The sequence below is a fragment of the Hyperolius riggenbachi genome, chromosome 4 (genome assembly GCF_040937935.1).
Source record: "Hyperolius riggenbachi isolate aHypRig1 chromosome 4, aHypRig1.pri, whole genome shotgun sequence".
NCBI classification, from domain to species: Eukaryota; Metazoa; Chordata; class Amphibia; order Anura; family Hyperoliidae; genus Hyperolius; species Hyperolius riggenbachi.
In genome coordinates, this window is record NC_090649.1 from 131,502,434 (window position 1) to 131,740,667 (window position 238,234).

The 238,234-nt window shown below is 43.7% G+C and overlaps 3 protein-coding genes across 7 annotated transcripts; 1 reads left to right on the plus strand and 2 right to left on the minus strand.

Annotated features, from left to right (window-relative positions):
- Nucleotides 1-3,486: 3,486 nt before the first annotated feature.
- Nucleotides 3,487-81,861, minus strand: YEATS2 (YEATS domain containing 2). Of its 4 annotated transcripts, none has more exons than XM_068280703.1 (28): nucleotides 81,744-81,861; nucleotides 80,666-80,792; nucleotides 76,968-77,065; nucleotides 73,218-73,310; nucleotides 72,906-73,121; nucleotides 71,285-71,394; nucleotides 68,085-68,246; nucleotides 66,377-66,488; nucleotides 64,037-64,081; nucleotides 61,892-62,033; nucleotides 56,072-56,296; nucleotides 49,641-49,738; nucleotides 45,338-45,445; nucleotides 44,493-44,615; nucleotides 43,091-43,349; nucleotides 41,208-41,369; nucleotides 36,009-36,118; nucleotides 35,219-35,368; nucleotides 33,318-33,491; nucleotides 32,568-32,757; nucleotides 31,056-31,155; nucleotides 27,619-27,692; nucleotides 18,120-18,202; nucleotides 15,625-15,826; nucleotides 13,910-14,133; nucleotides 6,326-6,400; nucleotides 5,134-5,207; nucleotides 3,487-4,637 (listed from the first exon to the last, which is right to left on the minus strand). In XM_068280703.1, exons 2-28 carry the CDS (start codon nucleotides 80,763-80,765, stop codon nucleotides 4,508-4,510), a joined length of 3,639 nt encoding a protein of 1,212 aa, XP_068136804.1. In that variant the 5' UTR covers nucleotides 80,766-80,792; nucleotides 81,744-81,861; the 3' UTR covers nucleotides 3,487-4,507. The 4 variants fall into 4 exon arrangements, with proteins under 4 accessions (XP_068136804.1, XP_068136806.1, XP_068136803.1 ...); XM_068280705.1 differs by having other exon boundaries at nucleotides 41,208-41,333; nucleotides 44,469-44,615; XM_068280702.1 differs by having other exon boundaries at nucleotides 44,469-44,615.
- An 18,042-nt stretch (nucleotides 81,862-99,903) lies between these two features.
- Nucleotides 99,904-196,006, minus strand: KLHL24 (kelch like family member 24). Of its 2 annotated transcripts, XM_068279200.1 has the most exons (8): nucleotides 195,908-196,006; nucleotides 134,893-135,858; nucleotides 122,920-123,104; nucleotides 117,463-117,581; nucleotides 115,901-116,089; nucleotides 113,637-113,825; nucleotides 101,017-101,052; nucleotides 99,904-100,688 (listed from the first exon to the last, which is right to left on the minus strand). In XM_068279200.1, the coding sequence occupies exons 2-8, from the start codon at nucleotides 135,807-135,809 to the stop codon at nucleotides 100,488-100,490; spliced, it is 1,836 nt and encodes a 611-aa protein (XP_068135301.1). In that variant the 5' UTR covers nucleotides 135,810-135,858; nucleotides 195,908-196,006; the 3' UTR covers nucleotides 99,904-100,487. The 2 variants fall into 2 exon arrangements, with proteins under 2 accessions (XP_068135301.1, XP_068135302.1); XM_068279201.1 differs by lacking the exon at nucleotides 101,017-101,052.
- Nucleotides 157,008-219,096, plus strand: LOC137504709 (proteoglycan 4-like). The gene is made up of 3 exons (XM_068233295.1): nucleotides 157,008-157,176; nucleotides 216,620-217,654; nucleotides 218,294-219,096. The coding sequence occupies exons 1-3, from the start codon at nucleotides 157,008-157,010 to the stop codon at nucleotides 219,094-219,096; spliced, it is 2,007 nt and encodes a 668-aa protein (XP_068089396.1).
- The last annotated feature ends 19,138 nt before the right edge of the window (nucleotides 219,097-238,234 follow it).

Below are 238,234 nucleotides of genomic sequence, written 5' to 3' on the forward strand. Positions count from 1 at the left end.
GGGACCCGGTATCGGCGGATCCAGGCAGCGGAGGACGGCGGCGTGAGAGAGATCCGTGCGTATGGGGCTGGAGGAAGCCCCAGGTATGTATACTTGATCCTCTCTGGTTCCCTTTAAGAAAAAAGAAAATAAGGCTGTAGAGAGGTTTTCCAACACTTTTGTAGTTTTCTCCTTTAAAGCAGTAGGATTAGCCATACTATGCCAGGGGAAAAGAAACACACACATTATATATATATATATATATATATATATATATATATATATATATATATATATATTATTATATATATATATTATTATATATATATATATATATATATATATATATATATATATATATATATATATATATATATATATATATATATATATATTTGATCTACTTACATAACGTATTGTACTGTCCATGTTTTGATTTCAGTGAATGTTATATAGTAAATGAAGAGAATTCTGTTCCTGGTGGGAACTATGTATTTTGCCCACATTGCAGGCTAAATCCTGATTAATTTCTGCCCTTTACTTTGATTTCTTTTCTCCTCCAATCGCTGAGTCGCCTTAGCCTTGCTTGTAAACAAAAGTGAGCAGGGGATCGTGTTTCAGATAGGCAACTAGGCAGGGAAATAAATGTAAGAGGAGGGATATATTATAGATAAAAAGAATTCACAGCATGCAACTTTTTGGCACTGTCTACTAAAGGGCCAGTGCTCCTTAAGTATGTGATAACTTCAAATCATAACAGCAGAAAAAGTTTTGAATGCAGGATTAGCAGCATCTTTATCACTTAATACACTCAAGACAAGTTGCTGTTGAAATTTGATTTTTATGGTGACAATCCCGCTTTAATCATACAGTCACACCCCAAACCACCGACACAATCACTCACCAGCTAAGCTGGCCTTTAGTGAGCTGAGTAAGGCCATGACCTTCCACTTGCCCCCCACCTGACATAAAATTAGTCTTTCAGTTTGGTGGGTAGGATGGAGCTTAACAGGGCATTGTCACGTCCCTTTTCAGTGACTAATTATCTATTATTTATGTAGCAATGGCATCTTCTGCAGCGCTACTAACTGTCCCACAGAAGTGCTCACAATCTAATGCCTTCTGTAGTCATATTTCCATCGAATTCTAGTGCCATTAACTTATGCAGGGCTCTCCTGTTTCCTCATGCATCCCAGGTACAGGGAGCAGTGTCGGACACAAACAGTGGACCCCTATGCAAAATACCAGTGGGCCCCTCTCAGGTGGCAAAATGTGGCTGTGGGAATAACATTGCACATATTTACCAAAACAGTCACTGGAAACCTTTCCTGATCCACAAAAATATTGTGCAATGTATGCACGGACCCTCATTAAGTTAATCTTTGATGGAGGAAATTAAAAAAAAAAGTGGGGAAAACACCCCCCACACATTGCCCTACATGAGACAACTGAATTATACAGGTTCATGTATTTCCTATCCCCCATAACCAGGCGATAGAAACCATAGTTACATAGTTATTTGGGTTGAAAAAAAAGACTTACGTCCATCAAGTTCAACCAGAGAACAAGTACAACACCAGCCTGCTCCCTCACATATCCCTGTTGATCCAGAAAAAGGTGAAAAACCCTTACAAGGCATAGTCCAGTTAGCCCCAAAAGGGAAAAAATTCCTTCCTGACTCCAGATGGCAATCAGATAAAATCCCTGGATCAACATCACCGGGCATTCCTAGTAACTGTAAAAACCCAGAGGATAGCGCTCAAAAGCTTTTATATTAAACAAGTCCAATGTCCTGCATAAAACAATCTTATTCCAATGGTGATCAACTTGAGTAGGCGTCAAGCTTCAAACTTCACAGTCATAAGATAGTATAAGCCTCCACCTCACCCTTTGAGAGCGACTCACCAGATTTTAAGACCCTAGACAGGTCTATCTGCGCCTTGGACTGTTACCGGGTCGTCCCCCACCTCTCGATCTGTGTAGGTGGATAGGCCTTTCTCTGAACCAGTCAAGTTCGAAGTCTCCATGTACCTCAATAAAAAACGCCTCACATAACATGAAACCAGCTAGCTTTATTATAAAATAAAATTAAAATACACTCACATGTCCCCTCAATGGGTATATGGCATAGAGTAATTTTGACACGGGCTCTCCCCAGCTATAGCCACCAGGCTTCCTGCAGTCTCTAGGGTAGAGTCTCTGTAGCTTGCCGGGCCCATGCGCCGCATCACCACGCCAAACCTCCAGAGCCTCCAGTCACGCTGTTACAAGCGTACTCTCTTCCGCGTCTAAGCCCCGCCATGGAGGTCCTAGTAATTGTACCTTGTACTTCCTTGAAATAGATTTTATCTTTTTTTGGTGACCCATATGTGCTAAAGCACCAAAACTGCCTGTTCAGAAATCTTCTTTGCAGGAGTGTGTTTTTTTTTTTTTTTTCCCTCCTCACTGTTTTTTCTAGTATCTGTAAACTCAGATGATGTATCACAGGCAACAGCTATGGTTGTGTTTTCCAGCACACTGATATGGGCCATTAGTCTATAGGAGTGCTTAAGCCAAATTTTTAGGGTGCTTGACAACACCCACTTTAATCCTCAAGGCAATAAACACAAAAGCTGGCACTTCACAAACCAACGCGTGTCTTATTGTTGCAGACAAAGCCAATGTTTTGTGACAAAAGTTCCTTCAACAGGGCATATCATCGGTCAATCAATAACACAGAGGACAATGCAGCCGCCGCCATGGAATACACATTGCTTGCTGACGAGTGTTTGAGACTACCTGCCAGGACAATAGTCATCTGTGAAATTGATTGACAAACCTGTTATGCCCTGATGAAGGGACTTGCGCGTCCTAAAACGTTGGCTTTGTGTCTGCAGTGATGAAATACACAATGATTGTGAAGTGCCAGCGTTTGTGTTTATTGACTTTCCACAGGCATATAGGTTAAAAGATACAAGATATGACAGGATTGGTCAAAAGAAAACAAGACAATCGTACATCACGTTATGGATCTGTCAGGGCCCTGTATATCTTGGCATTGGTGGAAAATATGGAACTTATTCAGGGTACGTGGTCTAAGTGACCATTAGTCTTTACCAGAGTGTCCCACAAGGGCTGATGGAGTCCAACAGTTCTCGATCCCCCAGGGTTCCCCCACTAGTTACGGAAGGAACAGGAAGGTAACCCCACAGTGGACAATGGGCAGAATGAGATCTGACTGACTACTGACTGGACAGGCAGAGGCACAGATGATAGACTGCACACTAGAGTGGCAGGGATTAGGATAACTGAATGGATCGGCTATGAAGCAGATGGATGGTGTTCACCCCGTCTAGGACCAGCACAGAAGAGAGACCCCTCAGGGCCCAAGGAGGAATCTCACTCTGGGTGAGTGTAACATGGATTGAAATTCCAGGATAAGCTGAAAAAATTTCTAGTAGCAACAGTAGTCCATTTCATTTCAGCATAGCCACATGGAAATCAATACAGTCCTATTTCTGTGAACGATTGTACAGGAAAGGTTGTTTATTTTCTCTCTCACAAATATTCGTACATAGATACATGGAACTATAGACATTCATTACACATTAGAGACCGTGAACAATAGAAAAGAACACACATCGAAGTATAGACATTTTTTTGTAAGTACCATTATGTAGTAGCGGTCCTTTTCCACTGCAGATCGCAGAATGCAAGGGAGAGATTATCATGTTCAGCAATTGTCTTTTCTTTAGTGTGACTGAAAAGTCTCATTCATTTTAACTGAGTGTGGCAGAAAACCAATTGTACAAAGACAGCCACAGGCACTGCGTTGGTGATTCAGCAAGAATCAGATCTTGTAATAAATCCTCAGCGTTTGGTGTTCAGATGATGCCCGAAGTCACCAAAGTGCTCCACACATATTGGTGACCACCACCATGGCAAATAAGGGAACCAGTAGTCATTTGTATTGCTACCTTAAAAGTAATTTATTTCCAAGGTCAAAACAATATAAACAGTGTACAAGTATTCACATCGAAGTCCCTTATGACAGGGACCCTCAAGATGTATTCAGCATTGTGTATATCCTATACGCTAAATGGATTGTATGATAGTGGTAGACAGATGCCTAATCTCCAGTTCCCGACCGGATTGGGAATCTGTCTACTACTATCATACGATCCTTTAGTGTATAGGATATACGATATGCTAAATACATCTTGTACACCAAGGGCTCAGGATTTCTTACATATATGAGGACAGTGGATGTGGCAGCCTCAGCCGCTGGTTTTTGTTTTGCCTTGCGACTCCCCTTTTGGAAAGCGTTTGTATCACATTTCTGAATCTAGAGTAAGATCTTGTCACTGGAAATGGTGCACCATTATTTCCATTATTGTTGTGGTGGAATTCGCAAAACAAATGCGCCCTGAATATCAGCTGGGAACGTATGCAGTGGAAAAGGGCCCTACAGAAAGTCAGGATTCTGATGGCTCCGATGGAAATATCTGGTCAGACAAGTATCACTCTTCACCTTGCAGCATTAGGGCTGTTATGGTTTCTTCAAGGACAGTTCATTATCAGTGTGCAGAGCACCTAAATGCCTGTTTGTGAGGAAGTCGAATAGAGGAATGTTGCTGATGGCTCGATGAATGTCTGAAATGGTGATTTCTCTTGGTGTGCTGTTCACAGGAGAATATTAACAGGTTAGTCTTTCTCTATAGCAACTGCATTTAAAAACAGAACAATAAAAGAACACAGTATTTTAAAATACCCTTGTCTGAGAACATTACATTTATAAAGGTTATGGTTTCACAAAAAACAGGGAATATAAAAAAAGCATGAGGTAGAGGACTTCTATTACAGTGCTGAGGAACCAGAAGGAATGGAGGACATCATATTGGTACACAATAACTTGGGCATGATCAAGGAATCATAACCGCCATACGTGACCATGGCGGAATTCTGAATTAATGGCTATAGCTGTAAATTAAATAGCAAAGGGAAAATTCCACTACAATATAGCGGAACGTTGTAGATATGACATGAGGAGGGTAGAGATACAAGGCATTGCACTATATCATAAATAAAAGCATAGGGAAAAAAAGTGTGCTTATTTACACTATTGAAAGTTACATTACATCCTCAATGCAATGGAAACAAAATAATGAAATGTACCGTTTTCGAGAGGTCATCTGATAAGCCACAGCTAAAGAGTCTCTTAGCAAATCGCTGACAAACTGCTCAGTAGCCTGCACATAACAAAACATCAAGCAAAAGAATTAAAACCAATGATATGACATGTACTCACAAACAATCATCATCTAAAGCATGAATGCTAAAGATCATCTATCCAGAGTGATAGTGGACATATGTACGCACATTCTGTGTGATATTCTAAAATGCAAGTTTCAATGAAAGATAAACCTGCATTTCTTAAATCATCACCCATGAGCAGAAATATCTTTTTTTCCCCGAGGCCTCTTTCACAGTGCGATGCTAAAGGGACTCCGAGGAGTGCCCAAATTTAAAAGAATACACTTACCTGGGGCTTCTTCCAGCTCAGGGTAGGCGACAAGGTCTCGCTGCGTTCTCCTGGCTCGTCTCCTTCAGCCTCCGCCGCCAACCCCCCGGTTTCAGCGTCACCCGGCTCTTCCTGATTAAAGACGCAATGAGTCATCACACCGGCCATTTCGTGTCATTACGGCGGCCGGCGTGACAGGTCCGCGCATGCGCAGGTTTTTCAGAGCCTTTTCTCTCCCGAGGCAAGCACCCAAAGTACCCAAATTGGGACCTTTTCTTCCTTTCAGGTTTACTTTAAAGGGCACCTGAACCGAGTAAAAGTATTTAAAACAAACACATGATGTATCTGCAAATTAATATTACACCTTGCCGTCAGTTCCTCTCAGAAGCTCACCATTTTCTTCCAACATTGATCCCTTCAGGTTCTGACAAGATTTTGTCAAAACTGAAATATATCAGTTGCATATCAGTTGCTGTCAGTTATAACTGAAAGGACAACTGATGTGCAAGGTAATGTCCATGTTTCCCTATGGCACAAGTGAGCAATATTACAGTTTAGCAGTGTGCTGACCACAAAGCTGTTATGGGGTAATGGCCATTTTTAAAATGGAGGTTGGAGAAATCCATTGATCACAGTGGCCAAACAGGACACAAGAGAGGAGAAAGAGATTGAGGAGTAGACTACACGGGAGAAAAGTATGAAGTGTGTGTGTTTATTTTGACTTAATTTTCGGTTCAGGTTTGCGCCACACCCTCAGAATAGACCTCTAGATCATATACCTGGCACACTTCAGCTAAAAGAAAGCTAATAAGCCTGGTAGCATCAGGAATCTTTCCAGTGTCTTACCTTTAAAAGCATTTCTTCCACTGGAGAAGCATATACGTTTTTATGAACTTCAACCGGTTGCAAGGAAATACTAATCTTTTGAAATACAAAAAGCAAAATAAAGTTGTTAATTAAAAAGAAAAATACTTGTATTTACATTTCTATATAAACGAGTAAACTTGCTAGTTACAGTATTTGTATGGTCATCCACATGCTAAACATGGAGAATAAATAGCTAGACAATGTTAGATTACATGGGGTTAGTTTCTTCTAACAGTTTGACAAAAATGACTGTATTCAGAATTAAAGTCATTTTGAAGTGATACCACCATTAATATAACAATCCTTAGGCTTGGTACACACCATGCAATTTCACACCAGATAAATGGTCAGTTTTTCTGATCAATTTTCTAATCACTTCTATACAAGATCAATCAGAAAAACAGATTGTACCTTGGAAATGATCTACTGGACCATCTATCTGGTGAGAAATTGCATGGTGTGTACCAGGCATTAGTTCTTTGCTTTTGTTTGTATACAGTGGTTTGCAAAAGTATTCGGCCCCCTTGAAGTTTTCCACATTTTGTCACATTACTGCCACAAACATGAATCAATTTTATTGGAATTACACGTGAAAGACCAACACAAAGTAATGTACATGTGAGAAGTGGAATGAAAATCTTACATGATTCCAAACATTTTTTACAAATAAATAACTGCAAAGTGGGGTGTGCGTAATTATTCATCCCCCTTTGGTCTGAGTGCAGTCAGTTGCCCATAGACATTGCCTGATGAGTGCTAAATAGAGTGCACCTGAGTGTAATCTAATGTCAGTACAAATACAGCTGCTCTGTGACAGCCTCAGAGGTAGTCTAAGAGAATATTGGGAGCAACAACACCATGAAGGCTAAAGAACACACCAGACAGATCAGGGATAACGTTATTGAGAAATTTAAAGCAGGCTTAGGCTACAAAAAGATTTCCAAAGCCTTGAACATCCCACGGAGCACTGTTCAAGCGATCATTCAGAAATAGAAGGAGTATGGCACAACTGTAAACCTACCAAGACAAGGCCGTCCACCTAAACTCGCAGGCTGAACAAGGAGAGCTCTGATCAGAAATGCAGTCAAGAGGCCCATGATGATTCTGGACGAGCTGCAGAGATCTACAGCTCAGGTGGGGGAATCTGTCCATAGGACAACTATTAGTCGTGGACTGCACAAAGTTGGCCTTTATGGAAGAGTGGCAAGAAGAAAGCCATTGTTAAAGTGAACCTAAAGGCAACCAAAAAAAATGAGATTAACTCACCTGGGGCTTCCCTCAGCCCCCTGCAGACGATCGGTGCCCTCGCAGCCCCGCTCCGATGACCCAGGACCCGCCGGCGAACACTTCCGGTTTGGCCGTCACCGGCCGACAGGCATGGGAACGCGAGTTATTGTTCGCGTTCCCAGCCTGTATATCGCCCCCTATGCTGCTATTGCGGCCTCCTGGCCGGAAGTGTTCGCCGGCGGGTCCTGGGCCATCGGAGCGGGGCTGCGAGGGCACCGATCGTCTGCAGGGGGCTGAGGGAAGCCCCAGGTGAGTTCATCTCATTTTTTTTGGTTGCCTTTAGGTTCTCTTTAAAGAGGAACTGTTGCGAAAATTGCAGTGAGCAGGGAATGCTGGCCAGCATGTTTGTATTAATCATTTTCTGGGAATTTCTTTATAAAGAATAAAGGCCATGCTGAGAATCCACCATGAAGAGATGGACTAGCCCAAAATCTGTCGGGATTGACAGATTTCTACTGCTTAGTGTAATTGACAGCAACAAAGAAGAAAAGTAATTTATGGCTCCTTTTACTCTGGGAGAAATGTACTTATTTGTATGCGTTTTAAAATTTTAAGATTTTCGCGACAGTTCCTCTTTTAACAGAAAAGCATAAGAAGTCCCATTTGCAGTTTGCCACAAGCCATGTGGTGGACACAGCAAACACGTGGAAGAAGGTGCTCTGGTCAGATGAGACCAAAATGGAACTTTTTGGCCAAAATGCAAAACACTATGTGTGGCGGAAAACTAACACTACACATCACTCTGAACACACCATCCCCACTGTCAAATATGGTGGTGGCAGCATCATGCTCGGGGTGTGCATCTCTTCAGCAGGGACAGGGAAGCTGGTCAGAGTTGATGGGAAGATGGATGGAGCCAAATACAGGGCAAACTTGGAAGAAAACCTCTTGGGAGTCTGCAAAAGACTTGAGAATGGGGCAGAGGTTCACCTTCCAGCAGGACAACAACCCTAAACATAAAGCCAGGGCAACAATGGAATGGTGTAATTCCATGATGGCGTCATCACATCCATGGCGTCATCACGGCGGCCGGCGTGGCAGTACTGCGCATGCACGGTTAAACAAAATATATCCATGTGTTAGAATGGCTCACTCAAAGTCCAGATCTAAATCCAATTGAGAATCTGTGGCAAGATCTGAAAACTGCTGTTCACAAACGCTGTCCATCTAATCTGATTGAGCTGGAGCGGTTTTGCAAAGAAGAATGGGCAAGGATTTCAGTCTCTAGATGGGCAAAGCTGGTAGAGACATACCCTAAAAGACTGGCAGCTGTAATTGCAGCAAAAGGTGGTTCTACAAAGTATTGACTCAGGGGGCTGAATAATTACTCACACCCCACTTTGCAGTTATTTATTTGTAAAAACTGTTTGGAATCATGTATGATTTTCGTTCTCACGTGTACACCACTTTGTATTGGTCTTTCACGTGGAATTCAAAAAAAATTGATTCATGTTTGTGGTAGTAATGTGACAAAATGTGGAAAACTTCAAGGGGGCCGAATACTTTTGCAAACCACTGTATGTCAGGCAAGCCTGTACGGCACTTAAAGGGACTCCGAGCTCAGCCAAAAAATGAAAGTTGTACTCACCTGAGGCTTTCTCCAGCCCAGTGCTGGTCGGGAGGTCCCAGGACGGCGTCCTGGCTCCTCTCCATGTCCCCACTCCGGAATGGCTGACCGGCCGCAGCCCGGGCGACACTCGGCCGAGTGTCGGGCTGCTCCTTCCGCGTATGACGTCACACGCCGGCCGCCTGGCGTCATCACGGCGGCTGGCGTGGCAGTACTGCGCATGCGCGGTTAAAGCGCGCATGCGCCGTACTGCCACGCCGGCCGGCGAGTGACGTCATACGCGGCCGGTCAGCCATTCCGGAGCGGGGACTTGGAGAGGAGCCATGACGCCGTCGTGGGACCTCCCGACCAGCACTGGGCTGGAGAAAGCCCCAGGTGAGTACAACTTTCATTTTTTGGCTGAGTTCGGAGTCCCTTTAAAGAGAGCCCGAGGTGGGCTCAAAAGATAAAAAAAAAAAAAAGTAGGCTACCCAATCTGCGGGGCTAAGCGGATCAGGTAGCTGCAAAAACCACCGCTCCCCGCCCTCATGTGGGCTGCAATGGCACACTTTCACTTGAGTGACCTATAGATCATGTTGCTGCACTGAGAGACTGTGTGTCTCTCATAGCGTGCAGGGAGGCAGGAGAGCGGCAGAGGGCGTGGCCAAGGAGAGAGAGCTGCTTAATGGCCGCTCTGTAAACCCTGTAGGAACACCCCTGGCGGGCGTTTTAAACAGGGAATTGCTTTCCTCAATGTTTACCTCCTAAATAGCGACAAATATTGTTGCAAATCTCGGGAGGCTATAGCGTTCTCTTTAAAGAGAATCTGTACTCGAATATTCTTACACTAAAAAGCATACCATTCTATTCATTATTTTCTCCTGTGCCCCTCTGTGCTGTTTCTGCCACTCTCTGCTGCAATCCTGGCTTGTAATTAACAGTTTTAGGCAATGTTTACAAACAAACTAACCAGCTTCTAATAGGCTCAGCTAAGCATAGTGTGTGAGTCATTCATAGTATGCAGGGGGCCTGCAGAGGGTGTGCATCGCTTCTACCAATCACAAGCAGCCCTGCACATTCCACACAATCAAAGCCTTAGCCCGACAAACAGGACAGAGGAAAGATACATTGATTTATTACAGAGACAGTGTAATTAGGAAGAGCTGCAGTAAGCCCCAGCACATTAGAACAGGCATAGGAACTCATAGGATAGAAGAACTAAGGCTGAAAAAATTGTTACAGAGTCTCTTTAAACAAACCCTCTATCAGCTGAGTTCTAATAGCCTTCTGCCATTTAAGCTGAGCTTGTCTTCAATTTAGTGATGGCCATGTGTAGGAGAACTTATGGAGAAGCATGTGATTTGTTCAAACAGCCAATAGATTTGCAAAGCTCTCATTTGCTGTGATCACATCCTACTTCAACACATGCCACATGACTCTCCATGAGTTCTCCTAGACATGACCATCACTAGTTTCCATACCGCAAAGTCTCTATTTTCACCAAGAGGACCACCATATTGGAATGATGGGAAATGAGAACAGAGCTGAGTTCATGATTATTCCTCTCTCAAATTCTCGAAAATTCCTGCATAATGGAGATCCAAATCATGTAAAGTTCAGGGAAATCCAAGTTTGGCATCAGGGCTATTGCATGCCGAGGCCACATGGAAACACTGCTTGGTCTCTGTCTGCCCCTAAGGCCTTAGCAAGTGGTTCACTTACTCAACGTTGGTGAACCCTCACTTTCCCCTTTAATGCTTCATACTTGTAAAATGTATCCTTGTTATAATTTATACCTAGACTATGAATGTCTCATTATACTACTGTACATATATAATTATACTATTGATTATATACTACTTTATATTTTATAAACTAATAGACATGATACTCAGCGGATCGTTCAGAAACAGCCTTATCAGTCCGCCGACAGCGCGTACACACGCACTACTGCCGACTAAAAGACCGCCCAGTGGGAGGGAATGGTGGACCCGTTGTTGCCGCTGGTAGTGCGTGTGTACGCACCTCAAGAGACCTGGCCAAGTAGCATACTATATCAGAAGTTTACTATAGCAGAATTGGTCATACATTGCATATTTATATAGGTGTGTAGCCAGGACCTGGGGACTGGGTTTATTATAGCCAGAGGTTCACTATATCAGACTTTACTATCGCAAGATTCTATTGTATAAAGTAGGCTGTTCATTTGTTATTGTGTTTTGTTCCTGTGGGGATAATTAGTTGATTGAAAGATGCCCATCTCCTGCATCAAATTTTCCCCACCGCCCATTTTCCGGACAGACATTTATGAATTGGTTGTCCCAACACTTTTCTACCTATTCACAGTGACCATAGTGAACACCTTATATATACAGTCTATGTTCACTAAACAGATGAAACTAGGGTTAGTATAGCATGTAAACAATTCAAGTATCTAATGATCCCCTCCCCCCCAATGTGGGATAAACAACAGACATCACGTTTTACCACCTGTTTCCCGTTTTGTCTGTCATTTATAGCACTGATCACTTTAATCTAGTCTAATATGTGCATGTTTGTGTCTTACTTTCCTTAGAAAGATCACAGCAGCAGGATTCTAACATGTATGCTGTAAGCACATATCATGGGCTCCATTGGTCAAGGGATCTTTTATGTAGGTGCCCATGTACGGGTCTCTCTCGGTTATATGGGATATAGTGTCGTCAGTGACATATTGGTGTTCGAAAACAGACAAAATCAAATCCTGCCAAGATGGAATTTGATTGATTTAGGCTGCTTACACACTAAGACGTTACAGGCGCACGTTAGTGCAGCCTGTAACGCTCCCCAACGCACAGCAATGTAACACAAGTGGGCTGTTCACACAGCCCACGTTGCGTTACATGTAACGCTGCACGTTCTTAAGAAGGTGCAGCATGCTACGGCGTTAGAGCGGCTTAAGCCGCGTTAGACTGTCTGCACATGCGCAGTCATGTTGGGGAGGAGCGGAGAGCGGCCAGGCACATGGCTAATTAATATTCACTGCACGTTGTGACGTGCAGTGTTTACTTCCTGGAGCGGCCGCTCTGTGCGGTGATTGGCCGGCGGGACCACATGATGCCGCATGCGCACAAGAGTACGCATCACGGCATCACGGACGCCAGAGTGAGCTGCACAACGCGGCTCACTCTGACGTCCACAACGAAGAGCACCAGGCGTCGCGTTAGGTGCACGTTATGCGACCTTAACGTGGCACCTAACGCAACGTCTTAGTGTGCAAGTAGCCTTAAAGAGAAACTCCGACCAAAAATTGAACTTTATCCCAATCAGTAGCTGATGCCCCCTTTTACATGAGAAATCTATTCCTTTTCACAAACAGACCATCAGGGGGTGCTGTATGGCTGATATTGTGGTGAAACCCCTCCCACAAGAAACTGAGTACGTACGCAGTTTCCTGTCTGTGAACCTTGCTGCATTGTGGGAAATAGCAGTTTACAGCTATTTCTAACTGCCAAAAAAGCATGTAGCAGCTACATCACCTGCCAACAGTAAAAATGTCATCATGTAATAAATGTCAGAATGTAAATCAGGGATTTAAAAGATTTTACAATGGGCAAACACTGACTAAATCATTTATACATAATATTGTAAAAATGAAGCACTTTTTTTTTATAACATTATATTCACTGGAGTTCCTCTTTAACCACTTAAGCCTAACTGCCCCCCCCCCCCCGTGCGCGCCCCCGCTGCTGGCCGCTAGCCCACCGATCAGTGAAAGGGATTATAAATCCCTTTCGCTGGTCGGACCCCCCCCCCCCCCCCCCGGAGAAAAGCCGACAGCGTCTCTTCAGACGCTGCGGCTTTTCTGAGCTCTGGTCTCCTTTCTTCTGCCTGGGAGCGAGATCGATCGCTCCCAGGACTTTTTGATTGTGGCCATCTTGTGGCCAAATAGCAAATTACACCAAAAACACACAGTATTAAATAAACACATATAAATACATTTAAAAAAAAAAACCCTGTTTACCTCCCACACCAAAAAATACCCACATACAAGTTTAAATTAAAAAAAAATAAAAAATTACAATAATAAAAAAAACAAAAAAACAAATAGTTACCTAAGGGTCTGAACTTTTTAAATATGCATGTCAAAGGAGTATATTAATATGATTTAATAAATTATGGGCTTCTAAATAGTGATGGACGCAAATTGAAAAAATGCACCTTTATTTCCAAATAAAATATTGTCGCCATACATTGTGATAGGGACATAATTTTAACAGTGTAATACACGAGGCATATGGGAAAATACAATATGTGAGTTTTAATTATGGAGGCATGTATTATTTTAAAACTATAATGGCTGAAAACTGAGAAATAATGCATTTTTTCCGTTTTTTTCTTATTCTTCCTGTTAAAATGCATTTACAGTAAAGTGGCTCTTAGCAAAATGTACCACCCACAGAAAGCCTAATTGGTGGCGGAAAAAACAAGATATAGATCAATTCATTGTGATGAGTAGTGATAAAGTTATTGGCAAATGAATGGGAGGTGAAAGTTGCTCAGATGTAAAAAAAATTTCAGCCCTGTGGGCTTAAGTGGTTAGGCTGCACACATTTGCATAGAAATTTTGCATAATCCTGCAGCAACTCGAAATTATTTGCAACTTACTTACTATCCCTAGTTACATCTAGTATTATGTTCCTCTACTATCTATCTATCTATCTATCTATCTAACTATCTATCTGCCATACCTCTTGCGTCGTGTCTCTGATGAACTCGCAAGATAAACCAGGAGTCAAGTAAACTTTAACATCATCTCCATCTTCATTTTCTTGCTTTATACAAGGCTTCTGTTCTTCACCCATACTAATGATATCCACATCCTCATCCACTTCTCTCTCTCTCTTAAGAACCTTTTCTAATTCCACTACTTTTTCAAGCAGAGACTCGGGAGAGGAATAGGATGAAGACAGTGCTAGGAAACAAAGAAACAAAAAGGTTACATTTGATGAAATTAGTACACAAAGCAAAACATAAAGGAAACATTTATCAAAAATGTTGTGATTTGATGTGATTTAAATAAACTCATCTAAGTTTATGGGCAGCTTTGACTTTCCTAAAGTGCCAGATAGTTCACATCTCCTGTCATAGGATCCATGGCAACAGTACTATGCGTGGTGCACAGGATGTTCTGGAATTATTTTTAGCACAACTGGAAAAACAGCATGGATAGAGTTTAGCAGTCCCAACACAGGTTTTTACTTACTAAGTACTTATTATTAACATTTTGCTTTCTAAAATAAATAATTTTCTCTCTTCACTCATTTTTGCAAAGTGCAAAGAAAATGAATTATGTAATAGGCAGACCCTGCCACTTTGACAATTCCTGTGTGAAAATAACTGCAGTGGCTTTTGTCAGTGTATAGACAACAGAAATAGGGAAGGCTCTTCATATCTATCAACAGAAATCTGAAAAAAGCAGTTGTGCATCCCCCTGATCCACTGGTTGGTGCTTGTTTTTCAGGTGTCCACACACACGATACATTTTTTTTCTTTTCTTTTAATTGTACAGTATGTGGCCACTTTTAGGCTGCATTCACACATAAATATGTACAGTTCTGTTAGTTTTGAATCCGTTTTCTATGAATTTTATCTGACAGGAATGAACTGTACACTTTGATTGTGTGAGCCCAGCCACTGAAAACAAAATGGACAGGACTGGATTGGAACAGAACTGTACACCTTTTCTGAATATTACTGTCCATGTGGTTTCCTAGTAATAAATGCGCCCATGTTACTAGGCAACCATGTGTGGCACGTGTATGGATGGGAACGGGAGCCCACAGCGAGCAGCGGCCATGGACAGGCAATGTATAGAGTGCACTGGACATCGGGGGGTACTTTAAACATTAGGGGGGACAACGTTAGTTTTGTCGCTCATTCTGATATCGCTCACTGTTACCACCTAACACCCGATCCAGCAAGTCAGCCCTACATCTTGCAGCATGTCTGACCGATTAATGCGACCAATCTCGCCCCAAAATTGGTCGCATTGTCAATCGGGCATGCACTTGGCAGCACCGATTTTCATCATATTCCGATTATAATAATTGAATTGTATGGTTGATTGTTTGCCAAGTGGCCTGATGTATGATCACCTTAAACCTTTTTAATCCTTGCAGGCACTTTTTTTTGTGTTCAAATTCTGAATTCTTGGCAGAATGTCATCTAGCATGTGTATGGGGTTTTAGGCTACTCTGCTTTTACCTTCCCCAATTTAGCCAACTCACAGAATTTTCTGTGCCCGCATAGGACAGGCAGTTTCTGTAATTATTGCACAAAACCACGGCTTCTAGCAACTTGTGCTACACAGATCAATAATCACAACGAAGATAAAAATCTGTGATCGACACAGTAATATGTGGGTATGATACTCTAAAAGAGAGACTGGTTTCCTAATACTTACAAGCCTCATTGTCTATTCGAGTCAACACATCTTCAATAGATTCCCGATCCTCGTTGGCGTTCTCTGGATCTGGAGGCGTGTAACCGTGGACTCGGCACCAATATACAATTTCCTTTGTTTTTAGCGGAGCGATACCACTAAATTTTGGCTGTTTTTCTATAATTTCCTGGAGCATCTTTTTCATGGCCACAGCTCGCTGCCACTAATATGAAGAAATGCACAAATCAATAAAGCAGATATGAGACACAATGAAAAACATGTTAATTATATGTTGTGTTGGGGTTTTTAGAATCAGTGCACTTGGTGAAGGTTAGTATTAGAATTAGTGGCAATGAGGTTAGTGTAGAATTAGCGGCAGTGAGGTTTAGTGTAGAATTAGCGGCAGTGAGGTTAGTGTAGAATTAGCGGCAGTGAAGTTAGTGTAGAATTAGTGGCAGTGAGGTTAGTGTAGTTGTAGCGATAGTGAGTAGAGGCAGTAGAAGTGTTAGTGTTAAGGTGGCCACACACGTTACAATAAAATGATACAATTTTACGGCAATTCGATAAAAACGATCGGATCTCCCGAAAACATCGAAAGCTTTTTTTTCATTCGACTGAAAAATCCGATTGGATTTCCCGGGTTTTTTTTTTTCGATCTTTATCTATCCGGAATGCCAGATATTTTTCTTCAATTTCTCTAAAGATTGTATGGTGTGTGTTAGATTGTCAATTTATTAATATACACACCCAAGCAATTTTCTCAGAGTTTCCAATCATTTTTATCATAATTGGGGAAAAATTTAACATAGGTGTGTGGTACATTGGTCATATTTTTGAAATGTTACAATCAGTCAGAAAAATGTATTGCAATTCTTAAAGAGGAACTGTAACGACAAAACCTCCCCTGGGGGGTACTCACCTCGGGTGGGGGAAGCCTCAGGATACTAATGAGGCTTCCCACGCCATCCTGCGTCCCTCGGGGGTCTCGCTGTAGCCCTCCGTACAGCGGTGACGCAATATTTACCTTCCTGGCTCCTGCGCAGGCGCTCTGATGGCTGTCGGCGCCGAAGTAGGCGGAAATACCCGATCGCCGTCGGGTCTGCTCTACTGCGCAGGCGCAAGTTTCCGGTGCCTGCGCAGTAGAGCGGACCCGACGGAGATCGGGTATTTCCGTCTATTTCCGTGCCGAAAGTCGCCACAGCGCCCCCGCTGGAGCCAGCAAAGGTAAATATTGAACTGACAGTCGGCACAGTCGCCGGCTGTTCGGAGGGCTGCGGCGAGACCCCCGTGGGACAGAGGACGGCGTGGGAAGCCTCATTAGGATCCCGAGGCTTCCCCCACCCGAGGTGAGTACCCCCCAGGGGATGTTTTTCATGTTACAGAGTCTCTTTAAATTGAACAGATATTTAAAAAATGGTATGGTGTGTGGCCACCTTTAGGAATATTGGTATTTTTATAAAAAGGGATAGAGCTAGGTGTAGCAGGAGGAGGAGTTTTCGTGTAATATTTAGCGGGAGTAGGATGGTAAAAATGGTTATACATCAGGTGACTTGGCAGCCAATCGATCATCCAATTCAATGAATATAATCAAATTGCATGAACATTTATGCCGCCAAGAACATGCCCGATCGATGACCAGTTTCGGGCTGAAATTGGTCACATGTATCGATCCAACATGCAGCAAAATTTGGGGGCAATGTGCTCGATCGGGTGCGCAGCATTAATGGCATAAGGTATCTGGATAAGCAACGAACACGACGGAACCACCGGCGCTGTCCTCCTACTGTAAAATGTTCCCCTCTGGTGCCCCTGTATGAATACTTCACCCGTCTGTGTCTGCCGCGGTCTCTATCCTCTTCATCACACGCGCGCCCCACATGGTTGCCGAGGTAATGTGGACGCGTGTGACATAACAAATGCACCCACATGCAGTTTGCCGGCAACCATGTGGGGTGCGTGTGTGAAGAAGTCGGAGACAGTGGTGGACACCGACAGGCAAAGTATTCATGCACGGGCACAGGGTGGGGCACATTTTACACTTGAGGGGACATCACTGGGGTGGTGAGGTGATGTCATTAGGCTGATTCCCAAAGCATTTTAGGCTGAAATCGATCAGGAATCGGTCTGCAGTTTATGGCGGTCACAGATCTCTCTCCGATCAGTTCCGATCAGAGAGATCTGTGTCGATCAGCCACCAAAATGTAGGGGCACCTTTAGTGCGAGAGAAGGGATTAGGACTAGTTTCTCCTACATCAAAAGGTCTCCAGCCACTCACACAGGGGGTGGACAAACATATAGAAACACCTGACAAAATACTTGACCTGATTTACATTTGCTAGAGTAAAATTTGAAAGTGGTAGCTATATAAGCTAGTTGCTTCAGGCGCTTTTACTACAATGTACAAAGTAGATTTTAATTTTTACTTGTTTTTACTCTGAAGGCTGTTTCTCCATGCTGAAGGACAGCCAAAATACTTGTATGAGTCTTACTACACAAGTTACAGCATCAGAAAGTACCTCAGATGCTCTTCTCTTTCCGATATTCCAGCTATAATACTGCTCCAGTGAACTGGCACAGAAGAGATTACTGCCATCTTCATCTGTAGGAAAGAACAAACTTACTAATCACACATTACACAAAACATACACTTTTTATGTAGAGGTCTTGATGTGATGACAAGCAGGCAAGTTAAAGCAATTACGGTAATTCCACGTGGCTCTGGCTAGTCTTCTACTTCCAGTTTTGTTTTTCTCTATACACAATTATTGTTATTACCATTCTTTTTAAAAGCACAGGCGTATCATACAGTGTTGTACAACATAGCCAAGGCCCTCTCCACTCCAGCAGACATCAGCAGGAAAAGTGAAGTAAAAAATATATTTCTACCGTCCTTTATCTTTAAAGTTGGACAGAGAGGTCTCACCAGATGACCATGAACAGCCAAGCTCCTCCCCTGCACTCTGGGAATCTGTATTAGGGTTCCCTCTGTTAGCTACACATTTCTCCTTGGAGCAGAACGGGAGGCTGGAGGCATAAAGGCACCATCACGCCCCTCTCACTGAGCTTAGTCATGGTTCCCCATCTACTTAGAAGAATGAGAGGGTAACTGATTAATTCAATCCTAAATTATATATTTCTGCTTAGCCTGAAAGGACAATATCGTAGAAATTATTAATACTGTCCAGTCAATTTATGATCTGGGAGTGACCCATCTCCTGCCATATCAGGGCATACACAACACTGCAAGGCTAGCACTTCTGCTCCATTCTTCTATGAATAAGCCCCCTGGAGACTGTAGATGTGCGTTGAATTTGACTTTGGGTGGAGTATCTTTGACTTGGTTACTAGAGAACTGATACTACTGTAATTTATTAAGTTTTAAAGGAAATACAAAGGGAAAAAATATGGACACTGACATGTTCATTTTATTTTTAAGAATGCAAGTTGTCTGGCTGTCCCCCTGAACCTGTGGGGGACATTTATCAAGAGTGTCTGAGAAAAAATATTGGTAGGTTTTAAAAATCCATGCAGAACTGTCTCAGACATCTTAAGAAATAACTAGATAGTGCAGTTTCCTTCTAAAACTTTTGTAAAATAGGAGTTAGGAAGGTCTCTCAGACAGTGGAGTGTGTGAGGGGCATTGCTGTTGCTGAGGTAACCAATACATCTGTTGTTTGCATCAATGCCCAGCACTGGAAGGGTTAAGCACAGAACAGCTTCACAGGACACCTGGTAGCAGGGGGGAGAAGCACTTCACAAATCATGCCTAGCCTGCACTGATGCACTATCTATAGAACTGCTATTAATCAATTCTTAATCTGCAGCAGTTTAGGATTAGGAATGGATTTGCACCTTTCTTAACTGTAGTGCAGTTCTAGAAATCCACACTAAACTTCTTATTACCATGCAGAACAGTTCTCCTGCTGGTTAGGACTGTTTAAAGGGGCACTTAGGTCTGTGGAAAAAAGACCACACTTACCTTCGGTAAGGTCTTTTCCAGTAGTCCAGGGGACAGCACCCCTCCTCTGAGACTTGTCTCCCCTCCCAATTCTGGACAGGAAGCTATTAAACAAATTTGCATAATGGACAGCAGTACATGTATAAATACAAGCCACTTACAATGATCCTCAGTAATAACAAAGATGACCCGGACTCACCATACGATGCTTGCAAAATTTCTTCTTAATAGTTTCCCACATAGGGTGGGAAGTAGGGGTGCTGTCCCCTGGACTACTGGAAAAGACCTTACCGAAGGTAAGTGTGGTCTTTCCCAGAGCGTCCCTGGGACAGCACCCCTCCTCTGAGACGATAAACAAGATTCTCATTAGGGTGGGACTACTGCCTGTAGAACTTTTCTACCAAAGGCTAGATCACCACTTGATAATAAATTTAGTCTGTAATGTTTTACAAATGTGTTCTGGCTGGACCAGGTAGCCGCTCTACAAATCTGCTCGATGGAAGCTCCAGCCCTCTCTGCCCATGAGGTTGCGACACTTCTTGTAGAATGAGCTTTGACAGATGTTGGAAGGACCTTACCCTGTGATTGATATGCCATTAGAATAGCCTGTCTTATCCATCTAGCAATAGTTGGCTTTGATGCACGGAGCCCCCTATTCTTTCCAGCAAACAGGATGAACAAAGCATCTGTCTTACTCCATGATTTAGACCTCTCCAAGTACTGAAGTAGACACCTTCTGACATCCAGACAATGAAGCTGTTTCTCTTTTTCATTAGACTGTCTCTCACAAAATGAAGGAAGAAATATCTCCTGAGTTCTGTGAAAAGTTGAAACTACTTTTGGAAGGAAGGCAATATCTGGCCTCAAAGTAACCTTGTCTTCTGAAATAATACAGTAGGGAGGCTTAATTGACAAAGCCTGTAACTCTCCTACCCTTCTTGCCGAAGTAATCGCAAGAAGAAATGCCATCTTCAAGGATAACAATTTTTCCGAAACTTGGTCAATTGGTTCAAAGGGAGGACCACACATAGCCTGTAAGACTATGTTTAAATCCCAAGACGGGGTTCTCGGAACCAACACTGGACGTAACCTCCTAATTGCCTGAAAAAAACGAAGAATGAACTCCTCCTGGGCTAGTCTTCTTTGTAGGAAAACACTGATTGCCGCTGTCTGAACTTTTAATGTACTAATACTCAGTCCTTTTTCAAACCCTGCCTGCAGGAATTCTAAAACTGATGTCGATGAATGAACATTCATAGATCTCTCCAAACACCAGCTATTATAGACTCGCCAGGCCTTCTGATAAATTACTCTTGTCACTTTCTTTCGACTTTGAATCAAGGTTTCCGAAAGACCATCTGAAAACCCCTTAGACTTCAAAATGTTCCACTCAGGTTCCATGCAGAGAGACGCATCTGCTGAAGATTTGGATGAAAAACTGGCCCCTGCTGCAATAGATCCGGACGTTGAGGTAAAAGCAACGGAGGACTGATCGATAACCTCTGTAATAGACTGAACCACGGTCTTTTCGGCCAAAATGGAACTATCAGAATTAATCGAGCCCTGTCTCGACAAATTTTGCTGAGAACCTTCGGGATCTGGGATAGAGGGGGAAAAGCATACATTAGTCTGATGCTCCAATCTATCGAAAAGGCATCTATCGCCCATGGCCTGTCCTGGGGCCATAGGGAACAAAAGAGTTGACACCTTGCGTTGCTCCTCCTTGCAAATAGATCCACTTCTGGATGTGCCCATGTCATGCAGATCTCCTGGAAAACCTCCGAGTTCAGGGTCCACTCGTCCTGCTTTAGAGCCGATCTGCTTAGGTAATCCGCAAGATAATTGTTTATACCCCTCAGATGCACTGCTCTGATGGATTTTAGATTTTTCTCCGCCCACAATAGGATTTTTGAGGTCTGAGACCATAAAAGATGACTTTTCGTTCCTCCTTGCCTGTTGATGTACGCCACTACACTGGCGTTGTCTGAACGTACTAGAACATGACAGTGGCTGATGTAATTGCAAAAGTGAAGTAGGCCCATCCATACTGCCTGTAACTCTCTGCTGTTTGACGATCTTCCTTTCATCAAAGTGGACCACTGACCCTGTGCTGGTAGTGAGTCTATATGAGCCCCCCATCCCCAGGAGCTGGCGTCTGTTGTCATGATTTTTTCGACTGGAAAAAACCACGGTCGACCTTCGGACAGACGAACTGGATTCTGCCACCAGCTGAGAGCTGCCTTTACTCTGAAAGGAATTAGCAATCTTCTTTCTGAGGACGTCACCTTTCTGTTCCAATTCTTTAGGATCCAATTTTGCAGTATTCTTGAATGGAGTTGTCCCCACTGGACTGCAGGGAAGGAGGAGGTTAGAAGGCCTAGAACCGACATAGCCCTTCTTAGCGTAATGGCACCTGTGGTCTGAAAAGAAAGAACAGTATTAAGAATAGCAGTTATCTTTCTCTGAGGCAAAAACACTTTCTCATCACAAGTAGAAATAACAAAACCTAAATATTCCATAGTCTGTTTAGGTTGAATAGATGATTTAGACCAGTTAATAAGCCATCCTAGAGATTGGAGCAATTCCAGAGCTGAATTAATCTGGATTTTCAAGGAATTTACTGAGTCACCCCAAAACAAAAGATCATCCAGGTAGGCCAAAACATTAATAGATCTTTTCCTCAAAACAGCTAAGACCTCGGACATGACCTTTGTGAACAACCAAGGAGCCGAGGCTAATCCAAAAGGTAAAGCGTTAAACTGGAAGTGCCTTACCTCTTCCTGAATGCTGATGGCAAACCTTAGGAACTGCTGAGACTGTAGCTCTATCGGGATGTGTAGATAGGCGTCCTTGAGATCCAATGATGCCAGGAAGCAATCCTTCTGTAACAGACTTATAACAGAGGTGATATTGTCCATCCTGAATCTTCGATATTTTACGGCCTTGTTCAACCCTTTCAGATTGAGGATGAAGCGGAACTCCCCCTGAGGCTTTTTTTACAAGAAAAACCGGTGAATAATATCCCTGACCCCTCTGGCATGATGGGACCCTCTGATAACTCTTTTTTGTAGTAACATAGTCACTTCGTTTTGTAATGCCATTGTTTGAATCTCTGTCTTTGGCCTTTGATTTACCCAGAACCTTCGAGGGGGGGGGATACTGAAATTCTATGGCATACCCTTCTAACACAATTTTCTGTAACCAGAGATTTTGAGGAAGAAGGAGCCACTGCTCGTAAAAATGGGCCAGTCTTCCCCCCACCGGGATCCTGACGTCATTGTTTATTTTGCTGGGAGGTATGGGCAAAATTTGATTTGGCTTTCTGAGGCCTACTTGGACCCCATCTCTTTCTCGATGAAGTCTTGGGGTCTTGTTCAGGTTTAGAGGGACGAAAGGAGCGTTTGGGTGGAAAGGTCCTCCTTTTAACAGGAAAATTCTTTTTAGCATCAGCAGTTCTTTCCAAAGTCTGCTCTAACTTAGAGCCAAAAAGAAATTCCCCCTCACAAGGTAGACTACATAATTTAGAGCGGGAAGAGTTATCTCCCTGCCACGTCTTTACCCAAATACCACGTCTAGCAGAATTTACTAAAGCAGTGGTCCTGGCTGTCAACTTCACCGTATCATCTGCTGCATCAGTGAGATAATTGGTGGAATTGAATAGTTTTGGAAAGTCCTTTAATATCTCCTCCCTAGGAACACCAGAAGCAATCTTGTCCTGTGTTTCCATCAACCAGTATTTCAGGGACCTACCCACTGCTGTTGAAGCTACTGCAGGTTTAAAAGTTAGTGATGAGGACTCCCATGCTCTTCTGAGGAGATTATCCGCTTTTTTGTCAATTGGATCCTTTAAGTTTCCAAAATTTTCGAACTGCAAATCTGTTTTCTTTGACACCCTGGAAAAAGATGGGTCAAGCTTGGGAGATGTACCCCAGAATTTCTGGTCCTCCGCACAAAACGGGTATCTACGATTTAAAGACCGAGGCCAAAAGGCTCTCTTTTCAGGTTCATCCCACTCCTTCTTAATCATATTTTTTAGAGAAGAATGAACTGGGATAAAACTGGACTGGGGATCTGACAAACCTTCGTACATCTGATCCAAGGGTGTCAAAGTCCTCTGTTCAACTGTAATACCCATAGCCGTATGCATATCAGATAACAGATTCTTCATTAGGTCCGGAGAAAAAGCAAATTTCTGCCCTTTGTCTGGTCTATCAGATGTATCCTCAGCGGAAATCTCTTCAAAGGAAGATATTTCACCCTCCTCCCCAGAATTTTCTGACTCCTCTGAATCCTCTCCCCTCTTTCTCTTAGGAACAGATAGGGAAGGTATAGGGACAGTGACATCAGGAATGGCCGAAGTGCCCTCCATAGGGGAAGTGCCCTCCAAAGGGGGAATGTCTTCCATAGGATCTGCTACAACTGATGAGGATGATGCTATAGCAGAATCCTTAATTTCTTTTATGGCTGAAGACATCTCCGAGCGCATCCATCCCATTAAGTCTTTGAAAACTACTGGGGATTCATCCTTGACAACTTTATCTGTACAATACTGACATAATTTCTTAGATGAAGGAGCAGATGAGGATATGCGATTATTGCAGATAGCACATCGTTTTTCTTTGGAGGATGATGAGTGTTTACTCAGAGTGGACTGAGATGATTTATCCTTTTCCTTATCTTTGTCAGCTTTTGGAAGTTTAGGCTGAAATATATAGATAAGAAAAAAACTATCAGTCCCCTCAGTGTAACTTAAACAGCATATTCCGCAGAAACACAAACAATGTCTCACCAGAGAGGGTTCAGAGCCAGTCCCTGCAGATTGCAGTGAGGAAAGGCCTGCGGCGTCCTCCATGATCCACCAAACAGCATTGAGTCATGGACAAACAACAGATCTTTTTTAAATCTTACCCTCCTCCTCCTTAATTGCCAGCAGCTGCCTCTGTGTCCAGCAGCCAATCGCCGTAATGATCACCGCTGCGGGCCTGCAATCAGGCCTGATCATGTGACCAGTCATGTGGGACGCCTGCACATGACGTCATCGCGCTTCCGCCGGAACTTCCGGTTAGCGCTCTGCCGTCCATAAAACTTCCGCACTCCAAGGAGAAGCCTCCACCACGCTGGGCGCATAGCACACTGAGTCCCCTGCTCAGCCCGTCATTGCCTGCCCCACACGCTGCACCTGCCACCTGACATGGGAGCACAGAGACCCCTCCATCCGCTCCTGTCCGGGACAGGAAAAACAACTGAGGATCATTGTAAGTGGCTTGTATTTATACATGTACTGCTGTCCATTATGCAAATTTGTTTAATAGCTTCCTGTCCAGAATTGGGAGGGGAGACAAGTCTCAGAGGAGGGGTGCTGTCCCAGGGACGCTCTGGGAAAATGAGTTTTACTCACCTGGGGCTTCCAGCAGCCCCCTGCAGCTGTATTGTGCTCGCGCCGACTCAATCAGATGCTCCTGGCCCTGCCGGCAGCCACTTCCAGGTTTCGGCATCAGGAGCAGACAGGCCGGGAACGCGAGTGATTCTTCGCGTTCCCAGCCACAATAGCACCCTCTATGCTGCTATATAACCATGTCAGAAGATCAGTAGGACTGCCAGGCAACTGGAATTGTTTAAATAGAAATAAATATGGCAAACCCCACATCACTCTTAAAGCAGCTTTGAGAGCATCCCAGAACTGCCACCTGCAAATATAGACATAAGTTCTTATAGTTTTTTGAGATGGTTGTATTTAACCAGTTCGTATCCTACCTACAGTATATTCACGTCATTGTAAGTGGCTCTTGAAAGCCACATGACGTGAATATAAGTCAGTTCCCTTTAATGAGCACAGTGCGCGTGCTAGCACGCGTCTGGGCTCATTAACCCCCCTCCCTCTAACTACACTAATTTGGGATGCCCTCCCGGAGGTTCGATCCTCCAACCCGCAGCCCGATCCCTTGTAATTTAGTATTCCCCCCCCCCCTCCTCCTTCCCCCATGCTGCGATCGGGCAGCATGGAGGATTAGCATGTAAACAACATACCTCACCTCGTTCCAGCGCGATCAGCCTCCCCTCCGTGCATCACCGCTGCCTGTGTCATTATGCCGAACGGATCGGGTCCCGGCTTGATGACGTCATCAAGCCGGGACCCGATCCGTTCGGCATAATGACACAGGCAGCGGTGATGCACGGAGGGGAGGCTGATCGCGCTGGAACGAGGTGAGGTATGTTGTTTACATGCTAATCCTCCATGCTGCTTGCCCGATCGCAGCATGGAGGTGAGGGGAGCATAATGGCTATCTGGGGGCTATTTAAGGGGCAGAGGGGGCAGGATAATTGCACACCTGGCCATCTATGGGGAGGGGGGCAAAGGGGCACACACTGATATCTATGGGGGCAAAGGGGCTCACCTGGCTATATATGGGGGGGGCACTGACAAAGGGACACATCTGATTATCGAGGGGGGGGGGAATAAAGCGGCACACCTGGCGATCTATGGGGGGTCAAGGGGGCACATATATCTTTTATACTGGGGAGGGGCTGATAAGGGGCACATCTGGCTATACTGGGGGGATAAAGGGGGACACCTGGCTATCCATGGGGGGGGGGGGGAGGTGGAATAGAGGGTACATCTGAATACCTATTGGAGGGGAAAAACAAAAGGGCAAACCTGACTATCAATGGGGGTAGGGGGACAAAGGGGCGAGTCTGGCTAATAAAGGGTTACATCTGGGATTTTTATGGGGAGGGGCTAATAAGGGGCACATCTGGCTATTTATAATGGGGGGGGGGAAGGTAAAGGGGCACACCTGGCTATCTATGGGGGATGGGGGGAATAAGGGGGCACACCTGGCTATCTATGGGGGGCGGAGGGTAATAAAGGGGCACATCTTGCTAACTACGGGGGTGGGAGCTAATAATTTGACGTAGCAGTTTAGATATGTATGCCGTGAGGGTATATTACGTTTATTTTGGCGAACACGGCTTGTAATTGCTTGTAAAGTACAAAGCAAAAAAATGGGAAAAATACACCTTTATTGACTAATATTATATTGTCGCCATACATTGTACTAGGAAGATAATTTAAATGTTGAAATAAACAGGACATATGGACTAATAAAATATGTGGGCTTGATCTACAGTAATACTTTTTATTTTTAAACGGTAATGCCTGAAAACTGAGAAATAATGACTTTTTAAATTTTTTTCTCCTTATTTCCTTTAAAATACTTTCAAAGTAAAATAATACTTAGCAAAAAGTACCACCCAGAAAAAAGCCTAATTGGTGGCAAAAAAAACAAGGTATAGATCATTTATTTGTGATAAGTACTGCTAAAGTTATTGGCTAATGAATAGGAGACCTGTAAAATGTAGAAAATTGCTTGGGTTTTTTAGGGGGAAAACCCCAGGGTAGGGAACTGGTTAATGTTGATGATCTTTATGAATAAATGTGTACTAGCTCCATGAAGTGTCAGAACCTAAGCCACGGTGCTGCAGCCATCTATGTCCTCAGTGGGCAGAACTCCATTCATTCCCAAAGTGATTTTGAGAGTGAGAAGCCACAATAAAAAAAAACCAAAAAAAAAAAACCCAGAGGTTTTATCACTTCCCTATTCTACACAAAAAGGCAGGGCTTATAGCCTCTGTACTCTTTCTAGACAGGAAGTATGTAAAACTACCCGATGAGGATACAATAAAAGCCAAAGACAACTCTAATATCTTTCAAAAAATAAAGCTTAGCTTGTCTTCTTTAATTTAATATACGGTTTACATTTTCAGGCATCTGGAGTACGGTATCTAAAAACGGTACACAGAGGCACCTCCAAGTACCAATTTTCAGTCATGATCACAGTCTCTAGCAGACGTATTCTTAGTGCTTACTGCAAGTGATATATTGAACTAAATGATGTCAGTCTTGGATGGCCAAGTAAAAAAAAAAAAAAACATGATATAAATGCTAGTTCATAACAAAAAAAACAAAAACAAAAAAAAAAAACCCACACACACCACGAAGAAAGATTAAACTGGGAGGGATAATAGCAGCACATAATAGAAACTATTCCATTTCTTACCTTTTTCTCCTATTAGAGGAACTTTCTTTACAGTTGCTGTAAGTAGCTGCTTAAAGTTCTGCAGATGTTCTGTCCTGCAATTATTTACAAACATGGACTGAGCAATTACATTATCAATACCGTCAATAAAATTCAGTTAAAACAGTCCTTATTTTGCCGACTTTGATGATACACTGTAAACACTCTGCTATAGAAATATGATAACATACACCCGGTTTCATATTATAGCAAACTGGTAACTTCGTTAGATACTCACCCAAGTAGAGGAAACATCTGCATGGTCCTCCTTTACCCCACTGGCCAGGATTAGAGATGGCCCTGTCTAGGAAAACTCAAGGAGAAGCATGTAATCAGTTTGATCAGCTGATAGATTTGTAAGGCTCTGATTTGCTGGTCATGATCATGTGTTAAACCAGGAAGTCATCACAGCAAATCAGAACCTTACAAATCTATCAGCTGACCAAACTGATCACATGCTTCTCCATGAGTTCTCCTAGGCAGGGCCATCCCTAGCCAGGACGCTCTTAATGTTCGCGGCCTGCTCGTTTCCATGTATGCACCAACAGTCAGCTGACAGCAGCTGACTGTTAGCAATGGAAATTGGACTCGGTGTGCAAAAAGGTAGTGCAGGCAGTAGGCTTTTCTCCTGCATACTGAACTATCAAATCTGCTGGGATTCTGAATGCAAGGAAACCTAGGATGGTCCCGGCATGTATTGGTGGGGTACAAGTGGATCAAAGAAGCCTCTGGAATCATCTAGAGCAGTGGTCCTCAAACTAAAGGCTCATACACACATCAGACCATAGTCTTTGGAAAATGAAAGATCACAGACCAATTTTACCCCCTTCCATGTAGTATGAGAGCCATACCTACACAGTCTATTCTATGGAGCTGAACTCCCCATCAGACAGAAATCTTTGCAAGATGCTGCACACAAAGATGCTGTAGACATTCAAAAGATCAGTATCTGCAAAAGATCTGTTCCTGCAAAATGCATTCATAGTCTATGATAACTGCAGATCCTCATACACACCTTGTTTAACAGACATTCATCTGCAGATCAGATCCACCAGGATGGATTTTCAGATCTGCAGAGGATTGTCTGATCTGCAGATGAATGTCAGTTAAACAAGGTGTGTATAATGATCTGCAGATCTCATAGACTATGAATGCAACTTGCAGGAACGGATCTTTTGCAGGAACAGATCTTTTGCAGATACTGATCTTTTGTGTCTGTACAGCATCTTTGTGTGCAGCATCTTGCAAAGATTTTTTTCTAATGGGGAGTTCAGCTCCATAGAAAAGACTGTGAAGGTATGGCTCTCATACTACATGGAAGGGGGTAAAATTGGTCTGTGATCTTTCATTTTCAAAAGACTATGGTCTGATGTGTGTATGTGGCCTAAGGCTCACGGGCCGAATGTGGCCTGAGGCCTTTTTACCAGCCCACACACACAAAATGTATTACTTATAGATGTGGTCAGCTACATCTTTAAATATTGGTTATTTGCATCTAGAATAGCAGTGCTGGCACCACCCATCCACATGGAAGCCAGAAAGCAGTAATTCGCTGGTTTCCAATCAAATTCCACATCAGGTGACACTGCTGTCCACAGCAGGTCGTCTCCTGGGTATGCTTCAATGTATGGGCCGCAAAGACTTATACATCATTTTATGTATACTCCGGCCCCCCAGCAGTCTGAAGTATGTTGACCCGGCCCTCGACCCAAAACATTTGGGGACCCCTGATCTAGAGGCTTTCCTCTACCGAGGGAAGTATCTGATTTTTATTTTTTTTTAAACTAACAGGCTTGCTTTAAATTTGACTTCATTAGTGTAAGGCAATAATTAATATGGCATTTTGATAAGGTTATGGTTGCTACCTGTAATACATGATGACTGTGTCACAAAAGAATCAGTATTTGTTGTGGAGTGTCACAACTTAAGGTGGCTATATGCTGATTGATTTTGGTGTTTGATCGACCAATAGTTTAGATTCTTTTATCCAAATGATTGTAAATTGAATCAACATTTTGCAGGTTCGATCAATATCTTCCTGACAATACAAATACATTTCAGTTATATTTCAATCAATTCAGTGTTTCTGAATATGCGCATCACTGGTTTGGGGGGAAAAGGGTTATTCATTTATCAGATATCAATTCTTTGACAAACCATTTTCTGATCCAATAAAAAAAAAAATATATATTGGAATGTCGATAGAGCATAGTTTGATCAGCATATGGCCACCATTATAGGATGTTAAGAGCCCTTGGCAGGTGATGTCATTGGCTGGTATTCTAGCAATTTTTAGGGTGGAAGGAGACTGATAACAGATATACAGCTGGAAGCAGAAGCAGAATGTGGTGTTCTCCAATTAGCTCCTCTAACTTATCAGTATTAGAAGTGGGGAGACCATGGTAGAAAGGAAAGGGCCCATTCACAATGGGGCGCTTTTCTGCATTTTCCAGATCACCGGAGATTAGGAAAGCAATGTGAACAGTGTATCCCTGTGGGATCATTCACACTGCAGTGCCTGCGATTTCCAGAAATCACAAACCTGCTTCATGTACCATTTTTGGAGCAATCATGATGTAATTCAATGAATGAAAATCTCTATCGCTGTACAAACAAAAGAAAAAATGCCAAATCTGGACTGCAGTCAAGTGTGAACCGGCCCTAAATCTGCAGAATGTCTACAAATATTACTGCTAAGGATTCATCGGTGTGTTTGAAAAAGCAGCCTGCAGCAGCCCGGCGTCTCGTTCAAATGCTCTATGAATTGCGTTTTTTACTTCGGCAGGGGGACATGGAAGCATCGCGGTTGCCAATCCTGGATGCTGCAGGTTGCGCCCAGGAAAAAATTAAATGATTGGAGAAACTGGGTTTGAAACACGGCATTTGCACAAACTACGGTAAGCAACGGTGAACGATGGTACCAAGCACTGTCCATTCATTTGAATAGGCAGCACTTAAAGGACAAGCGAGGTGAGGAAATAAACTATCTTTACTTACCTGGGCTTCTTCCAGCCCCTACACCTCGCATGTGTTCCTCCCCGCAGCTCTTCTACCGTCTCCCGCTGGCAGCCTCTGAAGATCGTTGACCCCACGATGGGACCCTTATCAAGGGTGGCGGTCTTCAGAGGCTGCCAGCGGGAGACGGGATCAGACCAGAGCTGCGGAGAAGAACACGTGAGGTGTAGGGGCTGGAAGAAGCCCAGCTAAGTAAAGATAGTTTATTTTCTCACCTCACTTGTCCTTTAAACAACGAGATTCGCGGGCCCCTGTTTACCGCCCCGCAAAATGTCCGTGTGAACCAGCCCTAACACTCAGTTTTAATTATATGGAGCTACTTAGTGGATTAACACAACACACTGTTGCAAGCATGAGACATGAGGAGGTGGTGTAAAAAAATAATAAAAAAAATGGAATATTACTTCAGAGAGCTGGATTCTTGGTCTAAATGATCTTCCAACTTCACTGGTGTGCTGCTAGTGTGGTAAAGCAATGTATTGCTGTGATCCGGTTCTGCCTTTACTGCAAAACAAACAAAGTTGTGAAGCAATGCTGAAATAAGGAACTTTAGGTAAGAAACATAACAAACACATAAGATATTCTTCAGAACGATCTGCCTATTCAACATTTTAGCATGATTCACTTTATCACACATTGAACAGTATATTATAGAGTATGTCCAGGCTAGCACACACGCAAGCAAAAAAAAACCCAAACAAACATATTTTAAATTCTGAAGAGTTATTTCCACTGTCTCACATGTAGTTTAGGTATGGTCTCGAACATGTATTTTTAATGCAAATTTTATGTGGATTTTGAATGCAAATTTTCGCATCTTATTTTTTTCTATCTCCATAGCAACAGCATCACTGAAGCTACAGAGGAAACAGGAATAACCATGATAGATGGCAAACTTTATAAAACCGCATGCCTTTTTTTCTCATAAAAAAATGCACATGTAAATTGACTTTCATTATACATGAATTACATGTGGAACAATGTGTGGTGGGAAAAACTGCAGCAGGCTGTTCATTTTTTCCCCCTAAATGGATCTGCATGAAAAAAATGGAGTGAGTAAAAACTGTTCTATAGAATTACATTGCATGCATTTCTCTTGCAGATTTCTGCAATGCGAATTTGCATGCAGTGGAAGCGGGTCTTGAGACTTCAGCAATAAAGCAAAGTAAAACGCTAGTGTACTGTGGCATGTTGGTGTCCATTTAAAAAGGAGGTGTCAGGAACCACCATTATTTTGAATATCATTAACGTTATGCCAATAGCTGCTTTGCTGCAGGAATTTTGATGCAGTTATTACCAGCACTATGTAACATTAAAGTAACACTACTGATTTCCCCCCAGCCTAATGCTAGGTATACACTATGAGATTTTCTGTTAGATCGATTATTTCCAACATGTCCGATCTGATTTCTGATCAATTTCCGATCGATTTCCTATTGATGTGAACGGAAAACGGTTGGAAAACTACAGGAAATTAGATCGGACATGTTGGAAATAATCGATTTGACAGAAAATCTCATAGTGTGTACCTATCATAACACTGACTGTCCTATCCATAAGCCTAACACTAACCCTTCAAGCGCCACATCCGCTAGTGCTCCACAGCACCCAACAATGGGTTAATATTGTAAGGCGTTCATAAATCAGGAACTATGTGTACATTCAGATCACTAAGGAAACTATAATATATAGCTGCCAAGACATACAAATAACCACTGTGCTTTCTTTATGAACATTTTACAGTAACCTGGGTCTCCATTTTAAAGACATGAGATTGTAGAGTTTTACTGAAGTGCAGCACTAACTCCTCAGCATCAGCACTGGACCTTCTGCAGCACTGCGATTTTGACATGAGCTTTGGTAGTCTTAGGGCGCACTGACTTGCTTTAGCTTGTGCATGTAGGCTGTGTACATACCTGATAGTGTGGAGCTGTTGGGAGCTGGGCTAAGTGCTGCTCTTGATGAGGATGATAAGCCAGGTACTGAGCCAGATTTGCCACTTGTTATGGATTTTAATTGGCTGGTACTAGCACTGGCTGTGGGTTGCTGTACATGTACTTTACTGGAAGAGGCATGCTGTGTAGATGCACTGGGCCCTTCTGTAGCCTGTGAGGAAGGGAGGAGGGGAAGTAAGAACAACGATCTTCCAGACTTTAAAAAAACAAAAACAAAACTGAGATCTGGCAAAAGAAATTATACATACCTGGGGCTTCCTCCAACCCCCTTCCAGGCTGATCGCTCCCTCATCGGCTTCCCATGCTGCCTGGATCTTCTGCTAGGCAGCCGGGTTATTCCGCTAGTCAAAGCGTACTGCGCATGTGCAGCCTGGCAGGGTTCATCGCACTCCTGTTGCTGGGAGAGTTCTGCACCTGCACAGTAGTACTGTGCAAGCACAGAATGCTCCTGGCCACAAAAGAGCAAGCGACCTGCCTGCGCCGATTGGTGGAATTACCAGGTTGCCTAGTGGAGGATCCAGGTAGTGTGGGAAGACAGCAAGGGACTGATCAGCCTGAAGGGGGCTGGAGGAAGCACCAGGTATGTATAATTTATTTATTTTTCCAGATCTCAGGTACACTTTAACAAATACAAAATGGTAAGCAGTACTCTAATACTAGCTACAATGTAAATTAGATGAAGGTTTACTTATGTTATGGCGATAATTGTACCTGTTGCGATGACCCATTTGCGGACAGGGATGGCAAAGAGGCTCCAGCAGCAGTTATTACTCCACCAGCAACCCTCAGCAGCGTGGTGCCAGGCTTCTGTGTTTGGGATGACACTGGCAATGACTTTAGAACATTTTCTGATATTTTCACTAATCCAGCTGAACCACTGTTTGCCTTCAATGGAAAAAGAATAAGTAAATACAAGATTTATAAGTAAATACAAGACTAGTGCACACTTAATATTCTTACAATAAAGGAATTGGGATACAAGCCCCAAGCCCGACCCCCCCCCCCCCCCCGTTCTGCCCCCCCCCCTTCCCCCGAAAAACAGTTCCATTCTTATCCATACTTGTGTAGTGTAACTGTAAGCGTACTTTTTATCGTCCTCTACAACAGCACAGAGGCCGCCAAGCAATTAAATGATGGAGGGTGTGGTGCCAATCTGACAAAACTCTCTCAGGCATGGGGAACACGTATAAGAATTCCATGCGTTTAAGCTGCATAGTGGAAACCGCATGCAAATTCACATATAATGTTAGGCTCCGGGGCCACATAAAAATTGCATTGCTGTACGATTAGTGCCAAAAAGTAGGTGAAGAGGTATTGTAAGAAAGAATTTGAGTATTTTCTTGCTTGCTGGTGGTTTAAAAGGCATTTTACTGACAAGGTGTGAAAATATCACTTAGGAGAAAACTCAGGAAAAAAGTTACTGTATTTTTCGGACTTTGGGATGCTTCAGACCATAAGACACACCTATGTTTAGATTAGAAGACAAATACCGAGGGGGGAAAAAAAAATACTAACCCTGGTGCATCCATGGTGCAGGGGTGTTTTGACACACCCTCCCCCTCAATTATTATGTCCTCCTTGTGCCTTCCATGTACCTCTCTTGCCCCCCTGTGTCTGCCTCTGTCCCCATGTCCTATGTTCAGGTCCTCCATTTTCCCCATGCCCTCCATCCTCCGGTGTCCTCTTTCCCCCTTCCTCTGTCCTGTGTTCTCTGTCTTCCTGTGTCCTCTGATGTCCGGTCCTCTGTCCCCCTTCCTCTATCCCCCGTGTCCTCTCCAGTGTTTCACATACATTCATGCAGTCAGCCACATAGCTCCAATGAATAGGAAGTAGCCTAAGCCTCCAAATAAAAAAGGAGCAGGGCATGATTGGCGGTCTGGAGCACTGCTCACCACCTGATTGGAACTTAGCTCTCCAAAGCTGTGCAGCTACTTGCTATTCATCGGAGCTGTGCAGCTGGCTGCATGTATGTATTTAGACCACCGGAAGACACAGGGGGATGGGGAACATGGGGAGAGAGGATGAGGGACACTGGGGATTGTGGAAGCGGAACAGAGGACAGGGCGCCGGACACAGTCCAAATACATATTATTTGGACTATAAGACGCACCTACCCCACACACACACACACTTTTGGGAGAGAAAAAGTGCATCTTATAGTCTAAAAGATGCACTAATTGCATACTGGCCACAATGAGAAAGCCGGATTCATTTGAGAAGACCCTGATGCTGGGAAAGATTGAAGGCCAAAGGAGGAGGGGGCAGCAGAGAATGAGATGGCTATATTGTATAATGTAAGCAATGAACAAGAGCTTGGGCAAGGATAGAGAGGCCGTAGAGGATAGAGAGGTAGAGAGGCCAGGGATGTTGTGATGGGGTCGCAAAGAGCCGGACACGACTGAATAGCAACTGAACAATAAGTGTACTCCCTGCCTCAGTATCCCCTGGTTAATTAGGACCTGTTTTTTTTCCCTGGTTCAGGGCCACTTTAGGCACTACGAATGTATGGACACACCATAGTATGTAAGTAAGTCAGGCACTGTTCAGCAGTTGTAGCTTAAAAAAAAAAAAAAAAGTCTTGATTGAAAGTCAAAACAGAAATGATCCAATACCTGAGCAATCAGCGCGCTCTTCTGTCCAGCAGTGATTTTTATTGTTTGCTGACCTTGTGCAGATGCCCCCACACCGCTTTGTACCACAACATTTGAGGCAGGTTGCTTCCCAGATGACTGTGGCGATGGCTGGCCAACCAAAAATGTGCCCTGTAAGATACATACCATCAGAAGCAATCATCTTCAACAGCTAATAAGTAGAGGTTGTTAAAAAGGCACTGTAGTGACATATAGTAGAATGCAGTAAATTATCCCAAACCTACACAAACACCACAATAAGCTGTGCTGCTAATAAATGCTTGATTGCAAAACACTGGAAGGGTCCTTGACTTCCATCCTCTTTGCTCCTTCAAAAAAATTTGGTGGCTATATCACTTGGAGCAAAATACTCGTACTTTGAAATCTACCATGCACATAGTTAAAGTATGATCACCTTAGCTAGCTCGCTTCCCATTAGGCCAGATATCCCCAAGATAACTGAACTTGTACATCTTAAACTCACGACAGTATACAGTTTTGTTGTAGTGTATTTTAAGTTTTGTTACAAAGTCATTTCTATGTGTCATGCCAATATCTTCATTTCTTCACCTGAAAGTACTAAAGAGGCTGCCGCCTGTGCTAAATTTCAGAATGTAAATCAGGGTGAGGAAAGTTCTTACAATGGCCAAAAACGGACTAAATCATTTATAAATGAATAATGAAAAAATAAAAAAATAAGCAATTTGTTTATTTTTTTCCCACTACAGTTCCTCTTGAATACGGAGTGTGAACAGAAATGCAGTATACACACCTGAGGGGTCTGTTTCAGGATATAGGATGTGTAGGTGAGATGTTGAGGTAGCCCTGCAGAAGCTCCTCCTGTGGTAGAGCTGCCACTGCTAGAAGCCCCTGACTGAAGATCTGGAATAGAGACACCTCATTACCTTACAAATCAAAGTCAAAATACAAAAACTAAAGAAGGTGCCCGCTTGTGAAATGCTGTGCAATTTGCACTACTAGCACATGCAACAAATTTGAATTTTATGTGACCAATCAGTAACAGTATAGGAAACTAGATTTTTATTTACACACAAGGGCTGAATAAACTTCAAAATCATTTTCTCTATCAGGAAGAGGAGATGGGAATTCTCTGGTGGTAATTGTAAAAGGCACACATAGACATGTCTGCACCTGCAGTGTAACTCAGCATTCTGTCAAAGAGGAAGTATCTAATTACTGCTGTTCTTAAAGAGGCGCCATAGTGACATGTAGCAGAATGTAATCAGTTATTCAGGACTAGGCGACCTAAAAACGGGCTCTAGGTCTGTCACCGCCGCATGTCAGAACACATGCACCCGCCACCGCACACACATCCCCCGCCTCCTGGTCCCGTCCTCCCCTGCAAGCCGCGCGTCAGTGTCTCTACGTCCCTGCACATGTGCAGAACAAAAGAAAACACACACGGACATGTAACAGAGACACTTAGGCCACATACACACATCAGACCATAGTCTTTTGAAAATGAAAGATCACAGACCAATTTTACCCCCTTCCATGTAGTATATGAGCCATACTCTACACAGTCTTTTCTATGGAGCTGAACTCCCCATCAGAAAAAAATCTTTGCAAGATGCTGAAAACAAGGATGCTGTACAGACACAAAAGATCAGTATCTGCAAAAGATCTGTTCCTGCCAAAGATCAGTTCCTGCAAATTGCATTCATAGTCTATGAGATCTGCAGATCATCATACACACCTTGTTTAACTGACATTCATCTGCAGATCAGACAATCATCTGCAGATCTGAAAATCCATCAGATCTTTTGCAGATACTGATCTTTTGAATGTCCACAGCATCTTTGTGTGCAGCATCTTGCAAAGATTTCTGTCTGATGGGGAGTTCAGCTCCATAGAATAGACTGTGTAGGTATGGCTTGCATACTACATGGAAGGGGGTAAAATTGGTCTGTGATCTTTCATTTTCCAAAGACTATGGTCTGATGTGTGTATGAGCCTTTAGGGTCTGTTTCCACTACACGCAGATTGGATGCAGAAAAACTGACTCCAATGAATGCCTATGGGAAAATCTGCATCAGAAAAAATGCGTTTAGTGGAAACAGGCCCATAGGCTTTCATTGGAGTCAGTTTTTCTGCATCCATTCTGCATCCAATCTGCGTGTAGTGGAAACAGGCCCTTAAGCTACGTACACACATGCGACAACGATCGTTCGTTGTCAACGACGAACAAACTTTTAATTGATGAAAGAACGACCTAAGTAAAGTTAGTTTTAAAGGGAAGGTTCAGGGAGGGTGCCTAAAAAATAAAAATCAATTTCCACTTACCTGGGGCTTCCTCCAGCCCGTGGCAGGCAGGAGGTGCCCTTGCCGCCGCTCCGCAGGCTCCCGGTGGTCTCCGGTGGCCGACCCGACCTGGCCAGGCCGGCTGCCAGGTCGGGCTCTTCTGCGCTCCAAGGCCCGGCACTTCTGCGTCCCACGCCGGCGCACTGACGTCATCGGACGTCCGCCGGGCTGTACTGCGCAGGCGCAGTAGTTCTGCGCCTGCGCAGTACAGCGCGGCGGACGTCCGATGACGTCAGCGCGCCGGCGTGGGACGCAGAAGTGCCGGGCCTTGGAGCGCAGAAGAGCCCGACCTGGCAGCCGGCCTGGCCAGGTCGGCCACCGGAGACCACCGGGAGCCTGCGGAGCGGCGGCGAGGGCACCTCCTGCCTGCCACGGGCTGGAGGAAGCCCCAGGTAAGTGGAAATTGATTTTTATTTTTTAGGCACCCTCCCTGAGCCTTCCCTTTAAAAGGTGTGTAACGATCTGATCGTTAGAAAGAACGTTACATCAAGTAAAAGTAACTATTGCGCCTGCGCATAAAAATGAAAAGTTCCATGGAGAAATAGTGAAATGCGCATGTGAAGCCTAGTACGAACGATCGTTTCCAACGATGTACTACTTTTGCAAACAATCGTCGTTGGGAAAAATCCGCCAAGCTAGATCATTCGTTTTGAACGATCTAGCTCGTCCGTCGTTAGACTTAATAGTCGTTGGCTGCTTTTTTTCAAACGATCGTCGTTTGAAAGGATCGGGGAACGATCGTTTCAAACAACTATAGTCGCATGTGTGTACGCACCTTTAGGCTCCGTTTACACTTAGTACGTTTTTCTTCTTCTCCATAGCAGTGCATTGTGAAAAAGATTTCAGTTAAAATGCGTTAAGTGTGAACGGTCATAGGAAAACATGGGCATTACTTTGAAAATCAGTTGTCCTTTCAGTTATAACTGAGAGCAACTGATTAAGTGTAAACGGGGCCTTAGGTTTTATTAGGTAGGATACCCACTTTGACATTAATTTTCCTGGTTTCAGCATCAGAATCACTTCCTATATCTATAATATGTAGCCCTGCCTTCCCAGTGATGTCACAGCTTAGGCTGTTTAGATATTAAGGATTCTTCTCCTGGAGCACTCTGCGAGATCAGGTATTATTTCTAGTTTAACACACTTGTTAGAAAAGTGAAAAAAAACTTTATCGTAATATAAATGTTTTTTCACTTTTCTAACTACTGTGTCATACTAAATGTTTTGAAAAAGTTTTTGCTGCATCATTAACCACTTAATGGAAAATGGACATTTTAAAAAGTCCTATTTTTGCTCTAATAGTGCAAATAGGACATTTTATAAACGTCCATTTTGCTAAAATGCTTATGCACTCATGTGGACACGTGCCACAGGAGCGCTTGTTCACACAGGCGCGCCCGTTTTTACTAGTCAATGGAGGAGCCGGTAGTAGTTAAGGGTGCACTACAAACAACACAGCCAGCCATTGGAATGGGTTTATTTAAAAGCTGTATTGTTCAGCCGATGGTAAACACTGCTAGTTTCCAAATATCTACTGACATTTTGGGTAGTGTTGCTGTTTGAATCAGAGTTTCCTTATTCGGAATCCCGGATAATGCCGTGCACAGTACTTCAGAAGTATCACTAGAGGAGAAAGTCACAGAGCTGCGTTCCATGTCTCATTTCACATGACTCTGATGCTAGGTAGGAGGAAGTATCGGAGTCACATGACATGCAATGTGGAACGCAGCTCCATGACTCTCTCCACAAGGGATGCTTCTGAAGTACAGTGCACTGCATTATCCAGGTTTTCCTATCAGAAAACCCGAATTTGAACAGTAACACTAATTATTCTACTGGCTTTGAATGCACGGTAAACAAACATTCCGCAGTAGTGTACCTCAGAGCAGTAAAGATGTCAGCACCTGTAATACATTTCAGAATTTAAAGTGGATCCGAGATAAACTTTTACTCATTGCATAATTGTGTTCCTTTCATATAGTTTATAGGACATTCCTCAAGCCAAATACGGTTTTTGTTTTGTTTTAATACTCTAATTCCCTATCAACTAAACAAGCCTCGCCCACAGCTTTTTAAAGTGCCTTGGCACTGTAGCAAGGGCTTATGGGAGCTCAGTCTGGGCAGGAGGAGGTTACTGGGCAGAGATTTCAGAGGCCGAGGGGAGGAGGGAGGAGGAGAGGGGACTGAATTTGCACACAGGCAAGTTGTTAGCATCTCCAGCCCTCAGCCTTTGACAATGTGGCAAACAGAACATGCCTGCTGTCATTGTATCACAGGAATAAATAATCATAAACTGTTGAAGCTGTTTGCAGATAGATTTGCTGTGTAAACTATCTAAACTTTAAATTATATAGACAAGTTACTTGTTATAGTTAATTTTTCATCTCGGATCCGCTTTAAATGAGGATAAGGAATGTGTAAGGTAAGATTTTGCAATCAGCAAACACTGACTAAATTATTTATAAATAAATATTGTAAAAAATAAGCAATTATATTCATTATGTTAATCTTAGTACAGTTCTTCTTTAGGCTTAAAGAATAACTGTAGTGAAAATAACAATGAATAAGATTGCTTTTATAAATTAGTCAGTGTTTGCCCATTGTAAAATCTTTGCTCGTCCTCATTTACATTCTGTAATTTATCACTGGTGGTGACAGCTTTAGTCCTGCCCTGTACCGAATGTTCATCATTGAGAGTTCAATACACATAGTGAGACAATGCTTAATTGGCAGTTGGAAAAAGCTGTTATTTCCCACAATGTAACAAAGTTCCCAGAAAGCAAACTGTCAGGACCTTGGTCATGACATACTGTGGGACGAACACAGTGAATCCAGCGCAGGAGACTTGGGCGCACAGGGAGTAACTTTGGCGCCGCCAGCAATTGCTGGAAGCCAAATTATTTCATTCCCCACCATCCATGGCGGCCTGGAGGGGGAATAGTATTTAACACAGCCGGGACTTGTGCAGCAGCAGGATTCAGCCATATACCAGCTGTATCCTGCACCCAAGTCTCCCGCGCCGATTCTTTACGTCCGTCTATGGGAGGTATTTCACCAGAATATCAGCCATACACACCACCCTGATTATCTATTTGAGAAAAGGTAAGTATTTCTTGTTAGACGAATAATTGGACAGTGACCGGCGGCGGGGGAACAGAGGATTCTTCAGTGACGGCGCGGGACAGGTTATCTGCAGGGGGCAGGTAGAAGCCCCTGGTAAGTGTCAGTTTTTGGTTTTTAAAATAGCCCACAGAACCCCTTTAATGCAAAATTTCACCCCACACCTCTGCCACGCCCTCAACATCTTCTTCATTGGCCACAAGATTTAGATATGCACAATTCACTTCCATTTTCTGTGACAGAACACGCCAAATACAGTGGTTCGATTACAAGTTTACAAAAGTTTGTGTGTATCACTCACAACACAGCATTCCAACGTCTATAGCATATGGGCCAACCATCCTCCCATTACTATTGTGCAGATGCCTGCCATTACTATAATCCATCTGCAATCTGCAGGTTTATTGCTGTGCCCATCCCCATGCTCAGACAAAAATACTGGCATAAGACATGCCCCTTTTGTAATGCTTACATTGAAATTTATGTATAAAAATATCCTGTATGAAAATGGAAATATCCATCCACTTACTTGCAGTATTAGCAGCTCTGAGGATCGCCCCTTGAGGTATAAGCAGCAGTTTTCCTTTCCCAGACGTATTCTTGCTGTTGGTGGTGAGGTACAGTTTGGTGCCCGGAGGTAGGTTTGCCAAGTTACCTATATTTGTTGATGGCAGTTGGAGTGTTGCCATTACTTTAGAAAAGTGAACACAGGTTATAGTTCTTTCAAAATAAAACAGTAAAGTGAGAAGACTTTATAACTAAAGAACCTAAAATCTCATCTAGTTTTTGGTTTCAAAACATTGCCTGCTAAGAGCTTAAAGAGACTAACAAAAACAAAAAGTTCCCCTGGTGGGTACTTACCTCGGGAGGAGGGAAGCCTCAGGATCCCATTGAGGCTTCCCCAATCCCTGTAGCTGCAGGCAATCCAGCTCTGGCTCCCCTGAAGCGCCCCGCAATCCTGGCTCGATATATTTACCTTCCCTAGCTCCAGCAGAGGGCGCTATTGCAGCTCTCAGCACAGAGATAGGCGGAAAAAGCCGATCTCTGTCGAGTCCGCTCTACTACGCAGGCAAATTGCGCCTGCGCAGTACAGTGGACCGACCGCGGAGAGCCGATACTGCACTTGCACTAGAGACGGGAAGGTAAATATTTACATCCCCGCTGTTCAGAGGGGCACAGCGAGACTGCGTGGGACATAGAACGACGGGGGAAGCCTCGATAGGATCCGGAGGCTTACGCCTCCCGAGGTGAATACCCTCAGGGAAAATTTTTTAGTTACAGGTTTTCTTTAACAATTGTTACTCCTGTTCACTGCCTGAAGAAGTGGGTTAACCACCTGCGAAACGTGTCGCATTGCTTTTTGGAGTATTGAATACATTTTGTTTGCCTGAATCAGACAAGTCCACCACTATCTCCCATTTTTAAATAGTTTTCAGTGTATTTTATTCTTCCTGGTGCCTCTGTTTTTGTTCTATTTGCACCACTCTTGGTGGTGGGGAGAGCGACTTCTTAACCCAAGTGCAGTCGGGTCTAATCTCCCCACCTTACTTTACAGTGGTTACCTTAGCGGTAACCCAACTTTGTATCTTTTCACTTCCATCCAGGTCTATCTAGAATAGTTCTAATATACTACACTATTGTGGGCTCTCGATCTCCCCCCCCCCCTTTTTTTAGAAGATTGGTTTAGTTTGTAAATCCCACAGTGTAGAGGCATCTTTAAGCCATGAAGGCAGAGTTTCTACCCCACAGGTCCGTTCTCCAGTAAGGGCTAGTTCACACTAGAGGCAATTGCGATGCGTTTGCCAATCACTGGTAAACACAAAGCGCTAGCGCAGTGTCACCCTATGAGGATGTTCCCTCACCTGTGTTGTGATTTGGTTAAAATCACAAATGTCCTGCATGCAGCTTTTTTTCCCCAGAGAGATTCAGCTTCAAGGAGTGTGCAAGGGATATGCAAAAACAAACATTCCATCTAAATCACAATTGCCAAGCGCTTAGGGATTCGTCTTTGCAGTCTGAACTAAGCCGTAAAGAAAAAAAAAACCGACAACCCACTAAACTGTCTATAAGTAAAACCAATGATCAAGAGGGAAAAAAAGGAAAAAAATGGCAGAATTCGTTTTAGACGATTAGAGATTGAGGAATCTTTCTGTATGCAGATCTGCTGTAAAGCTACGCTATAAATTTCCCCTTACACCTGCTTGTCATTTGTAGAAAGGAAGGAAATTAGTAGGAGACTTTTTGGTTGGATCTTCACTGTAGGTTCCCTGAAATGGTAACAGGTGAATATACCAAAAACCTAAACCATCCACCACTCAACACTGTTACTGTTTTTTTTACACTAGTAATTAAGCTTTCAAGCCAAACAACTTCCATACACATGTGCAGGTTAGCAGAGCATCTCAAACGTACCTGACCCTTGGGATCCAGCTTTAGCGGTCACAGCAGACGTGACTTGTGCTTTTGCCAAGTTCTGTGAGGCCTGAGACAAAACATTGGCACCTCCACTACTAACAACAGCTTTAGCCACGCCTTGGGCAATCATCTGCTTTGCCCCCACTGCTTTAGCCCCTGAGGAGCCAGATTTGGCAACAATTATTTGCCCACCACTTATAGCCACAGATGGTTTAATTGAGGCTTGTACAGCAGATCCCACTGGAATTCCAACAACCTGAAATAGAGAGGAATATTAAATCAACAATGAAAAATGTTTGCTGCTATATGAAGATCTTTTTAAGGAATATGTTAAATCTGGACCTGCTCCTATGGACCTGGAGTTCCTGTGTTCTCTATTTTAGGGGTCTTTCCCACTGGTGCGGTGCGGTGGGTCATTTTACTGCACCTCACCGCTATGCTAATGAAAGGCTATGGGTGCTTTCATACAGCATACGGTGCGGTACGCTGGAAGATGCAGATCTACTGTGAGAGTATACCAACATTACTGTGCAACTTCTGCGATAACCCAGAAGTCATGGATGTCTATGGCAATGCAGGGTTTGCCAACAAGTTAACGTTGCGACGCGCATGCGTATTTTTACAAAATGCTTCTGTGCACTTCCATATCGCAAAGCAGGAAGTGACCACAGGCGAGCGTTACTTTCTGTTTGGATCCCAACTAGAAGATTACCACATACTAACGCGGTAATCTTCGAAGGCCTGCTTTTCGCGGTGCTGCCAATACACAGTTTGAAGCCGGCCTTAGGGCTCATTCACACTTGCAAATCGCAAAACGCTAGCGCTCTTGCGATTTTTGGCGATGCCTGCTTCTATAGCACTAAACGTGATCGCCGGGAAATCGGCTGAAAATGGTGCAGGATACAAATTTGCGTTTGGCGATTTGCGTTAATCGCTGGCGATTAACGCAAATCGTCCAAGTGAGAACGAGCCCATAGGTCATTATTGCACTAGCGCTTTAAAAAACGTTAGCACTTGAGCGTTTTGCCGAAATCGTCGGCAAAACGCTCAGATGTGAACGGGGCCAGTTGCAATGCAGATTAATTCTCTTCTATTTTTTAACTTCTCACTTTGCAATGTATTGATTGATTCCCCCCCCCCCCCCCCCTACTATTATATTTCAGTAAACTTTCTCTTTAAGTAACTTACATTATGCTCTGACCTCTTCTTAGGCTCATCTAGCTTATTAAACGAAAAGCTTTACAAACTAGAAGAAAACCCCTGTCTAGCACTCCAGTATAAGCATGGACTGAGGATGTAAGAATCCCATCTAATAAAATCAATAAACAATTAGTGTCAGAATATCCATGAATCCCACTAATGGCATGAGGATTACCTTAGCACCCTCAGGTGTGCTTACATTCTTTTGGGGCGACACGGCGATCATCTGATTGCCTTTCACAGTCACAATTTGCTGGAGGGAGGTTGAAGCAGTTTCTTGTTGCAGTTGTGAAGTTTCAATTGGCTCCTGCTTTATGATTACCTGAAATAAAATATACATACAAAATATGGTCCAGAAGATCGCATATAATTCAATTGAAAGAGGATTAACCTCCCTAGCAGTAAGGACGAACTTGGCTCGTCCAGCTAAAAGTTGCTGAAAGTGGTATGGATGAGCCAGGCTCGTCCATGCAGCCAGGAGATTTGTAGCTGCTGACACCAGCAGGTGAATGGCGGCATCCCTGATCCCTACCCGCTCCACTGTTCATCCCTCCCTCCTGATCCCCCAGTGTAACATTCTGGATCCCCCCTCCAACGATCACCCCCTCAATTGCCTGCTGTTTCCCTGGCAGTGCTGTGAATAGAGCAGTGCAAGTTTTACTCACCGAGGCTCTTTCCAGCGATGATCGAGTATTCTTCTCTGCGTGCAGCTCTGGGCTACTGTATCCAGTACCAGGGACGCGGTTGAATTAGCTGCTTCACCGGTACTGTATACAGTAGCCCACCAGTCTCTCAGTCTTCACAGAACAGGATATAAATTATCTGTTTGAAAGTATGACCTTTCACTTAAAATTGCAATGTAGGACGAGGTATGGCTCTAGATGCAGTGAGAAGACTAGACTGGTGAGGAAAGAAAAGCCTAGTTGTACTGCTAGTGTGCGCATTTAGGACAATCAAATTATACCAACTATGTCTAGAAGAAGGTTTTCCCCATCAAATATCCAGCAAAAAAAAAAAATCAAAACAGGATTAAAGAAAGTTCACCTTTGTGAAAGCACCAAGCCCTCCAGCCACAGGTTTTGGACTCTGAGATTTTGAATGACTTCCAATAGGACACAGAGGGGGCATTGCAGCAAACAGAGATTCTTCTTGCTGAAAATAAAATAAAATGGGTAACTCTTGCATTCATATAGCACAAAAAATACAGTAACCCGGGTGCAAGAACTGTTGCCAAGAAAATGCTGCTATCGGCAATAGTAATCCATCAGCCTCAAAATAAAATCCACAGGCAGCACCGGTGGTGCTGGGGACAGCACTGTTGTGTTAGAAACAGAAAGTCCTGAAGTGTAATTCTGCAATTTTTTAATACAAAGTCCAAAACAGAAGTGATTTGCTGGCAGGGAAGAAACACCGCTGAACTCTAGGCCAAGATGTGTTGATGGAGTTTTTAATTTGTTGTGCAGTTTGTGTTCATAAGGGGAGGAGCCATATGTCGGGTGCAGTTGTCCTGGATGATAACAGGTAGAATCAGCAGGAACTCACAGAAGCAGAGCATGCAGGGGAACTGTGCAGAGCATCACAGTGTCTCCCGAAGCAGTCTGATTGGATACTATGACGTTTATCTACTACAAGAAGTAAACTCAGAGATCACAAGACCATGTAGCAGAAGTAGTTTCAAATTCGTATTCTCAAATCCTGCTATGCAACTCAGGTTTCCTGCTGACTTGGCATCTGTGGAGAAAGCCAACTACTGTATTTTTCGGGCCATAAGACGCACCTAAGTTTAGAGGACAAATACCAGGGGAAAAATACTAAACCTGGTGCGTCCATATTCCAGGAGCATCTTAGGGAGCTTCTCCCTCCAAACTGTCTATCTAAACTACACTGCCCAGCTATTAAAACTGCTAAAAGTGCAGGGTAAATGCAGAGATAAACAGGCAATAAAAAGTGCATAAAACCATGTCCACCGCTCTAGCATGAAGAGGGGTCTACTGCCTTTACCCTGCACTTTGAGAACTTTAATATTGGCACTTTAAATATACAGTATAATAAAATGTTATGTGCACTAAAGCTGTACTTTAACAACTGTTTGAGCAGACCTCTATACAGCAACACATGGAGGTATTTGCTAGGCTGCTCTGTCTGCTCTAATGCTGTCAGACACTGTGGGAAGAGACACTGTGGGAAGGGACAAGGTTTAGTCTTGCAAATTGTCACAGCAGAACCTGCATTTTACAGGACTAAAAGTAAAACATGTAGGTCTGACCCGTGTATAAGTCATCACTTATGATTTACCAACAAGTCAGACCTAAAATTCTAGACTAAAAGCAAGTCTGAAGAGAATTTTAAAATAAAAAAACAGATACTCACCTAAGAAGAGGGAAGGCTCTGGGTCCTATAGAGCCTTCCTGTTCTCCTGCTGGTCTCCTCGTACCCCTGCAGGCTGCTCCATTCCAATCTCCCGCTGTGGGAGACTGGCAATCTTCGTAAGCACTTGGGCTCCTGAAGACCGGCGGCACCGAAGAGGACCCTTATGCAGCACAAAGTGTCCCATCTTCGGAAGCCAGAGTGCTTCTGAAGACTGCGAAAGTCTCCTCACCCTGGAAGAGAGCAGTTCACGACCAACTGGTTGTGGACTGCTAATGGGGGAGCCAGCAGGGGAATGAGGAGACTGGCAAGAGAACAGGAAGGATCCAGAGCCTTCCCTCTCCTTAGGCGAGTATCTGTTTTTTTTATTTTAAAATTTGCTTCAGACTCCCCTTAAAAGTCGAGGATATATAGATTTTTTTTTTATTGTGGTATGTACTTGTGCAAGTGACATTTTAGCTTTCTCACTGTGTCAGAAGAGTTGCTGCAAGACAGGAATCTACATATTTGTTTTTTTTTTAACAATGTATAGTTTTCATGCTCATAGTCATACAGACTTGAGGGTTTTCTATACAAGGAATACATGGATTTGTCTACATGTTCATATCTATAGTTCCAGATAAAAAAAAATTGTTTCCATGGAAATAAATGTATTGGCATGACAGACTATCACCCAGACTATTGTGTTGCTTTTCACTTCAAAATATTTGCAATTCTTATTTTTAAAAAGTAGGTCAAGTCACCAGAATAGCTAACCAACTTATCCAAGCCTTTAAAAAAAGACATCACTGTGGTCAAGCGGTTAGTGTGTACATATAAAAAGGGTGCTCTGGTAATTTGGTAGCCAGGTAAAGTTGCTAGTAAAATAAACTATACAATTACAGACAGTTCACTACTGGCAGTAGGCAGGGGCCCGCGCGCATGGACACTGGCAGGTGGCGGCGGTGATGGACCTAGCCCGTTTTTAAACGGGCTAAGTTCACTAGTAAATATGAGAAATGTAATTTTAAAGGAAACCTAAAGGGGGGGTGGGGGGGAAGTTTCACTTACTAGAGATGTCGCGAACTTCCGATTTTCGGTTTGCGAACCACCGCGAAAGGTTCGGTTCGCGAAAAAGTTTGTGAACCGCAATAGACTTCAATGGGGAGGCGAACTTTGAAAAATAGAAAAAATTCTAACGCCTAGAAAAATGATAGAAAACATGTTTCAAAGGCTCTAATACCTGGAGGCAGACATGATTGAATGAAATACACATCAAATGTCCCAGGCTAACATCTAGGTTTCACACAGACCCCTATTTTAGGGGACCCTCCTCCCTCCACCCTCCTCCCCTTCTACCTATTCCCTCCTCCCTCCTACCGGAGGGTCTCATCTGCCAGATAATTATATTATTTCAAAAGCCAGTTTACATACCATAGCTGAGAATTGAACCCAGGTCTCCTTGTGTGGTGGGCAAGTACCTTAACCGCTGTACCACAACAGTACTAACTGAAGCTGGCCTAGCATTTACCATTTATGCTCAATCCAAGAGAAAAATTAGACAAGATAGTGTTAGGAAGACTTGCCTAAGGTCTCCTACTGAATAGGTGCTGGCTTACTGAACAGACAGAGACGAGATTCGAACTCTGGTCTCCTGTGTCAGAGGCAGAGCTCTTAACCATTACACCATCCAGCCACTGCTTACAGATATGTAGCCAGGCATGGCCTTGTCTTTTGTGTTCAACAGTTGTCCAAAGAGAACCCCAGATAGCCAGGTAGATTCATCTCTCTCTCTAGTAGGGATGATCACCGCTTTCCGCGGAATTGTATTTCTGAGCATAAATGGTACATGCTAGGCTGGCTTCAGCATGTATGTTGGTGAGAGAGAGAGAGAGAGAGAGAGAGAGAGAGAGAGAGAGAGAGAGAGAGAGAGAGAGAGAGAGAGAGAGAGAGAGAGAGAGAGAGAGAGAGAGAGAGAGAGAGAGAGATGAATGTACCTGGCTATCTGGGGTTCTCTTTGGACAACTGATGAACACAAAAGACAAGGCCATGTCTGGCTACATATCTGTAAGCAGTGGCTGCATGGTGTAATGGTTAAGGGCTCTGACACAGGAGACCAGAGTTCGAATGTCGTCTCTGTCTGTTCAGTAAGCCAGCACCTATTCCGTAGGAGACCTTAGGCAAGTCTTCCTAACGCTGCTATCTGGGTTCAATTCTCAGCTATGGTATGTAAACTGGCTTTTGAAATAATATAATTCTCTGGCAGATGAGACCCTCCTCCCTCCGATAGGAGGGAATAAGTAGAAGGGTAGAGGGAGGAGCCCCTAAGAGCCTAATTAAAATCTCCCTAGCAGAGTGTGTAGCAGCGGTCCCTTAACTAATTAGTATAGGCAGATGAGTGAGTCAAATGGCTCAAGGACCTTGCCTTGTATAAGGGGGGGGGGGGCTCCACCAGTGAGTGCAGTCTGATTGGCAATAATGTGTCTGCTGACTGATGGAGAGGGTCAAAGTTTTGCTCCATAGAGCATTATGGGGCGAATCGAACTTCCGGGAAAGTTCGTGTTTGGTAGGCGAACGCGGACCACCGAAGTTCGCCTGGAACCGTTCGGGACATCTCTATCACTTACCTGGGACTTTTACCAGCCCCCTGCAGCCTACCTGTGGCCTTGCCGGTCCTCAACGAACCTCTGTTCCCCGCCCCCCCCCGCTAGTTTCGTTTTCGCCGACCCTGGCCAGACGTATCCTTCGCGTCCCCCTACTATTGCAGGCTTATAGTCAGACTCCGAGTCGGCGGAAAAATAAACTAGCTGCCGGGGGAACGGAGGATTGTTGAGGACCAACGAGGGCACAGGCCGGCTGCAGGGGGCTGGTAGAATCCCTAGGTAAGTGAAACTTATTTTTTTTTTCCTTCCCTTTAGGTTTTCTTTAAAGGGACTCAGAGCTCACTCTAAGAATTATTAAAAGTATGGTAGAAAGAAATGTGACTGAAATTAATTTTTACCTTTATATTCTGATTCACCAAACTGCTTCCATGCATCTTGGGCAGCGGAGAGCGGGCTCCAGCTTGTGATATGCTGGACTGCTTGCTTGTTGGACTTCCTTCATGCATAAAAAACAGTTTTATATAAAAACAAGAACATTTGATGCACAGCTCTTGATATGTAAAAGCAGATTAGCATGAAAAAAACAAAAAAAACAAAAACACTTTTGTACAATTCTCTTCATTTTCTTTAACAGTTATAGCAGTTTCCTATATGCATACAAAATTCTCAAAAAGTTAGGTTTTTATATTACTCATATCAGTAAACTACACAAAGGCAGATTTATCAAGAATGGTACACAGGAACTTTAATGCCTTTCAGACCGGCAGCAGACGAAGTACGATCATCACCTGTCAGCTGCTCTCCTGCACCGGCCGGGGCTTATTAGCACTCAGTATCTGCGCTAGACAAGCCGGCCCTCCCCATGGAGTCAGATCTGAGTGCGGTTGCAGGCGTGCTTAAACTCGACATGTCACAGTTGTCTACCGCTATGTAACACCACCGAGTGTCAGCACTTGACGTGAGGTGGTACTACTACTGCTGCATATAAATTGCACTGAATTGCAATGGCAGGCGGCAGATGGGACACTGAATTGCCTGGTAAGCACGCAGTTCAGCCTCCCATCTGAAAGAGGCCTTAAAAAGTAAAACTGCTGCCCACAGCACCCAATCAAATTTCAGTTGCTGAATAAAAATTAGCAGTTTTGCTTTAGTTATCTTTGTACCTCTAGTGATAAATCAGCTCAGCTGACTACCTGAACCCTGGGATTTGTCAGCCATACTAGAGATAGAGAAACAGTGCTTTGCAAAAGTATTCAGACACTTTCTGACGTTATCAGTCACCAAGTCTACGGACTTTGCTGTTGTAATGTAAAAAACTTACTGTCATGCCAGATACACATGATACAGGTTCCCAGCAAATTGATGGGTTGAATCGACATTTTCTAACATCGATCTTCAGATCATTACTGCACAAAATCGATCCCGTTATCAATTGGGAGCAGATCAGACATGTCAGAAATTATCAATTTAACCTGTCAATCTGATGGGAAATTGCATCATGTGTACCAGTCTCAACAGAAGGAAGCATACTGTACTACTAACAGAACATTAAACAATACATGTGCAGTTGGAGCACACCCCTAAAAATAAAGGTTTTTTTCAACATGTATTTCAGTGTTAAAATAACCTTTCAATTTATTTATGGTGTGAAGTGTAAAAATAAATAAATAAAAAAAAATGTTCAACTTATCTGGGTCTTCTTGCAGCCTCCTGAAGTCATCCTGTTCCCACTTCGTCCATCCGAGTCCCTCCAGTCAGTAGCAGCGACCCCTACCTCCCATCCCCCCCCCCCTTCCTCGGTGCCAGTCGGCAGCTACTGCACGTGTGGTGCCAAGCCATGCGCACCCTGATCGTGCTCCCGCGTGCGTAATGGGGATTTTCATGTGCATGTGCGCAGTACGCACCCGGCAGTACAGAGAGGAGGTGTTTGGCCGGCCAGCTTTGCCGGGGTCACTGCTTGTAGTCGGAGGGACTCGGAAAGACGGTGTGGGAACAGCATGACTTCAGGGGGCTGCAAGAAGTCCCAAGTAAGTTAAACTCATTTTTTTTTACACTTAAGATTTCCTTTAAATATGTATGCATATAGGATTTTTGTACATTTGGATATGAAACTGTTCAAAGTACTATATTTTGTTATGACTTTAAAAATATGTATGCCTATTAAAATGGTAATAAAAGTAGTAAGATAGGGTTTATAAAAGGTATAAATACTTTTGCAATGAAATTGCATATAGAACAGCAGGAACAGTCTGATAAAGCAGACATATTTAGCCAGGAGAAAGCTGAAAGTAAAGGTATAAGCCATAAATTAGTCACACAATCAAATAATTATCTACAGTGCATCGTATTCACTTACAAAGCTTTTGCAATGATCAACTAGTAGATTAGTGGCAATTTAAAAAAAAAGAGCACTTGGTAAAGAGCAGAGAGCAATGTTTAGAAAGGCTATGGGGCCCACCAAATAGGACCAAAGTTGTTTAGCAGGTGAGGAGCTGGATATTTACGCATGTATAGGAAGCGCATGCACTGCCATCAAACCAGACACACAGGAAGTTTCTGCTGAAAGCATAGAACTATAGTTATAATAACTGCAGGCATACATAAATGCAAACAGCTTTACTTATCAAAAGATTTGGTCACCTTGTCCAGCCAGTCTTCTGATTTACACATCTCTGCGGCAACACCAAGGTTTCCGATTTGCAGCAGACCGTTACTTGCATTTGGTTCACACTGAGGGCCCGTTTCCACTAGCGCGGAAACCGGGTAGAATTCGCAGAGTTTCCCTGCAGGCAAATCACACGGGGAAACTCTGCTATAGGAAGGAATGGCGCCGCCAGCCAAATCGCTTGCACTAGCGATTCACCCAACATTGCCATCCGTTTCCGTCCGGGAGGCAGCGAATTCTGGGAATCGTCTACGTACCCACAGACCAGGAAGTGCCGCTGTGCGTCTCACAGCTGAATGCGGCGGCTAGTGGAAACGTAGCCTGACACGATGCAGTGTGTTGCACCAGACAATATAACCGCATAGCAAACACGATGCAGATATATATTGTAATGGTACAGTCACATCGGTGGAATCTTTTGGCGCGATGCGAGGCATGCTGTGCGTACCAGACAACAGGTGCATTAACAGATGCAGTGAAGCATACCTTTCATAAAACTCTTTGTGTCACTTTAATGGCCCGCATAAAATACAATGCAACTTTTTCCCTCCGTTGTGCTGCAATCCTAGTTTTACTGGCCACACAATGTAACATCTTATCTGAAAATACCTGGGGCCTCATGCAGCCCCCTGGAGCCGTCTAGTGCCCATGATGTCCTCCTGATTCCCTCCGGCCAGCAGCAGCGTCTCCCACATAGCTGGCTGGGCTCTGCAAGTTGGCGCTTCTATGCGTGTGTGGCACCGAGCTGTGCGCACTCTGATAGCGCTCTGCTCATGCGCAGCAGCGATTTACACTTATGCAGGAATGTTCCAGGTTGCAGAAGTACAATGAGAAGGTGCATGGCCAGCCAGCATTGCAGGGATCGCCGTTGCTTTTCGGAGGGACTCGGACCGACGTTGTGGGCACCGGACGACTCCAGGGGGCTGCAAGAAGCCCCTATCATTTTTTTTCCCTTTAAGACAATCTTGAAATATGTATGGAATAATGGTTGATTCATAAAACTTAACTCATAAATTATATTACCTTATTCTGTATAGAAGCTTTTGAGCCCTCCAACAAACAGGCAAACAAACAAAAAATACGGTGGAAAAAGTAATATTGAAGTTTTGTTACTCAGGAACAGATTTTTTTTTTTTGCTTTGCTTGGCTGTTGCTTAAAAATCAGTTTATTGCTCGGATGAGAAATCAAAACAAATGTTAATTCATGACATAGGTTTTGTGAATCAACCCCTCCGTATCTTGAAGTATCAGACATACGGACTGAATTTTCCCACCGTTACTTGTCTCTCATACCTGATTGCTGCAGCTTTCTATCTGTATGGTTAGGGTCACCTTGCTGGTGATGTCAGCACTGTGCACCCAAAGGGAAAATTCATCACATATTTTTACCAATACTAGTTCAGCCTATAATCTGAATCAGTTACCAGTCAGAGAAAAAAAAGTTTTAGATAACTTCCTTATATAAAGGAAATGTCAGCCTGTCCCAGACAAATTAAGTGGAAACAAGAACTGACCATAAATCCAAACTGGCTATTCACATCTGCACAGGACTTTGACCAATATCCATCTAGACGTGTGTGCATTTAATTTGTTAGTTTACTTAGAGACTCTGTAACAAAATTTTGAGCCTTATTTCTTCTATCCTATAAGTTCCTATGCCTGTTCTAATGTGCTCTGGCTTACTGCAGCCTTTCCTAATTGCACAGTGGCTGTATTATCTCTGTTATATGATCTAATCTGTTTTCTTCTGTTGGCACAGTCGGGCTCAGGCAGTCAGGCTGGAATGTGCTGCTTGTGATTGGATAGAATACACACCCTCTCCAGGCCCCCTGCACACTCTGTATGACTCGCACACTGAGCTCCTCTCAGCCGATCAATTGCTATGTCTTTTGTTTGTAAACACTGCATAAAACTGGCAATTTCACGCCAGGATTGCAGCATGGAGTAGCAGAAACAGCACAGAGGGGGCCAGGAGAACATAATGAATAGAATAGTATGCTTTTTATTGTAATTTTAGGGTACAGATTCTCTTTAAAAGGAGTACTTCAAAGCCTAGCGCATTTCCGTTGCCATGTAGCACATCTCTGCACACATCAGCATCTTTACTTATACTTTATTTCTGTGCCGTATGCATGCAGGTGACAAAGTGACAAATCAGAGCTGGAAACGGTTCACCCAATTGTGCTGCAATCCAGCAGAGATGTATCAATCACAAGAATGGCTTCACAAACAGGTCACACATATTATTACAATTATGGACTTAACCATTTACCATTAACCATTTACCTGAAGTTATTCTTTAATCAAGGCATGATATATATGTTTTTTTGTCTTGGGAACATTTGAGTTGTCAATTCTAGCTGATAAGCAGTAAGCGGAAGTGTAAGCAGATCAGAAGGGCTTATACATGTTGACCTATCGCACTTCCTCTGCCAATGACTGAATATTTCTCTGCTATTGTCTGGCACAAGTGTGTCAGCTCTCATGGGCACTTACTGAGTGCTACTTCCAGATCCAAAACGCTTGCAAGTAGCACTCAGCTAAGCATACATGAGTACTGGAAGAAACACAAAAGTTTAAGGGGAGCGGTAAAATCCAAAAATAGCAAAAACAGCCAGTGCCCCAAAAATATATGTACACCCCCCCCCCCCCCCTTATTTATTTTTTTGAAGACCCTATAAGTCCTAATATTTTACTTTTTACCTGGTCTGGTTGCCTTTGCCTAACTGAAGTAACTGTGCAAGTGGGAAGGTTTTTTTCTTTTTTGTTAGCTGCAGTGACAAGCATGCAAATAACAGAAAAGCTTCCCAATTCAGATACGATAAAGAAACTTTGGCTAAAAGGTAACAGAATCTTCAGGCTCATACACACGCTCAACAAAAGTCTTTTAAATGCACGATTATCAAACAGCTTGAAGAAGCCACTTCGACCACTTTTGTCAAGTAAAAGACATGCAAATGACAGTGTGTTATCACTGATAAGAGGCAACTAACAACTGATAAGATGCAGCTCAAGTCATTCCAACAGTTGAAATGGCTTCAGCTGCGTCTTATCAGTCGTTGGTCGCCTCTTATCAGTAACAAAAGCTGTCCAACTTCTTCAAGTTGTTTGATCATCGTGCATTTAAAAGACTTTTGTTGAGCGTGTGTATAGGCGCGTACACGCCTGATTCTTGCCAGTGTGTACAGTCTGTCGGCAGGCTGATAAGGCTGGTTTTGACTGATCCGATCCACCGAGCCTGAGTCTGATTTGCAGGAATCAGGCAGGTGTATGCGCCTTATGAGCCTTACCCTCTCTGAAGAGTTAACACAGTGATGTTAGCCTGTTGTCTAGGTAATGTTTGCTGTGGGATGTACAGTAAGCTGTGGTAATATGGGCAGAAAATTAAAGTGGCACGAAACTCCATATTGACTGAAAAAAAAAAAAATTACCTATCCTTTCGTTTTTAGTGTTCACTGTAAGAATGAGGAGAAATAGGATATGAAAAAAATAAAAATAAATAATATTTCTGCTGTTTTCCGTGCTTACTGTTTCTCTCTGATGCCAAAAGCAGAGGCGTAGCTATGGCTGGGCAAGGGAGAACACATGTCCCTGGGCGCAGCACTGTAAGGGGGCGCAGAGCATGGCCACCGCACCCCCAAGTGAGTGAGAGGCAGCTCACTGGTGGCCAGAAGTGCCCCTGCTTGTCTCCCTCCCTCCCTCTGCAGAGGAGTGCAGAAGTGTTAGCAGCAGAACAAGGGGGGCACATCTAGCTAATTATAGGGGGTTTAATCTGGCTATCTAAACGGGGGAAGGGGGGCACATTGGGCTATCTAAACAGCATTTTTACATTTGGCTCCACTCATCACCACACCCACATTCTGATGTGTGACCATGACTAATTTGTCCAGAGGGGGGGCACAAAAACTGTCTTTGTCCCCGGAAGCTGAAAAGTCTAGCCTATGGCCAAAAGTGTCATCACTGCTGTCATTTTTTTTTTAACCCAGCACAGTGTTAAAAAAATTTATTTTTAGGATTTTAAACTTCTTATTCTTAGATCCCCAAGTAATAAATGTTTACAGTGTTCAGACACATGAAGAGTCAGCGTTACCAGTCTGCAAGTATAAGCCCTTAATATTCCTATACTTTAAGTTGCAACAGACAACATTTGCAAATAAGTCATACCAGACACAATTTTGCAGCTCATTGTGATTGGCTGGAAAGATTTCCCAGGGGATTCAGCCAAACTTGTTGCCTGTCCTTGAGGGACAATCTTGCAGCTGGCTGTGATAGGCTGGAAGGCAGTGCTGCCGTGAGCTCCAATAGTGAACCTCTGAGTCATTTTTGTTGGTGTGCGTTCAAGTGTTGAGGGCTGAGTGTAAAATGTGGGCTCTGAAGTCATGCTAAAACCTTTTTTTAATGACAAAATGTGCACCATTAATAATACAATGCAAAATTCATAGAAAAATAATCAAATGTCAAACTCTAAAACACAAAGATACAGATTTGCCAAAGGAGATGTCTGGCGAAGGGCAGCAATGTGTAGTTGTGTTCACTTCAGATATTCAAGCTATCTGGTTAAAAAAAAAACTTGAAAATTTTCTAGTCAACCACTGCATGATTCAAGACTGGATAATTTTCCTAAAATCTAGAAACCGGCTTGAAATGTCAACCTATTCATGTCACTACTCAGTCCAGCAGTAAACTTGCAGTTCTACTTACTGCAGCTCATGTTAGGGTTTTCTTTTCTATGGGGCAGGTCTTTTGTGCAATGGACTATAGGGATATAATGGGACTTTTAGTTCTATAGGCCAAAGCTTGGCAATGGCCAGGAAAAAAAAAGACAATGGCCAGGAAAAAAAAAGTGTCTGCAAAGCTAAAGTAAAAATAAACTGGTGAAAAGATGGTATCTATAATTCTAATCAGGACCTTCCTGAAATACCATAGTTCTATTTTGATTTTAAAGGTTAAACGTGTAGGTTTAAAGGGGAACTGAAGAGAGGTATATGGAGGCTGCCATGTTTATTTCCTTTTAAGCCCTGCTGGTCTATTTCTCTGCAGTAGTATCTGAATAACATCAGAAACAAGCATGCACCTAGTCTTGTCAGATCTGACTTTAAAGTCTGAAATCCCTGATCTGCTGCATGCTTGTTCAGGGGCTATGGCTAATATTATTAGAGGCAAATGATCAGCAGGGCTGCCAGGCAACTGGTATTGCTTAAAAGGAAATAAACATGGCAGCCTCCATATACCTCTCTCTTCAGTTCCCCTTTAAAGTTTTGGATCAGGAGGGAAAGTGGGAGTCTGCATTTCTGTGGGTCAAGAGGAAAAGATGGGTGGAGATGTTAACTAAATCTGCCATTCTGTGGGTCAAGAGGAAAAAAAATAAACAAATCAAGATCTGAAAGGACAACTGTACTGAGAGATATATTGTGGCTGCCATATTTATTTCCTTTTAAACAATACCAGTTACCTGGCAGCCCTGCTGGTCTATTTGACTGCAGTAGTGTATGAATAACACCAGACACGAGCATGCAGCTAATCTTGTCAGATCTGACAATGTCAGAAACACCTGATCTACTGCAAGCTTGTTCAGGGGCTACGGCTTAAAGTATTAGAGGCAGAGGATCAGCAGGATAGCCAGGCAACTAGTATTGCTTAAAAGGAAGTAAATATGGCAGCCTCCACATACCTCTTATTACAGTTGTCTTTGAAGTTACCAGTGTCAGGAGGGAGAGTAAGGATCTCCAGTTTGATGGGTCAGGAGGAAGAGCCAGGATCTGCAGTTACATGGGCCAGGAGGGAAAGCAGGAATCTGCAGTTTTAGGTGCCTAAATGGGAAAAGCTAAAATCTGCAGTTTCATGGTTCAGGATCTGTAGTTACAAGGGTCAAGAGGAAGAGTCAAAATCCACAGTTTCATGAGCCTAAAGCAGAGAAAACTAGGATCTGTAATTCCACAGGCCAGGAAGGAGAGCAAAAATCTGCAGTTTCATGGGTCAGTAGGGAGAATTAGGCTCTGTAATTTCATGGATAAGGAGGGAGGAGGACAAGGCTCCTCAAAATTCATGGGATAGGATCTGTAATTTCGTGGGTGGAGAGGGAGAGCCAGGATCTGCAATTTCATGGTCCAGGAGGAAAGCTAGGATCCATAATCTAATCTATGGGTCAGGAGGTAAAGTAGTTATGCAGTTCCATAACTTAGGGGGAAGCCATGAGAAAAAATACCAGAATCAGAAGTTCTACAGACCTGGTGAAATATTTGGATTAGCAGATCCATAGGCTGAGCAGAAATCCCTGGATTTTCAGTTTAGGAACAACCTACCACTAAGTAGAGGTATAATCCTCAAGTAACAAAGATGCAAGTGCCACTTTAGTGGTAGAGACTGTTGGCAACAGTTTCCTGAGCACACGAATGCAGTATGGTGGTTACTCTCTCACTCTCTGCCCTCTATGAATGACTAGGAGACCAGAAGCAGTCCACATTATGCCAGCCACACTGCTCAAGGCTGTCACCATAACAAATCACAGTTAAGTACAAAACAAGCAAAAAGGACTCTGCTCTAGGTTAATCAGAGCAGCTGTGCAAAGACGTGGAGTGCTCTTTGATGTATGTATGTATGTATGTATGTATGTAAGTAATAGTACATCGAATACACATTGTACATGTATCCGTAATAACCATAAAGCATATTCAGTTGCCATGGCCACCTGACAAACCATTCTATTTTCATGTGAACATTGCTTTACTTCACTTTACATTTCCTTCAGTAAATCACCTCCCAAAAATGCAACATATTAAAAGATCTTACACTAAGAGAAATATGGAATCTGCAGTTAGTGACCTCCTCTTGAAAATACCAGTTTTCTGGCTGTCAAGCAGCTTCTACAGAAGGGGTCCCCAAGCGGTTTGAGTCAAGGGCCGGCTCAACATACTTCAGACTGCTGGGGGGCCGGAGTATACATAAAATGATGTAGATGTCTTTGCGGGCCAGACAAATAAGCATACCCAGGTGACAACCTGCAGTCCAACTGGACAGCAGTGTCACCCGACGTGGACTTTGATTGAAAACCAGCGAATTACTGTTTTCTGGCTTCCATGTGGATGGGTGATGCCAGCACTGCTATTCTATATGCCAGTGATGGCTAACCTTGGCAATCCAGCTGTGGTGGAACTACCCATGGAAGTCCCATGAGGCATAGCAGTACTCTGAAAGCTCTTAGCATAACTCAGAGAGGCAGAGGCATGCTGGGATTTGTAGTTTTGTCAAAGCTGGAGTGCCAAGGTTAGCCATCACTGCTATATGTGGACCACCAATATTTAAGAATGTAGCTAACCACATCTAGAAGTAATACATTTTGTGTGTGGGGGGCCGGTAAAAAAAAGCCTCAGGGGGCCACATTCGGCCCGCAGGCCTTAGTTTGAGGACCACTGTTCTACAGCTTCAATCATTTCTGAGTTATTGACATTGAACATGAAAACAGCCAACAGGCCAGATTCTGTAAATCCTGGGTCACCAACACAGCCTGTGAACAAGTATTGTTAGAGACATAGGTCAGAAAGTGCAGCCACATATTTCTCGCAGTACAAGTATCTTTTCAAGAATAACTACGTGGTACAGTTCCCTGTGTGCAAAGCTGGGAGGAAAATACAGTTAATTTAAGGATCCACAAATGGGTTAACACACAATTCTCAAAAATACAATGCCAGTGGCCAGTACTAAATTAAAGAGCACCATTAGTAATTTAATAATAAAGAAACAAGCTTACATAGGCATTTGGGAAAAGTGTAAGCAAAGACATGCCCTTGGTACCTTGGTATGTCCATATCTTCGTTATATTATTTCTGGCCATTATCACCTGCGCAGTGCCTGTCCCTCCTTTCTCTCCTAGAGATTTTTGTTATTGTTTATTATTATTTAGGATGTCAGCACAGGTGGAGTTTTTGCTGGTGAATATTTTACTGTTGGGCAGGCACACGGGCCCGTTTTATTGAGTGCTGGATAGATAGCCAATATTTTCTCTCTTTTTCTAGCACTTAGAAAACACACCTAAAAGAAACACTAATGTTTTCTGGCTTTTTGAATTGTGAAAGTTGTTATGTTGTCGAAAGTTAGATACCACAATAGGAGGAAATGTACAAAATTAAAAATTAGTGGTGAAAGAAACGGGTTCTTCAGTGAAGAACTGTTAACAGGGTTAAGTAGCTAAAAGCAGCATGAAATCTACAATATGAAGCTGCAAACACCTGTGGGTTCTGACGCATCTTCGGAGTTCCATATAGCATAATCCTAGACACACCTCCCTGCCCACATCATACATTAACATTATTACCTGAGTATTGATGTATAGACAGAGGCATTGTCATAGGGGGCAAATTTAGTGTCAAACAGTTAAGTCAAGGGACCATCAATTTCAAATGTTTCTAAGGAAAAAACTATGGAGAAGCATGTACTGTATATACTCACATACAAGCCTAATTTTTCAGCACAAAATATGTGCAAAAAAATTAGCCCCTTGGCTTATATGCGAGTCAGTGAAGCAGAACGGATGATGAAGAAGATTTTTATTACTGGAGGAGAAGCATAAGGATCATGCACTAGTGAACCTGCTCTTGCCAGCTGGCTCCCTGCTGTTTTCATGCCCAGATCTCCTGTAAAATGGTGTGCAGAGTGCATTACTCTAGAATACCTGTGTTCCGTGGCTTGCGGAGCAAAGCGTGCAAGCAACGTGTCAGAGGTGCAATGATTGGGGATTCTTTCTGTGTGGCAATCGCTGTGTCTCATATGTATAACGCCATCTAGTGGCATCTTGAGACACAGCTGTATCATCCTTGGGGCACATCTGGCTGTGGGGAGGGGGGCTATACTGAGGAGGGGGTTATGCGTGAGTCAATCACTTTTTCCTGGTTTCTGAGGGAAAAGTGGGTACCTCGGCTTGTACGCGGGCCGGCTTATATAAGAGTATATACGGTAATTGATTGGTAAGCTGGTCATGATCATGTGACCACATAACATTTGCTTCCTGTTTGAGCCTACATATAAGAAGTGACATGCAATTAAGCTTGTGACCAGCCACTTTGTGTTAGACGAATCTGTGATTATTTTGGTCACCGATCTGATGGGGGTCTCTCATCCCCTCCTAACCAATTTTTATTGTATTCCTCCAAACTAGGAGGCCTACAGCTCTTCCTCCTTCCATAGTAAAGTATACACTGCCCAGCAGAGAGCCAAGTGTGCATATACAGGATTCACTGTGCAGACTGGACATCCGATTTTGTTAGCATCTGACTAATGTCTGAAGTCTGCATTCAACTAGTGATTTTTTTAACACATAACAGAAGCTCTTTAAAATTAAATATTTCCATATTAAAGACTTACAGCTCAATTATTGTTTAATAACCTGATGCTCATTCCTGCGGAATTTTAATTTTCCGCATTTCCGATCGTAAATCTGCAATTCTGATCGGAATTTGGAAAACCGATTTACCGTGACTCGGTAATTTTGGCCCAATCACAGAACTCAGAAGCATTGGGCCAATAAGAGAATGCAGAAATTTCTGCAACATTTTAATTTTAGACTAATCACAAGACTGATTTTCCAGGGTTTTCAAAAAAATGTTATTTCATTTTTTGCATTCTCTGATGCAAAAAACTGATTAATGAAACATTACTCGTGAAAAAACAGAAAATCGGAATTCCCGAGGAATAAGAAATGGGAGTTTCCAACCATCGCTAGTCAAATTCCTCCATAGTGGAATATTTGGATGAAGCTTGTGCCTCCTAGTGGGGAAAATACATACTGCAGTGTCCTGTGAAGATATACTGTACTGTAAGCTGCAACAGAAATTACTTATTTGTAAATTCTCCCTAATCTTATAGCTGGTCTATAAAGAAAACACAGCACCGCACTACAAGCATAAACAAAGATTTCTGTCATTTTCTTTCTTTTACAAAATACTGTTCAGGAAGATTCAGGAAACATAATAAACATTGACTTATATTTACCCTTTTCTGTTAATTCCTGGCTTCCTCTGTGTGGAGTCGATGTTTTAACAAGCGATCCTTCAGACAGACTAGACTCATTAGAGGATTGTGAGAACAAATAGTCCTCTCCCAGGGAATGCCTGAGAAGCTCCACTTCCACAACCTGCAGTATACAGGGAACATTTCATTCATTATTCTCACTTACAACGCAATTCCTCTTCTGTTCCAAAAAATTGCCATAAACCTATCAGTGCTGCACAAGCTATTCAATAAGAGTATCACAGTGCACTTCTTTGCTAGCCTGGAATCACACAGTAAAGTATGACAAGAAAAATCACATCTTGCTGCTATTGAATAGCGAGTGAGTCATTTGTAGTCACCCTTATGCTGGCCACTAACTGTCCAATTTCTAGTGAAAAATCGTTAGAGCGATCAGAAATTCTGATTAGATTGGTTGTAAATCTCCATTGGTGGACACAATCGATTATGAACGAGTGAAAAAAATGTCGCCCGAATGAATTTTCGTCGAACGAAAATGTGGATTTTCTTGGTGGTCGTGATAGATAGGAAGCAATGATTGGTTAGTTGATGGTGTAAGTGAACGATTTTCCGTCCGATCAGAATTTCTGATCACTCCAACGATTTTTCGCTAGAAATTGGACTGTTAGTGGCCAGCTTTATTGTTCATTGTTTGGCAACTGGATTAATCCGGTTAGACTACACAAGAGGAGCACCTCAACTGGGGAGAAAAAGGAAGTTGACTCTTACTTACCTCATACTTCTTTTAGCCCCCGTAGTCTTTAAAGCCCTTCAGAGTCCTCCCAGTGCCCTGCTAAAATCTCAGACCCCAATGGATTAGTATTCCGGCGCATGCGCTATCCTACCATGCCCCTCCTCAATCCCGCTCCCATAGCATTCTGTGCAAGCATGGTTACATATCTTTACAAACTGTGCATGTACAAAATGCCCCTGCCTATGGGAACACCATGGAGGAGGCACACAGCTGACAGCCGGGACAGCACAGCATGCAGCCCCATCCAGGCTCTTTGCCGCCGGGTCACTTTGGTGCAGGGTGAATCGAATGATGGCTCACCCTGCTGCCGGTGAAATTCTGGCCTGCATTCATTACAATTCCCCCTCCGAGTTGAAGTAACTTGAAGGGAGAAGTAATTTGGGGTCCGGCAATTGCTGGGTCCCTGAAGTACCCATGAACAGGCCGGGGACTATATTATTAATGCTATAGCCCTGCCACACTCAGGCTCTACACTGCCCGCCTCGTGCTGAGACACCCTGAGTGGAGACAGGCTTGTGCTCTCCAGCTGTTTGTGTGTAGTTACTTTTCAGGTGAACCAGTCTTGAGAGCACCTGCTCCAATACATTTACATTTTTTGACATTGGCCTCAATTCACTAAGATCATGCTGGAGATAATAAGGCAAGAGAAAACTTACCTCCACACAGTAAGAGAGTTATCTTATCTCTTCATTCCTTAAGTTACCTCCTCTGTAGTTATTTTCACACGCAGTTAATAAACAGCCTGTCTAACTCTGGAGTTATTTTAAGGATTGAAGAGTTAACTTAAAGACAGAGGAGTTAACTTTAGGTTTGCCTAGGGTAAAATGTTTCCTGAATACGACATGCCTCATCACCATGGTGATCACTCTAGAAACGTTATTAAAGACAGGAGATGAACTTAGTGAATTGAGGCCATGTGGTTTAATATGGTGCACCAGAAGTGGCTCTCAGCCTTTGTCTTTGAGACTTCTAGTTTTCCATAACTGAGTTAGTTGCATTCAGCTCTTCTGTCAGGGTCAGGCAGGAGTAATAATAAGAGTCACACAGCAAATAGTACATCAAAATGTTATGCTGGGAAAACACTATGACATTTTTTGGGGGGCAGATAGATGGCTCGATAGGTAGGTTCTGACAGGTCCGATCTGATTTTGATCGTTTTTCTGATGGATTTTCTCAAAGAAGTGAATAGAAATCGATTGGAAAAAACGAAAGTAAATCTGCTGAAAAACCTCATGGTGTAATCCCAGCATTAGGTGATAATGGAAACAATTCTAACAATAATAGGCTGTTAGATTTTAACCCGACCACATGAAAAGCTCTGACTTGAGCAGAAAAAAAAAAAAAAAGACATTTGAAGAAATGTAAAATGATACCGTTTCTGCGCCCAGCGTCTGCAGTCCAGTGTAAGTTCTGTCCAGCTACAAAACAACAAACCAAATACATTAGGAACAGTTCACAAAATGTGTACTATATTTGTCTTTCTTCTATACAATGATGTGATAAAGGGGAGTGGCAAATGATTTTTCACACATCTATATAAAAACAGCACAAGGAGGAAATCACCCCTAAAATACTATGCAAACCTGAGGTGGACAAATTAACATGGAGTTCAAGAGCCAGTCTGTAATCTAGGAGCCAGGGGAAATTTGTAAACAAAAAAAACAAACAAAAAAACAAAAAAAACAAAAACAAAAAAACACACCTCTATTGTCAACACAGCCACATCGGCAACATTACTGCATTCTACTATAAGTCACTATAGTGCCCAGAGATGGATGTAATGGGGCCCTAGGCAAGGTAGTAGATTTGAAGCCCTCTTGTGGTCCTTTTGGTAAGGTGGAGAGAGGTCAGAGAAGGTGGTAGGTAGCCCCCCCCCCCGACACCCAATAAGCCCCAAGTACCTGCCTAAGTTGCCGGTGGATGATCCTGCTCTGATAGTGCCTCCTGAAGGAGCCCTGGCTACCTGCTCCTAGAACTTGTCTAGTCCTGTGTGAGCCCATTCCAAACTGATTCCAATAAATTAATTCATGCACCATATATAAATACAAGAGAAAGATGCTGGTCTTTGCTAAAACCCACAATTCATTTGTCACAGTGCTGATTGCGTCTGAAGGCTCTTTCACATTACACAAAGTGTTCCAGAGCGTTACGTTGTACCGCATCTGGGAGTTTTTAATCGTCCAGCGCCTCCGTCTTCCCATCAGTTGTATTAGAACTAGCGTCGCACCGCAACTTCCCAACGCATGCACGAAATCGGGTTTGTGCACGAGTTATGTAATGTAAAAGAGGCCTAATGGCGCATTCATGCATTGGGTTAAAGTGGACCCAAATTAAAAATACAAGATTTCAGAAATAAAATCTATTTTATAAATTATAATAATAAACGGCAGCCTTGTTTCAGCTGCATAATGACAAATATAAAATATTTTACATTAATTGGAGGAACCCCTTCCTTCCTTTCATATTTCCGGGACAGAATCCGGCAGACTGGTGGAGATAAAAAACAAAAACAAAACACAGGCTGCTACTGATGATGTCACAGGGGAGGTGATCTCAGCTTGTGTGAGATTTCACATAGACGACGTCCCTGTGAGGGAGGGTAGCTGATGATAAACACACCCATAATCTAAAACCTCCTACTAAGCTCAGATGTAATGGCTGCCACCTGTATAACCCTAGTTAAGAAAAGACAAGGGTGAAAAGCATGCACTGAAATACTCAAAGGCTTGAAGGAGTGTTTATTTATCTTTGTATGAGTCAGAGTGGTGCAACAAAATATTTTGAATTAAAAAATTTTTTTTGGTTTGGGTCCGTTTTAAAGAGAATCTGTATTGTTAAAATCGCACAAAAGTAACATACCAGTGCGTTAGGGGACATCTCCTACCCTCTGTCACAATTTCGCCGCTCCCCGCCGCATCAAAAGTAGTCAAAAAACGTTTTAAAAAGTTTGTTTATAAACAAACAAAATGGCCACCAAAACAGGAAGTAGGTTGATGTACAGTATGTCCACACATAGAAAATACATCCATACACAAGCAGGCTGTATACAGCCTTCCTTTTGAATCTCAAGAGATCATTTGTGTATTTACCTTCTGTCCCCCTGCAGCTCTCATCCACTAAATACTAGTGACAGGCTGATCGTTTCTTCCTGCAGACAGCTCTGCCCGGTCTGGAATTCCTCAGTATGTGTCAGCCAGCTCCTTTCACAGCCTAACAGAGGAGGACTTTTATCCAGCTCTCTTCTCTCACTGATATCAAAGATGCTGCTGGCTTATGTAAATAACACACACACAGGAGTGTGCATAGAGGGGCCTGGAGAGGGGTATGGATAACAGATCAGCACGGAAGAGTTGGCAGCCTTCCAGACACAGGGTGACAAGTCCGACAGGGGAAAGATACATTGATTTATTACAGAGACGGTGATAGTAGAAAGTGCTGCAGTAAGCCAGAGCACATTAGAATAAGTTTAGGAACTTGTAGGATGGTAGAAAAAAGGATGAAATTTTTGTTACAGAGTCTCTTTAACAAAGAAGTTCAGCCTAAAGCACAAGTCTCCTGAGATCCCAGGTACAGCCACATGCTGCAATGCCCATGGAGCTCAAGCAAGGATCTGTTATATTACAAGCCCTGTAAGCTGATTACTTTTGTGCTCAGCGGGGTCTTTTGTGCTAGAAATATATTTTATTACTAAAATGTATGATCCAAATCTGTACCTTCAGATTGTGTATGATATCTATCCGCTTGTTCTGGCTGTCTTTGAAATGGATTTGGACTCTTACAGGAAATTCACCCCATCCTCTTCTGGTTAAGTGGAAAGGAGGCTCCCTAAAAACAAACAAACCCACTCAGCTAAAAACAGAATATTTAAACAAAAACATACGGAACAAACATTCCAAAATAATGTAAATAGAGCAACCTCAACTAATAATTTTCCTATGTGAAAAATGAACAACTAAACAGCACAGCCAACTCTGACTCACCTTGATTGGTCTAAAGCTGGCAATAAGCTTCCAACTCTTGCTTGCAGATGGTAGGCCAGAGGTCTGCCTACCAGGTGCAAACTAGCCCATATAGATTGCAAAGCAACATTTGCAGAAACTGTGCAGTGCTGAAAACAGGGCCTCCTTGCCCCATGTCAGCTGACCGGCTTCTGCAGAAGGTGTACTGATGTAGTAATGAATGAAATGTATTCATTTGCTGCTGGAGGATGCTGCCATAGAAACAAGCTGCTAACTAAAACAGTGGCAGAAAAAAAAAAAAAAAAAAAAAAAGCATTCAGATATGGAGTTAGTAGAGTTGGCACTGTACAGTCAGCCCTAATGTACACATGGATAAGTGCATTGGTGCTGCAAAGCTCAATGTCAATTTGGCTGACTCTGCTGCAAAAAAGATCTTTTCATTTGCTCATCACTGAAACATTTGTCTTAAATGAAAAAAATCTAAATGTCCAGAATATATATATATATATATTCTGGACATTTAGATTTTTTTCATTTAAGACAAATGTTTCAGTGATGAGCAAATGAAAAGATCTTTTTTTGCAGCAGAGTCAGCCAAATTGACATTGAGCTTTGCAGCACCAATGCACTTATCCATGTGTACATTAGGGCTGACTGTACAGTGCCAACTCTACTAACTCCATATCTGAATGCTGGTATGCAAAAAAACTACTGAGTAATACTATAAAGACGAAGCAGGTACTTATTGTTTGTAAATAATTAGTTTCTAATGAATGCAAGACTAGACTAGACTATTGATTATACTTGCCTATAGTGTACAAAAATGTCTATCATTTTAAAGAGCTATACTTCTTATATTTTCATAAAAGATTCCTTCTCATAAAAGTAGTTGTTGCTGAGAATTTTGCATTTGTTCTTGAGCTTGTTCTCCTAACAAAGGCAAAATTAAAGTGGTCTGAAACTCAACATTTCTTCTTTGCTCTAAAAGTTTTACAGCATAAGATCTACTACCACAAAAAAAAAATGTAGCAGGGCAGAATTCAAACAGTTAAATAGCACTTTGTTCCTTCAGTGGGAAGCTCCTTGCTTCAGTGAGCAGCTTCTGACCGCATCCGAAGATGTGATAACATCTTTTGTTCACCTTTCTTTGTCTGCTACAGTTAGTATACATTCCTAGCTGTGCTGGCAATGAGCTTTCTCTGCTGTAAAAGCAGAAAGAGCTGAGAATTGATCACTAGAATTAATATATAACTACAGCAGCTATGCAAGAAAATGCAATGGCAGCTTTCAGAGCAGATAAACTGTACTTTGGAAACTTGTAATTTGTAGACAGACCCTATTACTTTTGCACAAGAGCAAATATGGTAACTGTATGGATAATGAAAAGCAGGAAAACACTTTTTTTATTGAATATTATGTTAGAGTTTTATCCCACTTTAAGCAGAGTAAAGACTGGACTCACCTGACTTCCACAAGATCATTAGGCTTGTAGCTTGGATGCAAGAAGAACCAAACTTTTTTCACAAAGTGGTGAATGCTTGGTTCCTTTCTAGAGCCCCGCACATAGACCATCCACTTGTGGGTAGACTGATCATTCTCTTCTCGCTTGTCAGGGGGAATGTACCTTAGATCACAAAAGAATTAAAATATTGCCATTTGAAGCACATACAGTATTCACACATTAATTGCTAAATACAATGGCTTTCATTCAGTTTACATGCAAAGATGTGTTTAAACTCTGGGTTTGGATCTGGTAGTCCTGCAAAGCAGCACAATTGATATTTTACACTTTTAACGTAACAAAGAGGGCGTCATCTATTCAGTTATGGACTACATGAAAGACTTGGATCATCCAGGTAATTTAAACCATAAGGGAACCCATAGAATAAAGATGCTAAATAATAATACATCTGTAAACATTCTACTGGTTACTGAAGATATAATGCAATCTCCTGGATGTCTAGTTTCATATTCACCAGCAGAGCTGGTGAGATGCCTGTTGGTCAAACAATTTTGCCATGTCTTTTCAGGCAACCACTGTCCGTTAATAAAAAACAAGTATTTGCGTAGTACAAAAGCATTGTCTGCGTGTGGCAATGATAAAGATCAAATGATATATGAATTAGGCAGTTAATAAGCTTGTCTCTGGCCAGAGATTCATTAAGCTAGTCAAAACTACATTCACCCGCGCATGCACCCAACCCGTCTGTGCCAGCTGTTGCCCAGTACTCTGATGAAACAGTATTAGGGCCAGTGCACACCTAAAAGTGCTAGCGTAATCGCAAACGCTCAGTGGTTTTTGAAGGGGTTTTTCAAGACGATTCTAGGCATGTGCCTAGCAATTCTCTACTCATACCTAGCAATTTTTGGAGCGTTTTGTGTAGCATTTTTTTTGTTATGTACAGTACAGCTGCTACCGTACTGGTTTTGTAACAAACAAAAAAACTTGGAAAATCTCTCTCTGATCTAACGTTTTCAGACATCAGCAGCAATGCTGCAGGACCAGTGTTTGTTTTTCGGGGGAAAAATAAAAATCACAGCGCTCTGGTGTGATCCATCCCATTCAAATATGTTAGCCAATCACTTTTTAAAGCAATAGCATTTTTAAAAGCGCTCAGAAACGCTCTTGGTGTGCACTAGCCCTTACTGGCATATCTCTGATCTGACATGATCTGATCCACAGACAACAGACACGTGCTTCAGTTCACAGAAATGCAAGTGAAGGTGGCCATTCTTAAGTCGACTTGGCTGTTGATTGACCATTCAATTCAACTCGTCATGCCTGATCGGCGATCTGACAACTTTGGTCCAAAATTGGTTCGTATGGAACATATCTCTCTCCAATCAGAGAGAGTACTGTATCTTGGTCAATTGTCCGTCAAAATCAATTGATGAATGGGCACCTTTGCTCCCAGCTAATGTATTGTCACGGACGATTGCGGGGACGCAGGCGCGTCCTGGAACCGCCCGTGAAGAAAAGCGATCGCACTCGATTCTCTGCGTCGATTGCGCTTCAAATCGATAGAATCTGGATTTATTGTGTAGGAGGTCTGCAGTCCCTTCTTAGCAGAGGAATAGCATCACCTTAACTGCAGGATGGCTCTTTTGATATGCTAATGAGCCTGGGCCCAGAGAGTCCCTGGCTTCAAGCTGTGCTGATGGCCCATCCATCAGGTATAAGGTGACAAGCAGCTGGCAGGAAGACTGGCCCTGTGACTGCTGATCAAGCCAGAGGTGTAAACTCAAAGTTGTCTAAGCAGATTTCACATTCAGATGTTAATTGAAGGAGCCAACAGGGCCTTTTCATAGACAAGAAGCAGACACAGCTGGACTCCAGTCAGGCTGACTCCGGCCTTAGCAGGAAGAAATGAATGTACAATATAATCTTTTGCCCATTTACAGAATACAATAAATAGGGTGGTTATGAGAGCGGTATCATTGGATCCGTAGGGTCATGCTGGATCTCTTGATACCAGTCGAGAGGGGCCCGGGGCCCCTACCACCCAGGTATGAATCTACTCAGGACCCTGATCTGATGCACTAGCCATGTCAGGTATCATATTAATCTGTATTTTCCTCCAAGTATGAAGCTGTTACCCCCCTAAATGTAACGTGTATGGTTCAGGAGTTACAGCAATTCATAAGTTTAGCTCTAAAATCTCTCAGAGGGAATGAACTGTCATTTGCTGGTAGCTCAGAGGGGGCTGGCATTGCCACACCCCCAAACCAGCTTCATCAAAAGCACAGAGCCAGCAGGCGGGCTGTGTCCTCCACACTGAAACATCTTGCACTCATCAGATGCCAGCTTGAGGATATGCTGGCATCCACCTGGTCTGAACTCTGAACTCTGGACTTTGAAACCAAGGACTTTATGATTCTTCCCACAATAAGGACATCTTTCCAGGAATTAAGTATTTTTTCTCCCTTCTTTTATTTTTCATACTGGCTATTACTGTTTTCATAATTGTTGATTTTCATAATTGTCTGTATATATTAATTATTTATATTGCGTGAATAAACGACTTTCTCCAAGTCATTCACTTTCCGCTACCCTGCTTATCAGCACACACAGAAATGATCCCGGGTCTCTGAAGATACGCTACTGTTTGTTTGTTGTTGGCTAGACAGAATATCGTGTGTTTAACCGTTTTATTCGCAGGATTAGTCAGTCAGTTAGTGGGCCCCACGGTCCCATAGTAACCGCGGTGGTGGCAGTTTACTCTGAACCAGTAGGTGACGTTGTAATCACCCGTGTCTCACAGGCTCCCTTCTGAGTTGTCTGCGGCTAATTCTTAACGGTTCCTGCGCATTGACTGCGACCAGAGTTCGCACGATCTGTGCGCTGGCACCAATTAGAAGGCTAAGTGCGGTCAGCCACGAGGGCTCTTGTGACATGTATGTATACAGGTTACTAGTTGAAGGTAAAGGCAATGTAAATGCTATGCTAACACTGCCTTATCGGATATCTTCAAGGGAACCAAAAAGGCTGACTTAGCACTATTTATGGCTTAAGTTCACTTATATTGGAGACTAGAAATAACTGGAATCAGTTGATGGCCAGTAAAAAGTTGGCAATACAGATAGAAAGTTTAGAAATATTTGACTGCAGCCGCATCCACATCTTTACAAATAAAAACACTAGTTACTAATCAGTTTACATACTTTGAGACATTTCCAACCACCAGGGTCTTCTTCACAAAGCGTCTGGAAGAGTCTTCAGACCGTGTAATTCCTGATGTTTGGCTGTCTAGGTTTTCAGTCGACACCGAATCCTAAACAGTCAGTTAAAAAGTAAAAACAAAACTTGAAATGCTTCATCAAACACACACAAAAAGCCAATTAATTTTTTTTCCACATCTACTGCAGATTATCTCCTTCACAGCACTTCATTACAGTTTACACAAAATACGAGGAAAAGCCCAACTTGCACCATTGGAGATGAGATATTTTCTTATTCTAAAACGTTCAACTAAAAAAAAAAAAAAAAAAAAAAAAAAAAAAAAAAAAAAATACTAAAGAAAGAAAAAAATGAACATGTACAAAGGAGGAGCAGATATCAGAACAATTCTATACAGTACTGACAATTACAAGCATAGCCGCTTCATAAATAGCATACTATAGCTCTTTTGAATAAAACCTGAAGGTAAAAGTAATATATAGAGACTGCTACAGTAGATTCCAGGTTAGGTTGTTGTTGTATTGTATTGTATGAATGATCTCCCTGTAACACTTTCTGAATTGCAATATATATGCAGGACCGTGTGCTGACAGCAGTGCCACCCTACTGACTGCAGGTTTGCTGCAGAAGGCCGATATAGCAAACTGGCATAATAAATGTGCATTTTAAATGGCGACATAACATTGCTTTAGGCCCTTTCACATTACTTGCATTTCAATGTCCTTTTCCAAATGCAATGTCCCTGCCAGGATAGTGTGAGGCTGGTTTTACACCTGGCCATTGCGTTGCTCCACCCCCATCGTAATGCACAAAATGGGCAGTCATAACTCTGGGGAAGAGTGCGCCAATAGGGCCATATGCATAGCACCCCCTCACACACACACGTGACGTGCTCCCTATTGGACATGAAGAAATATTAGGTACCCGTGGGGAAGGGGGGGGGGGGGGTTGGGCTGCTGGGGTAGGGTTAGGCGCCACCAGGGGCTGCTGGGGAAGGTTAGGCACTAACAACAGAGAGTTCTGTTTCAGAGTAGGGAGAGGTTAAGTCATCATAATATAATAGCTGTAATTTATACAGATATTTTACTAAATGAATGAAGTAGTATCATACAGGTAAATTAACCGATATTTTATCAGTTTTACTGGTCCTTATTTTACTAGACTTAAAGGGAACCTTAACTCTTTAAAAAAAAAAAAACAAAGTGTTTCACTTACCTGGGGCATCTACCATCCCCCTGCAGCCATCCTGTGCCCTCGTAGTCATGGCTCCTCCGGTCCCCCGCTGCCAGCTAGTTCCGTTTTTGCCAAGTCGGAGGGCCGCCACGCGGTACGCATTCCCGCTGGTCCAGGAAGCTATCACTGACATTAACACATACATTTTTACATGTTAACTCTGGCAGATGACCCTTTTTTTTTTTTTTTTTTTTTTTTTTTTTTTAGAGTTAAGGTTCCCTTTAAAAATAGAGGTTACAGTGGGAAACGATAGAGGCGCCCATATTACTAAATTACAAGTTGAATATGGTTTATATCAGGCGCCCTTATTATATACACGCTCTAGGAGTGCTACTTTTCAGTAGAGACTATTCCTATTGTCAGGAAACATACCTTTCCTGGCCGTCCATCTGGAGTTCCTTTGTGTCTGCTTTTATGACTGTCTTTATCCAGCAGCTCACTGTGGGTGCAGACGGAGTCCGTCTCGGAATTATTAGCAGATGGGGTGTCGGATCGGTGGTTGGAGGGAGATGAAGCTCTTGAAGGGGATTCTAGAAACCTCTTGATTGAAGGATGATTGAGAACTGTAGGATCACACGAAGCTGTGCTCTAAACAAATAAGATTTACAAACAGAAAAAAAAATAAATCTTGTAATAACCTTCTACCTATAAAAATAAAATGTAGACAAAAAAAAAAAAAAATACCTCATGGCCTTTGCTGAACCCTGCAGAAGCATAATAGTTGGCCACAATGTAGGCCCGGAGTTTATCCATCATACGCCTAGCTTCATTCAAGCGCTGGTTAAACAAACAAAAAAAACACCCATAAATACTAGGAAAGGTTTGAGCTATAACACCATAGGGCAATGCTTAATGGCGCAAAGAACATCAATGTCTATACCTTCAAGGAAAGACAGCGACAATGTTACAAACTAATACAAAAATAATTCCATCTCATTATCACATGCCAACCACACACATAAACCAATCACATTATATTGATACTGCAGAACCAGTGCTAGTAAGAAGAGTGCAACCGACAAATAATCAGAAAAATTGCACATTCATTGTGAAATTTTTCTGACAATATTAGGTAATTGAACACACATCAATAAATCATCCACTGAAATCTGCTGCTGTGGCTTCCTGGACGCAACCAAAGATGACACTGTCGCAAGGAAAATTATATTAGTGCCCCTTCAAGCAGATCTGAACTCTTGTACAGCATACAATGAAAAGTCTGTATTGCACATAGTTGCTGAAGAAATTCACTGCTCTGTATTTGTTCAGCCAGATCAAAGGGGCTAATTAGTTCTCATACAGCGAGGCTTAACCATTTCAGTACTCCCTGCAAAGTGAAACCACTTTTTTTTTTAGGACTTCCATAAACTGTAATGAAGAAATTGTTTTCCACTAAAGGTTATTAGGCTGTGGTTTATCTTTTAGTGCAGAGAGGAAGTTCTGAGTTTAGTTCCGCTTTACTGGGACAACCTTTTGTTGATACTGCTGAAAATACATACAGTTCTCCCTACCTTGTATATCCTGTACAGGTAACACAGGTGTGGGTTGGCAGCAAGCCAGTGCCTATTCTGCAGTATTATTTTATTTATTAATGTCCTAATATTATGGGGACATTTATAAACACATTTTACAGCAACTGGTTTGCTTTTTTTTTTTTAATCTTTGCACTAACTCATACATGTCAAGCTCGGGCCCGCGGTCCAAAGCTGGCCCTCAGAGCCATTAAAATTTGCCCCCCAAGTTGTTTCCCCTTATTGCATTATATTTGGCCCACTATAGACCACCAGGGAAGCTATATTGGAGGTGAAGGCCTAGATCACCAGGGAAAGCATAGGGGAGGGAGAAACCACTAAACACCAGAGAACTGTATAGGGGAGGGTGGGGACCACTAGACACCAGAGAACTGTATAGGGGAGGGTGGGGACCACTAGACACCAGAGAACTGTATAGGGGAGGGTGGGGACTACTAGACACCAGAGAACTGTATAGGGGAGGGTGGGGACCACTAGACACCAGAGAACTGTATAGGGGAGGGTGGGGACTACTAGACACCAGAGAACTGTATAGGGGAGGGTGGGGACCACTAGACACCAGAGAACTGTATAGGGGAGGGTGGGGACCGCTAGACACCAGAGAACTGTATAGGGGAGGGTGGGGACCACTAGACACCAGAGAACTGTATAGGGGTTGGAGGGGAGCCATTAGACACCAGAGAACTTTATAAGGGAGGAAGGTGGCCAGTAGACATTGAGGTTGGCCTGGGACTTGGTCCCAATGTTCAATTTCAGCCAACTTTGTATTTGAGTTTGACAAATCTGCACTAACTTAACATTAAAATTCTTGCAAACAGACGTAAATACTGGAATTCCAATTTAAACATAAACCTGAATACTATATCCAACTTTTTTTTTATTAACAGTAAAATCATTTCTGCATCTTCTACCCTTCTGTAGCCTAAAAGTACACAGTTTTATTTCCCTCCTGCGAGTTTTGAGGGGGCCCACAATGAATTCCAAACATTCTCAGAATACCTGCCGATGCTGAAATGTGAGGAGGACATATAACGTAAAATACAGCAACAGAACAGTCATTCTAACCATCATACTACTAACATGACTGAACACAAAAATAAAAAGACGTTCCTCCCTGCTCCTCTATGGTTGCTTGAAATAAGAGTAGCCTTAGTAAAAGAAGTGTATGCATAGATATACAATGTTGTAAATATCTTAGGTTCCTGGGAGAAAATGATTGTGAATTTTGCTCTTGGATGAGAAGAAATAACTTGAAGCGACCTCATTTCAAAAAGTCAATACTCTAATTCACAGTTCTTTCAGTAGAGGATTTTTATGGCTATTCAAACTATAAAATGCAGGGGTAGCCATGCGTTAAAGCAACACATGGACATAAGCAACACATGGACATAATTCACGCCACACGCTGACACAAATACAGCAAATACAGAGACGAGGAAAATACATAAAATAAATACAAATGTATACATATTCTAGGGCTTCTTCCAGCCCCATGCGCATGGATCACTCCCACGCCGCCTTCCTCAGTCTTCTCCAGCTACCGGAGCTAGAAAAAGCAGAGGACGGCGGTATGGGAGTGGTCTGCGGGCATGGGGCTGGACGAAGCCCCAGGTATGTATAAAACTTTTTAATTAAGTCTCTGGTACACTTCTTGCTGACTGCTCCACGCCAACTGGCGTGAGCAGTGCAGCAGCCCCAGGACAGCTGGGAATGGGCTTTCTAGGAGAGCACGCGCTTGGAGACTGTTAGACAGCGAAACCGCTGGAAAGCTGTGGAGCACGTCAAAGTACAGATTGCTCCAGGGCACGGTTTCTGAACTCTGTCCTCAAGTAATAATCCCAACATTTGTATAGCGCTTTTCTCCTGTCGGACTCAAAGTGCTAAAGAGCTGTAGGCACTAGGGCGCGCTCAATAGGTCACCCTGCAGTGTTAGGGAATCTTGTCCAATGATTCCTCACTGAATAGGTACTAACTCTAGCCAGGATTCAAACCCTGGTCTCCCATGTCCAAGGAATTCCCCTTAACCAGTACATTATCCAACCAACTAGTACACTACCCAGCCAACAATACATGTTTTGTGGAAATCCAGAGGCAGTAAATGAGCTCTGCTGAAACACTAATTACATCACCTGTGGATGTTTGTGGTGTTCTTTTTTGTTTTTTTAGTGTGCAAAACACACAATGTTGGGAGTAATTGAGGACTGAGTTCAGAAACCCTGCTCTAGGGCAATGGGCAGCAAAGTTCACTTTTATACAGGGTTTGTTTTATTTTTTAACACTGTATTTAAAAGTAATATTTTCTATTTTCATTTCAGTGCCCCTTTAACCTCCCTGGCGTTCCGATTACCGCGGGAGGGTTTTTTTTTTTTACCTAATTTTTTTTGCATGTAGCTAGCCTAGCGCTAGCTACATGATTCCCCCCTCCCACCCTTCCGATCGCCACTGGAGTTCATACCCATCAGGAAATCCTGTTCTGAACAGGATTTCCTGTAGGGCTTCCTCCGTCGCCATGGCGACGATCGGACTGATGTCATTGACGTCAGGGGGAGTCCCGATCCACCCCATAGCGCAGCCTGGCGGTAATTGGCCAGGCTGCGCAAGGGGTCTGTGGGGGGGGGCCCTCTTTCGCGGTGGGTAGCGGCGGATCGACGGCGATTGGGAAAACACGCAGCTAGCAAAGTGCTCGTCCGTAACGCCCAGGTGGTTTTTAAGGGCATAAAGAAGTTCATAGCTCCACCCACTACCTGAAGCGATGGATTAGGGAGTTTTACTTTTCTTTTGGGGTGGGGGGCAGTGACAACTGTTAAATGTAAATATTGTACTTTGCGCTGTACAGAAGACAGATCTCGGTCATTGGTTACATGTGCAGAACAGACTTCACACACCAAACTGTTCCTTTTACCTGGTCTATAACTTCTATCTCATGTTCTTTATTCTTCACTTCAACAGCAAACTGCTCCTTAACAACGGTTTCAATCTTTGAGATGGCAGCATCACGAGCTACAGAGGAGTGAAAAGGAAAAACAAATATTAAGAAATCATTGATGGCTTTCACTAGTACTCAGTGTTGCTGTTTTTATGTTCTATTTAAATCAACAACAAATATACAAAAATGTCCAACTGAATGGCTGAGTTGTGTGGCAGCTCAATGTGTACTGGTGACTGTTAAGCCTGTAGTCATTATTCCATGCAAATAACCCAGCAAGTTCCAATAACCTTTGCCTAATATTTTTTTCCTTTTTTCAGACCAAGACATACCCAAGTAAAGGTGCCCACGTATCAATTTTCCCAGCAGATTTTGGCCTTAAACCAATAGAAAGTATGTATTGAACCAATGGAAGATTTCGGATGGTCCGGGTGGGGTAAGAGTGGCGGTCAATCCAGCAGCCAAAGCAATGAGCGCTGCAGTCCAATCATCTATGTGTAATGCGTAGTAAGAATAGATTCCACTCTGAATCTATTCTGATCAGAGAGGAAAATAGAACCAAAAAAAAAAAACACAAAAAAAAAAAAACACACACATACATACAGACTAGTTCTACTTACATAACAGATGGATTGCACTGTCCACGTTATGATTCCTGTGAATTTTATAAAGGAAAAGCAGAGGATACTATTCTTGACAATTTCCATCTTGGTTACCTGTGAATGAAGCTAATCCTGACATTTCCTCCCTCATTCTTTTTTTCTCCTCTTGCTAATTGCGTATTCGTTACCCACCCCCCTCCCAGACTCTCCAGACGCTCTCACTGAGGTCTATACTAGGAAGTGCACTGTCTTATGTCATTAAAATGAGGGGAAATAAAGGGAAGAGGAGGAATATATTATAGATAAAGACAGTCCCCCAGCATGCAACTGTTTGGCAATGGCAATTAAAGGGCCAGTGCTCCTAAGGTTTGTGATAACTCCAAACCATAACACCAGAAAAGGTTTTGAACTTTTAAAAATGAACCTCCCTTTAAGCTGTGGAGGAAGGGGGCAGCTGTAAATTCACTTACCTACACCAGTCTCCATCTTGCAGGTGTCACAGCTGCTCTTCAAAGTTGCTGTGAGCAAAGTGCGTACCCGATCTCTGGTGTATGCCAGGAGATGTGGTGTTCCTGGCCCGGCTGCATGCCAGGAGATGAGCGTGCCTTACTCATCTCCTGGCATGCATCAGAGACCGGGAACACACTCTGCCCACTGCAACTTTGAAGAGTGGCCGTGACAGCTGCAAGATGGATGCCTTTGTGGAGACGGGGCTATGGAGTAGGTAAGTTAATTTACACGCATGCGGATAGTGGACTAATTGGGCGCCACCATAGCCAATATAAAATAGCGGCCTTTGCGCGCCAGAGCGGAAATTTGGGTGCCCAATATTTTGCGGATGCTGATACAGCGCCCGCTATATATTGGGCACTCAAGTGCTGCTATTTTGTATTGGTGCCTATGGCGGCGCCCATTTAGTCCACTTGCTACATTGCACTTTTCTGCTCTGCTCCCCCGTGCCTCTCTTCCTGTATCGGAGTTCCCCCTCCCCGCAGAGTCTAGTCCCCGCAGCACACCACAGGCAGCCGCCTCCATCCCTCCATCTGTCAGCCTCACTGGTAACTGCTTGCTGAGCACACAGCTCAACTGCCCCTGGAAAAGAGGTCTTATAATAAACCAGTGCTTTTATCTATGCAAATGAGGCAGTTCTTTCCTAAAAAGCACATAAAAGCAAAAACACTGCCATTGCAGTTCACCTTCTCTGACTGCACAGGTAATGCATTGGTTTATTAACACTTGCAATGAAAAGAATAAAAAAAGGAAAGCAGGCCAGTTATAAGTGTACTGGTTAAGGGCTCTGCCTTTGACATGGGAGACCAGGGTTTAAATCCTGGCTAGGGTCAGTACCTATTCAGTAAGAAGTCCTTGGGTAAGACTTCCTAACACTGCAGGGTGGCCCCTTGAGCGCCACCTTTGTGGGTACATCTCTTGAGCGCTTGGAGTCCAACAGGGGAAAAGTGATAGTAGGATTGGTACTATATTGCTCCCATTGATCTCATGTCATTTCAAGTGCACTTTACACAGACTTAGACAAACAGTAAAACTTTGAGATTTTACGCCTGGCCTGTGCGTTTGTGGGGCAATGCCCTGTCCCCATCGCACTGCAATGCACAAAATGCCTAACCTATGACCTCTGGCAGAGTGCACTGACAGGGTCATGCATAGCACCGCCCCCGTCTCACTCAGTGACATACTCCCTGCTGGAGTCACTGGCATTCCCAGGTCTACCCGTTGTATTCTTGCCGTTCTGCACATGCACCACCAACAACGTTTGAAATTCCTACATCACCCATTGACTTAGAGTACGTCCACCGCTCTTGCCTTGCTGTGGAAGTCCGACAGTAACTTGCTGTTGACTTTGCGGTGGCTCGGCGACCGAACACTTCTGGCGCAACACGACGCCGTAAGTGTGCCAAGTCCCATTGCCTTGCGTTACCCTGCGGTAAAAAAAGGGTAACACCTGGCAAATGTAAAAGGGGCATCAATCATGAAGCCATTTGAGGCTTTTGCTGGCTGAAAGGATTATTCATGATAGTATTTGTGACTAGTGATTGTCATGTCTAGGAAGACTCCTGGAGAAATATGTGATTTGTTTGATCAGCTGATGCATTTGCAAAGCTCTGATTTGCTGGGATTACATCCTGCTTTAGCACATGATCATGACTAGCAAATCAGACATATCTATCACCTGACCAAACTGATCACATGCTTTTCCATGAGTTCTAGACAAGACCATCACAATTCGTGACCATGCATGCTGGTTATAGTAACCTGCTCAACGTCCCTATTTATTCTTTAACTGCTGTAAAGCTTCCTGCATATCTAAATATCAATACAGCACCGTGGTCACGTGACACGTGCCAATAATGAATAAGAAGGAAGGCTGGAGCTGGGAATATTATGACTGGAGAGGACAAAGAGGAGGTACAGCTGAAACTCTCTCACCCCTCTAGCCAAGCCAGCACACCCTCCTGAGTCTTCTCTCCCCGAGCATGAAGATGCAAGGGAACTCTGGTTGTGAGAGCCTGATCCAGGCCTTTGTACCACACACTGTTAATGGATGAAAAATACTAACAATTCTGTAAAAAATATATTAACAAGCTGATAAAGCCTTCCTTGATAGGCAGCTGGTATTTGTACAATGACCACATGTAACATAACCGAACTGCCGTTTCTACAGCCCATGCAACAATATGGAAGATTATTTATGTTCCAAAACGCCCAATCTTGAGAGCTGACCATGTACATGCATTGGGCACCAGTAATATATCAACAGGTTCAACCTACAGAGGAACTGACCAGATCTTTTATGCCTGGTACACACCATGCAATTTCCCATTATGTAGACAGGTTAAATCGATTATTTCTGACAGGCTCGATCTGATATCAGAACGTTTTTCTGATCAATTTTGTATAGAAGTGATCGGAAAATCGACCAGAAAGACAATCGGAAATCAAATTGGACCTGTTGTAAATAATAGATTCAACCCATCTATCTGACGGGAAATTGCATGGTGTACCAGGCATTACTAAGGTCATTTATTCTGCTTGAAATTTAAAATCAGTATGTACCTGATGTTTCAATGGCTTTGTGTCTTTTGTTCTGATGAACGATAGATATGTCTTCATAATCTGGATCCTTGTCTTCAAGGGTTCTTTTTGTGCCAGACATTTTGCTTCTATGGAATTTAACTATTAGCTGAAAAGTAAAATAAAAGAATTACATTAACAGCAGAGAAACAAAATTAGTCATCAACTAACCACAACTAGGTTTTAAGCAACTGAAAACGCAATAGGGTTAATAAGGCAGTGCAAAGTACTTGAGACTTGCATGATCGATCATTCACTGTTTTAGTATCTGGATGTTATTGTTAACTAATCATTTTGGTCAAAAATTAAGTGTCAGTATAGGAGTCCTGTAGTATTATTAATGCTGTTAGTGATCAGCCTGGTTCAATTACTAATGAAAGACCTGCACTAATCTACTTTAGGGGACCCAGCAGGAAACCTTTTAGAAAAATTCTGCTAACATGATTGGATGGACAGCACCCTCTGGAACTGCTAGGTTGTGGTAAACTACGCCCACAGTATTCCGCCAATCACAACACTTCATGCAGTAGAGGGTGCTGTGATTGGAAAACTGCTCCCTATGAAGTTTCCTGCTGGGTCCGCTTGTACCACAAAGTAGACTAGTGCTAAAAGACCCCTATTGTCCCTCCTGCGAAGTGCCTGTCGCTCATCATCCTCTCACCACAGAACAGGCAGCTTCCCAGAATGCCCAGTAGCATGCCTGTGCAGTGATCATTCCTAAACTTATTACCTGGGAGAAAAAAAACACAATGATTTTGGGCAACACCTGTGAAATGTCTGCACAGGCACACAAGCTTTACATACAACAACTAGGAGAAGTTCACATTTCAGCAATACTCAGAAAGTATAACCATGCTGTTTGCTGCACTGTTTCTGCAGCTCAGATCACTCTGCACGTTGTAAAGATCTGCCCTAAACTGTAAAATAAGTATAATGCTGGGTACTCTCTAGAGCACTCTGTTTACCGCTAGCAGACAAGCGGTTAATAATAACCAGCAGCACCCTGCTCAAAACAGTCTGCTTGTCCCTCCAAGGGTTAAATCACTGCAGTGTGGCTCACCCGGCATAGGACAGGGATATGGCCCTCGCGTGGGAGATCACGTGATCACAGATCAGCCTGAGGTCTGGCCTCTGCCTCTTTGTGTATATTACACCGCGCAGCCGCTGTGTTCTACGTTCGGCGTGCAGCCTCTACAAGCCAGGATTGCCGAACTCATTGATCCCTGATGGCTCAGGATATATACGTCACTCGTCGTGGGACCTACAAACAGACATTTTGAAACCTGGCAAATAAATCAGGACTAATGTGTATTTGTTTTAATATACACAGTTATGGTCGTGTCACCAGCTATCCTTCGGAGGAGTTCTCAGCTGAGACTCTACAGTAGTTTTATACTCCAACTTTTGAGGGGGGGCATTTTGGGGGGCAACCGATTAACTCAGTTGTATGTTTTTAGGATGTGGAATGAAGGTGAGGAAATTGGAGGACCAGGAAGAAACTCACGCAAACACGGTTGGGGGGCATACAAACTCCATGCAGATTGTGCCCTGGCTTAGATATGAAGCTGGGACCATTCACTCCACTGTGCAGTATTTGAACAAAAGTTGTGAGCTTACAGCTGCCAAGGTGACACATGAAATGCACCAAAGGGCTGCATATAGAGGAGAGGGGCTGAACACGGAAAGGGACAGCACTGGTGTGTGTTTTTGCATGAACCTAAACTGAGAAGGATATGGATTTTTCCTTTTAAAATAATACCAGTTGCCTGACTCTCCTGCTGATCCTGTGTCTCTAATAATTTTAGCCACAGCCCCTCAACGGCCTAGTGCACACCAAAACCGCTAGCAGATCCACAAAACGCTAGCGGTTTTGGGTTCGGATGAGTGAGTTTAGTCCCAGTGCACACCGGGCGGATCTTGATGCGATCCGCCGGGTGTTCACCGGCCGCATCAGCATCCGCGTGGCTAATGTATCTCTATGGGCTGGTGCACACCGGCGGTTTTAAGCAAACCACAAACGTGCAGCAAGAGGCACGTTTGCGGCTTGCTAAAATCCTCAAATCGCCGGTATGCACCAGCCCATAGAGATACATTAGCCATGCGGATTTTCAGGCGGATTCGGCCGGCGGATCCGCGCGGTGTGCACTGGGCCAACAAGCATGCAGATCAGGTGGTCTGACTGAAGTCAGACTGGATTAGCTGCATGCTTGTTTCAGGTGTGTGATTCAGCCACTACTGCAGCAAAGAGATCAACAGGACTGCCAGGCAACTGGTATTGTTTAAAAGGAAACATCCATATCCCTCTCAGTTAAGGTTCCCTTTAAAGGGACTCAGAGCTGTAAAATGACAAAGATTTTATACATACCTCGGGCTTCCTCCAGCCCAATCCGCTCTGATCGCTCCCACACTGCCGTCCTTTTCTGCCTGCAGCTTCGGGAATCGGCTGACGTCAGTCGTGGCCAGCTACGCAGGAGAAGTGCGGCAAGAGAGGTACATAGAGGGCGCACTTCTCTTACGCCAGACTGGCTCCGACTGACGGAAGTGCAGGGACCATGTTCCTGAAGCTGCTTGCAGCGGAGGTCGGCGGCGTGGGAGAGATCAGAGTGGATGGGGCTGGAGAAAGCCCCAGGTATGTATAAAATCTTTGTCATTTTACAGCTCTGGTACACTTTAAAGGATACATCCGGCAATCTAAAAAATAAAAGTTTCACTCACCTGGGGCTTCTTCCATCCCCTAGAGGTCTGTTAGGACTCACGGTGCAGTTCCGCTCTGAGCCAGACCTTTGCCCTCCCCTCCGTAAGATCACAACTCGCGTCTGGATCTGGATCTTCTGCATGGGCGCGCCTCTTGTGATCACACTCCAATCACCGGGAGTGTTCTGCACTTGCGCAGTTCAATTCTCTGAACTGCACAGGACAGAGCACTCCCGGCGATGGGAGCACGGACTAACATCTGGAACACTTTTACAGAGTATTTAGTCTTGTCACTAACTGTTCCTCAGAGGGGCACCCACGCATATACGTATCAACTTCTCTGAACAATTTCTGACCAATTCAATCACTTTGACTGATCTTCCAGACATCTATTGCTCTAAAAATTCACTTTTTGTGCAGCTAATTAATGTAACATGTTGGAAAATCTCTGTATGAGAGAAATTAGGCAGGGGTGATGGGGTGTTCGACAGCATTCCACTGTATTAAGCAGTACAATGTTTGCAGTTCAATTCACGCTTGCCAGATTTCTGCCTAAATCTGTTAAAATTGAGGTTGCTGTATAGGGTAGGAGTTGATCACTGTCAGATTGAATTCCAATCAGAGATCCATTGGTTTGGCATAGCAGGCCATAATCATCTCATGTATAGCTAGCTTTAAGCCTGGTACATACATCCATTTAATCGGCCAATTTTATCACATCTATGTAGTATGAGAGCTTACAGTGGTTTGCAAAAGTATTCGGCCCCCTTGAAGTTTTCCACATTGTGTCACATTACTGCCACAAACATGAATCAATTTTCATTGGAATTCCATGTGAAAGACCAATACAAAATGGTGTACACGTGAGAAGTGGAACAAAAATCATACATAATTCCAAACCTTTTTTACAAATCAATAACTGCAAAGTGGGGTGTGCGTAATTATTCATCCCCCTGAGTCAATACTTTGTAGAATCACCTTTTGCTGCAATTACAGCTGCCAGTCTTTTAGGGTATGTCTCTACCAGCTTTGCACATCTAGAGACTGAAATCCTTGCCCATTCTTCTTTGCAAAACAGATCCAGCTCAGTCAGATTAGATGAACAGTGTTTGTGAACAGCAGTTTTCAGATCTTGCCACAGATTCTCGATTGGATTTAGATCTGGACTTTGACTGGCCATTCTAACACATGGACATGTTTTGTTTTAAAACATTCCATTGTTGCCCCGGCTTTATGTTTAGAGTCATTGTCCTGCTGGAAGTTGAACATCCACCCCAGTCTCAAGTCTTTTGCAGACTCCAAGAGGTTTTCTTCTAAGATTGCCCTGTATTTGGCTCCATCCATCTTTCCATCAACTCTGACCAGCTTCCCTGACCCTGCTGAAGAGAAGCACCCCCAGAGCATGATGCTGCCACTGCCATATTTGACAGTGGGGATGGTGTGTTCAGAGTGATGTGCAGTGTTAGTTTTCCGCCACACATAGCATTTGCATTTTGGCCAAAAAGTTCCATTTTGGTATCATCTGACCAGAGCACCTTCTTCCACATGTTTGCTGTGTCCCCCACATGGCTTGTGGCAAACTGCAAATGGGACTTCGTATGCTTTTCTGTTAACAAGGGCTTTCTTCTTGCCAGTCTTCCATAAAGGCCAACTTTGTGCAGTGCACAACTAATAGTTGTCCTATGGACAGATTCCCCCACCTGAGCTGTAGATCTCTGCAGCTCGTCCAGAGTCACCATGGGCCTCTTCACTGCACTTCTGATCAGCGCTCAGAGCACCTTCTTCCACATGTTTGCTGTGTCCCCCACATGGCTTGTGGCAAACTGCAAATGGGACTTCGTATGCTTTTCTGTTAACAAGGGCTTTCTTCTTGCCAGTCTTCCATAAAGGCCAACTTTGTGCAGTGCACAACTAATAGTTGTCCTATGGACAGATTCCCCCACCTGAGCTGTAGATCTCTGCAGCTCGTCCAGAGTCACCATGGGCCTCTTCACTGCACTTCTGATCAGCGCTCTCCTTGTTCGGCCTGTGAGTTTGTGTGGACGGCCTTGTCTTGGTAGGTTTACAGTTGTGCCATACTCCTTCCATTTCTGAATGATCGCTTGAACAGTGCTCCGTGGGATGTTCAAGGCTTTGGAAATCTTTTTGTAGCCTAAGCCTGCTTTAAATTTCACAATAATTTTATCCCTGACCTCTCTGGTGTGTTCTTTGGACTTCATGGTGTTGCTGCTCCCGTGATTCTCTTAGACAACCTCTTGAGGCCATCGCAGAGCAGCTGTATTTGTACTGACATTAGATTACACACAGGTGCACTCTATTTAGTCATTAGCACCCAACAGGCAATGTCTATGGGCAACTGACTGCACTCAGATCAAAGGGGGCCGAATAATTATGCACATACCACTTTGCAGTTATTTATTTGTAAAAGATGTTTGGAATCATGTATGATTTTCGTTCCACTTCTCACATGTACAGCACTTTGTGTTGGTCTTTCACGTGGAATTCCAACAAAATGGACTCATGTTTGTGGCAGTAATGTGACAAAATGTGGAAAACTTCAAGGGAGCCGAATACTTTTGCAAACCACTGTATCTACACAATCTGTTCATGGTATACAAAATCAGTTGGCCCTCACTACATGGACATGGTAAAATTGCCCAGTCAATGTCCAATCAAAATTGGATGTAAGCATAGTTCCCAACTGTCCCTCTTTCGGTGGGGCAGTCCCTCTTTGGGAACTGAATCCCTCTGCCCCTCTTTCTTCCTTATGTGTCCTTCTTTCAGGACTCATGTACAAATCTGAATTAATATATGTATTTTCCTACTGAAAAATGTGTTTAACTGACTCTAAACTTTATTCCTATTAATTTAGTTGATATATTTCTTATTTTCAAATGTTAAAATGAAGAGAAACTAACAATGATAGAATGGACCAATGTGGCTTATCTTATAGTGTCCCTCTTTCTAACAACAAAAAGTTGGGAGGTATGTGTAAGTACTGGGCTTTAGTGTGTGCAAGCTTCCAGCTTAGCCCAGGGGTGTTGATGCTTAGTGTAGAGTAGCCTTTCTCAAGCTTTTTACCCTGGAGGAACCCTCAAATAATTTTAGAATCTCAGAGATCCCCTTACATAAATGTTATACTTTAATGGGAGAGGGGATTTATTTTGCAGGAGGCATGCTCTTAAATGTGGGTGTGATCTTCGCCCCCATTACGTCTTCCGCCTCTACATAGCTCTCATTTCATGCCCTCCATAATAGTGCTTCCTATTATAGTTATCTACCTTATAGTGCTTCTTATTATAGCTTTCACAATTATAGCCCCACCTAGCGTACTGCGTGAGGGTCAAAGGACGCCCTCACAGATTAATTACAATGCCGCCGCCACCGGAGGAATTACTAGGAACGGAGGGGTACGCAGCCACAAGGGAGGTACGGTAAGAGCCACACCATACACACAGCGTCTAGCCCCTCCCACCCCCGAAAATAAGCCCTAGCACTAATTTTCTCCCCAAAAAGAATATAAGACAGTGTCTTATATTCGGGGAGACGGTATGTACTCTGTTACGAGCTGCAGAAGATGTCAGTGCTATATAAATATATGGCTGCATAGTGTACTGATTAAGGGCACTGCCTTTGACATGGGAGACCAGGGTTCAAATCCTGGCTAGGGTCAGTACCTATTCAGTAAGGAGTTCAAGGCAAAACTCCCTAACACTGCAGGATGGCCGATTGAGCGCATCCAAGTAACTGCAGCTCTTGAGTGCTTTGAGTTTGATAGCAGAAAAGCGCTATACAAATGTTTGCATTATATTATTATTACATAATAATATTATGGTAGGGCATCACACTATGACTATAGTAGGGATTAGAATGTAAGCTTCTCTGAAGAAAGCCCATGGCATGACTGTACTCTGTAAAGTGCTCCAACCCAAGTTACCAAGTTGTGTACCCCTGGTAGTATAGGTGGCCAGAGACGAAGCAGGTTATGTCAGCGCCTGGCGCACATCGCTGGGCGCTGTCATAGCAGCAATGCTATACTGCGTTCCCTGCGTAAGAGTAAATCGGGGATCTTGTGATTGCCAGACCATGAATTACACCTCCCTACGAGTTGTAGCAATAATAGTAGCAAATAGTGTAGAAAGGATGAACACCGCTCACCACCCCACCAGGTTAGCCAGGAGCAGGATCACGGGCAGCCAGGCCCCACAGACACTGCATGAAAAAGGAAACATCCGCTTCACTGGCTTAAAAAGTCTGATCTTTATTAATAAACAAATCAGCTGGACATAGCTACGTCCAGCTGATTTGTTTTCAATAAAGATCAGACTTTTTATGCCAGTGAAGCGGATCTTTCCTTTTTTCTGCAATTATAGTAGCAATTGTAGGGAATAATTTAGTGCCACCAGGTATTGAGCAGCAACGGGATGAGCCGTGATTCGGCTCATCCTGCGCCTAGCTCACCGGCGGCGGAGGTATACGTACACGGCCAGAGATGCTGTATTCTCTGAAGGCCTACTTTATGCGGTGCACCGCCTGTTTGAAGTGTGAAAACGGCCTAAAGGATACATGAGGGTAAAGAAAGGAGTGCAGTTTTACTTACCTGGGAATTCTTCCAGCCCCTAGAAATCTGTGTCCTTCACCACAGTTCTGCTATAATCCAGTCTCCTGCTGTCACCTCGGTAGTGCATGTGCAGAATTGCCGACCTGGAGGGGGCAGCAGAAGACTGGATGACAGCGGAACTGTGGTGAGGGACAACTGAGACTTCTAGTGGTTGGAGGCCCCAGGTAAGTAAAGCTGCAATACTTTCTTTCTCCTCATGCATTCTTTAAGCACAGCAGAGCCCACAAACAGCCTAAGAAGTTGGCCTTCATCACTGTGAGTACTGGTGGTGAATTGTGCTTGTTGGTTGAGGCTGCTGGTTAGTTATAACTGGGACTTTACTGTACATGTATTCTTGGTGAGCACCCCTTCCATTGAGCCTTACCATCTATTGGGGTTTTCATTGTTGCTGGTACTGTGTAGGCACTCAGTGGTAGAGCAAGTGAAGTGAAAAGATGTACATACTAACCTCAGTAATGGGTCCAGAGGCTTCCTGATCCTCGTAGAGGACACAGTTTTAGCGCAGCATACCTCTATACCTATTTGACTCTTCATCTTCTGGGCATGCCCCGTCCATGCACTGGGCATGCATGAGTAATGTCCAGTAGAACGAAATGCTCACACACAGAGGAAAATAATTTCAGAGGTTTCTGACTAAAGTCAAACTTTATCTTGTCAGACTAAAGTTCCAAGCTGCATGCTTGTTTGAGTTGTGTGATCCAGATACTACTGCAACCAGAGAGATCATCAGGATGGCCAGACAACTGATATGGTTTAAAAAGAAATAAATATGGCAGCCTCTATATCTCTCTCAGTTCAGGTGTCCTTTAATTAGTACAGGCTATAATCATCTCTAGGAGTTCAGTCTGTGCCTGCTTCCTTGCAGCCTGAACAGGCAGCAAACGAAGGCTGCTACTAACTTTTTTTTTAACCCAGTTGCTTCAGCAGAATTTTGGCTGCAGAATCCTTGTTACAAACAAAATAGGTAACATCTGAGCACTTTGATTACAGAACAATAAAATAGATCTCTGCCTGTTGATGAGCTTTTTTAAAATAATCTGCCATATTTGATTATAAGTTTTGTTTACTCAGGGACAGAGTGGCCCTTCTTTGGGACCCCTAAGCCTAGCAGGAGAGTTAAGTCCATTCAGCTAAGGATGGCATCTGAAGAGTAAGGATACAGTTAATAGGTTATTAGCTTTTGTACTGCATCAAGTGACACAACGCTAACCAAGTCGGCGGTTTAATAATTTCTGTTGAATTGATTGGTTCAAGCAATCAGTCACTATACACCAGTATATTTACAATGGGGTAAGGATTGACCGCTTGCTTGATTGGCTAGCTTTAGACTGGGGTACAAGCTTTATATCATGAACATCATCATAAACATTTTATCACAAGCCCCTCTGAGGAACAGTAAATGTTCCCATGTATCATTCAGGTGTTTCAATGCACTAGACATTAGATTCTATATATACTGTATTTTGTGGACTATAAGACTCACTCTTTTCCCTTAAAATGGGGAAAAAAGTCACTGCGTCTTATAGTCCAAATACAGGGAGTTCCTGACTTGTGAATGCTGCCAATACAAACCTCCAACCCACAGCTATGTCTGGGTCTCCCTGTACTGTGCCCATGCAGAGGAGGACACAGGGGGACAAACTGAGGATACAGGGGACACAAAGGGGCATAGAGGAGGACAGAGGCGGACACATTGGGGACACAGGGAGACACAAGAGGTACAAAGGGGCATATGGTACAAAGGGGGCATAATCCACAAGATGCCCCTTCATCATGGATGCACCAGGTTTAGTTTATATTTTTCCCCCCTGGTTTTTGTTCTCTAAACCTATGTGGGTCTTATGGTCAGGGGCGTCTTATAGTCCAAAAATATGGTATGTAAAATCTAATGAAAATCTCTAGATACTACAGCATTTTTGCTTGATAGTACAGATTACAAATGCTGGTTCTTTGCCAGATCAAGCATGGTGGATTCCAGGCCAGTAACTGAGATTTATAATAGCTTTTTTCTTACATCAAGCAGTACAAAACTAGCAGCTGCAGAAGTCAGATCTGCTGAAATCTTGTCTAATATGTAATAGTGCAAGATGGTAGAAGGGGTTATCTGAAAGCTATTGATCATTTACCTGCTCTATTACTCACTGAATAGTGTGTGGGTACATTTAGTGACATAAGCGGTTCAGTGTACTCTGTAGAGCACTGTGGAAAGTGTGTCACTGCTTTATATTCAGAAAATATCACAAGAGAAAAGACCATCGGTATTATTGATTTTTCTTTATTTAAATCAAACATAGTTAACAAATAGTAAAAACAGTCACGTTGCATTTGCAGACATACCATACAAACAATTCAAATATACTTAAAGAAAAAGAAAGATGCATGAAGTGAATATACTGTAGTATTTATTAAAAAAAAAAAGACAGCCTCTCTTTACTTGTTTTAACATAAATCCTCACTCACTTTCAATTACAATGTTGTGAAAGGTTCTCAGTTAATACATTATAAATAGGTTTCCATTAGCAGAAGCCGATTGGATGCTTTTACTTATCGTCGTCGTTCTGCTCTACCAAAACTCACTGTGATGCAGGATAACTGACATATGCATAGAGATTATCGCACACAGGGATTTGGACTTGATATCCTAGGTGACAGTTTGGGGGCAATACAGATGTGTCTCAAATCTACAGCTTTGCTACGCATTCTGTTTCTATGGGGGGGGGGGGGGGGGGGGGAATGACGCCACGGCACACAACAGCCGCTGATGAGAAGGGGAACAAAGTGTTGGGCTGAGATGTTCTGGCACACCGAATCTATCAGCAACACATCGCCATGGCCGTACTCATGCTAGATTCTCATCAGAGACAGCCTCTACTGGCCTCTGCTGAGACCACTCTCACATGTATAGCCTTTATGCTATACAATGCATTGCTTACATTTAAAGAGAACCCGAGGTGTGTTTAAATAATGTTATCTGCATACAGAGGCTGGATCTGCCTATACAGCCCAGCCTCTGTTGCTATCCCAAACCCCACTGAGGTCCCCCTGCACTCTGCAATCCCTCATAAATCACAGCCGTGCTCTGAGGCTGTGTTTACATCTGTAGTGTCAGTCCCAGCTGCTCCCCCGCTTCCTGCATAGCTTTGGTCCCTGCCCCCGTCCCTTCCCTCCAATCAGCAGGGAGGGAAGGGATGCAGGCGGGGACTGGAGTTCTGCAGGAGGCGGGGAGAGCAGCAGACTGACACTATAGAGATAAACACAGCCAGCTCTGACAAGCTGCTTGTCAGCAGCGTGGCTGTGATTTATGGAGGGATTGCAGAGTGCAGGGGGACCTTAGGGGGTTTGGGATAGCAACAGAGGCTGGGCTGTATAGGCAGATCCAGCCTCTGTATGCAGATAATATTCTTCAAACCCACCTCGGGTTCTCTTTAAGACAGCATGCATACAAAGTAACCCTTTGCACTCATTCTAGGTATCAGAGATTATTATTTTTATTTGGAGGAAATGCATACAGAGACATGTATGAAGTGTCTGAATATAGATCATTATTGGTTCCGCTCTCATCAACCAATTAGTATTCTTCTTAGATTTTTATAACCAGTTCTCTTTATAAGAAAGAAAGAAGCTGATTGGCTGCCAGAAGGGGTGTGGAAAATGTAAAGACAGACACTTTATACAAGAGGCTAAAGCTGGGCCCAGTGGGGCAATAAACATGTGAAGGCACAATTTGGTTTCCTTAAGGCTGTCTACAGCTGACAACGCCATAAACTTATAGTACGTAGCAGTATCACACCACTACTCTTATCTATCATCACAGATATATATCACATATAAAAAATAGTATGCCAAGAAGATATACAATTTTAAAATAAAAATAAGGCCGTTGTTTACAACCCTGAACCAGTCTATAACCAGCAGTAATCATTATTGTTCAACATCATTTTACAGTAACCTACAATGAATAGTACATCAAAGTGGAAAGTGTTGGCTTTACTCGTAGAGGTAATATATGAAACAACGTTATTATCATGGTTATATTTGATGACACTTTAAAATGTTTATGCACTGTCAGAAAAATCAATTCATAGTCACCAAATAATCAAACACATCCGTATAACTCAAAACAACATCTAGAATTGGCTTGTAAAGCTTTATGCAGATTCTAGTGATTTGCTGGCCAGAGTGATCATGAGCAATCTTTTCGGCTGGCAGCTAGAGACAATTCATGCCTATTCAGCTCAGCTGAGCAGCACATACTGTCCTGAGGAGAGGAGGAGGCCTGTATAGAGGAGGAGGCCCTTGGAGAGGAGGCCTGTGGGGAGGAGGAGACCTGTATAGAGGAGGAGGCCTGTGGGGAGGAGGAGGCCTGTATAGAGGAGGAGTCCTGTATAGAGGAGGAGGCCTGAGGCTCGCATAGAGGAGGAGCCCTGAGCTAAGCTACGGGCAAGGCAACATACATTTCACAAAACCAAATTGCTTGAAGCCCATGTAGAAGGCAGATGTAGAAGATGAACATCAGACTGTTGGTGGAAACTATCATGAATGGTCATGTTGTCCCTCAAAAGTTTTTTTGTATGACTGTGCATAACTTAAGCTAAACACCCATAGCCAGATGGATGGGAATCTCTATGGTGATCTTAATGATTGCTCGTCCAGTCATCCAATGTGACAGTCATTCGATATGAACGATAGCCACTGGTGGTAAAACATAGTTTAATGAATTTTCGTTAAACACTGTTGCCTGACATTGTGAAAACGATCGTTCGCCGCAAAAAAATCATCACAAAAGTTGTGTCATACAGACCTTTAGGGGTTGATTCACTACCGCTAACGCAGCGAAACAGCTGCGATACTTTACTAGCAGCGGCCTCATTAGCGATACGTCACTACAGCATGGCATAAGAAAGCATTGGCTGTTGCTAAGTAACGCATACTACGTTGCCACTTGCGCACGTAGCATACACAGAGGAATCAGTAAGTTGCGCTAATTTATTAGTGCGCGTAATGAGTTTAGTCAAACTTTTTCGCTGCGTTAGCAGTAGTGAATCATCCCCTAGTCTCTTCATGCTTTTTCTCCCATGTAAAGCTGTAAAACCCTGATTTCTCTAGCAGTAACAATATACTGTAGGCTGCCTTCCCTGATTTCATCAAGTTCGCCATTGTTTGCCGCAAACTGTTCCCCTATGAAGAGTTTGTGCCATTACTTCTTCCACTCTTCCCAAAGACTTGTGTGTTTTGATAGCTGATTTGTCAGGAAATTACTGTTTATATGGGGACAAATGGTAAATTTCAACACAATTTTCAAATGTATTTACTTACATAGCTCAATAATTAAGGAGATTAGGCTAGTTATTGCGCAAGAACATTATCCTACTCTCCTCTGCTTGTGTTTTTGTTTATAGCACAACTCCTACAACCCAAGAGGCCAGTTGTAGCGTTAACAGTGCCTGCGCACATATTATTTCCATAGGGAAGAAGCACTTAGAATAAAACTGGTGTTATTCCATATCAACCTCTTGAAATACAATCAGGTAAAATACAATATTTACAATAGGTCCATTTAAAACAAGATGGCTCTTCATAATGTTGGATTTGATTTGGTGAGTAATCCAGTCTCATTCATGTCTACATAAAACTCAGGCAAAGTTGGCCAACAGTGACCTTATTTAAACATGTATTCAGATTAAACAGAATATAGGAATACGGGAAAGATATAGTTGGGTCATAGATAGTAGGTCTGAGCAGGACAGCAATGAGGATCAATATAAAAATGTATAACAAAACCCAAACAAAGCAAAAGCATTTTAAAACATTTACAGTCACTCGCTATTAAATGTATTCACATGTACATAATGAAACTTATTGTTCTATACTCTTAACATAAGCCATCTATCGCAATAAACGTTCTAAATATAGACACACACCAAAATAATGAAAAACAAGTACTGTATCAAACAACAATATCATGTTCACCTAAAGGAGAGCCACTAGAAGAGTATTGTCAACAATATTGCTACTTATGCTGAGAGAACTACGTATTCAAATGTTTCCAAAGCCTGGGTAGAGAGGTTCATTAAAATAGTATGCAAAATGATGTCACAATTACATCACAGGACATCACTTTATTCAAATGAATAGCCTGAGGAAGCCTAAGGTAAGTAAATACTTTCCCCCATCTCAGGTATGCTTTAAGGCACTAACTTTTCATGGGGCAGAAGCAGCATAATAGACATTTAACTGTAAGCACAGGAAACTGATAACTGATATAACTTGAGAGATAAGTCTAATTCCTGCTTTACGGAATTCCTCTGTATATGTTTGAGTAATAAGGGTCATGGAAAGTTGTGCATTCCTACATCTGGAGCATATACTGTATCATTCACGTGTGTTAAAATGTTTCATCCCACAAGAGTCTCTGACAAAGAAAATGAAATACCTGCAAATCTCCAAAAATCTGAAACGACAAACTGCTCGCATTCACTCCAAATATTAAATATACAGGCAATGCAAAACTGACAATCAGTGACAGTCAGACATTGTAAGAGTGCTTAGAACATTTCTTTACAAATATTACAGTCTTTTTTTTTTCACAGGCATAAATAATAAGTATAGGCAAGGGAAAAAGTACTCAAGAGATTTCCTGAGAAAAAAAGGCAGAAATATCCATATTTACATGTATAAAAGGGAATCTACCATGCAGTGTTTGCAGTTCAGTTCACAATGTGTAATTATTGCTTTTGACTTGATATCTGTATTTATTCTTCTGTTTTTGGTAAATACTGATTGTGTCTACTCTGCAGGCATCTCTGCTTAAAGTGATCCTCAAGTGGAAATCAATTGATAAGATAAACAATTGTATCTATCCTCCTACTACTAAAATTACTTTTCTTTTTTTTAGATATCAAAAAAGTAAATGTATGGTTTTGTCTCAGCTCAATGGCACAACCTGTCATATGTCTCAGAAAGCTACAATATATGTACTATTAGCCTTGTTTATCTATCCCTTGCTTTCAGAAGCCATACTGTGCCAGAAATGTGTTTTATGGCTGTAATTCCTTATCATTGAGGGACGCTATGGTCTAACTGGGTTCCGACTGGTTAATTATTATGGTAACTCTTTCAGGAACAGAAGAAAGAAAATGAGCACAGCATACTCAAGCCTATCTCATCATGTCACATGTCACTTAAAGAGAACCAGAGCTAAAGTAAAGAAAAGATTATATACATACCTGGGGCTTCCTCCAGCCCCATATGCGCTGATCGATCCCATGCCGCCATCCACCGCTGCCCGCATCTACGAGAACTGGCTCCCCGCTGTTCCGTCAGTCGGAGCCAGTCTAGCGTAGCAGAAGTGCGCTCTTTGCGTATCTCTGCAGCAGCCGCTGGAGAGATACGTAGAGGGCGCACTTTTCCAGCGTAGCCCGGCTCCGATGACGTCAGTGACGGGAGCCAGTTCTCGTAGATGCGGGCATCGGTGGATGGCGGCGTGGGATTGATCAGCGCGTATGGGGCTGGAGGAAGCCCCAGGTATGTATAGAATCTTTACTTTAGCTCTGGTTCCCTTTAAGGTTCCCTTTAATGACAAGTAGATAAACACACAGTTTATGGAAATGGAAGGTGAAGGGGGAGCCAGGTGTTGCTGATGCAAGGTAATAGTGAGCAGTACAAGTCTTCTTCCCTATAATATTGATGATTCCCTCAGGTGTGGTCTGCTAGCAAGTATCTGCTTGATCCATAAAACAAAACCATCCAGATGATGCAACTATCAATTAATGTATGTAATCAGCTTTAAGCTGACACTGCCAAGGAATGACAATAAGAGATAAGGGATCTGACTCACATCAATGGGCTCAATGCACACCCTCAGCCCAACAAAGCACAGAAGGATGGGTGAAAATCGACTGGGAAACTTGCCAGAATAAGCTGGCAATGTTTTCGATGGTGCCTGCACCCTGTTCTCCTCTTTCCACAGCATGAACATGCAAGCTCAAGTAACCAAGGCACACATAACCCGAATAGGTCCATACCTGCAACTACACACTCACTTGTCCCCTGAAGTCTTATTTCTCTTAAGTGCAAATGGGCATATAGGGCATTTGTAAAGAGACTGAATTAGTAGTGTACTTATACTTAAAGAAAACCTGTACTGAAAAAAAGTTCCCCGGGGGGTACCCACCTCAGTAGGGGGAAGCCTCTGGACTCTATCGAGGCTTCCCCCATCCTCCTGTGTCCCACGATGGTCTTGCTGCAGCCCCCGGAACGCACAGGCGACAATTTGACGCACTGTGCAATATTTACCTTTTATGGCTCCAGCGGGGGCGCTGTTGCGGCTCTTCTGACGGATATAGGCAGAAATAGCCGATCTCCGTCGGGTCCGCTCTACTGCGCAGGTGCAGGAGACTTGCGCCTGTGCAGTAGAGTGGCCCGATGGAGATCGGCTATTTCCGCCTATCTCCGTGGGAAGAGCGGATACTGCGCCTGCGCTGGAGCCAAGAGGTAAATAGTTACATCGCCGTCGCTCCGGGAGGATTTTCGTCGCCACCGCGGGACCGAGGAGGACGGGGGAAGCCTCAATAGGATCCGGAGGCTCCCCCCACCCGAGGTGAGTACCCCCCCCCCCCCCCCCAGGGGAGTTTTTTTCATTACAGATTTTCTTTAAACCCCCAGACAGGTACACATTTTCCTAGATTTGTGTAAAGACTTCCTGCACTATTGACTGTTACTCGAATGGACTGCAGTCTTCCCAGTGACATTCAGTCTGTGTCTTCCCCTTTGGAGTCTGGATAGCAGGATGATGCAATCCATGCAGAAGCTTCACCAAAGAGCCTGACCTCCTCAACCCAGCAGCTTCTAGTCATGTGATCAGATTAACAGCAAAAGCCTTATTCCATGTGAACAAGTAACATTTAAGCAATCTGACTACTAAGTTGATGGACAATAGGCCATGATCATAAATGCGGTATAACTGCATTATTGATTTTATTTACAGTCCTGGCATACCATCCTCAGTATGTACAGTATAAAGTGTTACTCTGTGAACAAGCTGCAGTGTGTGTTGAATCTTGTTTGAAAAATGTGCATCTAAAATGTTTCTGCTTCTTCTGAAGTATTTCAACATCCACTACAAATTGTTCTGCTTCACTTCTTATTATTCTTAACAGAACTTATCGGCACATAAGTAAACACTGAGTATGAGCAAATGGACTGAGGGTGAGAGAACACAGTTTCTTGAGAAGCAAAACTGTAACAAATTTAATTCAAGGAGAGGGCCAGAGCAGAGAGCGTTAAATAACCTGTATTATGGCCTCTTGCCACGGCGCTCCACAATGGACTCCATCCTCCCGACACTTCCTTTTTTACAGTGAAATTTCCGGTTGTGAAGGAGGAAGCAATGGGAGGTGTACATGGCACATGGCGCCCATCATTTTGGCACAGGGTAAGCAAAATGATGGCTTATCCTGCTACCACACCAACTCCAGGCATCGCTAATTACTATTCCCCCTCCAAGTCGTAACAACTTGGATGGAGTAGTAATTCAGGGTCCGGCAATCTCCGAATTAGCTGTGTGCAGGGGGCGGACTATAGCATTACTGCTATAGCTGCGCCAAGCTTCGGCACTGAGCAGCGCATGACAAGCGCTAAAAAGACCTGCCTCGTATCAGGAGTGTGGAGTGCCATAGTAAGAGATGGTTGTAGAGGTAAGTTAACTCTCTCTGCCGCAGCCCTCTACTTGAATGTGAGCCGGAAGGGTTTTGCTGTGCACTTATCCTTATCGCAATTTTGGCATAAAACATCTTAACTCCAAATAAAAAAAATAGGTTGGATAGAAAAATCAAGATAAAAATGTACTGAATAGTTATATACAATTTTTTTTCTGGTAGAATACAATTTCACAATCTATCACACACCATACAATTAGTCTGAATTTTCCAACATGTCCAATCTCACAAAATAGAAAACAAACGGGAAATTCGATCAGATCTCTTGATCGAAAACAAATAAAAGCTTTGGATCTTTCGGGACATACTTATCAAATTGGTGTAAAATTGGATCTTTTAATTCTATGGTGTGTGGCCACCTTACGTGTCCATTCTCACTACATGCACCTGATTCTGCCCATTACATTGTGCAGTGGGAATGGGCCCTAAAATTTAAGTCTTAAACAGGAACTCCAGTGAAAATAATGTAATAAAAAAGTGCTTCATTTGTACAATAATTACAGTGGCTTGCAAAAGTATTCGGCCCCCTTGAAGTTTTCCACATTTTGTCACATTACTGCCACAAACATGAATCAATTTTATTGGAATTCCCCGTGAAAGACCAATACAAAGTGGTGTACACGTGAGAAGTGGAACGAAAATCATACATGATTCCAAACATTTTTTTTACAAATCAATAACTGCAAAGTGGGGTGTATGTAATTATTCAGCCCACTTTGGTCTGAGTGCAGTCAGTTGCCCATAGACATTGCCTGATGAGTGCTAATGACTAAATAGAGTGCACCTGTGTGTAATCTAATGTCAGTACAAATACAGCTGCTCTGTGACGGCCTCAGAGGTTGTCTAAGAGAATATTGGGAGCAACAACACCATGAAGTCCTAAGAATACACCAGACAGGTCAGGGATAAAGTTATTGAGAAATTTAAAGCAGGCTTAGGCTGCAAAAAGATTTCCAAAGCCTTGAACATCCCACGGAACAATGTTCAAGCGATCATGTATAAATGATTTAGTGTTTGCCCATTGTAAAATCTTTCCTCTCCCCGATTTACATTCTTACTTTTATCACATGGTGACATTTTTACTGCTGGCAGGTGATGTCAGTGGAAGCAGCTGCTGCTTGCTTTTTTAGCAGTTGGAAACAGCTGTAAACAGCTATTTCCCACAATGCAACAAGGTTCACAGACACTGCCAGGACCATGGTCCTCACAGTTTCCTGTGGGAGGGATTTCACCACAATATCAGCCATGCAGAGCCCCCTGATGATCCTATTCCTGTGAAAAGGAATAGATTTCTCTTGGGAAAGGGGGTATAAGCTACAGATTGGGATGAAGTTCAATTCTTGGTCAGTGCTTCTGTTTTAGGCTCATCCAAATGCCTGACTAAAGTCGTCTGAGGTGGTCAATAATGACCACCTCAGCTGATAATCAAGCATGTGTATAGGAGCCCACGACCGCCACGCCGCAAGCGATCTGTCTGACGGATCAACTTGGCCAAGCAATGACCAACTCCTTAGTGCATGCCGCTTCCCCGCCTGCCAAGTGACGTCACGTATGCGCCATTCTGTCATCCCTCCCCCCGCATAGCATCAGAACATGTCAGCTACACAGGTGACACATGTCTCAACAGGCTGGCCCGGCAATGTTACCCCTAATAGCCTTTCCTCATTGATTTTCCTTTATGCCATGACAATGCCATACTTGCATTGAAATATAGGCCATGCAACACTACATTTATCCATCAAACTCTAGGCTTGTCTCAGTTGCTGCGTCTATTAGATGCTCAGTCCCTAGAGCTCCTGGAACCCATCTTGGACAGGAGCTTAAAGGAAACATCCGAGGTATACAAAAATTAAAGTTCCACTTACCTGGGGCTTCCTCCAGCCCCTTGCAGCTGTCCTGTGCCCTCGCTGCAGCTCCCGGTCTCCTGCACTGGCAAAGCCGACCTTGCCAGGTCGGGATCCGGGTCGGCCGCTGCTGCGTTCCACGGCGCTGGTCACATGGGCTCGCTGACGTCAAAAGGACGGTTGTTTTGACGTCGTTGAGGCCATGTGACCAGCGCCGTGGAACGCAGCAGCAGCTGACCCGGATCCCGACCTGGCGACGTTGGCTTTGCCAGAGCAGGAGACCGGGAGCCACTGAAGCTGCGGTGAGGGCACAGGACGGCTGCAAGGGGCTGGAGGAAGCCCCAGGTAAGTGGATCTTTATTTTTTCTTTATACCTTGGACCTTTACTTTAAATGAATCAGTGATTTAGTGTGCACCAGTCTATACTGCTGTGTATGACTGTAGTGTTAGAAGCAAATTAAGGTAATAATATATACAAATAAATAGAAAAATGATTGCCACAATACTGGAAGACAAGTGCAGATTGTGTATGCTTTTTTGTGTATATATATATAGTGCCAATATATTTTGCAGTGTTGCCGTACAGTTTTATAAAATCAGTGCGAACCAAGGCAAAATAGCCCGCAAATATCTGCAGGCAAACCAGGTCTTCGGTCAAATTCCTGACCTGCCAAATTTCCAGTCCAAGCCTTGCTGAAACTTACAGTGGCTGCAATATTTATAACCGCAGAACAGAGAAGCTTTGTATAATAAATATAGTCCTGGTCCCTTTTTCTCTGTAAGCTTGGATTGATGGATAGAAATGCAAAGTCACAAGTAGATTCCCTATGTAGGTGATGCACAGAGAGAGCTAGCATTCCTATGATTAAGTCTTGCTCAGTGCAGTTATCTGAGATGCCCCTCACTCCCGCCTTACTCTCTCCAGGAGTTCACATTTTGAAGGCCTTTTCATTGTATCTGTGAATTGTCACACATCCGTGGTAAGACACAGGTCTGGGCATTGCTGCCACTCCAGTAATGATGCTAGTTGCAGGGTCATAGCATAAGACAGTGTCCTTCGCCTCTCCACTCTCCTCTCTTCCACCGAGTATAAAGATTTTTCCATTGCACACGGACATTCCACAATTCTCCTGTAAACATGAAGGTAAGATTCTGGTTATCTGTCTACAAGTAGAGACATACAAAGTTAGCACAGTAGTGATCCACTCTCTATAGTCGTGGTGCAGCACTACTGTGGTGCTCTCTGGTTACTTCACAGGCAACGAAAGAAACCCTGCAGAACCATTTATCCGTAGCAGAAACAAACCCGCTATATTTGTGGTGCTAGTTAAATAGATACGAGGTAGCATTTACCAGTGCAACTATTTTATGTTGTAGACTAGGTACAGTGAGAGATTTAAGTAAGCAGCAGAAGGAAAGTAAAGATAAAATCACTTTACACCACTGGTGAAACCTCACCTTGATTACTGTGTTCAGTTCTGAAGGCCCTACCACCTAAAGGACATGAATAGGTTAGAAAACATTTCAAGGAAGAAGGGCTGCACAATCATAAAAGCAGCACATTGGAAAGATGAATTATAGTGACATCACAACACGCACAATACAAGAAGACATAACAGCACGTAAATACCAAAACTGTTTTTTAAAGTAAAATTGAAGTGAAAAAAGTCAGATGCTTACCTATGGAAGCTCCGATTGAGCCTTCCCTATCCCCTCTTGGCCCCCTTGTTACAGCACTGTCACCCGTTAGAGCTACTTGACCAACTGGTTGAATATCTCCTCCGTGAGCTCTTGGAAGACTTCGGGAGTACTTGTGTCCCCAGCGCTCCCGTAGATACACAACCACCCATTTTTGGGAGCGCTTGGGGACACAAGTACTCCTGATGCCTCAGGAGGACTCTCGGAGGTGGCAAATACAAATGGGGGTGGTGGTGCTGGAACCAGGACACAAAAGGAGGAACGGGAAGGCTCTTTAGAATCCAGAGCCTTCCTTCTCCATAGGTAAGTATCTGACTTTTTTTTATTTCACTACAGATTTGATTTAAAGCTGATCTGAAGTGGTAAAATAGGTGACCATAAGGAGACACAGCTGACCCTGTAAGGTGAAAGCTGTAACAGTAACTGTATTAAAGTCCTGCACATCACTGCTTCAGCTTTGGACGGCCACACCACTTCCAGGGTGTGTAAAGCAAAACCCACCTGTGCAGTATTATGCTCAGCCAATCACTTATTGGCGATCCCTTATTTTACAAAAAACTGACCTTTGACCCTACCAATATATTTTTGCAACAATATGACAACTTATTTAGTCAAGGCCTTAGTGATGGAATTCTAACAAAGGAGGAATATGGATATTTAAAGGTACAAGTCCCAAGGGTTCCTTTCTTTTACCATCTGCCAAAGGTACACAAGAGTGTGGACAACCCCCCGGGCAGACCCATAATATCGGGTATTGAGTCCATCACGAGCTGTTTAACCAATTACACTGATATACCTCCAAAAGTATGTATGCCAACTCCCCTCACATTTGAAGGATACCACCCACACACTGAACATCATTGGACAATTGGATTGGGTCACCGATTCATGTTCTGAAACTCAAGGAAATCAGCTATTACCTAGCAGGAGACCCACTCATGCCCCAGAAGCAGAAGCAATTCATACTGGATGCTATTGAGTTGATTCTGAAGACCAATTACTCCACTTTCCTGGACAATTTTTATCTGCAGTTGCGAGGAACGGCGATAGGGACCATATTTGTGCCATCCTTTGCAAATCTCTACATGGGATGGCTGGAGGACCAACTGATCTGGTCCGAGGCTAACCCATTTTGCACTAATCTCGTCCTTCATCGCCGTTTTATAGATGACATTCTTTGTGTGTGGGAGGACTCAGTTGAAGACCTTACCCAATATCTAAAATACCTTAATTCTAATAACTTTGGTCTGAACTTCACCCTGGAAACTGACCCATACGAAATACATTTTTTGGATTTGGAGATAAAAATTGATCCCAATACAGCCTCAGTAGTGACCACCAATTACTTTAAGCCGACTGACCGTAATGGTTATTTGGACTATCGGAGCGCACACCACAGACTGTGGCTCAAGAACGTCCCTTTAGGACAGTTCAAAAGGATTCGACGTAACTGCACTAGGAATGAAGATTTTGACAGCCAATCTAATTTCCTCAAAATTGGTTTTTGGGAGAAAGATTATCCACCGGGGCTAGTAAACGCCGCATTGAGAGGGCAGCTGCACTCTCGCAACAGGAATGTATTTCTAATAATGGTAATAAAAACTAAATTAACACATCAACCAACAATTAATGAGCATTTGCCCATCATAATTAACTTATCCGGTCAGTCGGCTGAGTGTTGGAGTATTTTTAATAGATTTTGGCCCATCTTGATGAGTGACCCCATTCTGAAACAAACCCTGCCAGAAAAACCCCAAATAATCTTTAGACAGGGTAGAATGATTAGAGGATGCATTGCACCCAATAGATTGAAAACCCAGGGCAACAATATGCCCCTCCTCCGAAAGAATCAAAAAAACGCAAAAAACAATATAAAGGTGGGATGCTACTCCTGTAGATCCCGCTGCTGACTATGTTGTAGTACTATAATGGGGCCCTTACCTTTAGCACTACCTCCTCTCTCGAATACCCAATTAAATCCTTTTGTTACCTGTCAGAGTGCCTGTTATATACCTACTATCCTGCCCCTGCAATCTTGCATATGTAGGCCGGACTTCCCAGAAATTCCAAACAAGATTAAATAAGCACAGGCGTCAAATATTGTCAATGGTGGTTTAAAACATGGTGTGTCAAGTCACTTCCACTATGTCCATAACAGGAACGTTAGTTTGCTTAAGGCAACTGTTATTGAACACATCGAGCATGCAAATAAGCATGAAAGATTCTGTATTTTATGCAGAAGAGAATCTTACTGGATTCTCAAACTGGGGACCTTGGAACCTACTGGTTTGAATAAATGTTTGGAGGGAATGAGTCATTGAATGTAGCAGAATAGTGAAGTATGCAGATGGATAGTTATGCATTTTGCTGAGGATGCACTATCCTTGTTCTAGTTCTAAAAAGATTGTGGGTATGTCCAACATGTATGCACTCACTCGGGGGTCACCTAAGCTGGTGGCAGCGATGTGGTGAGTTTTTTGCGATGTACCGCACCACAACACCGCACCATTCCATCGCACCACTGCCAATAACAGACCCTTTAACGGAGCACGCCTTCCTGTGCCTACTTCCCTTACGCAACGCCCAGGTTCCAGCCGCTACCCACTCCAAGAGGACACAGGGTTACATGGGAGGGCAACAGGAGCTTTATTACGGATAAAGGAGGACACAGGTACAGAGGGGGACACCAGGAGGACACTAAAGGTACAAGGGGGACACAGGGACACACAAGAGATGGATTCAGCAAGGAAAGATGTGGCACAGTGGGGAATTAGACACGGAATTAGTATGTAGCCCTGCCCTCCCAGTTATGTCATTGCCTAGGCAGATTAGATATGCGGAATTCTTCTTTCGGAACACTTGTATACTCAGTGTTCTGGAGTCAGTAAAAATACCTGGTCTCCCAAAATGCTCTATTCTGGGAGATCAGGTATTTTTACTGGCTACAGTACATAATACTGAGTATAAAAATGTTCCGCAGAGCTGCCCTTGACAGGACTAAAGATGTCGCCACCTGTGATACATTTCATGGTTAGGGAAGATCTTACAATAAGCAAACACTGAATAAATCATTTATAAAGTAATATAATAAAAAATAAGCAATTTTAGTCATTGCTATATCTTCAGTACAGTTCCTGTTTCATGCGTTTCCTTGCATCAAGTTCAGCATCAAAAGTTTGGTTAGCAAGTGAATAATTATAGTGCTAAATGGTTTTGTAGAACCAAGTATCACATGCTTACATACCTGGGCCCATATGCAATTCCACTTTACTCCTACATTTTCTCCTAGGCAGCACCTTTCCAGCACTTTTCAACTGAAAAAGTACTAAGAAGTAAGTGCAAAAGTACTATCAAAATTATTTTGAGTATTTTCTTGCTTGTTGGTGGCTTAAAAGGCATTTTATTGACAAATTTAAAAATATCTCCTAGGAGAAAAACTCAGGTTAAAAAATGAATTGCATATGGGCCCTGGTATTCTAATGACATATTTTTCCAACTGGAAACAACCTCCAGTTGTTTTCACTTTTTTTGCCTTGAAAAACACACTGGGCCCTCTTTATGAAATGTATAACTTAAAGCGAAGAGCCTGTTATATAGTCCATAGGCACACTTGCACACCATAGGCAAGGGCAGATGTCACTTTTGGCATCACAGAAAAACAGTAAAGATGGAAACCAGCAAAAATATTCCTTTCTTTTTCCATATCACATTTCCTTAAATCTAACAATGAACACTAAAAACAACAGAATAGGTAAACTAAATAAACAATTTCTTCTTGGATTGTTTATTTTATTTTTTCAGTTAATATGGAGTTCCCACTTTAAACAGCCTTTGACCTGGGTTTAGAAGGATGGCGATGATTCTTATTTTTGCAAAAGTGTTTTTGGAGAGGAGGGGCGAATTCCTTGAAAGAAAACTGAATATGTTGAACGGATGGCTGTGGTGATATAGCAGCCATTTTGTGTAACTTATATCTTGTGGAAGCCATGTTGTGCTGTGTACTATCACATATGTGTATGTCTGTTAGAGACTGCCTGGCTGCTGGCTTTGGAATAATTGTCACCTGGAAATGGTAAATTTGCATCTCTCTGTAAAGGGCTGTGAATCTCATTGGAACAGATCAGCTGTTCAATAGCCCACCAACACCTAGACATTGTGGGAAGTAGGAAATATTTAGCCAAGGAAACGGTTAATTACACAATTACCCAACCATTTGTCAGGAATACTCTGATGTGCTTGAAGGGTGTTTGCATCGCTTTTAAAATCTGTATACACATATACAGCCACCTGTTGTTCCAAATACACAATTAGACTGTCTAAAGTCTAGAGTCTGGGAGGGTTGAAAGCAATACAGGAACCTGTGAAATTTGCATATAACAGCAAGCTGGGATATTACAGAGGTCTTTGCAAACCATGATGTCACCATCTGAGGAAATTAGATTATTTCTGGATCTGAACATTGGATAGCCTCTGGTTATGCATCTTCCTATAAAAAGCCAGCATGGAAGATTCAGAACTTGTACTTCTCAGGAGCTAGCCACAGGCTAGAGGTGCCCTGACTTCTGGTCAGAACTGGGTGCTGCCCGCAAACAACGCTCGGTCCTTACTCTGGTAGACATTCAATTTCTGTTTTGATTCCCGCTTTTATTTTTGCAAACTGTCTTGTTGTGTGCCCAGGGCCGGATTTGTACTTTTTACCGCCCAAGGCCAACTATACCATCTGTATGGTTGTTATCTCTGTGTGCCCCAATGAGAATTCAACTTTCTTTCCATCATTGATGTCACAGACAATAGCTATTTTAGTAATACGTGTATAGATTAGAAGTTATGTTTTGAAATGTTATGTTATGCTTGCCATCTCATTAATGATGGACCCATTGCATCACCATGAGAGTTAGACTGATGTATACCTGCAGGATAGAGCTTACAGGTCTTGCAGGGACGGCACAAGTACAGGACAGAGAGTTTAAAGGTTAAAGCTGTTCTTGTAGATAGGGATGACTGCATAGAACAGCTTTCCTGCCCCTCACTGAGCCGCCCCTAAACTTCTGGTGCCCTAGGCCATGGCCTATGTGGCCTTGCCAGAAATCCGGCCCTGTGTGTGCCTTTGTACTTTTTTACTTTGTTTTTGTACTTATATTTACTTCATTTTTATAAATATCTTTGCCTATACTTCTTTCTGCACCATTCCACGTTTTTGGAATATTAAATCTTTATTTAATAAGCTTCAAAAGGTGTAGTCTTGCACTCCGTCTAAAGTCACGTGTGATATGCCTGGCTAGAGGATTACCACTCCAGATTCGCTTGAAAACACGTAGTCGGCACCATCCATTTATTTAATATGTATTCTGATGTACTAATCAGAGCTTTACAAATCCTAAAGAGACTGCAGTGTAATTGTGTTACAAGTTCAGTGTCTGATTGGATGCTCGGTTTGTACACTGCTACCCTGTGAGATTTCATGTGTGTGTGGCGTTCTCGTACATTGGCCTAAGCGCGCAGCTGACCCCACATACGTAAATGCCAGTCTGAGTGCAGGCTGCTCGAAAGCAGAGTGGGAATTGTCGAAATGTCTAGCAGCTGCTAGTGGTGGCAGAGTGTTGTTGAGTGGTGACAGCCTTGTGTTAGCTTGAATAAGGCTGCTCCCCCCTCTCGATCTGTTCAAACCCCCGCCAGGAACTATCTCTGCAGGCTTGCCGTGGGGCCGGTTCCTGACAATGGCCTTCGTGTGGAACTGCTGCAGCAACATTATATTCTAACCCTCATGCCGCAAGAAGACATGCATTTCGGTAGGGCGTCTCTAGTTTTGAAGGATAAATGCATTAAAGAGTAACTGTCAGGCTGCAGAAGCTAATTTAAACCTCTATTCTCCTGTGTTAAACAGTTTAGAAGGAAGCCATAAAGCAATTAGTGAAGATAAAAATCTCAGTTACCTTTGATGTGTGCTTATCAGAAAGGCTGTTATAGAACCATAAGGACGCAAGCCGCATACTAAACTGCAAAGCATTCTGGGGCCCCCACCTCGGCTGCTAATGAGACGGTACAGGAGCTTCTAATCAGTCTAGTGCGTAGCACTGATAAATATCCGGGCAGAGTACACTGCAGGAGTCAGCTATTGTTCCTAGCCACATGGCTCATTAATATTCACTGCACACTGTGTTGTTCAAGTAGGAGCTTATCTGTGATCAGGAAGCAGGCAGGACATGACAACACATTTGACAGAAAAACATGGAGCCTGCCATGAGCTGTCAGGAGCATCTATCTCTGCATATACTATATACAAATTCTGTGAAATCCAAACGTGGACAGTGAAATGCATATGTAATGTAAGTACAGCCAATCTTTAGCTACTGATATATGTGTTTATTTTCTCTGAGACCTTATACCTAACAGCTCCTCTTTAAAGGACAAGAATGATATTCTGATTTTTCCAGCACTTACAAATATCTGAGTGAGGTAAACCAAACCGACAAGACAACTTCTGCAAATTTTTTATATGTATGGAATACTGCGCATGCCTCTCTACTGATTAGAGCTAGTGGTAAGACTGTTCTACATATTGACTACACATCTAAACACTGATAATGTACAGGAGGCTAGGCAAAATGTCCAAAGTAGGTCAGCACACCATAATAAAGATAATTCAAGGTTTAATCAATCTATCCATCAATCAGACAATTGTTTTGGGGCCATGGCATGTCCCCTTTATCAAAGCACAATGCGACATTACATACATCTGCACAATGCATATACAAGCAATTGTCAGCTTTATGGTGGACAGCTGATGGATTGAATAAACCCCAAACTATCATTATTAGGGTGCAGTGAAGGATTACTTTGAAATGGGGTCCTGTACAGGCTAGCAAATTTGTATGGCTTTTTTCATAAGATAAGCTGGGTGAAAGGGGGGGGGGGGGGGCAGTACAGATCTATGTAAATATACCAATTTAAATGATATAAATAACATTTAGATTATTTTAAAGAAATGTTTTCAGTAGAAAAATACATATATTTCTTATTTTCAAATGTTAATATGAGGGAAAATGAGCCAGGATAGAAAGGACCAGGGTGGTTTGAATTATAAAACATAATATTTTTCCTATGAAATCTTTATGGTATGTGTGGGTAGGGGTGTCGGGAGCGTTATTAGGGGTGTGGCAGGGGTGTGGCCCAAGAGTCCCTCTTTCTTACCTCAAAATGTTGGGAGGTATGTATAGTGTGCCCAAGTAAATTGAAGACGCTCCCAAGTTTGTACTAGGAAAGTGACACACACTTTAAGGGGAATGAAATAAGGGAGGCATGCTACAGGGGAGACATTGGTGAGGGTACTCAAAGCTGGCACATATTATGGTGGGCACTAGAAAGCTATTATAAGTGACACTAGAAACCTGTGGGGGGCACTAGAAAACCATAAAAGTAAAACTTGTACACTGCTAAATTTAAACAATATAAAACACTGATCCACTTAAACCCTTTAAAAAAAGAGAGGACTGTATATTGCAATGGTTTGAAAGGAAGCTGAGCTCTGTTGAAGCCACATCCCCGAGGAAGCAGACATAGGATCCGTGAAACTCATTGGTAAGTGGAATTTCATCATGGGTGGTGTGACGTCAATGCATGGAGTAAGTAGACACACAAAATAGGTGTGTGGGAGAGAGTGTTAAATGTAGGAAGGTGGTGAGGACTGTACTGTAATCCAATATCTCTATTAACTTAAAGAAGCAGAACTGTGATATCTGAAGTGTCCATTGCATGTGCTGTTATTATTAAGCTTCACGATTGTGCCAAAACAACTGCTATAACATACGTAACTTCATATATTATGTCTAAGTGAAATGTATTATTGTGCAATTATCTGTATGTTTAGTTGTCTCTAACCCACAATGTCCTGCTTGAGCGTGTCTGATTTACACCCTATTGTGCTGCTTTAGCATGTGACACCATATTGTTTTCTCAGAAGTGCCTGATTATTTCCAGCACGACATATGATTTCTTATAGTGAGTCCTGCACCGATTGAGAAATCCTTGGCACTACCTTCTGCTTTTGTTTGGTTGTAATATTTTTGTGGATTTGGGGAAAGGGTCACTTTGTTTTATTGAGACATGTATTGCCTTATAAAGTAATTAACAGGAAGATGCCTAGGAGTATGATGTGATGTGTACCCTCTCCTACCATTTTGTTCTTTATTATATATTTATAATTACTTGGAACATGTACCCTCTTTTCTCTATGTGGGTGGGCAATCAACATAAGTTATAAATTAATGGTTTTATTAACTCACTTTTTAGTCTCAAACAGGAGGCCCTACAATGGTGAGAGTAATCTGTGAGGGAAACTAGGAAGCCACACTCGGGGCGGGGGCACTGAAAAGTGGAAGAAATACCCCAAGGAACCTATACAGGTGGGGCTTCCTATGGGAAGTATGGACACACTTGGGGAGGGTTGTTAGTAGAAAACTGTAATACACTTGATGTATTTGACTATGCCAGCTTTGGTCAGAAAGATTTACTGATAATCCACTGCTGACTTCTATTAACCTTTTTTTTAACACTCCTCTTGTCATTAGTTTACTGCTTTAGTGCGTCAAACATGTGCCAGAGAATCTTACATCAGTTAGATCTGCTGAAGTAGTGCCAAAGGCTCTGCTGATGTCAGCATGGTGGATTTTGGTGCCAGACTTTTTCATCAGGAGAGTGCTTCGGGGCCTTTAGGAAATTTGATTTTTGTTGTAGTTTTTTTTTTTCTATAGCTCTAAAGAAGTGGCTGTTACTTGCTTGAGGCAGAGGGTTGGGGGTGGGCGTAGAGGGGGGTTGCTAGCACAAGGAGAGGGAATAGTATTTCATATTGTGGGATATAACTGAATTTTGGAGGGAGGAACAATATGTTACATTGTTGAGTACACATAGGTTATGGAACAGGGAGTAGATGTCAGGCTCAAGGTGGTGGAAATAACTGAATACACACATAGCATCGAGGCTGCTGGAACATCAACTACAGTTTGGTGAAAGTACAGAGATCTACCATCACTACTGATATGTATATGTTCAAAGACACTAAGTAGAGCTGTTAGGGCTGTTTTTTTTCAGTGCTTTGCTGATCACCGGCGATCAGCAAAGCGCTGCTACTAATGTATCCCTATGGATATATTCACATTGGGGCGTTTGCGATTTTGATCAATTTTAATGTCTTTGGGGCGATTGCACTGTGATTCTCATTCTATTGATGGGAATCATAAGCGTAAATCACACTGAAATTGCAAGGTTTTGCCGCCGAATCGCAATCGCCGACCGTCAGGAAGAGGCGTGCAAGCACCCAATGTGAACTGGCCCTTCCATCATTTGAATGCAAATGTGTTACATTAAGGGCACATTCACACTAAAGGTGTTTTTGCCCTTTTTTCAAGCGCAGGCGATTTTAAAAATCGCCCTCAAAATGTAGTGCAATGATTCACTATGAGAGAGTTCACATCTGAGCGGTTTGTTTCAGATCCGCTCAGCAAAGTGGTGCCTGTACCATTTTTTAGACGATTTTAGGCGATTACGCTCACAAAACCACCTTGTGCACGATTGCGTTTGTGTTTTTAAGAATAAATACATTGTATTTATTCCTTTCCGGGTCAAAGAGTTTACTTCCTGACTTGCGTCAGGGAGTGAAAAAAAGCAATCGCTCTGAAAAAGCGCTTATTAAAAGCGCTTTACAAAAACCACGGCGCCCACCCGAGCGCTAAGAAGAGAAAAAAAAAATCGCCCACAAAATCGAAAATCGTTGGCGTCACCGATTTCGATTTTAGATGTGAACGATGCCTTAGAGATACATTTTTGTATAAATTCATGTGAACTGTGAGAATTTTTTAGGCTGCATACATAAATGATATGTGTGGATAAATTTAGATGTTTTATGTAATTATGTTTCCACAGAGGACCAGCACTCCGAGTTAACACACCTTATCATAGATAACACGCCTTATCAAAGTTAACACACCTTATCAGAGTAGCATAGCGCTACGAACCTGCAGGGGCTCAGGGCAGGACGAGTGGAGCTCTCGTCATTGCCAATTAGCAGGAATAAGTTCGTAGCGCTCTCCATGCTACTCTGATAAGGCGTGTTAACTTTGATAAGGCGTGTTATTTCTCATAAGGAGTGTCAACTCGGAAAAGGCATGCTATTTGTCTAAGTGAATCAAGCCCCACGGAGTTTGAATGTTCTTCCCATGTCGGTATGGGTTTCCTCTGGGCATTACGTTTTCTTCTCGCGTCCCAAAAACATACAGATAAGTTAATTGGCTTCCCCTTAAATTGGTCCTAGACTACAATACACATACACAATACATACATAGACATATGACTATGGTAGGGATTTGATTATGAGCCCCTCTGAGGGACAGTAATTGACAAGACAAGATACTCTGTACAGCACAGCGGAAGATGTTGGCGTTCTATAAATACTAAATTATAGTAATTCCTATACTGCCATGTTGCACCTGGCCTACATGAATGACTTATACCAATGCTGATTGATTCGCTTGGGACTTAAGCTGTTTGGTGCTTATGGCTTGTTACTGTCAACTGACTTTCTATTCCTAAATAAATGTGTGCAATTTCAGGCCTATGTTCATTGAAGTGCTGGTCCTTTGTGGTAACATTGCATGTTGCCTATCTGTGGTCTGACAGGCTGACTGTTGCACTCGCTGGTGGCCTTCTGAGTGAGCATCTACGTCCTCAATTTATTTATGCAATTATGTTAATGTAACATTTTTAATTATGTAATGCATTGTAGGTGATTGCTGTATGGTACCTATATATGCAAAACTGAAAACAAATAAGTTATTTTAGAGTTTAAGAATAAAGATTTTTTTCTACTGAATACTGACTGTTAGAGGTGGAGGGGTGGTACTGCTGGCGGCTCTGGAAATCGGAGACCGGCGAAGTCTCCAATCGCCAGAGCCGCCAGCAGCACCAGGGAAGAGCAGAAGAGGATGCCGGAGGACCTCACGGACTAAGAAGGGCTGGAGAAAGCCCCAGATAAGTCCAAATTTCATTTTTTTTCTGCTCAAGGTCACTTTAAAGCACCAGCAAGCAAGAAAATTCTGACAATAATTTTGATAGTATCTTTTCACCAACTTTTTGGTACTTTTTAAATTCTAAAATGCTGAAAAGTTTTTTTTAAAGAGACGATGAAAACTATCCTAGGAGGAGGAAAGTTAATTTCATATACGGTAGGCCCTAGAATGATGATAAAATTCAGCATTTGGAGAGTTATGATTATGATCTGGGTTGTGATGACATCACTGTATTTCAATAAACGTTGTTTGATTTGGTCTTTTTTTGTTTGAAGAAAACCTGTAACAAAAAAAAAAACCTCCCCTGGGGGGGTACTCACCTTAGGTGGAAGAAGCATCCAGATCCTATTGAGGATTCCCCCGTCCTCCCTGGTCCCACGGCGGCGGCGATAAAGCTTCCCGAACAGCGGGGATGTAAATATTTACTTTCCCGGCTCCGGCACAGTTGCAGTATTGGCTTTCCGCTCGGAGATAGGCGGAAATAGCCAATCGCTGTCAGCCCGCTCTACTGCGCAGGCGTAAGTCTTCTGCACAGTAGAGCGGACCCGAAAGAGATCGGCTATTTCCGCCTATCTCCGTGCAGAGAGCCGCAACAGCGCCCCTGCTGGAGCCAGGATAGGTAAATAAATAAGTGCTTATCAACGCTTGTCAGGCTTGTCGAGGGAGGATTGCCGTAGACTTCGGAGGAGCCATCGCTGGATTGCCTGCAGCTACAGGGGAGGGGGAAACCTCATTGGGACCCTGAGGCTTCCCCCTCCCAAGGTTAGTATCCCCCAGGGGAACTTTTTTTTTATTACAGGTTCTCTTTAAGAATAAATGTAGATTGTTGTGCATGAAAAATAAGACCTCCCCGAAAAAAAAGCCCTAACATATCTTTTGGAGCTCAAATTAATATAGGACACTGTCTTATTTTCAGGTAAAAATGTTATTTAACCCACTCAATAAAACATTATACATTTAATATACATCCAATATGGTAAAATATGATGGTAGTAGCTTAATATGGTTTTCCCTTTAAGAAATTTTTTTTTATTTTGTATCTCTCCATACCTCAAAGAACTTTTCCCATTAAACATAAATAAAAGTCAAAAACCACGAACTAGGCGTTCAAGGACACTTTCCAGCCTGAAGTAATTTTCGGTTATAATTAAAAAACGCTTTTATGCTTTGATTGGGTAATGTGCTGAGAACTTGGGCAAGTCAGCTTCAGTAACAGAAGGAGCTATATGCTGCCTGTTTCCTGAGGGTGGAGTACCCTGAGCTGCTCCACACAGGAAGTGCTCCATCAAACCACATTAAATTATAATGAAGATTGATTACCTGTCTGCTGAATGTATTCTGTACATGAATCCAGTAATCCTCCACAGGGTCGTAGCAGTAAATTGCCTTAGTGAGCCCTCCAGCTACATAGATAAGGTTGTTTAAGGACACAGCGGTAATGCACCTCTTCGCTATAGGAATGGATGCTCGGAGCAGCCAGGTATTTGTGTCTGGATCGTAGCACTGCACCTGTGTAACAAAGAACACCATTCATTTGTATCTGCTCCACAGACAGTGCTAAGAGGATGCACTGCTGGTGTAGAAATGGGATCCTGAGTGCTAGATAGTCATCACTAGATACTTGGGATATGGAATTTGCAATTTTAGCTTAAAGGTGGCCACTAACTTTCTACTGTTTATCAAAAAATACTTAAAGCGATCAGATAATTGTAATCGGATTGGCAGAAAATAAACTCTATTGATGTTCCTAATCAACTGCAAACAATTCTTAAAATGATTGTTCAACAGCAATTTTGTCAACTGGAAAAATGTTTTGTATAATCGGTTGTGATGGCTATCAAGTACAGATTGATTCGTTGATAGTGAAATAATTGATGTGCTAAGGTACATACACACATCAGATTTTTGCAAAAGACCCGTCGTTTGGATGTCCAAACGACCGATCGTTTGGACGTCAAATCGGGCGTGTGTACAGTCTGTCGTTTCGCTGATAAGACTGGACTTGAGTGATCCGCTTGGCGGATCGCTCAAGTCCAGTCTTATCAGCTGAATGACAGACTGCACACACGCCCGATTTGACATCCCAAACGACCGGTCGTTCGGACGTCCAAACGACGGGTCGTTTATGAAAATCCAACGTGTGTACGAGCCTTTAAGCTTACTGGATAAACATAGCACAACTAATTATTAACAGTCTGATGCAAAGCTTAAATAAGCCATAAGTGACATTTCCATGACCTATAGCATTGGCTGTAAGGTCAACTATCTACTGTTCACATCATTTGGTCACAGATAAAGATGCTTTTTTCAGATACCGGTATTTGCTAACGTCACCAGTGATGCCCCCAAATATCAATGCTATTTCTCTTTTCCACCTGGTTGAAATCCAGCTAAATTCTAACTGCTGATAGTGACCAACATTTAGCAGATCTTACCAATTGGAAGAGCTTAGTTTTCTAATACTCTACCCCTGCCCCTAACCCCCTCCCAACAATTCAACTTGCAAACTTGCAGAGTGGCTTAATGCTGCATAAACAGCTTTTCTTCAGCATCCACAGTGAAGAAACTCAGCGTTTGGTGGTTCGGAGTCCAGTTCAGGTTATGCATACCAGGTATTGCTTTGCCAGTCTAAAAGGTGTTTTCTATTTCTTATACAGTAGAAGACCAAGCTCTTCCAGCATGTAAGATGGGCTTAATAAAGACAACACCAAACTCTGGAAGCAATTTAGTTTTCAATGAATAGCGTAGCTTTGAAAATAGAGGATGCTATTGGTAGAGAGGAGACAGGTGCTCGGTAGGAAAACTATCTTCTGTATTTAAAGAACCCCTGAACTGAGTATTTATTAACATACTTTTAAATTGGACCTGAACTCTTGCACAGGACAGAAGGAAAACAGAGAAATGCACCCTGTATGTATTTAGAGAGTTAAGCCTGTCTAATTCCCCCTCATCTGTGCACTGTAATTTGATATTTCAGCTGTGTCTGCCATGGTAGAGCAGCTAATTTGTAAACACAGGATGTTAACAATATGTCTTCTTCCATGAAGCTTTATTCCCGGTGTTACTGTACGGCACACACAGTGCAGGAGAGCTGTGAAGTGTGAGCTTGGGGAGAGTGAACTTGGAATGATAGTAGCTGAATTAGTACACTATTATTCCGAGCTGCTCAGTTGAGCAGTGCGGGGACCAAAGGGGGCACTGGAGGGTGTGGATGGTGCTGCGACATACAGTATGTTACAGAACACTCATAAGACAGAATTACCCAACTAGGTGGGAACTAGGGGAGTGAAACTGCCACTTCCTCCTCGTCCGTAATCAACATTCTGCCCAGTTGAGTGTTTTGGTTAAGCATTGCGGGGGCCACAGGGTTCACTGGAGGGTGGAGATGGTGCTGTGACATATGTCACAGCACCACTCATAAGATGGGATTAAAAGTATGTTAATAAATATTCAGTTCAGGGGTACTTTAAACATCACTCAGCAGTGGTGATCTAGATCATGTCTACAAAATGGGTCTGGTTGCTGTCTGTTTGACTACTTTTCCATAGGTGCCTAAATAAACATTAAATGCTGGTATTGGTTACCTTATCTGAGCAGGTGGTGTCATCAGGTCCTCCACCAATCACAAATAGCTTCCCAACACAGCTTGTAACTGCTGGAGAACTCACAGCTTCTTTCAGTGGAGCTACATCTGTCCATCGATTGGAGAATGAGTCATAGCATTCAACACTGCTCAGCCTGTTCTGACCATCATATCCACCAACCACATATACCTAGAACAACATCAAGGGTTTAGGCTTACAACAGTGCTAAAAAGCATTGCTTTTACGCTAGGTATGCAGAGTAACTGTACCATTGCTAAAAAGAATTTCAACTCATATTCACAAATAAAGTTTTTATACAAACAAAGTTGTGTCCATGTGCAAAATATACAGCAATGTTTATTACATATTTCTATTGTCAAATGTTACAATATTGTATAAACTGTTATCAATACTTTAAAACACTTTACAAGCACGTTGAAAACAGCCCAAAAATATAGTTTATACTATATATCCAAATTCAGAGTTGTCCGAAAGTAAATCATTTATCCACATTTCAACATGTTTAATACAGGACTCAACTTACAAGCAAATTCTAGTTACAATCTTCTGTAAAGGAACATGTTTGTAAGTAGGGAACCACCTGTGTTTGCTGTGCTGTATGGAACAAGTATACAACTAGCAATAATAATTTCTACATTTGTATAGCGCTTTTCTCCTGGTGGAGTCAAAGCAATTGCGACGCAGCTACTAGAGCGCACTCAGTAGGCAGTAGCAGTGTTACAAAGTTTCACCTAAAGAACTCTTTACTGAATAGATGCAGCTTACTGAACAGGAAGAGCAGAGATTTGAACCCTTGTCTAAGTGAATCAAGCCCATTCTGTGTAACCTGACATGTTGGTTAGTTTGTATAGAGTGAAATGTCATTTTGACTTCTTAAAACAGAAGGTATTTGCAATAATTTAGCTTTAAGCGAGCAACTTTGGTTTCCCATGATGCACCGCTCCTGAATATGCAAATGATCTCTTTCTGCCCTTGAAAACAAGGCTGCACATCCTTTGTGTAACATGGTCGCTCAGATAATGCAACATGGTTTTGTAGTCAATGGGCCATAACCGTTTTGGTGGCCCAAGGAAAACCTACACAATAGTAGACAGCAACACCATAAAGAGAATTGTAATATTCATAGGTTATCCAAGGAGTTGTTCTACTTTTGATAGCTGGGCATGCATGGCGAGGTACGCTGTTATCAATTGAGCCGCTGATGGCTCGATTGATAATATCCGCCAGGTCGGATGACCTGCCGGATAGATTCCCCGCTTGATCCCCGCCGGCGGACAATAGTGGGGAATCGAGCGGCTGATAAGGAGCGCCGGCGGGGACGAGCGGGAATTGATCTGCGTGGACGAGCGGGACGCGGCGGGAGTCTATCCGGCGGCTAATCGGTCGCAGGATCGACCCGTGTATGCTCAGCATAAGCTAACATAAACAGACACTGAAAGATGTATGCGGACTGTGTGACAAACAATGGCTGAATATGACAGATGCAAGATTTACAGATATTATTTCAGTTACACATTTATTACACGCGCTGTTGCTGATACCTTTCCCAGTAGCACTGCCATTTTGTGGCGCCATCTCCCTTTGTTTAAGGAGGCTACCCGAATCCAAATATTTAACTGAGAATTATAGATCCAGACATCACGACTGTTGATTCTGCCACCTATCAAAGGAAAAACAATACAGTTATTTGTTTTCCCTGTGCAAGCTAGGCTTCCGGTAAGAACTGTAACAAATGCAAACTGCATCTAAATGGACGTTGTAATATAACTGATATAACAATATACAGTGGTGCTTGAAAGTTTGTGAACCCTTTAAAAATGTCCATAGTTTTATAAGAATGAGACCTAAAACGTCATCTGATTTTTAAAAAAAGTCATAAAAGCTGTGCGACACTTGTCAACTTTCTCTCAGCACATGAACACGCACAGAAAAAAATGCCTATTGCTGAAGCGAACACAATGGGCTTGATGTACAAAGCGGTGCTAACCCAGTTAGAGACTTTGGGCCTGATTCACAAAGCGGTGATAACTCAGTTATCACGCCTAAAAGACTTTAGGCATGATAACCTTTGCACCACACTGGTGAAAAGCCAGTTTAGGCGTGATAAGTTTAGGTGTGATAAGTTTAGGTGTGATAAGCTTAGGCATGCTAAGTTTAGATAAGTGTAGATAGCGTGCAAAGTCCCGCACGCAAAGCAGCGCCATTAAACTCTATGCGAAGTGCACCAGACTTTGCTAGCGCAAAACTTTTGATCAGCTGTGCACTGCGGTGCTAATGCAGTTGGTGCTTAAACTTATCATGCCTAAACTTATCACACCTAAACTTATCACACCTAAACTTATCACACCTAAACTTATCATGCCTAAACTGAGTTTAGGCGTGATAAAGGGATTTTCACCAGGGTGCTAACTGTTAGCACCGCTTTGTGAATCAGGCCCTTTAGGCGTGATAACCATTGCACCACGCTGGTGAAAAGCCAGTTTAGGCGTGATAAGTTTAGGTGTGATAAGTTTAGGCATGCTAAGTTTAGATAAGTGTAGATAGCGTGCAAAGTCCCGCACGCAAAGCAGCGCCATTAAACTGTATGCAAAGTGCACCAGACTTTGCTAGCGCAAAACTTTTGATCAGCTGTGCACTGCGGTGATAACGCATTTGGTGCTTAAACTTATCATGCCTAAACTTATCACACCTAAACTGGCTTTTCACCAGAGTGGTGCAATGGTTATCATGCCTAAAGTCTCTAACTGGGTTAGCACCGCTTTGTGAATCGAGCCCATTATGCTTAAACTTATCACACCTAAACTTATCATGCCTAAACTTATCACACCTTAACTTATCACACCTAAACTTATCATGCCTAAACTGAGTTTAGGCGTGATAAAGGGCTTTTCACCAGCGTGCTAACTGTTAGCACCGCTTTGTGAATCAAGCCCAATGATCTTCATCAGTTCTAATGTGAATTTTGTAAACGTCTGTGCGCAGAAATACACGCACGCATGGATCTAGTGGAAATTCACTTTTATTGTATCAGATATGAACTTGAAGCATTTTTCTCACATGCCATCTGATGCTAGAGAGGAATTTTTTCTAAAGCATTTGGCTTTTCCCTAGAGTAATGTGTCCTTGTTACCACAGAGACTGTTGTTCCTCATGTCAAACAAACCGCTCTTGGAAGATTTGAAGAGTTTCGGAAAATGAAAATTCCATTGTTGTGTTAAAGTTTTCTAATCTTCCAAAATCAGTCTAAAGCCGCATCTACACGCGTAGATGCGGCGGCGATGTTCCTTATCAATCGAGCCGCTGATGCGGCTCGATTGATAAGATCCGACAGGACGGATCTCCCCACCGCCGATTCCCTGCTCGCTCCCCACGAGGGGACAATGGCAGGGAATTGAGCGGAAGATAAGCGGCGCCAGCGGGGACGAGCGGGGAATCGAATCCGGAGCACGCGTGGCGAGCAGGGTCGCGGCGGGCACGCGCGGGGACGTGGAAGAGGCGCCTCATCTACACGTGTAGATGAGGCTTAACATCTTCATGATGATGGTAAGTTATCAAGAAGATTATTCCGACTTCTCCAATCTACTGCGGATTGATAACAGGGTCGATTTTGTGAAACAATTATCTGAAAATTGATCCAGTTATCGATCGGGAGCAGTTTGGACATGTACACACGTTGCAACTCCGACTGCTACTATTGAATCAATTACAATGTCCATACCACAGTCTTTGTGGAGTTGTGTTCAGTATTATTATTTACAGTTATATTACTATTTCCATTCTTTTGTGCATTAACTGGCAATGATTTTTAAACTCTTCTAATATAGAAGACTATTTACACTTCATATTTAAGGAACCCTCTCTGATGTACGGATTCGCTGGCGGAAATGCGCCATCTGCGCAGTCATACGAAAATGCGCACAAGATACGAGTTGTAGCGCTCCTTTAAGTTTGTAACTTTGCTTAAAAGAGAAACCATGTTCATTTCAAACCTGTCACTCTGCTCCACAGGGAAAGGTTGTTTATCTATCAGGGGGGCAATAAAGCTCCTCCAAGAAGATTCCCCATTCTAGTTTAAAGATAAGGGGATGCATGAATGAGAAAACCAGACCCGGTCTTAATTTGTTTTGATTTTCAAATTTGCTTGTTTTTAATGTTCAATACTGTAATAAAGCTGTGGCCTTTTAAACTCCAATTGAGTGTCATAGCTTCTTTTACAGTAGATGGTAAGGTCGGCTCAATTGGGCCCTACCCAGGTCAAGTAAGCAAGGCTATAAAAAAGTCAGAGACATTCGACAGGCCTGTACGCTAGAAGCAGTAAGTGACCCTTACTTTACTTTGATATATAATTACAAATGATTCCATAATTCAATGGATATTGCGGAACCGCTGGGGCCCAGTGGTCCACAATTCACAGTACATCATGTGGTAAGCACAGTACACCTTCTCAGACGTTAATCGATCGAATAGCAGCCACACAGCCTGAGATATCGATTTCCTAGACAGAGAAGGTGTCAACCCAAGCGAGTTTGATATTGTTTGGTTCAGAGCATGATGATGGAATGAAAAATGTTGTTTTTTATATCATATGTCAGATATCCATTGAGTTATGACATAATTGGAGAAAATACCCAATCCGGCCCTAAGACAATAGGGGCCGGACTTCAGCCTGAGGACAAATTGCTGAGGGTGGGGAAATCCTCTCCTGTTACTATCCCCACCATCCAGCAGAGAAAGGGTTAAAACTGCTGGACACACCCAGGCTGGGGAGAGAGACCCCAGCCACCCACATACCTTCACGGATTGGCTGTTTTATCCATGGACTTCTATCCACAGAACTTTCTATAATTGGATTTTATGTCTCTTTCGTTTGAACTTATTATCGCAAAGGACACGGTAACTTAACACATTGCTCAGACAATAATTAGTTATTATTTTCATGTTTAATCCTTATTATTTTTATTGTAACGATTTGTTTCAATTGCTATATTTAGTTCTGCATTATTTCTTTAACTAAAGTAATGAAAAGCGTTTGTCAGCTGTTCTGAAAATCTCTGCAAAGTGTTCACGCTTCCTGAGAGAACGTTACCATAACGGTTTTGATTTTAATATTGTTGTTTTGCTATCTCTATAAAGGTTGTGTATTAACCCTTTCTCCTACACGACATAGCATGAGTTAGACTTAGCGTTATCACACGCTTAATTGCGAATTGGTGGCAGCGGCCTGGTCTCTATATGAGATCACAGATTGCATCGATTGTACATACAGTACAATCGAAATTTGACTGTGTGTGGACTCACCAACCAATACAAATCCTTTGCCAGCAGTGCTGACTGCCTTCAGGATTCCCCCAGTGTCTTAGGCTGAATGGTAAACTGCAGCAAAGGGAACAGGAATTGGAGGGTGACTGCACACACCCTACAACAACAAATACCATGCAGCCCTTCATAACTCTTTCTAACATAAAATAATATTCACCTTCTAAGTCTTGGTTATATTTTTCATAATGTAGACACAGGGGCGTATCTGGGCAATATAGCTCTCATGGCAAACACTGAATTTCACCCCACCCCACTAATGCTAATAGGTAGCGAGATATGCCCTCCAGTATTATGTAGCCAGAGGTGCCCCCAATATTAGGACAGAGGTGTCTCTCCATTTTAGCTATCCAGAGGTATCCTCCCCAGTATAAGTTGCCCCCCCTGCAGATAAAGAGAAGTGTCCTCAGTCCCCCCTTAGCTCCGCATAGTATAGGTAGTCCCCTCCTCCATTAGGGAATTGCATTGGTGTCAGTGGGATCTCCATTACTCACAGACCTCAGATCACTGGCAACTGAATGGAGAAGGCAAACAGTATCCGCGCGGCACACTTCACATGTGGGAAGTGACCAATGATGTCACTTCCGCATATGGAGTTCTCCATATCCATGGTCACTATGCGCCCTCTCACTCTTCAGTCACCACTAATTTGGGGTCTGAGTGAGGGGAGGTACGGGGAGCACATATGTCGGTGCAGCATGGGGCAGCCATGGCGCCCATAGCACTGTCGCGCCCATGGCAAGAGCCATTACTGCACCCCTCTAGATACACCACTGTGTAGACAACTATTCTCTCTCCATACCCTACCAATCCCTCATTCATGTCCTAGCAAGTTTCCCAGTGTTAATTACTATTCTCCCCTCCACACCTGAGATTAGGCTGACTACTTTCAAATTTCACTGCCTAATGTATTTTGTGTCCTGGGTGGTTTCTGAGAGGCTGTCTTTAGTCCTCCAAGTAAAATATCCAAAAATGAGTGATCTGGTGCTAAGGTACAACTAATTAATTTACTGGAACTGTGAAACTTGTCATGGTGGCCAGCTAGGTGGTGGTCCCATGTTACTGCAGGGCTATACAGGCTAAACTTGTCAAAATGACAGCTGACCAGCTGACTAGATAGTCAGCAGAAGTACAGTGTGAAAGTTCAAGAGCCAAAGTACCACAGGCAGGTTCAGGACTGGTAGTCACCACAGTGTTGCTGGAAGTAGGTTTAGGAGTGATAAGTTCACAAAAGTGCAAACAAGGTCTTTGGCTAGACAGCAGTATAATGGAACCTCATAAATATCTCATAGGGCTTTTGTTCAGGAAATTGATCAGGTGTTGTGAGCTCTCTTAATTGGGCTGATGCTAATTACTGATGCAGCACAAAGGAAGATCTGGATTCAGCTCCAGTATCAATCTACAGGACATGTGAGGCAAATCTTCAATGTTACACACAGCAGGAACTGCAAAAATACTGCTGAATAAAGGTGATACAGGAGAACAGGCATAAAACATTGCTCGGGGCCAGTACCCATCCTCGGTCAGTGGAACAGGGACCATGGCTTCAGAGGAACATTTAACTGGGACACTTTCAAGGGAACTCTTTGGAATGTACTTACATCATAAGCAAAATACCACTCATAACATGCCAAGAACAACACATTCAAAACCCGAGAAATTAGCTTTAAAGGTTACTTTACCTGACACTAAAATATCATTCCTTAAAGCGCAAACCGCATATTCTGACTTGGTAAACTCCGGTAACTTTGCCAGGGATTTCCATTCACCAGTCACTGGATCATAGCATTCTGTGTAAGGTAAATTAAACCCACCAACGCGTTCACATCCTCCAACTACTACAATGACTTCAGAGTATCCTGTAGACCTGTGAACACCAAGGAAAAAAATACGCTATAGAAACGGTATTGTACTACCAGCACTATATTTATGTATTTTACTTGCAACAATTTCTGTAAGGCTAGGTTCACAGTGGCTATTGTGTTGTGTTCCCTGAAAAAGCAGGACGGCAACGGTTTGGGAAAGTGGTACCGAATGTTATACGTGCATTGTGGTGGATACAGTGAAGCACACAGTAAATAAATAGTATGCTTCACCATCAGCGTTAACTGACAAGTTTTGCGGTACAGCACTGCTGAAATGCGTTACCATGCCGCACTCCATTTTACTACAGCACGCCCGCCACACTGTAAACGTCGCTGTAGGTGGTGCACTGCAGTGTTACAAAGCCGTCCCACCGAGCCACTATGAACGTAGCCACTATCCACAACAGCCATCCTTACCGTGGTCATACACACATTGGCCCATATGCAATTCACTTTTTCACCTGAGTTTTCTCCTAGGTGATATTTTCACAACTTGTAAATAAAATGGATTTTAAATCACCAGCAATCAAGAAACTACTCAAAATAATTTTGATAGTAGTTTTCAACTACTTTTTGGTACTTTTTCAGTTGCAAAACGCTGAAAAGTTAGTTAAAACACAAGATGAGAAATTATCTCCTAGGAGAAAACTTAGGAGAAAAAGTGAATTGCATATGGCCCATTATTCATTTAACAAAGATGATTATACACCTTACACATGTAAACACAGGCCATAGATATAAATTCTATTAAAATTAGTGCATTAACCCACTGGCTGCTACAATGTAACAGTCTTGGTTCACACCGGCTCCTGTGGGGCTTTTGATCTTATCTCATTTGAATGGTATTGTTAATCGACAACTGTAAAAGTTTTCATTCTTGTTTAAAGACTTTAAAAGCATTCAGCAGGGTTTAGTTTGACAGCTTTTTCCCCTGGGCTTCTGTAGGCTTTTGAGAAGGGAGTGGTTTTTGGGAGGAAAGATGCCCGCTCTGTCCTCCTTTGTCCCCCTCTGTCCCTGTGTTCTCCTCTACTCCCCTGTGTTCTCCTCTGTCCCACTGCAGTCCTCCTGTGTTCCCCTGTGATTTCCTCTGCCCCCCCATCCCTCTCTGCCCCTGTGTCCCCCTCTGCCTCCTTGTGGAACGCCTGTGTCCTCTTGCATTCTCCTCTCGCTCCCAGCCATCGGAGCTGCACAGTGTCTCCCAGCGCAGATTCAGCACATTATAAAGACCAACTTGAAATACTTTTCTTCAACTGGTGTAGATGATCTCACTGGTGAGACCATGGCTCCATCATTGGGCCAAACACTGAGTAGCAATGACCTAGCAGGTTACCAAGCGAGGGCAGTGATTCATCCAATGACGGAGCTGTGGTCCCACCCACGAGACCATCGGCATCAGTCACAGGAAAGCATTTCAAATTACCATTCTTCCTCTGAATCTGTGCTGGGGGACACTGCAAAGCTCTGGTGGCTGGGACCAAGAGGAGGATGCAGGAGGACACGGGAATTCACAGGAGGACAGAGGAGGACGCCGGGAAACAGAGGAATCACAGGGGAAAGAGGAGTACACAGGCGGCACAGGAGTAAACTAGAATGCTCTTTGCTCCACCACCTCCTGCAAACCTTTGCTTTGCATGGCCTTTGCTGACTGGCATTCCAAATCAGGAATGTGTCATGGAGTCGTGACATGTTGTGTTTGTGCTCAGACGACAGGATCTACCATGGCGTTTACAAAAAATCTGCTAAAAGCTACAATCGGCTTTTAAAAAATGCTTCCATTCATTTGAATGCAACAGCTGTAGATCCCCTTCAAATGATGCTTTCAACATCTGCAGCAATCGCTGCGTATATAGTCCTTGTTAACCAGCCCTCAGCTATTCAGGCACTTTACTGCCACCTTGGTATATACTATAAATATGTAAGTTCCTTATAAAAAAAATCACACATAACATGATAAGACAAAAAAAACAAAAAAACATTTCTAAAGCGCTTTTCTCTTGTAGGACCTAAAGAAAAATAAGAATGATTATCTATAATGTTCTTAAAGAAGGTACAACATAACAAGATAAGAATTGTTATCTGTAAAATGTTCTTTAAAGAAGGTACAACATAACATGATAAGAAAGATTACCGATATCTAAAAAACATACATGCTCGGCTGAAAGCAAATAATAATGGGAATCTACGTAGCTGAGGAATAACAATTTGTTACTCTTGGCTTTGCATGGTTGGGATCCCCACCAAGCACTATGACCCCACAAGCCTTATTGACCACCTGTTCTCCATGCAGATTGGGACTGAGCATTACTAACCCACATGGCACTTAAAGAGAGTGCTTCATTTTTACAACAATTCTGTATAAATGATTTAGTCAGTGTTTGCCCATTGTAAAATCTTGTAATTCTTGTAAATCCCTGATTTACATTCTGACATTTATTACATGGTGACATTTTTACTGTTGGCAGGTGATGTAGCTGCTGCATGCTTTTTTGGCAGTTGGAAACAGCTGTAAACAGCTATTTCCCACAATGCAGCAAGGTTCACAGACAGGAAACTGCCAGGAGTGTGTACTCAGAGTTTCTTATGGGAGGGGTTTCACCACAATATCAGTCATACAGCACCCCCTGATGGTCTGTTTGTGAAAAGGAATAGATTTCTCATGTAAAAGAGGGTATCAGCTACTGATTGGGATAAAGTTCAATTCTTGGTCGGAGTTTCTCTTTTAACATAGTGAGGTACCATGCAAGAGAGAAGAGAAATGCTCCCACACTCTTGTAATGCATCTTTATCCTCATATTAAGAATAGGCTGTTCCCCACCTCCCATTTATGCACGAATACCAATTTACTGAAAAACTTGTGCATGCCGAGTTTAGATTCACAGCTTGGTGAACTTCAGAAAGGCTGTGAATAGAAAGCTCCATGGAACAGGGAAAGGAAGAAACCCCAAAGACAATGACCAGCAGTCATTTTTTTTTTTAAATTTCAGCCCACTTCAAGGTGCTTTAAGCTACAGTATGTGCAGTAAGTACACAGAGCACAATTTTATTGCCTAACTTAATTATTTATTTTCTTTTCAAGCAACAGTCTAGAGCAGGCATAGGCAAACTTGGCCCTCCAGCTGTTAAGGAATTACAAGTCCCACAATGCATTGCAGGAGTCTGACAGCCACAGTCATGACTCATAAAGGCAAATGCATTGTGGGACTTGTAGTTCCGTAACAGCTGAAGGGCCGAGTTTGCCCATGCCTGGTCTAGAGTCTGTGCAGGTGTCTCCTGATGTCCGACAATGCCTCTTTAAAACTCAGGATCCTTTTCAACCAATTATTTTTGAGGTTCCAGGTAGCAGGTTTCAGTTGGAGACCCCAAACAGAAAGAAAGAGACGGCACCCCACTGGCTGCAATTTCAAATTGCTGTATTCAGGAACAAGACATTACATGTTATGGATAAACTCCTTCATCAGATGTCAAACAGCGATTGAATGCAATTGCACAAATATATACTCTCATCCCAGGTGCTCCACCCGATTAACCCCACCCCTACATCAATTAACCCTAAAAAGTCCACATCCTCCACAGTGATTCAATTTACAAAGTTCATCATAATCTCACGGTCTTATGGCACTCCTGATGTGTGAGCAGTCCGGTTTGAGACCTGGCACCGGCAAATAGTCAGGTTGAGTAGACCTGAACTAGCTGCATCCGTGTCAACCACAAAAAGGACCTTCAGTTGGAGACCTCCTGCCTTCTTTTTCTTCCTCTCTCCAAAGAACAGAAGCTGCGCGGCAGAGAGCTCTACCAGCATGTCTGTACATGGATCCCTAAATATTGGTAGCCACCATGATTATTAAAGCTCATTTTGAGCATATATAACATAGCAGCGTGGTCCACAGTCTGTATACCCAGGCTGGCCACCCAACATACAATGTTGACCAGTTTTACCATCCCTGTGTAGCATCAGGTACTGTCCAAACAACCAGTTCAAAGTACAGTATATAACATGCGACATACGTTTTTAAAAAACAAGGTTGTGCAAGGAAGGATGCATAGCTTATTGCCCATTTTACTATTAGTTATCACTTATGTGTCTTTCTATACCCCAAGGAAAATGGATACTCATGAAAACAGTCAGGTGCATATTTCAGACAGGGTTGACAGCCAGTTCATGTGAAATAGGCCATTAACATCAACCATACAGCATTGGCACCAGGAAGTCACAGCTGAAGTGCATGGCACTGGAGGAAGACATCAAGGGGACTGAAACTGTGTACATACCTGAAAGATCTGTTGCCTGAAATTATCATTAAGGACTGTTCCAGGCAGCAGTTTAGGAAGGAGAGCTGTACAGACATGCAGTTTGGTATCTGGCTGAGGAAAGGTTCAGAACTATGGAGAGGAGAGGTAGGAGGATGTGTGAGCAGACCCTGCTATGGGAAGGTCCTTTGAAGTTCCAGAAAGAACGGAGGAATTGGTTAAAAGCGACCTCTCCCACCAGGACATTGAAGGTGAGTCCAGCAATATCAGGGAACACCAGTACATACTTTAGATTTATTTTCTGTGAACGAAGACCCTGGCTTTTTAACTTAGCTGTAGGGATAACAGTGGTGCCTGGATGAATAAATCCGTGAATGCAATTGTTTGAACATTTGCATGCGAGTGCAAAGGGTTAATAGATTTTTGCTGTTTTCTGGCCACACCCCCTTCAGCACCTCCCTTTCCTTAATAACCTATTTAATGTCCTAACTAGAGGCGATGTGCCTGGATATATGTTTTTTTTGTTTTTTTTTTTACTTTAGATTTAAAGCTGAGACGATCAGGAATGTCTCTGCTGAGGCAGCAGGTAAGTATAGTATCTTCTCTTGGTTTACAGGTTTCTATTTTTGCCTGAAGTTTAACTTATCCATAAAATTGAAATTATGAAGTACAGCGGGCTTCCTTAAAGAGGAACTTTAACCCAGAATTGAGCTTTATCCCAATCAGTAGCTGCTACCCCCTGTCCCAGGAGATCACTTAATGTTTTCTCCAATAGATCATCGGGGGAGGGGGGGCTGAACTTGTGATGAAACCCACAGTGTGATGTCAGGACCATGGTCATGACAGTTTCCTGACTGTGAACCCTGTTGCATTGTGGGAAATAATGACTGTTTCCAACTGCCAAGCAAGCCGTATCTCCCTCTGTGCATATATATGTGTGAAGAAAAAAAAAAACCTTTTATCCTATCGCATGTGTGTCCGTGAATAATGGCACTTGGTGCTGTCTCGTTTTTTTTTTCATGTCTCCCAGTAGTAAAGATGCTGACCTGCAGTGTGTGGATCAAACAACATGATCGAATTACACATCAAATATTAAATCATTTCTTGATCTATCTTCTGTTTTTTAACTTTTTACTTTGCCCTGTATTGATTTATCCAGACAACCCCCGACCCCTATCCCCTCTACTATCTTTAGGTAAAGTTCCTCTGTACTATTTAGGCTCTCAGCCTTCCTGTCCAGTCCCATTGTTAGTGATTCTGTAGGCATTCTAATATGAGCTTGTTTCATGTGGCTTTTCCCTATGCACAGACAGGCTATGATTGGCTACATGCCAGATAACTCGCACAGTATAAAAATGACAATAGGGCAGGGATTCTTTTGGCACTAATACATGTAGGAGTTGATGGATTTATGTTGGTATTTTTAGTGTGGTACTCAAGGCATGCTAATTTTAAACACTGGGGGATTTTGTTCCCAGCCTAAAAAAATAATAAGTGATTTTCTAACATGGAAATCAAAGGGAGATTTCATTTATGCTCAAAATAGTTGTCTGTTTTTCTGCCCGATTACATTAATTTCTGCATTTGATTGCAATGCCAATATGGGCATACAAAGGCTGCTCGACATGTTGAAAGCCTATGTTAGAAAAATGTGAATTTCACAGTACTTGATAGGCACACACTCATTCTGAAAGACATTCTGTACCCTCTTCACATTTCTTCATTTAGCATGTTTGTATAATGTCAAAACTATCTCTTTTATAAAGCACAAATCCTGTTCTTTGCCACAGAGGAGCCCACTAGCCCAAGGTACACTTTGTAATCAAGCCCTAAGCCTCTTCAAACTGGGAGCTATGACCCCCATACAATCTCTCCATTCACTAAGAGCATCTTAATAGCTAATTACAGTGAGCTCATTAAAGGAGTTATCAGGCCAAAAAAAAAATGAGTTTCACTTACCTGGGGCTTCTTCCAGCCCCATGCAGCCATCCTGTGCCCTCATAGTCCCTCACTGCTGCTCTGGTCCCCCGCCGCCAGCTACTTTAGTTTTGGGCCGCATTGCATACATTTTTACGCGTTCCCGCTGGCTTTTTTAAAAAATTTATGTGTTAATGTTCCTGCACCAGGGTAATGCGTAAAAATGTACGCAATGCGGCCCGCCGACCCCGAGGTTGGAAAAAACTAAACTAGCTAACGGAGGGGGACTAGAGCAGCAGTGAGTGACTAAAAGGGCACATGATGGCTGCATGGGGCTGGTAGAAGCCCCAGGTAAATGAAACTCATTTTTTTTTTTTGCCTGATAACTCCTTTAACTATCTGGCATGCTCTGAAGCTCTCCTCTGCTTTGACACAACGTTGCTAGATGACCTCATATCTGAAATCCTATTTACACATTCTATTTTTTTGTTCTTGCCTTTCTGACACAGCTGAGGTCTTCTGTTCACCCAGAACCACCTCCCCCCATTATACTCATGCAGAATGCAGACCCCCAAAGCTCCACAGATGATGTCCTGCTGAAGCTTTGATATGGGTCTACAGGTCTCTGTTGCCTTCCAGGTTTTCGGGCCATATAGATGATGTCACAGCTAGGAAAATGTGTGTGGCACTAGTGCCATTCACCCCTTGGCTTTGCCAGCGACATGATGAGAGGCTTAGCTTCCTCCCTTTTAATCATTTAGTGTGGGCATAGCTTTGCCTTGTTACCTAGTTATAGTTGATTATGGGACCCAGGCAGAGTTGAGTGCAAATAGAGCCAAAGTAACTTTGAGGATTGTAGCTCAGGAGGAAGGACTATTAGGACTTTAAGCCACTAATTATACATTAGAAGCAAATCAAATTGACATGGTTACCAATGCTTTCTTCCCTTTTACAAACATTTTTCTACTAGCATGGCTTCTTTACTGATCCTCTGTCTTTTCATTTACTATATTCTGAATCGCTGACCAAGAACTGCAGTGTTCTCCCCAGGCTCTTTTAATCGGGTGTTCCACCCGGATAATTTTGATGAGCCCCCGGCTGTCATAGGCTTGCCTCCTTATCCTTCTCCTATGTTGCAAGCAGACTTGCACTGGTCCAGCAATCCCCTCGCACCCAACCCGGCTACTTTTTCTAAATTTCTGGGGAGAACACTGAACTAGTATAAACAGATGCATTGTTGTAACTTTAATCTGACTCTTTTAGCTACATATGTGTTGCGCATATTTATGCCACCTCTTGGGAATCGCATCCAAGCACACAGTCTGGTATACCACTGCTATGCTGATGACACCCAGCTATAATTAACATTTAAACCTGCTGTGACCCTACTACAGCCATAAACACTTGCTCAGTCAAGCTACAGAAGTGGATAAATGACACCTGGCTGAAACCTAATGCTGACCAACTGAAGTTCCTGTCATCAAAGGTCAGAATCTTGCAATCCCAATAATCACCAATGAAGGTAAGGAGCACAGATCTAAATAGTTGTCTCTGCTGTTGTGAAATCTTCCCTAAGGAACATTACAAAACCCAAACTTCTCATGCTCCCAGTAGATTTCCAACACCAGTTTAATGCATTATATGAAGGCTGGACTATTGCAAATCCCTCTACACAGGCATTTCAACAAGGAAATGCACCACCTGCAGTTAGTACAGAGCACCAGGATAGCCGGCCTTTGACCGGAGCGGTCGCTCAGGGCGCTGCCTTCCAAGGGGGCGCCTATAGCTGGTTACCTATACTGAGGGCACCTACACCTCATTTCCTATACTGGGGGCACCAACACCTGGCTACCTATACTGGAGGCACCTATGCCTGGCTACCTATGGGGGCGATTGAGAGCTTCAACTGACTTCCTATACTGGGGGCACCAACACCTGGCTACCTATGGGGGCGATCGAGACCTTCAACTGACTTCCTATACTGGGGGCACCTATGCTTGGCAACCTATATTGAGGGCACCTACACGACACCCTGTACTGGGGGCACCTATACCTGGCTACCTACCTATACCGAGTCTGAGGGCGTTTTCTTGGGGGCGGCACACTGCGGCTATAACGCGTGGTGTAAATTGTCGGTGCTGTGCTATCATTCTAAATGGGGGGGGGGGGGCAGCTAACTGTCCCACTGACTGTTTTTATTAATATTCCTGAAAGGTTCTAGCCTTCATTTTAAGTATATTCAGGATAATGCATTATTTCCATCCATTTGTGGTTATTAATAGTATTTTTTCTATTATACATATGTGACGTGTCACGGAGATCTGAGCATTTGGCGGGATGTGTCACAACGTCAAAAAGGTTGGGAACCACTATCCTCAGGGACGGATTTACGATAAGGCACGTGCCTACAGGCGCCTGATGATGGAAAGGCGGCTCACTCCCCTCCCCGAGCGCCTCCCTTTCTCCTTTCCTGTTCAGGGTACAGATGAGAGTGAAAATGAGAGGTTACTCATCCTGCTCTCTGCATTCCACTGATGTCATCTCCCTTCAGTCGGGAGCACCTCTAGCTACCTAATACTTGGGGGTACCTCTAAGTACTTAACACTGAAGACAGCTCTGGCTACCTAATGCTAAGGGGCACCTGTAGCTACCTATGACAGGTAAGTGAGAAGTGTCAGCTGGGACAATTGCGGTAGTGTTCAGCAGGTGTTTGTAGGTTCATGGATGGTGAAGTCTAGGGTGCCAGGACATCTGTGCCTATAGGCTCCTGTGATGTAAATCTCAGAACGGAGCGAAGGGAAATCTTGCGCTTCTGGGCACCGTGGGTGTGCGGGCAAATGGATGAATGATGGTTTCACAAAGAGGGCAGCTCCTTCATGCCCGGCTGGGAGGCATTCTTGGATAAAAACAGAAAAAATGGAAAAGCGGAGGAGCGCTCCATAGTGTAAAACAGATTTATTTAAATTAAAAAGCGCATAAAACAATTGCACTTACTAGAAAGTAGATGCATAAAAGCATATCAATTGAGGGCAAAGCCCTATTCCTGAAACCCTGGGAGGGGGCCGCCTTCTACGTACTCCGTGGCCTGCGGAGATCGTGGTCCAGATGGAAGGGACAGGAAGTGGCTGACCCGGAGGGTTGGAGCGTGGCCAGCACGCTCCAACCCTCCGGGTCAGCCACTTCCTGTCCCTTCCATCTGGACCACGATCTCCGCAGGCCACGGAGTACGTAGAAGGCGGCCCCCTCCCAGGGTTTCAGGAATAGGGCTTTGCCCTCAATTGATATGCTTTTATGCATCTACTTTCTAGTAAGTGCAATTGTTTTATGCGCTTTTTAATTTAAATAAATCTGTTTTACACTATGGAGCGCTCCTCCGCTTTTCCATTTTTTCTGTGATGTAAATCTGCCTGACTGTCCTAGGAGATATCTCAGGAGAAAAGGTGAATTGCATATGGGTCTGCGTGTGTGTGTGCATGCGTGTGTGTGTGCATGCTTGCGAGTGTGAGTGCGTGCGTTTGTGTGCAAGCATGCGCAAAGAGGATGAAGGGGGTCACAAAAATCAGGTTTCGCTCAGGGCGCTATGAAACCTAAGGCCGGCCCTGAGCACCAGCAATTGCCACACAACACTGGTTCTTTTACCACTTAACTGGTCACTTCTAAAATGGAGAAACCTCTTTAAGACTGGCCTACTAACACTAAAATCCACACACAATTTAAACTCTAGTTATCTAAAGATTTGTTGCAGCTGAAACACACCTCTCACAACATCAAATCAACAAGGTATAACAATCTGGTAATCCCTAGATTCCACCTCAAAACCTCTGAAACCAAAGCCTTTTGTCATGGTTCTAGTAACCTATGGAACTCCTAATCTTACCACATTCAATAAGGACAGCTCCACTGCTGGAGTCCAGAATGAAAGACTACCTGTTTACTCTGACACAGACATGAAGCCTTTTCTTCTGTGACACAATCCACCCTAAGGTTTATTATAAGTGAGACATGCTATGTACTTTACATTTTGGGGGGCTTCAATGAAGAAGCTCTGGAGGTAAGGTTACATAACTCTCACTTCCACTTTCACAGTAATGTGAATTTTGCAGCCAGGGCCGGGCCGAGGCATAGGCTGGAGAGGCTCCAGCCTCAGGGCGCAGTGTAGGAGGGGGCGCAGAATTCATTCAGCTGTCATTCCTAATTGTGTTTGAAGCAGAAAGAAATAAGAAAAGGGGATACATGGCAGTGACTGCAAGCCAGATAACTAGATATTAAGGTGTTGGGGAGGTTGTGGGCCCATGGGGGCCTTTTAGTCTAATAGCAATTAGTGTGTGATGGCTGGGGTGGCAGGGATGGAGGGGCGCACTTTGGTGTCTCAGCCTTGGATGCTGGAGGACCTTGTCCCGGCTCTGTTTGCAGCCTTCTCCTCTTAAAGGGACCCAAGCACCTGTATATGACAAGATAAAAAATGAACCTCCCCATAAGGGAGGATTGTAATAGAGCGTGATGAATCCTATAGGGAGGGAGGGATAAAGGAGCAACTCCTCGTAGGTAAGTAATGCTGACCACCCAGCCCATGACACCTTTATAGGGAGGTTAATTTTGTATGTTTTTTTATGTACACATGCTTGGATCCCTTTAAGCCCACACTGCCAGACTGGTTCCTGCATTGTCCAATTGATTGTTACACTGGCCATACGCATAGAGAGTTTAAAGAAATTGAACAGAAGACTGCAGCAATTACATTTGCAGTCGTTGAGTGTGTGGGGAGCCAAATCAGGCTATTTTATAGAAAATAGGAAATTTAATCTAAATATAATTATCAATTTTATACCAAATGTCGCCAAAGCAAGGTCTGTTCAGATTTCCTGTAGGCCCCTCTTACACTTAATCAGTTGGTGTGCGTTAGTGTGCGTTAGTACGCGTTTTTTCCGTAGCAGTGCATTGGGAAGAAGATTTCAGTTAAAACGCGTTAAGTGTGAAAGGTGCCATAGGAAAACATGGGCATTACTTTAAAAATCAGTTTTCTTTCCGTTTTAACTGAGAGCAACTGATTAAGTGTAAAAGGGCCCTAACTTTATATTTATAATACAAGGATTCCCATTCAATATACAGCCCTTGAAAGTGACCTGAGATGAGAGATGTTACAATATCTGATTCTGGTCCATTTGTCTTATTAGTAGTACTGTAGGTGGTGATGATGATGTGTGTTTGCGTGTGTGTGTGGGGAGGGGGTGCTGTCTATCTACTGGGGGGAGCTGACCATCTACTAATTCTTTTTAATTTCATTTACAATGTACATAAAAGCAGCCAGGTTCTCGGAACTATACTGATGGATGCTTTATCACAGGGTTTCTCAAGTCAGTCCTCAATTACCGCCACAGTGCCCGTTTTTGTTTTACAGAAACCCAGAGACATTCACAGATGAGGTAATTAATGTCTCAGCAGAGCTCATTAACTACCTTTGTGGATTTCCACAAAACATGCACTGTTGGGGGTACTTGAGGACTGACTTGGGAAAACCTGCCTTAGCACACTCTACAGCCTTAGAAGCAGATTGTAATAACATTCTCATACTCTAGCTACACATTAAAAATGTAATAAGCCTCAGAACGTCAAAATATTACAAACCTGCGTGGTCTGGTGCGTGGTGACATCATCTCATTTCCAAGTACGTGGTATCTTCTGGCCTCGTGGAGCAATTGATAACACTCTGAAGAGCTTTGAATCAGCTGATCGACCTCTACCGTCTGCACAAAGTAATTAGGATGGAGTAATGGTAGTCTGACATGCGTCAGGAGTTCAGGCAACATAGGCCTTCTGGCATCAACGTGGTGGTACACCCAACGCATTACAGCTTCAAACACCAGTTCTTCTTTGCTTACAACCAAATCATCAGTGCTGATGTAGTCAATGACTTCTGCTTTTCCCAGCTCCAGAAATTCCTCATGTTGGACTACAACTTCAAATGACTGCTGTGCAAATGTTTTACACTTTGTGTAAAGTGTTTTAAGGGAGTGGGTGTCTGCAAAGTGCTGGATTCCAAGGCAGTTGCAAGGGTCAAGCTGCTCTTCCAAAAATTTTGCACATGCGTCACGCAACACACCAATCTGAAACAAACTGGATGTTTCAAAAAGATACTGAACGTTTTCAGTGGTGATTTTTACTTTTCCTGTATAGACATACTGCAAAAAGTAATCCATTGCTTCTGCGAAAATTCCATTGATCTCAACCAACATCTCCCTGCTTTCTCTGTGGTCGTTGCAGAACATAGCCCGGAAATAGCTACTGCAAGCCGACAGGATGGCTCGGTGGCAGGGGAATTCTCTGCCCTCCACACAGATGACAACATCAGTGAACAGACGGTTCTCCCTGAACTCATTGAAGATCTGCAGGATGCTCTCAGAGTGAGAGGAACCAGAATTGAAGTCAAACACTTCATGACCCGTCAACTTTTGGTCCATTTCAAAGATTTTACGCTTGGTTGCGGGAGACTCACGAACTCCACCCTCCTCTCTGTTTAATCGACGTCCCAAAATGAGTACCATTGTTCAGTTGTGTGAGCACACAACAACTCAGAATGACTTAAATCACTTCCTGTAGAATACAAGATCACCAATTAGGGAACAATTTTGCAAGTCAAACAATACAAATAACATTTATTTATTTTTCCATTATATGTTCAAACTGACTAAAATTTACAAGGAATTCACCTGAATTGACTGTCAACAGTCTGTTTATTTGATGCCCAAGATAAATAACTCTTCCTGGTTCATAGTTTATGAACACATCCAGCATGTTCAACTTGCTCTTCACACTATTCTAGATTTTCCCTGCATCTGCAAATGGTGTAGCAACATGCACCCTCCTTATGTAAGCACATCCATCCTCATATCACCTGCCTTGCCCTCCTCCCCTCTGTCAGCCTCCCATGAACTTCTGTCTTTTTTAAAATTAGTTTCTAATCATGCCCAGACCACATTTAAGTCACACTCTCACGTTCTCTTTCTTACTTGCTGCTGATGGTATATTTCCCAACATTGGGCCAGGGCACAAGCCTAGACTAGCTCCCTCCATGCACCAGCCTCACACATCTCACAGTACCTGTCTACCTAAAAACCTTATTTATAACCTAGCTTTTGTCTCTATTCATGCTGCTCCCATAATTAGCACATCACTGAGCACCTGCTCTTTGCACAATAAGCGAACAAATCCATGGCCTCTTTATCTCACAGTTCCTTACCTTACCAGGCCTAACAGAAACATGGTTTTCTTCTACTTAGCACCTTTTAAAGTTCACAACCTTCCTCTTCTCCCCTTTGTACTTCCAAATTGCTATAATCTACCTGCCTCCTGGTCCAGCCACTCTATTTCTGGACTATTCTTGTTGGAACCAGGTAGACCAGCACCCAAATGGGAACAGACGTGTGCTAGAGTGGATAGACCCAGTAGCCCTGAATGGGTCAAGTAAAGTCCAACACGAAAAGTCCACAGCACCACGTCAGTAATATATAGCTCTTTTATTGTTTAAAAAGACAAAGAGATAGCCTTAACAGCGACAGACGCTGTTTCGGACAAGGTCCTTCCTCAAGCTGTATCAGGCTCTCTCTGAAATACAACATAATTGCCACTCTTATATATACAAGTCATCAGTGCACAACGACCAATCAGGACGCAGAGAGGACATGGAGGACCTAATGGGGAACTGCAAGGCAACCTAGAAAGTTACACCCACTATACCACAAGACCAATCACACTCAGTCCTAAGAATTTGAAATAGTTCTTACCTCCTCCCTCTAATTGACAAAGTATGGAGGACCTGATGGGAACTGCAGCTCGTCATGAGGTCACCATGACGTTCCAGGAAGTGTTTTTGGCATGACACACGGGGAGGGAGCTGCATTGGTCTTGTGGTATAGTGGGTGTAACTTTCTAGGTTGCCTTGCAGTTTCCCATCAGTTCCTCCATGTCCTTTCTGCGTCCTGATTGGTCGTTGTGCACTGATGACTTGTATATATAAGAGTGGCAATTATGTTGTATTTCAGAGAGAGCCTGATACAGCTTGAGGAAGGACCTTGTCTGAAACAGCGTCTGTCGCTATTATGGCTATCTCTTTGTCTTTTTAAACAATAAAAGAGCTATATATTACTGACGTGGTGCTGTGGACTTTTCGTGTTGGACTATTCTTGTTGTCTGCTGACATCCCTTTAGTCCCCATTGACACACACAGGACCATATGCAATAACAGTTTTCTCCAAGGTGATATATTCACGCTTTGTCTATAAAATACCTCTTAAACCACCAGCAGGCAAGAAAATACTCAAACAAATTCTGACAGTACGTCTTTCCTACTTTTTGGTACTTTTTAAATTCCAAAGTTCTGCAAAGTTATTGTAAAGAGAAGATGAAAAATGATCTCCTAGGAGAAAGCTCAGGAGAAAAAAAAAGCTAAATTCATATGGGCTACTTATGTCCAAGTTTCTTTCACTCACATAACAGAATAGTCCTTCGCAAGGGGCCCATATCGATGGCCACACCCTTGTCTTGAATTTACAGCTTCCATTCCCTATCTAATTTATTAACTCTTCTTTTTCCCTCTCCAAGTAAAATTTACCCAAATTCATCATCTATTTTGTGTCCCCAAAACCCCTTTGAGAAATCTCTAACACATGATGGAATATCTCCAACCTTGATCTTCAGGCTTCATCAGCCTCCCTGCATCGCTTGCTCACTTTACAATCTTCTTCTGACCATGAGCTAGCAGCTGCATACTGTCATAACGCATTTAATTCTGTATTTGATTTTGCTACTACTTTATTTACAGTCCACCATAACTGGGCCCACCATTATCCCTGGCTCACTGCTCAGTTTAAACTACTGATCCGTCCACAGCTCCTGGGTTACTACGCAGTACTGATGTAAGAAGGTTTTGCATGAGCATTTACAGAATTACAACAGGTTATGCCAAAAGTCAAACAGACCCTTCTAGTGGTCAAACATTAAACATCATACTTTTCCTCCAACATCCCACAATCCTATACAGATTTTAAGCACCTTTAAATTTCTGTTTTTGTCTCCTCCACCTCCTATTTCCTCCATTTTTGCCAGTCTCTTTGTATGCATACAGAAACCCTACACATTAATAACTTAGCAGGAATTGCAGTAGCATGCAGAACCAAATCAAGTACCCAATCAAGACCTCAAATTTATATAGGAACCAGAATACAGTAGGAGCTCTACTGCTGCAAGGGACCCCAATGTATTTGCTCTTGAGTATGTTGATAATTCATGTGCTGAAATCAGTATCACTGCAACAAAACCAAGGCACAGTATTTCTAGGTGGGCCCCCATCTTTTGATGGACCTGAAGAAGAGATTCCACCTTAAAATGCCATGCCTTGGTTTTGTTGCAGAGATACTGATCTTACTATGTGTATGTCACGATTGTGGAACTTTCCCCGTGATCAGCGCACAACGCGTGCGCTGACACGGCGGAGATCCTCCACAAGCGTATAATTTGCAGGAACCCAGCAAAAGGTGCTATGCACCTGTAGAGGGAAATTCCTGTCGGCAGATGGCGCTGGGGAGTGCAGAGGAACCAATCCTCTGTACCTCCACAAGTGCCAGACAGGAATTGTACGAAGCGCAGAACGCAATCGCAAGAGAGGCGATTGCGAATGAGATTGAGCAAAAGGTATAGGTTGTATGTGTGTGCGCCAATCCAGTCGCCACTCCGCGACCGCGCACACACAACAGCAGATACGAAATAGGAACGCGATCGCGAGAGGTGCGATCGCGAGACGTGACACAAGGCAGAACAGAATAGAATACGAGGGTAGCAAAGGCACAGCAAATACAATAAGGAGATACGGAAAATAACAACCGCTAGCTAACCGCGAACACCGCACTCATTCGCAACAGTGCACGCGGCTATGCGCGATCTCCACGTGATAAGCACAATAGAGACAAGCACGCCTAACTAACCATAAACAGACAAACATGAAACAGGGGACGCGAGCGCTTGCTTAACGGTTACCTCACCGAGCCTGTAGCAAGCGCAGCGGACAAGACAGACACACGAAAAACAAGAACTAGGCAGGAAGGATCCACCGCTCTTCCGCCAGAGCAAGTGTGATCCAAGCAGGAACACAGATCAGAAAGATCCACAGCCGCTAGCGGCTAGTGCGATCTCAGCAAGACAGAACGATTCGCTATCAACCACCGTTGGTGACAGCGCAATCGCGACCGACAAGACAGAACAGAAGGATCCCCAGCGCTCGCACAAAGTAGCTAGCGCGATCCCAGGAAACAGAACAGAAGGATCCCCAGCGCTAGCACAAAGTAGCTAGCGCGATCCCAGGAAACAGAACAGAAGAGATAGCTGGCAGCAACCGCTGCACCAGCTATACTCCAAGAACATAGATCAGAACCATTTCCTGTCAACCACCATAGGGACAGGACAATGGCAAACAGGCAAGACAAGACAGAACAGGCAATACAGATAATACAACCTGACTGGGCTAGAAGGGGAGCCTAAAGCAACCCCCAGGAATTAACTATACTAGATAGCAATGGCTGACACTCCAGCAGTGTCCATCAGGAACTGAGCATGGAAGGGAAATGACCAGCCAAGCATTCTGGGAAACATAAAGCTCTTATAGTGCCAGTCATCAAAGAAGGCAGGTAGGGGATTTGCATAACGAATGTATGCAAATTCCCCAGCAAGAGAACAGAACAGAAACTTGCAATGGAAAGACAGGTCTCTGTTCCAGAGACCTGCAGCCCACAGACTAGAGGAATGGACAAACAGCTGTCTGCCTGTGCAGCCAGCTGAGCGGATCATCACAATACCCCCCCTTCTAGGGATGGATTCCAGACATCCCTCAAGACTGGTAACATCACAAAACCCTAACTGAAGACTCATGAAGGTCAGGACAGCCCGACAAGGCCCAATTCCAGAGTCAGTCCATCCGAAACCGACCTCATCAGAAGCAGAAGCCACCGAAACATGCCCATCAGCACTGCAAGTCTCAGCGCAACACCCATCAGGACTGTGGACACCAGAGAAGAAGCCATCGACACCCTCCAGACAATACCCACCACCTTCCAAGGAGCGTCCAAGAATACCAAACCTGCCGCAATACCTGTTCGAAGTGTCCCTTACAACACCAAAGCCATTGCTGATCGCATTCAGGGCACCAAGCAAAACTTTTCCCGGAATCTCCCAGAACGCCTTGAAGCTCCGCAGAGATCCCAAGAAGCCAGAACGCTCACCAGGCTCACATGGAGAACCACCAAGAACCCCTATGGAACCTATGATCATTCCAGACTCAAAATTAGCAGGACACCCATCAAGATCAGGACTTTCAGGGACCACTTCTGGGCATGCAAGCAGGCAGGCTATATCAGAACATGTCTCCACAGAGGAAGCATCTGAGTACGCTGGTAACCGAGGCACACTTGGGCTTTCTGGGTCACAGAGCACATCGGGGTACACTAGTACAGGAGAAACCTCAGGACATGTCGGGGAACTGCCAACCTCAGAGTCCGACACGACAAGACCAAAACCAGTACCGGACAGAGAATCATCATGAGTGGAGGTCACAGGCACTGGTCTTTCAAAAGAAGACTCGGATTCAAATTCAGAATTTTCTGTAACTGTAATATCATCATTGACTACACATGAATGAAGCTCCACAAGAGCTGCAAAAGTAGTCAGCAAGGCAGCAATGCCTATTGAAGTGGGCAACACCTCAGAAGGACCTGGGGGGCAGGAGACATCTCCCACAAGTTCTGCACCCCTTGGGAGGAACTCGGAGACCTTTAGATCATCGAACAAGACCTCAGGAACATCATTTTTCAAGTTGTCTAAGAAGGATTCTGTACTATCCATGTTACAGGGCAAAACTGGAACTTTATTTTGAGAACAGGGCAGATGTCCCAGGGAAGGTTCCACCATAAACTGAGACTGAATTTCATCATCATGAGTGGAACGTACAGGAATATTCACTGGACCACACACTGACTCCCTAACTTTAATCTCACTGCACCCAGAACTCTGCGTAGTAGTCAAACTAGCTTGCAATTCCAAAACTGCAGAAAGACAGGTAAAAATAGCAGCAATACCTAGACGAGCCTCTAGGGGCAGGGCAGGAGATATTGTACAAGGCAATATTGACTCATCCAGAGTACAGGGTGGAGAGTCAAAACTTCCCTCAGAGCAAGAAAGGGACTCACAAATGTCAGTGTGATTGGACATCATATTGTTATTCATGGTACAGGGCAGGTTCAGAGAAAGCGTCTCTGAATAAGGCAAAGAGGGTTCAGCATCAGATTCGCAAAACCGAAGCGCTGTCTCACTCTTAGATTCAGCTAACAATGTCGAATCCGAGGAATCAGAACGCAAAACCTGCGAATCAAAATTCACTTTAGGTTGTGAAACTGACGCTTCTATAGCGCAAACCTCCGCGATCTGCGGAGCAGACTGCAAGGCATCTAGGACCGAAACGCTGGAGCAACTGTCCCCAGGCAACGGGCCCTTACAGGTGTGAACAGGGTGAGACAGAGACTCATCTGCAGAAGAAATAGTGACATCAACAGGACAAGCTTTATTAGGCATATTAATTTTACTTTTGACGCTGCACAGTCGAGAAACTTTCCCCATAGCAGGGTCACAGACGGAAGATCTCAAAGATCTGTTTCTAAATGACAAAGGATCCCACACATCCTTGAGGAAACTCTCATGCCGATCACAATCTGCAGGAACATCCGAGAAACAGGCATCAGATCGCACAGATTCAAACTGCACACTGTCAGGAGCGAATCCTTCAGGATTCGCACAGGAATCAACCACAGCGGCACACTCATTCATTTCAGATTGCACAAAGTCAAGACTCACATGCTTTACCCCAGAAAGGCAGGAACAATCATCCGACAACGATGTCTCTTTATTGGAATCAATTGGTTGGTGTGTGTGCAACTCATCCAAAATCGTTTGCCATACATAGATCACCAGATCCACATCATCCTTGTCACATTCATCAGAATCAATCAGAAGGTACATAGAGTCAAGACAAGCATTCAAGACATCTTCGCTTTTTGCGATGTAAAAATCGCAAAAGGCTTTCCAATCAAAATCGAATTCCTCCAGCAAGGCCCCAACATCCCAGGAAGCAAATGGGGGTTCAAACAGGCCAGTATCCAAATAATCTCCATAGGGGTGGAGTTCAGGAACAAGAACAGATTTTTTAACTGCTTTAATGTAGTGTGCGATCCTACCTATAGCAGGATCCACATAAGCTTTGGATTGGGGCAGAAAACCTGGAAACTGATCAGCAGATGCATTATAAACATCATTATCATACTGCATGGTTTTGCCCATTTCAGACTTGACAGAAATAACCTCTCTATCTGTGGTTGCCATGGGCAACGGATCTTTCCGCTGGGAAGCCTTCCTAGATCTTTTACGTTTAGACTTAGAGGCTTTGGATGGCTGCTTTATGGATGAAAGAGTAGATGGAACAGCTGATTGAGCTGCTGACAACAACTCATTAAGGGGGTATGGTAATTGAGGTAATCTCAGCCAATTGTGAATTAAAAAGGCCAAGAATTCCAGGGGTCTTTGACTCAGGGTGGTATGATCTAACACATCATAACCCCACATTGACATTTCGCCCCCCAACAGAATGTAGACCATTTGGGGGGCCCAGGTAGACACTGGGGTGCATTGGAATTCAGGGTTCGCTAACAGTTTCGTACACTCAGACAAAAAATCGTCTGCTAATTCAGGTTCAAGTTTTTTAAATCTCTTAAAGGTACAAGAGCCATATTCGACAAAATCGTACAAATCGGAAATTCCGTCTACACTGGGGTTTTGGGTTGGGCTGGTCATTCTGTCACGATTGTGGAACTTTCCCCGTGATCAGCGCACAACGCGTGCGCTGACACGGCGGAGATCCTCCACAAGCGTATAATTTGCAGGAACCCAGCAAAAGGTGCTATGCACCTGTAGAGGGAAATTCCTGTCGGCAGATGGCGCTGGGGAGTGCAGAGGAACCAATCCTCTGTACCTCCACAAGTGCCAGACAGGAATTGTACGAAGCGCAGAACGCAATCGCAAGAGAGGCGATTGCGAATGAGATTGAGCAAAAGGTATAGGTTGTATGTGTGTGCGCCAATCCAGTCGCCACTCCGCGACCGCGCACACACAACAGCAGATACGAAATAGGAACGCGATCGCGAGAGGTGCGATCGCGAGACGTGACACAAGGCAGAACAGAATAGAATACGAGGGTAGCAAAGGCACAGCAAATACAATAAGGAGATACGGAAAATAACAACCGCTAGCTAACCGCGAACACCGCACTCATTCGCAACAGTGCACGCGGTTATGCGCGATCTCCACGTGATAAGCACAATAGAGACAAGCACGCCTAACTAACCATAAACAGACAAACATGAAACAGGGGACGCGAGCGCTTGCTTAACGGTTACCTCACCGAGCCTGTAGCAAGCGCAGCGGACAAGACAGACACACGAAAAACAAGAACTAGGCAGGAAGGATCCACCGCTCTTCCGCCAGAGCAAGTGTGATCCAAGCAGGAACACAGATCAGAAAGATCCACAGCCGCTAACGCTAGCGGCTAGTGCGATCTCAGCAAGACAGAACGATTCGCTATCAACCGCCGTTGGTGACAGCGCAATCGCGACCGACAAGACAGAACAGAAGGATCCCCAGCGCTCGCACAAAGTAGCTAGCGCGATCCCAGGAAACAGAACAGAAGGATCCCCAGCGCTAGCACAAAGTAGCTAGCGCGATCCCAGGAAACAGAACAGAAGAGATAGCTGGCAGCAACCGCTGCACCAGCTATACTCCAAGAACATAGATCAGAACCATTTCCTGTCAACCACCATAGGGACAGGACAATGGCAAACAGGCAAGACAAGACAGAACAGGCAATACAGATAATACAACCTGACTGGGCTAGAAGGGGAGCCTAAAGCAACCCCCAGGAATTAACTATACTAGATAGCAATGGCTGACACTCCAGCAGTGTCCATCAGGAACTGAGCATGGAAGGGAAATGACCAGCCAAGCATTCTGGGAAACATAAAGCTCTTATAGTGCCAGTCATCAAAGAAGGCAGGTAGGGGATTTGCATAACGAATGTATGCAAATTCCCCAGCAAGAGAACAGAACAGAAACTTGCAATGGAAAGACAGGTCTCTGTTCCAGAGACCTGCAGCCCACAGACTAGAGGAATGGACAAACAGCTGTCTGCCTGTGCAGCCAGCTGAGCAGATCATCACAGTGTATTATCAAATGCTAATGAGCAAATAAATTGTGATGTTTCCCTTACTGCAGAAAGCTTGCATCTTGTTGTAGAGCCAACAACTTTGTTATCCTTCAAAGACAACCTTAGTAACATTACAAGAATCTTCACCCGGCAGCCTAGTCCTTACATTAAGACCCTAAATCTCCCCTCCACCTTAACTGCCTTCTCTCCATTAAGTAGGCACACCCTCTATTCCCTCATCTCTAAATCATATCCTGTTACCTTCCCACTTTTTTTCTATTCTTTCGCCTCATTTTTCAATTCTACTTTTCCATTACATCTGCACTAATCTCTTTTTTCAACCTATCTTTCTTCACAGGTATTTTGCCATTCCCATTTTAGCAAGCCCTCATAACACCTATACTCAAGAGACCATCTCTGCCATCCCCAATTACCAGTCATCTTCATCCCTTCTCTTTTCCAAACTACTTGAATCACATCTGTACTTAGACTTCATCACTTATTTCCTTTTTGCTCACCTCTAATTTGGCTTCCACTCAAGCATAGCCCTAGCCAAAGTAACCAATTGACAACTACAGTAAATCTAAACCATTCTACTCTGCACTAATTCTTCTCAATCTCTACTCAACTTTCAACACAGTTTACCATCCTCTGCTTCTCCAGTTCTTCTCCTCTCTGGCCATTCAAGGTCTCTTACCTCACCCTAATTTATATTCTCAATGATGCCATCATCTTTTCTGCTGGCAAGGTGAATCACTGTAGGGCACACAACTGAGTGGTTTTCAGCAGGCACGGTGAGTGGGGGGAATAAGGTCAGACGTCACAAAATATTAGGCAAGCTAGTTCTTTAGATAACGTTCGGGGGCTCCCATTCATACTCTAGAATCTCACCTGTACTGGTCTTTATCTTTAGTTTCAGTATGTTAGCTTGAAAGAACAATGCTCTCTCCCCTGGTGTGGTCTTTTTACTGCTGCATACTGTGGGTACATGTTTTCTACCTCTATGTACAATGACCTATTCAGTTGTGTATCAGCTGCATCCCATCATTGTTTTTGTAATTGTATAATGTACAGTATGTATCCTGTATTGTACAGCTCCATGAAAGATTTGACTGCTATATGAATCCAAAATAAATAATAACTTTGTGTCTTAAATGTGTTTCTTTAAATAGCACTGCCTATATCAAAAGCTTTAGCTCATGTTGCAAAGAATACTTAAGATCTTCAAAAAGTTATTTTCTAGCTTTGCTTTGAAACATAACAATCAAGATAAAGAGAAATCAAAGCTTATTAGGGGGCTCCATGTCTGAGGAAGGAAAGAAGAAAGAAAAAGAAACAATGATCCTTACACACAAATATTAAGACAAGATAATACAAGACAGTGCTTGTCATAGAGAAAAATCATCTGAAGGTTGCAGCAAAGTATTTTCTTCTAGCAGTTAAAATTTAAATTACTGCAGACCTGAACCTCCTTTAGACAGAAAGAAAAACTGTTGACTGAACTTCCAGGAAGTGTTACAGATTACCCAGCAAGCTCATGGTAAACCAGAACTCCTAGGAGTGTGTAAGGGGCTGAAAGGGAGCAAAAAAAACCCCTCCTTACTAATATGCTATGCAAAACAGAAGGTATATCTGGAGATGTATTTAGCTATCAGGGACAACAAAGAGATGATTTGCATATTCAGGAGTGATGCACTGTGGGATACCTCACATGCTCACTCCAATCTGAATAATTGCAATACCATCTGCCAGGGCCGGTTCAAGTAATAATTGGGCCCTAGGGCAAAATTAGCCTGGGGGGGCCCCCAACAGACACTCCCCAACCAAAAAGCGTCATTAGAGGCCCTTTGTTGCAGCCAAACTTCCCTCCTGGTCCCAAGAGCTGGCTGCTGACCCTCCCCCAATCACCTCCCATCTTAACAGACTCTGCAGAGTCCCTGGGGAGCAACAGTTAAGATGGGGGAGGGACACCTTGGGGGCCCCTACAGGCTCTGGGGCCCTGGGGCAATTGCCCTTTTTACCTACGGTAGCTCCGGCCCTGCCTTCTGCTTTAGGAAGGCAAACTTCTGTCTTCCGGCTTGAGCAGTGTAACTGCAGACATGCCATCTTTTGAGTTTGGAGTATGAGCACATAATAATAAGAGAGGGAAGATACTAAGATCACTAAAGCCTTCAACTCCCTGGAAGTATGAGGTACCTCCTGGGGCCCACCAAGAAGTTATATTTTCAGCTCTGATCCATAGTTATGTTACTGACTTTAGGTAAGCTTTGAAGTGTCACTTGTACGTTCTTACAAACAATAAAATAAATACAGATTCCCAAAACAAAACACATTTTTTATTTTTTTTTCAAGTAAGCCAGTCTGATTTTTCCCAGATACAGATGCTGACCTGTGTACTGACTGGAATTCATCAGGCTTGTTACTCCGTAAACAAAATTTTCCTCCCTTCACTTATCTAGTCTTATGGGCAAAAACAAATAAGAGAGCAAAACAAGACGACACTACCTATCCAGGCATCGCTAGTGATCCCTATAGGCCATGTAAGTGTTAACTTCATTTGTATATATGAGTGATATTTTCACCATATTCTCAGCCTCTGTTGTCCAGGTTTTTGACTGCTGCACCTATCAAAAGACACCTGTAGGGTTCTTTGAAATTTACCCATTTATAAAACAAATGGAAAAGCATTTGGCAGAAACTATTTTGTAGAAAGAGTCACCTTCTCAATGCATGCATCTATGTCTGATTATCACCTGAAGTCAGAAACATTGAAGAAAGGCCCTTAATTATTGATTATGAGAGATCTCCAGTTTAAAGTGGGCCTGAACTGTTGTACAGGACACAAGTAAACATAGAGAAATTCACCCTGCTTGTGTTTAAAGAGTAACTGTTAGCCCCAAAAATGAAATTTAAATCTCTATTGCAATGTTTTATTTACTTTTAAGGGAGCCAAAAAGGCAATGCAGAAGTTAAAAATCAATCTAATTTTTTTACTATGTAGCCTTTTCCCCAGGACGCAAAGCCGCATAACAGATACTGCTGAGCATGCAGAGCATGCCCATGTCTGCCCGACCCCCCTCTCCCCCCCAGGACCAGGTGCCGATATATTCTCACCCCAAACAGCTGACACGGAGAGTGAGCGGGAGAGGAGTACATCTACACACTTCCAGCGCCGCCACCGCAGAGCAGCCGCCGCCGTGCATCTCTCTCCTGCTCGTGATTCTCTCACATGTGACTCGGCGACGGCTGCTCTGCGGTGGCGGCGCTGAAAGTGTGTAGATGTACTCCGCTCCCGCTCTCTCTCCGTGTCAGCTGTTTGGGGTGAGAATATATCGGCACCTGGTCCTGGGGGGGAGAGGGGGGTCGGGCAGACATGGGCATGCTCTGCATGCTCAGCAGTATCTGTTATGCGGCTTTGCGTCCTGGGGAAAAGGCTACATAGTAAAAAAAATTAGATTGATTTTTAACTTCTGCATTGCCTTTTTGGCTCCCTTAAAAAGTAAATAAAACATTGCAATAGAGATTTAAATTTCATTTTTGGGGCTAACAGTTACTCTTTAAGAAGAGCCTGTCTAATTACCCCTCATCTGCAAGTAATCACGAGTGTAATTTGAGCTCTCAGCGGTGTCAGCTCAGAAATTCGTCAGAATCAACAGACACAGCTAATATGTAAACACAGGAGGTTAACCCTTTCTCTGCTTTCATGAAACCAGGAAGTAGACACACTGCAGATTTATTGCAGGCGTCCTGTAAGCTGTCACAAAGAAATGTTTTTCTTTAAAGGTTATTATGCTGGTGATTATCTTTTAGAGCAGAGAGGAAGTTCTGAGTTCAGGTCTGCTTTATTGAAGCCCGAGTAAAGTATCAATGCCGACATGTTGACCTGGGTTATACTGGACTTTGTGTGTTACTGTTTTTCTTACCAAATATGAACATTCTTTTAAAGAGAATCTGTATTGTTAAAATCGCTCAAAAGTAAACATACCAGTGCGTTAGGGGACATCTCCTATTACCCTCTGTCACAATTTCGCCGCTCCTCGCCGCATTAAAAGTTGTTAAAAACAGTTTTAAAAAGTTTGTTTGTAAACAAACAAAATGGCCACCAAAACAGGAAGTAGGTTGATGTACAGTATGTCCACACATAGAAAATACATCCATACACAACCAGGCTGTATACAGCATTCCTTTTGAATCTCAATAGATCATTTGTGTGTTTCTTTCCCCCATGCACTGAAGTTTCAGGCTGCTCGTTTCTTCCTGCAAACAGCTTTGCCCTTGTTTGTAATTCCTCAGTATGTGAAAGCCCAGCCAGCTCAGAGGACGATTTATCCAGCTGATTAGAGCAGCTTCTCTCTTCTCTCTTATCTAACTAACACACAGGCAGTGTGCAGAGAGGGGCCTGGAAGGGTGAGTTCATAGCAGAACCACAACACTGAAGAACTTGGCAGCCTTCCAGACACAGGCCGACAAGTCTGACAGGGGAAAGATACATTGATTTATTACAGAGACTGTCATAGTAGAAAGTGCTGCAGTAAGCCAGAACACATTAGAATAGCTTTTGGAACTTGTAGGATGATAAAAAACAGGATGCAATTTTTGTTACGGAGTCTCTTTAAAAATATTTTTCTTTCCTTCTGCACTGATTGGTGTGATTTCAACAGGATCGACAGCAGTTTCAGGGGATAAAGATTAGTTACGTCTGACCAGAGTGTTTAGCACTGAGGTTGCTGAGGGATATACCACATCCTTGCCCTCTGAAAACTATTATTACATAAGCTTGACTGAGATCATGTTTGGCACTGGGCCAATGAGTGTCCTCAAGTATAAGGTTTCAGATCATGATAGGACATGAAGGTCATGTGTTTAGCCTGGAGAAGTTAGAGGTGTGTTGTCAGTGCACTTATTGTTGTGAAAGACATTACACCTCCTCAGAAACAACTAACAGCAAAACACAGACCTTCTCGACTCCAGGCCAACACTCCTCACATCTTATACCCGTTACATGTCTATAAAGACTGTTTTGAGGCAGGCATGTTGCAGAATTCAAGAGGATACCTAGGAAATAACATTTATAATCTTTTAATGATAATGTTTTCAGAAATGAATATAACCGGGTCATTCAGTCTTCACAGTTCTCAGAACTAAGCTTTCTAAACAGATCAACACCTATTGATACAGCTGAGTCATCAAGCCAGGATTGTGAAAGCACACAGGTTGTCTGGCTGCAGCAATGTATGCTGTTGAACAGACTCTATAGATTGGGCTTATTGCCTCTCTTAATTTTATACTTAAAGGAACACTGTAGGGGGGTCAGGGGAAAATGAGTTGAAGTTACCCGGGGCTTCTAATGGTCCCCCACAGACATCCTGTGCCCGCACAGCCACTCAGCAATGCTCCGGCCCCGCCTCTGGTTCACTTCTGGAATTTCAGACTTTAAAGTCTGAAAACCACTGCGCCTGCGTTGCCGTGTCCTCACTCCTGCTGATGTCATCAGGAGCGTACTGCGCAGGCCCCATAGGCAAACGCAGGGGGGTATTACAGCTGCCCAGAAACCCCCCTTAGACCAGGGCCGGTGCACTGACTGGGGACAGACACAAGTTGAGACACCAGAATATCACTGCCCCCTTTCTTTCCCTGCTACAGTTAACTTTGGATATAGGAGCAGCATATCTACAGAGCATGGAGCAGCAGCGTGTGTACAGAGCATGGAGCAGCAGCGTGTGTACAGAGCATGGAGCAGCAGCGTGTGTATAGAGCATGGAGCAGCAGTGTGTGTACAGAGCATGGAGCAGCAGCGTGTGTACAGAGCATAGAGCAGCAGCGCGTACAGAGCATGGAGCAGCAGTGTGTGTACAGAGCATGGAGCAGCAGTGTGTGTACAGAGCATGGAGCAGCTCTGGGGAACTTAACAGAGTCAAGTATGAGCACAGCCCTGCTGTGTAAATGCTTCACTTCCCCCTTCATAACCAATGTTGGCTGTCCTCGTTATTTGCATCCAAACTGCTCCTGATCGATCCCTTTGTTGATCGGGAGCAGATTGGTCATTTAGGAAATAATTGTCAGATCCTGCCAGTGGGATGGGAAATTGCATTATGTGTATCCAGTATGATGTCCTACCATATTATCATACTGTATTGTACGTGGCTGAGAGAGACCTTTCATGAATCCCCCCCCCCCCCCCCTTTGAAAATCCTGGGTTTGCCCCTGGGCCCAGTATGGTCTATGCCTGCGCTGTGCGCTCCTGGTGACATCAGGGGAAGCGAGGATACGGCAACGCAGGCGCAGTGGTTTTCAGACTTTAAAGTCTGAAATTCCAGAAGTGAACCGGAGGCGGGGCCGGATCATCGGTGAGTGGCTGCACGGGCACAGGATGCCTGCGGGGGACCATTAGAAGCCCCGGGTAAGTTCAACTCATTTTCCCCCGACCCCCCTACAGTGTCCCTTTAAAGCTGGTTCACATGTGCATCTGTGGGATGGCTGGTGGCAGCTCGTTTAGCTAATGCTTAATGCTTTCCTGCTACTGAACAGAAAAGTGTTCAGCATCGGTTCCCAGTGTTTTGATACCATTTCGTGTTTTGAGCCCTGCGTGGACACGGAACCACAAGAAAGCAGCCGCCGTGGCCGCTACATGTATCATCCAAGAAGAGTTGACGTGATCTACCACAACGCTTACATGAACAACCCGAAAAGCTGTTTTAAAACCACTTCCATTTGTTTGAATGGAAGAGCAGTTGATTCCTTTCAAACAGCGCTTTTGCCGCCCGCCAAAAAAGCAGCGTTTAACACCTGTCTGAACCTGCCCTTCGCCACCACCTGACTGCCTTAAAGGGAACCTTAAGTGGGAGGTATATGGAGGCTGCCATATTTATTTCCTATGAAACAATATCAGTTGCCTGGCCACCCAGTTGGTCTATTTGGCTGCAGTAGTGTCTGAGTAACAACAGAAACAAGCATGTGGCTAATCTTGTCAGATCTGACAATAATGTCAGAAACACCTGATCTACTGTATGTTTGTTCAGGTTCTATGGCTTAAGCTAGGTACACACGTGCCGATGTAACTTATCAATCGAGCCGCTGATGCGGCTCGGTTGATAAGATCCGACAGGTCCGATCTCGCCGCTGTTCGATTCCTTCGCGAGCGGACAATAGCGGGGAATCGAGCGGAAGATAAGCGGCGCGGCGGCGGGGAGGAGCGGGTATAGAATCCGACGCATGCGCAGACGAGCGGGGATGCGGCGGGTACGCACGGGGATGCGGAAGAGGTGATCCGGCGGTTAATCGAGCCGCCGGATCGCTCCGTTTAGATTTGGCTTAAAAGTATTAGAGGCAGAGGATTGGGGGGATAGCCAGGAAACTGGTACTGCTTAAAAGAAAAATAAATAAGGCAGCCCCATATTAATCGCCCTTACTTCAGATGCCCTTCAAGTAATATGAAGAGTCCTCTGCAGCCTGCTTTAGCAACAGATGGGGTGGAGGTTTGAAAAGCAATGCCATTATTCTATGGTTGTTGCCGCAAAAGCACAGATCTCTATTTAACTGTGTCAATTAAAGGATGGGGGGCAAAGGGGTACATTGCTATTGCAAGGGGGCGGGGCTGTAGGTTGCATTGGTATGTGTAAGTAACTGGCAGGTCCCAGATAGGGAATACTATTGACTTTCTACTGCACCATTGGTGGGCCTTGAGGACAGGGTTGGGGAACACTGCTCTAGAAGCATCTCCGATCCTTCTTGAGACTACTGCTGGTCGCTGGGACCCCGAGTGCAGGCATGTACCATGATGCCATCTTGCAGCTGTGCAGTGTGACTGCGCTTGTACACAGACAGCATCAAGACTGCATGAAGGAATTTGACAAGCCATTGTTGAATAAGTTCAGGCGGTCCCAGTCCTGGAACAGAGAGCTCGAGGGGAGGGGCAAAGCCTCCTAATTATCCATAGACTTCCCACTACTGAGGCATCTAACTTTTGTTTTTTCTTTGCCTGAAAATGGACCTGAACTCTTGCACAGGACAGAAGGAAAACATATAAAAATGTATGTATGCACCCTGTATGTATTTAGAGAGTTTATTCCCCCTCATCTGTGACTAAGCACAAGTTGTGATTTGATCTCTCAGCTGTGTCACGACAGAGAGCTAATTGGTAAACACAGGATGTTAACAATATGTCTACTTCCATGAAAGCAGGAAGTAGCCACACTGCAGATTAATTGCAGGATTGGTATCAGCTGTAACAAATACATTTTTTTTTCTGTGAAGGTAATTATGCTGTTGCATATCTTTTAGAGCAGAGAGGAAGTTCAGGTCCGCTTTAAAGTCCCGGGCCCTGTTTTAGTTTTTTCTATTGCGTTTTCTCACAGGAGATGCTTGTATATGCTATCAGACATATTTTCTGTCATCGGCAAGCAAAAATTTACTCAAAACTTTATTTATGTTTGATAATTGATTAGACAAGTTTCTTAAAGGGAATGTCTAGGCTAGATAAAAATAAAAAAAAAGATCTACTTACCCGGGGCTTCCTCCTGGCAGTTGCTTTGTCCCTCACTACAGCTCCGCTCTCAGCTGCTAGCTCCTGGTCCCCGATGGCAGCTGAAGGCGGAGCTGCGGCGAGGGACAGCTGCCAGGGCTGGAGGAAACCCTGGATAAGTAAATCTTTTTTTTAATCTAGCCTGGACATTTCCCTTAAAGGACAACTGAAGTGAGAGGGATATGGAGGCTGCCATATTTATATCCTTTTAAACAATACCAGTTGTCTGACTATCCTGCTGATCCTCTGCCTCTAATACTTTTAGCCATGCAGCTAACAAGCTTGCAGCAGATCAGGTGTTTCTGGCGTTATTGTCAGATCTGCAGCCAAATAGACCAGCAGAGCTGCCAGGCAACTGGTATTGTTTAAGAGAAAATAAATATGGCAGCCACCTTATCCCTCTCACTACAGTTGTCCTTTAAGAAGGAAATGAATATATATTTAACTTTTACCATGCTATGATATTTATTAAAGGAAGAGATCAGAAAAAATACAGTCATTAATGAGTCACATAACAAGACAAAGTATTCAGTTTTTATTATGCTTTCATTTACTGCTCCTAGCCTTAAGTAACCTGAAATGCAGTGCACCTTGCCTCTCCCCAGTTTCCAAATAGCTTTCCCACACACGTATTACCAATGCTCTCTTTACTCGGGGGATATGTCCTGACAGAGCGTGATCGACGTGTACCTTTAGGCTAAGGGCTACACCTCAAAGAATCAGAAAAACAAGATTATATTAAAAATGAGAAAATCAAGATAGCGAGATACATGAAATTTCCCTGAATATTAAGATAATCAGATGTACATTTCCGGTGTCTTATCATTTAACACAGTCATTGGAGTTGGATGAAATTCTAAGTTAAATTTTGTTCTAAACACAAGTAACGAATATGAAAGCGTTGAGGACTGGTACAATGTCATTTAAAGAAGAACTCCAGTGAAAATAATGTAATAAAAAAAGTGCTTCATTTTTACAATAATTGTGTATAAATGATTGAGTCAGTGTTTGCCCATTGTAAAATCTGTAACCAGCCATTTCCCACAATGCAACAAGGTTCACAGACAGGAAACTGCCAGGAGTATCATGGTCCTCAGAGTTTCTTGTTGGAGGGGTTTCACCACAATATCAGCCATACAGAGATCCTGATGAACCATTTGTGAAAAGAAATAGATTTATCGTAAAAGGGGGTATCGGCTACTGATTGGGATGAAGTTCAATTCTTTGTCATGGTTTCTCTTTAAAGGCATAATTACACTTCTCTGAAGCGAATAACATTGCCAGTTTGCCAGTTTCAGGATCAGACTGACTTGTAATTAAATTACTGAGCGACTAAAAGAGAATAAGTACTCTGATCCGAAACCCCCGCACCCCCCACCCAATGAATCAGATATGTTTTTGCATTGTTTACACAGCATAGTGCTACTCAAGTGAGGGCTGGTTCACATTGGGGCAATTTTTCATCGCTTTGCTAATCGCCGGCGATCAGCAAAGCGCTGCTACAATGTATCTCTATGGATACATTCACACTGCAGCGGTTGCGATTTCGATGAATCGAAAACGCGCTGCATGCTGCATTTTGGGGGCGATTGCTCTGTGATTCTCATTCTATTGACGGGGAATCACAAGCACAAATTGCGCTGAATTGTGACATTTTGCCTGCAAATCGCGATCACGGACCTGAATGTGATTGCGGGCAAAGCGCCAAGTGTGAACCGGCCCTCAATCTGTCAGTTCTGGTACAGCAACAGCAATCTTATCAATTAGCATCAAAGTGAAGCAAAAGGTTGAAGATTAACCCTTCCATCAACTTGGAAGCCAGTAATATGTTTTTGTGCCTCCAGGGAGGGAGGACTTCGATGATCGCTGCAGCGCCCATGTAGCAGGTGAGACGCACACTGCTGCTCTGTAAACTCTACAAAGCCAAACAGGGGCTGGGGAGCACAGGACTGGGAGTCCCCAATGACTGCCTGCGTCTGTGAGCACTTTCTTTCACTGCGCAGGTGCAGTTTGAAATTTGTACCTGCGCAGTTCAGAAATTGCTTTGTGCTGCTTGGGACAACTTCCGGGAACAAGGGGAGAAACAAGGGACGGGGAACAGAGGGACCCCGAGGACAGCAAGCAGAGCCAGGACACTCAAAAAGTGGTAATCTAGCCCACGCCCACCCTGAGCTTCATTCAGTATGTTTGCCTTTGGACCATCCAGGGGCTTTCCCTTACTTAAGTAAGTAGCTAACTTTTTTGATGTAACTTTGATAAAGTATTAGTTGTGTATATTTAGGACTACCTAAAGAAAACTAAGCAGCAGAAACTGCCAGCAGGTGGCTCTGTAGTCACCTGGGAGCGCAGTTATGGAATCACTCCTGTGCGCAGGTCCTTTGCATGACCTACTATTTTCATCTCGCACGATAGCTTTTTGAGGCCTGTATTGTTCCACCCATCAGTTTTCTTTACGACACTAGCAACCACAGATATAGAAAAACATCTTTGTTCTGTCAGATCATCTCATAAAACAGCCTTCAGAAACTGCTAAATAGTATTTACAGTCACTGGGGCAGAACAGGTATGTAAGCGAAGTGTAAACAACGGCAGGGAAATAACCTGTTAGCAGCCTCACAGACATCTGGTCTGCTGGAGCAAACAGAGAGGTATAGACTAAAGACTAAAGCTTTATTTAAACCCAGAGTTCAACAATCTCTACAGTCACAAGGTACTATGTGGCTTGAACCTTACTGTGGACATGGGAGTTCACTAAAAAGCTGGATCATGTGTTCAAGAACAAATATAATCCTAACATATACATTTCTGCTAACCCAGAGAGGGGAATTAAATCTGACCATTAAAAGACTGTAGCTCACCCACACTTTCCAGTGCCCATCCATAGTTTCTTTGCCTTCCTCCCTCACATTTTTTCCTAACACTAAGGAGATCCCCACCCCCAATTATACTCACAAAACCAAAGTGCTTGTGATGAGGTTAGTTCCTCCATTCTCCCGCCACCAGCTAGTTTCATTACCGCTGACTTGTAAGTAGTCGGCAACTGCGCCTGTGCGCCCCGGGCTATGCGTATCTTTTTTCGCATTACCATCCACTGCAAGACGGTAACGCAATAAAAAATATGCGCGGTCTGGGGAGCGCAGGCGCAGTTGCCGTCAACTTACAAGTCAGCGGTAATGAAACCTGCTGGCGGCGGGAAAACGGAGGATCATGCAGGACTGGCGCAGGACAGGACGACTGCTGGGGGCTTGGGGAAGCCCCAGGTAAGTGAAACTGTTTGTATTAATCTAATCTAATTCAGTTCCGCTTTAAGAATTCAAATATGTAAATGACAATTTCTCTGCCTATGGACTTGAGAGTTGAGCTGTAGTGTAAAGGTGCCCATGCATCAGGCGATGATGGACAGATTTGATTAAGAGACAAATCTCTCTCTATTCGAATCTGATTAGAGAGACTGGCTGCCCAAACACCGCAGGCCGATTCCCGATCGATTTCATGCTCAAATCAATTAGAAATCAGCCTTGTGACACCGCATCCACCGCCTCGCCGGCCCATGCTGTTCCCCCTAATATTAAATGTGCTCCCACGGTGCACTATACTTTACCTATCTGTGTCCTCCGCTAGCTTCAGGCTCTGTCTATACACACGCCCCACATGGGTGCTGGAGTAACATGGGCGCATGTGTGAGCCTGGAGCCAGCAGCAGACACAGGTAAAGTATAGCGCACTGAGCGGGCAAATTTGACATTAGGGGGGACAGTCCTAATATTGCTCATCATTACCGTCACGCACCTGATCGACCTCGACGGCTCGACATCATGCAGCATGTCCGATCTACATGCTCGGCCCGACATTGTGCCGACATCCTTCTACAAGACAGAAACCGGAACTTGTGCTGATGCGACTATGCATCCAAATCCCACTAGCCGGCATGATGACGAGCAGCATCAAAGACGAAGAAGAGCCAGGCTGGGACCAGGAAGAGCTGGCCCAACACCCGGCCCGGGTGTCGCCGGTAACGGGAGCCGCGGGAGGGATGTGGGCAGGAGCCAGGATGACGCCGGGGGACCTCGCGGCATACGGTGGGCCAGAGGGGGCCCAAGGTAAGTAAAATTTTTGATTTTAGGGGACTGCGCAGAATCCCTTTAATAGAACTACTTTTGCGTTATTTAAAAAAAAAAAGGATTATATTATACTAAAAGACACTGACACTAAAAAATAAGATGAAGAGCTACAAACGGACTAGTTAACCTTGAAGGCTTTTTTACATGTTCTTGATGGCTGGGTTTTACAGCCAGACTGGGCCTCACAGGCATGTTTCTTTGTAGTGGGCACCACTGTAACTGTAACTTCTAAAACTTCCCAGAAAGGTGAACAGGTATAAATTCTTTTAGTTTCTTTAATTTCTGAATACCGTGTAACACGATAGCACTGAGATCGCAGTCATATTAACTGTACATCTTCTACAAGTGACCTCATAATGTTTTTACTCTGTATGAGGTTATAAGAATAACCTGTTCTTCCTTCGAACACAAATATGTTTAGACTGGGATTATCTTTTCAGTGTGAACAGTAAATCAATTGAGACCAAACAAGACAGTCGAGTACTTATAGTTTTATCTCCTTCATGTCCCCATAAATCATCTTTCAAAGCATACAATAGCCTGATGTATTCAGCTTATGTGTATCGATGAATTGTGAATTATTGTAAAGGCTTTTCACTGAAAGAGAATGGCAAACGCAGGCCTAAATGATTTAAAAACAACAACAACACACACACAGTTGATTTCACAGTGTTGATACAGAGAGTTATTTCATAAAAGACCACCATCTTGAAAAATTATAATATTTAAAATAAAAGATATGTATAAAATGTAGATTGGTAAGAGAATAAAAGGTATTATAAATTACTTTTTTCCTATGTCGTCGTCAATTACAGTAGCAGGACTGTGGAGTTGGAAAAAAAAAATCATCCGACTCCTCATTTTATGAAACCACCAATTCCAACTCCAAGTACCCCAAATTGCTTTGACTCCTTGAATCTTGCAAGGCTATGGAATAGGTACAAAAATCATCTGACTACTCAGTTTATGTAACCACCGACTCCGACTCCAGGTACCCAAAAACTGCCCCGACTGTGATTCCACAGCCCTGTACAGTAAGTTACATAAATCTGACAGGTCTCACAGGTTTTCGAGTAGTCCAGTTTGTCACTGGGAATTCTCAAGGTTTTCTTTATTATCAAAAGCACTTACTGAATGGTAGTTGCTCAGTCCAACTGCTAAAATTGTGTGCAAATGAGTAGGGAGGCAGCTGGGATCTTAATATAAATCCTTTCCAAGGAGAACTTTTGCTCAGAAAATACTGAGAATCCCCCTTGAGGAGATGGACTAGTCCAAACCCTGTCAGATCTCTCAGATTTGTACTACCTACTGTAAGGCCTATGACCGACCAGCAGCGCTTTTGTAAGCGCTTGTGATTTGTAAAGCTCTTGCTAATGTAATGCTATGGAAGATTTAAAAAAAAAATCACATCCCTCAAGTGGGATCACATCCATAGCATTACATTAGCAAGAACTTTTCACATCATGAGTGCTTAGAAAAGCGCTGATAGTGAGTTCCAGTCCTTAGTGACAGCAGCAGAGAAGAAAAGTAATTTGTAGGAAACTTTAATCCAGGAGAAATACACCATGTATGTGTGCACATGTATTTTCAAATTTTTTTCCAATAGTGGTCCTTTAACTGAAAACCTCTGTAGAATAATGAAACATTGTGTGATCTTATTAGCAGAGGAAGGTGCATGAGATTCATTGATTTCTGTATTCCACTTAGTTTTTATGATTGGGTATATGCTGTTTATACTTCACAACACATAATGTGAACCTCATGTAGTAAAATAAAACACTAAAATATCTGTTATCCAAAATATATAGATATAATTTTCGCTTTGGTATTTTTCAAGGATTAGCCTAACTGTCCTGTACTATTGCTCCTGGCAGTTCTAGAGCCTTCAAAGTGTATCAGTGCTTACATACTCTTCACAAATTCCTTAACAATATATGAAAGTGCTGTCATAGCTTTGATGATCACATGGTTGTTGTACTTAAACTCAAAGCAAAATCTGAACTGAACTTTTGTCCCCTCAAATTCATGTATGCTTTATTCTTCATTTATAAGTATCATTGTTTAATTCATTAACAGTATAGCTAATCATCCTAGCAAGCTGGCCAGAGCTACAAAACATGTTGTCTCTGTTTTATGGGGGCTGTCATGTTGCTTTTTGCAAAGCTTGAAAATCTATGCCTCCGAGTTCCCTTGAGAGCAGAGTGTTTACACTAGAAAGTAGAGATAGTTAATGAGATGCTAATGATTTTGAATTGATGCGGTCTAGAATTGAATCAAAATCATCATCTACTGCTAGTGATTGGCCCAATTCCAAGCGGCATAAATTAACATAAAATGTACATATATTTTAAGTTATTTGCTTCTCTTTGACCATCTTTGCTAGCTTTGTATTCATTTTCACAGAAAAACTCAATAAATAAATGTTATAGCGCTGGACTCAGAGCTCTTGTTTAAACCACATGTTAACACATTAAAATACTACTGCTACTTCCATTTCAAAAATATCTCCAAATGCATCCCCTCCTTATACAAGAGGCCACTAAAATGCTTGTACATACTCTAGTCATTTCCCGTCTTGACTATCGTAACACCCAACTCTGTGTGGCCTACCAAAAAAACAAAAAGGCACTTTTCCAGTCCCTACTAAACTCTGCTGCTCATTTCATTCACCTCTCCCCCTGCTCCTCTGATACCACTCCTTTCTGCCAATGGAGGATTGGCTGCCATCTATCTGGTCCAAACTCCTATGGATATCATACAACGCTCTACATAAGCTGTCTTTGCCATACATTTCTTCATTATTTTAAAGATACTATCTTTTTACCAGAACCTTTGCTCCTCCCACAGTCCAGCTTAGTCACCTCCTCTCACTGTCACATCCAGGAATTCTCATGAGTGTCATCTCTTCTTTGGAGCTCTGTCTTACAGTCTATCCATCATGCTCCAAGCCTGGAAATCTTCAAATGCACCCTCAAGACATATCTCTTCAAAAGCTTATAATTTGTTATAGCTAGAATTTGAGGCACACTGCTTCATCCGCTAACCCCTTTGTCTCTTTCCCTAGTGTCTCCACCCCACTACCCTCTAGATTATAAGATCGCAATGGCAGGAACCTCCCCCTGTTCAGTTGTTCTTTTATCAAATGAACATGTGCCAGTATTGGTGATGATTTTAAAGCGCGATTTTCACCATAAAAATTAAATTTCAACAGCAACTGGTCTGAGAGTATTAAGTGATAAATATGCTAATCCTGCTTTCAAAACTTTCAATACCGTTTCTGCTGTTATGGTTTGGAGTTATCACATACTTAAGGAGCACTGGCCCTTTAGTAGTCAGTGCCAAACAGTTGCATGCTGGGAGTTCTTTTTATCTATAATATATTCCTCCTCTTCCATTTATTTCCCTGCCTAGCTGCTTATCTGAAACCTGATCCCCTGCTCACTTGTGTTTACAAGCAAGGCTGAGGTGACTCAGCGATTGGAGAAAAGAAAAAAAATAAAGAGCAGAAATGACATCAGGATTTAGCCTAAACTGTGGGCAAAAGACATGGTTCCCACCAGGAACAGAATTCTCTTCATTTACTATATAAAATTCACTGAAATCAAAACGTGGACAGTACAATACATGTGTTATGTAAGTAGATCAAGTATTTATCTACTTATATATGTGTTTTTTCCCTGACATAGTATGGCTAATCCTACTGCTTTAAACTACACATCAATTGTATCTTTTTGAATTTGTGTCATTGGATGTAATGGGTAATAGTGCTATGGAAGATGTTGGGACTATTTAAAGAAATTATAATAATTATCTCCTGAAAAAAGCAAGAGGTATGGGTGAATTTTATTTGTTAGTGGAACACATCAGCAGTTTTTGTTTCCTAAAATGGTCCTAAGTTCAAGAACACTTTTTCCTATTTGAAAAGGCCTAGAGGTAACCAAACATTCATCGTCTTCTGATCAATTAATAGAATAATCAATCAAAAAATATTTGATCAAGAAGAAATCGAACAGCTCCCCACTTACTACTATTATAATGTAGATTTCATCCAAATTTTCAATCGGATATCAAAGCGTTCAGAAAAGATATCATTAGTGCCAGCGCCATAATTGTTTTCTGTATCTATTGTTTCTTTTCTATACCTCCCTTCCTCCATGTTTGATAATATAACAGTACTGCGGAACATGTCATGCCACGGGCTGACAATCAGCTATTCAGGAAGCGGTGCATACCTTTCTCCCATTAATCTAGTGCAGGTTGAATGTTGATGTGCGTGGTCAAAAACAGTAAATCGACCAACAGTCGATCAAAAGCAGCTGAAATGATAGTCGGTTCCTTCGTAATAAACTGGAATTTTTCATCCTGTCCGATCGACAGAATTTCGATCCTCAGACCAATGTCGATCACTTTTTATCAATAAAACAGCCAAAATTGTATTCAATTCACCTGCCATTCAATTTAAGAATTGACTTTAAAGGTCAATTAAACACAAAAATCAATAAGTCATGATTAGCTTTAGAGTGTCCTGCACTGGATGCCTTCATAATCTAAAAGGTGACTTTGCTATTTGAAATACTCCTGAAGTTAAATAATACTGTGTGAGTTATGGCCATGGTGGGCTAGATTATCTGCTGCTGACCTTGTTCCTCCTGCCTGTTGTCTTAGTGGTCCTCCCTTTCACCCTCCTTTTTAGATTTGTCTGGCTCAGGGCCGGGCCGAGGCATAGGCTGGAGAGGCTCCAGCCTCAGGGCGCAGTGTAGGAGGGGGGCGCACAATTCATTCAGCTGTCATTCCTAATTGTGTATGAAGCAGTAAGAAATAAGAAAAGGGGATACATAGCAGTGACTGCAAGCCAGATAACTAGATATTAAGGTGTTGGGGAGGTTGTGGGCCCTGTGGCCCTCTTAGTCTAATAGCAAGCAGTGTGTGACAGCTGGGGTGGCAGGGATGGAGGGGCGCATTTTGGTGTCTCAACCTTGGGTGCTGGAGGACCTTGTCCCTGCTCTGGTCTGGCTCATTAAAATAATCTGAAGGAAGTGCCCATGGCTGCCTACAAGCAATCTGAACTTGGCATGTGCTAGTTTCAAACACCACATTTCTCACTGGGAATGCAGGGTTCAGAGCTTGCACCTGCCCAGCTTAGAATTGCTTGTTCCATTCCGGAAGTCTGTGGGTGGATAAGGTCCTAGAAGTGGGAACAGTATAAACCCCAGACAACGAGCCACAATAGAGTGTAAGAGAAGTATTAGAAGTAAGAGATCCTGAATCTCACTATTTTATATTCTCAGCACACTTTAGGTGTGCTTTAATCCCTTGAAGCATTTGATTCATCCATTGAGCTGCCACTTATCTTGTACTGAGCATTTTCTGCCCTAGATAGATCAATCGTTTCTTTGGCTGGGAGATACTTTGTTCCGGTTATGTCACATAAATAGCTGCCTGACTTTGGAGCAGGATATTACGGATGTTACAGTTTCTGTGTTGGTGTCTACTTGGCATGGCAATTAAACTGTCAGTGCAATCTTTTGTCTGTGCCTGCTCCTTCTTGCCCATCTGCATTACACATTCAAAACCACATAAAAAATATTTTTAGCCACTTAAGTAACAAATTAACTGTCTCACCAGATAACGGAGTACTTAAGAAATTAACTGTTATGGATTAAGATTTAAAGAGAAACAGAGGCCTAAATTTATAAAAAAAACAAAACAAAACAAACAAAAAAAACATACTTACCAAAGGAGAGGGAAGCAAGGAAACCTCTGGATACTAATGAGGCTTCCCTCGCTGTCCTCTGGCCCCCCCATTGCTGCTTTTAGGCCACCCAAGGTGATCGGGACCGCGCTCCTCTTCTAGCACAAGTGTGGCCATGCAGCAGCAGCTCAAGCATGGCGGTGTCTGCGCAGAGTTAATAATGCACAATCGGCTCAGGCTTACTGCATGCTTGTGCATGCGCATTACTGCCATGCTTGTGCTTGAAGAACACAGCCCCAATCAGATTACCTGGAGGGTCCGAGCTCGGCTCTTTTTAGGTAAATGTGTGATTTTGTACCCGAGCTTCGGACTCACAAGTGGAACCATGCTGTGGTATCTTCCCTATCTTCCTCTGAACTTCCAACAGGAACATAAAGATATAAGCCGAGAAGGTCCATCTTGGGAGATCGCAAAAGTGGAGGCCTGTACACACTTTAGATTTCCAATTACAGGAAAATATCAAATTTGTGGCTCAATTACGTGTGCCAGAATTATCATAAACATAAGATAGTGGTCCAATTAATATCATAACATTTTATGAAGAAATGAGATTATAACAATGAAGGCTAAATATGCCTGAGTGTTAACGTTTGTGTAAATCGAGGAAGCAGATAGTTGTCAGTAGAAACTGATGGTACACAGGGCCAGATTTGTACTCGTTACCAGCCAAGACCAGTCACCAGCCTCCCACCTTCAGTATAGGTAGCCAGATGACCCTCTCCCCCTCCAGTATAGGTAGCTAGATGTCGGTTTCCCTCCTTCCCTCCAGTATAGAAAGCAAGATGTCAGGGTCTTTTCCTTTTAGGAAAAGCTAGCTCCAAGGTCTCTTCTCCTCGTTTCAATACAAAGAGTGGTGGCAGCAAAATCACCTTAATTTCCACGGCAAAATAGATAACTTTATTTCACTGATTGTATATACATGTATGGGCACACCAGCCAATCTTAAAGAGAAACTCCAGTGAAAATAGTGTAATAAAAAAAGTGCTTAATTTTTACAATAATGATGTATAAATGATTTAGTCAGTGTTTACTCATTGTAAAATCTTAGCTCTACCTGATTTACCTTCTGCCATTTATGCACATGGTGACATTTTTACTGCTGGCAGGTGATGTCACTGGAAGGAGATGCTGTTTGCCTTTTTGGCATTTGGAAACAGTTATTTCCCACAATGCAACAAGGCTCTCACAATGTGATGTCAGAACCATGGTCCTGACATCACACTGTGGGAGGGGTTTCACCACAATATCAGCCATACAGAGACCCTGATGATCTATTTGAGAAAAGGAATCGATTTCTCATTGGAAAGGGGGTATCAGCTACTGATTGGGATATAGTTCAATTCTTGGGTACGATTTTTACTTTAAATGTTTACCGTGATCACAGCGGATTTGCCTCCAGAAGCCTCTAGTGGATGAGACCTGTATGATCTGTTTGACCGTACCCCCCTCCAGCATAGGTAGCCAGATGACCTTTTCCCCCCATTCCCTTTAGTACAGGTAGCCTGATGACTCCCCTCAGCCTCCAGTACAGGTAGCCAGATGACCCCCGTATTCCCCCTTCCAGTGTAGGTAGCCAGCTCCCCTCTGCACTGCAGCATCCGCCACTCACTCACCTCTACACTCATCTCCAGCGCAGAAGCTTCCTCTTCCCCTCTGTCTCCATCAGCTGCCATTGTGCATCTGTCCATGCACAGTGGTGGTTGATGGAGACAGAGTGTATGCCAGTCTGAACAAAAAATGTATCCTGAGCAGCAACAGCAGTTCCACAAAAACAAACTCAGTTCCTGATGTCTGCTGTTTCTGCTCATGGTTTTCAAACTTCAATACAATTTTTTTTAGCTGGAGATGCATAGTTTTAGGCAAACACAGCTGAGCGCTTTGATTATGGTATTTTAAGATATGGGCCTGCAGATGGGCTTTACACTTTGGTATCTGCAGAATCACACAAAGCTATAGACTGACAAGAGAGAATGCTATGTTGGCAAACAAGTACATTGCGAAAGTTCATGCCCTTTGGAAGCATGCATAATCAGCTGCATTCATTTTAATTTATTAGACAGCAAAAACTACTGGCACAAGATAGTCGTGCTTTTGTTTCCTCCCTCACAACAGCAGTCCACAAAGCAACATTTCTCTTGTATCTGGCTTTATTTTAGCCAGGGAAATTGTTGCAAAAAAATCACTTAATTTACTAACTGTTAGGATGACAAAAAGTTATTTATGACGTAAAGTAAACCTGCAACTTTAAATAATAAAAAAATGACAATACGGTGGCCTAGTGGTAATCACCCTAGCGGCTTTCCTAGCCCGTCTACTGCGCAGGCGCAAATGGCTCGTGCCTGCGCAGGTCAGACATGAGCTGCCTCAGCTATTTCCGCTGGAGCCTTAGCGTTCAGCATCTAGTGTTGATAAGATTTTCGAGAGGAGGGAGGAGCGGTACTTACCTTCTCCCGAGGTAGGGGCCCGTTTTTTCACTTCAAGTACAATTTAACATGACCTAGCGAACATTCACATTTTCTCCTGCATTTTCTCCTAGGTGATATTTTCAAACATTATCATTAATAAAATGCTTTTTAAGCCACCAGCTTGCAAGAAAATATTCAGAATAATGTTGACAGTACTTCCTACTTGTTGATACTTTTTCAATTGCAGAGTGCTGAAAAGTTATTTTAAACAGAAGATGAAACATGATCTCCTAGGAGAAAGCTAATACGAAAAAGTGAATTGAATAAGGGCCAGAGTTTTCAAACGCCGGTACCACCAAGACTGATCATATGACTATTATGGGGATTAGATTGTGAACCCCTCTGAGGGATAGTTAAGTGAGACAAAACTATGTACTCTGTACAGTGCTGCGGAAGATGAAGGCACTAACTAAAAACTAAATAATAATAAGCTTACAAAGCAGGCTGGCTTGTGGTCGGAGAGAACAGATCTAGTTGACCGGCATGCTTTTTATACCATAAAGGAGGAGTTAAAGGAAACCAGAACTGAAAATTAAAAGTCAAAATAAACATATACACGTTCTACTTACCTCCCATGTAGTCTACTCATCAATCTGTCTCTCCTCTCCTGCGTTCTGCTTGTCCACTGTGACCGATGGAATTCTCCAGCCTCCATTTTGAAAATGGCCATTACCCCATAACAGCTTCCTGATCAGCACACTGTCAAACAGTACATATTGCCCACTTGAGCCATAGGGAAACATTGAGATTACCTTGCTCATGAGTTGTCCTTTCGGTTATAACTGGCAGCAACTGATATATAACAAACAGAAACTGATACATTTCAGTTCTGACAAAATCTTGTCAGAAATGGAAGGAATCGTTGTAAGAAGAAAATGGTGAGCTTCTGAGCGGAACTGATTGCGAGGTAAGTATGTCATATTAATTTTCAGGTGCATCATGTGTAATTTTAAATAATTTTACTTGGTTCAAGTTTACTTTAAATATTTGAGACAGTTAGGCATTACCACTTCAGAGTGTTTAGTATTACAATGTATGTATTCATCCAATCAATGGAGTAACCCTTTAAGGAGATTACACTAAGCTTTATTCCTGTAACTGGCACAAGAATCACAAGGATTCAGTGAGAAAGGAGAGTATTTCAGATGCCTAGGCGGCATCATTTATATTTACCCTAGGGATTGGGTTGTTTAACATAGTGTTAGGAGGTGCAAGTCCACTTTAAAGCGTTTCTTTAAAAAGTGGTTTCCACATGTTTATAAAGGATGGGAACCACATTTTAACGGCAACACCCTAAGGCACACCCTCATAACATATATGCTTTACTGAATCCTCAAAAAACTTTCATATACAACATTGCCATGACAGAGTTAACCATGTAAGCATCTGTCATCCTTCAGAGACAAGACTAGTTAACGCTTGGATGGTTGGAGAGATGCGTTGGCACGATAGATGGAAATCTGCAAGTCAGGGCAAATCCCAACACAAATAAAATGCAAGACAGCACATTTTGAAAAGCAAAGTCGGTATTCTACATGTCAAATACCAATGTGCTGTTCTCAGAACACACCAATTACACATAACACAGAAATGGGATACAGGGAAATGGTGTAGACACAACTTACTACAGGATTATGGAAAGAGGATAAAAATAAGGAATTGGCCCTTGTTACCTACCGATTACAAGTCAATTTGACATCATCTTACAAGTGTTCCCACAATGAGTAATGTATATGCGAAAATATCAATACTCAAAGGGAACCTGAAGTGAAAATAAACTCATGAGATAATGAATTGTATGTGTAGTACAGCTAAGAAGCAGAACATTAGTAGCAAAGAAAAAGAGTCTCATATTGTTTTCCAATAAAGGAAGAGTTAGGATACTTCATTTGTTATCTATGTAAAAGAGCTTTTCTGAGCTCTTCGACCCAACTTGGGTCCAAAACAGTCCTGTTTTCTGAAGCACTGAAACAACCAAGAAACAGTGAGAGAAAGCATTAGATAAGGTTTTACTGCAGATAAGTTCAAAGGGTCATTAGCTCTGCACTGTTTTATAGTTTAAAGGAGCTATCAAGGAAAAAAACAACAAATGAGCTTTACTCACCTGGGGCTTTCTACAGCCCCTTGCAGCCGACTGTACCATGCTGTCGTCCTTACTGCGCCTGCGCGAATCACCACTGTCAATCATGGCCATGTGGTCTGTGGTGAACTGCGCAGTTGAGTTTAGCGCTGGAAAAGGGGGCTTTCAATTGTCTTTTTATGTCATTTAACTATTATTTATTAATTTATTTACTTTTTGCCTAGATGGGATGTGACTTTTACAGCCATTCAGTGGCCCTTATGTGACATCTCCTGGTTACTCACTGCATGCTTGTAGCAAAGAAAATAAACCACAAAAGACATATTAGCTGTTATCTTGCTCTTGATTTGCATTGCTATAGAGTGCTATAGAATGCACTTTTTGGCAATGTCCATTTTTGTGTTCAGTGGCAGTATATCTATGCCCTTTGAGACTTCATCTTAGTTCCAGGGGCATAGATATAAGTACTCCACCGCGATCGGCAGGCGATCAAAGTGCCTGTAACTAATGATCACCAGCAGAGCTGGTAGTCATTATGAAAGTGAAAGTAAAAACACATACATAACACCAGATGTCCGCACAATAAATAAATGCCCCCCATCCCCATTACCAAAATAAAACACTTGTTTTAAAAAAAAAAGGTCTCACCTTTTAATATATATATCATGAGGATATATTTCTGTTATTTTTCGAAATAGGGGCTTGTAATTAGTGATACAGTATAAATAGACACAAAAAATACACCTTTATTTCCAAAGATCATTTGGTGTGACAAGTAGCAATAAAGTTATTGGTGAATGAATGGGAGGGCTGAAATGTGAACATTGCTCTGATCCATAAGTGGAAAATAGCCTGTTGTGGTCAAGTGGTAATACCATCCAAATAGCTATACTATAAAGCATAACATGGATCAAAAATACCTATTTAGGCCTCGTTCACATCAGGGCCGTTTCTGTGCGCTTTTTACAGCGCACTGCCCTGTGCGATCAGCAAGGTATTTATTTTCCCATGTAACTAAATGTAGCTGGTTCACATCTATGCGCTGCGCTGAGCAGCGTTACAGAAACGTAGGGTTGCATGCATTTCTGTGCGTTGAGCTGGAAAGCGCACATCAATGCAAGTGAATGGGTGCGCTTTTTTAGCGCATAGAAGCGCATGCGTTTTTTACCCCTAATTGGAGAAAAAAATACATTTACATACAAAAACAAAGTTTTATTGACAACTGCTGCTGGTACAACAAGCAAAACGTGCTTTAAAGAAGCCCAGCGCAACGCACATAAACACGCACTAAAGCGCGCACAAGCGCATGCGTTTTTTACCACGCGCTTTCACACGTTTTTCAGCGCAGCAGATGTGAACGAGGCCTTAACGGCATTGGATAGAAAAAAAAAGTATCACTTTTTGTGTTAAAATTACTTTAGGCAGTCACACTCAGGCTTTGGTTATTCCTCTCAGTGGGTATGAGAGTTCACAGCTGCACCTGCCGGTAAACACTGGCTTAGGACAAACAGACACACATAGTATGACTCTACACAGGCTTTCATAACAAAAACTGCTCAGATGTATGATAATTTAAAGCTTATACATGGAAAGTAAGAAGGAGAGCGAGCAGCAGACATGGCTGATGGCATATGAGGATTGAACAATAGGGACTTGAATAAAGTCTTTCTACCTGTATTTCAAAGATTTTATTAACTGTAAAAATCGTGGAGTGGATGAGCACTCAGTAAAAGGAGAAATTCCTGCGTGTCCAAGCCAAAGGTCTCAGTACCAATGAGGCCCATACAGCATGCATACAAAAAGGGCTGGCACCACAGAATAAAAATAAGCTCTTTATAGAAATGCCATTAAAATGACATAATGTCATTTTAATGGCATTTCTATAAAGAGCTTATTTTTATTCTATGGTGCCAGCACTTTTTGTATGCAAAGATTTTATTAAACAATTTTGTAAATAAAATACATAATACGAAATCAGCAGATGACTCGCTTAAAGAGAACCAAGCTGGCGGATTACTGCAAAATACTGACATACTTCCTGATCCAGGGGCTAGCCGGATCAGGTAGAGTCACTCATCGCCACTCCTTTATGCTTCTTTTGGACAGTTTTGTTTTTTTGGGGGAAAAAAATAGCTGTGACCCCCGGTGGTCACGATATTGCAGCTCATAGCTCTCTGCTTCCCATCAGAGAGCAGAGAGGCTGGGTAGGGGTGGGAGAGAGGTGAGGAAGGACAGAGGCAGGGATCAGACATTCCTAATGCTGGAGGGGGCGTTATGCAGGAGTGCCTTTCCTACAGAGGAAATCCCTTGCTCTATTAGGGCCCATTTCCACTAGCGGGAAGATGCGATGTGATGATATGATGCGGAAGTCCAGAGGAAGCCATTTGTAATTTCTTATGCAAATCAGATGTGATCTGAGAGAAGCAGCATGCATCCGATTCTTTTCTCCTGTTGCGTCGCATCATATTGCAAAATTTGCAAGCAATGGAAAGTGCTCCATTGACTTGCATTGGTTCTGTTTGGATGTGATGCGATGATTGCATCACAGCTAGTGGAAACTGGCCCTTAGGCTACTGACAAGCTGCTGTCAGTAGATTTGTGGGCGGGCAGCTGAGAGAAGGGGGCAAAGTTATCAGCAAGGGATTTACACGAAATGGTGGAGAAGGATCAGAGGGGGGGGGGGGGGTAAGGGTTAATAATGAGAAAAGAAGGTTTAGTGGAAGGGGATATGTAAGGGATAAGCAATCGATGGGGCACATGAACCAAAATAACGTTGCACTGGCAAAACACCAGGGTATTCGGAATTCATCAACTCTACACCATGCCAAATCCACCAGCATCAAACCGACACATACCTGGATACTTATTCTGTAACTCTTCTCTTCTGAAGTCTGCCAAATGTGGCCCAGTTCCATTAATCTAGTTGTGAGACACATGCTGTGGAACTATTGCGGTACTGCACTAATGCCCTCTCAATGCTAGCCAAATCTTGGTGAAACAGCTAGCCCCCTATAATATCTTGCCAAACCCCCTCTCGCCAGAGCTGGATCATCCACAAGGTAAACTTAGGCAGTTTCCTAGGGCCTGGAGAGAGTTTAGGGGCCTGGTGGATGCTAGCCCCCGCCAAATCCTATTAAAAAAAGCCAGGTGGGCAAAAACTGCTATCTTTCCTAGGGCCCCATTTAATCTTAATCCTTTTCTGTCTCTTGCTGAACTGCATAGCAGATGAAAAACAAACAGGCACAGTTGCAACAGATAAGCAAACACAAGCTCAACAATATGGATTTTAAAACCTGGTATGTCCCCTTTACCCCAGTTTCCACGGTTCAGATAGAGTTCAATCTCTACTCTGTTGTCCTTGGCTCTTGTGCTTTTCAGGAACCTAACGCAGGGCCCACATCCCAAAGATAACACATAAACAGATGAGCAGATGTGACTGTTGACTGATTATACAGATCACCTGTAATGTGTGCATGAACAAAAATCGTTTCATCTGGTATCTTAAGCACACAGCATCTGTGCTTCAAACCCTGAGGCAGTAACAGTTGTCTGTCCTTTTTTTTAGTTGAAGAATAGCATAAAGTCTACAAATCAATCCCCACCCTGTAACTGACTCCACATATTCAAATACAAAAGAAAAAAACATTTGTATGCAGATCAGTAGGAAAAAATGAACCAGCCTGTCAAAAATGAATATATTACAGGAAAGTACTCAAGCAAACTTTGAATAGTACAACCTTGGTTTCACTGGCTTAACAATAGGGCCTGCAGCCCCTGCCCCCGCGGGGGGCCGTTACGGGGGGCTGGAGGGGTTGCAGCATGAGCGGAGAGCTATGGCCACATTCGGTGGGGAGGGGGGACGGAAGTCGCGTCAGAGGCTAGATAGAGGAACTTCCACGCTGGAGCGCATGGAAGGTATGTAACTGCCGCTGCCCGCCGCCTGCATACCCAAATGTATTGATGCTGTAGGGGAGCGCAGAGGGGAGAGCCCGAATGTGGCCATAGCTCTCTCCTCATGCTGCGACCCCTCCAGCCCCCCAAAATGGCCCCGATCGGGCCCGGGGGGGCGCTCAGAATTTCTGCAGGGGGGGCCCGGTGGGGCCTAGTTACGCCCCTGCTTGGTTTGCGAGCATAATTCGTTCCGAAAACATGCTTGTAATCCAAAAGCTCTCTTACGGTATATCAAAGCTAATTTCCCTATAAGAATTAATGTAAATTCAAGTGATTCGTTCCACAATCCAAAAACATTTATAGAAAAATATTTAATATAAAGGTCTGTAGTGTATAAAATAAAGATGTAAACAAGACTTTCACTATAACAACTGTAACAGAATCCTTGCTATCTGTTGGCTTGCCCCAACCTTTTTTGTGTGTGGCTTTAACAAGGAACTTATCCAATAACAGTTGCTGTTGGTTACTTTGAGGATTTCACGGAAACTTTGTACAGTCCCTACACTTAGATTAAAGGAAACCAGAGACCACAAGAAGTAAAGATTTGATACTTACCCAGGGCTTCCTCCAGCCCCATAAGCACGTCTCACGCTGTCCTCCCGCGGTCTGCCATTCAGCCCTGGTAACAGCTCAGTCACGTCCAGTCTTGGTCTTCTGCACTTACACGGGAAGCCCTGGGTAAGTATCAAACCTTTACTTCTTGTGATCTCTGGTTCACTTTAAGGACAATTCTGTGTGTCAAAGGGAGAAGAACTGTCTCCCTCGTTCATGACAACGTGACGCATGTAAACATTCTTTGCTTGTATATCAAGATGTTTCTTGTATATCAAGTCAAATTTCACAAACATTTTTGCTTGTATTTCAAAGCGCTCTCAAACCAAGTTACTCTCAATCCAAGGTTTTACTATGCTGACTTTGGTACAGGGAAGCCTCTGGATTCTCCAGGGGCTTTCCACATCCTCCATAAGACCATTGATCCAGCGCTTGAAAGTTCGAACGGCTCCTTCCTGCTGCACAGATGTGACGCGGCCTGTGCCTGTGCAGTGTGGCCATGCTCATTCAGATGGGTGAATGACACACAGGGCCACACACACCCCTCAACAAGCTCGTCAGGAGCATTCAGGGGTCCCAGCGCTGAATCAGTGGAGGCGAGGGGGACGGGGGAAGCCTCTGCATACCTAGAGACATCCCTTTACTGAAGTGTCTAAAACGCTAAGTGTGGCACTTTTTTCCCTACAGGTACACTTTAAAAATATATGATGGGTACGATCTGATGTAATGTAGTTAGAACAGCTTAAAGAAAACTTGAGAAGTAGAAAAGGTTAAAAGTTACATACTTAGCTAAGTAGTGTGGAGCCTCTGGATGGTCCACAGGCTCCTCAGATCCTCCTCATTCCCACTGCTGCTGCCCGGGGCCTACTTCATTTTGAGGCCATGTATTTCATATTTGAGTAGCTTGCATTGTACATACAAAGCAAATGTTGCCTATTATACCATATGCCTTACAGGCTGGTCTTTATGATATATCATCTGGCTGTAAAGATGGCCATACAGTGGAAGATGGCCACTATATTTGACCAACAGATAGATCCCTCTCTGACTGAAATCTGATCTACTGCTCTCTTCCCGTATCCTGTCTCCATCCGCACCGGCAGCCTGTTCCCCTTGACCCGCCTGCATGTATGTTACCAGTCCATGTACATGCCGCAAGGTCAAGGGGTACATGCGCCCCAGCGAGGATGGAGAGAGGACACGGGAGGAGTGTGCCGGTGGACAGGGGAGTGCCTGCTCCACTGCCAACACTCTGCATGGGCCCAGGGGAGCACTATGTTAAATTGGGAGAGACCGGCCCACATTTAAGCACGATCTTTTGTGTCCAGGAGTGATTGATAGTTTCGCTTGAATTGGAAAGCTATCATTAGGAGGCCCTGTGTGGTAGCATCAATCACCAGCAGGTTCAATCCCAGCGATCCAATCTGCCAGAGAAAATCTACAAGTGTATGGGCACCTTTAGCTTCTATCAAACTTTTCTCACAGAAACCACCTACCAAGAGTCTCTCTGACATTTATTAAAGGGGAACTGTAGTGAGAGGTATACGGAGGCTGCCATATTTATTTCCTTTTTAGCAATACTAGTTGCCTGGCAACCCTGCTGACCCTCTAATACTATGATCCATAGCCCCTGAACAAGCATGCAGCAGATCAGGTGTTTCAGACTTCAAGTCAGATCTGACAAGACTAGCTGCATGCTTGTTTCTGGCGTTATTCAGACACTACTGCAGAGAAATAGACCAGGAGGGCTGCCAGGCAACTGGTAATGATTAAAAGAAAATAAATATGGCAGCCTCCATATACCTCTTACTTCAGTTCCCCTTTAAGATAAATTATACTTGGGAGGCGGTACACGGCAGTGCACCACGCCAGTGTGAAAGGGCCCCTAAAACTAACCGTTCTCTGACACTAACTTGACCTTCCTGAAACCTAAAAGTTGAAGTATTTACCTATCGCCATGTGAAGCTCTGATCATTGTGTTCTCTGGCACTGCACCAATATATTCTGCCTCCCCTCTGCATCTACTCCCAAACTACAGTAGAAGTAATACTAGTAAACAAGAACTGCTTCCAGATCAGAGAACATGTGCCAAAACTCACTTTTTCCATCCACATCCGGCAAAAAGTCAGGAACTCAGTAACGGTGATAGCTGGGGAAACCGGTTTGTGGAAGGAATCAGGATGTGTACACAAAGAGTAGCCTACTAGGTCTGTCCATAAGAGAAACATCAAGTTCACAGCTCTTATAACTTGGTATACAGTGGTCCGGAGGCTGTGAATTGTGAGAGTTACAGCTGTAGGCCTGTAGCAGATGTGAGTAGAAGTTCCAGGTCCAGACACAGCCACTAACCATTGTGGCACTGTGTAACACAAACATGCCTTCCAAGGGTAACTTGTACAGAATGTAAATTGGATGGAATTTTACTGATAAAATGGAGCAATATAGTTAAAATATTAGTTACACTTTAACGTAAAGTATACATATATTGTATGTACTTATAGCATGATCTAAAAAGTTCTGATACAATTGGGCAAAACACGACCAGCTAAGCCAATACTGTCAGGACTTTTGTAAAGACTTACACCTTGACATAAGCCTCATATACGTAACAAAGTAGATTAAGGAGGCACTGTACCTTTAAGGTTCCCTTTATTGGTCAGCAGGGCAACGCTATAACTTATATAAATGTATAGCCTCTAACGAAGCGATACACTCTCAAAACAGCTTCATTCTGATACCCCCACTGTTGACCAGCTGGCCAATAAAGAGAGTTTTAAAGGCACGGTAAGCTGTCCTATACTCCCTGCAAGCTTTAAGTACCAGACTTTTGTCTTCAGTCTCTGAAACTAAGCTTTAAAAACATTTAATTCTGTTTTCACCAAAACTGATCTTTCATGATGATCTTGGGTGACAGTTTAGCAACAATTATTCAATTATTGTACAGACATGCCTGTTAAGCTTTTTGCAGGGCGGTATGTTCTGTCCTATAAAGGAGAGAGGGGAAAAAATGGAAGGGGTGGACAAGAAGGAGGTACCCCACTAGCAGATGTTGGGGAACATAGATACAGATGGCTGTTCTATGGGCCATTGATCTGCCACCACTCTCGAGCTGCTGCCAATATATATCTCTTCCATCCGGGAATGATCGAACGAGTCTATCAATTTCAGGCTGAAAATCGGTCACCTAATTGATCCACTGGGCCGGCTGCTGCATCAATTACTAGCAGATTTGAACAGAGTGACCAAATTGGCCAGATATCTGTGGGAAACATCAATGAGTGTATGGCCACCTTTAGTGGCTGCTCTTCACCACATTGCTCATTAGGTCAGAGGACAATATTGCACAAATAAATCTGGACTACAGAATAAAGCTAGACACACAGAGATTCAATGTTTTGTGATCATGTGACAGACACAGAATGCATTGTACGGCTGCTGCCACATGATTGAGGTCGATCCTGCTGGGCGACACAAACTGCAGGCGACGTGTGTGCTCGTTTATGCACCTCATCTTCTTGTACAGATGTTTTCTTAGCCTCGTGTAGACACTAATAGAGGTTGTTTTTTTATACTACTATGTACTTACACCTTGATTACATGATGTCTAATAAGTCATTTTAGGTTATCTGTTTAGGAATACCTACTCAAGCAACTTCCTATACCAGAGCTGTAGGCTACAATCTTCTAAGACTTCAGTCTGTGCCCACTCTCTAGGCTGGAGGATGGCTTTAACCACTCTGCGACCCCTTAATGCCTAGGGGCGGCCGCAGAGTGGCTCCCCCAGGACCAAGTGGCTCCCCCACGATCTAGCGCAGCGCTGTACTGGGGACAGCCCTTTCACTTGGCTATCCCTCTGATTGGCTCTCAATCTAATCCCTCTCATAGGCTGATGCCTATGAGAGGATATTGTAGTGATTGGATCTCGGGGGGAGGGATAAAATAAAAAATAACAGCCGTTTTTATTAAGAAAAAAATAACAATAAAACTTATTTTTAAAAACTTACATCGCAGCAGCAATCAGATCCCACTACAGAAAGTGTAGCCCTTTCAGGGAACAGAATGTGATGTGGTAATGTATTTACATGTGTAATGTAATATTGGTAGGTTAGCCACTGTAGAACCAAATAGGTGCATTAGATGGCGCACGCGAGCATATAGTCGCTTTCACCTGCCGGTTGCTTAGCAACCTTGAGTCTTATGGGAGAAAAGCGCTTTACAAATGTTATTGTATTGTATTGTTACCTAGGCATAGAGCGGGGAAGCTTCTGGAAACAGCGTGAGAGGCCGCGCAGGCGCAGAGGACAGCAGGGTGCGCAACATAGGCTGAAGAAACTGGTTATAACCAGTTTTCCTCACAGCGCAGTCAGTCAGGCAGCAGTGAGCGAGGGGAGCGGAGGCTCGCATTTAAGTCAGTGCCTGGTGGATTCCTCTCAGTCGGGGCAGAACAGAGATTCAAATCGGGTTACAAAAGCTCTGTTGGTGGGAAGAAAAGGAGGTAAGATTCATTTGGCTGCTAAGTTGTATGGCCAAGTAATAAACTGTTAAAGCTGCAGAGTGTTGAATTGTAAAAACATCACCCGGTCACTAGGGGGGTATATACCTGTGGTCCTCAAGAGGTTAATCTACTTATTTAATGGAAAAAAAAAGCCTGGAAATTCTATCAGGATATCTTACCACTGGATCCTTCCTAAGTAGCAATCCATTTTACCCTATTGTATACTGTAAATTAAGAGAAGTGTCCGGGCACTGTACTAAATTCGGCTTTATTCTATGTTGTCAGCAAACAACGTCCATGTGGCAGATGCCTGCATAACATCAGAGACAGGTGGAGGAGATGGATACAAGGGTGAGGAGTGGATGGGGCACAACAGCTGTTTTGCGTTACAGAAAGGCTTGCTCATGTGCTAATCCAGGCAGCTCAAAATCTAAACCTTACTATAGTCATACTCTAATGCCCCCTTCACAGTTTGAGGCTGTTATAAACTGTTCTAATCACCTTTTTCTGGCACCAGCAACTTCTTATAGTTGCGTCTCACGGACTGTGAGATAACTTGACTCTCAACACAGCAAGCAGGAGATAGACTTTCTCAGGCTTCTTCAATATTCACGTTATTTATTCAGGAAACAGAAATACAGATAGATACAGTTCATCATATCCTAGCCACGCCAATCTTCATGTTGCGTTACAAGCTTCTTGATTAAACTTCCTGCTGAAGTCAATCAGGTACCTTCTTTCTAACCTACGTTACACTAGACTACCTATGTACAGCATACATCATATCAGATTACAGAAAAGAATGAAATACTTAGAGGTTCCAGTCAGCATTTAGAGCTAGTGTGAAAGTAAGAAGCAGAGTGAGCTCCCATCGCTAACTCAGGCTTTAATACCGACTAGGAAAGAGTTAAATATGACATCATCTTCGCCATCCCCTAGATCAGACTATTGGTGGACCCCCTCGTGGTGTCATCATACACACCTACTCGATTAATATTCAATGAGGCTTTTGACCTACATACAAGAATTTCGGTATTTAGTAAATATGGCTGATGTTTATTGCTCTAGTGGTGTACATGCACAGGTCAGGGAGACCTGTGGCCTTGTCCATAGAACAGCTTCTTGGTATGTTCTGGTTCTGCTGACAGAACTGCAGATTTTCTCTCTAAGAGAAAATCCCCTTAAAGGGCAGGTCTGCTCCCCAAGCCTTTTTGACTAACTCAGTCCAAATAACTGAGGCCTACTTAAATTATAACAGAGGCCAATACTAAGGGAACCACTTCATTCATCAGTATGCTTTTGGGATGTATGTAATAGAACTGGTGGAGTTTATACATTTGGGGAATGTTGTTACCAGAGATGATGGTTCAGAAGATGATGTGAAAACATTGAACAAAGAAAGCAAATGTAGCATTTATCCAGCTGTAACCTATATAGAGAAATAAAAACATCTCGAAAAGTTTTTTCAGTAAGCATTTTTTAGTACTAATGTAAAAGGAGTCCTTTTATATGCATTACCACAAAAATCCAGATCCAACCACTAATAGAAATTCAGTTAGAAAGGGACGTGGGATTAGATAGGCCACACAATCAGAAATGGAGAGGAATCTATAGAAAAAACAGTCCTAGAACGGAATCCACAGGGAAGGGGACCTTCTCGGAAAACATGGAGAAGATCGATGGAACAAAATTAGAAGGATATTGTAAGGCTTGGTGGTGTATTCTCCACAGTCAGCATGCAACGCATGAGCTGGCGTGGAGGAGGTACACACACCAGCACAAGGAAACAGGCTATCCCTAGTATAGTGGAGGGGAGGACTGACTCCAATAGGAGATTGTGGCGCACAGAGCCGGTGCAGATCTGACAGCCACAAACAATGCTTTCGTTATAACGTATCAGCGCAAAGTAGCGCTGAGCGCATAAACCAGAACTGAGGAGATCAGGACAGGTAGACAGAATGAACGCTTGCTAGCTAGCGGCTACTTAGCGACAGCAAGCGTCCAAAACCAGACAGACTGGAATGAGGCAGCCAATGCGATGCGGCGATGGCGTGCCTCACAAAGACAGGACAGGATAGTCAGGAAATAGCAGGATTAAGATAGATGAACGTAACACAGATAAATATACAATAAGTATGATTCCCTAGCGTATTACAATTACAGCTATCAATAAAACTATTTGTAACTTCTGACTAACATATGTATATATCGGCAATGAACCGACATATGACATAAGCAGGAACGCTGACTAGGACTGGAGTAATACAGGGGACAGGACTCAGAAGGATTCGCTATCTCTTCGCAGAGATGAACGCAATACACAAACGGTAACAGGACAGGATTCAGAAGGATTCGTTATCTCTTCGCAGAGATGAACGCAATCCACAAACAGTAACAGAACAGGATTCAGAAGGATTCGTTATCTCTTCGCAGAGATGAACGCAATTCACAAACGGTAACAGGACAGGATTCAGAAGGATTCGTTATCTCCTCGCAGAGATGAACGCAATCCACAAACGGTAACCAGGAGCAGGGTAACTACCTCAGCACGGGTGGTCACGGTACGCGCAACCTACCAAAACGTGCTGGAAAGCTGACTAACTGCACACAGGATATAAACAGTTCGTGTACGTATACATCAGCGACACTGATGTATCAACGTAACACGAATACAAGGAAAATAATAAACGTGCTGGTATGCATATATATGGGCAATGAACCAATATATGATGCAAAACCAGCAAAGTATCTTTAGAACAAGAACCACGATCGGGGGCTGAAGCGACAGCAAGACGGGCTTAACTGAAGCTATGAAAACCCAAGGAAACCCTGCAGGAAGCAGATCTTTATACTGAGGTCATCCAATGGGAGCAGACATGCAGATTCCCACACAGGTGAATGATAATCAGTCACAAGCTGACAGCAGGGAAAGGCAGACAAAGCTATGCAGCTTGCATGGAAATAGATCAGAACTGCCTGAGCTGCAGCACTACTGCTTCCAGCAATACCTGCTGCAGCAGCGATCATTACAGATATGAGGAATGAGATCTAAAGAATAGCAATAAACAGACCTAAATGGAGAGACTTCACAGATGCCCTATGCTCCACTAGGAGTTAACCTATAAGCAACTTCAATAGAGTTATCTCGTTTGAGATAAGTGCACTCCTTTTGACCTCAGTTGGCATAACTTGATGTTTGCTGTAAATTCTTGGAATGGTTTGATCTCTCTATACTAGCTCAAAATATAGAAACTGAAAGCAGAAGTCCTCTGTTATTGTCTCACTCTTCCCCCTAGTGACAAGTGGCTGTAAATACACATTACAGCAGTACTAATTAGAAGCAGAGCAATGTAACAAATAAAAAAAATGTGCTAACATATATTGGCCTGGAGCACTTGCAAGCCTCTAAATAAATTGACTGCAAAAGGGTTAAAGGAAGAGAAGGGGAAACATTAGATTGCAAGCTCTTTTGAGGAACAGTTAGTGACATGAATTGCTAGTGCAGTGAAATGTGTCAGTGCTACATAAAACCATAACAGTAATGATCATCACTGTCACATGTATGGCCCCCTTGACACATATTAAATATCCATTTGTTTTATATTCTTCCTCTCAGAGGCATGTTGCATATTTATTGTCTTTATTATATTTAAATACACCATCCTTCTTTTGAGTTATATGTGTTGTTACAAAGTTTAAATGGAAGAACAGCAGTACAGTGATATTTGCGATTTCAACATACAAATAAATGTTGAGCAATGTTTTCATAAATATTCAAAGTACTGTGTTGAAAGACAAAATCTAGGCACTTCCTGGTAAACACACAAGTAAAATGTCAGCACAGCCAACAGAGGTAGGACTAAGGCGCCTGTTTCCTTTGCATTTAAAAGGAGAAGCATAGCAAACCGTCCCTTCCTCCACTGTGGAGCGTGCGAGCCTTGCAGGGGAAATGAGAAAAATAGCTTTAAAAAAAACCCACTGGCAACAAAAGGCTTATACAATACGAAGATCCATCCCAACGGCCTGAGGCCTAACCGAGTTGGCAGCTTGCCTGAAACTCGCAGAAAAAAAAAGTCTAATGTGAAGAGAGGTACTAAAATAACCTCAGCAACAGAAGGGGAATGATCTAACCAATCCTGTGAACTCAGCCAAACTCTGACACAGTATGGAAAGCAGAGCAAATATGCCCTGTAACTCCGAGCCTCATTCAACGGAATATTCAAACAGCACAAACAACAAACTCTCAGGGTGAACCAGAGATTGCATGACAGATGTTGAGAGAACAAAGGGCAATTTCTACAGGGTAACCTTTTCATACGAATCTGTTTTTAACTTTAAAGCAACCCTGTCACAATTTTTCTGTGAAGAAAAAAAGAATACCTGAGCATATGAGTAGTCTGAGGTGACCTACAGTGAGCATTGCACGAGAAAACAACAGTCCTCAGAGCAATAGAGAGTGTCTTATTGCCCAAAAAAGGTTCATTATTTCTGCAGAAATATCACCACTTTTCAGATTGCTATACTTATAAACACGGCAAAAGGATCACCACTTTTCAGTACAACCGACACTTTTAGAAGATCATCAGGAATGCATTTCTAAATGGTACTTTAGTACTGGTTTCCCATACTTACAAAGTGACATTCACCCTGATCATCGCTTTATAGATGACTAGATAGTAGTAAGCTCCATAGGCTGTAAAGGAAAGCAGTCAAATTTCCTTTTTCCTAGTCTGCTGCAGATTGCTGCTTTAAATCGTAGAGGTACATGTCCACAATGAGAGTCTAAGGGCCTCATGCCACTACTGTACTCTTTGCCATACACTCATAGATTATCTCATTTGATTGTATGTCCTCCCCGTGTCTTTGTGGGTTTCCTCCTGGCACTCCTGTTTCCTCACACATCACAAAAACATACAGCTAAATTATAATAATAATAATTGCAGTATTTGTATAGCGCCTTTCTCCTGTCGGACTCAAAGCGCTTGCGAGGCAGCCACTAGAGCGCACTCAGAAGGTAGTAGCAGTGTTAAGGAGACTTGCCTAAGAAACTCCTTACTGAAATAGGTGCTGGATTACTGAACAGGCAGAGCCGAGATTTGAACCCAGGTCTCCTGTGTCAGAGGCAGAGCCCTTAACCATTACACTGACTTCCCATTAGGGCCCATTAAATTGGCCCTAGACTACGATACATACACTACACGATATGGACATATGACTATAGTAGGGATTAGATTGTGAGCCCCTCTGAGGGACAGTTAGGTGACAAGACGAGATACTCTGTACAGTGCTGCGGAAGATGTCTGCCCTATATAAATACTAAATAATAACCTATATAAATACTAAATAATAAATAGCCAACATAATTAGGTTAGTTTACAGTTGCTGCCCATGCAGTCGAATACTGTTCATCAGAAGTACTCCAAACGTAACATGTCCACTAAAAGGAAGCGCTTATGCCTAATGGAGAGACTTTGCCCACAAATGCTACTTTCTTCTGGGAAGGAGTTCCGGACCATGCATGCCCAGTAGAAAGAAGCACCTGTGCCACAGCAAATGGGAAGGACCCATAAGGCAATGAGTAGCAGTAAGATGTTTAGCAATAAGTTCCTAACATTTTAGTACACTTCAGGTGTCTAGTCTCACTTACACTTGCTTCAGTCTATGGAACTTTGGAAAATTTGAATGTGCAGTTTTCACAGTAGGTTATATTTGATTATTATTATTATTGATTTATAAAGCGCCAACATATTCTGTGGCGCTGTACAAAGTAGGAAACAAACATGGGGTACATAATAATACAGACAATGCTATACACTAAAATACAAGATACATAATTAGTGACAAAATACAAAGAATAGGTAGATTATCCTCAAATGTTTCATTCATATTGTGCAAATTTACATCAGAGTCACTAGCCCATAGTGTTATAGGATCGTACAGCATTAGGTTCCCTGATGTAACTTCTGATTGGCTGACAAAACAGCCACCACCTCTGTCTATAAACAACAGGTGGGCTTGGAGTAGGCATCTTCAGTTATGGACAGCTGAGGTGGATTTTTAGGAGAGAAAATAGCCCATATGCAATTAACTTTTTTCTCTTGAGTTTTCTCCAAGGTGATATTTTTAAACTTGCCAATAAAATGCCCTTTAAACCACCAGCAAGGAAGAAAATACTCAAAATAATGTTGATATTGTGATATTACTTTCTCTCCTACTTTTTGGTAACTTTTCAATTACAGAGTGCTTAAAAGTTATTTCAAATAGTAAATTAAAAATAATCTCCTAGGAGAACCAACTAAGGCATGTTCACTACTAGATTTGGACATTTCAAACATTAGGGGAATAGTGATCACAGTATGATAACCAGGGGCTTAACTAGAATCTTAGGTTCCCTGTGTGTGCATACAACCCCTCTGCTGGGCGAGCCTCCATCAAAACTTTGCTCCCCCTTCCCAAAAAAGCAGAATAGCAGCAGCAGAGCATGACAGGTCCTCACTCCTATCTTCAGTGTAGCTGCGGCCCCAGTCTCTACATGTCATGTGACCTGCATCAGGAGCCGCAAGGTGAGCTGCACTGAAGAGGAGTGAGTACCTGTCTCACCACTGGAAGCAGGTAAAGCAACACCCTCCACTGGCAGTACTCTGCACCTCAGCACAGGAGCGGTCAGGAGAAAAAGTCAATTGCATATGGGCCCATATGACTTGTATTCAGTTCAGTTATGTTACTATGAAGATATGAGAAACCTATTTGTTGAAACAGAAAGGATACCTTGCATTATTAATGGCCACAGGCATTCAGACAAGTAACGGGAGGGCGTTATTCCCTTTTTCAGGGTGACTCTGACCTGCACTGTGTGTCATAATCAAAGTCCAAAAATGCAGAAAGATCAATTTCCTTTTGGCAAAAACGAATAGGTAATTGGACATAAACAATGCAGAATAGAAATGAGGCCAGGCTATGATGTGTAACTGTATACTGCCAACATAGCCGAGGGTGCAGCGCTGCTTACACGCTCCAATCACTAGGATTTTTCCTGATTACAGTTAACCCACTCTATGCTTAAGAACAAGATGTTTTCCTAAAATTACCTCTTCAAAGCACTAAACAAAACCAATCAATACTTTTTCTTATCGCCAACCAGTCTATATCAGTTCCTGTGAAACCTGCTGTCCTCACTCACCCCTTGCACTATTACATCATCATCATCATATACGTATCACAGCCTGCACAGAACAGGAAGAAGGAACTCATGCTGAATACCGTGAGCAGTGTGTTTTTTGGTTTACATATGCCATATGATACGCTGAGGAGGAAAGGTCATGCAAAGTTTCTATGAAAGTATTACCCAGTGCTTTTCCATTCGTGACATACCAGTAAATACTTTACAACTAAAATGCTCCAAACTACTGTATTTTCAAATATATTTTTTTCCCCGGCATAAGTGAAGTAAATAGTGCACATCTGTGAGCAATAATACAAATCAAATACCAGCGCAATTTGATGCCTTAATGGCCCATACTCATGAGCTACAAATGTAGCTAGTCGCTAGCACACGGGAGCGTGTGCGCGACAGATCGGCGACAGCTCGTCGCCGGGTCCCTCCGCATACACACTGTGGAAGAGGGATTAGTGGTGCGACGGAAGCTGTCGCCGACGTTCCTCCCCCCCGCCGGAAACTCAGTGCACTGCCTATTGGTTGCTGTCGCTAGTCCACATACACACGCGGACTAGCAACAGTTGCGGCGGCAACCGTGGCAATTGCCTGGCGACAGCAGCGATGAGCGACGGTTTGGGGCGCGCGCGCCATACTCACGGGCGACCTGTCGCCGCAACACGCGCGTGCCACGTGGTTGCGGCGACAATTGTAGCCTGAGAGTATGGGGCTTAATAGCTTTCAGGGCAAAATTGTAAAAATTCCTTCCCCTCAGATTCAGTATAGCCAGTATAATTAGCCAGAGAGCAACTTCCCCCCAGTATAGGTAGCCAGCGAGTCCCTCCACTAGAGGTAAGCCATAGAGCCTCCTTGTTGTATAGGTAGCCATAGAGCCCTCCAGTATAGGTAGCCAGAGAGCCTCAGAGTATAGGTAGCCAGAGCCCCCCCCCAGTAAAGGAAGCCAGAGTGCCCCCTCAGTATAGGTAGCCAGATAGCCAACCTAGTTTATGTTACGAGAGATGGCCAAAGTAACTTACCTAGCCAAGATCCACATGCGTCCCATCTTCTTCCTCCTAGACATCCCATCTCATAGGTAACAGCCCTGTCGGTGATCACATGACCACAGGTGGGTCTGTTACCAAACAGATGGGACACCTAGGAGGAAGATGGGCCGCCTGTAGATCCTGAAGAGGTGAGATAACTTTACCCTTCTGCTGTGCACTTTGCCTGTGCCCGTGCTCCCACCATCCACCGCTTCACCCCAGCCGGAGACCCAAACAGCCTGCCCTAAGAATGTGCATGGCTCAGTGTCATGGAGTTCAAACCAAACCTGAGCTGAAAATAAACTGGTGAGATAAACAATAGTATCTACAGTCTTTATCCTAAAGAAAATTCCACGTTTTTATTGTCTTGGGTAAATGAAGGTAGTTTTTAATGTAGCTCCCATACAGGAAAACATTGAATTGCTGAACTGGATGATCCAGAAGCTTCTCCAATCCTCCTCCACCCCGCCACTGCTTGCTGTCACCATGTTCTCTACAGCTCCCATCTGTGTATGAATGTGGCAGCACTGTGTGGGTGCAATGATAGCCCTCACCTGAGCAGTAGCCCAGAGGAAAACGTTGTGCATGAGCAGCTACATGATACTGCGCAGGTGCGGGCCATCCTTGTGCCTGTGCAGTGTGGTTGCAGCCGGGAGCATGGCAGCATGACCATATTTGACAAACTGTTGTTGAATATGTTCAGAGGGTCCCAGCACTGGATCTGTGGGGTGAAGGATGGGGGACCTCTAGACTATCCTGAGCCTTGATATTTTGAATATCAATTTTTAGATGAAAGCTTAGCTCTTCTTTCAGGCTGAAAAAAAAAAATCTGGACAAGAAGTTTAGAATTCCTTTTGACTCTTAGCTTACATAAAAAGTGTAACGTGTGCAGAGATCCACATCAACCTTCTATACTTAGAGTCTGCGTAGGTGCCACAAGGTGCCCATAATTGCCTTTGTTATTCTCCAGATCATATTCTGTGTGTCCATAGAGCATTACAAATCTGCGGCCTACACTGAATGGAAAGCCTTGACTTCAGACTTGGATCTCTGACTTCATGCATCCTGCTGTCCAAAAATTCTGAATTAACTGTAAGTTAGAGATCTTCAACTTCCAATAACAGTGCTCTTATGAGATTGTGGATGGAACCTTGTGGTACCTGCATGTAAAACAAACTTGAGAACAGTCTTTCCCGTACAGAAAACCTGCTTACTGCTAATTAAATAATTTAGGGTGGAAGCTTATAGCTTTATGATTTGCAGAAACAATAACATTGACACAGTGGCGTAGCTAATAAGCTGTGGGCCCCGATGCAAGTTTTACATTAAGGCCCCCCCAAGCACTCTATACATAACAATTGATACAGCGCACCTAAACTTGCCAATGGCAACCACAGTCTCAGAGGTGTAAGAAGGGGACGGGGAACTGTCTGTTAATGATTACCACTATTCAAAGTATAGAAGTGATTATTATGAGCACAGGACCAATAGAGAGCAAATACTGGAGTTGGGGGGGGGGGGGGGCGATGCGGTCGCAACCTCTGCACCTCCTTATGCTATACCCCTGCATTGACAGATTGATATATCATTTTTTCTGATGCTGTAGTCTTGTCCAAAAATAAGAAACACACATTCAGTATATTATACAAAACATAGCCTACTACATAGTGCCTACATTTCTACCTTGTACTGAAGGTAGTAGCAGGTTTACTTTAAGCTGCATGGTCAGTTTAGTGACAGTGAGAACGCTAAGGTTTGCTTTTAACAAATTCAGTGGGCTGAAAGCAGCATTATGTCCTGGCATCGTGTGGTGCCTGTTTTCCCATGCAGCTGTTGTGTTATGCTATATGGTATCATCACAAGGTCACTTTGTTGTAGCATGTAGCAATTTGATGAGGCACTCCTTGATTTGTGAAAGGTAGTGAAGTGAGGCTGCGTTCACACATACAATGTGTACAGTTCCACTCCAGTCCTGTTTGCATCAGTTTTCTATCAGTTTTACCTGTCAGGAATAGAAAACTGATACAAAACTGACAGGACAGGACTGGAACAGAACTGTACCCATTGGCCTCAATTTACTAAGCTTATCTCCTGTCTTTAGTAACTCTTCTAGAGTTGTTACTATGGTGATAAGGCATGTAGTATTCAGGAAACATTTTACCTCAGGCAAACCTAAAGTTAACTCTTCTGTCTTTAAAGAGACTCCGTAACAAAAATTGCATCCTGTTTTTTATCATCCTACATGTTCCAAAAGCTATTCTAATGTGTTCTGGCTAACTGCAGCACTTTCTACTATGACAGTCTCTGTAATAAATCAATGTATCTTTCCCCTGTCAGACTTGTCGGCCTGTGTCTGGAAGGCTGCCAAGTTCTTCAGTGTTGTGGTTCTGCTATGAACTCACGCTTTCTGGCCCCTCTATGCACACTGCCTGTGTGTTATTTAGATAAGAGAGAAGAGAGAAGCTGCTCTAATCAGCTGGATAAATCGTCCTCTGAGCTGGCTGGGCTTTCACATACTGAGGAATTACAAACAAGGGCAAAGCTGTTTGCAGGAAGAAAAGAGCAGCCTGAAACTTCAGTGCATGGGGGAAAGAAACACACAAATGATCTCTTGAGATTCAAAAGGAATGCTGTATACATCCTGCTTATGTATGGATGTATTTTCTATGTGTGGACATACTGTACATCAACCTACTTCCTGTTTTGGTGGCCATTTTGTTTGTTTACAAACAAACTTTTTAAAACTGTTTTTAACCACTTTTAATGCGGCGAGGAGCGGCGAAATTGTGACAGAGGGTAATAGGAGATGTCCCCTAACGCACTGGTATGTTTACTTTTGAGCGATTTTAACAATACAGATTCTCTTTAAGTTAACTCTTTAATCCTTAAAATAACTCCAGAGTTAAAGACAGGCTGTTCATTAACTGCGTGTGAAAATAACTACAGAGGAGGTATCTTAACTACAGAGGAGGTAAATTAACTACAGAAGAGGTAACTTAAGGAATGAAGAGATAAAATTACTCTCTCACTGTGTGGAGGTAAGTTTTCTCTTGCCTTATTATCTCCAGCATGATCTTAGTGAATTGAGGCCAATGTATGTGTAAATCCAGCTACTGAAAACTGATACAAACTAGCAGGCCAGGACTTGAATTGACCTGGACACATTGTATTGCGTGAACTCAGCATGAAACTATATTCAGCATACAAATGTTAACAAAGTAGTAGCTTCTCTGCACATGACAGGTTGCTTGACTGAGGTCAGCTTCACTTCACTGCCCCTTCTCTGTACATATCCTCCCATTGGACTAGTGAATTTAGTTACCATTAAGCAGAAAAACTAGGAATACAATTGGACACATACCTGAAGCAATTTTTCTCCTGGCTCCTCCCCCAGGTTTTGGAGTGCTGGTGTTGAAGTTATCATCCTGCTATGCTAGCCCCAACCTCTCCCATCCACATGCAGCCAACCTGTTCCACCATACGCTGCTGCTTTCTACCTTGTGATTGGTGTCCATGCTGTAGGTGGAAGTGCCCACAACCTGGCAGCCTTGGAGTGTGCCACTTGCAATGCCATAATTGCATGCAAAAGGTGGAAATGTTTGAAAAGGAGAATTGAGAGTTGGTGGCAATAGAATAAGTCATAAGGTTTATTGATTGGACTTAGGTATCCTTTCATGCCACAAGTTCTTTCAAACTGCATACCTTGATTGTAAGCACACAATCACCCAGCCCTCCCATTGCTCCTCCACCATGCTCCTAAAACAGTCTGTTAACTTAGGAGGGCCCATATTGCTGCCAGCTACTCAGTTAAAGTACACCTGAACTTAGAGGGATATGGTGGCTGCCATATAATTTAAAGTGGACCTGAACTCTTGCACAGGACAGAAGGAAAACATAGATAAATCCACCCTGTATGTATATAGAAAGTTTAGCCCAGGGGTGGGCAAACTACGGCCCATGAGGCCATTTCATCCGGCCCACCGATGCAGGGTCGGATTACTTGTCCCCCCAGGACGTGAGCTGACTTGCAGCGTCTAATTGGAGCCACGTCAGTTCACAGGCAGCAGCCCACAGCTGTCCACCAGCCTGCGGGATTGTGGTTTCCGGCACGCAGAGCAGGCTAAGGGAAAATGGCGTCCAAAGCCCTGCACTGCCTGTCAGTGCAGGAGTTTTTTAGCCAGAGTTGCTGGCTGCACAGAAGATCATCGGGGGAGCTGTGCAGTAGAGGCTGGGAGAGGAGTCTTCTTCCAGGTGTGTAAATGTTTTTTTTTATAGGTGCCTACATTCCGTGTATTTTCTGGTGAAAGCTGCCAACATTCTGTGTATTTTCTGGGGAAAGCTGCCCACATTTCGTGTATTTTCTGGTGAAAGCTGCCCACATTGGCCTCAATTCACTAAGCTTTATCAAACACTTTATCAAACGTTTGATAATTTACCTCATGGGTAAAATCTAATTTTGAATTCACTAAGGTGTTATAGATTTATCAAATGTTTTATCGATCAAACATTCGATAAATATATAACACCTTAGTGAATTCAAAATTAGATTTTACCCATGAGGTAAATTATCAAACGTTTGATAAAGTGTTTGATAAAGCTTTGTGAATTGAGGCCATTCTGTGTATTTTCTGGGGAAAGCTGCCCACATTCAGTGTATTTTCTGGTGAAAGCTGACCACATTCTGTGTATTTTCTGGGGAAAGCTGCCCACATTCTGTGTATTTTCTGGGGAAAGCTGTCCACATTTTGTGTATTTTTTGGTGAAAGCTGCCCACATTCCGTGTATTTTCTGGTGAAAGCTGCCCACATTACATGTATTTTCTGGTGAAAGCTCCCCACATTTTGTGTATTTTCTGGTGAAAGCTGCCCACATTACATGTATTTTCTGGTGAAAGCTGCCCACATAATGTGTATTTTCTGGGAAAAGCTGCCCACATTCTGTGTATTTTCTGGGAAAAGCTGCCCACATTCTGTGTATTTTCTGGTGAAAGCTCCCCACATTTCGTGTATTTTCTGGGGAAAGCTGCCCACATTACATGTATTTTCTGGTGAAAGCTGCCCACATTATGTGTATTTTCTGGTGAAAGCTGCCCATGTTTTGTGTATTTTCTGGGAAAAGCTGCCCACATCCTGTGTATTTTCTGGTGAAAGCTGCCCACATTCTGTGTATTTTCTGGGGAAAGCTGCCCACATTCTGTGTATTTTCTGGTGAAAGCTGCCCACATTCCGTGTATTTTCTGGGGAAAGCTCCCCACATTTCGTGTATTTTCTGGGGAAAGCTGCCCACATTACATGTATTTTCTGGTGAAAGCTGCCCACATTATGTGTATTTTCTGGTGAAAGCTGCCCACATTACATGTATTTTCTGGTGAAAGCTCCCCACATTCCGTGTATTTTCTGGTGAAAGCTCCCCACATTTTGTGTATTTTTTGGTGAAAGCTGCCCACATTCCGTGTATTTTCTGGTGAAAGCTGCCCACATTTCGTGTATTTTCTGGTGAAAGCTGCCCACGTTTTGTGTATTTTCTGGGAAAAGCTGCCCACATTCTGTGTATTTTCTGGGGAAAACTGCCCACATTCCGTGTATTTTCTGGTGAAAGCTGCCCACATTCTGTGTATTTTTTGGTGAAAGCTGCCCACATTCCATGTATTTTCTGGTGGAAGCTGCCCACATTACATGTATTTTCTGGTGAAAGCTCCCCACATTTTGTGTATTTTTTGGTGAAAGCTGCCCACATTCCGTGTATTTTCTGGTGAAAGCTGCCCACATTTCGTGTATTTTCTGGTGAAAGCTGCCCACGTTTTGTGTATTTTCTGGGAAAAGCTGCCCACATTCTGTGTATTTTCTGGGGAAAACTGCCCACATTCCGTGTATTTTCTGGTGAAAGCTGCCCACATTCTGTGTATTTTTTGGTAAAAGCTGCCCACATTCCATGTATTTTCTGGTGGAAGCTGCCCACATTACATGTATTTTCTGGTGAAAGCTCCCCACATTTCGTGTGTTTTCTGGCGAAAGCTGCCCACATTACATGTATTTTCTGGTGAAAGCTGCCCACATTATGTGTATTTTCTGGTGAAAGCTGCCCAAATTCCGTGTATTTTCTGGTGAAAGCTCCCCACATTTTGTGTATTTTTTGGTGAAAGATGCCCACATTCCGTGTATTTTCTGGTGAAAGCTGCCCACATTACATGTATTTTCTGGTGAAAGCTGCCCACATTACATGTATTTTCTGGTGAAAGCTGCCCACATTACATGTATTTTCTGGTGAAAGCTGCCCACATTACATGTATTTTCTGGTGAAAGCTCCCCACATTACATGTATTTTCTGGTGAAAGGCTGTGCAATTATGTGAATTTTCTGGTGAAAGGCTGCACCATTATGTGAATTTTCTGGTAAAGGCTGCACCATTATGTGTATTTTCCGGTGAAACGCTGCGCCATTATGTGTATTTTCTGGTGAAACGCTGCGCCATTATGTGTATTTTCTGGTGGAACGCTACACCATTATGTGTATTTTCTGGTGAAAAACTGCCGCATTACGTGTCTTTCTGCCTGCTGTCCCTGGGCCTTTGTTGTTTGTGGGTGGGGGGGAACATTGTCTTATTACCTTTAGGGTTACTTTGCCTGTATTTTGGGAGAAAACTTGTGCCCACTGTCTTTGCGTTGCACTGTTAAATTACAGTTAGCTCCGCCCTCATCCGGTCATGGCCACACCCAGTATTTGTTACCACCCACATTCTGTCATAGCCACACCCATTTTTTGCCGCAGCGCGTGAAGGCCCCCCGGTCCAACTTGAGAACACAATGTGGCCCTCGAACAAAAAAAATTGCCCATCCCTGATTTAGCCTGTCTAATTCCCCCTCATCTGTGACTAATCACAACTGTAATTTGATCTCTCAGCTGTGTTAGCTCAGGAATCTCCTCTGCCACGGCAGAGCAGCTAATCTGTAAATACAGGATGTTAACAATATGTCTGCTTCTATGAAAGCAGGAAGTAGACACACTGCAGATTTATTGCAGGATTTGTATCAGCTGTAACAAAGAAAGGTTTTTCTTTAAATGTTATTATGCTGTTGCTGATCTTTTAGAACAGAGAGGAAGTTCTGAGTTCAGGTCCATTTTAAACAATACTAGTTACCCGGTAGTGTTGCAAATGTCTTTAGCTAAACAGTTAATAAGACTGTAATCTCAGTGCTATCCAGTTACATTGCATGGTATTCAGAACTAAAAAAAATGATACCTGTTCACCTTTCTGAGAAGTTTTAGAAGTTACAGTTACAGTGGTGCCCACTACAAAGAAACATGCCTGTGAGGCCCAGTCTGGCTGTAAAATCCCACCATCAAGAACATGTAAAAATACTGAATGGTTATACTAGTTCTTTTGTGGTTTTGATCTTATCTTATGTAATATGAGAGCAATGTGTAGTGTCACTGTCTTTCAGAATAATACAGTCCTAGATGTCCATATATTGCTTTTCATTTAAAGTATGTTTATTGAAAAAAAATCAGGAAAGAATAGACAAGGTACAGAAAATACAGACATACAATATAATGCACAAGATCCATAAAGTAATAGATACAGGAGTATATCCTCAGGGAAATGAATAAGGAAGAAGCTGGCTAATCACAAACTAGTACAATGCATGGGGTGTCATAGATTAGATTACACATGAGGGCTAGATAACCATCTGGCCCACAATTTAGTAGGACAACCTCTGTGTTTGAAAACCATTTTTTTATATGGCAAAGAAGCCTTGATTTTGATTTTCCAATCTGCTAAGGAGGGACATATAGGGGATAGCCATCTGAAGGCAATACACTGTTTGGCTGAGAAGAGGGATTAGATAAGGCCCTATAAAACTTCAATAATCCTTCTTCTGTAAAAGTGTCCTCTCTGATGTATGGGCAGATCGGCTAAAGGTAGCCATACACGCGTTAGATTAGCAGCAGATAGGTCATCAGATAGATCTCTGATCTTGTTTGTTTAGGAACATTTTTTACTAGAAACAGATTTCCAATAGATTTCAGTATGAAATCTATTGAAAATTGATCTGATGGCCAGGGGCGTATCTGGGTAATATAGAACCTATAGCAAACACTGAAATTGCGCCCCCCCTCCCCCTTCAGAGCCCTTCTCTTCTCTAAAAACAGCATCCTTTCTCGCATACATGTGTTATGGTTGCATGTGTTTTTGCTGAAGTTACTTTTTTGGAACTCTCTCTTCTTATTTCCTCTCTGTCCTCTTTTGTAACACTAAGCCAAGTGCACCCTACATACATAAGTTAAGTAACCATGTTCCCCAGATAACAGAATTAATCTGATCTGAGGTCTGAGTGACAGGGAGGCATGGGGGCATAGCACAGAAGGAGACATGGCGCCTATGTTGCTGTGGCGTCCATGGCACAAGCCATGCCTACACTCCTCTAGATACGCCTCTGCTGATGGCATTTGTTTGCCATCAGATTTCCATTAGGTCCAATGCAAAATGATAAGCCATCTCAACAGATCCACCTAGATCTTCCATCATGTCAGATCGATTGAAATCGATCGAAATCGGCCGCAAATCGATCAATCGGGCAGATCTCTCTCTGATCCAATCTAATCAAAGAGAGATCTGTTGCCTTCCCATATACGCAGGCCGACTCCCAATCGATTTCAGCATGAAATCTCTCAGGAAGTGGCCTTGTGACGCCGCATCCACCGCCTTGCCGCCCCCAACCCTGTCGATGCCCCCTAATGTAACATGGCACCCCCAGTGCCCCGTGCAGTATACTTTACCTGTCAAGTGTCCACCGCTGGCTCTGGCCTCCATCCTCACGTTGTCACGCACACAACTACACGCACACACGTGACATCACACATGAGCCCACGTACACGCCGACAAACACATGGGACGCATGTATCTGGATGGAGCCCGAGCCAGCGGTGGACACCAATCTTCCTGGTGTGATTAGCACCCATGTGTTTCAAAAAGATAGGAGTGCTATGACCTGGCCGGCCTTCCGTTCCTTTCAGATGGTATCATGCAGTCTTTAAAAAGGGTCAGCACCTCCAAGTATTATAAAATGCATTAAAAAATTGTATAAAGTAATAAAAAGGGCAGAGCTGATGTCCAGCGACAGCCTGCTGTTTCAGGCCAAACAGCCTTTCCTCAGGCTGGTCAGACCCACACTGCATCTCCAGCGGTGGACACCGTCAGGTAAAGTATACTGTCGCGGCAGGGGTTCTGTCGCTCACCCCGATATCACACACCATGACTGCCGGACACTTGATCGAGCATGTCGGCCCTACATCTTTCAGCATGTCCTATCAATGCATGCGACCAATTGCGGCCCAAATTTGGTTACATCATCAATCGGGCATGCTCTTGGTCTCACCAATTTTCATCCAATCTGATTATAATAATCGAATCAGATGGTCGGTCGGTCGCTAAGTCACCTGAAGTATGGTCACCTTAAGGTTTAGAATACACAACCTAATGTGTAGAACAATGGGTGAGCCCATGATATCATACAAGAAGGCAACAACTTGGCCAAAATAAAAATGCAGTGTTTTTTATGGTAGGTCTAAACAAAAAAACAAATTGAAATGGAAAGGTTATTTTAATCACATTAAATCACAAAAACATTAGTGTAGCACGGATACATCTTGATATTGTTCAAAATCTAAAAAATAAGAGAAATTGAATCTGAATGATAGAGTAACATTTACAAAGGTACAGGTGTTCCATCCAGCAGTGCCAAGCACAAGTGTGTATAATATCAATCTGGTGGCTTTGTCCTAAGGGAAACGCCACACTTCAAGAGTCAGCATTCGCCTGCAGTACCTGTGCATGGCAACCATAAATCACATATCAGATGCAGTTCACCATGGTGCCTCAGGCTGCATGAGAATAAATAGCCCTAGCTAATGTTACGAAATCCTGCCCTCTCCTCTGATGCAAGCAGAAGCTGAGACACAATGTAAATAAACACGGCAAGCCGGCTCACGTGATTGGACTGAAGCAAACTCTGCCCCCTCTGAGCAGCTGTTTGCCGTTGTGTTTGTGTACAGGTGAGGAAGGACAGGTGAGCAGTATCTAAATCACACTGTTCTGAAGAACAACTTGAACTTCCTTTTAAGAAACAGTTTGTGACCCAAGGGCAAGAGGAGCCTTGTCTATTGTTCTGCCTTGCACATGTAGCTCAGAGTACCTTGACTGTATATAACTGAGATAGATAGACAGACATAGCTCTATAGAGAGACAAAGAGACATACAGAAAGACATACATACACGAGATAGATAGACAGACATATAGATCTAAAGAGGCACACAGAGACATACATACACAAGATCCATACATAAATAGATAGATAGATAGATAGATAGATAGATAGATAGATCTATAGAAAGTGAGTGAGAGATCTGTATACTGACATTTGCACCAATGGGTCCCTGGTTCAAATCCCAACCAGAGCACTATCTGAGTTTGTACATTTTCCCTGTGTCTGTGTGGGTTTCCTCTAGGCACTCCAGTTTCCTGCCACATCCCAAAAACATACAGATAAATTAACCTGCTTCTCCCCAAAACTGGCACATATCTATGGTAAGGATTAGATTATGAGCTCCTAGGGACAGTTAAGTGACAAGACAATATACTCTGTACAGCGCTGCAGAACATGACAGTGCTATATAAATGCTGAATAATAATAATAATAATACATATATATCCAGACAGAAAGAAAAAGAGAAAGAATTTGATAAATCTGGATAGCTGAATAGATTAGATCTCTCTCATCTACAGATATCGGTTCTAAATGGGAGATTTCTGAGTGGAAATCATTATTATAATAAAAAGTAGAATAAACAGGGATCACATACTGTTTTCAGACCTGGAACAGTGAGCTGACAGGCTGATCTGGCTTTCTATGCTATGACGTGGAAGAAACTGCCACATTCGAGGTTCTCCAGTGTTGTGGAAGAGTTCTGCTTCCTCGATGTTCTGGAGTTCTCCTACGTAACGGAAAAACAAGCCAGGCAGCGCAGGAGCTCTGGGGAGACGCAGCAGCCGGTTGCCCAATAACTTGTGCCCGGCGCGTGTGACAAAAGTTTATTGCCAAAGTTTACTGCTGTCAACAAGTGCTATCCCTGACCCACCAGAGCCACGTTACACACATAATGCAGATATGAAGTATATGAAGTCATCATATATAAGGCATAAAGCTGCAGCTTGCACTCACCAGCATAAGCAGCGGGCAGACCGCGGCGGGGGGCTGCTGCAGATCGCGGTGTCTTCACCTTATTACACAAAGTGATGACACAGCTGCTGATCGCACAATCTGCTCTCCGGGAATAAACAAAGAACTTCTCTGAACACATGACTCTCAGATCCAAAACACATGACGTCTCTCCTCAGCCGGCCAATCAGGGCTCGCTGGGCAAGCCGGGGGGTTGTACCCGCGCCGGGTGGCAGACGTGTAGCGGCACTGCGGCAGGGGTGCCCCGGGGTCACTGGGAACGTGGCCGCTAGAGTGCAGGTAGGGATGCTGATACTTGTAGTTCTGCTTGTCTAGGGGACAGATAAGATCAGCATCGTTTACATGGATAGAGAGCAAGTTTGGTTCATTGCTGCTTCATGAAAATAGTCCTGTTTTGGTGAAGACGGTGGGGGAAAAAATTGCAAACCTTCAGGAGTTCTTAAAGTGTAACTGTAGTCTTCTGATTTTTTTCGGCTTTTCTTTAAGGAAATCTTAAAGTGGACTTGAACTCCTGCACAGGACAGAAGGAAAACATAAAGAGATGCACCCTGTATGTATTTAGAGAGTTTATCCTGTCTAATCTCAGGTTGTAATTTGATCTCTGCCTTATCACCTGACTGCCACGTCAGATAAGCTCATTTGAAAGCACAGGTTGTTGACAATATGTCTGCTTCCATGAAAGCAGGAAGTAGAAACAGTGCAGATTTATTTCAGGATTTGTATCAGCTGTAACAGAGACATGTTCTTCTTTAAAGGTTATTATGCTCTTGTGTATTTTTTAGAGCAGAGAGGAAGTTCTGAGTTCAGGGCTTCTTGCAGCCCCCTGGAGTCGTTCTGTGCATACAACCTTGGTCCGAGTCCCTCCGGCAAGCAGCAGCAACCCTACGCAAAGCTGGACGGCCACAAACCTCCTCACCACGCTCCCGTTCCCGCAGACATGCGCGATCCGGGTGTGTGCGGCTCGGGGCAGTAGCCGCCGACAGGCTGCGACCGGCCAGCTTTGCGAGGGACACTGCTCCTTGTTCCCAAAGCTGCAGACAGTGGAGGACGGTGGCGTGGGAGCGATCCGAGCGGATGGGGCTGGAGGAAGCCCCAGGTATGTATAAATCTTTTTACTATTTTGAGCTGAGTCCCTTTAAGGCCTGGGACCCACTACAAAGTGCTATCGCAATTGCTAGCGATTTGTGGTAGCGCTTTGCTAGTGATTTTGGGAGTGATTTTCCTGCTCCTAACGTTAGAATGGAAATGCTCCCATCATGCTACATGTCCTGCGATTGGCCTAATCGCAATCGTTCTAAAGGAATCTGTCCCATCCATTTACATTGGCAGAGGGTTTAGGGCCTTTTTCCACTAGCCTGCGATTTGCGTCTGATCGCAAATCGCAAGGTACATTAAACTAATGGAAACTGCAGCAGCAATTTCCATTAGTGCGATCCGATTGCGATGTGATTTTGGTCAAAGCGCAATCGTCGTCCTGCCGCGTTTTGTATGCGATTAAGCTGGGCTATAATGAGTATAGTAGCTCAATCGCATGGTGGAAATTGAAACACAATCGCGATCGCATTTCATAGTGGAAAAGAGCCCTTAGGGAAATCGCTAGAGATCACGCTCAAAAAAACGCTCTGGTGAGTTCCAGCCCTAGTTCTTGCATGGGACAGAAGGAAAACATAGAGAAATGCACCCTGTATGTATTTAGAGACTTTAGCCTGTCTATTTCCCCTCATCTGTGACTAATCACAACTGTAATTTGATATTTCAGTTGTGTCGGCTGGCTGCCTCGGCAGAGCAGCTAATTTGTGAACACAGGGTGTTAACCCTATGTCTGCTCCCATTAAAGCAGGAAGTAGACACACTGCAGATTTATTGCAAGATTTGTATCCGCTATAATAAATACATTTTTCTCTTTAAAGGTCCTTATGCTGTTTCCCGTGCGTTTCCTCCTCACCTTTCGGACTCATCAGAGATCACGCATGAGTAAGCTTCTGCGCACATGTCAGTAAACTTTTGAGCATGCCCGAATAAACTTTTGTGTATGTGTATGTAATAGCTAAGGTAACATACGGTATCTGAGATGCTAACTACAGGCACTAAAGCAGGCATGCCAAATTCAATCATGTAAGGGGCCAAAATCTAAAACATAGTCGAAACCGCAGGACGAATTGTTCATCAAGATTTAAAGCTCTATACTTCCATACCTCCAGCTACCGATCACATGACATGCATTCAGAGCCAGAGGTATGCAGCATAGAGCGTGCGTCTGCCAGGAAGATCAGAGGAGAACCAAAGCAGCACTGGAGCAGGTACATATTAAACCATTCCTCTGTACTACTCTGAACCATAGTGGACCCCCTCCTACCCCCTCCCCCCCCCCCCCCACACCGTCAGCACCCCGGGTCCTCTTCTCTTCGGTGTTCCCACTGGCTGCCCGCAATGATGGCAGCCCACCGACTGGGTCGGCTCTCCTGCGTCTGCCCACACGTCCACGTCATCTGGTGCATAATGTACCTGCGCACAACTACTGTGCAGGTGCAGTACGCGCCAGATGAGCAAGGGACTAAGACTGCTGCTCAGGGCTGGAAGAAGCCCCAGGTGAGTACAAAATAGATTTTTACATTTGCACCGGAAGTCATTCAACAGTTATTGAACAGTCTGAAATACAGTGGCAAAATTATAATGACGGCGTGGGGAGGGGGTTCACTATGGTTCAGAGTAGCACAGAGGAATGGTTTAATATGTACCAGCTCAAGTGCTGCTTTGGTTCTCCTCTGATCTTCCTGGCAGACGCACGCTCTATGCTGCATACCTCTGCCTCTGAATGCATATTATGTGATCGGTAGCTGGAGGTATGGAAGTATCGAGCATGCAGGTGCCAGGAGGAACAGGAAAGACACAATGCAGTGCTGGAGCAGGTAAATATTACACTACTCCGCTACTCTTCTATGTGTGGAGAGGGTGCTGGGGGGAAAGGTGTGTGTGTTTTATCAGCCACTCGGGGGGATTTGGATCCAAAGAGGGAGCCCCTTGCTAATTTTGCAGGGAGTCCTGTTGGTTGTTGCTGCAACCAGGCTCAAACTGACAATGGCCTCAATTCACTAAGATCATGCTGGAGATAATAAGGCAAGAGAAAACTTACATCAAGCAAAAAACAGCAGCGCTGTGTGGTCAGCCTCAAAGCACTTCAGTTCCACCTCCAGAGATCCCAATGGTCTCTTCTTTTACTCCTAAAGAGTGCCACTCAGTGCACCATGAAAGAGGAGATAAGGGATTCTCTCAGTGGAATAAACAGACAACTTTATTTGAAAACATTCTTCCAGATAGATAAGCAAAATAAAACTGACATACAGAGGGTCCTACTCCAGTAGGGACCCCCTTGGCAATTTTTTGCTTCCCACTCTATGTGGTACTAAAGTACAATGACAGCGATCAATGGTGTATCATTGCCCACTCTCGTCCCGACTAGTTTCGGCCTTCCGCCGCCCTCAGAAAACGTACCTCCACACAGTGAGAGAGTTATCTTATATCTTCAATCCATAAGTTACCTCCTCTGTAGATAATTTACCTCCTCTGTAGTTAATTTACCTCCTCTGTAGTTATTTTAACACGCAGTTAATTAACAACCTGTCTTTAACTCTGGAGTTATTTTAAGGATTGAAGAGTTAGCTTAAAGACAGAGGAGTTGACTTTAGGTTTGCCTGAGGTAAAATGTTTCCTGAGTACTACATACCTTGTCACCATGGTGATAACTAGAGAAACGTTATTAAAGACAGGAGAGAAGCTTAGTGAATTGAGGCCAATGTTTCAACCAGTAACGCTGTGTAACGGTTGGGTGTTAACTCAGATGTCTGATTATTTGGTGATCTGCAGAATCACCAATAATAAAGACGCTATACCTGATTATTAGGTGATCTATTCTGCAGAATCACCAATAAAGCCAGTATAGCTAACACAGACTGTGTGAGAAGTGTTTGGTGCAACCGTAACTTTAATAGTTTAGCGAGACCTTATCAGAGGAGCTGATAAGGTACTATCAGTACACTGACTGTATAGATTTGATCAAACCTTCCCAGAGGAGCTGGAGAAGGTACTAACAGAGAGAGTACGGAAATAGTATTGCTGGTCTGTACCAGAGGAGCTGGTAAACGACCAATAAATCAGACAAACAATCACACCGACCTTTACCAGCAGGGCTGGATAGGTCGGACTAGGAGGATATGATAATAGGCTAGACCTTTCCAGCGGGGCTGGAAAGGTATATAAGGTGACTCCAAATAGCTTTGGCTAAACCTTCCCAGAGGGGCTGGGAAGGTACTATCAGTTACAAGCGGCACCTCACCAGTGGAGCTGGTGGGTATAGAGCACCTCACCAGTGGCAAGGGCCCACTAGTGAGTAGAATGGTCAGACAGGCAAGGTTCGGCAACAGAGAGGTGATTACAGTACAGAATCGAGAGGCAGAAGGATAACGAGTAATCAGGCAGAGATTCAGCAACTAGTCAGATAGGCAGAAGTACAGTAACGTTAGGCAAGAAACAGGGTCAGAGGTATAGCTAGAATCATACACAGGTAATCAATAACATACAATAATCCTAGTCTTGGTGTGAAGTCCTTGGTTTCAACACCTGGATCTAGTCTAAGATCTGAGCGCTAACACACAGGGTATTCACGACAGCAGACAGGGAAACACTGAAGCCCGGAGGCTTAAGAAGCAGAGGAGACCTCACAGGCACGCCCCCTGCTATCAGCCAATCAGGGGCGCCGTGAGTCTCCTCTGACGTCAGCCGACCAGCAGGTCAGCTGACGAGCCTCCTCCCGGCATAAAGGTCCTGTCTACGCGCGCGCCCGCGTAAGACAGCGACCCTATGAGAGAGTGACAGTCCCGTCCTCGGCGTCCCAGACGCCAGAGGGACAGGCCGGGGCACGGAGGCAACTGCGGCGGCGGTGCTGTTCCCCGCAGCTGCCTCTTCAGTCATTACACACTGTCATCCTCTGGATGGGAAGGCAGTGTACTGTTATTTTATCGTTTACAATGATGCACATTTAAAGCTCATGAGGGTCACATAAAATGGCAAGGAGGACCGCATTGAGTTTGACACCTGTGCACTAGAATTATTAAAGTGACACTCAAGCGAAAAAAACCCGAATGATATAATAAATTGGTTGTGTAGTACGGATAATTAATAGAACATGCTCTTTCATTTATTTGGTAGGTGAACAGAGGCGCCAGTAGAATAAAAGTACATAAAATTTTTAAAAATTGCTGGGAGGAAGTGGTGGACTCGCCTCCGTTAAAGCAGACATCAAGGACTGTGATTAAATAAATAAATACACATTTATTGAAGATACCCCAAGGATGCAACGCGTTTTGCGGGCACAGCCCACTTCTTCAGGTAATAAACAGGGGATAAACAACAGCAATTCTGTTAAAGCAAGCAGAGGTGCTCTGCTTGCACCTCTGCTTGCTCTCCCTGGAGTTACCTAGTAATCCACACCCTCTTTAAATGCAGATGTAGAGTTTCCCATAACTACTTTCTGAGGTAAGATGTTCAAGATTTGAACTACTCTCACTGTGAAGAACGTTTTTCCTCCATATGCAGATCATGTACCTTTGTCCTTTGTACAAGCCTGGTGACAAAAAGCTCATCTGTCAAGCTTTTGTATTGCCAGCTGATGTATTTATATGTTAATCAGGTTGCCTCTATGTTGCCTTTTTTTCCACGCTAAATAAGTCCAGTTTGTCCAATCTTTCTTGGTGAGATCTTACATTCCTCTGATTATTTTAGTTGCCTGTCTTTGTACCTGTTCTAGAAGGTCAATGTCCTTTTTATAGTGTGGTGCCCAGAACAGTATTTCATACTCCAGATGTGCCTCACAAGTGATTTATATAGAGAAAAAACTAGTATCTTGAAGTTTTATGCATCCCAGATTTTTATTTGCTTTAGCTACTGCTGGTTGGCATTTTATACGATTACCTAACTTGTTATACACCAGTATTTTTAAGTTCTTTTCTGTCTGATGTTCTGATGTTCCCATATGGTGCTATACTACTGGTACATCCAAGGTGCATGACTTTACATTTATTACTATCAATTTTCATCTGCCACGTGCCTGCCCATATGGTCATGTTGTCAAGATCCTATTGTAATGTCACTATGTAAAAATTCTGGACAGTTGTAATATGTAGATGCACCATCTGCATTAGTGTTGATACTTCTGCATAATTTTGTATGATCTGCAAAGATGGCTGCATTACCCTGTATTCCCTCTAATAAATTATTAATACAATGAAAAGAATTGGAACAGGTACTGACCCCTGCGGTACCGCACTGCCAACAGTTTCTCATTTTGAGTATGTTCCATTTGCCACGACTCTTTGCCTTCTATCCCTTAACCAGTTTTCTATCCACATACACACATTTTCTCCTAGTCCATGTATCCTCAGCTTCTGCCCCAAGCAAGTGAGGGGAACAGAGTCAAAAGCCTTTTCAACGTCCAATTATACTACATCTATTGCTTTGCCAAAATCTAAATTTTCATTCACCACTTCATAAATGCTGAGCATGTTTGTGAGGCAGGACCTTTCTTTAGAAAACCATGTAGTGTAGAACGGAAATTAGATTATTCAGTGCTACATAGTTTTGTTGAGCATCGCTTAGGATATCTTCCAACAATTTACACACAACTGGTGTTAAGCTTACAGGTCTATAGTTTCCTGGTTCTGATTTTTTCCCTTCTTGAATAAGGGGAAAACATCAGCTGTACGCCAATCATAAGTAACCGACCCACTTGAAAGAGAATCACAAAAAATAAGATAAAGTGGCTTATCGATAACTGATCTGTTTTGCCTGTGTTGTCTCTCTGCTGCGATTGTCCTGTCGCCAGCGGTGGTCGACAGGAAATCGTTCTGTCTGTCAGGGGTGCTAACCAGAGAAGCGGTTGCTACTGGTAGCCCCATCTGTTTGTCTGTCTAGATCGCACTCGCTCTGGTGGTAAGAGCAGTGGATCCTACTAAGCTCTGTTTTTGTACTTGTATCACACTTGCTCTGGCGGAAAGAGCAGTGGATCCTACTAAGCTCTGTTTCTGTACTTGGATCACACTTGCTCTGGCGGAAAGAGCAGTGGATCCTACTAAGCTCTGTTTCTGTACTTGGATCACACTTGCTCTGGCGGAAAGAGCAGTGGATCCTACTAAGCTCTGTTTCTGTACTTGGATCACACTTGCTCTGGCGGAAAGAGCAGTGGATCCTGCTAGCCTGTTTCTGTACTTAGATCACACTTGCTCTGGTGGAAAAGAGCAGTGGATCCTGCTAACTCTGTTTCCCTACTTGGTTCACACTTGCTCTGGCAGAAAGAGCAGTGGATCCTTCCTGTCCGGTCCCTGAACCTAGATCGCACTCGCTCTGGCCGAAGAGCGGTGGATCTTATCTGACCTATTCCTGTTTCTGTTCGTTTGTCTGTCTGGATCGCACTCGCTCTAGCGGTAGCAGCGGTGGTTCCTTTTGTACTCTGTCTGGGAGTGTAGGCCAGAGCTGCGGTTGCTGCTGGCTGCTCCTCTCTGTCTTGTCTGATACGACCGCTTGCTGTAGGCTTGGTGGGGTAACCGTTAAGCAAGCGTTCGCGTTCTCTGTTTCGTGTTTGTGTGGCGTTGGTTAGTTAGGGTGGCGTGCTTGTCTCTGTTGCGCTTATCGTGTGGAGACCGCGCCGTAAATGTGTTCGCTGTTGCGAATGAGTGCGGTGTTCGCATTTAGCTAGCGTTTGTTATTTTCTTTATCTTCTCGTTGTTTGCTGTGCTTTTGCTACTCTCGTGCTCTGTCTTGCTCAGTCTTGTGTCACTTCTGGCAATTGTCTCTCTCTCTGCTGTTGTGTGTTCACCGTCGCGGGTTGGCGACTAGATTGGTGCACACACATACCGGTACATTCTGTCCCTGTGCTCATTCTCATTGGCAATCGCATCTCTTGCGATTGCGTTCTCACTTGGTTTCCACTGTTGTGTGTTCACCGTCGCAGGTTGGCGACGAGATTGGTGGACATACATACATTCCTTCTCTGTGCTTATTCAGTCTTGTGTCGCTGTTAGCAATCGCCATCTCTTGCGATTGCTTTCCCACCTGATCTTCACAGTTGTGTGTTCATCGTCGCTGGATGGCGATTAGATTGGTGGACACACATACACCCTGTCGCTGTACTCTCTCTTTAAGGGCTATCTTGCCCTGCATTGCTTCCCTTCGTACAATTCCTATCTGGCATCTGTGGTGGGGCAGAGGATCTGTTCCTCTGCACTCCACGGCTCCATCTGCCGGCAGGAATTCCCCTCTACAGGTGCGTTGCACCTTTTTCTGGGTTCTCTCAGATTATACGCTTGTGGAGGATTTCCGCAGTGTCAGCGCATCCTGTGCGCTGACCACGGAAAGAATTACACAATCGTTACACCTGCTAATTGATATTTAATAACAAACGTTTAAAGGGAACCTAAAGTGAAAATACATTTATGATATAATGATTTGTACGTGTAGTACAGCTAAGAAATAAAACATCAGCAGCAGAGATATGAGTCTATTATTGTTTCTAATACAGGAATCGTTAGGAAACTCCAGTTGGTATCTATGCAAAGGAGCTTATCTGAGCTCTATAACTTTCAAAGTGGCAGAGAGCTCTGTCTTCTGAAGCTTATTATCTCAAGTGTCTGTCACTGTATTTTGTTTTTTTTCTGCAGAAGAAAGTTCAAAAGTTCAATAGCCTGCTCTGTGAAATCATTTAGAATGCTGAGTAGTGTGTAAACTGCAAATATTAGAGAATGATGCAATGTTATTAAAAATACTATATATTTGAAAATAAAAATATGAGACACATACAATTAATTATATCATATTTTTTTTTTTGCTTCAGTGTCACTTTAAAATTTAAGGATCTCCCCAACCCCCACTGTGTTGAAATAATCAGGGGAGACCTGGCAGGGTCCATTGGCCTGCCATCGATCTACTGCCATTACCACCATGTCCCTGCCCATTTTCAAGCAAGAATTTTCTGTCTTGAGCAATCAATAATTTTGGTCTCTTCCATTGCCCTTGTCCCACCACTGGGCGGTGCTGCAACACTGACACCATCCTCTGGGTTATGAAAACATGTCACATCATGAAGAGGATGCTGTCCAGACAGGTAACTATAAAAGCTCCCTGCCACCTGCTCTTCCTGTAACCCAACCTGCACCCACAGCACGCAACCGTAACTTGGCCCACACCAACCCGGAATAAAAATGGTTACACCAGATTACAGTAATGGTGGTGGCAGTATGCAGTGGATCAGACAGGCATCAGGAGGGAATGCATTGAAAATCAGCTTGGGGAAATTTGAGTGCAGGGTGAAGCCTGTCCTAGATAATCTTCTAAAAAAAAACAACTGCCACTGTCAGTCAGGGCCTGTCGGCGCATGCGCAGTCTGGCTAGGTGCGCTCCCCTGTCTTGTTCTGCACCTGCACAGTAGTACTAATCAGACGTGGAGCACTCCTAGCGACAAGAACGTGGCAGGAGTGCGAGCGCGGCCAGGCATGCACAGTTGGCCCTGGATTGGAGGACATTCAGGGGCCGATTGCGGAAGAACAGAGAGAAATAAGAGGACTCCATGGGAGCGATCAGGCCGGGGGGGCTGGAGGAAGCCCCAGGAATGTGTATTTTATTCATGTGGCCCTGTCTCAGGTACACTTTAAAGGGAAGGTCCAAGCAAAATAAAAAAATGAGTTTCACTTACCTGGGGCTTCTACCAGCCCCATGCAGCCATCACGTGCCCTCATAGTCACTCACTGCTGCTCCAGTCCCTCGCTGGCAGCTTGCCGACCTCGGAGGTCGGGGGGCCGCATTGCGTACATTTTTATGCATTCCCGCTAGTGCAGGAACATTAACACATACATTTTTACGCGTTAACGGTTCAATGCGTAAATTTTTACGCATTGAACCAGTAACGCGTAAAATGTATGTGTTAATGTTCCTGCACTAGCAGGAATGCGTAAAAATGTACGCAATGCGCCCCCCCGACCTCCGAGGTCGGCAAGCTGCCAGCGAGGGACTGGAGCAGCAGTGAGAGACTATGAGGGCACGGGATGGCTGCATGGGGCTGGTAGAAGCCCCAGGTAAGTGAAACTCATTTTTTTATTTTGCTTGGACCTTCCCTTTAAGCCTGTAGTATCAGTGCTATCCCTGCTGCCTCCCTTCCTGCTATATTAGACTTTGGAACCTATAATATTGCTTCATGTGGTAGACAGACAGTTAAATGAAAGGTGTAAACACATTTATAAGAAAGAAAAAGATGTTCACCTGGCACCAGAAGCAAGTGGAGGAACCGGTTTTGCCGTTAAATAATCAAATCGCTAATTATCTGTTCAGTTATTGTGCAATTCAACTCTTTGTTCCAGTTTCAGAGAAATGTGCACTGGGAAAATGATATATCCTGCAGGCTTTCATCTGCCTTATGACAGCTGCTGACTCCTTTTTATTAGGAGGGCTAACATTTGGGCTGAATAGGGAATTGCAGCTTCATCAAGTGACAGTTGTTTCTGTATAATCATATCTTGTTTTTAACAGGTCTAGCGTTTTGGAAATCGGTAGCCAGCAAACAGCAGAATCCCAAAGACCTAGACTCTAGCTGATACTGATACGTCAGTTTCGAGAGATCTCGTCGCGCTGACGGGGGTAATGGGAAGTTAGAAACCCCGGGGCACATGTGGCAAACACAGAGTGGGATCTCTCCCACTACCGACATGCATTAGATGGGACAGAGGAGAAGAGAAGGAGAGCAGAGCATGCAGACCAGCGTGAGAGGCCGGGTAAGCAGCAGCAACCAGTGTTTTGCTAGCTACTACCACACTCAGCACACCCTTCTTTCCCCATCCAGCATGACCCTCCCTCCACACCCAGTAGTACCCAGCATGTCCCTCGTTTCCACCCAGCAGCAACCAGCATGTAACATGTCCCTCCTTCCCCACCCACCAAGTCCCTCCGTGTCCATCCAGCGCATCCCTCCTTCCCCACCCAGCTGCATCCAGCACGTCCCTCCTTCCCCACTTAGCTGCATCCAGTGCGTCACTCCATCCTCTCCTAGTAGCATCCAGCGCGTCCCTCCTTCCTTACCCAGCAGCATCCAGCATGTTCCTCCTTCCTTACCCAGCAGCATCCAGCATGTTCCTCCTTCCTTACCCAGCAGCATCCAGCGTGTCTCTCCTTCCTTACCCAGCAGCATCCAGTGCTTCCCTCCTTCCTTACCCAGCAGCATCCAGTGCTTCCCTCCTTCCCCACCCAGCTGCATCCAGTGCGTCCCTCCCCACCCAGCTGCATCCAGCGCGTCCCTCCTTCCCCACCCAGCTGCATCCAGCACGTCCCTCCTTCCCCACCTAGCTGCATCCAGTGCATCACTCCATCCCCTCCTAGTAGCATCCAGCGCGTCCCTCCTTCCTTACCCAGCAGCATCCAGCATGTTCCTCCTTCCTTACCCAGCAGCATCCAGCATGTTCCTCCTTCCTTACCCAGCAGCATCCAGCGTGTCTCTCCTTCCTTACCCAGCAGCATCCAGTGCTTCCCTCCTTCCTTACCCAGCAGCATCCAGTGCTTCCCTCCTTCCCCACCCAGCTGCATCCAGTGCATCCCTCCCCACCCAGCTGCATCCAGCGCGTCCCTCCTTCCCCACCCAGCTGCATCCCGCGTGTCCGCCTTCCCCACCCAGCAGCATCCAGCGTGTCCCTCCTTCCCCACCCAGCAGCATCCAGTGCATCCCTCCTTCCCCACCCAGTAGCATCCAGTGCTTCCCTCCTTCCCCACCCAGCTGCATTCAGCGCGTCCCTCCCCACCCAGCTGCATCCAGCGCGCCTCTCCTTCCCCACCCAGCAGCATCCAGCATGTCCCTCCTTCCCCACCCAGCAGCATCCAGTGCTTCCCTCCTTCCCCACCCAGCAGCATCCAGTGCTTCCCTCCTTCCCCACCCAGCGGCATCCAGCGTGTCCCTCCTTCCCCACCCAGTAGCATCCAGTGCTTCCCTCCTTCCCCACCCAGCTGCATTCAGCGCGTCCCTCCCCACCCAGCTGCATCCAGCGCGCCTCTCCTTCCCCACCCAGCAGCATCCAGTGCTTCCCTCCTTCCCCACCCAGCAGCATCCAGTCCTTCCCTCCTTCCCCACCCAGCAGCATCCAGTGCTTCCCTCCTTCCCCACCCAGCAGCATTCAGCGTGTCCCTCCTTCCCCACCCAGCAGCATGCAGCGCGTCCCTCCTTCCCCACCCAGCAGCATCTAGTGCTTCCCTCCTTCCCCACCCAGCAACATCCAGTGCTTCCCTCCTTCCCCACCTAGCTGCATCCAGCGTGTCCCTCCTTCCCCACCCAGCAGCATCCAGTGCTTCCCTCCTTTTCCACCCAGCAGCATCCAGTGCTTCCCTCCTTCCCCACCCAGCAGCATCCAGTGCTTTCCTCCTTCCCCACCCAGCAGCATCCAGCGCGTCCCTCCTTCCCCACCCAGCAGCATCCAGTGCCTCCCTCCTTCCCCACCCAGCAGCATCCAGTGCTTCCCTCCTTCCCCACCTAGCTGCATCCAGTGCGTCCCTCCATCTCCTCCTAGTAGCATCCAGCGCGTCCCTCCTTCCTTACCCAGCAGCATCCAGCATGTTCCTCCTTCCTTACCTAGCAGCATCCAGCGTGTCCCTCCTTCCTTACCCAGCAGCATCCAGTGCTTCCCTCCTTCCCCACCCATCTGCATCCCTCCCCACCCAGCAGAATCCAGCATGTCCCTCCTTCCCCACCCAGTAGCATCCGGTGCTTCCCTCCTTCCCCACCCAGTAGCATCCGGTGCTTCCCTCCTTCCCCACCCAGCTGGATTCAGTGCGTCCCTCCCCACCCAGCTGCATCCAGTGCGTCCCTCCCCACCCAGCTGCATCCAGTGCGTCCCTCCTTCCCCACCCAGCAGCATCCAGCGTGTCCCTTTTTCCCCACCCAGCACCATCCAGTGCTTCCCTCCTTCCCCACCCAGCAGCATCCAGTGCTTCCCTCCTTCCACACCCAGCGGCATCCAGTGTGTCCCTCCTTCCCCACCCAGCAGCATCCAGCGTGTGTCCCTCCTTCCCCACCCAGCAGCATCCAGCGCATCCCTCCTTCCCCACACAGCAGCATCCAGTGCTTCCCTCCTTCCCCACCCAGCAGCATCCAGTGCTTCCCTCCTATCCCACCCAGCAGCATCCAGCGCGTCCCTCCTTGTCCACCCAGCAGAATCCAGTGCTTCCCTCCTTCACCTCCCAGCAGCATCCAGTGCATCCCTCCTTCCCCATCCAGCAGCATCCAGTGCTTCCCTCCTTCCCCACCTAGCTGCATCTGGTGCGTCCCTCTATCCCCTCCTAGTAGCATCCAGTGCGTCCCTCCTTCCTTACCCATCAGCATCCAACATGTTCCTCCTTCCTTACCCAGAAGCATCCAGCGTGTCCCTCCTTCCTTACCCAGCAGCATCCAGTGCTTCCCTCCTTCCCCACCCAGCAGCATCCAGTGCTTCACTCCTTCCCCACCCAGCAGCATCCAGTGCTTCCCTCCTTCCCCACCCAACAGCATCCAGCTGTGTCTGGATCTTCCGGAGAGTCCTGGCAAGCAGTAGTGAGCAGGATATGAGAAGCCTCTACAGTATCCATAGGCTTCCCTCATCTTACGTAAGTATGTGTTTTTTGACCCAAACGTAGCCTCAGGTTCTCTTTAAAGGCCCACTGTAGCGCGTATTTTCACATTCTGAATATCCTATCATTATTCTTGTATTGGGAGTAGAATGCAATTCTTGATGTAATAATTGTAAAAATGCTTAGAAATGCCACTTTTCAGTATCTTTTAGGCCTTCACCTGTCAGCAGGACCTCTTTACTGCCTGTCTTCTACTTGACACTTCTTAAAATCATAACTTCTCTGCACACAGCTGCTGACCTGTCAGGTACTGAGGTGAGCTAATAGTTGTTAGATGTCTTCTCGGGTGAAAGATGAGGAACTGTGAAGTACTGGGAGGTGTTATTGCTGAGCATTCTTGACACAGAGGGGGCTAAAAGTGTAATTCTGCTGCAATTTTGCAAATGCCAACACAGGTAGATGGATGCTAAAATTGTTGCTGTAAAAGTCCTTTAAATCAGAGTTTCTCAACTCAGTCCTCAAGTACCCCCAACAGTACAGATTTTGTAGAAGGCCACAAACACCGTTTGGCACATTCAGTGTTATGTAATTAGTGTCTCAGCAGAGCCCATTAACTACATCTGTGGTTTTCCACAAAACTTGGGATCCTTGAGGAGAGGGTTGGCTAACACTGCTTTAACCACTTGAGGACCGCAGTGTTAAACCCACTAAAGACCAGTCCATTTTTCACTGAATTGGTAACTGCAGCTTTAACCAGTTCAGCCTTCAGTCGTTTTCACTTTATGCATCCGAGCAATGTTCACCTTCCATTCATTAGCCTATAACTTTATCACTACTTATCACAATGAACTGATCTATAGCTTGTTTTTTCCGCCACCAATTAGGCTTTCTTTGGGTGGTACATTTTGCTAAGAGCCACTTTACTGTAAATGCATTTTAACAGGAAGAATAAGAAAAAAATGGAAAAAAAATCATTATTTCTCAGTTTTCAGCCATTAGGCCTCTTTCACACTGCCAATGATTCTGATTCAGATTCCGCTTTTTAATCAGTTTTTACATCCGATTCCGATTCCGATTTGCAGTTTGCTCCCTGCACACTGCAAATCGGAATCTGAATCGGATGTAAAAACTGATTAAAAAGCGGAATCTGAATCGGAAATGCACGCAGTGTGCAAGAGGCCTTATAGTTTTAAATTAATACATGCCTTCATAATTAAAACTCACGTATTGTATTTGCCCACCTGTCCCGGTTATTACACCGTTTAAATTATGTCCCTATCACAATGAATGGCGACAATATTTTATTTGGAAATAAAGGTGCATTTTTTCCGTTTTGCATCCATCACTATTTACAAGTTTAAAAGTAAAAAAAAAGAGAACTATTTCATCTGTACATTGATATTTAAAAAGTTTAGACCCTTAGGTAAAGATTTACATGTTTTTTTTTTTAATTGTAATGTTTTTTTTTTTATATATTAAACATTTTATTTCGGTATTTTTGGGAGGGTGGGATGTAAATAGTATTTGTTTGGGGTAAATATATGTGCATTTTTATTTTTTTTTTACATTTAGTTGTAGTTTTACTTTTTGGCCACAAGATGGCAGCCATGAGTTTGTTTACATGACTAGAGTTGGGCCGAACGGTTCGCCTTCCATGGTTCGCGTTCGCGTCCCGCAGGCGAACGTTTGCGGAAGTTCGGTTCGCCCCATAATGCACCATGGAGGGTCAACTTTGACCCTCTACATCACAGTCAGCAGGCCCAGTGTAGCCAATTAGGCTACACTAGCCCCTGGAGCCCCACCCCCCTTATATAAGGCAGGCAGCGGCGGCCATTACGGTCACTCGTGTGCCTGCATTAGTGAGAGTAGGGCGAGCTGCTGCAGACTGTCTCTCATAGGGAAAGATTAGTTAGGCTTAGCTTGTTCCTGGCTGCATACCTGTTCTGTGAACGCACCACTGCATACCTGTTCAGTGAACCTGCCACTGCATACCTGTTCTGTGAACCCACCACTGCATACCTTTTCTGTGAACCCACCACTACATACCTGTTCAGTGAACCTGCCACTGCATACCTGTACTGTGAACCCACCACTGCATACCTGTTCAGTGAACCTGCCACTGCATACCTGTTCTGTGAACCCACCACTGCATACCTGTTCTGTGAACCCACCACTACATACCTGTTCAGTGAACCTGCCACTGCATACCTGTACTGTGAACCTACCACTGCATACCTGTTCAGTGAACCCGCCACTGCATACCTGTTCTGTGAACCCACCACTGCATACCTGTTCTGTGAACCCACCACTGCATACCTGTTCAGTGAACCTGCCACTGCATACCTGTACTGTGAACCCACCACTGCATACCTGTACTGTGAATCCACCACTGCATACCTGTTCAGTGAACCCACCACTGCATACCTGTTCTGTGAACCCGCCACTGCATACCTGTTCTGTTCAGTGAACCCGCCACTGCATACCTGTTCTCGCCATGGTGCGCACCAGTCCAGCACGGCCGTCACTACACAAACAGCTGTTTGCGGTGCGTTACACAGTGAGTTTGGTGTGTCAGTGTGAAGCAGTACCTTAATTACACTACCTGATTGATGTATATACATGCAATATGTTTTAAAGCACTTTAGGCCTGTCATTTAGCATTCAATGTGATTTCTGCCCTTAAAACGCTGCTTTGCGTCAAATCCAGATTTTTCCCGGGGACTTTTGGCATGTATCCCACTCCTCCACCTGGGGGTCCAGGTGTTAGACCCCTTGAAACATCTTTTCCATGACTTTTGTGGCCAGCATAAATTTTTTTTTAATCAAAGTTCGCATCCCCATTGAAGTCTATGGCGGTTCGCGAACTTTTACGCGAACCGAACCTTCCGCGGAAGTTCGCGAACCCGGTTCGCGAACCTAAAATCAGAGGTTCGGCCCAACTCTATACATGACGTCACTCTAAGCGTAACATACACTTAGAGAGACGCATGAAGCCAGAAAAAGCGAAGCTTCCGAGAGAAGCTGTCGCTTTTTTTGCGGGGGAGAGGAATCAGTGATCGGGCACCATAGCCCGATTCACTGATTGCCTGGCTAACGAACCGCGGGCCGGGAGTGCACGTGCACGCGCGAGATCGGCTGCGGGAGCGCGCGGACGCGCACATGGCCTCCTGGACGTAGGTACTACGTCCAGGGGGCATAAATCGTTAAGGGCTCGCTGCAGGGCCGCACAACTCAGCACACAAGTGATTCCCTTCCTTTTCTTCCCACCAACAAAGCTTTCTGTTGTTGGGGTCTGATCACTCCCCCAATGTTTACTTTTCTTAACAAATATTTTTATTATTTATTTTTAAATAAATTTACTTTTTGTTATCATCCCTCCCTCCTCCATCAGCCTATCAGCGCGATCGGCTGTGATAGGCTTCAGCCTATCACAGCAGATCGCTTTCCCTCCTCTGGAGGGGACAGCCGAGTGTCACAGCTGTCCCCTGTACAGCGCTGCCTTAGATCGCAGTGCTGTACCCAGTAAATAGATGGCAGTTTCGCTGTCTAACAGTTTCCTAGCGGCGATCGCTGCTGGGGGACTGATGGCGGAGCGGAGCATTCACGCAGAGATGCGCGCACTGATATCTCCTGCAAAACCCAGCCCCAGGACTTGACGCCAATTGGCATTAGGTGGGCCTTGGGTTGCCACTGCGCTTACGCCCTTTGGCATGAGACTGTCGTTAAGAGGTTAAATGACTGGAATTCGGATTTGCATCAAACAGAGATAACTGTTAGTACTACAGCAGACATTATGAACTTCACTTAAAGTATCCCTATGGAGTAAAAAAGTAAATACTTTCCTAAGAGGGAAATCTCTGGATCCTATAGAGACTTCCCACACCATCCTCCGGTTCCCCGTTGTTGAGCACGGACCCCCTGAAGATTACCAACAAGCCCACGCTCCTCTTCAAGCATGAGTGTAGCCGTACTGTGACTGTGCGAGTACAGCTGCACCTGCACAGTAGAGGGCTGTGCTTGCATGGTTGCTGCACAGCCGCACTCGTGCCAGAAGAGGACCATGGCCCCAATCATAAGAAGGGTCACAGGCTGTGGCGGAGGACCAGAGGACAGCGTGGGAAGCCTCTGGATCCTCTTCCTTAGGTATGTGTTTCTGAACCTGAGCTTCAGCTTAGGTTCCCTATAAGACATTTTTTCAGCATCTTCAGGGGTAAGCTTCAAGCCACGGTCCATAGGGAAGACCCATTTTGACTGAAATTCAGGTTCCTTGTTGCACTGTTGAGATGCTGTTACAGTATACACGAGTTTTCTTCCAAATGATGCCATGTCTTTTGTGAATAGTGCCAATCCCTCCTGCAGCGAAGGAGCCCCCACTACCTGATGTTGCCACCCTTGGCAATTGGTATGGTGTTTTTCAGCTTTCAAACATAATGATGGTCATCAGTTTGATCTTTGATTCATGAAACCAGAGGAGATTTCTCCAACATATTAAGACCATTGACCCAATGTGCCCATACTGTGCCTGCAAGTATAGTCATTCTTGTGCAGTAAGCTGAAGTATGAGTCCTTGTTAAAGAGGATCTCAGTTTGGGGCTGGGGACCTGAGGACAGCGCAGGAAGCCTCTGGAGGTAAGTATTTGCATTTTAAAGCTATTTACATCTCAGGCTCTCTTTAAAGTGGACCCAAATTAAAAATACAAGATTTCAGAAATAAAATCTATTTTCTAAATTATAATAATAAATAGCAGCCTTTTTTCAGCTGCATGATGACAAATATAAAATATTTTACATTTATTGGAGGAACCCCTCCCTTCCTTTCAAATTGCCGGGATTTTTCCGGCAAACTGGTGGAGTAGATGGTGTCCGGCAATGGAGGAATTGCTAATGGCTGCCCCTAGTATAACCCTAGCTATGAAAAGAGAAGGGTGAAAAGCATGCACTGAAATGATCATAGGTGTGAAGGAGTGTTTATTTATCTTTGTATGTGTCAGAGTGGTGCAACTAAATATTTTTAATTAAAAAATTGTTTGGTTTGGGTCCGCTTTAAGCATAGAAACTTTTTCCAGGGAATTGAAGGAATGCCAGGGCCCATATGCAATTAATTCTGTCTCCTGAGTTTTCTCCAAGGTGATATTTTAAACTTGTCAATAACCTGCGTTAAGCCACCAGAAAGCAAGAAAATGCTAAAAATAGTGTTGATAGTACTGTTTAGTACTTTTTCAGTTGAAAAGTGCTGGAAAGTTATTTTAAAAAGAAGATGAAAAATTATCTCCTAGGAGAAAACTTGGGAGAAAAAGTTAAATGCATATGGGCCCAGGTTTCTCTACGACTACGTGGTGCAGAGGAATCAGTGTTGCCTGTGTTTTTAGAGTGATATGTGTTCTTTCTGCGGTAATAATAAAGAAGTTGCGTAATATAAACATAATAACATAATATGTTAGAGATTCATTTGTTTTGGGACTACAATATAAAGAGACTGGTTATACCTGCTTATAGTAATGAAGAATGCTTGCTAAAGATTTGTTGTGCAATTATACAATTTGTACTCTAGACTTCTTAGAGGTTTAAATGATTCTTGGAACTTTCTATGTATTCATGATATCGTGCCCTCTGGAACTGCTAGGTATCAGGTATGCTGGTAACAATACCGCCGCTGTTATAGCCCTACATGCACCCTGTAATATGTGCTGTAATAATCTAGCAAAGCACTAGAAGTGACCCACAACTGCTCTTTATTTTTGGTTAGGTTTATTGAAGCTCATATGCAATGTGATCGTCCAATTGTCGTTTTAATCAAATCCTGGTCAAAATTGATCTGAAGGATTGGAAAGATCTCACTTGAAAAGGCTCAGTTGGGTTTGTTTTCCTGACAACCTATGGACTCACGACTGATCTCCCCCATGTGTAATGTGTATCCCCTGACCTGTGGTGGATGTTGCAGAGTAGTTTTGGCATGGGGTACAGGTGCGCCCTACAGCAATGGAGAAAGATGTGAGGCACACGGTGGAAAAGTGAGCCATAACTATACTGCCATTCACTATTCACCTATTCAGATACAGATTTCCAATAGATTTCAGCATCCGTGTGCAGATGTGTGGCAGCAATATATCCCTCTCTGATCAGATTTAACCAGAAAGAGATCTATCGGATGATCGAAACTGTAGGCTAAAATGGCCTTCCCACGTCCGACTGGCTTTATGATGTGCTATCGACATAATACTGTGAGGACAGGGGGATGTGAACTGTTCAATACCCTCTATGGAGCAGTGAAAGAAAGTGCTATGGAAACCTTTAGAACCCTAGTTCAACCACCCATTTATAAAATGCATAGAATAGCAAGATTGCATAAATTAGCAATGCAAAGTTGTTTGCACTGCTCATCTGTACTTCTTTAATACATATACTGAAAATACCTGGCTGGCTGGGTCCTGTAGCTCCATTTCCTTCAGAGACTACAGCAATTTTATATGCAATGTGTCATCCAGACATCCCATCACCCACTTGAAGTAGTCAAGGAGGAGGTGGGAGGGATAACCAGCTTGTATTAATCCCATTGTTCCCTATGTCCTCCTCCAGACCACCTCCGCTGCCCAGGACCCTCTGAAAGTTTGCAGCCGCGCTCCTCTTCGTATACAGCCATACTGCAACTGTGAGTATGGGCACCCCTGTGCAGTAGCACTGAGGCCACTCATAGATGAGTGGCTTCAATGTTAATAATAGGAGAGGCTTTGTATTCCTGCACAGGCACTATTATACTTGCACAGAGGGAGTATGGCTGCAATCGTATGTGGTGGGGAGCACGGCCACGAGAACATATCCGACAAACTCTCGTCAGATATGTTCAAAGGGTCCGTGTGTCGCAACAGTGGGAGCGAGGAGGACACGGGAGGTCTCTGGACTATTCCTTCTAGCTAGGTAAGTATCTAACTTTTTTTAAAATCACCCTGGGTTCACTTTAAAACGCATCCAAAGTGTTTGTAAAAAAAAGATAGTTATTCAACTCAGTAGTGTGAAGCCTCTGGAGAGTGTAGAATGGAATCCTCTACATCCCACTTCTCTCCATTACCCCAGAAGAGCCATCCTCCATCACCCTAGAAGAGCCATCCTCCATCACCCTAGAAGAGCCATCCTCCATCACCCTAGAAGAGCTATCCTCCATCACCCTAGAAGAGCCATCCTCCATCACCCCAGAAGAGCCATCCTCCATTACCCCAGAAGAGCCATCCTCCATCACCCTAGAAGAGCCATCCTCCATCACCCTAGAAGAGCCATCCTCCATCACCCTAGAAGAGCCATCCTCCATCACCCTAGAAGAGCCATCCTCCATTACCCCAGAAGAGCCATCCTCCATCACCCTAGAAGAGCCATCCTCCATCACCCTAGAAGAGCCATCCTCCATCACCCCAGAAGAGCCATCCTCCATCACCCTAGAAGAGCCATCCTCCATCACCCTAGAAGAGCCATCCTCCATCACCCCAGAAGAGCCATCCTCCATCACCCTAGAAGAGCCATCCTCCATCACCCTAGAAGAACCACCCTCCATCACCCTAGAAGAGCCATCCTCCATCACCCTAGAAGAACCACCCTCCATCACCCTAGAAGAGCCATCCTCCATCACCCTAGAAGAGCCATCCTCCATCACCCTAGAAGAGCCATCCTCCATCACCCTAGAAGAGCTATCCTCCATCACCCTAGAAGAGCCATCCTCCATCATCCTAGAAGAGCCACCATCCATCATCCTAGAAGAGCCATCCTCCATCACCCTAGAAGAGCCATCCTCCATCACCCTAGAAGAGCCATCCTCCATCACCCCAGAAGAGCCATCCTTCATTACCCCAGGAGAGCCATCCTCCATCACCCTAGAAGAGCCATCCTTCATCACCCTAGAAGAGCCATCCTCCATTACCCCAGAAGAGCCATCCTCCATCACCCTAGAAGAGCCATCCTCCATCACCCTAGAAGAGCCATCCTCCATCACCCTAGAAGAGCCATCCTCCATCACCCTAGAAGAGCCATCCTCCATCACCCTAGAAGAGTCATCCTCCATCACCCTAGAAGAGCCATCCTCCATCACCCTGGAAGATGTACCATCTAAACACTTTTTAAGTACATAGGCTAAGAACTAGATTGCTGGAGGAAGTTAGGCTAGGTTCGCACTACACATGTGCATACGCTCTCACAGTCCATGGAACAGAACACTCTTCCAGACACATCTGTTGCACCAGACATAATAACAATGCTATCATGACATGTCCAATTTCTGTCAGGTGACCATAACAATTGTGCAGATCAATACTTCCCGGAATGGAGCCAACATACATCATGTGTGGATGGGTCCTTTTAATAACATTGAAGCTATCCACATTACTATTTATTATTATTTTATGTACAGGTAGTCCCCAGTTAACAAACGAGATAGGGACTGTAGGTTCGTTCTTAACCTGAATTTGTTCTTAAGTGGGAACACTGTGCCATCTCTGTTCCCTGTACCACCTCTGTGCCCCCCTGTGCCTCCAGTGTCCCCCTCTGTGTCACATCTGCCCTCTGTACCTGCTTATGCAAGGTCTCTGGACTATTCCTTCTAGCTAGGTAAGTATCTAACTTTTTTTAAAATCACCCTGGGTTCACTTTAAAACGCATCCAAAGTGTTTGTAAAAAAAAGATAGTTATTCAACTCAGTAGTGTGGCGCCTCTGGAGAGTGTAGAATGGAATCCTCTACATCCCACTTCTCTCCATTACCCCAGAAGAGCCATCCTCCATCACCCTAGAAGAGCCATCCTCCATCACCCTAGAAGAGCCATCCTCCATCACCCTAGAAGAGCCATCCTCCATTACCCCAGAAGAGCCATCCTCCATCACCCTAGAAGAGCCATCCTCCATCACCCTAGAAGAGCCATCCTCCATTACCCCAGAAGAGCCATCCTCCATCACCCTAGAAGAGCCATCCTCCATCACCCTAGAAGAACCACCCTCCATCACCCTAGAAGAGCCATCCTCCATCACCCTAGAAGAACCACCCTCCATCACCCTAGAAGAGCCATCCTCCATCACCCTAGAAGAGCCATCCTCCATCACCCTAGAAGAGCCATCCTCCATCACCCTAGAAGAGCCATCCTCCATCACCCTAGAAGAGCCATCCTTTATCACCCTAGAAGAACCACCCTCCATCACCCTAGAAGAGCCATCCTCCATCACCCTAGAAGAGCCATCCTCCATCACCCTAGAAGAGCCATCCTCCATCACCCTAGAAGAGCCATCCTCCATCACCCTAGAAGAGCCATCCTCCATCACCCTAGAAGAGCCATCCTCCATCATCCTAGAAGAGCCATCCTCCATCATCCTAGAAGAGCCATCCTCCATCACCCTAGAAGAGCCATCCTCCATTACCCCAGAAGAGCCATCCTCCATCACCCTAGAAGAGCCATCCTCCATCACCCTAGAAGAGCCATCCTCCATCACCCTAGAAGAGTCATCCTCCATCACCCTAGAAGAGCCATCCTCCATCACCCTGGAAGATGTACCATCTAAACACTTTTTAAGTACATAGGCTAAGAACTAGATTGCTGGAGGAAGTTAGGCTAGGTTCGCACTACACATATGCATACGCTCTCACAGTCCATGGAACAGAACACTCTTCCAGACACATCTGTTGCACCAGACATAATAACAATGCTATCATGACATGTCCAATTTCTGTCAGGTGACCATAACAATTGTGCAGATCAATACTTCCCGGAATGGAGCCAACATACATCATGTGTGGATGGGTCCTATTAATAACATTGAAGCTATCCACATTACTATTTATTATTATTTTATGTACAGGTAGTCCCCAGTTAACAAACGAGATAGGGACTGTAGGTTCGTTCTTAACCTGAATTTGTTCTTAAGTGGGAACACTGTGCCATCTCTGTTCCCTGTACCACCTCTGTGCCCCCCTGTGCCTCCAGTGTCCCCCTCTGTGTCACATCTGCCCTCTGTACCTGCTTATGCAAGTTTAAAAGCTATTTTTTCCTAGAATTTTTTTAAAATCAATTTTCTCAAAAACTACAAGTCCAATTTGCTTAAAAAAAAAATTTTTTTGGCTTGTTCCCATGTAAACACTAAATCCATGCCACTGATATCGGCGGGTCATTCGTAAGTCAGAGACTACCTGTATTTATAAAGCGCTAACATATTTCGCAGTGCTGTACAATAGATAAAGGTCTATCAATTCCAGCAAACACTGGTGACGCCCCGCGCTCACTAAAATGGATTAATGGATTAACAGACAAGCAAATCCTGGAGAGATAAATCACAATAAACACAATAAAACACAGTAAAAACAATACAAGTTTCTGCATATAAAATACTTATGGCTCAAGAGACCACCCCTGAATAATGAGCCACTCTGTATACACAAGGAACTGGTTCAGTTAAACGCCTTCAATACTGTTCCAGTTCACATAAATGACCATAATGTCCCCAGACAAAATAGCTTTTAGCTTCGCTGAAGTCAACAATAGGCGAGTAATCCTTCTTATTTGACTGTAAAATTTTCAAGTACTTGACCAGCGCTGCAAATATTCATGTCACTCCCACCACCAACACCACGTGGAGAGCGACTCACCCTTTATGATGGACCATGGACAATGGAGATTCATAAGGAAAAAGGATTATAAAAAGTATTCTCAGAGACTATGTGATTATCTTGTACAAACTGAGAAGACGGTTATAGAGGAAAGGAAACTCAGATTTGAGAAAGATATAGAGCAGTATAAAAACAAAACGGCATACAGGTTTCAAAATAAAATGACAAAAGACGCTATTAGGAGGAAAGAGGAGGAGGATAGACAAAACTTGGAGGCCATTGAGGTGAGTGGAGAAGGAGGGGGAAATATCCCGGCTAGGGCCTTAACCCCACCCCACTATACCCCAAAAAAGCCAAGATATACACCAGTTAAATCATCTCTTAAAAAAACTCCCAAAAAAGATTATCAACCAACCCCAATAAGAGACTACCAACCACAATCCACCCACGCATATCAACAAACATCCCTGGGTAGGGGAGATTATCAGGGAGGTAGAGGAAATAGGGGAAGATGGGGGGACTCTGGGGGACATGTTAGATGGCAATCAAGGTTACCATTACAGAATAGATTTGATCCGCTAAGGCAAGAAGTTAGTTATAGGCCTTTTTTAGAGGAGGGCCGGGGCTACCACAGACCCCCTATACAACACAATCTGCAGGGACGGGAGGGGGGAGGCCCACACAGCCCAATGGAGGACAACTATATGAGAAACAGAAAAAGAGGCCAGGACGAGGAAAGCGAGGTGGGAGAAAATTACAAAAGAAGAAGATATTAAAAGGGGAAGGAACTTTCAATATCAGTGGGGTTGCATTGGAAGAGAGGGAAGTCCAGTTAATAGACAAGGGACTGAAGTACGCCCCAAAAAACAATCTGAATAAATTCCAGACCTATATAGATTTACAACGGTTTACGAGAAAATTGAATATCAAAAAATACTTTGCTAGTAAGGAAGGTCCACATAGTAGAGTCAATAGCATTCCCATGTTCCAGCATACCTCTCTAAGAAACCCATCCACTTTCAACCCACAAGAGGGGGGAACTTATAAATCCATTGAGGTTTTTAAGAAATTAGTGGAGAGGGATATTAGAAAGATTGAGGTGGGGAAGGAGCCCCCTGAGGTAAAAACTGCAAAGAGAATGCTTAAGGACAAAGACTTGGTGGTAAGACCGGCGGATAAAGGGGGAGGAGTGGTGATTTTAAGTAAGACACAATATAATGCCACCCTGGATGGACTAATTGAGGATCCTGAGACTTACACAAAATTGGGGGGAGATCCAACCAGGAAGTACTTGGAGGAGTTGAGATCCCTGGCTAGGGAAGGACTCACAGAAGGAATGCTGAGGGATGCGGAATTTGATTTCATCATCCCATCAGCACCAAAAATCCCCATAGTGTATCAGGTGCCTAAAATACACAAAGATAGACATAATCCACCAGGAAGGCCCATCATAAGTGGACTGGGTTCAGTCACGCACCACTTGGGAATTTACCTAAATGAATTCCTCCAACCAATTGTTCAAACTCTACCATTTGTCATCAAAGACACCAAACATATGATCCAAAAAGTAGAAGGATTGAAGGTGGAGGATGACATCAGATTGGTTACAGCCGATGTATCGGCATTGTATACCAACATACCCCACAATCTAGCACTTGAATCAGTCCAGTTCTACATGGAAAAGGCGGGCATGATCCCAGAAGCTCAACAGACCTTCTTGTTAAAACTACTTGACTTTGCACTTAGTAGGAATTATTTTTGGCACAAGGGTGATTTTTTTCTACAGCACAGAGGATGTGCAATGGGGGCGGGATTCGCCCCGGCACTGGCAAATCTTTTCATGTCACGTTGGGAGGAGCAGGTCATCGGGTGTGCGAACCCCGGGCAACTGCTACTATGGGGGCGTTACATTGATGACCTGTTCCTCCTATGGAGGGGAGATGCACAATCACTGGAAAAATTCTTAGTTGAGCTTAATGACAACACTTGGAATATCTCCCTGAGTGGAGAACACAATTTGGATAGTATAAATTTTTTGGATCTTAGAATCTTTAAGAGGGATAATAAATTATGCACCATGAGCTTTTTCAAGGAGACCGATCGCAATGGGTTCATGCCCGTAAGCAGTAACCATCACCCCAACTGGATGAGGGGTATACCAAAGGGTCAAATGATCCGAATGAGGAGGAACTGTACTAATATGGTAGACTATGTAGAACAGGCACAAATTATGGTGGACAGATTCCAAAGTAAAGGATATGATGAGACAGAGTTACAGAGGTGTATGATAAAGGTGGGAAGGGAAGACAGAAGCAAATACCTTCAGAACACCATCAGGAGTCAAAACTTCCAGCAGGAAGTAGCATTTATTTCAAATTTCAATGGCCAGTATAGAAGAATGGAGCATATTGTAAAAAAACATTGGGAGGTACTAAAGGAGGACCCGATACTAACAAAAGTAATACCTGAAAGGCCGAAATTCATCTATCGGAAAGCCCCAAATTTAAAAAACCTTCTAGTCCCAAGTTGTGTTAGCCCCCCTGAACCCCTTGGGGGAGCTTTTTGGCAGAAGGAGGGCTTCTTTCCATGCAGGAGTTGTGTGGGATGTAGAGAAGCGAGGGGAACCAAAACATTTAAGATGAAATCATACTCTAATGGAACAGAAAAGAAAATTAGGGAAAATATTACCTGTAATACGAAGGGAGTGGTCTACCTACTGTGGTGCACATGTGGCACACAATATGTAGGACGAACCAAAAGACCACTTCGAGAAAGGATAGCTGAACATGTCCGCAACATAAAGAATGGGGTGAAGGGTCATAGTGTTTCTTCACACTTTAGATGGAAGCACCAGCAAAACCCTGACCACCTATTCTTTTGCGGGCTAGAGAAAGTACAAAATAATTGGAGGGGAGGCAACTTTATTAGACTGCTATCCCAGAAAGAAACAAAATGGATTTATGAACTCGAGACATTGACGCCTAAGGGCTTCAATGTTGATATTGACCTTAAATGCTTTATTGAACAGGGCTAAGAGTATATGGGGAATCGAGGGACACCTGCATGGAGGGACGCCCTTCCTATATAATATCATCTAGTTAGCCCTGTAAAATTTACATATGTACTGAACCGTGACTTGTAGTGGATCAAATGGAACTATGGATTATGTGTGGGTCTATATATGTATTGATCTATGATTTGTCTATAGACCTCACATTATTATGATTAAGAAACTTATGGGTTTAATTAAACTATAATTAGTCATTAGATTGCGTTTGCATTGGTGATTGCCTTGATTATGCCCAAAAACACTGTTTAGTTACTGATCTTTGACCCCTACCTAATATAATCAGGATGGATATATAATATTGCCCACCAGAACAGATTAAATAAATCTGAGTTGCATTAATTTCAGTCACCACAGGGCGGCAGTGCTGGTACTGTGAGTGGAGAAAAAACTAGGCCAGACGGCATGCAATCCTAAAAATTCAATCTCTTTGTAAGAGGCTAATGTCCCATCATGTATGTTTTACACATGTATTTTTATATATGTATTTTTATATATGTATTTTTAAGAAAAACATCTAAATATTTTAATGTAGTTTATGGAACATGTGAGAATGTGCTTTGTACACTGTGGGCTCTCACCCAGTAGGTTTACCGGGATGACCATAGTTTATTAAACTTGTGGGGCAAAGGTAACCTATTACCCACTCTTGCTGGGATAATTCACCCCTCTAGTATTAAACGTCTTTTAACTTGGCCCTGCCGGCGTGGTTACACTAACACAAGTCTTCTGAGACCACGCTGGAGAGCATAGTTTTTGATAAAGTTTTGTTGTGGGCGGAACGGACTTCCGACCACCCAATCAGAGAGCCCCAGTTCAGGTTATAGGACTTCAACGCCGGCGTGGCTCCGTACCCCTGATGAGTCACGTGTGATGTGACGAAATCGATAGGGCGGAGCTACGAACGGCGTACTCGATGCACAAGGGATAGGAGGAAGGAAGGAGCGGACCCGCACACATAGGGATTGAGGACACCTTCGGCCATACCGGGAGGCCGAGCGGGGGAGAGCCCGCGGGATAAACTCTAAACGCTATCAAACTCCTGGAACTTGTGAGTGCATATTTGTAATAAAGGCTTGTTGTTTTTATACAATGTTGCGCTATGAGTGATATGTATTTTATTCGAGGAAACTTTTAAAGCTGAACCTATTGGAACCCTTTGTATACTGATGACTGCAACAGAAGGGAGGGATAGCGTTTGCAGGTGAGGGGAGCCTTAAATACCCCAGATGCGCTTCCAGACCATTGTAACTTGTGGTCCATCATAAAGGGTGAGTCGCTCTCCACGTGGTGTTGGTGGTGGGAGTGACATGAATATTTGCAGCGCTGGTCAAGTACTTGAAAATTTTACAGTACAATAGATAAAGGGTTGTCATACAAGTTAGGACTTAAATGACAAGAGACAATATATAAAACACAAGATCATGCAGTGGGCTTAAATGACTTTAATAACAATAGTTTGAGTCTGTTCAAGGCCATGAGGTTGAATGTCTTTGGTAGCAGCAGTTCTGTGAGTAGGGTGGCCAACAGTGATGGTGCATGATCAAGCTGGAAACTCTAGGGGTGAGGGCCCTGCCATAGGCTTACAATCTAGAGAGGCTTCCTGTCCAAAAAAACATACCTCTTGAATTTATTGTCTGTGGAAGAACGATGTACAAAATAGGCATGTCAAAAACAGTATGTACTCGAATACAAGTCAACCTCGTGTATAAGTCGACCCCAATATTCAACCCTCTTAAGCTGGAATTTTTTATTGACTCAAGTATAAGCCTACCCAGCAAAGTTAATGGCTGCACTTGGGGCTCAGGAGGGGTTAATGACTGCACTGCATACAGTATTGCAGCCATTAAATCCTCCTGTCCCTTAAAGGGACACTATCAATTAACATTGTTTTTTCAATTGAGATAGAAAATGTTTGGGAAGTGCTGCTAAGTACTGGTGTATACATTTTACTGCTTATCTATTTGATTACTGTTCTCTAATTCCTTTCACATTTTTTCTGACGGCAGTCTGCTGAAATTCTGACGGCAGACTCAGCCATGAGGGCAGGGGTGAAATTCCCTCACAGTGTATTTGTTAACTGTGTGTGCAGAAAGCTCAGTCAGAGACAGGCAGAGCTTTCTCAGACAGAGAACAGAGAAAATGTATCTTGTGTGCAACATAAACATTTGTAATACTGTGAAACCTGATACCTGTTTTCAAATAATCTACTTCAATGTTACACTGTTCTTAGCATGTCAGACTGCAGAGATTCACCTATGCAAATGACACATTGCAAACATAGCTAAAATCTACACACAATGAATTAAAGCTTTTGCCTCTGATATTTAACATGAATAGTAGGAAAATGTTAACACAGCTATTTAGACATTATTTGTTTGTTGTCATTTTAGAACACTTGGGCATTGGTAGTATTCCTTTAAGTGCAGCCAATACCTCCTCCAGGCCCTCCAAGTGCTGCAATTATTCACTCCCCCTCCTGCAGCCCAGTAGTATTTAGCCCTGCCCTTTGCTTGTTAATGGTTCTGGCCAGGACTTTCAGACTTGTGCTTTCTTTGCATTTCCTTTCCTCAAAGTATCACTTACTGCTGGGTAAAATGCTGCAAATGGGAATGTCACCATTAGTACACACATTACTCAGTGTGCTCAGTGTTGCCCGTGACTCGTGTATAAGTCGACCCCTATACTTTTTAAGTGAATCAAACCAAAATTTCTAGACTTATACTCGAGCATATACAGTACTATTGCGTATATGGCCTGGTAATAGTTTGTGCATCCTTTTACAAAAGTTATTTTGAAAAACATTATTTTTATGTAAACTATCAGTTTCTTATTGGTGCCCGCAAAACGTAGGTTATTATCTTCCTGTTCTCTAGACTGCGGTAGCGGGACAAAATGTACCTTGTCTGGGGGGGGGGGGGGGGAGGCAGAATGGCCAGAAACAGCCCTGTTACAGAGTGATTTTGTTTTTTTCAAAATACTAGGAAAAGAAATGTGTTCGTAAATGAGCATTCCGACTCTGTGGAAATTTCCGTCAGTGCCGGTTACCGATTCTGCGGATTTCCAATTTTTGATTCCTGGGGAGGGGTTTTGGGGTCATTTTTTGCATTCACTGATTGGTCCACTTCTTCCGAGTTCTGTGATTGGGCTAAAGTTACTGAGTTGCAGTAATGCGGTATTGCCACAGAAATCTGATTTCTTTTTTTTTAATTTGCAGAAATTCCATTCCCATGGAACCCTAATAAGCATCTCTAGTTTGTATTCTCATCCATTACAATCTGAGCATGGTGTGACAGCACTGCATCTCTCATATGACTGCTTCATTAAAGGATACGTCCGAGCAGTTAAACAGAAACCGTAACCAAGAATTGAACTTCATCCCGATCAGTAGCTAATACCCCCTTTTACATGCGAAATCTATTCCTTTTCTCAAACGGACCATCAGGGGGCGCTGTATGGCTGATATTGTGGTGAAACCCCTCCCACAGTGTGATGTAAGGACCCTGGTCCTGACAGTTTCCTGTCTGTGAGCCTTGTTGCATTGTGGGAAATAACAACTGAAGGGAAATGGCAAGCTTTTAAACGTATTCTCAATCAATATTGTAGTATGTATATCCCATATGGAAACAAAATGTCTAGGAATAAAAAAAGGCCTCTATGGATGAATAGAAAGGTTAGAGATAAAATGAAGAGGAAAAAGAATGCCTATAAGGTCCTAAAACAGGAGGGGTCCGAGGCTGCACTCAGCAATTACAAGGAGTGCAATAAAAATTGTAAAAAAGAAATTAGGCTGGCAAAGATCGAAGCTGAAAATCAAATCGCTAGGGATATCAAATCTAACCCAAAAAAGTTTTACAAGTACATCAACTCTAAAAAAAGAAAGGTTGACTGTATAGGACTCCTAAAGGATGAAGGTGGAAACTCAATGGTGGATGACCAAGGTAAGGCAGAGTTATTAAATGCTTTCTTTGCTTCTGTCTTTACAAAGGAAACAGCACTGTTGCAAATTACAGAGGCGGAAGAGTCTCAATCTTCTAACTGTAATATTAAATACTTAACGCAGGAAGAAGTAAAGGCAAGACTAAATAAATTAAAAATAGACAAGGCACCTGGCCCGGATGGCATGCATCCTCGGGTCCTAAGGGAATTAAGTTCAGTTATAGATAAACCCCTTTATCTTATCTTTTGTGACTCTCTTGCAACTGGCAGAGTCCCAGTGGATTGGCGTACAGCCCACGTTTTCCCATTATTTAAGAAGGGCAAAAAATCAGATCCAGGAAATTATAGACCTGTAAGCTTAACATCAGTTGTATGCAAACTATTTGAGGGGTTACTAAGAGATACTATACATGACTTCATAGTAGAAAATAATCTTATTTCTCAGCATCAACATGGGTTTACTAAAGACAGGTCCTGTTTGACTAACATGCTCAGCTTTTATGAGGTAGTGAATGCTAATATGGATATTGGGAATGCTGTAGATGTGATATACTTAGACTTTGCTAAGGCCTTCGACACTGTTCCCCACAAAAGTCTGGTGCAAAAGATGAGGATGCAAGGACTGGGGAAGAGTCTGTGTGCTTGGATAGGGAACTGGCTAATGGACAGAAAACAAAGAGTTGTGGTCAATGGATCATACTCAAAATGGGAGACTGTTAGCAGTGGGGTCCCACAGGGGTCTGTACTGGGTCCAGTGCTCTTCAATTTATTTATTAATGACCTAGTAGATGCAGTAGTGAGCAATGTTGCTATTTTTGCAGATGATACAAAATTGTGCAGAATCATCAACTCTAAGGAAGATAGTGTTATATTGCAACAGGATCTGGATAGGATGGCTATATGGGCACATACATGGCAGATGAAATTCAATGTTGACAAATGTAAAGTCATGCATTTTGGTCGTACCAATGGTCTAACACCATACAAAATAAATGGGATACAGTTGGGAACATCAAACTTGGAGAAGGACTTAGGAGTACTCATCGACAACAAGTTAAATAATCGTACTCAATGCCAAGCCGCTGCAGCTAAAGCTAACAAAATTTTGGGATGCATTAAAAGGGAAATAAAAACTCGAGATGCTAGCATAATATTGCCCCTGTTTAACTCTCTAGTAAGGCCACATCTGGAATATGGAATTCAGTTCTGGGCACCACATTACAAAAAAGATATTGCAGTTTTAGAGCAGGTGCAGAGACGAGCAACAAAATTGATACGTGGGATGGAAGGTCTCACTTACCAAGAAAGGTTAGATAAACTGGGTTTATTTAGTCTAGAGAAAAGACGCCTTAGAGGAGATCTAATTAACATGTATAAATACATCAGAGGGCAATATAATAGCTTAGCGGATGAGCTTTTTGTCCCTAGGCCTTCTCAAAGGACTAGAGGACATGATCTGCGCATGGAGGAAAAACGTTTTAGCCATTTATTTAGGAAAGGGTTCTTTACAGTAAGAGTGATTAAGATGTGGAATGCATTGCCACAGGAAGTCGTTATGGCAAACTCTATACCTGCATTTAAAGGGGGCTTAGATGCTTTCCTTGCGTTGAATGACATCCATGGCTACAATTACTAGGTAATGCCAATGATGTTGATCCAGGGATTTTATCTGATTGCCATCTGGAGTCGGGAAGGAATTTTTACCTTGTAAGGGTTTTTTCGCCTTCCTCTGGATCAACAGGGATATGTGAGGGAGCAGGCTGGAGTTGTACTTTGTACTGGTTGAACTCGATGGACGTATGTCTTTTTTCAACCAAAGTAACTATGTAACAACTGTTTACAGCTGTTTCCAACTGCCAAAAAAGCAAGCTGCGCCTCCTTCCAGTGACATCACCTGCCAGCAGTAAAATGTCACCATGTGATATATGTCAGAATGTAAATCAGGGGGAGAGGAAAGATATTACAAAGAGCAAACACTGACTAAATCATTTATACATAGTTATTGTAAAAATGAAGCACATTTTTTATTACATTATTTTCACTGGAGTTCCTCTTTAACTCACCTGGGGCTTCATCCAGCCCCTAGAAGTGCGTAAGGTCTAACGCCGCGGTTCCACTGTCAACCAGGGCTCTCGGTCTCCCCTCAGTGAGTATTGAATTGCGCAAGCGCAAAGTGCCCCCAGTGCCGGGAGCGCGATGATGAAAGATGCACGGCATGCCGCCACTTGTGCAGAAGAGGGGAGACCGAAAGCCCTGGCTGATAGAGGAACCGCGGCATGGAACCTTACAAAAATCTAGGGGTTGGAAGAAGGTGTTTTTTTTTTTTTTTTTGCTGGTCTGATGTATCCTTGAAAGTTGACAAATTCGAGTTGAATCAGATCGCGTGCAAAAGTTTGCGCGCGCTAAGGCTGGTGCGCACGAAAATGGCGCACCATGTGCGCTTATAAGGTCGCATTGGATGCAACGTTTAGGGCCCTCCAATGCGACCTTATAGGCGCATAGGGTATGCCATTACGCACGCACTGGCCTTAGCGCGCAAAGTTTTGCACACGGTACTTTCGCGCGAGTGCTAATTAGCATGCGCAAAGTTTGTTTTTCACTTTTCACTAGCATGCTAACAGTTAGCACCGCTTTGCGAATCAAGCCCCATAGGTTAAAGGCAATTCAACATTAGATTAGTAAAATATATAAACCGAATATTTGTAAATAGTGTGGGCTTGGGGGAGGGGGACATTACTTACCTTTGGGGAGCTGCTCCCTAGCTCCCCTTCTGTATACGCTCCACAATCTTCTTTAGCCACACCCTCAGGTGCTGCACCTTAAAGTAGAGTGACTAGATTTTTGTAGGCTCAACCTGGGACGGGGGGAATTGGAGGGGGGGCGGCTGCGGCGCGCAGAGCGCGGCGAAAAATAGGGGGTGAAAAATGTGGTGTCTGCAGCGCGCGCGAAAAATGGGCGTGGCCATGACATTCTATAGGCGGAGCTAACATAATGATGCAACAACGAGGCATAAGAAAGCAGTGTTTACGCCGTGATGTGGTCAAACGTGGATTCACATCATAGGTGTGCAGAAACTGTGTGATGCTATTTAATAGTATGTCATAACCCCAAAGCAGCAAACATAGCCAACTATGACCATTAAATAATAAATGCAGCAACAGTTACCCCAGACACCACAAAATAAACGCAATGTGGGCAACATGTCAGCACAAAATAAACGTATTGCGGGCAACATTTCAGCACAAAATAAACGCATTGCGGGCAACATTTCAGCACAAAATAAACGCATTGCGGGCAACATGTCAGCATAAAATAAACGCAATGGGGGCAAACATGTCAGTACAAAATAAACGCAATGGGGGCAAACATGTCAGCACAAAATAAACGCAATGGGGGCAAACATCATGTCAGCACAAAATAAACGCAATGGGGGCAACATTTCAGCACAAAATAAACGCAATGGGGGCAAACATGTCAGTACAAGATAAACGCACTGCGGGCAAACATGTTAGTACAAGATAAACGCACTGCGGGCATACATGTCAGTACAAGATAAACGCACTGCGGGCAAACATGTCAGTACAAGATAAACGCACTGCGGGCAAACATGTCAGTACAAAATGAACACAAGTTGGGCAAACATGTCAGTACAAAATGAACACAATTTGGGCAAACATGTCAGTACAAAATAAACGCACGGCAGGTAACATGTCAATACAAAATGAACACACGGCGGGCAAACATGTCAGTACAAGATAAACGCACTGCGGGCAAACATGTCAGTACAAGATAAACGCACTGCGGGCAAACATGTCAGTACAAGATAAACGCACTGCGGGCAAACATGTCAGTACAAGATAAACGCACTGCGGGCATACATGTCAGTACAAGATAAACGCACTGCGGGCAAACATGTCAGTACAAGATAAACGCACTGCGGGCAAACATGTCAGTACAAGATAAACGCACTGCGGGCAAACATGTCAGTACAAGATAAACACACTGCGGGCATACATGTCAGTACAAGATAAACGCACTGCGGGCAAACATGTCAGTACAAGATAAACGCACTGCGGGCATACATGTCAGTACAAGATAAACACACTGCGGGCAAACATGTCAGTACAAGATAAACGCACTGCGGGCATACATGTCAGTACAAGATAAACGCACTGCGGGCATACATGTCAGTACAAGATAAACGCACTGCGGGCAAACATGTCAGTACAAGATAAACGCACTGCGGGCATACATGTCTGTACAAGATAAACGCACTGCGGGCAAACATGTCAGTACAAAATGAACACAATTTGGGCAAACATGTCCGTACAAAATAAACGCACGGCGGGCAACATGTCAATACAAAATGAACACACGGCGGGCAAACATGTCAGTACAAGATAAACGCACTGCGGGCAAACATGTCAGTACAAGATAAACACAATGCGGGCAAACATGTCAGTACAAAATGAACACAATTTGGGCAAACATGTCAGTACAAAATGTACACAATGTGGGCAAACACTTCACCTGCAAGAAAAAGCATTTACTCACCTGGCAGAAGACGTCCCCTCACGCAGCCGGCCTCTGGTGTGTGCAGCTCCCCCTGGCCTGGACGATCTTCAATCTCCCGCTCAGCCTCTCACAGGCAGAGCAGGGCTACGGCAAGATGGCGTCCGGAGGCGGAGCCCTGTACTGGAGACTAATAGTCTCCAGTACAGGGCTCCGCCTCCGGACGCCATCTTCCCGTAGCCCTGCTCTGCCTGTGCCTGCCGGAGGAGGACAATGCAGGCTGGAGCCGGGCTGCGGGGAATGAACTAGCGCAGCGTCTAGTAGACGCTGCGGCTAGTTCATTGTACGGTGGCCAGTGTCCCGAGGCCGGGACGTCCTGCTGCTAAAAGCGGGACGTTTCCCGGGACCTCATGCAGCCTGGGACAGCGCCCCCCCGAAGGCGGGACGCGTCCCGGGTAAAGCGGGACGTATGGTCACCGCACTTAAAGAGAATCTGTATTGTTAAAATCGCACAAAAGTAAACATACCAGTGCGTTAGGGACATCTCCTATTACCCTCTGTCACAATTTTGCTGCTCCCCGCCGCATTAAAAGTGGTTAAAAACAGTTTTAAAAAGTTTGTTTATAAACAAACAAAATTGCCACTAAAACAGGAAGTAGGTTGATGTACAGTATGTCCACACATAGAAAATACATCCATACACAAGCAGGCTGTATACAGCCTTCCTTTTTAATCTCAAGAGATCATTTGTGTGTTTCTTTCCCCCTGCAGCTATCTTCCACTGAAGTGTCAGGCTGTTTCTTCCTGCAGAGTGCAGACAGCTGTGCCTGTATGTAATTCCTCAGTATGTGAAAGCCCAGCCAGCTCAGAGGAGGATTTATCCAGCTTGTAAAAGATAATAGAGCAGAGAGAAGCTGCACTAATCTAAATAACACACAGGCAGTGTGCAGAGAGGGGCCTGGAGGGGGGAGATGAATCACAGAACCACAACACTGAAGAACTTGGCAGCCTTCCAGACACAGGCCGACAAGTCTGACAGGAGAGAGATAAGTTGATTTATTACAGAGATGGTGATAGTAGAACGTGCTGCAGTAAGCCAAAACACATTAGAATAGATTTTGGAACTTGTAGGATGGAAGAAAACCGGATGAAATTTTTGTTACGGAGTCTCTTTAAAGCACCCGCAGCAGTGTTGCACGTTCCCGGATGCCGCAGTGCATGCTGGGAGATGTAGCCCTTCAATGTGAGTGCATCTCTTGGCCAGATAGATGCTTAGAGCTCCGTTTTAGTAGCTAATCTGGCACCTTATTGACCTGACAAAGTTAATGAATATCCACAATACGTGATGTCCTCTGTGCAATAAAAACTCAATTTTACAATGAAACCTATTTGTGGTTTTCTTAAAGCGACTATTTAGTGTAAACAAAACATTTTACCAATCTTCTTCTCAGATAAAGTTATAATGTTATAATTACTTGCTGCGTCTGTTTCCTGTAATGCACTCCCCGTACCGGCTTCCAGGGCATAGCCCCGCCCCCTTTTAGAAGCATACCATGGCACTCTATCAAAGATAGAGAATACCACAGAAGAGCCACAGCATTTCTCTGAAAGGGAGAGGGCCACGTTCTGGCAAAACCACTACACACAGGGCTCAGGGAGTGCATTAAGCAGTGTTCCCCAACCCTGTCCTCAAGGCCCACCAACAGGGCATGTTTTGTGGAAGTCCACAGAGGTGGTTAATCAGCTCTGCAGAGACACTGATTACCTCAGCTGTGAATGTTTGTGGGTTTTCTGCAAAACAGGTAATGTTAGTGGGCCTTGAGGACAGGGTTGGGGAACGAGGCATTAGAGGACCTGGCAAGTAATTATACATATATTGATTATATCTAAGAAGAATGAGATCGGTAAAAGATTTTTTTTTTCACTGATTAGTCTCTTTAAAGCGACTCTACCGCCAAAAATATGCACAGCATGTACCATGTCCTCTTAAAAAGTTATGACTCAGCCTCCGAGACCCTCTGTGCGACCACTCCGGTGCTTAGCCCGACACCGAAGGGTGCTGTGGCGCTTCTTTGGCACTCTGTATACAAAGAGCGCCATGGCTCTCATGCGTTACTGGGGGCACCGCTAAGCACTGAACGTGGCCACACAGAGGGTCTTGGAGGCTAAAAACCCCACAAAGTTAATATAACTTTTTAAGAAAACACGGTGCATGTGGTGTATATTTTTGGCTGTATAGTCTCTTTTTTAAGGTAAGCCATCAGTTTCCTTTGTTTTGAACTAGTTTGAATAGTTTTATATACCATTGGGCACCTCCTAACAAGTGTAATCACCCTACCTTCCCAGTGAGGGTGTAGTTCCCCTCACTATAATTATTATTATTTTTTTTATGTGAGAGCAACCAAGTCTAGTAAGGCCTCATTCACACTTCCAAGCGCAGATAGCCGTGCGATCAGAATGCAACACTCACAATTGCAACGCCTATGACTGCGTGGCCATCTGCACTGCCATGCGTTTGCACTGCTGATCCCATTCACGCTACGCTTCCCTCCCAAAAAAATTCAGCAGTGCAGTAGCGCATTGCAGTGCATGTACTCTGCTTATCAGACAGTGCAGTCTATGCCGCACTGTGCATGGCAACGCGTATACCGTGAACAAGGCCTCAGGCCTCGTTCACACTGACGATCAAAAAACACTAGCGATTATCGCTACCGTTTTGCCTTAGGGATTTTCCCCGATAAACATGAAAAAAATCACTACATTTTACTGTACAGCAAGATCACTGTAATATAGTTTTCATTGCACTACCGCTTTTGCGATCGCCAGCGATTCAGTGATTAGCGATATACAGCCCCTAATCGCCCCAGTGTGAATGGGCCCTTAGAGGCTCACACAACTGAGTGGAGAGAGGTGTTCTCTACATGCATTGAGGGTGGTTGTTGTTGTTCACAGCAACCAGGGTTTGTAGGTATAAAATTCTCTTATTACATCTTTATGACTACACTATACAGGGCTCCCGAGAATTGCTTTTCAGGGTTCCTTTGATCCCCCCTTCCATTTTTCACTTGAAATGATCAATAAATATAATTTGTGCATGGTTTTTATTTTTAGCCACATATATGAAGTGACCTAAAAATTGGCCTAAGTGGGCAAACCACTGATAACGGCTCGGCCCTAAGCCCCGCCTCCAGCAAATAGCAATCCTCAGAGACCTACTGGCTGTCTCTTGCTGCCTGTCATCTGTGTAGTGATGGGTCGTTCGCGTGAACAACAAGAGCCGGTTCTCAGTTTTAAAAGAGCCGATGCCTCAGCCGCCCCACACAACTCTGATTTGCTCTGTAATAAAGGGCGCTGAGGCATGCTGGGAGATGTAGTCCTCCTCTTGCAGCTTGTAGGAGTGTATGGGGCGGAGCAGAGCAGTAGCAGGAGGGATTGCTCCAGTCAGAGAAGCAGTCTGGAGTTCTCATGGAGACGGAGGCGGGTCTTTTACTCCGATTTTGAGCGGTGTTGTAACGATTGGTGTCAGCAAGAACAGATTTTCTGATTATTGGTGATCTGCAGTATCACCAATAATACAGATGTTATACCTGATTATGTGGTGATCTGCAGAATCACCAATAATACAAGTATAGCAGGACACAGGACACTCAGGTGTAAGATAGTGTTTGGTGCAACAGTAAATATTGATAGAGATACCCACTATCCCAGAGGAGCTGGTAGAAGGGGGTATCTCTAAAGAACACAGTAATCAGTACTCCAGCAGGCTGGAGACACAGAGGAGTAGTGATAGGTTCACCCGAGGAGCGGGTGATGCACAGTAAGACAATGTAGAGTGATCACTCGAGGTGCGAGTGATTCAGACTGTACTGCAGCAGGTGATCCCCTGAGGGGCAGGAGATCCAGACAGTACTGTAATAGCTAGTCACCTGAGGAGCAGGTGATTAAGACTGTACTGCAGCTATCAACCTGAGGAACAGGTGATTAAGACTGTACTGCAGCTATCAACCTGAGGAGCAGGTGATTAAGACTGTACTGCAGCTATCTACCTGAGGAGCAGGTGATTAAGACTGTACTGCAGCTATCTACCTGAGGAGCAGGTGATTCAGACTATACTGCAGCTATCAACCTGAGGAGCAGGTGATTACTAAACTGAGAGTCCCTCACCAGGACTAAGCTCACTAGTGAGGGCAGAAGAGTCAGACAAGCAGGTTCGGCAACACACGGACAGATACGGTACAAAGGTAGAAGATAGAATCAGAGTAAGGGATAAGCTAAGTCGGCAACTGGATCAGATAGGCAAAGGCACAGAATCACAAGACAGAAGAGTAGTCAAGGCTAGCAGAAGGTCATAACAAATAATACAATTCAATTAGTACTTTAAGCTATCAACAGAATCTGGCTAAGTGTGGATCCCCAGCTCCTGCTGGTTCTAGCACACTTTCGGATCTGACTATGGGTCTGAGTGCTAACACGTAGCATATGCAACAGCAGACGAGGAACAACTGACAGGCATGTTCTATATATACTGGGAGCGCTCCTTAGCACCGCCCCAGTCACTCAGCCAATCTAAATCAGTGTTGGAGTCAGCTGACCGGCTGATCAGCTGACTCCCCTTCTGCTTGCATAAAGATCCTGTCTGTCCGCGCGCGCGTAGACCTCAGTCTGTGTGCGACTGGGGGACCAGGCAAAGTTCCATCATGTAAGGATGCGGCGAAGGCCGCTGGCTGAGACGCGGGGACAGCCGCCATGCCGCTCAGCGCTGCGGCGGCCTCCCCCTCATTCACCACAGTCCCAGGCACAATTCCATCATGTACCCGCGCGGCGGAAACCGCCGGCTGAGACGCGGAGATAGCCGCCATGCCGCTCTCTGTTGCGGCGGCATCTCCACTATCCCTTACAGGTGTCTAGTGATATTTAATGAAGAGCCGATTCAGAGCCGTAAGAGCCGGCTCTTTAATGGGAGCCGATTCACAAGAGCCGATTCTCTGAGAAGAGCCGGAATTCCCATCACTACATCTGTGTTTCTCCCATGTGGGTCCGCCTCCCCTCTTCCTCATAGCACAACAGGTTACAGCCAATCAGCAGCACCTTAGCAGTCACCTGATGCCTGCTAGCCAGTAATGCTGAGGACTGAGCTGAAGAGGGAACATGGAAATACTGGCTGCTGAATGATCCTGTGGCCTGAGGTGCAGGCCTGGTGTTCTGCATACACATAGCACACCTGATGCACCTGATGGCAGAGGGGGGAGACACGCAGCACAGAGCTGGGGAGGAAGTTGTGTTGCTATGAGACCAGCAGCACAGACACAGATGCAGAAGGGAGGAGACATACAGGGAGATCGGTCACGAAGGGGGTCACGGAGAGGAGGCATCAGAGCAATAAAGATGGGAGCACACAGAAGGGAGCATGCAAGCCAGATAGGTGACTTAAAGGGAGACTTGGGGGACCCATCACCGGCTCTGGGAACTGGGCACATATTTCATAGTGCTTGGCCTCCACCCCCTTCCGAGCACAATGTTATATCCAATCTCTTTCTCAGGAATAAAGTTATGGTGAGCACAGTAGTTTGTGTGGAAGTCAGTGAGCCTCCTGGTGATGAAGATGTAGGCTGGATGCATTCCAAAGCTATCAGAGGCCTGGCTGACAGGTACTGCTGATCACAGCTCTGTGTTGATAAAGGACTGGAGGGTTTAACCACTTGAGGACCGCAGTGCTAAAGACCAGGCCATTTTTTGTTAAATGGGCCACTGCAGCTTTAAGGGCTCGCTGAAGGGCCGCACAACTCAGCACACAAGTGATTCCCTTCCTTTTCTTCCCACCAACAACAGTGATTCCCTTCCTTTTCTTCCCACAACCATCAGTCCCAGCCACACCAGTCACGCTTTGCAATGTCTCTGCTGGCCTGCACGCGGGGTGAGACGCACCGCTATCTGCACATGCGGTGGCCTCCCCACGCCTGGTCAGACTGTCAGTAGCAGGCCTGTGCGTGCAAACCGCCACGTCAGACGCGGCGGTTTCTCCGCGTTCCGCTATGCCAGCCGCGGAAACAGCCGCCTCATCCTGCGTCCATGCGGCGGCTTTTCCGCGTTTCTTCACAGTTCTGCAATGTGTGTTTTTGAAATGCAGAACTTGCTGCATATTTTTACAAAACGCATCTAAAACGCACATAATGTATGTCAATGGTGATGCAGAGGTATATAGTTTTATAGCATTTTTATTGCATTTTTTTTGTATAAAAACCAAGTTTGATGATGTATTTACGCTTTCTGTTGACTTCCTAGTGATAAGCCAGAAAGCACATCAAAAATGTGTTTTTATACTCACCACATTCCCAAAAATTTGCATGAAACGCATATAAACCGCACAAAACCCCACTTGTGATTCATATGTGCAAAACGCAAATGCAGTAAAATGCAAGCAAAATGCATATGCAAAATGCAAACGCAGTCAAAATGCACTTTAATTTTGACAAAAAACACACAAACTCATATGCAGCAAAACGCAACTTTCATGCAACACCTAGTGTGTTCCCAGCCTCAGGCTGGTTTCACACTGTAAACCGGCATTAGTGATGCCCCGCCAGAAACAAGCCTTTA

Bases quoted from the DNA above. Each gene is read 5' to 3' on its own strand.
- LOC137504709 (XM_068233295.1), top strand. From the start codon at position 157,008: ATGACGAGCAGCATCAAAGACGAAGAAGAGCCAGGCTGGGACCAGGAA. The intron at 157,177-216,619 runs GTAAGTAAAATT...CCATTACCCCAG, and splicing joins TGGGCCAGAGGGGGCCCAAG to AAGAGCCATCCTCCATCACC. The intron at 217,655-218,293 runs GTACATAGGCTA...CCATTACCCCAG, and splicing joins ACCATCTAAACACTTTTTAA to AAGAGCCATCCTCCATCACC.
- KLHL24 (XM_068279200.1), bottom strand. From the start codon at position 135,809: ATGGTACTCATTTTGGGACGTCGATTAAACAGAGAGGAGGGTGGAGTT. The intron at 113,826-115,900 runs GTAACCAATACC...TTTGTTACACAG, and splicing joins ACACCACCTGCTCAGATAAG to GTGCAGTGCTACGATCCAGA. The intron at 101,053-113,636 runs GTAATCAATCTT...CATGTCCTTTAG, and splicing joins AGAATACATTCAGCAGACAG to GTGGTAGGGCCTTCAGAACT.
- YEATS2 (XM_068280702.1), bottom strand. From the start codon at position 80,765: ATGTCTGGCACAAAAAGAACCCTTGAAGACAAGGATCCAGATTATGAA. The intron at 77,066-80,665 runs GTACATACTGAT...ACTCCTCTGTAG, and splicing joins CAAAGCCATTGAAACATCAG to CTCGTGATGCTGCCATCTCA. The intron at 6,401-13,909 runs GTATGGCAGATA...GTATTTCAAAAG, and splicing joins TCAGAGACACGACGCAAGAG to ATTAGTATTTCCTTGCAACC.